This window comes from Podarcis filfolensis (assembly GCF_964270895.1).
Source record: "Podarcis filfolensis genome assembly, chromosome: 6".
NCBI lineage: Eukaryota > Metazoa > Chordata > Lepidosauria > Squamata > Lacertidae > Podarcis > Podarcis filfolensis.
The window spans coordinates 90,238,424-90,489,345 of record NC_139609.1 but is presented as its reverse complement, the minus strand read 5'-3'; the positions used below and the strand labels follow the sequence as shown (position 1 = coordinate 90,489,345).

The 250,922-nt window shown below is 44.9% G+C and overlaps 1 protein-coding gene across 2 annotated transcripts; it reads right to left on the bottom strand.

Moving 5' to 3' along the window:
* Nucleotides 1–88,725: 88,725 nt before the first annotated feature.
* On the bottom strand, nt 88,726–217,545 carry NTSR1 (neurotensin receptor 1). 2 transcript variants are annotated; one of them, XR_014549193.1, is made up of 5 exons: nt 215,717–217,545; nt 111,807–112,008; nt 98,553–98,643; nt 93,046–96,989; nt 88,726–89,190 (listed from the first exon to the last, which is right to left on the bottom strand). XR_014549193.1 is itself a non-coding variant. In XM_083618964.1 (4 exons), exons 1-4 carry the CDS (start codon nt 216,404–216,406, stop codon nt 96,740–96,742), a joined length of 1,233 nt encoding a protein of 410 aa, XP_083475090.1. In that variant the 5' UTR covers nt 216,407–217,545; the 3' UTR covers nt 92,465–96,739. The 2 variants fall into 2 exon arrangements, 1 of the variants encoding a protein (XP_083475090.1); XM_083618964.1 differs by lacking the exon at nt 88,726–89,190 and having other exon boundaries at nt 92,465–96,989.
* Between the last annotated feature and the right edge of the window lie 33,377 nt (nt 217,546–250,922).

The window sequence follows — 250,922 nt, the reverse complement described above, 5'->3', positions numbered from 1 at the left end:
TGCAATTTTAACAGTCAGGCTATACAGGATAACAATTTTAGTTACTATTGCATTGGTGTTCCTAGCATGCTCACTGTGTTTTGTTTTGTTAAAAAAATTAATGTACTTACTGAAGTAAGTACTGTACTTATAGTAAAAATAAGCAAGAATGTACATAATAATTGAGAAAATAGAAAGCAAAGTAAAATATAGAATGCAGTTCTATTTTTAAATAGATTAAAGCATCCCACCCACTTACAAAAGCTATGTATAATTAAAGGTCAATGGCCTGGTGGAAGAAAGAATGTTTTCATCTGATGCCTATAGATACATAACAATGGAACGTGGTGAACTTCCCCGGGGAAAGCGTTCCATAAGCAGGGAGCCAACACTAAAAAGGCCCCGCCCCGCTCTCATGCTGCCACCATCCAGACTTTCCACTGAGGGGGCACATGAAGAAGGGCCTCGGTAGATGGTTGTAGGGTCTGGGTTTCATATGGGGAGAGGTGGTGCTTGAGGTTTTGGGGTCCTGAATGCATATAAAAAGGCTTTATAGGTCAAAACCAGCACTTTGAATTGGGTCCGAAAACTAATTGGTAGCTACTGCTAGTCAGGCCAGGATTGGTGTTGTGTGTTCAGACTGTCTTGCCCTGGTGAGCAATCTGGCTTCCGAATTCTGCACAAGACTTTGCTTGGAATGCAAAGAACTGTCAAGGATATGTTCTCTTTTAATAATAGTAGTTGTTTAGTCCTTTATTCATGTCCAACTCTTCGTGACCCCATGGACCAGAGCACGCCAGGCACTTCTGTCTTCTACTGCCTCCCGCAGTTTGGTCAAACTCATGCTGGTAGCTTTGAGAACACTGTCCAACCATCTCGTCCTCTGTCATCCCCTTCTCCTGGTGCCCTCCATCTTTCCCAACATCAGGGTCTTTTCCAGGGAGTCTTCTCTTCTCATGAGGTGGCCAAAGTATTGGAGCCTCAGCTTCAGGATCTGTCCTTCCAGTGAGCACACAGGGCTGATTTCCTTCAGAATGGAGAGGTTTGATCTTCTTGCAGTCCATGGGACTCTCAAGAGTCTCCTCCAGCACCATAATTCAAAAGCATCAATTCTACAGCGATCAGCCTTCTTTACGGTCCAGCTCTCACTTCCATACATCACTACTGGGAAAACCATAGCTTTAACTATACGGACCTTTGTCGGCAAGGTGATGTCTCTGCTTTTTAAGATGCTGTTTAGGTTTGTCATTGCTTTTCTCCCAAGAAACAGGTAGCAACTGACATTTCTTATCAGATATATAATACAGACAGATGTGCCAGTACAAAAGCTTGGGTTTAGGGTATTAATTGTTACCTTTTATGGCATGCATTTACCCCTTTCTGCTCAGTGTAAGCAAATTGTTCCAATAAGTGCTCACATTAAAAGCAGAATTATTACTCTATAATCCACATGTTATGCCCTGTTCCTCTGTTTCTTTTTCTTTTTAGGCATATAAGCAAAGCCTCTTGTTTAGGAGATCAGTTGCTCCCATGGCTGGTTATTAATTTGAAACCTTAATCCACCGTCTGACATTAGAATAAATAACCAGCACAAATAAATCTGGTATCTTAGAAACAGACTTTGGGGAGCTAATGAACTCCAAAGGATGCATGCTCCATTTTTGCCAAATGATCTTAATAAGAAGTCTGGTTTTTTAAGGGGAAACAGGCTTGTCACAGAAGTGTTCCAAATCAACTTTAATTGCACAACCTGAATTTGTGGGTACATGACCGAATCCCACCAGAAAACAGCAGCAGTCTGGAAGGGGGGAAAAACAGTTGACAAACACAACCCCTCCACTTGCAACAGAGGGTAATTCATACTTCAGAAGAACTTGCCTGTCAAGGTGACAGTTTCCTCTAAACACTTAAAACAAGTTAATGAAACCATGGGTGAGTCAGCTAAACATAACAAATTGAGAAACATCAGACTTCTAAATGCAGAACACTAAACGTAAACGAAGTGCTCTTGTTTATGAATGTGCAATTTATCTGAATTCTAGACAGGAGTGCAAAATGGAAGGGATGGGTCTACAAGTCTTTTATGTCAGTGCTATGAGCATCTATTTGCTGCAGATGCTATATTTTAATGTAATTCTGTGTCATATGCTGACTGGGTTTTAAAAGTTCACAGTTCATAATTTCTTTCTTGGATAGATTGCCACACAGTCTCATTTTACGCAGCCATCTTTGAAGCCTCCATCCTAATGCATATGACATTTTAAAAGATGCATTATCTTTTATTTGGCTCCCTCTCCAACATATTTTACACCTCTCTCGGGACCACTGTTGCATTTCAGTGAAATACTGCACAGCAGTAAGGAATTGATCTATTTTGCAGTATGAAAATTCAGAATGCATCACTTGACAACTGCACAGAGAACTTAATAAATAGAAAGGGAAAAATCCATAACAAATAAATACAGCTTTGTTTTCAAGCACCCAAGAAGTTTAACATCTGACCTTACTAGGTCTAATGAAGGACTGCTATACAGGCACTACAGTGCTAAAACTATTAAAAAAGACAAGATAGTATGGCAGTGCTTCTCTTTTATTTACTCCTCCCTTGGGGTTACTCTCAACGTAAGAGATAAAATTAGAGGGTGGTGATGGGTGAATGTAGTGTGCGAAAGGGGTTTCATGTGCATAATTTAGGTGGCTGTTACTAACCTTGATGAATGCAAAATGGGCATTCAGGCAAAGCCACAATTCAAAAAATCCAATCCACAAACCCAGCATTGCAATAAAATATATGTAGTATTCTTTGACCTTGCATACTGAACTGAGCAAAGTGGGTTGTGCCTATGTTAATTGTAGTAAATGGATTCAGGGGTACCTGGATATGCGTAGCATCAATGATCTGAATCGAGACTTAATTATAATTGGTGATTTAAGTTCCAGAGACCAGATCTTGCTGGAAGCTCATATCCCACAGGCACTGGCTTCCTAATCTCAGGTATATGGGCACCGTCCATGGTGATTCATTGGTAGGAATCATCTCTTTTTATTTCATTTGTTTCCGGCCAACCTCTGGCATGCATCAGTGTGCTAGCCTGACATTGGCTTAGCTCCAAAGGAAGGTAGCAGCAATTTGTGTACACTACGCCTTTAAAACACAGTGAAAACCCATTCCCCCTCTAGTTTACTCTTCACAGAGTTACAATTTCCAGCAACCTTCGGCAAACTACAGTGCCCAGAATTCTTTGAGAGATATGTTTTGAATGTACAGTACTTTATAGTGTGTGCACAATCTAAATTCACACTGGAACCAGAGTAACAAGTTAATAATGGCAAACTTTTCATCTTGATTTCAGTGGAACCTAATAATAATAATAATTTATTATTTATACCCCGCCCATCTCGCTGGGCTTTCCCAGCCACTCTGGGCGGCCTCCAACCAAATATCAAAAACCCAATACAGCATCAAACATTAAAAACTTCCCTAAACAAGGCCGCCTTCAGTTGTCTTCTAAAAGTCGGATAGTTGTTTATTGCCTTGACATCTGCTGGGAGGGCGTTCCACAGGGCAGGCGCCACTATTGAGAAGGCCCTCTGCCTGGTTCCCTGTAACCTCACTTCTCGCAGGGAGGGAACCGCCAGAAGGCCCTTGGCGCTGAAGACTTTTATGAAGGTGATGGATTTGGGGAGATTTCTTACAAACAGCTGTTGCACCCAGAGCCCAACTTTTAAGACCTAACACTCAGGTTCCAAAAGAACTTAACAGGGTGTGTTAGTGGGACAACTCTTCTGTAAGGCAGAATCTGCTGCTACCATGATGCCAAGGCTTTTTGTAGCTCTGTGTGTGTGTAGATTGTAAGTATTTATACAGGAATGTTAATGTTTCATATGAATTCGCAATGGTACAGTGCAAGGCTACCCAATCTGTTGTTCTATGGACCATCAGTGGTCTGTGAGATTCATTTTGGTTTTTTTTTTTAATAAATGTTTATTAGGATTTTACAACACATAGAAATCAAACAAATACATATCAACACAAAAAACAAAAAATACACACTTAATAAAAAAAGAAAAAGAAAAAGAATCCACTTTTAAATTTCAAGGTTCTATATCCCTCTTTCCTGACCTCCTCACATCTCCCTTTTTTGTGTTCCTCTTTATTCCGTCAAATTCAGCAAATTCTAACCCTCTTTCACATCTCATTTATAATTGTGTACTCCCACTTGTTATATCTCTAATTTCCCCTCTTTTTTAGATCCTTTTTTTCATACCTCTTTTAACCATATCCCAAATGCCGTGTTACCTTTACATCCCACATCATTTTAACATTCAAACAATTTACTATATTTCCGTAGATAGTCCTTGAACTTTTTCCAGTCCTCTTCCATCAACTCTTCTCCCAGGTCTCGAATTCTGCCGGTCATTTCTGCCATCTCCATATAGTCTATCACTTGCATCTGCCATTCTTCCACGGTGGGCAAATCTTGTGTCTTCCAATATTTAGCGAGAAGTATTCTTGCTGCTGTTGCTGCGTACATAAAAAATGTTCTGTCTTTCTTTGGCACCAATTGGCCGACTATGCCCAAAAGGAAGGCCTCTGGTTTCTTAGGAAAGGTAAATTTAAATACCTTCTTCAGTTCATTATAGATCATTTCCCAGTAAGCCTTAACCTTTGGGCACGTCCACCAAAGATGAAAGAATGTTCCCTCAGCTTCTTTACATTTCCAACACTTGTTATCAGGCAGGTGATAAATTTTTGCAAGCTTAACTGGGGTCATGTACCACCTGTAAATCATTTTCATAATATTCTCCTTTAAGGCATTACATGCCGTAAACTTCATACCGGTGGTCCACAACTGTTCCCAGTCAGCAAACATGATATTATGACCTACGTCTTGCGCCCATTTGATCATAGCTGATTTGACCATTTCATTTTGATCACCCATGGTGCGCCTGTTGATTTGTGGTTGTGGGCAGGAGACGGCCCACCCATTGTATTAAACTTTCATATTGATTTTTAATTGTGTTTTCATTGTTTCTTTTAGTCCTTAAATCACATTTAATGGCATTACGACTGGAATTTTATGGAATTCAAACTGTAATGCAATGTATAATAAATAAAAGAAGCAATAAAAACACAATTATAAACCATAGATTGTCCAGCACAACACATTACAACAGGAGAAAAAACTATTAAGTGGTCTGCCAAGACCCTGGGCAATTTACAAGTGATCCACGGGGAAGAGAGTTTCGGAACCACTGGGATAATGTATTTATGTTTACCTTTTCAAATATAACTCACTTGGAGACCTTGGTAAGAAGTGACTAAGTAAATAATAATACAGTACTCCAACCTGAGACTAATTCTAGATGCATAGTGAGTGTTAGTTTAATAGTTCCTTGGTTTAAAATACAGGCTTTTTATTTATTGTTGAATTAAGGTATGGGTGGAAAGTTTAATCTCAGAAGGATGCAGTCTAAAGTGTTTTGGCTTTCCATTGTTGCTGCTGACAGAGACCTAGGAAGTCCCCCCTCAAGACTTCTGCAGCTGGCATTAGATATGACGGGTGAAATTTGCTACACTGATTATTATTTTTGCACAGGTATTTGATATATATTCCAAAATTGCTAGACATCTTTTAAGCCGTTGCATTATTCCCCTTGCATGTGCAACTTCTCAAGAAACAAGAAACAAAGGATGCCTCTGGACTGTTGCTATTTTGCAGAAGCGATTCAGTTGCATCCTGGAACTTTAGGTTTATGCTCCAAGCCAAGTCCTCCCTCTCTGTCTTCCTCACCCAGTCAGTCCCTTCCTTCCACCCACCCACCCTAAATATTTTCCTTGTTCCCATGGGAGAAATCGAGGGAGGTCTCCCTCCTCCCCCCTCCCCCCTGGCACGCTGCTACAGAGTCAGTCCGTGCTAGGAGTGATGGGAACCGTAGTTTTTCCATTAGGCTTAGGGAACTTGTTCCTGAGCAAAAAGCTGGAAGAAGAAGAAGAGAAGAAGAGTTTGGATTTGATATCCCGCTTTATCACTACTCTAAGGAGTCTCAAAGCAGCTAACAATCTCCTTTCCCTTCCTCCCTGAAATATACTCGAGTCGAGAGCGGATTTCATGCTCTTTATTCAGCTCATAGTGGTGAGGAGGAATGAAAGTTTCCCCAAAGTATCTGCTTTATATACATTATTTACACAATGGGCCCCACGTGACTGGCTAATTCCATGATTCTGCTGTAGGCCAATCAGGTTGTGGATTCACTTCCATCTGGAGTTGGATTGGGTGGCTCCTTCAGACTAGTCATACTGCAGCATTGTTCTAGGACCAATCAGACTGCTGCATTTTGGATCCTATTGCTCTAGGACCAATCAGACTGCTGCATTTTGGATCCTATTCAACTCAGTACATACCACTCCCCCACAACAAACACTCTGTGAGGTGAGTGAGGCTGAGAGACTTCAGAGAAGTGTGACTAGCCCAAGGTTACCCAGCAGCTGCATGTGGAGGAGCAGGGAATCGAACTCGGTTCACCAGATTACAAGTCCACCGCTCTGAACCACTACACCACACTGGCTCACTGGAAGATGGGGGATGACAGTGAGTGGGCTTGGTGAATGGTGTTCCCCTCCTCTTCCACGATCCCAGTGTTATAGAAATGTCCTCTTCCTTTTTAATTGAGACCACCTCTGGTTTGGACCCTTAAGTTCTGCTTGTTCCAGACCCAAGTGAGAGGCCAAATCATGGCAAAAGCCAGTGGTCTGGATTGTCCCAAAGGCACAATTTATTTAAGATTCATTTCAGGTAAGGATACATAATGTCCTCATTAGAACTTGATAGATAAACCTATCAGTCAGCATTCTCACTTCGCTGCACTCTGACGGTTTTAATGAGATACTGTTGTGTGCTAAAAGCACCTCTTAATTATGCTATTAACAGTAATGATGCTCATCAAACATGACGATGACAGGCTTTTCTTTTTCTTTTTTTCTTTTGCAAGACTTTACAGGTTATGCACTTCTGACTTTCAGTTATGTGAACTCGACCTGAGTTATAAACGGACTGGCGCTTAAAAGTTTTAGTTTTAACTTGGGGCCAAAGCTGCATTACAGCAAATGCATTTAATTGTAGCCCTTGTTCTTACGGTGGAGGGCTCATTTAGAAAGAAAGCTATTAGAGCAAATAAGCAGCGGAAGAGATGGGTGCATCCTGTTTCTCTGCTCCAAATTCAAATGTATGTTTGCTCCAAAGACTTCCAAGGCTCAGATTTAAGCATCTCTTCTTCAAATAAATCTTTTCTGGTTACTGGTAGTTCTGGCATTGTGTAAATGTGGTGCTTTGATCCTTAGCATAAAAAAAAAAATCACCTTAGCGACCAGGTTTGATTCCTTCTCCTTTCTTTGCAACTTCCCTGGTGTGTTTTATAACAGACTGTATTAGCATTGATGTCCTGATTTTCCATAATCAGCTCAGAACATTCATTTGCTGCTTCCTGTGATCAAGGTGGGATCCTTCAAAGCAATGCTGCTCTAATGATTTTCATTACCGGACAGCTTGTTCCTTGCCATCTTTAGGACCGAATCAAAATTTATAAAGCTGCAGCTCTCTGAGGATGATTGGATTTCCTGATTGCAATATATTACACTCCCTGTAGAGCTGAATTATTTCTTCCATTTTGGACATGCTTTTCTTCTTTAAAAGGGTCCTCCTGGTGGTTCAGTAAGTTACAGCCCAACTTTTGGACCTGTAAAGTAAAAAATCAGGAGCTAAGATATGTTGATTTTAATGTACCCATTTTCCTTTTTGCATTGGTTTATTTTTCTAATGCTAGTCTAGAATTTTAGTTTCCCTTGCAGGTCCCTCTGCTGAGTCACAGTGAACTGCTGAAGTAAGTTGCCTTCAAGAACCTAATGATCATTAGAAGCTGATGATGATTGTTTTGTGGAAGAATGGAAGCCTATTTTTGGATTATCTAAGGAAATATTATAGTATGATGAACCCGTGAGCAGGATCTGAACTTTGAGCAACAGAAGGAATTAAAGATAAGATAGGATGCAGCAAGGGGGGGAAATAAAAAATACAATGGAAAACAGGGCAGGAAGTCATCAAAAGAAAAAATATGTGTATGTGTGATTTTTTTGAAAATTAAATAAAATACAATTAGGGGGAAATGAAGTTGGCTTCCTGCAGTCACTGAAGATTGACCCTATAACTCTGGGGTAGGCAATGTGATTCCCTCCAAATGCTGTTGGACTACAACTCCCATCATCTCTCACCATTGACCATGCTGGTTGAGACTAATGAGAGTTGTAGTGCAGTCCTAAAGCATCTAGAGGGGGCCCTGTTTCCCATCGCTGCAATACATTGCTTTGTTTTGGATCATAATAAGGACCATTAGCTTGGTGGACATGGACCCCGCTCTCCCCTCAAGCACCTCCTATGGTAGTAATGTAAAGGTAAAAGGTAAAGGACCCCTGGATGGTTAAGTCCAGTCAAAGGTGATTATGGGATGCGGCACTCATCTCGCTTCAGGCCAAGGGAGACGGCATTTGTCCGCAGACCGCTTTGCGGGTCATGTGGCCTGGCCCAGACAAAGGGGGGGCCATATGGGCCACTTGGCCTGGGCCTCCGATTCCAAAGGGGGCCTCGGTCAGCATTTTCGCTATGTATTTTTAAAAAGCACTATTGTATATCTATATTTTCCATTTTGTCTTTGTATGCAGATACGGTTCAAGCCTTGAAATAAAATTGTTTGTCAGCATAACTTTTGTGAAAATTATTTATATACTTACTTATTTATAAGACTTCAGTTATCCCCAGGGTAAAGAAAAAAGGGGGGGCACATTATCTACCTGGCCTGGGCCTCTGCCTAGCTCTGCAAGGCCCTGCATGTAGCCAGCAGGACTAAACCACTTCTGGTGCAACGGGACACCGTGACAAGTGCCAGAGCGCACCTACCCACCACAGTGGTACCTATTTATCTACTTGCACTGGTGTGCCTTTCAACTGCTAGGTTGGCAGGAGGTGCTTAGCAGTATCCAGTTGAACTGGTTGGATGCAGAGAAATGGTGGGAACAGTGGCGGAGGAAGGGGGTGCGGGCTGCCCAGGTGTCATCACTGAGAGGGGGGGTGACAAAATAAGTTTTTGATTTTTTTAAGGGCTCATGAAACTTTTTAGGAGTGACATGGTGGCTTAGGCGCCTGCAGGTTCTGCGCTGCATGAAAGGGGAGTGTGGTACTTGCGTCTGCCGACTGCCTCTCCCTCAGCTGCCCTACAGCTGAGGGGGAGGCGGCGGACAGGCTCCAAGTCTTGGAGAGGCTCGCCCCACCCCCATGGGTGGATCGCCCTGCCCCCAGCTGCAGGACACGCCCCCTGACCAGGCATCCGAGTGGCTAGCTACGCCGCTGAGTGGGAGGAACCAGCTGGGGAACCACCAATGGAAGAAGGCTCAGAGTCCCAGTGTCAGGCTTTGGGGAATTTGATCCCCCCACGGCAGGCTGCCAGGAATAGACAGACAAGGACAGCTCTTACCAAGTATTTTATTCAATATTCACAGAGAGAGGCTTAGAAATGTAGCCTCTTGGAGTAATGGTGTTGCTCCGAGTAATCTCCACCCCTCCTTCTCTCCTCAATGATCAACAGCACCCCCCCTCCTTTATGGTGGTCAGTTAGGACCATTTGCCTCTTAGCTCTTTGCTCTCCTACTTTTTTTTTAAATAAATGTTTTTATTAGGAATTCCAACATAACAATTTTAACAAAAATAGACCATCCACATTATTCCACCCCATTTCCCCCCTCCCCCCTAAAAAAGAAAAAAGAAAACCCGAGACTTCCCTCAGCTCCTCTCTCTGGTTTCTCGACACATAATTTTATCTGCATGTTATAAAACTGTAAAAATCCTCAATTCATCTATCTATATATTACCAATAAAGAGTTTGTGAATGTTTATTCAAAACCTGCCAAGGAGTCCAGTTCATTTTGTTGTTTCTTCAAATACTTTGTAAAAGGTTCCCATTCATCTTTAAAGTCACAGTTATCCTTGTCATGTAGTTTGCATGTCAATTTTGCCAGTTCTGCATAGTCCATCAGTTTTTCTTGCCACATTGTGGAGCAGCTGTAAGCGATGGCCCAGCTGAAGGCAATGAGGTAATCCCCGCATCTGGAGCCAGGGCAGGCTCCGGCCCCTGACTCGGCCCAGCTGGTGTTTGTTGCAGGGGAACCCCCTGCAGACTGGGGCTCTTCAGGATCAGGCCCCAGACTTGGTTCAGATGATGCCTGAGGCAAAGGATCCAGTGCAGACTGAGACTCCTCTGGTTCCGAGTCCGAGCCAGAGTCCCAGGCCATCGCACTGCCAATGGCTACAAGCCATGACAGCGATGTTTTATCTCCACTGTTGGAGTCAACAATGTGTCTGAATACCAGTTGCTGGAAACCACAGGAGGGGAGCAACTCTGGTCCTGCTTGCAGGCTTCCCACAGGAAGTAAAGTTGACCCTCGGCCACCCCATGCTTGAATCCTGCACCCAACTCAAACCCTATTATGGTTCTATTATCTTCAACTTTTGTTAATGGACTGTTGAGCTGTTTGACAGTGGAACGGTCTCCCTTGGGAGGTTGTGGACTCTCCTTCTCTGGAGGTTTTTAAGCAGGGGCTGGATGGCCACCTGTTATGGATGCTTTAGCTGACATTCCTGAAATGCAGGGCGGTTGGACTTGATGATCCTTGGGTTCCCTTCCAACTTTGCGATCCTATGATCAGCCTTTCTCAACCTGTGGGTCCCCAGATGTTGTGGGACTACAACTCCCATCACCCCTAGCTAGCAAGGCCAGAGCTCAGGGATGATGGGAGTTGTAGTCCAACAACATCTGGGGACCCACAGGTTGAGAACCGCTGCCCTAGATGGACCACTGGTTCAGTCCAGTAGGCCCTTACACTGTTCTTTTGTTCTCAGTGTATGAAAGACCCGTTTCCTCTTCCTGCTCAGTTCCTGCCTTGCCAAGTAAATACAGCTGCAACTGCGAGGATGTCACAACACCCTAGTCTCAAAACTTTCCAGAAGTTCCGCCAAAAAGATTCTCTGTCTGCATATCAAGTACTGATTGAATGCTTAACATTATCCACTTTTTTTCTTTTACTGTTCTTTCCCTCTGCTATTGAAAGTGTACAATTAACATATGTAAGGTCAAGCATCACTTATCAAAGTGCTATTGTTTGAGGGGAACTCTTGTCCGTCCTCCCGCAATCTCCCCCTTTCTTGAGCTTAAAGCAGCATCAAAAAAATGGTGTGCTCTTTGAATTGCAGGCATCAGCCATGTGCGCATTTCAAGGCAATCTCTGGGTAAATGCTCTCAGTGAAATCCTTACACAGTGACCCAGGTGATGAGCATCATTTCAGAACTGAAATAAGATAAATGAGATCCTCATCTGAAGTAAAAAAGCTCACGTTACTATCATGGATGCCTGTCAAAGAAGAGAAGCAATATATGCCCGTCATGCCCTTATTCTCCTTTCAATTATTTAGCATAATTACTCCCAACAGTGTTCAAATTGTCATTTCTCAGAATTGGGAAATGAAATGAGCAATTGCACAGTACTTTGAAAAATAAAAGGTAGTCTTGTTGATCCAGAAGGGGGAAAAGTCTGAAATCCACAGTTGGACAACACCTTTATTAAGACCAACCAAAATGTTCCTGCTATGAAAGCACTGCCAGCCATTTTGTGGAAGTGTTGGGCAGTCCTGTATAGGGTAGTTTTTAATGTTTGATGTCGTATTGTGTTTCAGTTTGTTGGAAGCTGCCCAGAGTGGCTGGGGTAAACCAGTCAGATGGGAGGCATCATCATCATCATCATCATCATCATCATCATCATCATCAATAGTGAGGCTCTTCTGTGCTGAGAAGGGTATTCACAGAAAGGTAAAATGTTCAGCTTAATAATGTGGTAATTAAGGAGAAGTAGAAATTTAATCGGGACTCTATTCTGGTTGGTCAAACGGTTGGGAAGGGAAGTGGAAATATTGTTATGAGGTAGCTGGGTTGTTGTTTTTTGTATGCTGTACGAAAAAGTTCATGTTTTATATTTTATATTGCATAATGTGTTTATGTTCCTTTATCTATTTATGTTCATGTTAGCTGCAACTTGCTTGGGGACTTTTCAGGCAACAAGTGACTAGTAAGTTTAATAAATAATAAGAACTATAAGTAAAATGTGAGTCCAGTTGGAATATAACGTAGTTAGCAGCAGGAAAAGGAAGAAAGAGGAATAGAATAGAGGTTTATCACCAGAAAGCAGAAAGTAGCGAGGAGAAATCTGCCAAAGGACCCAGAAGATGAACCGAAGGATGCAAATTGATAAATATTAGCTTGATAAGGGGAATGGTTTAGAATAGCTACAGCTGGATGTATTCTTCTCTGTTTAATTTTATAATGAATAACTTCTCAAACCATGAAATTAGTATGCCCCCCCCGCACCTTTAAAATCATTTTCTCGAAAGCTGCTGAAATTCTTCCCTTACTAAAACTTTTAAAGAACAGCATAGTTTTCTTTTTTAAAAAAACTGTGAGTCCTTATAATCCCCAAGTGCCATATTATGTTATCCAGTATAAGGATTGTGTTGCGCCAGCTAAAATCCGAAAGATTAGATGGTTGTTTAGTGCAGGTGGCCAGAGAAAAGGAAAACATCCACTTGGTGGCAGCGGTGAGAAGAAGGAAAAGGAGGTTTCCCACGCCTCCTTTCCCACCTGCAGCCCTTGCTCTCAGTCACAAAACAGTAAGAAGAAAAAAGTTTTGTTGTGTTTATGAAGGGGTGGGAGTTGTTGGGTCAATTTAGCCATATCGATTTGTATGCTTCCAGTGTGTGTGTGTGTTACGTTGTTGTCTTGTTCCCTCTTTTCCCCAGAATACACTTAGAGCATCATCATTGATAGTTGTTGTTTAGTCGTTTAGTCGTGTCCGACTCTTCGTGACCCCATGGACCAGAGCACGCCAGGCACTCCTGTCTTCCACTGCCTCCCGCAGTTTGGTCAGACTCATGTTTGTAGCTTCGAGAACACTGTCCAACCATCTCGTCCTCTGTCGTCCCCTTCTCCTTGTGCCCTCCATCTTTCCCAACATCAGGGTCTTTTCCAGGGAGTCTTCTCTTCTCATGAGGTGGCCAAAGTGTTGGAGCCTCAGCTTCAGGATCTGTCCTTCCAGTGAGCACTCAGGGCTGATTTCCTTCAGAATGGAGAGGTTTGATCTTCTTGCAGTCCACGGGACTCTCAAGAGTCTCCTCCAGCACCATAATTCAAAAGCATCAATTCTTTGGCGATCAGCCTTCTTTATGGTCCAGCTCTCATTTCCATACATCACTACTGGGAAAACCATAGCATCATTGATACATCATCACTACATCACTGGCATGTCACAAATGGGGAGGGGTACACAAGGATTTCACAAATTCAACATCAGGTCACTTGATCCGACACCTTTCCCAACGCCTTTTAAGTACCCATCACCGAAAGAACAATAAAGCTCTTTCCATCTCCTTGCCCTCAGGACTTGTCTGGAGATGGGCTTTCAGAACACCTGACTTGTTCAGCTGCCTCTGCGGATGTCTGTTGTTGCCCCCTTGGTCATTGCCTGGCTGGGGTGCCGTGGATGTGCTGTCATGCTTGGGGAATTATGGTGGGATGCCCTGTTCCTGCTGCCAGCGAGACTTCATGCTTCTTGGTTCCTGGAGGGAGGTGGAAAATCACCTTTCTTTAAAGGCTTAAAATGGCATTGGAATGAGGAGAGTCAGTTAAAGCATGGATTTTCTACGAATTTATAAAGCTAGGTATCTTCCCTGAGCTGCCAAGTCAAAAGGATATATTCAGGCATAATCATAATATTTGTGACATTGCAACAACTTTAAAGATGTTCGCCCCCCCATGTCATTTCCATAACACCCCCAACTTTACAATGCCTATGATAGCATTGTCTCACACTAATTGTAACTGACCTGTAGGTAAGACTCTGTGAACTGAAAATAAGAGACGTTACGTGTACCTTTGTCGTCCATGGAAATCTTTTGATAGAAACAATTTTTTAAAAGTTTGAGTTTGTCCGAACTCTTCACTAGTTCCCAAGGAAGGAACTGGGGACACATGTATAAAGGTAAAGGTAAATGGACCCCTGACCATTAGGTCCAGTCGTGACCGACTCTGGGGTTGTGGTGCTCATCTCGCTTTATTGGCCAAGGGAGCCGGCGTACAGCTTCCGGGTCATGTGGCCAGCATGACTAAGCTGCTTCTGGCGAACCAAAGCAGCACTCGGAAACACCGTTTACCTTCCCGCAGGAGCGGTACCTATTTATCTACTTGCACTTTGACGTGATTTTGAACTGCTAGGTTGGCAGGAGCAGGGACCGAGCAAAGGGAGCTCACCCCGTTGTGGGGATTCGAATCACCGACCTTCTGATCAGCAAGTCCTAGGCTCTGTGGTTTAACCCACAGTGCCACCCGCGTCCCTTTCTATACATATATACAATGATCCTATATACCACTGGGGGAGATCCTTTATTAGACTAGTGGGCAGAGACAGAGACAAAAGTGGCCAGGCAACAGGTGTAAATCTTATGTTTGTAAAGTGGTCTAGTTTCTACAAACACTCACACAACTCTTTGGATCCTCCATCCAGGGGAGCCTTTGTTCCTACTAAGCTGATTATAATCAGTTGCAAAATGTTATGTACTGAGTTGAATAGGATCCAAACTGCAGCAGTCTGATTGGTCCTAGAACAATAGGATCCAAAAGGCAGCAGTCTGATTGGTCCTAGAACAATAGGATTCAGAATGCAGCAGTCTGATTGGTACTAGAACAATGCAGCAGTATGATTGGTTGGCAGGAACCACCCAATCATGCTCCAGATAGAAGTGAATCCACAACCTGATTGGCTTACAGTAGAATTCCGGAATTAGCCAATCATGTGCAGCCCATTGTGTAAATAATGTATATAAAGCAGACACTTTGAGGGGACTTCGATTCATTCCTCCTCACCACTATGAGCTGAATAAAGAGCATGAAATCACTTTGCGACTCTGAGTATATTTCACAAAATTTCCCAACAGCGGAAATATTTTCTCTTAGCATTTTAAACTTCCCCATTATCACACAGAAGCAAATTCTATTTCACATCATGAAAAGCGTATTGGCTGAATTAATGGATCACAGGGAAGGAAAATGAAAGTGGGGGAGATGGAAGGGGGGGGGAGGAAGCCATTCATAACCCCAAACCTTTTGAGCTGTAAATAATTATCGCTGTGTGAGTAACTCAGGTTCCTGGCACGCAACCCAAAGAAACGTCATTGCATCCCACCAGAGCAACATTTCCCAAAAGCGAGAGGCAAACTCTTGAGATAAGGTTTGTTTTGTACCGAAAGAGAAACCTGCCTGAATTCAATGGGAATCTGGGATTCAGAACTTGCTCTTACGTGTTTCTGAAGGCAAATGAATAGAAATAAATCAGAAGCTAGAGATACAGTAGAAGCATATTGCAGAGTTATATTCTTTGGAAAGTTTGAATTCAATAAGGCAGACTCCTAACAAGGGAGGATGCTAATGAGTTTGAGACTTTATGTATATGTCAGGCGCCCAGTTTTAAATGAAGACAAGATGCAGCCCAAATCCTCGGAGCTGTGGTTTGTTAAGAGTGTTGTTGGGAGATAGATGCTCCTATCCACCCTATTTCTCTCCCGAAGCTAAAATTCTCTGAGTGTTTTTTGGGGGGAGATTAGGGTCTCCTAACAGCTCTCATTCTTATTCCTAACAGCTCTCATTCTTAAGGAAATCAGCCCTGAGTGCTCACTGGAAGGACAGATCCTGAAGCTGAGGCTCCAATACTTTGGCCACCTCATGAGAAGAGAAGATTCCTGGAAAAGACCCTGATGTCGGGAGAGATGGAGGGCACAAGGAGAAGGGGACGACAGAGGACGAGATGGTTCTCAAAGCTACAAACATGAGTCTGACCAAACTGCGGGAGGCAGTGGAAGATAGGAGTGCCTGGCGTGCTCTGGTCCATGGGGTCACGAAGAGTCGGACACGACTAAACGACTAAACAACAAAACAGCTCTCAGCACCCTTGGCCAACTATAACTCCGAGAATTATTTGGAGAAAATCAAATTACAGAAAATCAAAGTACAGGCAATGACTGATTTATGTGTTTCCAATTGACACGGGGCTATACCTACGTGACCCAGAAGTGGCCGGAAAAGAGGGTGGGGCAGGGGTGGAACACGTGTGATGACCTGATTTGCAACCCCCACACAAATTGGGGGTTGATTATAGTATCACAACTCCCATCATCCCTGACCACCAGTTAGCTAAGGATGATGGGAGTTGTAGTCCAACCACCACACCTCTGAAGACGATGTAATTTGGTCTCAAGGGGACACACTTTTCCTACAGTGTTTCAGAACGAGTGACTCCATCAAAATCTTGCAAATGTTATTGTGTTCTCAAATCAGAGACTACATATGAATTAAGCAGAAATCTCAAGATAGTGGAGTATGTGTAAACACAACTTGTGCGCCTCACCCCTGTTATTTACAGGATTTCATTGCCTCCAAATACTCCTGGTATTGATTGTATGCTAGGCACACTGTGTCCTAGGAAGTGAAATTTGAGAAAATATATTATCTTCTGAAGGTTACAATTGCCTTCAGAAGCCCAGTCCCTGGGAAGTGTCAAAATGCTCTGCTGGAGTCAATTTTGATAAATGGCAAATATATGATAAGCTCCTGCAATTTCCTCCTTGTGATCCACGTGGCAGCTTTGTTTTAGGAATGCAGGTGCTCTGAGCTTCCATCTCCCTTAACAATAAATGGAAGCAGCAGGCAAGCCAAAAAGAAAACAAAACACTGTGTTCCCTTAACAACAGCAGCATCTCTGACAGATCAGAATCCCAGGGGACTCCTGCATAACTGCTAACCTAAGATATGACATTGCCCAGGAGCTATAGACCTGTAGGGTACAGAGGCAGCCAAAGCGGGGCTCTCTATATGTTGCTGGTAGGAGGGGCTGGTAGGGAGGGGTGGCCCTGGAACCAGCATCACTGCCACTTACCTGGAGCAGGAGGGGGGGAGTCAGCAGGGATACACCTGGTGCCCTCGGGAGCAGCAGTAAGCAAGCTTACGCCATCTTCCAGGCGATAGACCTTCACAGAGCCTAGGTATGCTTTTTCACTTCTCTAATTAAGGAACAAGGGACGTGGGTGGCACTGTGGTCTAAACCACAGAGCCTAGGGCTTACCGATCAGAAGGTCGGCGGTTCGAATCCAAGCAACGGGGTGAGATCCCGTTGCTCAGTCCCTGCTCCTGCCAACCTAGCAGTTTGAAAGCACGGTCAAAGTGCAAGTAGATAAATAGGTACCGCTCCGGCGGGAAGGTAAACAGCGTTTCCGTGCGCTGCTCTGGTTCGCCAGAAGTGGCTTAGTCATGCTGGCCACATGACCTGGAAGCTGTACACCGGCTCCCTCGGCCAGTAAAGCGAGATGAGCGCCACAACCCCAGAGTTGTCCGTGACTGGACTTAACAGTCAGGGGTCCCTTTACCTTTTATCATATTCACCTCTCAGTCTTCTCCAGGCTAAACATACCCAACTCCTTCAACCATTCCTCATCAGGCTTGGTTTCCAGACCCTTGATTATATTGACTGCCCTCCTCTGCACACGTTCCAGCTCATCAACATCCTTCTTAAACTGTAGCGCCCAGGACTGGACACAGGACTCCAGGCGTGGGCTGACCAAGGCAGAATAGAGCAATGCTATTACCTATCTTGATCTGGACAATACAAGAAGAAGAGAAGAAGAGTTTGGATTTGATATCCCGCTTTATCACTACCCTAAGGAGTCTCAAAGCGGCTAACATTCTCCTTTCCCTTCCTCCCCCACAACAAACACTCTGTGAGGTGAGTGGGGCTGAGAAACTTCAGAGAAGTGTGACTGGCCCAAGGTCACCCAGCAGCTGCATGTGGAGGAGCGGAGACGCGAACCCGGTTCCCCAGATTACGAGTCTATTGCTCTTAACCACTACACCACACTGGCTCCAAGAATTTTCTTTGCAGCCATGCCTCTGCACCATCCACTCCTAGGTGCTGGACTTCACCTCCCTTAAGCCAAAAGCTCAGAGTAAGGGCACTCAGTTGGCTGCCACTGCTGTAAGGGAAATGCCACAAATGTCACTGGCATCTCCAGTAGGTCTGGGGAAGACCCACGCCTGAAACTGCTGCAAGTCGCTGTGATGGTTTGTGTATGCTCTTCGCAATAAGCACCCTCTGCTCACTCAGAGAGATATTTACAGTTCTTTATTTTACATACATACAAGCAGCACAGTACAATCATGCATCCGAATCGTCCGGTTCAGATTCGGGGAGTGGTCTTCTCCTGCTTCTCCTCCAACAGAAAAGGCGGGGGAGCTTCTTGGGACATCACTGATCCCTGCGGTTTAACCCTCTCCTTTCCTGTGCCAAAGGCACAGGCACAGGCTCTCCGTCTGTTCCTGAGCTCCTTGTGCCGTGTTGGGGCTCTGCTTCACCATCGGAGAGCCTTCCCGCCTCCTGGCTCTCTCCCTCTTCCCCTTTCATCACTTCCTCTCTGTCTCATTCTGACTGCTCCTGCTCTGACTCTTCTCCTCCCTCCGACTCAAAGGCATTCCTTGGCAGTCCTGTGACAGTCGCTGTAGACAATGCCTAGTTTGACCAATAGTTTGACCCAGGTAAAGGGACCCCTGACCATTAGGTCCAGTCGTGGCCGACTCTGGGGTTGCGGCACTCATCTCGCTTTATTGGCCGAGGGAGCTGGCATACAGCTTCCAGGTCATGTGGCCAGCATGACTAAGCCGCTTCTGGCGAACCAGAGCAGTGCACACAAATGGCGTTTACGTTCCCGCTGGAGTGGTACCTGTTTATCTACTTGCACTTTGATGTGCTATCGAACTGCTAGGTTGGCAGGAGCAAAGACTGAGCAACGGGAGCTCACCCCATCACAGGGATTCGAACTGCTGACCTTCTGATCGGCAAGTCCTAGGCTCTGTGGTTTAACACACAGCGCCACCCGTGTCCCTTTTAGTTTGACCCAGGAGGACTCCACAAATCACTACAAGCTCCATAGGCGAATGGTGCCTCTGGGGATGGGCAGGGCATGCTGGTTGGCAGGAGCTGAGAAAGCCTTGGAGTAAGCAAGGAAGTGGGTGAGGGAGCCCAGCCAGCCAGTCCACCAGCCCTTGCTGTTGTGAAAGGATGGGCAAGTGAGATGCTGGTCAGGCAGGAAGGAAGGTGCTGTACTGGCCTTTCTTGTGCTTGCTATGTGCAAGGCCTTCCTGGCAGCTGAGTGCCTGGTGTGGAAGGAGAGCCTTTCCACCATGCAGTCCTGGTAGTACCCGCAGCTGCCACTGTTGTCTCCCGAGGTAAGTTGTTGGCTTCACGTTCACCTTTGTCCAGTCTCTGCTGGGCCACTAAGGCTGAGGGCATCCTCTTCCCAGGCCCCTCTCTCTAGGGCAGGGGTGCAGTTCACAGACCAGGGGCAACAGCTGCTGCTGCCCGGAGGACTCCCAAGGAGAGGGGAGAGGAGGCTGAGGGAACACTCCACAAGGGAGCATGTTCGAAAAAGGGTGAGTGGCTGCCAGCTCTGCAGGCAAGGGGTGACATAGCTGGGCTCCTGAGCCCCACAGGGGTGCCGCAGAAAGATTGTAGTTGGTTAAGGGATTGTAGTTGGTTAACAGTCTCAGTCCAGTATATCTGAAGGAGCGTCTCCACCCCCATCGTTCTGCCCGGACACTGAGGTCCAGCGCCGAGGGCCTTCTGGTGGTTCCCTCACTGCGAGAAGCCAAGTTACAGGGAACCAGGCAGAGGGCCTTCTCGGTAGTGGCGCCTGCCCTGTGGAACGCCCTCCCACCAGATGTCAAAGAGAACAACAGCTACCAGACTTTTAGAAGACCTCTGAAGGCAGCCCTGTTTAGGGAAGCTTTTAATGTTTGATGCATTACTGTATTTTAATATTGTGTTGGAAGCCGCTCAGAGTGGCTGGGGAAGCCCAGCCAGATGGGCGGGGTATAAATAATAAATTATTATTATTATATTATTATGGGCTCAAAAAGGTCAAAAACCTCTACCTTAATGTCAAAATGTGTCAGTGTCCCATGTGAGAACCAAACACCCCCGCAACACGGCCAAACCAAGAATCTTTGCAGTGAAAAGGAAGCGCCTGTCCTCTTCCCGGAACTCAATGGCTTAAAAACGATGTATTAATGGGTTGGTTTTGACTGGAAGACTGTCAGCCGTAATGGTATAATAACCCAGTCTGTCGTGTCTTACAGTGGCCCATGAATGCTTCCAATTTTGCATAATTTGTGCATCAGGTCACTGTGCCATTCAATTCATGTGAACGTAAGGTCTCCACCCATTCCATCAAGCAAGTTATGCAGCGAGAAATTAGTAGAGTATAAGGGCGGATTCAGAGAGGAAGAGAATATTCAGGATGAAACCAATCTAATTAAGGCAGCATTTCAAAATCAGGCTCTTTGTGTGATACAAGTATGTGTTTCGCATCCAAAACTGGGAGCGGGGAATTGAACTGCCTGAAATTAAAGTCAGGGTGGACTGATGGACTTAAACTGGAAAGCCACACTTGTGAGTTGAAAACATTTGGCTTCACGGCATGTTGAGTTGTGCAGCAACTCAAAACTATTTAAGGCAAACGTTGACTAACTTTCATGGCTGTGACTGCGAACATTACTTTCTCATTTGTAACCATATCAGGGCAGTGCCTTGGGTTATTATTTATTATTTTTTAAATAATTTTTTGCATGCTGTGGCTCACAACATAAAAATACAAAAAGAGAATACAAAATATATAATAAAAGCAAGAAGAAGAACAAAAACAAGCCCCCCTACAAAAAACCCCACATTTATTATTATTATTATTATTATTATTATTACTATTATTATTATTATTGGGCCATAAAATGTTTAATCAGCCAAAGGTCTGGGTAAAGAGAAATGTTTTCGCCTGGTGCCTAAAGATATGCAATGAAGGGGCCTGGCAAGCCTCCTTGGCGAGAGCATTCCACAAATGGGGTGCCACTGCAGAAAAGGCCCCGTTCTCGTATTGCCAGCCTCCGGACCTCTCTTGGAAGAGGCACACAAAGAAGGGCCTCAGATGGTGACTTCTGGGTCCAAGCTTATGGGTCCAGGATTATGTTGCTGTTGTACTGCTCCTTCTGTCTCAGAGTGACCCTTTGAATTGGTGTTTGATACACATGTCACAGACTGATTTCTAACCACAAGATCATTGATCCTGGCCCCCTGCAGGAAAGAGCCTTTTGTAGGTACCATCTCACCAGGAGACCTTTTCTGTGTGATACAGGAACTGGGCCTCCAGTGTTGTGACACCTAACCTTCGGAACTCCCTCCTGCTACATATCAGACAGGCATCCTTTCCATTGCCCTTTCTGCACCAGTTGAAGACCTTCCTTATGACTGCACGTTCTCATCCCATAATAATAATAATAATAATAATAATAATAATAATAATAATAATAATTTATACCCCCCCCATCTGGCTGGGTTTTCCCAGCCTCTCTGGGCGGCTTCTGACAGAGTATTAAAATACAGTAGTCTATTAAACATTAAAAGCTTCCCTAAACAGGGCTGCCTTCAGATGTCTTCTAAAGGTCTGGCAGTTGTAGTTCTCTTTGACATCTGGTGGGAGGGCGTTCCACAGGGAGGGCGCCACTACCGAGAAGGCCCTCTGCCTGGTTCCCTGTAACTTGGCTTCTCGCAGGGAGGGAACTGCCAGAAGGCCCTCGGCGCTGGACCTCAGCGTCCGGGTAGAACGATGGGGGTGGAGACTCTCCTTCAGGTATACTTGACCGAGGCCATATTTGACTAGAAATCAATCTTGTATATGAGTGGCTTGTGGATATTTCACCCCTCCCATTGCAAGAATCTCCTGACAATGTTTTCAGAAAGAAGGGGGCGGAATCTGCTCATCGCTTCTTCCGCTCCAGCCTGACTCTGTTATAGTCTGAGTGTTATCTGTGTAGAGATAAGATGACTGCTTAAGCAGCTGTAACACTCATGCAGTCCAGTAGTCTCCAGTAATCTTTAGTTTCTAGTTTATTTTAGTTTGCAGTAGCTGTAAAAGAATAAAGAAGTTATGCTTCAGAGCTGTTGTTTGTGTAGTTCATACTCTGCTGTGCTCTGCTGACTTTGGCACTGAGTTTGGTGCTCACAGCTCAAAGTTGTGAGTCCATTGCACTTAGACCTGCTTCCCTGCAGTAGAAGGTCTCTGGTAGTGCTTTCCCAGCTCACCTGGCCCAGTCGGGGCTGAAGAAGTTGAGCCCAGTCGTTGGCACCAGCTCAAAGGCGAAGCTGACATGGCTAAGAAGTAAACCCTATACAAAGCCAGAATGGAATCCCTAAGGCGCCTTGTACGCCTCCTTCTGGCAACTCCTGCAGCCAAGCTCGTTCCAAATGTATCGCTTTGCTTCCTTTAGACCACATCAGTGAGCCTGAGAAGGGAGTCTTGACAACTGGGCAGCCCAAGACTTCCATGCACACTGCCCAGGCTTGTGCCCCGGGGAGGTCACTCTGGGGTGGCTAACATGGTGTTTTGACTTCACCCCTGGAGGCACACTCCATTGTCTCTTGAGATAGACGAATGCCAACAACACAGCCTGTAATAATAATAATAATAAATAAATAAGAATAAAAATGTGCACCCTGCCACTGAGACCATTCCATTCTAACTATCCAACCTCTCAAAAGTTCAACACCTCTTGCGATGGTTTGACCCCTTTCCATTTTAGCAATACAATTCTTACAAACACCTTCCATATTTTCTCAAAATTATTTCTCCTGCATATTCCCCGTCTTGCCTTAATGGCACGTGTTAGTTTATCATTAATAGCTATATCCCACACCTCTTTATACCATTCTTCCATTTAATATTCTGCTTTTTTATAAATAAATGTTTAATCATTTTTTCGATACAAACATCAACTGCAAAAGACAGATACAACACAAACCATAATAACAATAATAACACAATGTGACAATTCAGATTTGAATACACTGATATACAACTACACCTTTTTAAACAATATTTTTCCACCTCTCTCTCCTCCCCCTACTTCCCACCACTATCTGCCTTATTGCTTAAATATTCGTTCCAGATTTCTTCATATTTATCCATTCTTATTTTGCGTCGACATGCAATTCGTTCGTATGTAGCTAATCTGTCCATATTATCAATCCATGTGCTCAATGGAATCTTTTTGTGGGTCTTCTTATTCATCAAAACAAGTTTTTTTTTGCTTCTAATATAGCACGGTACATCCATTTTTTTTTGACCCCTTGAAATCTCCCACGTTTCTGGAATGTAATTTAGAATTAAATTCAGTTCCCCTAAATAGCAATTTCTTTTTATTACTCTTGCTATAAATATCCTCACCTTGCACCAAAATGAGCTTATCATCGGACAGTTAATCAGCATATGTACTCAGTTTGCATTTTTACTCCCACATCTCCAGCAGTTGTCTGCACTTGTTATTTTCTTCTGCTATAGTTTTGCTGGAGTCCAGTGGACTCTGAATATTCTGCTTGCCCCTTCCACTTCCTAGCTATCATAATTCGTGCAGCTGTCAATAAATTTGTGAGCAAGTCCTTCATAGCCTGCGAATCTCCCACCCCATGGCACCTGCTAGTCCTACTCAGAGTAGACCCATTGAAATTCATGGGCACTTGGTTTCATTAATTTTGATGAGTCTGCTCTGAGTAAGATGTAGCTGATACTTTAATTGTCAGTTGCTTCAGGATGTTTCCTGGGAAGCAGTCCATGAACAAAAACTACAGATTCAGATTCCCCACCCCCCAGTTTTAAATAGCCCCCAACAGAAAGAACTGTAGCCCTGTGAGCAGCCATTGAAACTTCAAGCCCCCTACCAAATTCCTCTCCTCCTTCCCATTCATCTGTAGCACTGGGCAATTGACTACTATATAATTATTAATTACAGCTCAGTTTGAAAAAGCATTTTTCCCTGAGCAGGCCTCTGGGTGTGAGGTCTGTGTGGGAGCCTCATATGGAGGCTGGCATACAGCCAGTTCCATGCAAAAATATCAGGAAAATATCACTTTGTCATGCTTCTCTTCCCTCTGGATGCGGGACTGATAACCCAGCGAGTGCTCTGCTTATATTATGAGGATGAGTCAAACGTTTTGCTTGCAGAAGGACCCAGCTTAAAACCCTGGCATCTCCAATTTTCTGCCTGAAAAATTGGGGAGACTCTGCCAGCCAGTGGAGACGATACTGAGATAGATGGACCAGTGGTCCAACTCAGTAGAAGACATGTTCTCTTCTTCATCTGTTGCTTAGATCCCACAAAGGTGCCTCTGTCATATTCTGAACACACATCTCTTTGCTGTGATCGGTTAAGGTATTTTAGCGGGACCCACATCTTGTTTAATCTGCACTGCTTTTGCAGTGCAGTCTGGGAGTCATTCTGGACTCACAGCTGTCCATGGAGGCACAGGTCAGTTCTGTGTCCAGGGCAGCTGTTTATCAGCTGCATCTGGTACGCAGGCTGAGACCCTACCTGCCCATGGACTGTCTCGCCAGAGTGGTGCATGGTCTGGTTATCTCTTGCTTGGACTACTGCAATGCGCTCTACGTGGGGCTACCTTTGAAGGTGACCCGGAAACTACAACTAATCCAGAATGCAGCAGCTAGACTGGTGACTGGGAGCGGCTGCCGAGACCACATAACACCAGTCTTGAAAGACCTACGTTGGCTCCCAGTACATTTCTGAGCACACTTCAAAGTGTTGGTGCTGACCTTGAAAGTCCTAAACGGCTTTGGTCCAGTATACCTGAAGGAGCGTCTCCACCCCCATCGTTCTGCCCGGACACTGAGGTCTAGCGCCGAGGGCCTCCTGGCAGTTCCCTCACTGCGAGAAGCCAAGTTACGGGGAACCAGGCAGAGGGCCTTCTCGGTAGTGGCACCCGCCCTGTGGAACGCCCTCCCACCAGATGTCAAAGAGAACAACAACTACCAGACTTTTAGAAGACATCTGAAGGCAGCCCTGTTTAGGGAAGCTTTTAATGTTTAATAGAATATTGTATTTTAATATTCTGTTGGAAGCTGCCCAGGGTGGCTGGGGAAACCACTCTTATATATTAATATTATTATTATTACTACTTGTGGAAAGATGATGGGTTCATCCAGACTGCCATTTCTGCTGCATTTCCATGCACAGGTCTGGACTTTAAAGCTCCGTGTCTGAGCATTTCCCCCTGTTTCCCCAGTGCTTTGCCCAAGAAAATCCACGTTTTATTGCCAAATCTGAGCAAATGACAATTCCTGTACCTGGAAAGCACGGTGCAAAAGGAAGACTGGGTGAGTCTTAAAAGGTTTATAAAAACGATGGAGTTCCATGCAGGTTGCTGCATTGTTATTCTAGCTGCAAGGAAGTTTTTTTCTGTAGAAACAGCAACTGCAGCAAGAGGGTGACACAGTCTTTTAATGTATCGGTCAAATCATTGTTAGTTGTCCAAGGCCATTTTAGTACGTGTGATGATGAGGTTGCTTAAACCGCTCCTAGCAAACCACACAAGTCCTGATGCGTCTTCTCTTACAGGATACAAATCTGCAAATGAAAGGTCTCCCACATAAGGTGCATAAATCCATACTTAAACGGAAACTGCAACCAATCCAACCAACCTGGCATATCTGAATTAACAGAAAGAAATTTAAGATGTGAGGAGCTGTATGGATGAAAAGTACAGGCATTGGACTTGATGGGTCATTGGCCTCATCCAGCAGCGCTCTTTTATATGTTGTTATATAGTACAAAACTAGTAAACCCATCCCAGGTGTATGACTGTGTAATAAAATGTGCATTGTGATTCATTGTGGGGTTTTTTTAAAGGGTTTTAAAAATACTTTTCAAGTTTATACATTTCATTAGTTTTACAATCAATTTAACATTTCAAAATTTGACTTCCTTCCCCCTCTTTATGCAGTTCCTTAAATTATTTTTTTAAAAATATCTTCTGCGTATCCAAATTCATTTAACTTTCTCATTTTGTCATCTACTGTAAATATATACTCTTATGAAACAGCAGGTTATTACAATAATCCTGCCAATGTTTTTATCTGTTTACAATTTATCTGTAAATGTTCAATAAAGCATTTCCATTCTTTTATAAAAAGTCTGTTATCTTGATTTCTTCCGGTAAGTTTCGCCATTTCTGCACATTCCATAAGTTTTTGTATCCATTCTTCCTTTACTGGGACTTCTGTTTCTTTCCACTTTGGGGCAAGTAGCATTCTTGCTGCTGTAGTAGAATGCATAAATAAATTTCTATACAATTTAGGTGGTTCTGTCCCTATAATTCCCAAAAGAAAAGCTTATGGGTTTTGTTTTTACAAAAATTATGTATGTGTATTTGAACATCCTATTCAATTCATTGTATATCATTTCCCAGTAAGCTATAACCTTACTACAAGACCACCACATATGATAAAAAGAACCTTCTTCCTCTTTACATTTCCAACACTTGTTTGATTTGGATTTATACATGCTTGCCAGTTTACTCGGTGTTAGATACCAACAATATATTGTGATTCATTGTGTTGTGTTCAACCCATCAAGACTGTCCCATTTGCTTCCAACGAACCAACCATTTTATAACCCTTTTCACATTCATTTACCCTCTGCAAGGCACTGAGTGGCACGTTGGGCTGAGAAACGGTGAGATCTGCAAATTGTGCGAAATTTCTGCCTCATCCTTATGTGACCTGCAGCCATAGCAGAGCACCAAGCCTTGGAGAGAGGAGAGGGGACCCCTTTCCTTTGCCCTGCCATCACCCCCAGGGGGGCTGGGAAGGAAGGAGGGGGGAAGCTGGGCAGGCCTGCTGTGGCGTTTGCCCTCCTAGCTGAGTGACATCATACTGGGTTCATAAGGAAAGGGTTAACTAATTGTAACATGACTAACCAATAGGAACCCAAGGGGAGGAGTTAGAGTTAGAGTTAGAGTTGTTAAGAAGTCAGTCTGGAGTTAGAGAAGAGAGAGAGAGAGAGAGAGGATAAGTCTGTGGGTTGGGCTAGTCTGATGTGAGAGAGTGAGAGAATCTGTTAAGAGGAGTCAGTCAAACAGCTGATATAATCAGTCAGAAGGTATTAGGAAGGTATAGGCCGGTAAAGAAACTAAAGTTAAGAAACTGACAGGAATATTATCTGAGAAACCATAAACTTGTTAATGCTTATAAAATAAACTTGTTTATTTGGTTCAATTTTAACAACTGTCTGGACTCAGTGTTTAACCCGAGAGTAACGGGTTGGTGGCAGTGGGAAAGCGAGCACAGTGGTGGCACAGGGATCAATAGACGTCTGGGAACCCTGTGTGATCGCCACACCTGCAAGTTGGTCTGGGAGGATTTAGACACGGGTGAGGAATCTCAAACCCGAGGGCCAGATTCAGCCCTCCAAGCCACACCCTTCACTGGAACCTCTGAGAAGCCCAAATCCCTCAAAAAACGTTGCCTATTTCTTGGGTTTTTGTCTAGCTGAAATGCATCCCTGAACTGCAACTATGCCTCTTGCTCACCTGAATGGAGGGGAGAGAGATGTGTATAGATTCATTCACCCAACTGGACCAGCATCCACTGAGTCCTCTGTTGGAACAAACCCGCTTCCTGACCCAAAGAGATTGTCTTTGGGGATCCTGCCGTCTTCCATTGTGTGGACATGACCAAGTCAGTCTAGACGCCCTGAGACAGGAGTGTGAACATGCTGGGTTTGTGGGCTCCTTAGAGAAAGGGTGAGATGCAAATCTTATAGGTGCAGAGAAGTCAAGTAATGTGACCAACCATTTGCCTGGAGTGGTTGGGGAGAAAGTGTTTGGGGCTTTGTTATATCTGCATTTTTAGAAAATTGCATCTGGGATGGGAGCTTGAGCTGTCAAGAGATGGAGTGGTGGACCTAAGTGCCAAACATTGGTAATTAAACCTGCCACCCTTCCACCTGCACCTTCTTTGTGTTCCAGTTCCATGATCTATGTCTCTGTACATTATCTCATTCTTCAATCTGGCCTTGGGGATGTAAGAAATAGTTGGACTGAGCTTTAATGATTTACACAAAATAGGACTGTGCTGTACATCATTCCTTACACCACAAGGGCATCTGCTGGAGCCGCACACATTATGCAGTGAGAAGTGAAAGAAGCATAATTGTTAAAAGTTTTATGGACACATCCATCCCGTTGAGACACCTTCTCAAACACAATGACACAAGAAGCAGAATGAGAGTCTAGAGGAGAGCAAACTTGGCCTTCTACCAGATCTTAGCTGGAACCTGTTAGACTGAAGACCAGGGCTGGAGAATGATGTTTTGTAAGGAATGATGTTGCCTATTCACTATCCAATGAGTCCATGGAAGGGGTCAAAATCATACCTGTTGCTCCCATCCGCTATGCTAACATGTCCACAATTTGACCTTCATTCCAAGCAACCTTCTGAGGACCATATTCCCATAGAGAACTACATATAAGATTGGGAAAATGAGAAAGGAGGAGAACCAAAATGGACAGACCCTCCCACCCTTAGTTTGGGATCTGAGTGCCAGTGCCATCAAACGGCCAGCGTTGCTCTTAAAATGTTTTATCTGTCACCGTCCTTAGTTATTCGCTTAGAAATCATCGTGCAGTTTGAAAATTGGCAGCAGGACGATATCAAAGGAACAAAGAGGCACACAAAAACAATGTGTCGATGATTGATTTCCTTGCAAGTATTAAGAGGAGATAATCAACAGTGATGGTGCATGTGGAGCAGTGGTCTTCGCCTGGTCCAGACCTAAGACCCACCTCCAATTCCCAACTTGCAACATGTGGCTCACTTTTGCAGATAAACCCCTAAATGGATTCCCTTCTCTGCCCAGCAAGGAACTTTCCCCCTGACCCAGACCTATTTCAAGTTGCAGGGGTGGGGTGAGGAGAATGCAGCATCCCTGCTCCCTCCAAGCACTCTCACCTCATGCAGTCACCAGACTCCTGCCTATCGCTTCCTGGGCTCCCACTGCTGCCAGGATAGCAACCAAGCTACTCCACCGCAGCTGCCCCTTCTGCAGTCCAGTCCCAGCAAAATTCCATTCTGGGAGAAGTCTAGAAAGCCATGGAAATGGGCTAGAATGTGAACAGAATGTCCCTGCTGCATACAGAACTCACTCACTACAGGCCTAGCTATAGCAAAGCAGGACATATGATTGATTGGATATAGGAACTTATTGAAAAAGCTCGTGCCTTTCTCCTACCACACTGCAGGTAAAGAGAAAGGGAAAGGACCCCATCGCGGTTAAGTCCAGTCAAAGGTGACTATGGGGTTGTGGCGCTCATCTCGCTTTCAGGCCGAGGGAGCTGGTGTTTGTCCACAAACAGCTTTCCAGGTCATGTGGCCAGCAGGACTAAACTGTTTGTGGTGCAATGGGACACCGCAACGAGTGCCAGAACGTATGGAAATGCTGTTTACTTTACCGCCACAGCATTACCTATTTATCTACTTGAACTGGTATGCTTTCGAACTGCTAGGTTGGCAGGAGCTGGGACAGAGAAATGGGAGCTCACCCCGTTGTAGGGATTCGAACCACGGACCTTCAGATCAGCAAGCCCAAGAGGCTCAGTGGTTTAGACCACAGCCCCACCTGTGTCCCTGTAAACTACCACATTGCATCACTCCTGGAAACTGATAAAATAAATGTCTTGTCTTGGGTTGCCATACGTCTGGGTTTTCCCAGACATGTCCTCTTTTCAAGGGCCAACATCTCCGTCTGGGCAGATTTTTACAATTTACAAGAAATGTCGGGGATTTTTTGTTGTTTGGGCAAAAGGGAATCCAGACATACTGAAGAAAAGGCAAACAACTGTCCATGGAGGTGCAGGTCAATACTGTGTCCAGGGCAGCTGTTTATCAGCTCCATCTGGTACGCAGACTGAGACCCTACCTGCCTGCGGACTGTCTTGCCAGAGTGGTGCATGCTCTAGTTATCTCTCGCTTGGACTACTGCAATGCACTCTATGTGGGGCTATTTTTGAAGGAGACCCAGAAATTACAACTAATCCAGAATGCGGCAGCTAGACTGGAGACTGGGAGCGGCTGCCGAAACCATATAACACTGGTCTTTAAAGACCTACACTGGCTCCCAGTACATTTCTGAGCACAATTCAAAGTGTTGGTGCTGACCTTTAAAACCCTAAACAGCCTTGGTCCAGTATACTTGAAGGAGCATTTCCACCCCCATTGTTCTGCCCAGACACTGAGGTCCAGTGCTGAGGGCCTTCTGGCAGTTCCCTCGCTGCGAGAAGCCAAGTTACAGAGAACCAGGCAGAGGACCTTCTCGGTAGTGGCACCTGCCCTGTGGAATGCCCTCCTACCAGATGTCAAAGAGAACAACAACTACCAGACTTTTAGAAGACATCTGAAGGCAGCTCGGTTTAATAAACTATTGTATTTTAATATTCTGTTGGTAGCTGCCCAGGGTGGCTGAAGAAGCCCAGCCACATGGGTGGGGTATAAATAATAAATTAATAAAGGAGAAAGCGATGAACTTGCTAAACTATCTGGTGATGAGATTTCTAAGATGCAGGGGAAATGTGCTAAATCTCTGCATCCTCCCATTTTCCTACCCTAGTCCTAACATTACACTTTCCTGGGATAATTGTCAAAAGTCATTTCTTGGCTTCACTCACAGTAATAGGATTTGCTTGTTTGGTTTATATAAAATGATTTTGGGGGAGGTAGCTGGGAATACGACTCCCTGGAAAAGACCCTGATGTTGGGAAAGATGGAGGGCACAAGGAGAAGGGGACGACAGAGGACGAGATGGTTGGACAGTGTTCTCGAAGCTACCAGCATGAGTTTGACCAAACTGCGGGAGGCAGTGGAAAACAGGAGTGCCTGGCATGCTCTGGTCCATGGGGTCATGAAGAGTCGGACACAACTAAACGACTAAACAACAACAAAGCTGGGAATACAAAAAGCTGGCAAAGGCATGGCATACCTTTTGTAAACAAAGTTTTTGGCACACGCTTAAAATAGAAAAGGGAAGAAATCATCATAGGTGCACAGAGATGAGCATCCTTTTTTCCAGTTATTGAGGTCAAGAATCGATCAGTCAGCTAATCAGTCAAACACATAAATCTAGAGATGCATCTTCATTTAAAGAGGTGTGCTAGTTTGGGGGCGGAAACTCACTGATTTTTGCTTGACAATGATATAATAGACATAATAATCTGTTTCTTTCACTGAGTCTAAGATGTCAATCAAGTCATCCTGTGCTGAGTATGGTGTTTTTGGAAATGTATATTTTAAAAAAAATAAATGATTTCGTTATAAATCATTTCCCAGAAGTCTTTCACTTTTTTTCATTCCCACCACATGTGGTAAAACATGCCCTCTTTTTCTTTACGTTTCCAACATTTATTATTCTCATCATACCTGGGTCTTTGTTGTTGTTGTTTAGTCGTTTAGTCGTGTCTGACTCTTTGTGACCCCATGGACCAGAGCATGCCAGGCACTCCTGTCTTCCACTGCCTCCCGCAGTTTGGTCAAACTCATGCTGGTAGCTTCGAGAACACTGTCCAACCATCTCGTCCTCTGTCGTCCCCTTCTCCTTGTGCCCTCCATCTTTCCCAACATCAGGGTCTTTTCCAGGGAGTCTTCTCTTCTCATGAGGTGGCCAAAGTATTGGAGCCTCAGCTTCAGGATCTGTCCTTCCAGTGAGCACTCAGGGCTGATTTCCTTCAGAATGGAGAGGTTTGATCTTCTTGCTGTCCATGGGACTCTCAAGAGTCTCCTCCAGCACCGTAATTCAAATTCTTTGGCGATCAGCCTTCTCTATGGTCCAGCTCTCACTTCCATACATCACTACTGGGAAAACCATAGCTTTAAGAATATGGACCTTTGTCGGCAAGGTGATGTCTCTGCTTTTTAAGATGATCTGGGTCTTAGCCTGATGCTTTTCCTTCCTGGATGTTCTCTTCAACTCAAGAACTTCCTTCCTGGTCCCTTCAGTGTCATCCTGATGGTTTTCCATAACATGCTAATCTACTAAAATGGATGACAGCGGAATGGGGGGAAATATACTACAGGGAGAAATATAAGGTAACTTGAAGAAGTGCAGGAAGCAGGAAGCATGACTCCAAATATTAATAATGCAATCAAATGATGTTTAGAAAACCATTGCATGAATTAATGACTGTCCTCAGCGTTCTGTTCAATGAATATGACTTCATGACGGGTGTGTCTGAACATGCTGTGACATCAATTTCTAGATGCTGGCAATAATCGGCCTTCTGTTTCTGCACAACAAATCTTCTATTTTTAATACAAGTCACTCCAGGTGCAGTTGTCTCTGTTTAATTGAACTTCCAGTTATTATTACACATCACAGCCAGGTGCGCTTTATTTTTCATTACTGTCAGTGTAAAAAAACACACAGATAAATAAAAATGAATGGGAACAACCAGAGATCCCTGCGGTGAAAGGAGAATAGGATGAAAGCTCCTTTTAAGAGATCTGGGGGTGGAGGAAATAGGTTCATCTAAGGATCAAGGAGGGACGCAGGTGGCGCTGTGGGTTAAACCACAGAGCCTAGGACTTGCCGATCAGAAGGTTGGCGGTTCGAATCCCCGCAACGGGGTGAGCTCCCGTTGCTCGGTCCCTGCTCCTGCCAACCTAGCAGTTCAAAAGCATGTCAAAGTGCAAGTAGATAAAGAGGTACCGCTCCAGCGGGAAGTTAAACAGCATTTCCATGCACTGCTCTGGTTCGCCAGAAGTGGCTTAGTCATGCTGGCCACATGACCCGGAAGCTGTACGCTGGCTCCCTCGGCCAATAAAGCGAAATGAGCGCCACAACCCCAGAGTCGGCCACAACTGGACCTAATGGTCAGGGGTACCTTTACCTTTACCTTTAAGGATCGAGGAAAGATTCTCCACTTACCTCTCGAAATCTGGTTTTGAGCACATACACACTCTTATAAGGACATAAGCAACACCGTTTCACTCCGATTGGACAGATTTTTTACCTCAAAGCCCAATGAAAACGTTCGAAGGCTTTGCGGGGGGAGGAGTCAATAACCTGCATTTCATTGATGAAGGATTGCTCATATCTGTGGTCTCAACTTGGATTGGTGTATTGCTGCAGTATGCCAGTGGGACCTATAGAGGGCAGTATGCCTTAGGAAGATAACCTTGGTTATGTGAAATGAAAGAGAATAAATAAACAGACACCCACAATAGTTTGTGGGTGTGGCTTTTAATGTTTGAAGCACAATTATGCATGCAGTTCCCTCCCTATTCACACGCACAAGGCACGTCACTGAGAGCCAGTTCACGTACTTCTACTGCTTCAAGCAATGCTCAGCACCCATAACTCTCACGCACAGTCAGTCTCTGCCAATATCTCCATGGCCCTTTTTCACACACACTCCCAGATTTCTCCCCAAGTCAAATGCACTCCCCCCCCCCAATTCACTGACATCTAGGGAAACAGTGTAGGAATGCACCTTTGAGGGTGAGGTCAAGCTGTTGGGCGGTTGCAGCTCCTGTTGTGGCTGCAGAAACCGATAGGGGAGAGACATGTTTTGTTGCAGCTGGGGCAGAGGAAGGCGTCCGGTTGTGTTGCGTTGCTGCAGATGCACCATTTACACCCCCCCCCCAAATCCTGTCAGTTTGCATTTCTTAGTGCAGAAAGTATTGATCTGATGTGTAGAGTTCTTTCCTATTCTCCATAGTTCAAGAAGGTTCTGGAAGCTTCTCTATATGAGAGAAGGTTCATGATGTTTGGGTTATTCCTTCAGAGAATCTGAGTACAGCTGGTTTAAACTGGTTCTGTTATCTCTTTCTGTCAAGGTCATGCTGACTATAATATTGAGGCCAGAAGGAGCCTGGGTTTCACTTTCTCTTTCTGTCTCTCTTTCTTTCTGGAGTGGTGTTCCATATGTAGTGTTAAGGTTTTAGTCATATTATAAGTTTGTAAGTTTAAGTTAAGTCTGCTGCAACTGGATTTCTTGTGTTCAGTGCCAATCCTGAATGTATTGGATTTGCAACCATTTTGCTCATTTGCCTTCAGTAGCAGTTAAGCTCTGCTGGATGAAATGCCTCTGGTCTATTTTTGGGGAATCCTGCAATGTGTTTAAGTTTTTACTCTGCTAACTATACATTGGGATCTACTCTGGATCAATATTGAGCAGAATTTCCAATGACACTAATCCAACCACACTAGTTCATCTATCCAATTTACTCGCCACAGCACACGCTGTCAATGACAAAGGCACCTGCGTACAAAATGTTTGTGTGCTGTGCCGGATTTCCGTATGAGCTAAACAAGCTATAGCTTAGGGCCCCACTCTCTTGCCCCCCCCCAAAAAAAAAATTAAAGGAAAAAAAACTGAATGTACATTTCCAAAATATAAGATAAAAAATAAAAATAAAACATACATACAGCAACAGTGTTTTGTGTTGTGTAGGCTTCTATAATGTACCGTATTTTTTCATGTATTAGACTAGGTTTCCTCCCTAAAAATAATGTCAAAAATTAGGGGGCATCTTATACACAGATACATCTTCCCCCCATTTTCTTAAATCTGATACCCCCAAAATAGGGAAGCGTCTTATACATGGGGGCGTCTTATAGATGGAAAAATACGGTATGTAATGGGCCCCGCCTGCTTGCTCATTTCTATATATAGGGTGCTGTGATGGGATGATGAGCTGCTTGTGCGTAAAATCCCTAGTCCCTCAGAGTTTGGCTATGTACGCAAACCTCTGTCTGCAACGGAGCTCTTAAGCATGGCTCCGTCAGTCGCTGGTAGTATCCGACAGTGGGCGTTTACGGAATTTCTTCCAGCATAAAAGCTCCTTAACGGAAACCCGCCTTCTGGACTCTCGGCGTGACAGTTTCCGGCGAGGAGTGGGTGTCCCTATAGGAGGTCCTGAAACCTCCCCACTGTTTTCGCTGGAAGTGTCTCTGAGCCATCCCGCCGACTCACTTTCCCTTGGAGCTCCTTCCCTCCCCCTGCTGGTTCCCTCCTCAGCTGATAAGTCTCTCTCAACCTCTGGGAGTCCCTTCACCTCCTGTTCTCCCGATGGCAGTTCCCTGACAGGTGCCTACATTCTGCATGGACTTTACATTCTATATGGACTTTTCAACAATTACTTTGATAGAATACATATTTTGTTATGTGCAAATGGCTTTAGATACCTCTTAGGTCCATAAATGACCATATAGCATATTTTCAACACAAAAAACAGCGACAATTTGCTGTTGACATAGGACAGCTGGACATATAAAGGGCCCCCATTATCTTCAGTAGCTTAGGGCCTCATCAAACCAAAATCCAGCCTTGCTTGTGTAGATTCCTGCTAACAAATGTGGCATATACTCAAGGCTTTTGTTGTCATTTTTCCAGTTGTCTGACAACCCGACAATGAAATCCTCTCTTATTAGGCCACCCAAACACAGCAATGCCTTTGACACCAGCATTGCACAGCATCAAGCCGGCCTGGATCAGCTCCTGATGAGACAGGTGGGACGTTTGACTGGTTAGTTGAACACCAGTGTGACACTCTGGCCATCTGATCATGCAGGAATGCGCTTCCCTGCAACCATATTAGCAGATGTGAGATTGTAATTGAGCCAGGCAGGCTGAGGTCTTGTCAGTGCTAATTCAGGATTTTACACACAAGCAGAAAGACAAATGGCAGTAAAAAAAGAAAAGAATTTTTTTTTATAGTCTGCTCCTCAGGGCTCACTAGTGTAAGCCTCTTTTGTCAAGGTGTGTGTGTGTGTTAGCGGAGCTAAATTAATATACAGTGGTACCTCAGGTTAAGTACTTAATTCGTTCCGGAGGTCCGTTTTTAACCTGAAACTGTTCTTAACCTGAAGCACCACTTTAGCTAATGGGGCCTCCTGCTGCCGCCGTGCTGCCGCCGCCACACAATTTCTGTTCTCATCCTGAAGCAAAGTTCTTAAGCCGAGGTACTATTTCTGGGTTAGCGGAGTCTGTAACCTGAAGCGTATGTAACCTGAAGCGTATGTAACCCGAGGTACCACTGTAAAATAATTTACACATATTTGAGTCAATGGAGCTAGTGAGTAAAACCATGCTTTAGAATTATTAAGCCATCTATGCAACCTTTTCTTTCTTCCAAAGTCCACTGATTTGATATTATCATTGTGGGTTTGCGGGGTCAGTCTGGATGATGTCCCTTCCAGTTCTTGGGAAATCTAACCCAGTGATGGTTAGATTTAAGCATGCTTCTTAGGACTCAGCTACATTAGTCAAAAAACAGCGCTTTGAATGCATTATAAACATGCAACACCAGGTGGTGCTGGAGAGCAAAAAAAATTATTTGCGATCTTACATAGTGGGTTTTTTTCGTTATAACAATTTAGTTTCTGACTTATTTATAGCTTTTTCCCCCTGTGTGTAGATCTGGTCTTATTTCTCAGTAGCCTCATTTGGCTACTTAGCTGCTGTTATACAGCACCACGTAGCATATATGATTTAATTTGCACCTTGAATATTCAGAACTTTGAAGATGGCCCTCTAAAGACCAACAAAATGGGATCCTGGGCAATAGCGAATGCATGAATTCAAATGCTCTACACTAAGTGGAGAGAGATTCTTAATCACATGGCATTAATTTCACACTGAAATTAGGTAAAAGGTAATATGGTAATATTAGGTAATAAGGTAAAATGTTCCTGAGGCTCAGTTCTGTTGTTGAAAATATGACATTGATAAGCATTTTTGTGAGCAAAATCTCCTCAGGAGAATTTTGAGGAGTAACAAATTTGCAAGAGACTCTCATCCTCCCCTTTTCTGACCCTGACTATTGTTCGTTGGCTCATTCCCCCCAGAAATAATTCACAATAGATAGTTGGTGGAAACAATGTTATTGTTTGCCGTTTAAAGTTTTGTTGAGCTTTTGTTTGATGGAAAATGCAAATTGAATTTCCTTCCCTCCCTTCTTCCCCATTATAATACTCCTACCCCTTCTCCATTAAAGAAGAAATGTGTGTATGGGGTGTGTGCGCCCCCCACTAGCTAGTGCATGACAATCAGGAGTGCTGCAAGTACTTTGGTTTAAGGAGGATATCAACAGACAACAAGTTTGATTTAGCCTTATAAAGTAGAAGTCTATCAAGTGCATGGGAAAAGCTCACTCGGGTTAAGGCAAAAATACAACCCTTCGTAATAAATCTAGCAGTCAGCTGAGCTGTGTATTCAAATTACATTCAGGTTACATTCAAATTACATTTAGGGAACACATCACAATTAAAGTAATCAGCCGGATTTGTGTATCCGAAATGAATTTTGAAACCATAATTTCCAAAGCTTATGAATCATTCCTTCTAAAGCGTCGTGCAAAGCTCTTTTCTGCAGCCCACTCAAGCGAGCAATCATTGCGCCTTCAATTCTCAAAGTTAAGAGCTGAGTGCGGAACCTTTTTCTATTGAAAATGGCATCGTCTGCAGACAAGGGGGAGGCACTGGCAATTCTGGAGGAACCCCAAGCTTTGCAGAAGTTTCTTAAACAGCATTTAAGAAACCCCAAAAGCAGCTAAGTGTACTCAGTTGTCACAGAATATCGAGCGTCTGGTGGTTGTGGTGGAAGTGAGAAAACTAGGAGAGGGAAGTAGAAATGGAATATCTCAGAGGAGGGAGGGTGTGGCTGGCTGGCATCGTGAACAGGAAAATGCATAGTGCTACTGCAACAATTTGTTGCAGGCCACACTTGTAAACATGGTGCAGTAGCTAGAGAGTTGGACTAGGACCTGGGAGCTCAGGGTTCAAATCGATGCTCAGCAACAAAGCTCACTTGGTGACCTGTCATTGTCTCTCAACCTACCCTGCTTCACACGGCTGTTGTGAGGATAGAACCTTGAGCTCTTTGGAAGAAAGTGGGATACAAATGTGAGAAACGAAACCAAAAAATTCAAAACCCTAGAGCTGGATTTCATTGCCTGGAAGCAGTTAGGCTCCATTCATATATTAATGATGCAGGGCTGCTGGTGGGAGAAAAACAAACGTCTTCTGCATGATCAGGTCCCATGTCACATCAGGAATGTATGCACAGTGACGGGAAGTGTTGCTGTCCACAGCTGCCACATCGGCAGTCAGAAGCGGTGCTGGATTCAGACTGTGAACTGGATCTTTCGAAGCGTGTGGTTCTACCTAGAACACGAAGAGCCACCTACGAAGAACAAAACAGCCCATGCTGGATTGCCACTCCAAGGTTCCAGGGGTGGCGAACCTGTGCCTAGGGATGGCTGAATCCATCGATTTTGGTTTCTCTCTTAAGTTGAGTTCTCCCCATTTCCACATGTTTTCATATATGCTGGAAGCCGCCCAGAGTGGCTGGGGCAACCCGTCAGATGGGTGGGGTACAAATCATAAATTATTATGATGACCTCCCAATGTTTCTCACAGGCTCATATAACTTCAGCGCAAACAGGTGGGCCTGGCGAGCAGTCCCCAATCCTAATTTGCGGGTTGCCATCTGCTTGGATTTTATTCTGATCCTGATCTGATTTTAGGATGTATTTTAATTGATTGCCCGATTTTATGTTAATCTGTTATACGTTTGATGTTAGCCGCTCTGAGCCTGGTTTTGGCCAGGGAGGGTGGGGTATTATTATTATTATTATTAGTATTAATAATAATAATAATAATAATAATAATAATAATAATAATAATATCATAGAATTGTAAAGTTGGAAGGAACCCCAACGGTCATCCAGTCCAACCCCCTGCAATGCAGAAATCTCAGCTAAAGCATCCATGATCGATGGCCACCCAACCTCTCTGCTCTAAAAAACATCCAACAGATAGTTCCCACCCACCAAAACAAGTCCTCATGAAAATTCACCTGTATCTTACTGCAATTTTCCCCCCAATATACATACCTTTGTATACCTGCCAGGGATTCTATATCTGTGATTTCTGTCATGCAGGGGGTTAGTCTGGATGACCCTTGTGGTCCCTTCCAGCTCTACAGTCCTACACTACTAAACAGGCCATTTGCAATATTTGCTGCCACCCTAAATCAATGTATACATACATACGTATTTTTGCAAAGCAGCTTTCCCTCATAAAACGCATCTAAGCATTTTACTTTCACTAACTTTACCCCCTACTGTGTATGCATTTTGATCTGTACGCGTTACTTGGCTGGCGAACTGCATCGCAAAGTTCAAAGAAGTGTGAATTTTGAAGGGTGGCTGTGTTTCAGTTCACGTAGAGTTTCAGAAAGTCAGGGGCGCCTACTTGGGCCCCAGATTATGGGTGCCCAGTGCTTGTGCCACCAGAAGTTGGGTTCTGAGTTCTCGGAAGGCTTCGGACAGCATCTCCGAGGCCTTTTGGACATGACTCCCAGTGCTTGGAAGTTGTGTCGGGGGCCCTGTGGTCTGGGTGCTGAGCCCCCTATAGTTGGCGCCCCTGGAAAGCAGGAACTGGGTAGGCTTGCCACTAAATGTGAAGGATTTCTCTCCCCACACCACAAACCCTACTCGTGCCCCTGCAGATGTTACTGGACTCAAGAAGAAGAGTAGAAGAGTTTGGATTTGATATCCCACTTTATCACTACCCGAAGGAGTCTCAAAGTGGCTAACAATCTCCTTTCCCTTCCTCCCCCACAACAAACACTCTGTGAGGTGAGTGAGGCTGAGAGACTTCAGAGAAGTGTGACTGGCCCAAGGTCACCCAGCAGCTGCATGTGGAGGAGCAGGGAAGCGAACCCGGTTCACCAGATTACAAGTCTACTGCTCTTAACCACTACACCACACTGACTCAAACTCCCATCAGCCTCAAGTTGCATGGCGCAGGAATGGTGGGAGTTGCAGCTCAGCAACATCTGGAGGGGCATAGCCCCCTCATGACTGGTCACCCCAGATGTTGTTGGACTATGCAACCTTATTTATTTATTTACATGACCAAAGCATAAACGTTAGGAAGAACTTTTTGACAGTAAGAGCAGTTTGACAGTGGAATGGGCTACCTCAGAAAGTGATGGACTCTCCTTCACTGGAAGTTTTTAAACGGAGATTGGAGTTCTACCTGCCAGGGATTCTTTATCTGTGATTCCTGTCATGCAGGGGGTTACTTTGGATGACCCTTGTGGTCCCTTCCAGCTCTACAGTCCTACACTACTAAACAGGCCATCTGCAATATTTGCTGCCATCCTAAATCAATTCGGCAAGCAATGTAGTTAACATGGTTACCATCCCCCTCCTCCGCCCCCCTTTTAAAATATAAAAGACACTTCAATTTTGGGTTGAATTATTTTCCTTCAACGGATGATTTCCATCAAGCAGCCTGTAATACGTAGATGTCACTTCATTTCCCTGCCTCACAATTTTAAGTTTTCGGTGACAAAAGAGATGCACCTTTAAAAAAAATATTCTGCCTCTTTGTTCCATTTTGTAGCTGGGATCTGACTTGTCTCTGAGATTATGCAAAAAAAGTTGGAGCGCCCCGACTTAATTGATAGAGATACAAAAGGAATCCTGCTAATGACACTTTGATTGTGAGTTTTAAAAAGAACAGAAAGTCACAACTTTTTTCTTCTTTTTTTGATGAGCTTGTTGCTGCTGCAGATGTTGTCGGTGCTTCTTTTCGGCAGTGCCTGTTACGAGCATTGGACTTTTCAGAGGAAGAGAGTGTGCCACAGCAGAACCTGTCAAGAGGGCATTGTTGTACGAAAGGATTTACAATGACATGCATTTGTTGAAGGGGGTTATTTGTTCCGTAGCTGTGAAGAGCATCAAACTCCTCCAGTGGAATAAAAAACTCGGCATTTATTTGCAGGTGCTAATGGACATTTCTAGTGTCTGAAACTTTCCCTTGCAAAATCCGTTACAACAAGCCCTCCCTAGAAATCTCTCCTAGTCAATAGAACTATAGAGTGTGACATGTCTCTGTATGCTCAGATTATGAGCTGGGTTCTCCTGAATATGCCTCATAGAAGGCCATTGTTCACTTTAACTCAGACACAGTTCATGCTGAACCCTGGCCAGGAATGTCGGTAACTAAATAGGTGCGTTGTCTGGGTTATACAGAATTCCTTTGCAGGGCTCTTAATATAGGCCAGAGGCAAGATTTATCTGAGTTCAAAGGAAGAGAGCACAATTAATTCACTGTGCTTGAATACAACACATATACGCACATAGGAAGCTGTCTTATACCAATTCAGAACACTGGTCCATCTAGTTCAGTATTGTACACACTGACTAGCAGCAGCTTTCCAGGGTTTCAGACTCAGGGGCCTCTCTCAGTCCCAGAGATCAAATATGGGGCCTTCTGCATGCAAATCGGGTGCTGTACCTTGCCCAACACATGCTCCGTTAAGTATAATTGCTTAATTCACACTGAAATGGAGAATGTCTGAATGTGTATTACTGAAAGCTTTTCTGTGGTGCTATATTAAGCTCTCTGAGCTCCTAGATGGTTTGATAATTAACTGTTATTATTCTCTGCTAGCTAACATGGGAGTGTTTAACCTTAGATCACATGAAAGGTATTCAATTGCAAATCACCCATTTTCAAGGGAGTTGCCTTTGGTCTTTTGTTCCCAGCCAGAGTGGGAGTAAGATGTGATAATGAAGCTGTCTAGGAGCTACTTTGCCTTAGGCAGGATGTGGGCTAATGCAGGAGAGAGAGAGAGACACAGTTTTGATTTCTGGAAGAAGTACAGTTATTTATAAGATGCTTAACCTGTGCTGGACATGCATGGGATTCTTTGGATGTATCTTTGATTGTTTTTGTTCTGCTTGAAGAAAGTTTTGCAAGTAGAGCTTTGAATCAAATCTAATGGGTCTGGACAACGTTTTGTTCCGAAAGGAGTCCGTTTTTATGCATCCAGTTGCTTCAAGCTGCTCGGTATTAATATTTGCAATTTATTCATGACTCTGCCCCAGTAAACCTGTCACTAATGAAGCCATGCTGGTGTGAACAGCTAGGGAGGGAACAGCCAGTGAAATGCACACAGGGGAAAACAAAAGAAAACCCTTCACTGAGCACTAAGCCAGTAACGTGAACACACCCTTAGAATTAGGAGCAAGACTTTCTCAGCTGGCTGTCTTTCTGCTCTAAATTGCCTCCATCCTCAGTTGCTTTTCCACTTGCCTGAGGAAAGACCTTGATCTTTTCCCCTTGCAGATGGAAAAAAAAACCCCCCTAAGGAGTGGGCTTTTGAATAGGAAAAGGGCCAGAGGGAAGAAATTGGTCTGTCTTGGCTGTGTGTGTGTGTGTGTGTGTGTGTGTTTGTGAAAATGCAGGAAAATAAATGCAACTGGCATGTGACGTTTATTTCTATATATATTTCTATATATATATTTCTATATATGCTGATCTGCTCACAGATCTGTAGGTGAAGGAGCATGAGCACCTGATTTTGCCACAGACAGACTTGGCTGTGAATAGTTGAAACATACCTCCTTTTTTCTGGGTTGTAATTCTTTCTTTCTTTCTTTCTTTTAAGGTCATACAGGTTTATTGATTAAAAGAGCCCTTTATATAGAATTCATTCCATTTACACATGAAATATCCCATACTAAGTATAGTTACACATTCTGAGAAATCTGTCCTCAGAACTGTATCTGCTAATTTAACACTCGATTGGAAGCCGCCCAGAGTGGCTGGGGAAACTCAGCCGGATGGGTGGGGTATAAATAATAAATTATTATTATTATTATTATCATCACCTGTGCGGCCGCGCCTTGCCCTTCCAGGCCAAACTCAGGAAGGCCCCAGTCCTGCAAGGCCCTACCAGTCACAGGGCCTGGCTCCTGCATGCACTCCTGACAGACAGCCCCATGTAGAGTGAAACTTCAATAATCCAAATGGGATGTAACTAAGGCATGTCTCCCTGGAACATCAATGAAGGGTCATGGAGGGCCATGGTGGAAATTGAAAATGGGGAGTCACCAACTCAGTTGCATGATGTGAAGGGACTGGGGAGGTCTCAGCTCTGCTAGACCTGGCTGGGGGCATGGGAACCCTAGCATCTGGTTTAGGATGAGAGGCAACGACACACAATTCAGAAAGAGCTGGTCCCAAGAGTGTTAAAAACGGGCAAGTGATCTGAGTCACAGTTTTTGAACAGGCTCCATAGGCAGAGCTAGATAAAAGAAAATGTAATTCAGGCACAGGTTCAGCCCTAATGGCAGCCCATTATTCTATGATGCATGTACATTAAGTGCAAATTGCAAGTTAATATTGTCCCTGCTGCCTAGTTAATCTAATTCAAAGTGATGAAGCTGGCTCCATCACACGACCTGATATTTCAGGCTGGGCTTTGTGAAGCCCCATTTAAGCTTCCTTTAAAGGACAAGCATATAGACTTCCATGCTGTAGTAATTTGGTGATTACAGAGTTAAATATTCTCCAATTATTATGGGCTGGAGCTGGGGGTGAAAGGACCTGTCTGTTTCATTTCTCCTAGTTTCTTGTTCTTCTGATCTTAAATCCGCTTCTCCCCATTTTGCAAACAATCGGCTTGTTCGCTACACGCAGAAGCTCCCTGCACGATTTAGAACAGTACGTTTTGCAATGAGAAGCTTCTATACGCCTTGTTTGCAAACCGGTCAATGGATTTTTATCGAGGGGTGCCTGTGTGAATTTAATACGGTAAAATGATTTGTGTCACAGATGCAAGCTTGCCCATCTCAGTGCCTAGTCTGTACCTCCTTCCTCCTACTTAACAATTCAGGAGGGGAAGAAGAAGAAGGAGGAGGAGGAGGAGGAAGAGGAGGAGGAGGAGGAGGAGGAGAAGCTGTCCTAACCCCTTCAAAGAAGTCAGCCTAGTTTCACAGCACGTGAACTTCCATCTGATAACAGCACGGCTTGGGACAGATGGCCAACGAGGAAACAGCTGTTCACTTGGGGGAGAGCCTATCAGCAGCAAGCATTCTCCCCCCATCCCGTGTCATACGGTGAATCTCCTCGGTCATAAGTCCCCTATAAATGAGCTGATTGTGAGTGTCTCAAACAGGAGAGTGTGTCTGCCGGGCACGTAGATCTGCTGCGCTGGCAGATTTTCCAGGACATGTGCATGTATTGCGCGTTGCGGGGGGAATGGAAGAAAATGTGTATTGCCTCTTTGCAAGCATTCGTTCTGCTAGGCTCAGGCCAAGGGTGCATTGCTAACCTCCTAACATAACAGCAAAACGGAACAATAAAATCAGGTGACAGAAAAAAGAACTATCTGGGATGCAAGTAAAGCTGTGATGAGAGGGTTCTTGATTCAACAGAATTCCTTAAAGAAAAGACTGCAAAATGAAAAGAAAGATAAAATTCTGGAAAGTATCAAAGAGTTGGAGAAGAAGTTAAGATCTAACCCGAAGTCCCAACCGATTCTGAGAGAAATCAAACTTTATCAGGCGCAATATTCCAAGCTGATAAATCAGGAAATAGAATGGAAGATTAAAACAATGAAACAAAAAACTTTTGAATCGGCAAATAAATGTGGGAAACTGCTAGCTTGGCAGTTGAAAAGGAGACAAAGATTAAATACAGTAACAAACTTAGAGGTTGAAGGAAGGAACATTCAGAACCCGGGAGAGATTAGAAAGTGCTTCCAGAGGTATTTTAAAAAGTTATATACTCAAGGGCCACAAGATGAAATAGAGATTACACAATTTTTGGAGAGAAATGGATTAGCAAAGCTGTCAGAAGAAAATAGAACAATTTTAAATGGCAAAATAACACGACAAGAGATTGAACAGGCCATCCTGAGTCTGAAACAGGGCAAATCACCAGGGCCAGATGGACTGACCTCTAACTACTATAAGACATTGAAGGATTATTTGATACAACCTTTGTTGGAGGTCAGTAATGAAATAATGGAGGGGAAGAAGGCGCCCGAATCGTGGAAAGAAGCATTTATCACATTGATTCCAAAGTCAGAAACTGAAAAGACACAACTCAAGAATTACCGTCCCATCTCCCTTTTAAATGTGGATTACAAAATATTTGCAGATGTTTTGGCACGAAGATTTAAGAAAGTTTTAAGTGAGATAATCCATAAAGACCAGGCAGGCTTTCTCCCGGGCAGACATATGTTTACTAACACAAGGAACATCATAGACATATTGGAACTTTTACAAACAAACATAAACACTAAAGCAGTTTTAATTTTTATAGACGCGGAGAAAGCCTTTGACAACATTTCTTGGAAATTTATGAAGGGGAATTTAAAAGAAATGGGAGTGGGACGGGGGTTTGAGAACGGGATTGAGGCAATATATTCAGAACAAAAGGCTAAACTGATAGTTAACAATGTGGTTACAGAAGAGTTTAAAATTGAAAAAGGTACACGACAAGGCTGCCCGATTTCCCCATTACTGTTTATTTCGGTTCTGGAAGTGCTCCTGAATATGATTAGGGGGGACCGGTTGGTGGAAGGGATTCAGGTCGGAGCGAAACAATATAAACTTAAAGCTTTTGCAGATGACCTAGTTCTGACATTACAGGAGCCGGAGTCTAGTTTGAAAAGAGTACTACAACTGATTCAAAACTTTGGTCGAGTGGCGGGATTTAAGTTAAATAAGCAAAAAACTAAAGTTTTGGGGAAAAACATGACAGATATTGAGTTGGAACAGCTTCAGAAAGAGACAGAACTAAATGTGGTTAAAAAAGTTAAATACCTAGGGGTAAACATAACAGCAAAAAATCTGAGTTTATTTAAAGATAATTATGAAAAATGTTGGTCAGAGATTAAGAGAGACTTGGATAGTTGGTCAAGACTAAAACTTTCTTTGTTAGGCCGAATAGCTGCCATCAAGATGAATGTATTGCCAAAAATGTTATTTTTGTTTCAGACACTGCAGATTGTAGACAAGACAGAGTGCTTCCGGAAGTGGCAGAAAGATATTTCTAAATTTGTCTGGCAGGGCAAAAAGCCCAGAATCAAATTTAAAATATTAACAGATGCGAAAGAAAGAGGGGGCTTTGCCCTGCCAGATTTAAAGTTGTATTATGAAGCTGCAGCTTTCTGCTGGTTAAAAGATTGGTTACTTCTTGAAGATACGGATGTCTTGGATTTGGAAGGTTTTAATAATGTGTTTGGATGGCATGCATATTTATGGTATGATAAAGCTAAGATAAATAAGGCCTTCAAGAACCATATTGTCAGAAAATCAGTTTTTAACGTCTGGACAAAATATAAAGACTTACTGGAGAATAAAACTCCGAGGTGGCTGTCACCCCTGGAGGCTAAGGCTCGGAAAAGAGCCAATATGGAGGCCAACTGGCCAAAATATTGGGAGATAATAGAAAAGGATGGTGACAACTGGAAATTGCAGAGTTTAGAAAAGATGAGAGACAAAGTGCGAGACTGGTTACACTATGCTCAGATTAAAGAAGTGTTTAAAAATGACAAAAAGCTAGGATTCCAAGTGGAAAAGTCAAAGTTAGAAACTGAACTGTTAGAACCTAAGACTAAGGTACTTTCAAGAATGTATAACTTGCTGCTGAAATGGAACACACATGACGAAATGGTAAAATCAACAATGATAAAATGGGCGCAGGATATTGGGTATAATATTATGTTTGAAGATTGGGAAAGGTTGTGGACCTCTGGGCTGAACTTCACTGCATGTAATGCGTTGAAGGAAAATGTGATGAAAATGATGTATAGATGGTACATGACCCCTGTTAAACTGGCTAAAATATACCATTCGTCTGATAGCAAATGTTGGAAATGTAAAGAAAATGAAGGAACATTTTTTCACCTCTGGTGGACCTGCCCTAGAGTGAAGGCCTTTTGGGAGAAGATATATAATGAATTAAAAAAGGTGTTTAAATACACCTTTACTAAGAAATCAGAGGCCTTTCTCCTGGGTATTGTCGGCCAGAGTGTGTTAAAAGAGGACAGAACATTCTTTTTGTACGCAACAACAGCAGCAAGAATATTAATTGCCAAGAATTGGAAAACTCAGGAGCTACCCACTGTGGAAGAATGGCAGATGCAACTGATGGACTATATGCAATTAGCCGAGATGACCGGCAGAATTCGAGACCAGGGAGAAGAAAGGATGGAAGAAGACTGGAGGAAATTTAAGATTTATTTACAAAAATATTGTAATTTGGCTGAGTGCTGAATTGGATGCCAGTGCAGACAATTGTCTACCATTAAATTAGATTTAAGGCTGAATTATATGTCAAACCAAATTAAGATTATTAATTAAGATGAGTTAAATGATAATTTGTTTGAAATTAATTTAATAATGATGTAAGTGTATGCGGGAGGTGTGGGGGAGTCCCATGTAACAATTGAGAGATGTTAAATGGACAATGATAAGTGCTTATCTAATATATGTTTTATTTGAAAACTTTAATAAATATATTATAAAAAAAAAAAAATAAAATCAGGTGACAGGGCGGGGCGCTGACAGTGGCTTGGAAAAGGGATTAGCCCAATTTCAACGACTGGATTCAATGCAGCGGGTAATAAGGGAAGAAGAATCTGGGGCAGGTATAGGGCCCACCATGGGTGCACCTGAAACCCCCTTAATGCTTGCTTATGGGGTATGCATGGACATCCTATTAATTAATAGGATGGATGTCCTATTCAATAATTATAATAACTATAATTACAATTATAATTATAATTATTTTGTTTCCAACCCACCCATCTGACTGGGTTGCCCCAGCCACTCTGGCTGTCTCCCGACATATATAAAATCATAACAATGCATTAAACATTTAAAAACTTACGAAAGAATGGAAAGGGTTTATTGAATATTTACAGATAAATTGTAAACAGATAGGAACATTGGCAGGATCATTGTAATAACCGGCAGTTTCATAAGAGTATATGTTTAAAGAAGGTGAATAAATGAGCAAATAAGTTAATTTGGATATGCAGAAGATATTTAAAATAAATTTAAGGAACTGCATAAAGAGGAGAGAGGAAGTCAAGTTTTGCAATGTCAAAATGACCGTAAAATCAGTGAAAGGTATAAACCTGAAAAGTATAAATAAAAAATTTAAGAAACTCAATGAAATAAAATGGACATTAAAAAACTTCCTTACACAGGGCTCCCTTCAGATGTCTTCTGAAGATTGTATAGTTACTTATTTCGTTGGCTCGGGGGTCGCAGAACTCCATGCCCTCCAACATTTCTCTGATGAAAATAGGGACATCCTAAGGAAAAGGGGATGAAAATGAAAGCTGGACCTTAAAGAAGGCTGATCGCCGAAGAATTGATGCTTTTGAATTATGGTGCTGGAGGAGACTCTTGAGAGTCCCATGGGCTGCAAGAAGATCAAACCTATCCATTCTTAAGGAAATCAGCCCTGAGTGCTCACTGGAAGGACAGATCCTGAAGCTGAGGCTCCAATACTTTGGCCACCTCATGAGAAGACTCCCTGGAAAAGACCCTGATTTTGGGAAAGATGGAGGGTACAAGGAGAAGGGGACGACAGAGGACGAGATGGTTGGACAGTGTTCTCGAAGCTACCAGCATGAGTTTGACCAAACTGCGGGAGGCAGTGGAAGACAGGAGTGCCTGGCGTGCTCTGGTCCATGGGGTCACGAAAAGTCGGACACGACTGAATGACTAAACAACAACAACAAGGAAAAGCAGGACATTCTGCGATCAAATCGGGAACCGGGATGGCTTCTGTAAATCCAGGACTGGAAAATAGAGAAATTTGGGGGATCTGTTCTTATGAATAACACAATGCACAAATTCCTCATTCTCATCCACATAAATGTTAGTCCCAGATACTCCTGTTAGGATTTCAAGGCTGTGTGTGTGTGTGTGTGTGGTTTTATTTTTTTCACCAATAAGTTTATCATTTCCTAGCCCTGCGGGGCTTGCTTAATGCATCCAGTTTGTACCGAACGAAGCAAAGTGGATGACAGAGAGCCCTAGGGTTCAACATATCTAGCTGTGAGTGTCACTGGAAATTGGTGCAAGGCAGGAACAGAGAATGACAGGCCCTTGATAAAACGACAAGAATTTTAAAGGGCACTGCGATCTTGCTAACACAATCTGGCCATTTTGGACCAGCCTGGCTAATGTTAATCTAATACGGAGACCTTTCCCAGCAGGCTGAATTCATTATACTTAAAAGCCGAATCTGTCTTTCTGTCCATCTATCCATCCATTTGCGCTGTACAGTGGTACCTCGGGTTAAGTACTTAATTCGTTCTGGAGGTCCGTTCTTAACCTGAAACTGTTCTTAACCTGAAGCACCACTTTAGCTAATGGCGCCTCCCGCTGCCGCTGCACTGCCAGAGCACAATTTCTGTCCTCATCCTGAAGCAAAGTTCTTAACCTGAGGTACTATTTCTGGGTTAGCGGAGTCTGTAACCTGAAGCGTATGTAACCTGAAGCGTATGTAACCCGAGGTACCACTGTACATACATGTGCTACTTTCAATGTCCAGGGGCAAGTGTGGATTATTGGCACCATTCATGCAGCACAGGGATGTTTGGCCAGGCTTAGGTAAAATCTCCAAGGTTTGCAAAATACCTTTAGGGGGGAAAAGACCTTAAAGTGGGGGGGGGGAGTCCCAGAAAAGCAGCCACAGACTGTAGAGTCACTTATACATCTAGCAGTTAGGATTCCTGGTTTTTACCCAGGTGGCCTGGGTTCGATTCCTGGCATAGGTGCAGTTTCTTGAGCTCAGTATAGCTCAGGCAGTAAAGCAACAGACTCTTAATCTCAGGGTCATGGATTTGAGCCCCACATTGGGTGAAAGATACCTGCATTGCAAGGGGTTGGACTAGATCAGGCATAGGCAGCCTTAGGTCCTCCAGATGTTTTGGACTACAATTCCCATCATCCCTGACCTCTGCTCCTGTTAGCTAGGGATCATGGGAGTTGTAGGCTAAAACATCTGGAGGGCCGAAGGTTGCCTATGCCTGGACTAGATGACCCTTGGGATCCAACTCTACAATTCTATGTAGTTTGTTAAGGGCTCTGAGAGTTGTTAGGAGTTGACCTGTGTTTCCCTCACAGAGTCACAATTCCCAGAGTTCTCTTGGAAGAGGGATTGACTATTAAGCTGCTCTGAGAATTATGAATGTGACTCTCACCTTAGTACAGTAGGCTGCATTCCAACCATGCAAATGGTAGACGTTTTCTATTTACAAACCTCTCCATCCCCCATCCAGAAAAGCAAGAGACATTGTCATGTTCCAAGGATACATTCCAGTCTGTCAAAGGCACACAGGGCATGGGTTTGGCCCAGGATGAGTCCTGAGGGCTGAATGGAGAGACTCAGAGGACCACATTTTGGCCCCTGGGTCGGAGGTTCACCACTCCTGTACAGCCGCTCTTAAAATGCCAGAACCCTACATCTTTAAAACCTAAGAGAGCTCTGCCAATCTATCCTAAATCTATCTATCCCTAAACGGCCTCGGTCCTGTATACCTGAAGGAGCGTCTCCACCCCCATCGTTCAGCCCGGACACTGAGATCCAGCACCGAGGGCCTTCTGGTGGTTCCCTCATTGCGAGAAGTGAGGTTACAGGGAACCAGACAGAGGGTCTTCTCGGTAGTGGCACCCGCCCTGTGGAACGACCTCCCTTCAGATGTGAAGGAAATAAGCAGCTATCCTATCTTCAAAAGACATCTGAAGGCAGCCCTGCTCAGGGAAGTTTTTAATATTTAATGCTGTACTGTTTTTAACATTTGATTGGGAGCCGCCCAGAGTGGCTGGGAAAACTCAGCCAGATGGGCGGGGTATAAATTATTATTATTATTATTATTATTATTATTATTATTATTATTATTATCCAATGCAGTTAGGATAGCACGCCTGAGAGCTTGAGCTGAAAATGAAATTAAAGTGGCCAAGGAAAGGAATGATGCTGATATTTCCAGTCCTGATGAAAAGCATTTCTCCAACTTACACCCAGTTTCCAATTGCCTGATGAAACTGATTTGGGTTTCTTTTGCCCATCATCACTCCAGAAACACAATCTCTGGTGTTTCAAAGTTGCCCTAGAAAAATGAATGAGAAACCTCTAATGGATAGTTTGTGGCGGGTGAAGGCTACATTGAAATATCTACTTCAGGTGAAATATCTATTTCAATATACAGGAAGACTATGAAATAGCAAGGAAAGATAAAGGTTGAGTAGGATGTGCAATCAATTCCAAGAGAGGACATGCCATGCCTTCATATTTATTGCAAGGGAAAGTTAGGGAAATTCAATGCATTGCAGCATTTTCTTCCCCAACCCTCACTTTCCACCAGCAGTTAGTTTAACAAGGACCAGCTGATTCTCCTCCAAGAAGGTAATATGATTTATGTTTAAGTTAAACAAGCTATAGCTTAGGGCCCCACTCTCTTGGGCTCTCCAATCCACTATTAATATACTGTACTTCTTCTTAATTGTATTTCAGTTCAACAATTACTTTGATAAAATACATATTTTGTTATGTGCAAATGGCTTTAGATACCTATTAGGTCCATAAATTACCACATAGCATATACTCAACACAAAAACAGCGACAATTTGGTGTTGACAAAGGACAGCTGGACAAATAAAGGGCCCCATTACCTTCAGTAGCTTAGGGTCTCAACAAACCTAAATCCAGCCCTGGTGATATCTCATACAGTGGTACCTCGGGTTACAGACGCTTCAGGTTACAGACACTTCAGGTTACAGAATCCGCTAACCCAGAAATAGTACCTCAGGTTAAGAACTTTGCTTCAGGATGAGAACAGAAATCATGCGGTGGCGGCACGGCGGCAGCAGGAAGTCCCATTAGCTAAAGTGGTACCTCAGGTTAAGAACAGTTTCAGGTTAAGAACGGACCTCCAGAACGAATTAAGTTCTTAACCCAGTATATATGATATACTGTATGTATATCATATAAATATCTACTACGTTACTAGGAGCAGAGGAACTGGGGAGAGCAGGGGGCCTTCAGTTGCAGTGGTTCAGCACAGGGCAGTGGCAGAATATGTTCAAACTGTGCATGTTTAAATGCACACATGCTAGGGGGCTGGGCACAGGGCATGGAGGGAGAAAGGAGCCCACCACACTCCAGCCCAGCTCTTGCAGCCAGTGTAACACCAGCCCCGAGCTGTTTTGCAGGGCTGCAATGTTCCTGGCCTCACAAGGTGGCCCAGGGCCCTGTACCACTTTGTCAGGCTGGGATCTGATCAGATCCCAGCCTCACAAAGCCAGACCCTCCAAGTGCCCCTAGTTTCCAGGGACACCCCTGATTTAGAGAAGCCGTCCCAGTTTCTGATTTGATCCCAGAATGTCCCACTTTCCCTTAGGATGTCCCAGTTTTCAGTGGAGAAATGTTGGAGGGTATGGAGCTAGCCAACCCCCGAACCGTCTGAAGGCAATCCTGTAGAGGGAAGTTTTTAAAATGTTTAATGTTTTATTGTGTTTTTATATATGTTGGAAGCAACCCAGTAAGATGTGTGGGGTATAAATAGTAAAAGTGTTTGTCAGAGCTACCCTAGGTCCCAGCTCACAAAGGACCAACGCTGCTTCGTTGTTAAGTATAAAAGTCTTTATTGAAGTTCAGTTTCACTTCCAGAGCCGCAGCGCACAGCCCCACGTCTAAAGTGTCAGACCACTGATGCTCCGTCTGAGTCTCCTCCCCCTTGACACCAATTTAAGATTCTAGCCTTGCTCCACCTTCTCCGCTGCTCCTTCCTCCTCTGGGTCCGCCTGCCCGCCGGGCTTCCGCCCTTTCTAGCCTCTTCTCCCGCTGAATCCCCTGAGCCTTCTCCCTCCCTCCGGCGGGCTTTAGGAGCTGGTTCCCCATCCGGGTCTCCTGCTGTTCCGCGCGCCTGCACATTTGAACTTGGCGCGCGCGCCCAGCCAGCAGCTTTCCTCCTGACCGTTCCACTGCTGCTGTCACTGCTTCCCCCATCGGGGGGGCTAGCTGCAACTGACCTTCCCTCCGTTGGAGGCGTGGTCAGCCCTGACTCCCTCTCTGGAGGAGACACTGCTCCTGACACATGTGACTCCTCCCCCCCACTACGCTCTGGTGGGGAAACTGGTCCCGATCCTCCACTGCTGCTTTGGGGTTCCCCTCTGGCTCCTTGTTTCTGGTGCGTCCCCCCTGGGACCCCCCTTGCCCTGACCATCGGCGCCCCCTTCTGGGAATCTTCTGATTCGCTGGAGAAGCTCATGGAATCTCTCGGGCCACTGTCATACTCCCCTACGCTGCCCTCGGATTCTTCCCCTTCGCTCTCCCAATCCTCTCTCCCTAGTGCTCCTGCTCCTGATTCCCTGGACCAGAGCATGCCAGACACTCCTGTCTTCCACTGCTTCCCGCAGTTTGGTCAGACTCATGTTTGTAGCTTCGAGAACACTGTCCAACCATCTCGTCCTCTGTCATCCCCTTCTCCTTGTGCCCTCAATCTTTCCCAACATCAGGGTCTTTTCCAGGGAGTCTTCTCTTCTCATGAGGTGGCCAAAGTATTGGAGCCCCAGCTTCACGATCTGTCCTTCCAGTGAGCACTCAGGACTAATTTCCTTAAGAATGGATGCGTTTGATCTTCTTGCAGTCCATGGGACTCTCAAGAGTCTCCTCCAGCACCATAATTCAAAAGCATCCATTCTTCGGCGATCAGCCTTCTTTATGGTCCAGCTCTCACTTCCATACATCACTACTGGGAAAACCATGGCTTTAACTATACGGACCTTTGTTGGCAAGGTGATGTCTCTGCTTTTTAAAATGCTGTCTAGGTTTGCCATCGCCTTTCTCCCCAGAAGCAGGCGTCTTTTAATTTCGTGAGTGCTGTCACCATCTGCAGTGATCACGGAGCCCAAGAAAGTAAAATCTCTCACTGCCTCCATTTCTTCCCCTTCTATTTGCCAGGAGGTGATAAAATGCCCTGATTTCTGTGTATTGAAATTCAAGTATGCAGCACCCCAGGGCAGCCCAGCAAAGGCAAGGTTTGTGTACATTTTCCAAGACCCCACCTAGGCCTCCATCTCCATTCAGCTGGGTTATATGAGCTCTAGAAATCACTCATTACCTGTAATATCCTGCTGCACTGTCTACATGGTTTTAAAAAAAATGTTTTGAAATAAATTGCAGTTGGAGAAATATTGTTCCAATTATTTTTATGGCACACCTCCAGGTTTATTTGTATTCCTCTGAGGCCCACTATCACTTTCTTTTAACTTCTTCTACTGAGCTATGTTTGGTTTCTATTCCCCGCTTCATTTGATTTTATGTTCCTAAACTGAAGTTTTACTCATTTGCTCCAAAGCATATGCCCTTCAGACATTATGTTGAATGCGTGGGTGGGCATGTGAAATTCTCCAAGTTTTGCGACCCAGTTCTTTGACCAAACAATCATTACCAAAATGCAGGGAGACAGTTTGATTATAATGCATATATTGTTGGAAATAGAATTGAAAATGCAATAAGGTAAAATTGCTTGCAAAAAGAGATCTATTAGCCAAAACTGCACACAAAATTGTGTTTTCCTTAGGAGAAATTTGCACTAAAATGCTGACTAATCTTCATGAGGATCGATAGATAGATAGAGGTGTGTGTATGTGTAAATTGCAAATTGCTTCAGAACTGTAGAGAACTGAGTTTAAGACTGAAAAAAATGAGAAACAGAGAAAAGTAGAAATCAACAGATTTGTCCTTCCTAGCATTCAGCTAAATCTGTGAAAGATGCTCTGATTTTAAATAAGCGGAATGACTTGTGCTGATTTTTAAATATAATTTTATATGCAGGACTTTTAGTATGATTCAATAAAGCAAGTAAATGTTGTTGTACTTACTGCAGAGTTCAAGTCTGTTTTGAGACACGGTGAAAGAGATGGGTAAGAGAAGCCGGAATCCAATGATGCAAATAAATTTATCATTATTTTTAGCTGCCAATTTGCAGAGTACCAGAGGGCAGCCCCTTGCTCTGGGGACCATAGGTCACAGGGGAAACGAGAGGAAAACCTGCACCCCAGCGGTAGAGTATTCACATTGAATGCAGACGGTCTGGAGTTCGATCCCTGGCAGGGATACTTTTGCCTCTGGCCCTGCTCACCCCTGGCATGTGGCCCCTGGGAGGTTGCCCAGGAGAACATGTGGCCCCTGGACTGAAAAAGAGTCCCCACCCCGTTGCTGAAGAACAATTAACAGCTAGTCTTTTTAATGCACCACATAACATATGCTGTTCTGTTTCTTAGGAAGGAGTGCCAGCATAGCTATGTTAGCGTATAATTAACCAGATGGGGAGGAAAAGAACCAATTATTAGGAGGTTGTTATTTGACGATGTACTCGGCATAATTAAGCTGGCTGGCTGTCATCTGAAAGAAGAATGGGATGAGAGGAAACAAATAGATTCAGGTTCAAAGATATTGGTGGATGAGACCTGGGGGACTTTGTGGTTTTCCTTGGTGGGGTTGGACTGCTGGAAGGTGCACATGCTTGGACAATGTGAAGGCTCTGCCAAGGTTTTCGGGAAAGCTGTTCCTCCCCTGGTTGCAGCAAGAACAGAGAAAACAAGGAGAGTCATTTTTTAATGAGTTTCATTCAATCCTAATAGCGAGAGACAAAAGAACGCAACAAGCCTTAACATGGTGTTGCTCCAAACTGGGCTCCTACTCCCTCTTTCTCAGCAACAGCATCTCCCCTTACTGTGGCTGCTTGTGGCCAAATGTCTCTGATTCCTTTGTCCCTGCACGCTTAAGGAACGCCGAGTTCTGGGAGAAGGGGGATCAGAAATACTCTCCAGTGACAACGTGTCATCTGGCTTGGTCCAGGATACCTGAAGGAGCATCTCCACCCCCATCATTCTGCCCGGACACTGAGGTCCAGCGCCGAGGGCCTTCTGGTGGTTCCCTCACTGCGAGAAGCCAAGTTACAGGGAACCAGGCAGAGGGCCTTCTCGGTAGTGGCACCTGCCCTGTGGAATGCCCTCCCACCAGATGTCAAAGAGAACAACAACTACCAGACTTTTAGAGGACATCTGAAGGCAGCCCTGTTTAGGGAAGCTTTTAATGTTTAATAGGTTATTGTATTTTAATATTTTGTTGGAAGCTGCCCAGAGTGGCTGCGGAAGCCCAGCCAGATGGGTGGGGTATAAATAATAAATTATTATTAATGGCTGCTCTGCTTCAATCCCCCCCTTTTTCCAACACTTCCCAACTATTTTGTTCATCTCTTTTTGAGCTGTGTCCTTCCTCATCCCTCTCAAGCCCCTGCTATGTTTCAATGCTGCATTCTTCTGCCACGTCCGGGGTGTGTGTGATCTCCACCACTCTCCATCCATCTGGCCCTCTTGAGTCCAATCACTGACAGACAAGCATCCCCTCTTATGCATATCAGTTGTCCTCTGCTCTCACCTGTGGCTCCTAGAAGCTGTCAGCATGCAACAACACCCACATCCCAGGAAACTGACTGGCCAGCTAAACCAGGTGAGGGTACCCAGTGGGTCTCAAACCCTCAATGAGTTAGGGACATCCCCTGCATGCAAAGATGGATTGAGCAGGTGAGACCAGTAGTAGGTCTAATGGTCAAGAAGGCAGTTTCTCCATGTGCTGTAGAGGGAAATGAGGGGCATATGGGGCTTGTCCATCTGGCATGGTAGCCTGATGTCAGGGACTGGATTGAAGAGGAGGAGGAATGGTAATCACCTTCCCTTCTCCTGTAGCTTAAGGTTACCATATTTTTTCAATGAATCCAGGAACACTTTAAATAAATAAATACTGCACGTTTGGGACGTTGATGCTGCAGTGATGGCGGTGGCTGAGAGGCAGCCACGGCCTTGACCTCAACAGCCACATTTCCCCTTCCTCCAAGGCTTCTATCTCCTTTCTCCATGAGCCTGGGCAGCCCCTGAGTTGTTTGTTCTTCGGTGGTGGTAGTGGTGGTGGTGGTGGTGGAGAAGCAGTGCGCGGTGTGTCAGGCATGGAAGGCAAAGGAGGAGGGCCGAGAGTGCAGGCAGCGCGATGCCTCCCTTCCCATCGGAGCAGCCCCAATCCCATTCCTACTTGCATGCAAGCAGGAGGGGGTGGGGATCCCTCAGCTGGGAAGGGAGGCTTCCCGTTGCCTAACTGAGAAATCCCTGCCCCCTCCTGCTTGCACACAAGTAGGAGTTGGGAGGCTGCTCCGATAGGCAGCATGAAGCCTTCCTTCACAGCTTAGTTGCTGAGGTCAGGGAAGGTGGAGGCAACCCAGAAGCTGCATCTTAGAGCACCTGCACCACCATCATATGGGGACTTCCCAGCAGCTCCTGAAGCCAGCCAGAGCCAACTGCTCTGGGCTGCTGAGACTGCCACTGCTGTGTTTCCCAGGGACATTAGAATTTGTCCGGGGACTTATTCGCAAATCTGGGGACTGTCCCCGGGAAATGGGGACGTCTGGTAACCCTACTGTAGCTTCTAGAGAAGAGGAAGGCAGTGTTGAATTACAGCAGGGCTTTGAGGAAGATCACAGCTCAGAGGCAGATGAACAGAAGAGTTGGGAGGTGTTAGGAGAAGGGGGTGGGGAAGCAGAAGCAGAGCAGCCAGCCGACATATTATCACTGGAGAGCATAGATGACCCACCTTCCCCTAGAATGCTGTGTTCGTTAAGTGCAAGAACAAAGGACTCAGAGACACTTGACCACAGGCGGCCAGCGTAAAAGGAAATGCTGTTGCTTGGAAAGGAGTGGAGGAGTTGCTCAGTGTGAGCAATGCCATTAATGGAAGATGACTGGATTTCTTTGTCTCTCACCATGATGATTGAATAAACTCATTAGTAAGGACTCTATTTGTTTCCATCCTGCTTCTTGCTTCCACCGGGGGAGGGAGAGAATTCCCCAAGCCTGACCGAACTAGGAGAAAATAAACACTAATCCTAAACCTCCATTGCCTTGTGGGACGTTTTTGGAAGAAGAAAATGCTGAGGAATAAATCCTACACAAATCTGGAATAGAGTCCCTAATACAGTTGGGTGGTGCCTTGTAAGCCCCTCCTGGAAATTCCTGTAGCTAAGATGGTGACAAATGTATTGCTCTTCTTGTTAGGATATTGATGTTCCATTCCACCTAAACAGATGTGTGGAGCTGTTGTATGTCACATGTCTGTTTACATTCCAGCACAGCTTGCTGGGAACTTCCGTTTGTGCATAGCTTTTGCCTTATGCTTCTTGCTTGGACACGAAGGGGAGAAGACATGTTTTTCTTTTGTCCTGATGCTGAATAAATGCTTGTAAATACGCTTTACACAGCCTCTCTCTGCCCTTATCTCTGCTGGCTTGTGTGCCCAACTTCTGACAGTTTCTGAAGCTCACCTTGCAGTTTATATGCAGAGGACTGGAGTTCGACAGGCAATCAGCCGGTGGGCTGGAGCCAGCTGGGGGCCTGCCAATTGCCCCCGTTCCCTTGGACGCATCACAACACTTCTTTTCTTTGTTTTTTTTTATAAATTTTTATTAATTTTCCAACATAAATTAAAACACAATACAACTGACAATACATAGACAAACAAACATATAAACACGTATAATTTCATAACCTCTTTTTCTTAAACCTTATTTCAACGACTTCCCCATACCTCCCTTTTCTGCATCCCTATTTTAAACTTTTTCAGCAACCCCTAATTTCAATTACTTATAATTCACTTTCTTTAATCCTTTTTCTCTTACCCAATTATTTATCACTGCAATTATGTTTTACATTACCCATGACATTTTCGCACTAATTAATTTTACAACAGTTCTTAAGATAAACTTTAAATTTCTTCCAATCTTCTTCCACCGTCTCTTTTCCTTGGTCGCGGATTCTGCCAGTCATCTCAGCCAGTCCCATATAGTCTATCACCTTCGTCTGCCACTCTTCCAGCGTGGGTAGTTCTTGTATCTTCCAATACTTTGCTAAAAGAACTCTTGCTGCTGTTGTAGCATACATAAAAAAACGTCCTATCTTTCCTTGACACCAATTGGCCTACCATGCCCAGGAGAAAGGCCTTTGGTTTCTTGTGAAAGGTGCACTTAAGAACCTTCTTAATTTCATTATAGATCATTTCCCAGAAGACCTTAATCCTTGGGCACGTCCACCAAAGATGGTAGAAAGTACCTTCAGTTTCATTACATTTCCAGCATTTATTATTGGCCAAATGATAGATTTTTGCAAGCTTGACTGGGGTCATGTACCACCTATAAATCATTTTCATAATATTCTCTCTTAAGGCATTACATGCCGTGAACTTTATACCGGTGGTCCATAACTGTTCCCAGTCAGCAAACATAATGTCATGACCAATGTCTTGTGCCCATTTAATCATAGCTGATTTAACCGTCTCATCCTGTGTGTTCCATTTCAGCAGCAAGTTGTACATTCTTGACAAATTCTTAGTATTGGGTTCTAACAATTCTGTTTCTAATTTAGATCTCTCCACCTGAAAGCCAATTTTCCTGTCCTGTTTGAATACTTCATTTATCTGGTAATAATGAAGCCAGTCTCTTACTTTAGACTTCAATTTCTCATAACTCTGTAGTTTCACTTTTCCCTCCTCTTGTTCTATAATTTCCCAATATTTTGGCCATTTAGGTTCCATATTAAGTTTTTTCACTTCCTTAGCTTCCATTGGTGACAGCCACCTAGGGGTTTTGTTTTCCAACAAGTCTTTATACCGAATCCAAACATTGTATAGTGCTTTCCTAACAATATGGTTTTTAAACCCTTGGTGAATTTTAACCTTGTCATACCATATATACGCGTGCCAACCAAACCTGTTATTGAACCCTTCCAGATCCAAAATGTCTGTATTCTCAAGAAGTAGCCAGTTTTTCAGCCAGCAAAAAGCCGCTGATTCATAATACAGTTTTAAGTCTGGCAGGGCAAATCCCCCTCTTTCTTTTGCATCAGTTAATATCTTAAATTTTATTCTGGGCTTTTTGCCCTGCCAGACAAATCTAGATATATCTTTCTGCCACCTCTTGAAACAGTCCATTTTATCCACTATCTGCAATGTTTGAAACAAAAACAGCATTCTCGGCAAAACATTCATCTTAATAACAGCAATTCGTTAATAATATACTAAATAGTATATTATTCTTTCTCAGCAGAGTGACCAAGTCCTTGTAATGAGCTCTCACCTCCAAAATATATTTAGGGATATCTTTATATATCTGCACATAGGAATCTTTAATCTCCAGAGTTCTTTGAGAATGTAGATTTAATATTTTATCCCTCTCCTCCTCAGATCTTAGAGTTATCAGACAGTCCCTTGGACTCTTTCTATTTTGTCTCCTGCCCAGTCTAAAAGCGGTTACTATCTTGAATTCCTCCTCTTTCAAATTTCCCTGCCAAGATTCCAAAAACTCTTTTGTAAGAAAGTCTATCAAATTATCATTTTCACTTTCTGGAACCAATCTCAGTCTCAAATTCCTATCTTTTCTCTGCAATTCCAGTAAAGACAGGGCCGCCTCATGCTCATCCAGCTTTTTGCAGACTGGTACTAGCTTTTCCTGTGTAGTTTCTGCAGAAATTTTTGCCTCCTCAGCAATCTTTCGAATTGTAGCATTTTCTTCAATTAATTTATTTATTGTCTCTGTATTAGATGTGACACTTTTAGTATTTAAATCTAATTTTGTTGACAGTTCTGTCAGCTGTTTGGAATTTTCTGTGCTCTGCTTTGTCAGAGCTTCCAAGGCCTCATTTATTTTGACTAATGCCTGTGTCACTGGCTCCATAGGTATAGTTGTAACTGCGCCTGCTGAAGCTGAACCTGATATTGAGCCCCTTTTCCTCTGTGCAGCTTTACTTTTAGCTCTTGTTGTTATCTCTTCTGCTGGGCCACTCATGTCCCAAGGTCTTTCCCACGGGAATTACTTTTAGATGGAAAACTCCACCAGCTTGCTCTTTACAGTGTAATTTGTAACTGTTTCCCTACAACCCTCTAGAGGGAGCAGTCCAAAGTTCAGAATACAAAGAAACAAGGATTCCCTTCAAAAGTAGCAACAAATTTTCCAATATCTTTCCAATAGTAGAACTGTCAATTAGTAACTTCTCCAAAGTCCCAAACTTATAACAAATAAAGTCCCCACTTTGTAGTAAATAGGCAAAGCACCAACTTTGTAACAAATCTCTAATGGCAGTTCTTAGTCCCGGTGACTTACTTTCCAGGCAGTCCTTCCCAAGGGTTTAAAACGGTAGAGAATTCCACTTCTTTACTTCTTTCATGCAGGTAATACAAATTAAATCTCCCCCCCCCCCCCGCTCCTGCTTGCTGAGGGGAGGTTCAAATCCAATGTCCGAGTTAGTCAGTTTTAAAGCTATTTTCTGTCAAATTGCAGCTTTGTATTTCGTTGCTTTAGCTGTCATGCAGTCCGGGGAAGGCAGACTTCCTTACTTTTTACCTTCCCCGTTTTCAGCCGAATTTCAAGGATTATTTTAAAGTTGTTGTTCAATCCTACTCACGGGTAATCCAATTAAGTTCCAAATGTCAGGAAGGAATCGGCGCTCTCCGTCTATGGTGACGCGGCTTCACTCCACGGGCTGGGTAGCGACTCTCAGCACCGCGCTCACACCCGATGCCACTCCGGAGCCTTTAAAAAGGCTCCTTTGCAGTAAGGGGGGGCGCTTAAGGTGCCCACCGAGTCTCCGTGTTCACAGGCTTCCGCGCCTGTGATTTTAGGGGTCCCTGCTTCGCCGTAGCGGTCAGACCCGAACTCGTGGAGCAGTCTCCCTGAGCGGAGCTCAGCGGGAGACCGCCATTGAACGCTGGCGCCGACCGGAAGTCCACAACACTTCTTTTCTTTGGACCACATCAGCAAGGCAAAGATGGGGTCTTGTTGTCTGGGCAGCCCAGGATCTCCATACACACTGCCCAGGCTTGCGTCCCAGAGAGGTCACTTCAGTCCTGCTCATGCAGCAATTGGACTTCACCTCCGGAGCAGCACTCCATTGTCTCTTGAGACAGATGGTTGCCAACAACAACATCAACACAAACCACATGGACATTACTAGCTTCTAAAAAGGGAGTGGGTTTGTGGTGGGGAAGAAGCAAAACAGATCTGCAGTGAATTGTGCATATGCCAGTTTTGAAATTATTAATAGCAAACTCATGCTGAGTTATGACAGCTATATAGCCAAAATGGGGCTACTCATAAAGTAAAAGGAGCCTTCAGCATGCTCAGAAGAAACATGAGTATTGCAGAAGTAGAGGGGAAAACTTTAGAGACATGAATCCTTCAAAAAGAAAAAAACAAACAGCCCCATGGGGACATAGAATGCTGAGTTGTCTTTTGGGAGTGGGGATGAAAAATGGCAATGTGGGGCCAGGGAGGTGGAACGGAATGGAGTAGCCTGCATGAGGGTGTGGATGGCGAGAATACTACACAGGAGCACTCAACACAGCACCTTTATTTTATTTTTTTGTATGTTCCACTTGTTTTTTAAAATACTTTATTCCCTAGTAAATAATATACAGTGGTACCTCGGGTTAAGTACTTAATTTGTTCCGGAGGTCCGTTCTTAACCTGAAACTGTTCTTAACCTGAAGCACCACTTTAGCTAATGGGGCCTCCTGCTGCAGCTGCGCTGCTGGAGCCCAATTTCTGTTCTTATCCTGAAGCAAAGTTCTTAACCTGAAGCACTATTTCTGGGTTAGCGGAATCTGTAACCTGAAGCGTATGTAACCCCAGGTACCACTGTATTTGAAAACAGCTTCCATAAATAATCAAGTGTGCATTTAAGTCTCAGCCCCCAAAAGTTAGAGTTAGTCCAAATGGCTTGATCAACTGAAATCAACTTTCAATTCCAGCTGTTCTCTCTGTCTGCATCACTTCACGAACAATCCATTAGTTGCTTCCGGAAGAAATGATTGAATCAAACGACTGAAATGTGCAGGCTTGTGACACTATTTCACTGTTGACAAAAATGGACAAAGTGCTTCTGCAATCAGCCAGTCATATACTCATTAAGAAAGTTCTCTGAACTGTCCTCGGCCCACCCAAAATGCCACCATCAGCAATGTACTGGAGAGGAAACCTATCTCTGTTTCCTGAGTGCGCTTGCCCTACTTCTCCCTCTCTCCTCTTTTTTACCGTGGTAAAATGAGGCACTGTAACAGAAAATGTATATAAGTATCCTCTGACAGCAGGAATGGAGGAGGGTGTGATTGCCTATTTCCCTGTTTTCATTTTCTTGGCATGCATTACTTGTCCCACTGATTTAAAAATATTGCATCGCAACACCAAGGCATCTCCCATGATCTGGTTACCATGGAAGATGATCATCAAATGCCATCTTTGTACCTATCACTTTGGACCTGAGATGACTCCCGCTGGATCAAGCCAAAAGGCCTATCTCCACCAGCATCCTGTTCCCACGATGGCCAAGCAGATGCCTGTGGAGAACCCACAAGCAGGACTTGAGTGCAACAGCTCTCTGCCCACTTGCAATTCCCTGCAACTGGTATTCAGAGGCATGTTGCTTCTGACAGTGGAGGTATGACATAGAGGTGGGGGAGAACTTTGATTCAGTTTGCATTTAAAGGTGAACTTACCTAATCTGTGCTTTCCAAAACAATGTAGGAACCAGAACACACGCCCATCCTTCAAAATTCACGCTTCTCTGAATTTTGTAATGGGGTTCTCTAGCCACGTAGTGTGTACAAAAATGGACCTCTAGGAGAAAGTGTGCATACCCATTCACATAACGTATTGCATTAGGAAAATTGCACTGTATAAATGTATGTACTGGGGGAAATTGCATACAGAATGTGTGCACCACGAGGAATTTAGCAGTAAATTTTGCTGGTGAATTTCCTTGAGGACCTTTAAAAAAATAAAAGTCAGAGTTGCAAACTGGTGCAGTAATGTGGAGAACTGAAGACTGAGAAACTGAAATTGACAGATCTACCCATCCCTGGTAGAATGTGGCTGTCGTGTCTAGTGGGCACTGATCTTCTGTGAATTTGTCCGATCCTCCTTTAAAGCCAACTACTTGTTTTTTGGCCCCACTGCAAACAGTGGGGTGGGATGTTGTCCCTCACCTGACCTTTACTAGGCTGCATTGCTGTTGCTTAATAGAAGGAAGAATGAAATGGCAGCAAGGTCAGCATGGTGAGAGCACCCCAGCGAGAGCTCTGGGTTGGCTCTGCTGATGTGTTTGCACTGCAGCAACCTCACCACTCCCTCTACCCCCCAGTCAGCAGCGATGTGACCGACTGGAGGTCAGGTGAGCAGTGCCACCCCATCACATCAACTACTCCTGCTTTAGCATTTCCTGGTCCATGACCTGCACAACTGCACAAAGCCACCTCTTCTCACTCAGTGTCCCTGCTCTAAATCTCCTGTGTCCCAAGCAGATTCACTTGCTCTTCCCATCCACTACATTTTGGGGGTGTGCATCATGTTTTACTAGTGGACCATTGATTATTTTTTGGTGGAACAAGCCAGAGAGAGGAAAAAATGATACTGCAAGTGCCTGAAGGTTTTATTTGTTTCGTTTCCTGTTGCTGTTTGGAATGTATTTGGCAAAGGAGGAAGCAACAGCAGTCTATTCAGTTCCTTTTTTTTTTTAATTAAAGATTTTCTTGTTTTACAGAAGTATGTGTAATGTCTCTCGTAATTTTTCCATGTAACATTTTTATAAATCAGTTTCATTTGTTGAGACATTAGGAAGAAAAGGGGTGGAGGGGGGGGGGAAGATGGGTGGGGTTGGGGTTGGGTGGCGATGTTTCTATTTTGCTTAATGTATGTAAGGTTTGGTGTCAGCATTGCTCGTGCAGGTTCTCTGCTGTTCATTTGTGTGTTTTTTCTTTCACTGTGAGTTTTATTCCTGCATTCAGTACCTCTACTCTCTCTCTCTTTTTTTGGTTTTGTAATTTCTAGAGGATCACTTGCAAACTGCATCTTTGCAGAAAAGGCTGTACTAAGCAGAGCTTGTTATGATCCAGCAAGTCACTTCTAATATTCTTATGGCCTTAAGCAAGAGTGGGTATTCAGGATCACTTAACACAGATTCCTTACATCCTGACTGTTGAGAGATCACGACTCTTGCATGGTAAATGTAGAACACATTGAGATTTTAGCAAAAGCAGACCACAGCAGACTAGCTCCCATCCCTATGTGATTGGTCACTACCTATTTACCCCCCTGCTATATTATATAAACTTCTTTCTGACAGAAAATCCAAGGACAACGTGGGAGGTATCCGTGAAGCGGCTCCCTCCCATATCAGCATTGCTATAGTTTTAAGAGATGCAACAATGGTTCAAGAAGGATCTGCATTGTGGACTTCTCATACCTGTTTGAATGTGTCTGATGTCACAGAACAGGTAAAATTCTCATATCCTCCAAGAGTCCTTCAGGTGCCCAAACAACCACAATGTGACCTCTCTTCCTCCATTTTAGCTTTGTTGCCTGTATCACGCTGCTAAGTGTGGTTAAAAGGGTTGCCTCTATATCTAGTTAAAGCTATGATTTTCCCAGTAATGATGTATGGAAGTGAGAGCTGGACCATAAAGAAGGCTGATCGCCGAAGAATTGATGCTTTTGAATTGTGGTGCTGGAGGAGACTCTAGAGAGTACCATGGACTGCAAGAAGATCAAACCTATCCATTGTTAAGGAAATCAGCCCTGAGTGCTCACTGGAAGGACAGATCCTGAAGCTGAGGCTCCAATACTTTGGCCACCTCATGAGAAGAGAAGACTCCCTGGAAAAGACCCTGATGTTGGGAAAGATGGAGGGCACAAGGAGAAGGGGATGACAGAGGACGAGATGGTTGGACAGTGTTCTCGAAGCTACAAACATGAGTCTGACCAAACTGCGGGAGGCAGTGGAAGACAGGAGTGTCTGGCGTGCTCTGGTCCATGGGGTCACGAAGAGTCGGACACGACTAAATGACTAAACAACAACAACAACAATATCTACCCTTAGGTCTGTCGAGCAAAGCTTCTCCTGTATCAAGCCCTAGCCAATACTTCACTTTGGTTTTGCTTACTCCAGTTTTGCTCTTTTATTATCATCCATGTTTAAATTTGGTCCACGAAATAAGATTTCCCCTATTTTGCTGAGCATTTGTGGGGTTTTTTTTTGGTGCTGATCTGACTACAAACATTTTGCAGTTTGGGGATACAAAATATAACATGCAGGAAAAGGGCATTCTTAGAAACAAAGGATAGATAATGATTTCAGTTTGGGATAATGGAAGCAGGTTAACTAACGGCAGAGCCCCCTCTGGTTCAGTTAAAAAAAACTATGATCACATATGCAGCGTTCATTAGAGTCCACGCCTCTTGAAAAATTGCCCAAATTAGTGAGAGACAGAAAGTATCAGCCTAGCTTGGTGCCAATGAACATCAGGAATGACAATGTTATTAACATTCTGAGGTCAACGCTGTCGGCTCCAATAAACCATTCATAATGCACAACAAGTCTCTTGCCTTCTGCAAATTAGAGCTGAGATATCACCTTAGCCCATAATTGCTTTGAACTTGCAAAAGGACCAAAGGAAGCACATTTATCTGTTTAACCATGTTGTTTTATTCGGTGACCTGGTTGTGCAGAGAATCTGAATTAATTTTGTGTTGTCAATCTCTGCAGGGTTTGCAAAGCTTTTCGTCCTGCAAATGCAAAGGACTGGGGCAGAGGGATCGTTGCAGCTGTGGACTGGTTCACACATGCATTTGCAGCATGAAGACACCATGTTTGATGACTGGGTGGCTCCAGTAGCACTGTGCCAAGCTCCTTGCTGCTTCACCGGTGTGGTAGTGGTCTGGGGTTGCAAGATGTGTGTGTCCTGTACTATTTCTGCAGCAGGATCCCTGTCTGCAGTATCCAAGGGCCATCAAATTACCATAAAAGGGAGCCTTTTAGCCACTTTATGATTGAAAGCTAAGCATTTAGGAACACTGACAACACAAGGTGCTTCAGTTTCAAGAGGCTAGAGTGCAAATTCTGTTACGTCAGATGGAACTACACTGAAACCATGACTTCAGTCACTCCAAAAGAAGATACTGGAGCACTCCAAATCATTTACTCATGCATGCGCACAGAAAACATCAGATCTACCTTAAAGGTAACACATGGAGATGAGCATTGATTGTTGCAATGCATTCCCAATCATTATTACAGTGGTACCTTGGTTCTCAAACATAATCCGTTCCAGAAGTCCGTTCCAAAACCAAAGCGTTCCAAAACCAAGGCGGCTTTCCCATAGAAGGTAACGCAAAACAGATGAATCAGTTCCAGACTTTTAAAAACAACCCCTAAACCAGCAATTTAACATGAATTTTACTATCTAACGAGACCATTGATCCATAAAATGAAAGCAATAATCAATGTACTAGACTATAAAATAAATAAGGCAGCATTTGTAGTCATAAAAACGAATTAACCGAAAAAGCCTCAAAAACACAAAATAAATAGTAAAAACCAAAGCGCCAAATACAGTGATACCTTGGTTCTTGAACTTAACGTAATCCGTTCTGAAATGTTTGAAAACCAAGGCGTGGCTTCTGATTGGTGCAGGCACCCCAGAAACAATAGCTGACAACTGCATCGGATGTTCGGCTTCTGAAAAACATTAGAAAACCGGAACACTTAGTTCTGGGTTTTTGGCATTTGTGAACCAAAGCGTTTGGGAACCAAGGTACCACTGTACTGTATAAACTTATAAAATTGCATAATCTTAGAAGGGGTGGGGCTGTTCTGGGGTGGGGCACAATTTACACTGAAACCACGGTGTTGGGTGAGCAGTGTTAACCTTCTCCCTGTTTACCTGCTGAAGATTACTCTCCAATAAAGTTGCAATTTGCCCCTGGAGCTACAAGCAGCAACAGGTGTGTGTGTCTGTGTCCTGAGGTTACCTCCTTTAACATTGCCCCAATTCAGATTGCATCTCTTGCCACTGTTGAAAACTGTTAAAAAAGAAAGCAGGATAATCCCAAGCATGTTTAACATCATTTTGTTTTGTTTTCTTTTACTTTCCCAGCCCCATAGAACACCAAATGTAAATTCTCTCCTGCATATGCCTTTGGGATCAGAACTGAGTGTCTCTTCCCTTGACTGCCAACTCAATTTGCCTCCCCGAGAGATTTGACTGCTGCACAATTTAATAAAGGCACCGACTACGCTCTATGAAATAAAAGTAAGGAAATAAACAGTGCTTAAGGTACGCAGGACTATTGATTTATGCCTGGCAAAGCATCCTCTTTCTTGCTCACCACATAATAGATCGGATCTCGCATCTATGTCTCCTTGCTGGTTAGTATTCTAGTGCCAAACAGCAAAGAGGGAAAGTGGGATTGAAATCAGAACAAAAGCAGTGGTGATTCACACACACCAGCCTTTCATAATGTCACTATATTCCTCCTGTGTTGATCAAGATGGTGCGGCGATGTGGGAAAAACAGTGCCTTGGAAGGGGGAGAAATACGTAGATAGGCAGGTCCAATAACTTGCAATCATGAATGAGAAGCAAATTGGCACAGGGCACAGCACAGAGTGCCTCTTTAGGTGGCATTTTGTCCAGCTTCGCAGAGGAGAGATGCCAGAGGTGTTTGAAATTATGCATTTTGTGGGGAAGGAGGATAGAAAAAAGTTCAGGATGCATCACAGCCAAGGGCAAGACGCTTGCCAGCAGTATCCCCATCTGCATAACCTGGTGGAAGGTGCTCAGATGGCGTGTTCCAAGGGCTGAACCAGCTGGCGTAACTGACGGGAAGAACCCAGAACCAGCAAGACCAAGCATTCCAAACAGACTGGAATAAATCCATATTATATTTGAAAGACAACTGTAAACAACTAACATCACTAGCAGGATTATCTGAAGATTTGTAAGATGAAATTGCTACCTATTCAGGTTGAGTAGTGTAACATTTTAGGTAATGACATAACAAGAATAGGAAAGGAAGCAAAATGTAAAGATGCAAAGTTTAATTTTGTAAATCACTAGGCGGGAGGGAGGGAAGTCGTTGGGCTCAGTTGAGCCAAAAAGATGAAATAAGACGATATGATGTTACATAATGTGATTATATGTAAAACTAATAAAAATTATTTAATTTTTTTAAAAAAATCTGTCCCTTCAACTGCTGCTGCGAGTGACCAAGCCGGGATGCAGTAATTCTGCTGTTCCACATACTCTTGGCAGTGGATTGTTCTGTTAGTCCTGCTTAAAGTAATTCACTGAAATCGGTGCAACTCAAGATAAGTCCCTTTGCTTTCGATGGGTCTGCTATGTATTGCACGGGGTTGGAGGAGATGAGCCTTTGGGTTCCTTCCAACTCTGTGACTCTATGATTCTACTCTAAGCACGTCTGGATCCAATTCTCTGTGAGAACAAAAAGGAACCATATACCAGAGATCAAAGTGTTTGAATCTAAAGCTCAGTTTATTTTGCTACATTTAAGGATTTGGAGATCCAAATCTGCTATGCAGTAACAGAAGGAAGAGGAGAAGGAGGAGGGAAAACTCATGCCAGACTCCACATTACCATATTCCAGGAAGTCTTGCATTGTTAAGCAAGTGACACATAGCTACTCCGATCCCCAATTAAAGTCTTTGTGAGCCACTCTCAAGTGCTTATCATCATTATGTGACAGGTTTCACTTGAATAGGTATATGCACCACTCCTGAAGGCTGCAGGATCTTCTGAATAATGAACAGATTCTGAGCAGGGACCAAACAGCTCCTGTCTGAATATAAGCCCTTAGTAGTTTTAGCAAATGGGTTCCCTTTGTGGCTTGGGTGAATTTTTGGTTGCTTGTTTTGATACTGGAGTGTGGGAAAAAGCAGACACCTTCATTTTTGCAGAGTGTGTTCCTTAGGTTCTATTTGGCTATCAGCATCTGTAAAGTAAGTTCTGTAGAGGGAAATGTGCATGCGGGAAAACCAAAGCCAGAACACAGAAGGGAACACACTTCTTCAAAGAAATGTTTATCCTGAGTTTCCCCCCCTTGGTGTCAGAGATCAGGCTGAGGAGTTCGACTCTGATGAGGAATGGTGGGAGCCTCCCCCTCCCCCTGCTCATGGCCAGGATCCTGAAACTCCACAGGAGCAGTGGAGTAGTATTGACCTGGAACAGCGGTTTGCTGAGGGGCACAGTTTGGAAGACGATAGTTGGGCAGAACTGGAAGGTGAACAACAACAATAACAACAAGAATGGGAAGAGAGAGAGCTAACTGACTCTCTCACTGGAAAGTATATAGCTTCTCAGTCCCAAGGCTAAGAGATTAGATAAGGTAGCTTCACAAAAAGCACAACAGTTGAGAGATCAGGTGGCTAGGAGACGAGAGGACGGAAGTGACCAGAGGGAAGTGGGCAGAACTTAATTAGGAGCACCTGCACTACAAGAATGGTCATTTGTTCTTTTGCTCCATTCATTAAATGTTTCTGTTACTGGTAAAAGACTGCTTGCTCTTTGTACTGCTTATCTATGGCTAAGGGGGTAGGAAGCCAAGCCCCGAAGCCTGACACTTGGTGTGTGTTTCAGAAGAAATCTGCACCATAATGCTGATTAATTTTCATGAGGATTTCAAAATAAATAAACCAAAAATTGCTGCTGAATTGCAGAGAACTGAATTTAAGACTGGAGAAACTGAAAGCAACAGGTCTGCTGATCCCTAATTGAGGCCACAATATTGAAAGGATGAACTTCTCCTCTGTCCCCCGCCCAGCTGAGGTCTACAATGGAGTCCCTGCGTTGTGTTTTTCTAACAGTGGCTTATTGGTACTGGTGAGGCAAAAGTTCATGAGACTTATAGTAGGTTGAGCCAGAGCTGTTGACAGGCAAAGCCAACACATCCTGTTGTTGTTTAGTCGTTTAGTCGTGTCCGACTCTTCGTGACCCCATGGACCAGAGCACGCCAGGCACTCCTGTCTTCCACTGCCTCCCACAGTTTGGTCAAACTCATGTTCATAGCTGCAAGAACACTGTCCAACCATCTCGTCCTCTGTCGTCCCCTTCTCCTTGTGCCCTCAATTTTTCCCAGCATCAGGGTCTTTTCCAGGGAGTCTTCTCTTCTCATGAAGTGGCCAAAGTATTGGAGCCTCAGCTTCACGATCTGTCCTTCCAGTGAGCACTCAGGGCTGGTTTCCTTCAGAATGGAGAGGTTTGATCTTCTTGCAGTCCTTGGGACTCTCAAGAGTCTCCTCCAGCACCATAATTCAAAAGCATCAATTCTTTGGCAATCAGCCTTCTTATGGTCCAGCTCTCACTTTCTCCCTGCTGAGTTCTTCGAGGGCAACATTGAGACTCAGGCGGAGGAACTTCTTGGATTGATTGCAAGTAAGGAGATAGACTGTGCCCCATTCTCCCTAACAAATCAGCCTCCACGGTCTATACAGCCCATCCTTTTGGCATTCCTAACAAAACCATCAGGAGGCTTTACATGCATGTTATTTTATGGATTGCTCAAGTGGATGGATCATGCGTGATATAATTGTAACCTTTTCAAACAGACCCCCATTCACCAGAACCTCTCTATACCCCATGCTCAGTATATTTCTTGACCCATTTCACACCAACTTCTGTGTTCTAGTCAAGAAACAATTTCTCACTGTCGAAAGTGTTCTTTAGCCAGCTCTAGAAATGTCACCCTTAGAAAACTCTCAAATCTACTCCCCGCCAAAAATAAAAATAAACCTCTTCAGTTGACACAACACCACTTGCAGTATTTTATAATTTAAACATTCTTTCTTCTTGGTAAGCTTATAAATGCTAGCATTGCTGGGCCTTCGGGGGAAAGGACGGGTTAAAAATTCTGAACAGAATAAATAAAGCTTCAGATGTTGCTGCTATTGGAGGTTCATGTCGACAGCATGAAGAAGGCTGATGTCTCATTAACTCCCCAAGTAATGTGAGAAGCACCTGCATTATGACTGGAGGAGTGGAGGCAATAATTATGGTGTATGTGCATGTGCGCAAGGCAGGAGGGCATGGAGACATGAGAACATAACAAGAGCCTGCTGTTTCAGGCCAGTGGGTCATCTAGTACAGCACCCTATTCTCACTGTGGCCAAGCAGATCTCATGGAGAAGGTGGCAGAGATCTAAGGATTGGGAAACTGACCACCTCCAATCTCTGTACATAAATTGTGCTTCGGCAAGCAGCTTTGTGCAGGTGGCTCTCTGTGCTCGGGAAGACCTCCTGCAACTTCTGTGGGGTGCTGTTTGGAACAGTACCTGCCTAAATTTGTGATGCTTCCCTGAATCCGCCTCTGCCAACCTGGTGAACTCCAGGTGTTTAGGACTACAACTGCCATCTAATCCAGGCTCATCCAAAGCCTATTCTGGATGAGCCCACAAGAAGTGCTACGGAACAAATGAAAAGATAAAAGAACAACTGTTATCAGCAGGTGGGTGTACACACCCACCCACCCATCCACACACACCAGAATGCTCAAGGGAAGTAATAGTAACACTCTGTTCTGCCTTGGGCAGACCACATCTGGAATACTGTGTTCAATTCTGGGCACCACAATTCAAGAAGGATGTTGACAAGCTGGAACATGTGCAGAGTGTTAGGATACAGTTCCGTTCCACCTTTAGAACAGGCATGTGGAGTTGTTGTATGTCACCTGTCTGTTTACTTCCAGCACAGTCTGCTGGGAACTTCCGTTGTATATTGCTTTTGCTATGCTGCTGTTTTTTGCTTGGACACGAAGGGAAGCAGACATGTTTTTCTTTTGTCCTGCTGCTGAATAAAATGCTGTAAATATGCTTACACACGTCTCTGTCCGCCATTTCCGTTGTGAAGATTTATTCACTCTGCTGATAGAGCGTGCTCAAGTTCCTGAAGGCTTCTGAAGCTATGAGTCACTGATTGATGCTGTTCCAAGGGAAGCCGGAGTTCGCCCGGCTGTCGGCCGGTGGCTGGAGCCAGCTGGGGGCCTGCCTGATGCCCCCGTCTCCCTGGCAGCATCCCAACACAGAGGAGGGTGACCAAGATGATCAAGGGTCTGGAAACTAAGCCTTATGAGGAACGGTTGAGGGAGCTGGGTATCTTTAGCCTGGAAAAGAAGAGCCTGAGAGGAGATATGACAGCCATCTTCAAATATCTCAAGGGCTGTCACATGGGAGAGGGAAGAAGCTTGTTTTCTCCTGCTCTGGAGGGTTGCTGGTGGTGGCAGTGGCTTTCAGTGAGATCACGCTGATATCTCATGAGATCTCATCAAAATCTTGTGAGACCTTGCTTGAATCTGCTGCCATTGCTGTTGCGGCACGGGTGCTGTTGCATAGCCCAGGCAAGGAAGGTGATGGGGAGGCACAGTGATGGCAGCAGTGCTAAACTCACTCCAGAATATCTGAAGGAGCGTCTCCACCCCCATCGTTCTTCTGAGGTCCAGCACCGAGGGCCTTCTGGCGGTTCCCTCACTGTGAGAAGCCAAGTTACAAGGAACCAGGCAGAGGGCCTTCTCGGTAGTGGCGCCCTCCCTGTGGAACACTCTCCTACCAGACCTCAAAGAGAACAACAACTACCAGACTTTTAGAAGACATCTGAAGGCAGCCCTCTTTAGGGAAGCTTTTAATGTTTGATGTATTACAGTATTTTAATATTTTTTTGGAAACCACCCAGAGTGGCTGGGGAAGTCCAGACAGATGGGCGGGGTATAAATAATAAATTATTATTATTATTATTATTATTATTATTATTATTATTATTATTATTATTATTGCTGTTGTTGTTGTTATTATAAACCTTCCTGGTTTGCTTCAGATGGTGAAGCGGGACATGTGGCCCCATATAATTCACATGGACAGATGTAGCATGTGAACTAGTCCATGGTGGATTTAGACTGCAGCACATCCTATGATCTCAGTGTCATTTTTATCCAGCTCCTGCAATTGCTCTTAAGTATTGCAACTTATATGGGTGGGGAATAATAATAATAATAATAATAATAATTCCATTTCTACAGTATGCTTGCATACTTGCCCATGGGAGGGCATACTCAAGGATGGCTAGGACAGCTTGCATGTTCAAGAATAAGAACATAAGAAGAGTCTTATTGGATCAGAACACAGACTCAGTATCCTGCTTCCTAGAGGGACCAACAATATCTCTCCAGAGAGCCAATGAACAGAGAATGGAGGCACTAGGCTTCTCCAGCAAAATGATATTGTGTTTACTAGTCCTTTGCAGCACAGTTTGATAAATGGTTTCTCTCTCTCTTATCATGGTAATATGCACAATAGACAGAAGCTATTGCCCTCCACTCCATCAAAATCTGTAACTTGATTCTTCACTCCTTCCAGAAATGCGCTCTGAAGTGTATTTTCTTTTCTGATTTATTGAATGCCTCCGGTATCAGAGATTGGGTTAAGAGAAGTTAATGCAATAAACTGACATGTTTTCTTTTCCTTCTGTTGTTCTCCCCCACCCTGTTTAGAAAAGAAATAAGCAAAGCGAGGAAGGGAAATTTAATGTTTGTGTAACTGGATTTTGTCGTTGTAAACTAATTAGAAGCCTGTTTTGGGGAATAAATAAATCTTTTCAGACAGGGATCCGGGGTGGAGCTGGGATGGTCTTTTTAGCTTCTGACAGGAATCTGCAACCTATGAGGATTAATAGGAGGATATGCCCATCAGGGTATGGCAAGCATGGATGGGAGGAATATTTTGTTGGAGTAACTGGACCTGAGAATTTCCTTCATAAGCCAGGCCAGCCAGGCCAGCTACTTTGGTAACAGCCCAGTGCTATGACTATATCTGTGATTAATGCATGTCAGCTCAGTAGTGTTTGCTGGTAAATTGGTTAGCCGGTTGGCGTTACTTGTCTGGTGCTAAATCTTGAATTGCTGGACTTATTTTAAGCAAGGGAGACACTCTGTACTTGTATGTATCTCTCTCTCTCTCTCTCTCTCTCTCTCTCTCTCTGTGTGTGTGTGTGTGTGTAAGGGTAATGTGTGAATGAGATAGAGCAGATGGTGGAGGGACTGGGTAGATGCAGCTTTCAAACTATCAACTCTGATATTAACCAACCAACCAGTCTTCTTCTTTTTTTTTTTAAAAAAACCAAGGTAATTTGTTTCTGCAAGCAAGCAAATGGCTTCCAAAATGACCGTGACAGATTTGTGTGAAACCAAGGGCAGTTTATGGCTGATGCTTACCAAGGCCAAAGCAGTGAGCTTGGGGCAGGATATATAGTTATTTGCAAGAAGTGAATTTGAATCGGGTCTAAGGGATGATTTACATATGACACCAGTCACAGGGAGGGATATGCGAGTAGATGCTTCCAAGTGGTAAGTAGATCCATGCAAGTGGTGTCGAGAGTTGCCACCCAACCAGTACGTTACTGAGCTGAGCAGAATTTTATCCCCCTAGCTTGTTGCTAGAATTACAGTTTGCAGATTGTCTTGCCAAATGCAAGATGGTTCTTTTAAAATTAGATTCAGAAGCAATACAAACACAAGTTGGTGAGAAGATTACAGATTTTATTCTGAACAGCAAGTAAAGTATGCATTACCAAGCAGCACTTCAATCTGCCACTGGGAAGCTTGAAGAAGTGGTGAAGTGACCCCCTCAGATAGTCTTCCTTTGCACAACCTTCTGGCCATGAGTCTGTGCCCAGCTTCTCACTGCCATGCTTAAAAACTGTGCCCTCTTATGGCCACTACAGGCTCAGCTATGAGCCACTCTACATCGAAGACAAAAATCCAGGCCATGCATCAAAGGCTTTTACTGACCAGTGCCATTTGCCAACAGACCACACATCAAAGACTTTTTTTACAAGGGATAGAGAAAGTAATAATTACAGGTCGGTAGCCATGTTGGTCTGCCATAGTCGAAACAGAATAAAAAAATTCCTTCCAATAGCACCTCAGAGACCAACTAAGTTTGTTATTTTTATGAGCTTTCGTATGCATGCACACTTCTGCACACGAAAGCTCATACCAATAACAAACTTAGTTGGTCTCTAAGGTGCTACTGGAAGGAATTTTTTAGGTCCGTATAGTTAAAGCTATGGTTTTCCCAGTAGTGATGTATGGAAGTGAGAGCTGGACCATAAAGAAGGCTGATCACCGAAGAATTGATGCTTTTGAATTATGGTGCTGGAGGAAACTCTTGAGAGTCCCATGGACTGCAAGAAGATCAAACCTATCCATTCTGAAGGAAATCAGCCCTGAGTGCTCACTGGAAGGACAGATTGTGAAGCTGAGGCTCCAATACTTTGGCCACCTCATGAGAAGAGAAGACTCCCTGGAAAAGACCCTGATGTTGGGAAAGGCTGAGAACACAAGGAGAAGGGGACGACAGAGGACAAGATGGTGGGACAGTGTTCTTGAAGCTACCAGCCTGAGTTTGACCAAACTGCGGGAGGCAGTGGAAGACAGGAGTGCCTGGCGTGCTCTGGTCCATGGGGTCACGAAGAGTCAGATACGACTAAACAACTAAACAGCTACAATAAAACATATATAAGCAGAGCCAGGAAGAGATAACCAGAGCTAGGAAGAGTTGACCATGTCAGATCACTAATCTCCTCAAAATCACAATAATCTTCCGGAATAAGTTTCCCATACACAAAGCCACAGGGTGGGGAAATGCAGCAGAGCCATATTCTGGAACCTCATGCCCAGAAGATCACTGACCCAATCAGACTGGCCCCAAAATTACATCCCCCACTGATACCAGGTTAAAACATTTTTATTTGCATTTAAGATGCTTATGTTTAGACTGAGCTGTAATTTTAAAGTTTTAATGCTACCTCTTATTTTGCTAGGGACGCAGGTAGCGCTGTGGGTTAAACCACAGAGCCTAGGACTTGCCGATCAGAAGGTCGGCGGTTCGAATCCCCATGATGGGGTGAGCTCCCGTTGCTCGGTCCCTGCTCCTGCCAACCTAGTAGTTTGAAAGCACGTCAAAGTGCAAGTAGATAAATAGGTACCGCTCCGACAGGAAGGTAAACGGCATTTCCGTGCGCTGCTCTGGTTCGTCAGAAGGGGCTTAGTCATGCTGGCCACATGACCCCGGAAGCTGTACGCTGTTTCCCTCAGCCAATAAAGCGAGATGAGCGCTGCAACCCCAGAGTCGGCCACGACTGGACCTAATGGTCAGGGGTCCCTTTACCTTTACTTACCTTATTTTGCTAATTTATTATGAATGTTGATGTTTTCTTGTTTTTGCCGTGTTTCTATCTGCTATGAATAATTTTATTGAAGTGCATTGTGGACCACCCTGAAATACATTTAGATGAAAGACAAACCAGAAGTATAATTTCACAAATTTTAAACATCAGACATTTTTTATTACATATTAAATTTATTGATCACTTTTAAAACCAAAGTAACTCTAAGCGAAGGGACTTGAATAATCACAATATGTCCCAGTATTCTTTAAAAAGCCCCATACTTGCTCAGATCTGTTGATTTGGTACCTCCCTGGTTTCACCAGTTAACTCAGGTTGGCTAGAAATATTAAGTAATTAAACAAACACAAAATATTTCTTCATGCATTTCATTTTATTTGTGAATTGCTTTCCATGAAACAAAACCAACAGTAAAAACACATACAAAAACAATTTCAATCTCAGTGCAGATGCAGCCTGGGATAAGAATCTCCACATAAAAGGCTTTTCAAAAAAGGAAGATATTCAATGGCATTGAGAAAACAATAGAGACGGCCCCTGCCTGATGTGCAATGGGAGGCAGGTTCAAAGGTCAGGTGCTACCATGCTAAAGGCCAGATTCTCACATTGTATGTAACTGGCCTCCTGATGAGAAGGTATCTGCAGGAGACCCTCTCCTGTGGCGTGCAGTGAATGGTTCTGTATATAAGGGGGAGAGATGAACTTTTTGGTATTGTGCTCCAAACATTAGGCTTTGCACACCTTGAATGTTGCCTGGTAGCTAATTGGCAGCCTGGGCAATTCTTTCAGCTGCTACATAGCATGGTGGTGATATCCTGCCCCATGAGCAGCTCAAGCAGATCTGTCACTGATCTTGCAGGAAGATCCATCACTTGAGCATGCATGTGCCGTGACACGAAGGACAGTGGCTTCACATCTGTGTTGGGTACATGTGTGTGTGCTGCAAATAATAATATTATAATAATAAATTTTATTTATATCCCGCCCTCCCCAGCCGAAGCTGGGCTCAGGGCGGCTAACAACAATAAAATAGTACAACATTCTAAAATCATTTCATTATAAAATTAATTCAAATCAAATTGATGGCAACCATTAGGCTAAAGTTCTGTGAAGATTGCCAAAGGAGGGGTCAGGCTGTGCCCTGACCAAAGGCCTGGTGGAACAGCTCTGTCTTGCAGGCCCTGCGGAAAGATGTTAAGTCCTGCAGGGCCCTAGTCTCTTGTGACAGAGTGTTCCACCAGACTGGAGCCGCAGCCGAAAAAGCCCTGGCTCTGGTTGAGGCCAGCCTAACCTCCCTGTGGCCCGGGATCTCCAAGATGTTTTTATTTGAAGACCGTAAGGTCCTCCATGGGACATACCAGGAGAGGCGGTCCCATAGGTACGAGGGTCCTAGGCCGTATAGGGCTTTAAAGGTTAAAACCAGCACCTTGAACCGATCCTGTACTCCACCGGGAGCCAGTGCAGCTGGTATAGCACCGGGTGAATGTCATCCCGCGGCGAGGACCCCGTAAGGAGTCTCGCCGCAGAATTCTGCACCCGCTAGAGTTTCTGGGTCAGTCTCAAGGGCAGCCCCACGTAGAGCGAGTTACAATAATCAAACCTGGAGGTGACCATCGCGTGGATCACAGTGGCTAGGTCAGGGCGAGAGAGGTAAGGCAGAACACTTTGTGAACAGAAACGCATGCACTCTGTGTTGTGCCCCCAGGCATTCTGTGCAGGATCAGGCCAATGGCCCATCTTGTCCAGCAGTCCTGATCTCACATTGGCCTACCGGATGCACACTTCCCTGCTGTGGCCGGCAACAACTGGTATTTAGAAGTATTACTTCCTCCGACCATCTGATTTCTTCCAAGATGCCCTGCCACCCACCCACCCACAATAAATAAATTACTTGGAAAATAAATATAACCCAGGTGGTTAAGAAAGCCCAACAGAGACTCCATCTCCTCAGAGTATTGCAGAAGAACAATGTCAATCAACATTTGATTATCTCCTTCTACCGGTCCACAATAGAAAGTGTCCTTTCATACTGCGTCACGGTGTGGTACGCTGGTTTGACATCATCTGATAGGAAGTGCCTACAGAGGGTGGTGAATACAGCACAAGATATTATGATGTTCCGATAGTTCTCCGGGTCAGCAGGGGGACCCTTTTTATGGACTGGCACGATCACGGCCTCCTTCCATGACCTAGGGATAAGCCCCGTAGAATTAATTGCATCAAAGACTTTGGCCAGAATTTCAGCCCACCACCTCGGTTGCGCAACAATAGCCTCAGCAGGGACTAGATCCGGCCCGGGGGCTTTGCCCGTTTTCAGATCTAATATCAAGTCCATTATCAGGTCTGGGTCAGTGGAGGGCCCAAGATATTATGGGCTGTCCCGTGAATCCACTGGATGAAATAGCAGAAGAACGTTGCCTCAGGAGAGTGAGGAAAATTCTCAGGGATGAGTCACACCCTGGCCGGAACTTTCTTGATCTCCTGCCCTCAGGCAGAAGATATAGAAGCAGGATTAGTCACACCAACAGGGTAAAGAACAGCTTCTATCCATGGGCTGTTAGGCTGCTGAATGAAAAGATAACAGCGGGGCAACTGACTTTCGGGTATTTTGGGTGTGCATCAGTAAACGAGGGGAATTAAGACTAAGAGAGCTGAGTGGGGGGAGCTCGTGTAATCTCACTGCATACAAGTTGTACAAGTGACAATAAAGTATTTCAATTTCAATTTCAATAAATCCCAAGCCTCTCTCTCCCCCGTTGAATGACTGCCTGCCATCTCACCCCAGGCCACTTCCTAGAATCTAATGCTGCCTTTTACTCTTATCGTTTATCCTAGCGCTAAGCTCCACAGCGCTCAGATTGGAGATAAAGCCCTCTGCCTGCTCTATAAGAATAAATGGCATCTCTTGATAAATAAATGGCAGGGAGAAGTGTTGCCTTTTACTCTTAAGGAGCAGGCAGAGGGCTTTATCTTCAAACTTAGTGCTGTGGAGCTCAGCACTAAGAGCAGAGATAAAAGACACCCCCTCTGCTCTTTAGAGAGGATCTCTTTTTTGTTGTTGTTGTTGTTTAGAGATATTTATTGAAGTTTTACAAAAACATAAATTTACAAAATGTAAAAAGGTCATATAAAAAGAAAGAAATACAAAAAAACATAGAAAAATACATGAAAAAGAAGAAAGAAGAATAAAAATACAAAACACAGAAGACAAATAGCTAAAAAAGAATTAAAAACAAATCCATTTTTTGTAACTTTGAACTCATTATCTTATTTCCTTGGCCTCCTCACACCTCCCCTTTTTGTATTCCCATTTAAGTAATCAAATCAGCAAATCCTTACCCTCTTTCATTTATCTTAACTCTGTCTCTTAACATATTATAACTCTATATTTTCATCCATTATCAATTCAATTTTTGCATATTCTTGTTAACTTTGTTGCTAATGCCACTTATTTTCAATCCAACATCATTTTAACATTCATTAATTTTACAGAAGACTGGAAGAAATTTAAAGACTATCTTCAGAAATACTGTAAAATTTAGAGAGGATCTCTAAACACTGAGCTAGATGGATCAATAGTCTGACTTTCTCTAAGACAGCTTTGTAATTATGGGATGCCTGGCCTTCAGACTGGGCATGCACCTTTTTGATGGCTTTGCAGTTGCTTGATGTTTAACCTGTATCATTGCTAGAATAAAAATGTTTTTCTATAGCATTAAGCAGCCACTGCCTAAGAAAGGAAAGGTTTTGTAAACTGGAAGAGGGTTGTTTATGATAGTAATAGTAATATTACTAATAATAAACACAGGCATTTGATGTTCCGTAGAGCAATAAATGGTTGACACCTGTCATGGGTGGAACTTATTCAATTCTTCTTCAAGGAAATTTTAAAGAACACGAGACTTCCTCCCTAGAGTGAAGCTTAACATGGCATAAATTGAGATGGGGTTTGTGTGTGTCGGCATCTGCCCTCCACAAATTATGTCTGTGGTGGAGGATTTGGAAAGCAGATGAGATAAATACATTCATTTACCCTTTTAGAATTAAGAATGGCATGAGGATAATGAAATTTTCTCAACAAGAGCGAGCAAAATGTACTCCACACTGGAGTAAATTTGAAGGCATGCACTATAGTCCCGTTGGGCTGTGATCCAATGGATGATTTCACAGGTGTCAGCCATAGCCCAAAGTGCATTTAATCAACTTTGGCTAGGTTGCCAGCTGTGACCCTACTTGGGGGGAAAACAACAACACAATCTAGCCAAAGATATCTGTACTCCGTTAACATCCAGGTTAGATTGCGTGACCAGGCGGTGACAGCCCCAGCTCCCAGGGATCATAAAGACTCTGATGACGTGTTATGGAATTAAAATTAGACCACAACTTTATTAAACTTCCAAATTTAGGAAGACCTTGGCTTAGGCCTTGGGCGTGTATCCCTCCCAGCCCCCCAGCTGGGGGGGAACCGGGGCTCATCAGGGTAAATGGGATATGGGGGTGCTCTGCGAGACGTAAGTGTAGCAGGCAGCCAAGCCCATATCCCCACACGCAGGGTAGTTCACTGACGACCATTCAGTGTATGGCCAGTGACACCCATATATAAAACCCCTTTAAGAGGGGGACCCTGGAATCGCCGCCACAGGGGAGTGAATCACCATTTCACCCACCCCCCCAATATAGGGAAGAAAAGATGAAAGGATTCCACCCAAGGCCATAAACCACCAAAGTTGTGACGAATTGCTACAGGGAAGACAAAACCTGCCAACGCAGGAAAAATTTATTTCCAGTCCTTCAACAGTGACCAGTCAAAGACCGTAGCAGCGCCCGCTAAACAGGAAGAAAAAGTTAACCTGCAAACAAGAAAACATTAAACAAAGGTGGGTAGGGAGGGTGAATCTCCAGAGCCGACTGCCTGCCTATTGTTGGCTCCACCCCCTATTTATAAATGGGACTGGCCCCACCTCCCAGCAAGAAACTTGATTACGGAGGCTGGGCGTGAACCTCCAAAAATTAACACGGAGAGGCAAGCCAGCCCCTGTTTGCCAGGGAACAGTAGCACCATACGCGATCCTGCAAAAGGCACCGACAATGTAAAGTGTGAGTCCTCATTACGGTAATGCACTCTATGTGGGACAACCTTTGAAGGTGATCTGGAAACTGGAATTCGTTGTTATACTGGATCATTTAAAACTGGTCATATTTAGAGCAAATTCCCTTTGTTTCTTTTTGAAGTTTCATTCAACTTCAGAAGGGCATTTGGGAAGCAAACCCTTGAAATTGTATGCAGCTAGTGGAAGTATTTTTTTTTTTGGGGGGGAGATTTTTATCCAGTGCTTTTTTCTGGGGGGACACAGGGGTACGCATACCCCTAAACATTTTGTGAATGTACTTTTGTCCATTTACTATATTTATTTTTCCCAATCTGAACTATAAAATGGTGATTTTCTTGAGTCAAAATGAGAGTACCCCTAAACATTTTTTTAAAAGAAAAAAAGCACTGTTTTTACCTTTCACTAGGTGGATTGGGGAAACTGCAAATTTTCAGCCCAACAGTTTTCATGGCTAACTGGAACTAGTGAAACTGGGACCTTGGCACCAGCTCCACAAGATATTTCCTGGAGAGACTTAAAAGTTCAAGATGGAGCAATACCTGGTTCTTCACATTCGCTCTGTGTAAACCAACGATTACATCTATGTTGTCTTTTACACAAAGTTGTTAAAAGTGAAAACCGAAAAATAAAAAGTGAAGGAAATCTTGGGACCTGCAGTTTACTCCTTAAAGGTAAAGGGACCCCTGACCATTAGGTCCAGTCGTGGACGACTCTGGGGTTGCGGCGCTCATCTCGCTTTATTGGCCGAGGGAGCCGGTGTACAGCTTCTGGGTCATGTGGCCAGCATGACTAAGCCGCTTCTGGCGAATCAGAACAGTGCACGGAAATGCCTTTTACCTTCTCACCGGAGCAGTACCTATTTATCTACTTGCCCTTTGACGTGCTTTCAAACTGCTAGGTTGGCAGGAGCAGGGACTGAGCAATGGGAGCTCACCCCATCATGGGGATTTGAACCGCCGACCTTCTGATCGGAAAGTCCTAGGCTCTGTGGTTTAACCCACAGCGCCACTCGCGTCCCTAGTTTACTCATTAAAGAGCTACAATTTCCAGCACCAATGCCAAACTACACATCTCAGGATCTTTCTTTTGGAGTGTGCTTTAAATATGTGGCATGTACACTGCTATGGACTGTGACTGAGAGTGTTTGCTTATTTTTTTTTACCTGCATTGGATTGTTATAAGTATACACTGTTTTCCAATTTGCTGTAACAAGCGAGCAACAGCAGAGAGTGGGTGGACTCCTCTAACCATTGGTTCACAAAGCTGTACTTGCCACTTCATTGGGCGTATGTGGGACCCAACCATTTTTCCAGCTCCCGCTCGCCCTGCCTTTACAACTGGGCTCAGTGTCTTTTAAGTGACAGCCTGTAACTGCACACCAGTTCATGCTGATAATTCTGGCGAGCACCCAGGGAACATTTGGTTTAATTTAATTTAGTTTTGAGCAGCATATCCCTCCAGGAGCTTTGCCCACTTTACGCTTCGTGTGTGTGTGTGCTTTGCAACCAAGAACTGACGTACTAATAAATTCCCCTAGTCTCTTGCTGAGCGATGGCCTTTACTGCCGCAACCCTCTCCATAAATCTATTGCAGCCTGATTTGCAAGTCAAGCACAAATTCAATGGGACTGATGGGGAGAGGGTATCAGGTGAAAACCTTGTGCATTAATGAAACCTCAAATTATTTTCTTTGTCTCATGGAGCCAATCTTCTCCAGAAGCACAACCAATTCTTAGGGAAACTGTGAATATGCTTTTCATAACTGAAATGAGAATGTGGGCCTAATCCAGCTTGTTAGGAATACAGGAAGCTGCCCTCTGCTGAGTCAGACCATTGGTCCATCCTGCTCAGTAATGTTCGGACAGACTGGGGCTATCTCTCCAGAGTTACAGACAGAGAATCTTTCTCAGTCCCACCTGGAGATGCCAAGGATTTGCACCCGGGACTCATCTGCATCCATGTGCTCTACTAGCGAGTTCCTTGCTGTCTGATTAGCAGAACTGCTTTGTCTTCTGTTCACAAGGAAAGGCTTGGCAAGCATAGTTACCGTATTTTCCCGTGTATAAGACGAGGTTATTTTATGAAAAAATTGCGCAAAAAATTGGGGGTCGTCTTCTACACGGATAGTGGAGAGGTGGGATGGGTGATTGGTGGCTGCCGCAAGCAGGAGATTGTCAGTGGCATTTTTGTGTGTGATCGGTGGGTACTGCAAGGTCTGCTGGCTATTGGCTGCTGCGACAATTGGGCGGGCAATAGGCACTTGCTTTCGGTGAGCAGGCAGACTATTGGCTTCCTCGATGTGCACGCGATTGGCTGTTGTGGACCTGCTGGTGATTGATTTTTGGCAACCTCCCCCCAAAGCTCAGCAACTCTGGGCAATCTCCCCCCATTTTCTCAATTTGGAGTCCCCGAAAAGAGGGGGCGTCTTATACATGGAGGCATGTTATACACGGAAAAATATGGGTCATGTGGCCAGCATGACTAAGCCGCTTCTGGCAAACCAGAGCAGCGCACGGAAATGCCGTTTACCTTCCCACCGGAGCGGTACCTATTTATCTACTTGCACTTTGATGTGCTTTCGAACTGCTAGGTTGGCAGGAGCAGGGACTGAACAACGGGAGCTCACCCCATCGCGGGGATTCGAACCGCCGACCTTCTGATCGGCAAGTCCTAGGCTATGTGGTTTAACCCACAGCGCCACCCACGTCCCTTTTACTGCATTGTTAGGAGGCCCCTATTCCCTCCACAGAGCTATAATTCCCAGAGTACAGTGGACCCTCCAGCTACGTACCTCTCTGGTTACGTAACATTCAGGTTACGAACGCAGCAAACCTGGAAGTGTATACTTCCAGGTTTTGCCGCATGCGCATGTGGAGAAACGCTCTGTGTATCGCACACGCACGTGCGCAGAAGCGGCGCCTCTAGTTACATTTTTCCAGGGTGCGCACAGACCCCCAGAAAAAATTAAATTCGTATCCGGAGGGTCCACTGTAGTTCAATCCCTCTTCACAGATAACTCTGGAAATGGTAGCTCTGTGAAGGGGATAAAGGTAAAGGTAAAGGGACCCTTGACCATTAGGTCCAGTCGTGACCAACTCTGGGGTTGTGGCGCTCATCTTGCTTTACTGGCTGAGGGAGCCGGCGTACAGCTTCCGGGTCATGTGGCCAGCATGACTAAGCCACTTCTGGTGAACCAGAGCAGCACACGGAAACGCCGTTTACCTTCCTGCCGGAGCGGTACCTATTTATCTACTTGCACTTTGATGTGCTTTCAAACTGCTAGGTTGGCAGGAGCAGGGACCGAGCAACGGGAGCTCACCCCGTCGCGGGGATTCGAACCGCTGACCTTCTGATCGGCAAGTCCTAGGCTCTGTGGTTTAACCCACAGTGACACCCGCACTCCTTTTGTGAAGGGGATAGGGGTCTCTTAACAACTCTCAATGCCCTTAGCATACAACACTGGTACTGTTTCATATAGTACCAATTAGGTAGGTTCACCTGTAAATGCAAACTGAATCAAATTTCTCCCATATCCCTAGCCAGAGCCCATTCATTTATCTCTCATTTTGTGAAGTCATAAGATCTGTACAAGCCACCCAGTTATTCTTGCTTTTATGGAGCATTGGATGCAATTTCAAAATTGCAATAAATTGGTAATTTAGCTGTTTGTCTTTTTTGCATAACAGCGAGAGTGGGGAAAGACCACCAGGAAATAACAAAAAACAAACAGATGCAGAATGCCAAATGCAAGCTCTCCCCACATTTTCTGTCGCCGGTTGCTAAGATACTATGAGAGACAGGAAGAAATCATAAGCAAGGAAATGCACAACATAAGTGCAATAAAATTCCAAAATGATTGATTCAAATATAAAAGACATCAATCGCTATTACACATCTTTGCACACAAATTTCACATGTCATACAACGGCAAGATAAAATTTAAGTATCTAATATGCATTTATCAGGAGTGTGCACAGACCCCAGGATTCATATCTGTGCCTTTTTAAAAAAAATATTATTAAAAAGCTGATGTGTTTGAGTCATTCTGTGCTCTGTTTGCTTTGATCTGATTAGTGGTCCTCATTCACTGTAATGGGGAATCCAGAAATGGCTAAAACTTTGTCCTTTATGGCCAAAGTGGATGAAATTTGCAGGCATGAAATGTCACTTCACTCCAGAGTTGACTATGCTTTCCAAACTGCAGACAAATGGATCCTGTGTCTGTGTAGGAGGGAGCAGGAGTTTGCCTCTTGCTCTTTCTTACCTTAAAATGAGCCAGAGGTGGCAAAGTGGTTTGTATTATTTCTCGCACATTTTTTAAAATGCTGCAGTCCCACACAGGCCTCTCTTTTCTGGTGCTTTTTGTATCCTCTAATACAGGCATAGGCAAACTCGGCCCTCCAGATGTTTTGGGACTACAACTCCCATCATCCCTAGCTAACAGGACCAGTGGTCAGGGATGATGGGAGTTGTAGTCCCAAAACATCTGAAGGGCCGAGTTTGCCTATGCCTGCTCTAATAGGCCTCACAGGTGAGGCGATATCATGTGAAGCTGTCTAGAATACTGCATGGGGTTCTGGAGAGTATTGGTCCTCACCGTCTGCTATTATTGTGGTTCTTAAAGTAAAGCAAGGCTGGATTACTATTATTTTTTAAAAAAACTTCAACAAAGCTTAAAAAACAACAACCCTCTGCTGCTGTGCTTCTGACAAATAACTACCCAGGGCTCTTCATTGTTTAACAGACAACATCATGGACAGCCCCACTTCTTGCAAAACCCATGAAACTAGAGGAAACTAGAGATATCGGAAAGCAGGAAGCAACAAGCTAGACCCGTGCACTGGATTCAGCTGAGTCACAAATACTTGAAAGAGCACCTGATCTTTTATAGACTAGTCTGGGATTTAAGATCAGCAGGAGAGGCCTTGCTGGTGATGTTGCTGCCCTCGTAGGACTGGGGAGTGATGGCATGCAGGTCCTTCTCGGTGGTGGCCCCCAAATTTTGGAATTCATGTGCACCTAGTCCCAGCTTTGGGGATTTTCAGAAAACATGAAAAAGTTTCAGCTAGGCTTTTGGGAATGTGTAATTGTTGTTCATTTCCTGCAAATGATATTGTTTGTTGATTGTTGTTTTAACCCTTTAACACCTGTATTTTGTATTTTACTGCTTCATTGTGATGTAGCCTGTCCTGGGGCTGGTAATAAAAGTGCTTAATAAATAAATAATAAGACAAAATTTTAAAAACCCTATAACCATTTCTTGCAATTTAGTGGAAAATTATTTCCATACAGCTTTCAGATGAGAGTGTTTTATTCTCTTTATCCAGTTATGTATAATCTCTTCCAGCTACTGTAAGTTCAGATAGTGCTCTGAGGAATGAGTATCTATTACATCAGCTTATAATAGAACTGGGAATATCTATAATTGTGACATGATTGCATGATAATGTTGGGGCAGACCTATCCAGTATGTTATTTGAATCAAAAAAGATATAATTAAGCTTAGTATTGATAGTCAAGTACTGGACATATTTCAATTTTCTCTGAATTGTCATTTTAAAATAATCACAGAACAACCTGCTTTTCTCTGATCGGACAATGAGCTAGCCTAGAACATATAAGAGCAAAAATTCAATTTATGTTATTTTTGCTCATGGAACAGAAAAGTTTTGTTCTTGGATTGCTATTTTAAAGAAAACCATTTGCAGAGCTCATGGCGCATATCTTCCTACCTATTCTGAACATTTACAGCTCAATAGATCTGGTGGAACAGTAGGAAAAATGGATTCGCCCAATAAATTATTACATTCTTGCCATTGCAAAAACAAGTTCACCTCCCCCAGATGATTAATCATCTAAAGATTTCCCCTGTCCTCCCTCTCCGCTGCTCAGTGACTGGGATTTGGAAAGTTAATTCGTCTAGCACTGAAAGCTTCATAGTGGCAAAGGATTTATTTTTATCCAAGTAGCAAATCTGCCTGTCCATCCATCTACATCAGAAAGAAAATAACCCAGGTTAATAGTTAATAAATATGTTTATGTTTGACAAAATGTCAGGGTTAAAACCACTTGGGCCTGATTTAAAAATTATCTTTTGTACTTGGTATAGAGGCAGTGTGATCATGAAATTAAAGATGTGCATCAGATTTGGGCAAATTCCAAGCTGAAGCTGGTCATTTCAGACATATTTTGGGCCTGTCTAAACAGGGACAGGATTTTTCTGAAGCCTTCTGAACCAAAGCATGGACCTCTAATGGGATTCTGGATGTTTTGGAGATTTGGATATTGAAGAAACACCCCATAAGGCACGTCTTCCAAAAATGAATTCTTGTTTGCCATATAAGAAAAACGCCACAGTAGGATGGACGGAAAGCTCTTTTCGTGATGGACAGGTCTAGCTTCTAATCAGAGGGAATAGTTTTCCCAGGAGTCTCCAATCACAGTGTTTTGGAGAAGGGATGATGGAGTAATGTATCTCCTTGCTCTTGTTTGTTCTATATTCTTTACTAATGCTATTAGTGGCGTGCGTGTTTGTGTGGAGACAAATCAGCCCAGAATGTAAAAGATATAATTAAGCTGCAGGAATACAATCAGCCAACAAAATAAAACCCAAGGCTGTTTTATTTCTGAAGATCAATGCATGACAAAGTAGTACCATACAGTACAAAGGCTAATATCAAGAAATAGCTTTACACTTGGATCTAAAAATATCCAATATACAAATATGATGTTGATACATTTTGAGAGTATTGTTCCCTTTGACACATGAACTATTAACAGGTAGATTGGAGCACTTGTCATGTCAGTTGTTTATTTTTTTAAAAAATAGTAACATAAGAACTTCTGTGGGGTTTTCTTTAAATTGTGCACTTTTGTATTTCTGCCACAACAATGACATGTGTAGAATAGTTACATTGAACAAATATATGAATTTGCCAGTATAAGGGCAAAATGTTGTAAAAAAGGGGGGATGTTTCCATACTCACCATCTTGGTTGGAATTGCCATCGTTTTCAGTAAGCCTGTTGCTTTATGGTTCTTTCTGCATTAACCAATGTTCAAACCAGATCTGTGGGGTTTTTTTTTTTGTTTTAAAATAACGTTTAATATATAACTGCAGATTGTCCATTGTGGACTAACAAAAAGTTATTAAATTTATTTCGGGTTACTGCATCTTTAATTAAAAGCTTCCTCCTTGCAGGTTCTTTCACTTGGGTTGGTCTTTGTCAGGTGCAATAGCAGCATTACTCATGAATAGCCTCTTGGTTGTTCTCAAATAGCCTCACTTGCCCTTGAAATTCAGTTCTTCTTTCTGGGAAGGTAAAGGTAAAGGGACCCCTGACCATTAGGTCCAGTCGTGACCGACTCTGGGGTTGCGGCGCTCATCTCGCTTTATTGGCTGAGGGAGCCGGCGTACAGCTTCCGGGTCATGTGGCCAGCATGACTAAGCCGCTTCTAGCGAACCAGAGCAGTGCATGGAAACGCCGTTTACCTTCCCGCCGGAGCGGTACCTATTTATCTACTTGCACTCTGAGGTGCTTTTGAACTGCTAGGTTGGCAGGAGCAGGGACCGAGCAACGGGAGCTCACCCCGTTCCGGGGATTCAAACCGCTGACCTTCTGATCGGCAAGTCCTAGACTCTGTGGTTTAACCCACAGCACCACCCGCGTCTTTCTGGGAAGAGAAGGCTTTAATTATTTGTTTCCCCTCATTATTATTTCTCTTCTTTCCTTTGTAGTGGGAGATCATTATTTTGCAATAAAAAAAGTAAACCAACCAATAACAAAAGCCAGTAATTTCAGCCGATTATTAAATTGTGGGTACAGGAAATTATATTAGAGGACAATTCAGAGACTACTCAAAGGACAGTTAAGAGACTCGTTATCAGTAAGAGCAAAAGCTGCAAGGAGGAAGCTGCTAATTAACACTACAGGAGACTTTTGCTTCATGGGATGTGCCTCTGGGTTAGAGAAGGATTTTGGGGAGGTGGAATGTGAAACCATTTAAATTACACTTCAGGCTGATTGTTTAAAAGCAATTGCTTGGCAGGGCTAAACAACCTACTGGTAGAAGCAACCCATGGTATAAACTGACAGGTCTTTGCTTTCAAGTTTCCCTACAAAGTGCCTGTCAGAAGCCCCTCACTCCAGAAACTCACAGGTTTCCGGATACCTTCAAGATGCCCCCACACCTATTGTCCCTATGGTGAGAAGCTTGTGGCACCCCATACTCTGAAACTGAATGCAAAAACACAGAGAAAGACATAGTAGAGGCAGCCACATAGCTTTGGATCTTCTTACTTCTGGAGAGGTCCTGCTCTAAGTTCCTTTGTAAGTGGAGGCATGATTTATAAAGGAGAGGGCCTTTTCTGTGGTGGCACCCCAACACTTGAATGCTCACCCTAAGGAGGCTTGCTTAGCACTGACGTTACTAGGTTTTCAACCACAGGTGAAGTTCTTCCTATTTGCCCAGGAGTTTTAGATAGTACATAATATGTGGAATTGTGTTCTATTCTGTTTTTAGCTTCTTGGTTTTGTTGTTTTGCCTGTATCGTCTGGGTAGATGAGGCCAACCACGGAGCCAGGAATGACGTGGCTTCAGTGGCCAGCTCCTCCTCTTCCTCCTCCTCCTCCCGCAGAGGGGAAGGAGTGGGGAAACAGACCCTGACCAGTGGCGGCAGCAGAAGGTGGCAGCGCCGGCCATTGAAGCCATTGCTGCCGCTGTGTTTGATGTCCTGATGTCTCCCGATATCCTGACATCGTGTGCAATGTTGGCCCCCATTCTCCCTTGAAGGATGGCGCCTCTGCGTCCTGTCAACCCTAGCCTGAAACAGAATATGGACATACCATGGCAGAAATGGTTTGGCTGCAGCAGTGTGAAACATCCCTTTACAAATATCGGCTTCTCCTTTTGCTTTTCAGCTCGCAGCGGTGTCACTGCGCTCCATACCACAATCAAGAAAATAGAACTTGGAATTATTGTGCATGAACAGCTTTTGCCATGTCATGCAATTTTCATGATGGTCAAAAGAAAGAGAGAGAGAGGGAGAGATCTGTTGCCCTGTATAAAGAGGGCAATTTGATTAAAGCGAGCGGCGGTATTCAGAGCTAGCAATGTGATTGCCCTACGTTCGGAAAAAGACAGTTTGACATAACCAATGAAGGCATCTGTTTACTTTTCCTGTTTACACCATGTGTCTCCCTTAGGCCTCCCATCTGCCCTTCCATTACGTTGGCTTCTTTAAGACCGGAGTCACTGAAGCGAAACCTTGCTTGCTGTACAAAAGGCAAGATCGGCAGAGCATCACATGCACGGAAGCAGGACGGAGCTCAGGAAGAAGAAGAAGAAGAGGAAGAAGAAGCCGCCCATTCTGGATAAATTGATCAGAAGCACAATTCATTTTGGAGTCTGATTGCACACTTTGTCAAATGGATGGTGCTCTCCATAAAAAGCGGTTTGAAAAGTACATTTTCAAGAAGTCATATGGCGGACCCTTTTAATAGCTGCCATCCATCTGCTGTAGCTTTATTTCCCTGAATCTGCTCTCTCTTTTAAAACCTTCTAAAAGGCAAATGTCTTAGAATCGTCTCAACAGAAACGATCGCAGGGTTCATTTAACCCAATGGTCTCAAAACTGCACGCCCGGCTTGAAAATTGCTGAAGGTCTTGGCAGACTGTTTAATGATTTTCCTGCAATTGTGACATGTGGTGCTAGATGTGGGTTTCTGTGTTTCTTACATGTTGCATTTTATTGTATTACAATTTTGATTCAAATGGCAATGCAATAAAATGCAATATGAGAAACAAAGTAAGGAATAAAAATACGGTTGAAAATCAAGATGACTATTTCGTCCGATGGATGGGCAGTGGCGGAGCTTCATGCTCCAGCACTGGGGGGGGGGACAGCAGGCAGGGGTAGGGCTGGCGTGCGTCCCGGGGGCGTGGTGTGCCACCTGCAGGGGTGTGGCACTCGTCCTGGGGGGGGGGTGCGCCGCCTGTAGGGGCGTGTCGCTCAGCACAGGTGGGGGAGCAGCTGCGATGGGACCCCACCAGGATTGCGCTGCCCCCGCACTCCTCTTCCTCCGCCAGTGTGGATGGGATGTCTCCCATGTTCAGCCACAAATCCAACAGACCACAGAACACTTGAATGCAGCTCATCCCACAGGTTGGTAACTGATCTAGCGCAACTCTGTGCAAATGTAAGATTCCTTGATATTAAACCACCACCCATAAAACCTGAAGAAAGGATTTTCTCACATTTTCCATTCAGCAATCCATTTAGCTGTGCATGCACTTTCTGATAAGCAACCTCAGTCTGTGAATATATTCACCATTCAGCAATCTTTCTTTATGCAGAGTGAGGGAGCCACCTCAGTTGGCAGCTGCTGAGGGGTGGAGAGTGGACATTGCTGGGGGAGTCACCCCACAGCCTTGTGGGCCCTGTGTGTGGTGGAGCATTTAGCCTATCACCAGTGTTGAAGTAAGATGCAACTGCTGGTCTAGTCAAAAGGGAGAGGCGCCATTTTCTCCTCTACCACCATTGATGTAAGCCAGCTCTGCTCTACATAAGTAGTTTTCAAACTTCCCAGTTCCTGGGTTATCTCTTGTCAGAATTGTCTCATCTTTGCTATGGGACACCAGCTTGTTGCAAGGGATTCTGGGATATGTTCCATGGAACACAAGTTCATGCAAGGTCCTCCCTGGTCTGTCCTTGCAGTTAAGAATTACAGGAGAAGAATGGTAGTGAAGAAGCTGTCTTTTAGCCAAAGCCGTCACCAAGATACCCCCAATAAGCTTTTGAGGTGCTCCAGGTAATGGTTTTGCAGGCCACTGGCTGAAGCAAAGGCTCCTTGCTTCTCTCTGACCTCTCCTCACGCATCAAATGAGGCAGTCCTTTGATCATCCCTCAAGAGATTATGCATACCAGATGAGGCCAATCCAGTGCCAAATCCAGAATGTCTCATTCCTTTTATGTCTTCCTCCCTGCGTAAGAAGAAAAATCTGCAAAATGTCGCTAGCTGGTTTGGAGTTGTAATGTGCTACATTTTCAGGACTTTCAAAACAGATGCATGCAGATTATTCAAGCTGTTTTGTCAAATTATTATTAAAAAAATCAGATTTAAATAATAACGGAAATGGATCATCACACTGACATACAGCAAAGTGAACATTTATTCATGTATATAACATTATATACGTGTTGTCCTTGGGCCCTTTAAAAGTTCCCCTCCAAAGGATCTAAAAATGAATAAATCAAAATCAAAATCTAGGATGTCATAGGGAAAATGCAGTTACTGCTTTAATTTCTTTCCTGAAATAAATCTACCCATCCCCTTAGTTATTCCTAGAGTTTTTGCAGAGCTCTTTATGATTTATGTAACTTTATATAGATTTATTGAATTTGGTACAATGCTTACACGTGGTGCAACTTGGTTTATACATTGTTCCATGTTTTGCAATGTTACAAAATCACAGAATTTTAGAGTTGCAAGTAAGCTTGAAAGTCATCTGGTCCACCCCCCTGCTCTTTATCATTCACCCCAAAATAATGAATTTTAACCAAAATGTCTGCCTCCAGGAATTTGTTACATGCCAAAAGTACACAAGCGCAGACTTAAGTGCATATGTGTGTTTTTGCTTTTCTTTCTTTTGGCTTATTTTCTTGCATTTTCTTTTGATCTAAAGGCACAGTCATATCAGCTACTGTGTCCCTGTTGTGGTGAGTTCAAAAGTCAAAATTAGTTGTCCTTAAATCCTATTATCAATTGGGAGTAAAGCAACAGTGTTTGCAATAAGATGTCAGAACTGGGAGTGGCTTACAGGCAATCTATTCTTCCCTGATTCTTTTGTAAGTAACTACCTCTAGGTAGTTTTTCTAAGGCTCCTCCAGTCAGTATTCATTAACCTCATGAGAGGGTTGCCATATTTAAAGAAAAGTTGTTGAGCTTCCTAGTTCTGTTGGCAAAAACCCGGACATTTTGCCGGACGCTAATTTCACCGTTTGAATCCTGGACGTGCCCAGGAAATTGTGGATGTATGGCAACCATACTTCATGATGGCCACATCTAAGTCTCTACCCAGGATGGATTTGTTTGCCAGGATTAATAAACCTTAAGTTTCTTTATTATTTCACCAGCAGTCATACCAGATGATATAATTCTGCACTTGGCTGCAAAATATATACACCAAAGCCTAGCACTAACATATCCCCAAATAATAAGGGAGTTTTCAAGTTCCCCAGCATGGTACAGTCTAGCAACAGATAAATCAGGCCCAGCTGAGCAGACTTTAGATTTGGAAAGAACTGGATTATCAGATACGGATCCCCCCAAACATGCTACAGTTTTCCCTAGCAGAGATTCAGCCATTGAGTTTTGCCTTCATGCTTAGTTGCTCAGGCAGCACATCACCAAAAGCTGTGATGTTTAGAATGGAGGCTGGGGAGAACAGATGTCTTTCTCATTCTCCAACTACACTTGTTGTTACACCACTGATCACTAGCTGCCATGCCAAGGAACTATTTGGGAGGGGAGGAAATCCTGGGAAACAGAGAAGCAATGCAAGGCAAACCTATGTCCTGCATGCTGAAGAGTTGAATCTGCCTTTAGGAAATCACCATATTAATATCAGTCTCAGTATGGTGCAGTGGATAGGGGCTGGACTTAGAACTAGGGAGATTAGGTTCATCTCAGCCATGATGCTCAGTGGGTGACCTTAGGACAGCTTCCCCCAACCTGGTGCTCTTCAGATGTTATTGGATGATAGCTTTCATCATCTCTGACCATACATTGTATTGGCTGGGACTGATGGCTCCAGCAACATACAGAGGGCCCTATGCCTGTAGAAAGAGAAGAGTTTCCCCTCCATCTCTTTAGGTATACAGCTGAGGGAGGGTAACTTTGCAACCATGAAGCTGCAAAGATGTCACATTGGTTGGGACTGATGGCAGCTGGAATCCGAACCATCGGGAGGACATCAGGTTTGGGGAAGGCTGAGCTTAGGCTGGTCACCATGTCTCTCTTTTTTCTATAAATAATTTTTATTCATTTTCAATGAAATCCTCCAATTAACAACAAATCCAATCAAATCATTCCAAATTACAATAATAATACCACCAATTATATATTACAATTACAAAAAAATAATAATTCAAAAGCGGACTCCCCATGTTCCAGATGTCTTGAGATTTTGCCTTGATTAAAGTCTCTGCGTTCTTCGCTATTGTTCATTTCATAACTCTGATTTTAACCATCCTTATTTTCTCAAACCATCAGTAGCTGTTCTGTAACTCCCTGTCTTTTCCCCTCCACTCCCTTAAATTGTTAGCATACAAGAGGTATTTTTTATTCCATATTGTTGGCTGGCCACCATGTCTCAACCCAACTTACTATGCAGAGTTGTTGGTGAAGAAAAAATGGAGAGTACCCTCTTTTTAATACCTTATCCAGACTCAGTTTTCCACTGCCATTTAGCTGCTACTGCCATACCTGCTACTTACAATTTCCTAATTTCTTCCCTCATCTCTTCTTCATTATCTACTGTAGATTGCAATTGCTCTGAGCAACTCCTTGATCTGTATGGCACCTTGCATATGATTGGCATGACACAAGTGTTACACAGTTGTAGACACAGCCGCTTGAACTCGACCAATAATCAAAGCTGGATGTGTCTCCTCTGCCTCAAGTGAATCCCAGCGCTATATAAAGGATGCAACAACTTTCCCCTTTCTCTCCTAGCAAGTATGGTATATTTTTCCAGGCACCCTTGCCTTTGCCTGCATCATTACTGTACAATGGTAGCATTGCCTGGAGGCTTTGATCAAGGAACATGGCCCTGCTATGACAGGCACATACACAAATAATAACAACAGTGGTTTCCTAGGCCAAAATATTGAAATATTATTAAAAACGTAACCCAAGATGGCACCATGGACTTTCCAAGGCACCCCACCCTCCCCTTATCAAATGAAAGGGAGCCACACTGGTTCTCCCAAACACTCATTGCAGAACCTGAATTCATCCCCAAACCCAAAAGTACAAGAATAACCTCATTCCCTGAGTATTGCATGCCCTTCTTTATTGAACAATTTACATTCCTCTTTCTTTAAAGACCTGTTGGATAAGTTTCCCTTCTCCCACCCTAAAAGCAACAACCCCCATTCACTAAAAACCAAACCAACCCCCAACCACAATACCTACCCAGCTTCTATACCAGCTTAAGATCACCAGGAGAGGTGGGTCTTTTCCAACACCCCTGTGGCACTTCTAACTGAGAAATGGATGAACTGCAGTACAAGAAGCATTCAAGCTTGGCCAACACTGACTCCATAAATGTTTATGCTTCCTGGATGACGTCACAGGCAACTTCTATGCTGGATCAAAATTACACAACATGGAGACGTTACTCACAAAAGGCAGAGGCCGATGAATTAACATAACCCCAAAGTTAATCTGTAGAACAGAGGTCTACTCATTCCCATGTATGACAACCAGCTAAACACATTCATGCTATGGTGAATTTGGAGGTCATGTATGAAAGCAGTACAGCCCTCTTCTCAAGCTCTGATTCTGCCTTGAATCAAGACGCTTGTTCATTCCTTCCTTGACAATGCCCAAGTCTCAATATGTGGTTTCTCTGGTGACTTGGCTGGAGAAGGTATGGTTGCTGGAGATGCTGTTGGACTTCCTGTTGAACTTGGTCCTCTTCTTCTTCTTTCTCCATGGCAGGCACACAAACATGAGCGTGGAGAGGAAGATTTGGCGGAAGTTGGCAGAGACCAGGTTGTACAAGACTGGGTTGATGGCTGAACTGACATAGAAGAGGATGTTTGTCAGCATGTAGAAGTAGTGGTAGAAGTCAAAAAGGAAGCTAAAGGGAGAGAAGAAAAGGAGGGGCAAATGAGCAAGGAAAAAAACCAGATGGCTGAGTTGTGTAACAAGTCATCATGATAATTCATCATCATTTTAGTGCACATTCCTCCAAACATACTCTATTCAGTTTTGCTAAATGTACAAATTTTTTCAAAGCATTTCCCCCAAATATAAACCTCTCCTCCTCCAAGAGGGGAGGTGTTGTGGGCAGGATGCGATTACTGTGTCACGCAGGGGGTGTTATGCCCCCTGCCCCACTCACCTGGCTGGCGCACCACGCCCACAGGTAAGCGCCCAACTGGGTGGCTTGGAGGGGGCGTGGTTTGCAGTTTAAGATACTGCTGTGCCAGCCAGTCTGCCTCATTTTCTGCCTTCTCATCGCGAGTCACCCACCCTCAGAGCTTAGGGCTTAGTTTTTTCTCTTGACCTTGCTATGGACCCTAGGTTGGTCACCCAGGTTGCCCAGGGGGCCTGGTAGGATTTTTCCCATCTGGCATTAGGCCTTTTGGTTTTTTCACCTACCTCGTAGCAATCGTCACAACATTCTTGGTATTGCCGGTTAGGTTAGGCATTGGAATGTGTTGTTGATGTGTGGAAGGGCTAGGTGTGGCCATCGCCTACCCCTTCAAATTTTGGGTATTCCGTTAAAGGAATCTGGCGGTCGTGGATCCTGTCCGATGTCTGTGTGGCGGGGGGCCATGGCACGACCCTCTGTGACATCAGAGGGGAGCTTATAGTTGTATTAGCATCAACAGGCTCCACCTTCTGGTGAATAAACCCCCTTTGGGCTCACCCCTCTCCGAGTGGGTGGAGTCAGTCTGTCCTGGTCCAATGCCTAAGCCAATACCTTCTCACTGGCTGTAATCAATAAAGTTGTGGCCTTTTCTTGCCCATTAACCTTATATTCTGTGTCTGTGTGTCTTCATTCCACAAAGCGGGAATCGGGTCCTCGAACCACAATGCTTTCTTGCCTGTTATTTTTGCTAATATATGAATATATATGCACTTTTGCTCTAGTTCATGCATATGTGTACACATTACTTGGCTGGAATTTCAAGGGACAAAGATTTGACTTGGAGTCATGCACTGGGCCTGAGGTTGTCCCTTCTGTCTCCTTCAGTGGAGAAGGAACCCTAGGAGAGCAAAAAGCTGAGATGGTGGATAAGCACATACACACCTCTTGCTCAAGCTTCCAGTGTCAGGTTCAGGGTCTAGCAACTTGGACTTCCTTTAGGAAGTTCTTGACCTTATGGATTTAGGGGCTATGAAACCTCCTAGTTCTATGAACTTGGCTCAGGGTCATTGGCTGGAGATGCAATCAGAGGGACCTGGATCACCAGAACTTCTTCCCTTGAAGGATGAGGGAAAAGGGTAAAGGAGGCCCGAGCCATTATCCAGCCAATACTTCCAGCAGGATGGCAGCTTTCCCCTGAGAGTAGTTGTCCTCTTCTAAGAGGCCAGGAGTCACCTGATTGGGTAGGGGTAAAGGATGCAAGGGTGTTGGCCACTGTGATTTGCATTGAAACATACTGCAGTTATTGCACAGAACTCGGTTACTCACTCTGACCACTGATTTTCTGGCACATAGCAATACATAAGTCGCCGTACATGATACGGAAGCCAGCAGACAACAAAGGCAATCACAACAGCTCCTGCAATGGACAAAAATACCGATTAGTCTCTGTAGTCGGTGCGGTCTGCACTTTCGTTGCATTGCAAGGCAAGTTGATGATTTGCACCCCGTGCTACGTTAAATCAGTATCCCACAACCAGGGGCAAAAACTGGCTCACCTAACTGTTTGCAATCATTGCAACAACACAAGTTCTGCATGAAAAAGTTAGGAATGATTTTCAGCTTTCCACCCTGGAGGGCTCTTATGCATGAAGGAGGACTTTGCTGCAAAGAAAGGAATGCAGATGGAAGGGGAAATAATGATTCAGTAGAGGGAGGGTGGGGAATTTGCATTTCCTTGAGGGTAATTTGTTGGGCCACTCACCTGCAATGGGTCAAACTCGATCCAGTGGTGGGCTTGGGACCACAGTAAACAATGATGTGGATCAGAGTGGACCCTGATGGTTCCTTTGTAGCCATGCAACTTAGATGGCATCTAAGTTGGTGGCCATCAATGCCTTGTGTGGGAGCAAATTCCGTAGCTTAATAATGTACTATGTGAAGAACTTAATTTTGTCTGTGTGGTGTAGCGCAATGGGTCAGTGCTTCTGTCTGCTGACCAGAAATTTGGTGGTTTGAGCCCACCCAAGGGCAGTTGTGGGTAGGATTCCTGCACTTCAGGGGGTTGGAGTAGATGACCCTTGTGGGTCCCTTCTAACTCTGATTCTCTGATACTACGATTCAAGTCCATCATTCAGCTTAGAAAGCATCACTTCCTTTCTTTTTTGGGCATCACCTCTCCCTCTGACAGCACTTCCTGCCTGAGGACCACCTGTTCAGCAGGAGTTCAACCCAAGCCAGAAAACAAACAAACAAACAAACCACAAGCCCATCTGTCTTTGTCGAGAAAGAAAATTGGACCATCCTTTGGAAACCTGCAGCGTGACATGGCTGAAGACTGAGCCTATTTCCAATAAGCAGAAAAATCCATTTCGGAATCTGATCTTTTAATTTGTTAGGGCTTTGAGAACAACCTTCTTATCTGGAGGCAATAAGCTGTTTGAAAGACTTCTGTAATGATGGAATGGTATCATAGATATGTTGGTATACGAGCGCTCTCCATGGTGCTGAAAACGGCAGATAGTATTTTGCAGCTTAGAGCTGAAACAGCAAGACAGATAGGACTGGGTGAAACTATGGGTCACTAAATTGACTTAATATAACACACAGATAGATACTAAATATTAGTGCAGGAGCTAGCTATAACCTATCAGACAACACCTGCAGCATTTGAGATGGCATTCTGCCTGCCCCTTCTCCAAGTCGCACCATAAAAGTAAGTAGGGGAGATTCCTGCATCATTTTCCCCTAGAGTCAAGTGCATCAGTCCCCAGAAACCACAATGCAGAGCAGGTGAAACAAACTGTACAAAGAGCCAATAGCAGGCAAATTAAAAATCCCTACTCAGCCCCAAAGCAACCTATTAGATAATGGCCCTGTATGATAGGTGTCAGGGGCTCGTCTGAATCGGATGCCAGAGGCTGGTCTGACTCTGAAGATGGAGGAATGAGGTCACAGACAGAGCAGTCTCTAACAGAGAGGGAGGGGGAGGATCCCTCTTGTTTTCCATGTTCCCAGAAGCAGTGAGACCAGCGGATTCAGTCGGGGGAAGAGCTGGACAGCTTTGAGATAGTAGCTAGGCAACCAGGAGGGAGGGAGTGTTTAGGAGATTCTCCTAAACCACATTGAGAGTGGTGGAGAAGTTCCCCCCCAAACTCAGAGGACTGAAAGGATCAAGGAACAAAGGAAGCACAGGGGAGGGACAGGTGGCCGATGGCAAACTTTTTGCTGCAGAAGGGGAGGAGATTCAGAGTGAGCAGCTGCCATCCGTGGGGAGGGTTGCTTAATGCTGCTCTCAGTATGTTGTTGTAAATAAAATGGACTATAAACCTGCCAGAGGCTAGCTACTTCTTATCAGAAGCTACTGGAGGGAGGGGAAAACTCCCGTGCCTGCCAGCGTACCTGACAATATGTTAGGCTGAGAGGTAGTGACTAACCCAAGGTCGCTAACACTAGTTTCTCCATATGTGAATCATCAGCTTTGCATGCAGAAGGCCCCAGGCTCAGTTCCCAACATCTGGGAATGTCCCTTGTCTGAAATTCTGGAGAGCTGCTGTTGGTTAGTGTAGACGATACTGAGCTAGATGGAGAACTGGTAGTCTCAAGGTAAGGAGACATCCTGCCTTCTATGTTTCAGGTCTGACCAGGTACAGAGGTACCTCGGGTTAAGTACTTAATTCATTCCAGAGGTCCGTTCTTAACCTGAAACTGTTCTTAACCTGAAGCACCACTTTAGCTAATGGGGCCTCCCACTGCCGCTGTGCCGCCTCCGGAGCACAATTTCTGTTCTCATCCTGAAACAAAGTTCTTAACCCAAGGTACTATTTCTGGGTTAGTGGCGTCTGTAACCTGAAGCATCTTTAACCTGAAGCGTCTGTAACCCGAGGTACCTCTATACTTCTAATAATTGTTTAGCCTAAAATAGAAGAATGAGGCTGCAGTTTTGGGTTTGGCTCTCTGGGCTTTGCATCCCTGCTGCCACAAATCAAGGCTAGGGACCAAGTAGATAAAGTCCTACTTGGAGGCTTTACAGTGGTACCTCGGGTTACATACGCTTCAGGTTACAGGCTCCACTAACCCAGAAATAGTACCTCGGGTTAAGAACTTTGCTTCAGGATGAGAACAGAAATTGTGTTCCGGCGGCCCGGCGGCAGCAGGAGGCCCCATTAGCTAAAGTGGTGCTTCAGGTTAAGAACAGTTTCAGGTTAAGAATGGACCTCCGGAATGAATTAAGTTCTTAACCCGAGGTACCACTGTATATTGAGGATATAAATGAGACTTGCATGGAACTGTCCGCAGAACTGTATCCAAGGAGACCAAATCTCTCTCCCTCTTTGCACCTCCAAGTTTATCTCAGATACATCTAATTGCATATCTCAATTTTTAATAGCAGTGTGATTGCATTGAATATTATAACATTACCATAAATAGGTTACTAATTGGTTATTTATTTTCTGAGTCATGGCAACTAATTTTATATACCAATAGGCAGATATAGAGTCTAATTGCAGAGAAGTTCTTTAAGAGTATCAGAGGCCACAAACAAGCATTCAGATCTCTGCCAATTCACCCCAGTTCCTTCCTGTAGAGTTCCATGACAAGTCTGGATCAGGACAAATACTAAATTTCCATAATTTCTAAATCTTGATCCAAAAGTTCTGGCAGCCATTAGAAATTCTGCTTGACATTTCAAGGAATCAACTTACTATCTGTTCTTACATTAACAAGCATGACATATGATTGGCATCTCTACATTTTCAAGACTTTTTATTTTTTTCCACGAATCCTTGATATTTCTGCCCTTAGCTGCTAATACCATCTTAATTTTTGCCTGCAGAAAAAAATGCACATAGCCCTAAAGACTACACAATCCATGATGCAGTGGGGTGTGAAAAGATGGGCAAACATTCAGTGAACCATCTATGCTACCTGTTGGTACCTCACATCCAGGTACAGGCACTTGAGAGAATGAACACTTTGCTGTGTCAGTGCCATGAGTTTGTTTGTTTCTTCCTGAGGAACTTGAGCAGATTTTTGGAGAACCAGATCCCCATCAGTGGTTATTAGCTACGAAAGGTAAATAGAAGCAGGAGACCACCAAATGGCACTTTCTGGAGGCAAAAATGAAGAGAAAACATCCTGTTGCAGGAGTGCCTTGCTTTCAGAAGCACTCACATAGGCCATGGTGACAACTGCCCCATGTCATCATCTGCCTCCAGCTTCTTACAATCACAGGGCCTTCTCAGTAGTGGTGCCAAACCCGTGGAATGCCCTCCCATTGGATGTCAAGGAGATAAATAACTATACAACTTTCAGAAGACATCTGAAGGCAGCCCTCTATCGGGAAGTTTTTAAAGTTTGATGTTTAATAATAATAATAATAATAATAATAATAATAATAATAATAATAATTTATTTTTATCCCACCCTCCCAAGCTGAAGCTGGGCTCAGAGCGGCTAACAACAATAAAAGTAACACAGTTTACATAAAATCACAATCAATTAATTGAAATGCATTCTAAAATCAATTCAAAATCAAATTAATGGCAACCATTGGGCTAGAGTTCTACGAGGATTACCAAAGGAGGGGGTCAGACTGCACCTTGGCCAAAGGCCTGGTGGAACAGCTCTGTCTTACAGGCCCTGCAGAAAGATGTCAAGTCCCACAGGGCCCTAGTCTCTTGTGACAGAGCGTTCCACCAGATCGGGGCCACAGCCAAAAAAGCCCTGGCTCTGGTTGAGGCCAGCCTAACCTCCCTGTAGCCAGGGATCTCCAAGACGTTTTTATTTGAAGACTGTAAGGTCCTCTGTGGGACATACCAGGAGAGGTGGTCCCGTAGGTACGAGGGTCCTAGGCCGTATAGGGCTTTAAAGGTTAAAACCAGCACCTTAAACCTGATCCTGTACTCCACCGGGAGCCAGTGCAGCTGGTATAGCACCGGGTGACTGTGATCCCACGGCAAGGACCCCGTAAGGAGTCTTGCCGCGGCATTCTGCACCCGCTGGAGTTTCTGTGTCAGTCTCAAGGGCAGCCCCACGTAGAGTGAGTTATTATGGTTTTATATTTGTTGGAAGGTACCAGAGTGGCAGGATGTGGGTGGAGCTGTGGGTTAAACCACAGAGCCTAGGACCTGCCAATCAGAAGGTCGGCGGTTCGAATCCCCACGACGGGGGTGAGCTCTCATTGCTCGGTCCCTGCTCCTGCCAACCTAGCAGTTCGAAAGCACGTCAAAGTGCAAGTAGATAAATAGGTACCACTCCGGTGGGAAGGTAAGCGGCATTTCCGTGCGCTGCTCTGGTTCGCCAGAAGCGGCTTAGTCATGCTGGCCACATGACCCGGAAGCTGTACTCCGGCTCCCTCGGCCAATAAAGCGAGATGACCGCCGCAACCCCAGAGTCGGCCACGACTGGACCTAATGGTCAGGGGTCCCTTTACCTTTACCCAGAGTGGCTGGGTCAACCCAGTCAAATGGGTGGGGCAGAATTGCAGAATTATAGAATTGCAGAGTCGGAAGGGACCCTGAGGGCCATCTGGTCCAACCTCCTGCAATGCAGGATTATCTAATTAGATAATCTAGTTATCTTCATCATCATCACATGTGGAAGCTCATTTTAGCTGCTAAGGCCAAATGCTACTGACAGACCACCCCTCCTAGGGTGGGGAACCTCAGGCCTCCCTCCCTGATCCTTTGAACCTCTCCCCAGTCCACACCCTTCAATGGCTTTCTTCAAGGCTAGTGTGTGTACTTGAGCTCGGATAAGGCCCCTTGCTTGTCTGGATGTCAACAGGGCTGTGGGGCAGCTTTGACTTAGGCCTTTACTCACACCAACTGCTACTGAGCATGTGACTGCATTTGTTCACATTCATCCATCCCTACCTTTGGCTCTCTTCCCTTCCTCCCACTGCTAAAACTTGGACTGTAAGCTCCTTGCAGGCATAGACCTACCTCTGTTTGTTTGCAGAACTCCGCAAACGCAGACACACATTGATGGTGCTGCATGCATAAGGATACATAAGAACTACAGCCATCTATAGGCATAATTTTCTGGGGCTCACACAAAAACAAGTTTATTGCCTCCAAGGCAGGAAAAGGCCAGTAGCTCTTAGAAAACCAATGGCACTCCAGGTGAGTTCTTTGAAGTTTTCCCACTTGGGTGGTATTGGCAAATGAGCTGAAAGGCTACGATCCCAGGCAGAGCAACCTGTTTAATGAATTGCCAAATGAGCTTAATTCACAAACTGGCACAAGCCAATAAATTGTTTGGAATTGGATCTGCCTAATTAGTCTGGGGAATTAGCCTGGGGAAGGAAAGGGAAAAAAGTACAGACCCGTTTATTGACCAATAAAAAGTTTTAAATCTCTCCAGAGCTACAGCTTTTTTTGCTCAAGGGTTAGGGCTGATTCAGCTGTCCCCACAGCTATAATAATAATAATAATAATAATAATAATAATAATTATTATTATTTATACCCTGCCCATCTGGCTGGGTTTTCCCAGCCACTCTGGGCGGCTTCCAACAAAATATTAAAATACAATAGTCCGTCAAACATTAAAAGCTTCCCTAAACAGGGCTGCCTTCAGATGTCTTCAAAAAGTCTGGTAGTTGTTTTTCTCTTTGACATCTGGTGGGAGGACATTCCACAGGGCGGGTGCCACCACCGAGAAGGCCCTCTGTCTGGTTTCCTGTAACTTGGCTTCTTGCAGGGAGGGAACCGCCCGAAGGGCCTCAGCACTGGACCTCAATGTCCGGGCAGAACGATGGGGGTGGAGATGCCCCTTCAGGTATACTGGACCGAGGCTGTTTAGGGCTTTAAAGGTCAGTACCAACACTTTGAATTGTGCTCGGAAACATACTGGTCAATGAGGTTCCCACATAGCATCACACCCCATCTTAAGAACAGAATCCTGCTGGGCTGCAGGATCATGAGGAGTGTTTCTGTGCTTCAGAAATTATAGAGATAATATAAAATGAAAGTTGAAATGTTTGTGAGAAAGGCTGAATGTTGAAATGTGAAGGTTGTGTTTGCAAGAAAACCAAGAGATTAGGACAGAACAAAACGTATGCAGGAGCTATTGCTATAACAGTTGAGGATAAAGGGAGGGGATGATAAGAATGTTGCTATGCCTTGTGATTAAACCAGTAGAAGCTAGTAGAAGGAAGTTCTGCCATATTTAGGCACATCTGCCCCTTTGCTTGTAAGTGTATAAATGTTTGTGCTTTTCCCTATTTTGTATGTCACTCCTCAACTATTTGCAAACCCAAATAAATGTCCTACTTGACTGGCAATTGGCTTCGGGATCTTATTGGCCATGCAGCCTGAATCCACAGGGTATTGGACCCCAATATTTCCCCAACATCTGCAAGAGTATTATCCATTTCCTAGGAAGAAATTGGGGCATTAATGTCAAAGCCTCCGGTGGGCTCTGTCCTGGCTCTTACTTGTAAGTAAGAAATAGATGTTTATTCAGACACAGCCTCAGGAGCAGACACAAAGCTCAAGGGTCACGGTTCAGGAGTTCAAGAGTAGAGCAAGAAGCTTGGAAGTGGATGGAAGCAACAAAGATGTCCCAACAAGTTTCCATGCCCCACCCGCCAAGCTTTTAAAGATGAGCCATGGCATGAGGATCAGTGTTCCAGGATGATAGGAATTGTAGCCCAACAACATTTGGAGAGCTGTGAGTTCCTGAGTCCTGTTGCTAGGAGTGGTAGTTAGAGAGAGAGTGTGTGTCTGTAGATGTGACATACTGTGATGGCCTGGGATTCACACTCGGAGGCTGAACCTGAGGAATCCCAGCCTGCAAAGGATTCCCCGCCTCCAGAACCAGCTGAGCCAGGGCTGGGGCTTGAGCCTGAAGGGTCCTCACCTGTGCTGAATCCTCAGGTGCAGGCACCAGCTGAGTCTGCTCTGGCTCCTGAGGGGATGGAGGACCCATTGCCTGCAGGTGCTCCACTGTCAGCCCCATCAGAGGAAGGTGAGGTTGCCTCTGGGTCCGGTAACCTTCCAGCCTCTCCTGAACTGCAGAGGCTCAGGGCAGAGAGGTGGAGGGAACTAAGTTCCCGCAGGAGGAGTGCTCGCCTCCAGGCCAGGAGAGGTGAGTCACCTGTGGACCAGGGCCGCCCTATGCCTCAGAACAGATATAAGCCAGCCAGCCCCAGTCCCAGGTTGCAGGAGCAACATTGTTGGTAACCTGTTCCTGCCTGCACCCTGTCCTGATCTTCTGCCAGAGTTCCTGACCTCACCCGACTCCCTGCCTTGGACCCAGCTTCAGTTTTGATGGACAGCCTCCATACCGCACTCTCGACCTCAGACAGGACTTGGACCTCGCCGCATGGTTAACCCTCGGGACCAGCACACATACCCTCTCAATATTATTCATTGGTTTCTGCTGACATTTCCCATGCCAAGGCAGGAATAGCGATTGGAGTGTAGCAACCTGCTGGCAGCAGCAGGAGGGTGAGCATTATAATAATCAGGGATGTTATTATCCCAGGGACAAGTGGAGCCAGTGCACTTGATAGGGTTTAGGGGCTCTAGAACATAGGTCAATAAATGTGGGTCCTGGGTTACAAGTTAGTTCCAGGCCCAGATGATTTCTGTTCACTGGTTCCCTCCAGCAGAACTGCCAGAACCTCAGCTTTTCATTTAGACAGACAAGTAGTTTCTATTTCTCATTGTTGTACAGAAACAGTTTCTTTTAAAAAGTGAAAGCCAAGGCAGAGCCTGATAAGAGCTCAGCTGCCTAAGATATTCTATGTGTACATACGCAAGTTATCTTTGTTCTGCACTCCTTTTAAAATTTCATTTGCAATTTGATTTCAGGGCTTAATTTTGATGTTAAAAAAAACCTATTTCAAATATGTTTTGCTGATTGTCTTAACTGCATGCTGAACTCAACAGGGGGCTAATCCTAGAAGGTAGGAAATGAACACAAAGTAATTTGGATTCATTATCTAACTTGTAATGACATTTGGGGCCACCTGAAGCAGATTTCAAAGACAAGTGGGGTGCCACAGAGTTCTGTCCTGGGTCCAGTGTGGTTCCACATCTTCTAAATGACTTGGATGAAGGAATAGAGGGTATGCTCAAAGGGCTGCAGATGACACCAAACTGGGAGGGGTAGCTAATACCTCAGAAGAGAGAATTGGGATTCAAGATGACCTTAACAGATTAGAGAACCAGCTAAATGATTGGATATGAGAAAAAAGATTTAAAGAAAGTGCTATAAGAAATTGAAATTAGGGGTTGCTGGAATGATTTAAAACAGGGATGCAGAAAGGGGAGGTATGGGGAAGTCGCTGAAAGAAGGTCTAAGGAAAGAAAGGTTAAGAAATTATACGTGTTTATATGTTTGTTTGTTTATGCATTGTGTTGTATTGTCTTTTAATATGTGTTGAAAAACCAATAAAAAATTTATATATATATAAAAAAGAGAACCAGCTAAATGAATTTCAGGAGGGTTCTACAATTAGGCAGAAAGAACCAGCTGTACATATATAAGATGGGGGACACCTGGCTTGCCAGTAGTACATATGAAAAGGATTTAGGGCTTTTAGTAGATCACAGGCTTAATATGAGTCAACAGTGTGATGCAACAGCAAAGAAAACTAATACTATTCTAGGTTGCATCAACAGAAGCACAGTGTCCTTATCAAGGGAAGATCATAGTTCTGCTCTATTCTGCCTTGGCTAGAACACACAATGGAGTACTGTGTCCAGTTCTGGGCACCACAATTTAAAAATGATATTGACAAGCTGGAATGTGTGCAGAGGAAGGGCACCCAAGACTATCAAGTGTCTGAAAACCAAGTATATTGCTTCCAGCCCTTTTGTGCCATAAAAAAATAAATCACACACAATTTCACCACAGCAAAGAGGAAGAGGAATAACATGGTTTTTGATGGAAGCCGAACTGCAGTAGAATGGAAACAGGGCTGCCAAGAAGGTGGACCAGAACAGAAATGGATGGCTTCTTACCCCTGTACCCAACACAGAGTTGAGTCCTGTGTTCCCTGACCACAAGTTATTTCACATCCATTAATAATCATAGTTTAGAGGTCCCAGGCCCTAAGGAAGTCAGATTATCCTCCACCAGGGCCAGGGCCTTCTCAGTGATGGCTCCGACCTGGTGGAACGCTCTGTCCCATGAGACCAGGACCCTTGCAGGATTTAACTTCCTTCCGCAGAGCCTGTAAGACAGAGCTATTCCACCTGGCTTTCTATTTGAACTTAGCCTGATCTTTTATTCCCCTTCCTTCCCCCCCCCCCTTTTTGTGAAGATTACCCGCTCTGGGATCCCACAGCTAATTCTCCCCTGGCCTCCTCGCTGGCCCAAATTTAGCCAGCCAGCCCTGGTGGTCATCTAATGTTTATTGGGTGGATTTCCCCCCTAAATTGATTTTTGAATTCTGAATTTATTGTTATTCACGTTTTATACTGTATTTTATGCTGTTTTGGTTTTTTTTGTATCAATTAAGTGTTTTAAATTTGTTGTTAGCTGCCCTGAGCCCAGTTTTCTGAACCGGGAAGGGCGGGGTATAAATAAAAAATTATTATTATTATTAACCATCCAGACGAACCACTATTCCCCATAGTCCCCCATTCTAGCACAAGAGTTCTAGCTTAGCATATACACATTGATGTGGTGTATCTGGTGCTAAACTGGAGCTCAGCATAGTTCCTCACACAAATATTATGCAGCTTACTTATTGCACATTCACCTGCATTTTAAACTTTTCCTCCCTTTTTTCCCCATTCTCTATATTTTGTAGATCTGCGCTAACCAGCTGAAACCCTGTTGCCACAGAACATTTATCCAAAGGTGCAAATATGTAATTTTCAGTGCTGATAACAAAAAATTAAGTCCCCCCCCCCCATTTTCTCTGGGTAACTAGCCCATGAGTGAGTAGTCACAGTGAGGCATGAGAGTATTTAGTGTATGATTTCACCTTGGTGGTCTTATGCCAATAGTGCCCAGACAATATTTCTTTTTCTCAATGGATTCTGTATAGCATTGTGTGTGTGCTTTGATTTTTGGAGGGAGAAGGAATGTTGCAATTTGCTCCTTTAATAGCTTGCTGTACGTTACAAAGTTTAGATTGATTGAGCCTCCTTTGTGTATGACAGAGGAATAGAAGGCAGTTTTACTATTCTCTAGCCATCCATGCTCCCTGTAGGCTTTCAAATGTGCCAGCCGTAAGTCTTACTTGAAGTAAAACAGAGAGCTATCGCGGCGGGTGGGGACAAGAGGAAGAATATACTTCCTTCCCTGCATGCAATTCTGTGTGGTTATGGAAAGAATAGAACGAATTTTTAAGATCATTTTGTTTCAGGTGTGCTGTAAAACGCTAAATGAGATGTTAATGATTTACGACCCAGGTCTCTGCATGGTTACTTGGGAGTGATTCCTGTTTTATTCAGGTGGCCTTACTCATAAGAAAGTGGGCAAAGAATGGCAGCCCAGGCCCCAACGAGATGAGTTAGTCCCATTGCTTGCACATGGAGCTTAGTCACAGCTAATGTAGCTGAGCATTAGTTCAGCCGAACCATTTATCAGTAGATGTGGGGGAGGGAAATGGCCACATACAATGTATGTGGGGGTGTTTGCATGCAGGGGAACTTCCCAGTTTACAAATTCATATACTGTATTTTTCTGTGCATAAGACTATATTTCCCCACAATGTTTTTAAGTTTAAAACTGGGGGTCGTCTTATACACGGAATGTTGCAAAATGTTTATTTCTTAATTTTGGGCTCAAAAAATAGGGGTCGTCTTATACATGGGGGCATCTTATACACAAAAAATACAGTAATCAACTGCAGTGTTCCTCAAATTTGCATTTCCTTGCATTACATTTGCATTTAAATTTCCCTTGGTTAAAGTGAACTGGAAATTTGAACCCAGCCTATTTGGAATCAACGAAAGCACCAAACCCAAAGCTCATTTTAAGAATATGCATTTGCAGAGGATGCATTGCAACCATCCTCCTTTTGGGACCCGCTCCTGTTCAAGGTCCTAGCCTGCCGTTCCCTCCAAGCAAATCATTCTGCTCCTCCTCCCTCCTCTTCCATTTTTCTTTTCCAGCTGTCACTCTGTTTTCCATGGCTGTTGAACATACTCAGCTCTTACTGGGCTATTTTGAGACTTGGGTTTTTGTTGTTGCTGCTGCTGTTACTCCCTTTGTTCTGTTTTTTTTTTTAATATAATGATGTATTTGTATTTCTGATAAACTCAGAGTTGATCTTAGGGTTATGGTATGAACCTAATAATAATAATAATAATAATAATAATAATAATAATAATAATAATTTATACCCCACCCATCTGACTGGGTTTCCCCAACCACTCTGGGCAGCTACCAACCGAATACTAAAAACACAATACAGCATTAAACATTACTTCCCTAAACAGGGCTGCCTTCGGGGAGAAATCTGTAATTTTCTGCTACTGCTGTCTACGTTGTAACCTGGTTTAAATATGAGATGTAACAATAATAACAATATAATTGGCAGCTACAGTATATGGAACTGTATGAATGGAAGTGGATTCTATTTAAATAATGAAATAATGACTGTGTTGAACATGACACGTAGACCTGTGTTTTAATTATATTGTAAAATCTAATAAAATATCAATTCAGGGTGGTTGTTTTCCCCCTTTCAGTATTTGCATTGGGAACTCGTTTAGCTAAGACTGCTGTGTTGTTAAAATATTCTTTTGTTCATTCTCAGATTAGCAGCTTTAAAAGAAATCCCAGATATGATTAATATCTTAACACTGGTATTTATTCGAGGATAATTAACAACTAGTTCACACTGAGACCTTAGCAGAAGCTCAAATAGTAATGTGCAGTAGGAAGTTTGCAAGCAGACCCTGAGTGCAATAACGCTCTCCCCTCCCAGCAAGTGGTAGCCAGTGGAGGTAGAACACAGTATTCCAGGTTAGTCATCATGGATCGCTGAGACTATAGGCAAGACTGACTCATTTGGCCTTACCTGGATCCCAGGATCATACATTCTGGGACAGCACAGGAAATTTGAGCTATCACTTTTCTTAACAAGCATATATCTATATGATTTCAAGGAGAAGGTGTACAGTGGAGACATCCTCCAGTGTACACAGTAACACAGTTGTCAGTGTATCTTCTAAGCAACACCAATGTTATCAAACCTTTGCCAACTGCCCATGTTCCAATCCAAGATGTCCCATTTAATAAGAGGTAGTTGAAAGACTTGAGCAATCCCCCTAACAGTGAACTCAGGTGTGGAGTGCCGATATAGTTTGAGCCAACATGGAGCTACTCATTATCAAGAGGGAGGCCTCTATATACTAAGGGGAACTTTGAAGGTATCTCCACAAACTTTGCCACCCACCCACAGTCCATGATGGCAGCCATTTTGCTAGCCTAAAGCAAACAGGAGTTGGAAAATGCTTCATCAGTGAGGTGGGCATTCTGGAAGTTTGTTTTGAGAAGGTTAGTAGCCGGTAACTTCCAAGTCTCAAGTGCCAGACCTCAGCAAAAGAAAGTCTGTCAAGATATGCAGGAATCTAGGAAGAGGGCTTAAAGAGAAAGTTGAACTTACGTAAGACTCGGACGCCATGCTTCAGGGCTTGTACCCGGCCAGGCTCCATGGACATGCTGAGCATCGTTTGCTGGCCTCCAATTGTGCACACCTGGTTTTCTTGTGCGGCTTGCTTGAACATGATGATGAGCTGGTTGGCAATTATGGTGTTCAAGACGGAGATGACAACCATTGGGAAAACGAAGGAGATGAAAGCGTTGACCTGGATGAGAGAGGACAGATATCATCATCTTCTTTTTTTAAAACTTTTATTGATAATTGCAATATTTACAAACACAAACCAGAAACTAAACAAATTTATTTTAATTTAAATACTGCTAATGTCAAAATTGACATTTCAGCAACTTAGAAGTATAAAAATCGTTATATAACCATTGAAACCTATACATCCATAATCACATCACGCAACTGGAATACACCATAGGGCACTCCCATTCCAATATTAAAATATAAACAACCTATTAAAATAAGCAATAACGCAACCCCATTGAGTACAATGTGTCCTCATCAAGAGTTGTGTCCTCATCAAGAGCATCATGAATTATATTCTAGAATTTAATAACAGTGGCAAACTACGACTGAAAAAAAAAGGAAGCTGGAAGGAAAAAAAGGAAAGGCACGATTTTCCTCTTTCTTTAAGGAATGGTTGATCAAATAGGGAGATGGACAGGAATGTCAAAGCTCACAAAAATGTATTTGCCTAAGAGACAGCAGACAGCACTTTGAGACTTTTTGCATTAATGGTTTCCCTTTTACTGGCTTCATAAAAGAAAACACAGTTTGAAGTCTGACTTGTATAAAAGCCCTTTCCGTATTGCAAATATTATATGTTTCTGTGCTTCTGTCTATTTTCCATACTTGGCAGAAGAAGAAAAAGTTGCTTCTAAGGAATTAAGTTTTTGCACCACAAAAAAATGGTTAGCTTTTGAGTTTGTTGTTGTTGTTGTTTTTAAATAGAGGATTAGACAAATACATTGTTGACCAGCCTATCAATAGCTGCTAACCAGGCTGACTTAAAAAGCTCAACAATTGGCAACTCTACGATATTTATGAATACATAAAGACATTATAAATCAGAATGAGAAAACAACATATAAACATTAACATATTCCCTCCTTTTGTAGCTCCCATCCTCCAATGGTTGTGGCAACAACATTGGCAGCACAGTAACAGAAAGCAATAGTATACTCCCATCCACTAACCAGCAGAGAAAAATAAAAACTCAACACTTCTCTCTTTAGCCCTAATCCAGAGGAATCTGCCATGTCAACCTGACTCAGATATTTCCTGGGTTCCCAAACCTCACAAAGTACTCAGCGCCCATATGTTGTTGGTGCTCTCAGTACATCACCTCATTCTCTAAATTAGAGATAAACCTGTGATGGAAATTGCAGAGTGCTGGGGAATATGAAATTCCCAACTATAGAACACATGCATTCCAGAGGCAAAACCTTGGGTGCAGGATTGGACTAAATTAAACATCCTGAAAAGTTTATGGTCCATTTACTCCATCGTTGCTCCCATGTTAACTGGCATAAGCATTTGATCTTCTTATCTACTGTAAATAGCCAGCAGGATCCCTTTGGGCTGCTGTGGTGCAAGTTAACACTTCACAATATCAGTGATTCCTGATTCACAATTGCTGGTTCATTCATCTTTAGAAAAAAAAAATTATAACCTGGGCTCTCCTTGAACTCCATTTTATTCCTTCCCCTCTATAAAGCTGTCTTCTTTGTGTGTGAAGTTTAATGATTGGTCTCTATAGCCCGTGATCCCATTAGCCAATAACCTCTGCCCCAGAGGATTGAAATTGATTGAACAAACAAATCCAAGTTATAGCATTTCTGAAACCCTCAGTATGTGTTTTTCAATAAAGCAAACACCACTGATATTAACTTGTGCTTGACTCTGAAGGAAACTCAAACATTGAATGCAACCAAGATCTTTTGCATTTCAACCAATGTGTAGCCATATCTTCACTAGAACCTTACATTTTTTTGAAATGAGTTTTATTATCACAGCACACATCAAATAATGGTGGAAACCATTGCTCTGTGAGGTTGCTCAGACCCCTGCCCCCTCTCCCTAGAATTACAGTTTCCAGGGTTTTTAGGCTGGGTGCTGTGAAAAGTTTAAAGCTGGTTTAGATTTGTAGGATAGGGATGCGGGTGGTGCTGTGGTCTAAACCACTGAGCCTCTTGGGCTTGCTGATCAGAAGGTTGGTGGTTCGAATCCCCGCAACAGGGTGAGCTCCCATTGCTTGGTCCTAGCTTCTGCCAACCTAGCACTTCAAAAGCATGCCAGTGCAAGTAGATAAATAGGTACTGCTCTGGCGGAAAGGTAAACAGTGTTTCTTTGAGCTATGGTGTTCCGTTGCGCCAGAAGTGGTTTAGTCATGCTGGCCACATGACCTGGGAAAACTGTCTGTGGACAAATGCCAGTTCCCTCAGCCTGTAAAGCAAGATGAGCGCCTCAGCCCCAGAGTTGTCTGCGGCTGGACCTAATAGTCATGGGTCCCTTTACCATTTAGATTTGTAGGATAGCCATGCTCTTGTCAAGGAAGCATGTGGGATGCAGGTGGTGCTGTGGTCTAAACCACTGAGCCTCTTGGGCTTGCCGATCAGATGTTCGGTGGTTCAAATCCGCACAACAGGGTGAGCTCCCGTTGCTCTGTCCCAGCTCCTGCCAACCTAGCAGTTTGAAAGCACACTATTGCAAGTAGATAAATAGGTACCGCTGTGGCGGGAAGGTAAACGGCGTTTCTTTGAACTATGGTGTTCAGAAGTGGTTTAGTCATGCTGGCCACATGACCTGGAAAGACAAACCCCAGTTCCCTTGGCCTGAAGTCAGATGAGCGCTGCATCCCATAGTCTCCTTTGACTGGATTTAACCATCCAGGGGTCCTTTACCTTTACCTTTTTAAGGAAGAAACACAATAAAAAAATTCCTTCCAGTAGCCCTTTAGAGACCAACTAAGTTTGTTATTGGTATGAGCTTTAGTGTGCATGCACACTTCTTCAGGAACACGAAAGCTCATACCAATAACAAACTTAGTTGGTCTCTAAAGGGCTACTGGAAGGAATTTTTTTATTTTGTTTCAACTACGGCAGACCAACATGGCTACCTACCTGTAACTTTTTAAGGAACCACAGCCTCAGCAATAGGTTCCACACACAGTAACAGCAGCAAATTAAATACCAAATCAACTGACTTCGCACAAATATTCCTGTAAGTCATTTCAACAAATTCCTCCTTCTGATCTTTCCATCTCCAGTTCCGTTCCCCTAAGTCACCCTAATGTGTCCTGCTTCCTTCCATAACCTGGCTGATGCTTTGTACGACCACCAGCAAATAACACAGTTGAAAGGTTTCTAACAGCAGGAAGGTGATGGGTTGGATCTCTCCAAAAGTGTCCTTAAGAGCTGCCAACTCTCTATGCTTTTAAAATTGTGGATGATGAAAGAAGCGCAATTCCCAGTTCTGCAGAAGCTGCAACACAAAAGTTTGGCCTAATAATTTATACAGTAAATAATATAGTAATTTGCTACCGCAATGTGTGCCAACTTGGATGTCTTTAAAAGAGCTTCAGAGCAATTCATGGAGGATAAGTCACAGTGGCTATGTTCTACTTTCACTGACCAAGGGAGTATGTCTTTGAATACCAGTTGTGGGAAATCATAATTGCGGAGGGTGCTATTCTGCTTGCAGATTTCCCATGGGTGTCTGGTTGGCCACATTGAGAGCACTGAGTTAGGTGGACCTGATCCAGCCTACCTGTCATGTATGGGGCCCCGCCTCTTCGCTTTCACCTGCCTCCTTGAGATTTAGAAAAGCTGGGATGGAGATAGTTTGTGAAGCATCTGAGCTGCATTTGACTTGGTAAGCTTTCTCCCCTCTTCTTCAAAGGGAGACGTGAAGCAGTCAGTCCCTTCGCACAGGTCTGGCTGGGACCAGCTACTGCTTGACTTTCCTCTCTCAGGCCGTGGACCTACCTTTAAAACACATTCAAAGCACGTTCTTTCTCTCAAAGAATCCCGAATGCTGTAGTTGGCGAAGGATTGCTGGGCATTGTAACTCTGTGAGGGGTGAACGACATGGCCCAGTATTCTTCGAGAGGGCAAACATGCTTCAAATATGCTTTAAAAGTATAGTCTGTATTTTCTACCAGAAATGTCTCTATTATCAGTCTCAGAGCCTCCAAGTGTCCCTATTTTCCAGGGACAGTCCCGGATTTACAGAAGCTGTCCTGGTTTCTGATTCAATCCTGGAACGTCCCACTTTTCCTTAGGACATCCCTATTTTCATTGGAGAAATGTTGGAGGGTATGGAGTTAGGCGACCCACAAGCAAAGGAGATAAGTAACTATACAAGCTTTAGAAGACATCTGAAGGCAGTTCCTGTATAGGGAAATTGTTAATGTTTGATGTTTTACTATGTTTTTATATGCACTGTAAGCCACCCTGAGAGGTTCGGGAAACCCAGCCAAATGGGTGGGGTATAACAACAAGAAACAACAACAACAACCAAACAACAATAATAATAATTAAAAATTTTTAAAAAATTATATCCCGCCCTCCCCAGCTAAAGCCAGGCTCAGGGAGGCTAACAGCAGCCAAACAAAAACATCTCGGAGGTCCAGGGCCACAAGGAGGTTAGGGTGGCCTCAGCCAGAGCCAGGGCTTTTTCGGCTGTGGCCCCGATCTGGTGGAATGCTCTGTCACAAGAGACTAGGGCCCTGCGGGACTTGACATCTTTCCACAGGGCCTGCAAGACAGAGCTGTTCCACCAGGCCTTTGGCCAAGGCACAGTCTGACCCCCTCTTTTGGTATCCCTCACAGAACTCTAGCCCAATGGTTGCCATTAATACGATTTTGAATTGATTTTAGAATGAATTGATTTCAGAATGCTCTGTTACTTTTATTGTTGTTAGCCGCTCTGAGCCCTGCTTCGGCTCGGGAGGGCGGGATATAAATAATTTATTATTATTATTATTATAACAACAGCATGAAACAGTTAATCCGCTCCACTTCCCAGTGGGGAGGAGTTGCCGTGGACCACATGGCCACCCACTCCCCTCTGGGGGCAGGGGACGAAGTCCCGCATCACCCAGAGGTTTCCGGACACATCATTGTCCAGACAGCCAATCCGCTGGCTGGGGGGCTGTGGCCGGGCCCCATTTAAACTAAGGCACGAGCTGGAGAGCTTCCTCTTGGCTCGCTTCCTCAATCTCCCACCCACCCTCCTTATTTTCAGGTTTTGACATTGGCCTTGCTATGGACCTCGGTTGGTCGCCGTTGAGGGGCCTGGTAGGAATTTTCCCACTTGGTAGGGTTTTCACCTACCTCGTAGCAATCGTCACAACTTTGTAAGGTTTTATGGTTAGGCATTGGTTGACCTTATGATGGGGGAGGGGAGGTGTGACAATCATCTGCCCCTCCAAGCTTAAGGGTATTCCGTTAAAGGAATCTGGGGGTATGGATCTTGTCCGAAGCCTGGGGCGGGTGCTAGGACCAAGCCACGACCCCGTTGGGAACCTAGGGGGGATCTCAAGTTGGTTTGCATCAACGGGGCTCCCCCTTCCGGTGGTTTACTCCTACAGGAGCATGACGGGCAGGAGTCCGATGTAGTCGGGTCAATTCCAATGCCTAAGCCAGGATTAGGTTATACTACTTCTAGATTTCAAAAGGAAGTTATAGAAGGAGAAGTGAAGTTGCTGAAGGGTGCATATAGTATCCTGTTAGAATGGGAAACAAAAGATGAGGAGGTAAAACCGGTCATGATCCAATGGAAACAAGATATAGGACATAACATACAATTTGAGGATTGGGAAAAATTGTGGAAAACAGATTTAAAATTTACAGACTGTTCTTTTTTGAAAGAAAACTATATGAAAATGATGTATAGATGGTATTTAAGACCAGTACAGATAGCAAAAATGTACAAAACCGGGTCAAACATATGTTGGAAATGTAAAGAAAAGGAGGGGGTGGGGGGGAAAGGGGAAAAAATAATGAATATGATATGTTTTGATATGTTGTTATATTGAAATTGCTAATAAAACATTTTTAAAAAAAATTCCAATGCCTAAGCCAAAACCGCTCACATTCTGTAACCAATAAAGTCATGGCCTAAATTTGCCCAGTACCCATTAACCTAATATCCATGTCCTTGTGTCTTATTCATCAACGAGGGGGTGGCTTCGGGGTCTTGACACGCAAAAGGCAGACTATGGGCAAGACTGATTCAGACCAACTTATTTTACAACTTCCCCATCCCTGGGGTTTGCGTGCTTGCTAGCTTTAAACAACAACAGCACACTATTACTTTCTTCTTATGAAATGGGACAGCAGATGAACTATGTTCTCTCTCCATGGAAATCATTTAACCAAGGCTTGGGAGATGTCATAAACAGGCAAGAGTGCGGCTGGAATTGTTTATGGTCACCACAAAACCATTGAAGCTTCACAGGAGAGGCACCTCCATAGATTAATTGACTTGTGACGGTTCTGAATTCCTGGAAACATTTATAATATCGGGCCTGTTTACTAGACATTTCTTAAGCCATTAAACTTGGGTTGTTAGCAGTAAAACTTGTAATGATTTTCTTTCTCTTTTTTGCCAACTTGCAAAGGGCAGGCTGATACCATTTCCCAAAATGCACTGCTTCCCACCACATCCAATTATTCCCGCATAATTGGATACAGCTTCTGCTCAAGCACTCCTGCTGTCTACTCAGTCTATCCTGCCTGTCATCAGATTATGGGTTTGTGAAACTTGCCCTTTGTGCATCCACATATATTTTCCATTTCCCGGGCATACTTGAGATTGATCCAGAAAACTGGAGACATAACTTTTGCAACGCTGATCCAAATCCTGGATCTGTTGCAAATCCAACGCATGTTATTATTCTGCTCCTGACGCCATTCTGTATGATAACCCTAATAAGCACAAACCTCCAAACAGCATAAATCATTATTTTATTTATTTTATTTATATCCCACTTACTATAAAAAACTGTCTTGAAGCAACTTGTAATTTCCTTTTTATTTTTTATTTTTAAAGAACATAAATACCAAATTTAAGATATATTAAAAAAATTAAAAAATGTCCAGTAGCACCTTGTTGTTGTTTAGTCGTTTGTGTCCGACTCTTTGTGACCCCCTGGACCAGAGCACGCCAGGCACTCCTGTCTTCCACTGCCTCCCACAGTTTGGTCAAACTCATGCTGGTAGCTTCAAGAACACTGTCCAAAGGGGCTTGAATAACTCAGAGAAGCTATGAGCTATGCCATGCAGGGCCACCCAAGATGGACAGGTCATAGTGGAGAGTTTTGACCAAACGTGATCCACCTGGAGCAGGAACCGGCAAGCCACTCCAGTATCCCTTCCAAGGAAACTCCATGGACAAAGACAACAGTAGCACCTTAGAAACCAACTAAGTTTGTTCTTGGTATAAGCTTACATGTGCATGCACACTTCTTTAGATACACTGAAACAGAAGTCACCAGACCCTTATATATAGTGGGAGGGTGGGGTGGGGTTTTTCTCAGGAGGGTAGTAGGAGATGGGTGATTAACTCAATGGGTATGGTAAACCTGTTGATGACTGTTAACGACTGCAATTAGTCCTGCAGGAAAAAGCAAGGGATAATATGCAGATGATTGGCATATGTAATGAGACAGGAATCCAATATCTCTATTACGACCAGGTCTCTCCATAGTTTGCAGTTTAGTGAAGTTGTAATTCAGCAACTTCTCTTTCAAGTCTGTTTTGTAATTCTTTTGTAATAAGACAGCTACTTTGAGATCCTGTATTGAATGTCCTGGGAGATTGAAGTCTTCTCCTACTGGCTTCTCTGTCTTGTGACTCCTGATGTCAGATTTATGTCCATTTATCCTTTGGTGTAGGGTTTGGCCTGTTTGTCCAATATAGAGAGCTGAAGGGCACTGCTGGCATTTGATGGCATACACAATCTTAGAAAATGAGCAGTTAAATAGGCCTGAGATGGTATGTTTGATGTTCTTGGGTCCAGTGATGGTGTTGTCTGGGTGTATGTGGCAGCAAAGTTGGCATCTGGGTTTATTGCAGCCTGTTTCAAGAAACAGACTTGGAAGAGAAGATAGAACATTCTATCACACCCAAATAAAAGATGAACACCATTTATGAGGGGAATGCTTGGGTGAACAGGAATGCCTTCACCCAGTGTCTAAAGGCTGATAGTGATGGTGCGAGGTGCATCTCTCTGGGGAGAGCTTTCCAGTTGGGAAGCCACCAATGGGAACTGATTCTTGCAGAATCAGGACCGGCCCAAGCCCACCCATGAAGGTGGCTGAGGAAGCTGCCTCAGGAGGCAGAAGCCCAAGAGAGGGTGTGCTTTGGGCTCCCTGCCCACACGCTCCACCACTTGCCAAAATCTTGCCAAAATCTCATGAGATCTCATAGAGTGACACACAATATCTCATGAGACTTTGGCAGGACACGCCATTGCTGCTGCTTTGCAGATGCCTTCCCACAACCTGGGTGAAATATACTTGGAGTCGAGAGCGGATTTCATGCTCTTTATTCAGCTCATAGTGGTGAGGAGGAATGGAAGTTCCCCCAGAATGTCTGCTTTATATACATTATTTACACAATGGGCCCCACATGAATGGCTAATTCCGGGATTCTCCTGTAGGTCAATCAGGTCGCTGATTCACTTCCACCTGGAGCTGGATTGTGTGGCTCCTGTGGACCAATCAGACTGCTGCATTCTGAATCCTATTGTTCTAGGACCAATCAGACTGCTGCATTCTGGATCCTATTGTTCTAGGACCAATCAGGCTGCTGCATTCTGGATCCTATTGTTCTAGGACCAATCAGGCTGCTGCATTCTGGATCCTATTCAACTCAGTACATAAGACTGGGTAAGGCAGGCTGTGGTGGTGACAGCATAGCTGTCAACTTTTCCCTTTTTTAAAGGGAAATTCCCTTATTCCAAATAGGATTCCTCACAAGAAAAGGGAAAAGTTGACAGCTATGTGACAGTGGGGTGACACCATCCTGTTTTGCCTCAGGTGGCAAAATGGGACACACTGTCCTTGCCTGCAATAAAACATGAGTCTGGAGCGGCTCCATAATAATATTTACCTGTCCCTTCTCTGATCTCAGTTTCTCCAGATTAGCTTTATCATTAGCTGCTCAGAACTCTGTTATTTCTCCAAATATTTTTTTCTTGCTTCAATTCATTGCCGCATCATAGGTCTGAATAGTGAGAAATTGGGGGCTGGTCTGAGAGTAGCGGTCAATCAGCAGAGCTGGACATAATAATTTCGGCAGTGTGGGATGGCAATCAAGCCCTGGAGCCTCCGCGCTGTAGAAAGATCACCTTAGGTGAGAACTCATTGGCTGAAGCATTTAGTGGAAATGCACAGCAATAGACTGGGGCCAATCCCATCTTGGCTACTCGCAGATATCAGCAGTGTTTGAGTGTTAAATTCCCTACTGGAAACGAGCCAACGGTGCCTCATATTTGCTGCCAGCAAGACAAAACGAGGCACTAACACACTTCCATCCGGCTATCAGGCTGCTGATCACTGGGGGTGAAAAGCAATTCGGTTGCCTCGTCGCTAACATTTGAGAGATGCAATTATTTCTCCAGGACCAAAGTAATTTCCAGTATTTATGAAATAGCCAGCCATCAGACTCCACTCCCCATCTGACCTGGGTTGATCTGCAGCTGCTGTGGGAAATAATTGGATAGCATTGATCTGGGAATGGAGGGGTTGGGTTGGGGGGATGGGAGGGAAGAGGAAGAGGAAGAGGAAGAGACTGCTGCCATTTTCCCCTACCATTCCAAGAAACAGAGAGAAGCTATTTACACCCACCAAGGTGAGAAGTCTACAATTTAGTTGACCCCACCCTACTCTTCAAAAAAGGTTATAAGTTGGATCCAGACTTAGGGCACAGTCTTCTGCCAGCAGAAGACTCCCTGCTCTGCCATATATATATAGATGATATAGATATAGATATAGATATAGATATAGATATAGATATAGATATAGATATAGATATAGATAGATAGATATAGATATAGATATATAGATATATATAGACGCGGGTGGCACTGTGGGTTAAACCACAGAGCCTAGGACTTGCCGATCAGAAGGTCGGCGGTTCGTCAAAATTAGAAACAGAATTGTTGGAACCCAATACTAAGAATTTGTCAAGAATGTATAACTTGCTGTTGAAATGGAATACACAGGATGAGACGGTTAAATCAGCTATGATTAAATGGGCACAAGACATTGGTCATGACATCATGTTTGCTGACTGGGAACAGTTATGGACCACCAGTATAAAGTTTACGGCATGTAATGCCTTAAGAGAGAACATTATGAAAATGATTTATAGGTGGTACATGACCCCAGTCAAGCTTGCAAAAATCTATCATACGCCCAAATAATAAATGCTGGAAATGTAATGAAACTGAAGGTACTTTCTACCACCTTTGGTGGACGTGCCCAAGGATCAAGGCCTTCTGGGAAATGATCTATAATGAAATTAAGAAGGTCCTTAAGTGTACCTTTCATAAGAAACCAGAGGCTTTTCTCCTGGGCATGGTAGGCCAATTGGTGTCAAGGAAAGATAGGACGTTCTTTATGTATGCTACAACAGCAGCAAGAGTTCTTTTAGCAAAGTATTGGAAGACACAAGAACTACCCACGCTGGAAGAGTGGCAGACGAAGGTGATAGACTATATGGGATTGGCCGAGATGACTGGCAGAATCCGCGACCAAGGAAAAGAGACGGTGGAAGAAGATTGGAAGAAATTTAAAGTTTATCTTAAGAACTGTTGTAAAATTAATGAGTGCTAAAATGTCATGGGTAATGTAAAACAGAATTGCAGTGATAAATGACTGAGTAAGAGAAAAAGGATCAAAGAAATTGAATCATAAGTAATTGAAATTAGGGGTTGCTGAAAGGGAGGTATGGGGAAGTCGTTGAAATAAGGCTTAAGAAAAAAAGGTTATGAAATTATACGTGTTTATATGTTTGTTTGTCTATGTATTGTTAGTTGTGAAGTGTCTCAATTTATGTTGGAAAATCAATAAAAATTTATTTAAAAAAACAAAAACAGAAGGTCGGCAGTTCGATCCCCGCAACGGGGTGAGCTCCTGTTGCTCGGTTCCTGCTCCTGCCAACCTAGCAGTTTGAAAGCATGTCACAGTGCAAGTAGATAAACAGGTACCGCTCTGGCGGGAAGGTAAACAGAGTTTCTGTGCACTGCTCTGGTTCGCCAGAAGCAGCTGAGTCATGCTGGCCACATGACCCGGAAGCTGTACGCCGGCTCCCTCAGCCAGTAAAGCGAGATGAGCGCCGCAACCCCAGAGTCGGCCACAACTGCACCTAATGGTCAGGGGTCCCTTTACCTTTACTATAGATATATATATATATGCTGCTTTTCATTAAAAAAAACTAAAAGGGCTTCACTATTTACATCATTTGGGCATAATGCATAGTTTAGTCCTAGATATTGTGTTGCAGCTTAAAAGTCCCATGGAGCTCTTTATTCATCAAAATGCTATTTTGCTTTCAACCATTACGAAAACTTCACAGCACTTCACAAGTTTGCTAAATGATTACACTTCTCCGTAAGTGTAAGAGAAAGTTGTTTCTTTGACTTTGCCAAGCAAAGGTCATTCAGAAAAGAACCAGAGAGCTCTAATATACATTCCACTCTCCTGCCCAGTTTCTAAAACTTTCAGTTCCTATCTATGCAGGAGAGAAATTCTTGGCGCCTGTAGACAACAAATGCCCCAGCCTTGAGCCTATCTGCCCTACCTGCCCGCAGACTGTCCTGCCAGAGTGATGCATGCTCTGGTTATCTCCCGCTTGGACTACTGCAATGCGCTCTATGTGGGACTACCTTTGAAGGTGACCCGGAAACTACAACTAATCCAGAATGCGGCAGTAGATTAGGGACTGGGAGAGGCCGCCGAGACCATATTACACCGGTCCTGAGAGATCTGCATTGGCTCCCAGTATGTTTCCAAGAACAATTCAAAGTTTTGGAGCTGACCTTTAAAGCCCTAAATGGCCTCGGTCCAGTATACGTGAAGGAGCGTCTCCACCCCCATCGTTCTGCCCGGACACTGAGGTCCAGCGCCGAGGGCCTTCTGGCAGTTCCCTCACTGCAAGAAGCCAAGTTACAGGGAACCAGGCAGAGGGCCTTCTTGGTAGTGGCACCTGCCCTGTGGAATGCCCTTCCACTAGTTGTCAAAGAGAAAAACAACTACCAGACTTTTAGAAGACATCTGAAGGCAGCCCTGTTTAGGGAAGCTTTTAATGTTTGATGCATTACTGTATTTTAATATTTTGTTGGAAGCTGCCCAGAGTGGCTGGGGAAACCCAGCCAGATGGGCGGGGTATAAATAATAAATGATGATGATGATGGGCCATTTTCTTCATTAATTAAGGGGACAATCCAAACCCAAGATCCATCAGGCTGAGTGGAGTTTGTAGTAGGTGGATCTCCAGCTGGGCCTAGGCTCAGCTGGGGCCATGCCACTTGAAATCTCCATTCCGTTCCACAATGCAATATTGAATGGATATAGAATCATAGAACTGCAGAGTTGGAAGGAACCCCAACGGTCATCTAGTCCAACCCCCTGCAATGCAGGAATCTCAGCTAAAGCATCCACAAGCATCCAACCTTTGCTTAAAAACCTCCAAAGAAGGAGGGTTCACAAGCTCTGAGGGAGACCGTTCCACTATATGACATTGCACCTAGAGGAATTAATGTATTTGCCAGGGTTACCAGTTGGAAACCCTCAAGTCCTAGTATTATTAGAGAGGGAGAATTTTTTTTTATCCTTTTCAACTTTCTCAACAGGAGTAATCATTGATGAATAGACAGAAAGGAACTACAGGAATTGAAATCTGCACCAAACTGCACATGCATAATATTTTCTAGAAATAATGGAGACATGCACCAGTTCCTAATGCACCTGTAACACTTTGGAAAGAAGACCAGACAATTCAGAACTCCAGAATTGAGGTTGCAAATCAGCTGATTTGGAAGCATCGCACAAACAACCATAATTCTGAATTCCCCAGGCAGAGAAGCAGTTTAGGAAGCATCACTCATACATTATACAACCTGTTCGTAATTTAAGGACTATCTATGTTTCCAGTATTTACCCAATGTGATCTAGAGCCCCACGATTTTTGAATAAGAACTACACAACTTATCTGCAACACTGGCCTGCAGACAGCCTTTCCACATAGAACATGGGTGATAGACCACGAGCTGAAGTCAGAGGAGCAAGCATGGCTGAGCAATAATTGAAAACAAACAACTGGAAAATACTTTGAGATGGATGAGTAGGTGGAACCATGGAGCACAGTGCAAATTTTATAGCAGCAAAGGAAAGTGGGCTTGATGCCACATGATAGATCAAGAGTGTACATCTTCTTGGGGTGGGAAACAACATTATTTTTCTTTCTCACTGATGTAGGGAGCACTGGAAAAGCCAGCCGCATTTCATTTTTTGGAAATGTCAAAAATGGCTTTGCAAACCCAGTGTCATGGCCCGCCATGATGCATGAGAGAACATCAGATAAGGGGCAGCAATTGGAACTGATGAAAGGAACATTCTTGTTTTAGAAAAGCATTTGAGAGCAATGGCTTTTCTCTCTGCTCTCTCCAGGTGCTCAAGGGATGTTTGAAGGGCAGGAACCAACCAAGAACTTCAGAGACTTGTATAGAATACATATTCAGTCTGGAACTTCTGAAAAAGGTGGGGCCCGGCTGAAGACTGTGCTTGGTGGAGCAGTGCTCTGTTTGACCTAATGGAACAGCTTCCACTGCTCTGTGGACAGTGAATGAGGGATTAAGAACAGAAGAACAGAATAAGAGCCTGCTGGAACAGGCCAATGGCCCATCTACTCCAGCATCCTAGATGGCCAAACCAGGAAAGCCCACAAACAGAACCCAAGCACAAGAACGCTCTCCCCTCCTGTGGTTTGCAGAAACTGGTATTGAGAAGCTTTGCTGCCTCCATTGCTGTAGAGACAGAGCATAGCAATCATGGTTGGTAGCCACTGATAGTCCTATCCTTCATGAATTTGTCCAGTCCTCTTTTAACCAAGTTGGTACCCATCACTGCCTCCTTCTGCTTTGGGCTTCAAAATAATAGAATCATAGAACTGTAGGGTTGGAAGGGACCCTGATGACCATCTAGTCCAACCACTTGCAATGCAGGAATATGCAGCTATACTAATACTAATACTAATACTAATACTAATACTAATACTAATACTAATTTATTTATACCCTGCCCTTCTGGCTGAGTTTCCGCAGCCACTCTGGGCGGCTCCCAATCAAGTGTTAAGAAGAATACAGCATTAAATATTAAAAACTTCCCTGAACAGGGCTGCCTTCAGATGTCTTTTAAAGATAAGATAGCTGCTTAATTTCCTTCACATCTGAAGGGAGGGCGTTCCACAGGGCAGGCGCCACTACCGAGAAGGCCTTCTGCCTCGTTCCCTGTAACCTCACTTCCCACAATGAGGGAACTGCCAGAAGGCCCTCGGTGCTGGACCTCAGTGTCCGGGCTGAATGATGGGGGTGGAGACACTCCTTCAGGTATACAGGACCGAGGCCGTTTAGGGCTTTAAAGGTCAGCACCAACACTTTGAATTGTGCTCGGATATGTACTGGGAGCCAATGCAGATCTTTCAGGACCGGTGTTATGTGGTCCCGGCGGCCGCTCCCAGTCACCAGTCTAGCTGCTGCATTCTGGATTAATTGCAGTTTCCGGGTCACCATCAAAGGTAGTCCCACGTAGAGTGCATTGCAGTAGTCCAAGCAGGACTATCCACAAGCTTTCCACAAGGATCAAACCTGCAACCTTGGCATTATCAGTACCCTGCTCTAACCAACTGAGCTATTTATGTTGGCTGGTGCAGGCTAAGTACACCTTTTTTTTAAAGTATTCAAAACCTCAGCAAATTGGTGTTTGTGCCAAGGATTTGTATGGAATTCCAGAGTGTCTCAAAACACTCTTCCTCTACCATTTGGTTCAGGACCAGCCCTCCATGTTTACTAACGGGAACCTTTGACTGACTGCATGCCAAGCATGCACTCTTTCATGGAGCTCTCCTCTGGCCCCTCCTTTGATCCCAGGTGTGTGCCTTAAGGATCCACAAGCTCTTCTATTCTATACAGCCAGAGGACCAGAGTGAAGTCCCTAAGACAGTTAGAAAGCACCTTGTACGCCTCCTTCCGGCAACTCCTGCAGCCAGTTGGTGCCAAACAGATCACTCTGCTTTCTTTTGGACCACATCTGGACAAGACCAAGAAGGGGGTCTTGTCATCTTGGCAGCCCAGGACCTCCAGGCACACTGCCCAGGCTTGCACCCCAGGGAGGTCACTTTGGTGCTGCTGCTACTACAGTGGTTTGACTACACCCCTGGAGGTGGACTCCATTGTCTCTTGAGGCAGATGGATGCCACCAACTTCTTTCATCAGGTGCTCTTGTCAGCTGGGCATGTTTCCTAGGGCTTCACCACTGAAGGCCACTGTTCATATTTCATGCCAGAGAAATGGGAGAATGACAAATTTCAGGGAACTCATTACCTGGGAGTGTCAGGAGAAAGAACAAAATGACCTTGGGCAATGATTCAGTCATGAGATATCCCAGCACTCAACTGATGAAAAACCCAGAGGGTAGTTTTCTGGCCATCTCGGTGCAGCTAATTAAAATTATATTTCTCTTTCCCCAGGTACCCATCTTAACATCTGCAGCTGGTTGCTGGGTGTCGTCTCCTACTGGGAAACTGATTGTGAATCTTCTGCTGCAGCTGAATGGCTTTGCTCTGAGAGGCTGCATCATAGAGCTATTGTGATACCCTGCATATGGAAACCAGAGGCTCAGATCCAGACTACGATATGTTAAGCAGAGTCCCAGGATGATTTCCTCTGCATATTTTGCTTTTTTCCCTTTTTAGCAGGCTGTTTAACCCTTTTTCCTCCGGTCCCAGCAGTGACTGGTGCCTACTGGGACTGGTAAGGTAGAAGACAGGCAGACCAACAGCGGTTTATTCCAGAGTAGCCCCCTGCCTACTGCCTGCTTTTAAGTAACAAAGGCAAGCAGGTAGGGGCAGAGTGAGGTTGGAGGGTCAGTGCCCCATTTGCCCCATGCAGTTGCCACCACTGTACTCTTGCAGTGCAAAGTGACCCTCCTCACACTGCTTTTTCACTCTTGCATGGGAAATAAGAATATAAGGACCCTATATATATATTTATTATTGCATTTGCACCCCACCTTTCCCCCCAAATTGCTCTCCCACGTGGCCCTCCTGCTCCACATATAATCCCGACAAGAGCCCTGTGAGGTAGCCAAACTTGGCCCTCCAGCTGTTTTGGGACTACAACTCCCATCATCCCTAGCTAACAGGACCAGTGGTCAAGGATGATGGGAATCGTAGTCCCAAAAAAGCTGGAGGGCCAAGTTTGGCCATGCCTGGTTAAGAGGCTGTGAGTGGCCCAAGATCACCCACCGAGCTTCATGGCCAAGTGGAGATTTGAACCCTGGTCTCCCAGATCCTTGTCTGACCATCAAACCACTGTGCACCACTGGTTCATCTTTTTAAAAACTACTTAGTGGTATATGAATGTTGTTAAATAAAACTTGCGGGTGAAAAGGCGGTGGTTTTGCCCCAGAGAAGGAGCGAAGGAGAAATTAGCTGTCACTGGCTCCTGCCATCAACAACTGACCCGCAGGTTGTTTTGGGCTTAAAGAACAAACCAAAGTTCTACAGCAGAGAGACTATTATGGTCCTCAGAAACTCCTGTCTCCTTTCAGCTGTACTTCATATTAGAACAGTTCCGATTACATTTGATGCTTTATTTGCAAATCTGAAACCTTTCTTCTCTGCCCTTCGTGATCAAATTCCAGAGTGGTCTACAGGAACGGGAAGACTTGTGAAGAAAATGGTGAGCAGGTTAAAACCAAAGGCTTCTCCCCGTTTAGCCAATACTCTTGTCGAATGCCGCTCATACACGCCGCTATCTGATTGCAAAACACTGCCATATATTATGAATTACAGATGTGACCTTTGAAATGGTAAACAGCAGAATACTGATTGTTGGGAGAAGAATATGATAAACAAGGGAGACAAGCAACAAAAACAACATTGCCGTGTGGCTCTAAGTAACCATCCACCATATCTCAGACAATGGGGCAGGGGCAGCAAAGAATTGGACTTCCAAGGAAGATCTTAATGTACCAGTAGACTTATTACCATGGACCGGACTTTCCCAATCTTGGATTTCCAGATGTTGTTGCACTCCAAGTTCCACCATCCCAAGACAGCATAGCTAGTGGTCAAGGATGATGGGAGTTGTAGTTTAACAACATCTGTGAACCAAGGTTGGGAAAGGTTGGCCTATGATAATGAGTCTACTTGGACATTAAGCTCTTCCTTGGAGGTCCAATTCTGTGCTCTTCCTATTGTTGCCCTTGGGAGAGGCTTGGGCTGAGATGTGTTAGTCCCAGCTTTGTATCTCTGCTCATCCAGATCTCCGTTGGTGGACTGAATGGGTTCCAAAGAACCATTTTTGCTCAGAGCTGCTGTAACATGAGCATGACTTCAGGCTAGGTTGGAGCCCACCCTGAGATAATGTATGAAAGTGATGTAAATAAATGCAGATCTTGCCATTACTGGAAATTTGGGTTAGCTGTGGTGGCACCAGGGCCAGATTTAGGTTTGATGATGCCCTAAGCAACTGAAGGTAATAGGGCCCTTTATATATCCAGCTGTCCTTTGCCATGCAACCAGTCCATGCAGAATGTAGGCACCCTATATATAGAAATGAGCAAACCAGTGATATTTTAGGGAGCAGGCTAGCAGGCGGGGCCAATTACTTACATCATAGGAGCCCACACAACACAAAACACTGTTGCTTTATGTAGGTTTTATTTTATTTGTTTTTTATCTTATATCTTGGAAATGTACATCCAGTTTTTCCCCCTTTAATTTTTTTTGGGGCCCCCAAGAGAGTGAGGCCCTAAGCTATAGCTTGTCTAGCTTATACGTAAATCCAGCACTGAGTGCCAGCAGCAAGCAGTGAAGCAAGAGGGGCAAAAAAAAAAAAAAAGAATTTTCTCAGCCTGCCGATCTAGATATGTATGCAAGCTGCACTGCAGTCTAGAGAAAAGTTTAAGCCTAATTGTTGTCTTGTAGCAAAATGCAGGAAGTTGATCTACAGTTTCATTGTGGGGAGACTTTCTCTGCTCATTTTCTCTGTGTCACCAGCAGTAGAAATGATTAAGGAAACCGATTTTGCAATTATGCAGCAAATATTCTCTTATTAAGAGAGGCCTCCTTTCGTTCCGCGTGGCTGTAATTCAGAAGCAACTAATCTCATCTTGAAATCCTTTGGGCTTTCATTGGAAACATTCATTTAATTAACTTCAAGGAGTTTGAGTCTTAGAGTAGTTGATTAAATTAGTATGATTCATCTAAAACCAGAAGTGTCTGGAGAAAAGAACATATCTCAAGAAGGGAAATTAAGATCGCTGTGGACCATGCAGGCAGCAAGTACTGAGTGTCCATTTGTATGGAGTCAATGGCTTTCCATTGGAAAGTTCTGAAACTCCTCAATTTGTTTGCACAATGGCGTCCTTTGTAGAAGTGGCTCTCTGCGAGGGACAGAGCCACCAAACCAGCTTCCTGGCAGGTGTATCTCTTTTGCTAGAGAGAGGAACAAGGTGGTGGGGAGGTCAGCGCAGTGCAAACACACTGGCAGAGCCAATTCAGCATTTATGCTGGTCCTTTTGCACTGTGCAGACCTCTTCCTTTTCCTGTCCCACTCACTCCTGATAAGCAGTAATTATCCATCTGCCAGAAGGATAGGGTAGCAGTTTTACCCTAGTGAGCTGCTTCTAGCCCTTTGAAACCTGCCCTGTCTCAGTAATCGTGAGCCAAATCAAGTCTGTAAAACATACAAATTGTTCTTAATATTGCAGCTTGTCACAGATCCCGTCTCTTAATTCTTTGGCCTATTTGTGGCCAAGGAATTTGGGGGGATCATTTCACCAAATTTCAGTAAGAGGAGGAGAAATACATCAATGCTGTCTTGGGGGCTCATCATTAGCAGTGGCAACAGGAAAATTCCATTCTTTCCCCTCTTCTGCAGCTCTTAGCAGTGTCATGTTCTCCCACTAAGATGAGGGCTTTTAGTGAGATGGCATCTGCCCTTTGGAATGCGCTCCCAGTGAACATTAGGCAGGCACCAACCAAATTAGCAATTAAACTTATCTTGCTTAAAACTTAACTGTTCACTCAAGCTTTCCCTAAGGGGTGATCAAACTATGTTAATGTATCGAGCTGATCTATTGATTTGTAATTTGGTTTGACACCCTTGTCTTCTGAATACTTTTATGGGTATCCTGTTTGCTTGCTACCTAACAGGTCCTGATAAAATCTGAACTCTACTGAATCTCAGTCCATCTCAAAGACGGAGACCATAATCCAGCTCAGAGCTCAGGACAGATACTCGGGAACGCAGCTTTCTCTTAATTATAGTCTGATCCAGCATATATTAATTCGCTGTAAGAGTAAACTCATGTCTACTACAACATACACGAAATATCCTGTGAATTTGAAGACTGATGTAACATTTTTAGAGTGGCAGAACTGGTTTGATAGCTCCTCAAAACACATATGTAGTTTTGTGGGCTCTGTAGCTTTGCAGTATTTTGTTGTTTTCAGTACAGTGATACCTTGGTTTACAACCATAATCCGTTCCGGAGGTCTGGTTGTAAACCAAAACAGGTTGTAACCCAAGGTGTGCTTTCGCCAGTGGGGCCTCCCCCCCCAAAAAAAAAGAAGAAAAAGAAGAAGAGGGTTGTAATCCAAAAAATAAAAAAATAAAAATGAGTTGTAATCCAAAAAAAGGGACACAAACTTCAGGGTTTGACGTGGCTGTAATCCAAAACGGTTGCAAACCAAGCTACCACTGTATGGCTTTAGGCTGTAACAGAATCCTTTCCTCACTTCTTTCTATTTCCTCCCCAAACTGTGGTACCAATATGACTTTATCAAAAATGGCAATTCCCTTGGTTTGTAAACACAAATATTTGAAAATACATTTGTTGATTCCACTTTGTAAATCAGCAGCAACCGCCCCCCTTTCTGCTCTGTGCTTGTGTGCTATAAATCTATTCTAGCTGATTTCTCAGACCGAGGCTTCAGTCTTTCTTAATTGGTTTTTGTTTAGTTTTAATTTTTTTTGTTAGTTCTAACATACAAAGCCTGTCCCTGGGTGTTTAAATTACAGCGCCAGAGTAGGAGAAAGCTGCAGTTCAGAAAATAGCTTGAGCCCTTCCATAACCACTTTGGGGAAGAGAGAAGATGGAGATGTTTGTGCATGGAACTCGAGCACAGATTACACAAGAGGAGTGGGCTCTGCAATCCAAGCCCCCTTTTTAACTGGGCTGTGGGGTGCGTGGTTTGGATTTAGTGGAGTTCCGCCGTTTCCCAGTCCTGCCAGCCTCAGCCTGTGGAGTAACTGAAGTGTGACTTTGCTGGTATGGAACTCCTCATTCCACCCCCGGAATGTGTGGGCAGATGGAAGAGCCACACAAACCTGGGTCTCCAGCTGTTTTTGGACTACAGTTCCCATCATCCCTGAACACTGGTCCTGCTAGCTAGAGATGATGGGAGTTGCGATCCAAAACAACAGCTGGAGACCCACGTTTGGGAAACACTGATTTAGAATGTCCCATTCCCGGGCTTTCCACAGGCTGTGCTGCACTCAGCTCTCACCTGTGGCTCCTAGAAGCTGTCAGCATGTGACAGCAGCCACACCCCAGTACACTGTTTCGACTGGCCAGCCAAACCAGATGAAGGTAGCCAATGGGTCTCAAACCTTTGGTGAGTTAGGGATTTCCCTTGCATGTGAAGACAGGCTCCCACAGATTGCGTGGATGGGACAGACAGTGAGTCCCATGATCAAGAAGGCAGTTTCTGCCCATGCTGTAGAGGGGAGTGAGGGGCAGATGGGGCTTGTGAACCTGGGAAGGGAGCCCATCTAGGAGAAGGAAATCTCTGATCCTAAACCTCTGCTGCCTTGTGGGATATCTTCTGGAGAAGAAAAGGCTAAGGAGCAAACCCAGAATGGAGTCCCTAAGATGGTTGGATGGTGCCTTGTATGTCTCCTTTGGACAACTCCTGCTGCTAAGCTGGTGCCAAACATATTGCTCTGCTCTTCTTTGGACCACACCAGCGAGGCCAAGAGAGGAGTCTTCCCTGGGGAGCCCAGGACCTCCATACACACTGTCCAGGCTTGTACCCCAGAGAGGTCACTTCGTTGCTGCAGTTACAGGTTGTTTACAACAACAGTAAAAACCAGCATGAAACACACTAACGTCACATCCACACAATACATTTAAACACATGACTTCTGCCAAGGAATCATGGCATGTATATCTCTCCTCACAGAGCTACAATTTGCAGAGGAAGTCATCCTGCTTGGTGAGAGTATTGTTGGCTCAGAAATGGAAGCAAGAAGAAATACCGACGAAAGGAGAATGGCAGACAAAATTAATGCAGAATTGGATAAAATAACAGGAAGGATTCGAAACCTGTGGGACCATAGATTTACAGAAATTTGGAAGAAATATACGAACTATTTGAAGAGCAACTGTAATCAACAAATTACGCTAGTAGGATTACAAGAAGTTTTGTAAGGAGAAATATATGAAACATTGCAAAGAAGAGAAAGAAGAGAGATATTAGTTATGAGATTTAAATGTAATAGTGAAAATAAGAAATGTAAATCAAGTAAATAGACTGGAAAATTTTCAGATGCGATTGATGGAAGTCAAAAAAATTGTATAAGATGTTAAAGTACATTTAATTATTGTTGAAAATGATATGTTATAAACTAATTAAAAAATTAATTTTAAAAATATTAAATGTGTGTTCAATGTGCTTTAAATGTATGGTACGAAAGCGACCTAAGTTTCTATGAACCAAAATTGTAATAAAGCACAACAAGTATATACAGGCTGCAGCAAAGCCACATACGAGGTATTTTCTTTCAGTTTCTCGACAAGGCTAGTGAAACCACCTGCTAATCATAGCTATTGTGGGTGGAATTAAATTGAATACTGACTGAGAGGGCCACTGTGTGCCTTTGCTGAAAATATTGCTCCCCAGCCTGTATTTTTGAATAATTGCTTGCTGGAGAGAAACAACAGGTGATCGTGGACACAGGGTGGCAACCTACATCCTGCTGATGATGAGATGTGCAAACCCATCAAAGTACTGGGAAATCGGCTTGCAGGGACACCAGCTGAGCTCTATAAATATGTATGGCTTCGTGGACAAACCATTTAACCTCCTTTCCCTGAATGAGTCACAACTTGCTGCCTAAAGTGCTCTCAGACCATACATAAATAATTCCACCGTTAGATATACTTATCATGTGCAGTGTGAACTGGGCATTATCCAAGCATGCCAAGTGAGGCCACATTTTCAGAATAAGTGGATGGATGTGGTCAGCCCTCATGTGATGAGATACTGGAAATACCATCAGTGCATTGAGTATACATAGGTGTGGGAAACACCTGAACGTAAGAGCAGAAGAAGAGCCCTGTTGGATCAGATTAATGGTCCATCTAGCCCAACATCCTGTTCTCACGGTGGCCAACCAGATGCCTGTGGCAAACCAGCAAGCAGGATGGGAGCAGAAGCATCCTCTCCGGTCCTGTGGTTTCCAGCAACTGGTATTCATTACTCCCTCTGACCATGGAGGCAGAACATACCTCCTGCATACTCCTAAGGTAAGCTCTGTTGAATGTTACAGAGCGGGGAGCTGAACATGCAGCTGTCATTTTTTGTAGACGTCTAGCTGTGAATTATTGTGCTGGAGGAAACTCTTGAGAGTCCCATGGACTGCAAGAAGATCAAACCTGTTCATTCTGAAGGAAATCAGCCCTGAGCGCTCACTGGAAGGACAGATCCTGAAGCTGAGGCTCCAATACTTTGGCCACCTCATGAGAAGAGAAGACTCCCTGGAAAAGACCCTGATGTTGGGAAAGATTCAGGGCACAAGGAGAAGGGGACGGCAGAGGATGAGATGGTTGGACAGTGTTCTCGAAGCTACCAGCATGAGTTTGACTAAACTGCGGGAGGCAGTGGAAGACAGAAGTGCCTGGCGTGCTCTGGTCCATGGGGTCACGAAGAGTCGGACACAACTAAACAACAACAGCTGTGAATCTTCCATTTAATTTTCCTCCTTGAAACAAGCCTAGTAACTCACTGGTCAGTTCCTTCCAAACAGCCCCCCGCCCACACTGATGGCTCAATTTGCCTGTAACTTATACACCCGTCTACTGAGTTTCCTCTTTTCAAAACTGGTTTGCGTTTCAGTCCAGCCTCAGTTTTGCCACGGGCTCCTGCCCATCACCTATCACAATTAATTGTATTTCCCAACCAAACTGAGCTTCCTATTCTCCCTCTAGGTGTTTTAATGAACGTCGATGTGGTACTCAGTGCTTCTGACATTTCAAAACTCCAGACCCAGCAATCTGTGGGCAATTATCTGTCTTTCTTACCTTCTCTTTTAAAATATTTTTGTATGTATGGTGGGGAAGGGAAGGGGGGGGACTTTAGGCAGGAGCCGAGCATCTGGTTGCCCTCCCTGCTTGTCACAAACAGATCTTGCTTGCTGAGGTGGCTCCCAGGAGAGGGGGCTGGATTTACTTTGCTCCTTGCCACTAATGATGCTCCTGTCAAAACAAAGAAACATCTCTTCTGCTTGTTATTCTATCAGACATGACTGCTCTATTCAAGGCAATTGACACTTGCCTCTTACTTATTTACAAGCGAAACCCCGCGGAAAGTCACGATTCCAGGATGCAGGAGGGAAACTGAGATGGCTAGGGCAGAGGGTGGGAAAGGTGTGATTTCTTTCTCATAGCCCATATGTGGTCTTAAGCCACTGGGATGGGCAATGCCACAAGGCAAGGACGCCATGAGAAGACCCCTCATTGGGAATGAACTGGAGAGTCCCAGACTGAAGACTGGAAAAACATTGCTTAGCAGAGGGGGGAACAGTTGAGTAATTTAGATTGACTACTTTGAGGAACTGGTATTTAGCCTTTATTGTATCTTGAAGTCGTTGGTTTGTGTCCTACCCTCTGGAGCAGGAGAAAACAAGCTTGCTCCATCTTCCATGTGACAGCCCTTGAGATATTTGAAGGTGGATATCATGTCTCCTCTCAGTGGGAAATTAAAAATAAATGAATCACAAATTGCTGCTGAGATGTGGGGGAACTGAATTTAGCGCTGCAGAAACTTAAATTGACAGATTTTCTAGTCCCTTGCCGAGGCCGAAATATCAAAAGAAAAATCGAGGGAAATAATAGTACTGTTCTATTCTTCCTTGGTCAGAACTTACCTGGAATACTGTGTCCAGTTCTGGTCACCACAAATTAAGGAGGATAGTGACAAGCTGGGAAGTGTGCAGAGGAGGGCGGCCAAGACGATCAAGGGTCTGGAAACCAAGTCATATGAGGAATGGTTGAAGGAGCTGGGTAAGTTTAGCCTGGAAAAGAGGAGGCTGAGGCGAGATATGATAGCCAAATATCTCAAGGGCTGTCACATGGAAGAGGAAATAAGCTTGTTTTCTCCTGCTCTGGAGGGTAGGACTCAGAATAATACCTTCAAATCACAAGAAAGGAGTTTCCGACTAAACATCAGGAAGAACTTTCTGACAGTAAGGGTTATTTGACAGTGGAATGGTTTCCCTGGAGAGGTTGTGGACTCTCCTTCTTTGGAGAACTGTAAGCAGAGGCTGGATGGCCAACTCTCATGGATGCTTTAGCTGAGATTCCTGCATTGCAGGGGGTTGGACCAGATGGTCCTAAGGGTCCCTTCCAACTCTACAATTCTCTGATTCTATGAAACTCCTCATGCATTGCATGCAGAAAGTAAAGCCCCAGCATCTCCATTTAGAAGGGTCCCATGTAGCAGAGCTGGGAGACCCTTTGCCAGTTGAAGCTGACCACACTGAGCTGGCTAGATAGGCCAGTGGTATGACTTAGTGCTTATGTATTATGAATATATTACAGGACTTAGTTTCCTGCTTTTCCTCATCATTAAATGTCATGTGTGCAATTGGCCTAATTGTGCAGTGTTCCACCATCCAAAAGCACTGTAATGCAGCCCCAGATCCCTGCTGAGAACATGGCATGTGCAATCAATGTAACTATGCATCACTCACCAGTTTAATGCATGCAAAACTAGCTAGGCATTGGGCATCACACACACAATGTACCGGCTTAATTGTGCAGGGAGCATATAAGATCAAAGTGCCCCACATCTCTGATGAAAATGGTCTCAGAATGGCAAATATGCTGGAGCATGAAACTGCTGAGATTTGCAGCATCCATACATGGAAGAGGAGGAGGCAGTCTCTTGTTGGTGTAGATATTTTTATTTTATGGAGAATTGCCCCTAGGTACGGCATTCTTGCAGATTGAAGTTGGCTCAGGAGGCTAGAGGCAGGCAATGCGTTCTTAATGACAGAGGGGGAATATCGCGACATGTGTTAACGGCGTAAATAAATCAAAGCTGATGTTCCCCAGGACCCACGTAAGAGATTCTGCCTTCCTTAACATCTTTGTGTTACTCCTCAGCTTTCGGATTCCTGCTCAGCACATTCACTGTAACCAGAGAAGCTTATTTTTTCTTCTTCTGAAGAAATGGTTAGATTCTGCATTGCCTCCTAAATCAAGGTGATCCTTCCTAGCTCTAACCTAAATCGCTTCACCTTCTGCCATCTGAATAAAGAACACTGATCAAGCACATCTGCACATGATTAGTTTAAAGGTAAAGGGACCCCTGACCTTAGGTCCAGTCGTGACCGACTCCAGGGTTGCGGAGCTCATCTCGCTTTATTGGCCGAGGGAGCCGGCGTACAGCTTCCGGGTCATGTGGCCAGCATGACTAAGCCGCTTCTGGCAAACCAGAGCAGCGCACGGAAACGCCCTTTACCTTCCCACCGGAGTGGTACCTATTTATCTTCTTGCACTTTTGGTGTGGTTTCGAACTGCTAGGTTGGCAGGAGCAGGGACCGAACGACGGGAGCTCACCCCGTTGTGGGGATTCGAACTGCCGACCTTCTGATCGGCAAGTCCTAGGCTCTGTGGTTTAACCCACAGCGCCACCTTCCCTCAAAGCATTCTGCTTTCCAAGGTTCCAAGGTTGTTGGTTTTTGTGTGTGTAGAAGATTTGAGATTCTGTGGAAAGGATTATGATTGGGGTGTGGGAGGATGGAGAAAGCTGAGAGGAGAATTTGTGAGCTGCCCAGGAAGGATCAATAATTGTGCAGGCCCACAATGGAGCTCAGGTTTCCAGAAGTCAGGGAGGGTGGGTTACAGGGGGGACTAGCCAGACAGACAAGCACACACATCTAGCACACTTCTTGTCTGGCATATCAGAAAACTTGTATCTCAGAAATAATAATAAAAAGGCTGATTGCACAGGCAAACAAATACCTGCATTCATACCCACACTAGATCTCAGGTTTCTGGAGCTCAAGATGGGTGGTACCAATTGAGAGGAAGGGGCAACACAGAGTGAAAATACATCCTATCAAGTGTGGACCATTAGTGTGGATGGGCAATACTAGGTCAGAGCTCAGCTGAAAGTGCTCATGTCTGGATGAGCATCCACCAAAGTGCACATAGAATAATGGGATCTATGTGACCCATGTGAGCATTAACACAACCTAAGATTTACTTATTTCACAAAATTTATATACTACTTGACTGTAAATAAAAACCTTAAGATGTGAGGAGCTGGGTTTAAGTCAGTGTAGGAGCATCTTGGCCTTGCAAAGGTTGCTTCCTAATTCCAGATATAGGGGGAAGATGATTGAAGCCATCCCCTAGGAAATGCAGGCTGCATATGCTCAGAGACACAAGTTGGAGATGAGCTCTGGCAAGCTCTGCCTCTAATTAGAGAGTCAATAGAGACAGAGTTCTGGATTTGGTCCAAAGGTGTCTGGATTCAAGTCCCCAGTCATGAATGAAGCTCACTGGGTGAAGGAGCTGGGTATGTTTTGCCTGGAAAAGAGGAGGCTGAGAAGAGATATGATAGCCATCTTCAAATATCTTAAGGGCTGTCATGTGGAAGATGGGGCAAGTATGTTTTCTCCTGCTGTGATTATGTGATCTTGGGCCAGTTGTTGTTTCAAAGCTTTGCGTATCTTGCAAGTCTGTTGTGGAAATAAAAAACAAATCCCTCCTCCCGCACAGCTCCTTTTTGGAACTGCAACTTATGAATGTAATAAATATATAAAGCCAAAACCCTCATAATGCTGTTTTGCAGGATGTTGCTGCCTTCAGGCAACTAATTGTAAATCACCCATTGCTTGATAGCTGAGAATAGATGTCATTGTATGTTATAGCATTAGTAAAATCTAAGGAGAAAATTGCTTCTCTTGGGGTCTGGTGAGAATTTCCAAAAACCTAGCAACAAAATGAGGAAAATCAAGTCTTTGCATCCAAGTGTCAAATCTGATGCAGATTTCTGGCTGTCACATTCTGCCTCCTCCCCCATTGCTCATCTATCTAGAGTTTAAAATTCAGTCCATACCTTGAAAGCTGTCAGATCAATTTCCTAGCAAGGCAGAGCGTAGAATGATTGCAGTCCGAATGGGATGCAATTTCTAGGTAAACTGCAGCACTCAGTATAAGCAGAGTTAGGGCAGTCTTTATACGTCTAGAGGAAACAAGCAATGCTTGTTATATACTTGTCAAAATGATGCCATTGGAAGTTAGTCATTCGCTTAGCATAGAGACCTACGTGGTGGCACAATGGAAGGAATGTTTGCTGTTCTGGAAGGCCCAGACTCTCCTATGTGAATCGGGGGGGGGGGGATGGGCTAAGATAGAATCCAGACAAGATTGTGGTGCTGGGAGGGAATAGCCATGAAGCTGCTGGGTTAGGACAAGGAGCAGCGGTGCCTCATTCAAATATATGTTGGAAGTGTAAGGAAAAGGAGGAGACATTTTATCATATGTGGTGGGATTGTAATGTAACTAAAAAAAATTGGGAAATGATATACAAAGAATTGAAGAAAATGTTCCATTTAACATTTGTTAAAAAAGCGGAAGCATTTTTGTTAGGGATTGTAGGGAAAGATCTGCCCCAAAAGCTGAAAAACATCTTCATGTATGCGACAATGGCTGCGAGAGTTTTAATAGCACAAGGATGGAAGACTGAAGAAACCCCAACTAAAGAATCATGGCAAGAAAAATTGATGGACTATGCAGAACTGGCAAAACTGACATATAAGCTATGGGACAAGGATAACTGTGACTTTAAAGATGAATGGGAACCCTTTACAAAGTACTTGAAGATGCAACAAAGCAAACTGGATTCCTTGGCTGGCTTTGAATAAACATTCACAAACCTTTTATTGATAATAATCAGCTAAATAGTTTGAGGATCTATACGATGGTGTAACATGCAGAAAACAGCATTCTTAGAGAAATCAAAGACTGGAACTGAGGGAAGTCGTGGGGTGGGTGGGTTTTGTGTAGGAGGGTGGTCTGACTCAATATAAGGTTGCCTCCTTTTGCTTGTAGATTCCTATGTAATAATAATAATAATAATAATAATAATAATAATAATAATAATAATTTATTTATACCCCGCCCATCTGGCTGGGTTTCCCCAGCCACTCTGGGCGGCTTCCAACAGAATATTAAAATACAATAGTCCATCAAACATTAAAAACTTCCTTAAACAGGGCTGCCTTCAGATGTCTTCTAAAAGTCTGGTAGTTGTTGTTCTCTTTGACACCTGGTGGGAGGGCTTTCCAAAGGGTAGGTGCCACCACCGAGAAGGCCCTCTGCCTGGTTCCCTGTAACCTCACTTCTTGTAGTGAGAGAACAGCCAGAAGGCCCTCGGAGCTGGACCTCAGTGTCAGGGCAGAATGATGGGGGTGGAGATGCTCCTTCAGGTATACTGGACCGAGGCTGTTTAGGCTACCAATGGCTCTTAGTCACAATGGCTGTGTTCTGCTTCTGGTGTTGGAGGCAACATGCATCGGAAAACCCACTTCTGGGAATCTCAAGCAGGGGGATCACTGTTGCACCAAAGTCCTGCTTGCAGGTTTCCCCTAGGCATCTGTTTGGCCTCTGTGAGAACAGGAATGCTGGACTTGAGGGATCTTTCACCTGATCCAGCAGGGCTCTTATTAGGCTCCGTAAACTAAGCAGGTTGACAGAGTTTGCTTACACCCCTTGCTATCGGAAGTAAGCCGAGCAAAATCTATTGCAAGGCAGATACAATGTGCAGAAGAGGCTGTTCAGCAGCTGGCAATGGGAAGGTTTGTGTGTTCAGACAGAACACACTGATTTGAGGGAAAGGGACACTCACACATACGTGAGAGTGTCCTTGTTTTTTATCTCTGAAATGTGGGAGGACTGCTGTTATGCATTATGGGTACTTTATTGGTAGGGATAATTTTAAGGGGGGGTGGAAATAGAATGAAGATAACATATTTTACTGCTTTACCCTTTCCAGTAACTGTCATTAATTCTCTTCAAATGAGATATTACAGCCACCCTCTTGTTGCTTAAGCCGTTTATACTATTATTATTGCATCTGCAAATTCAGCATCTGCACGATCTGTCCCTTTTCGGTGGCGTATGCTCAGCTTCTTCTTTTGAAAGGATGGTTTTGGTATCTAGTAATTACATCTACATTTAGCTCCATTGATCTGTGAAGAAAATTAAAGCTATGGCAGAATCTCTTGACTGTAGGGGGTGGGGGTAGGAGGGAGAATCATTTCCCGCTCCTCCAAAATTGGTTCACCTTTCAGATCCCACTTTTAAAAAAAGCCTCTTCCATTTGCACAAATCTGAATGAAATGGATGCTTTCTCAGAACAGAAGTGCTTTGTGAGCTGGAGCACTTGCCCTCTCCTCAAACCGCCAGAGAAGAAAATACACAGGACTCTTACGGCTCAGGGATGGGAATAAGCCTCCTTCAAAAGGAAAAGCTGACTGTCATTCCGATGTGCATTTCACATGCCCCACTATGTAAGGCAAGTGAGAGACAAAAAGCTCTGAAAAAAAACTTGGGGAGAAGAGAGTGCGAGGGAGCGCATGATTGCCTCCGACACTGATGGCCGGATCTCCTATCCTTGGGAGCCCGTATGCGCAGGGGAAAGTGGCTCTTCCGTTTTGTTATTAATAGATGATTAAACATATCCATGGACGAGAAGGCTCATGCATTGTTAAAGAGAATGTTGATGCGGAGGATGAAGCCTTAGTCTCTATTTGTAGAACAGGCAACCAATGTGTGCAAGATGTACCCATATGGGGTGTGTGTGTTTTCAGCACAACTTGCAACCCAATGAGCTACTCTGAATGTGGTGGCCCATTAAAGAGCTCCATAAGCCTTGTGGGTGATCTCCAAAGGGATGTGACGTAGAAGATGGGTCAGACCTGTTCTCTGCTGCTCTAGAGGGCAGGACTGGGTGAAGGAGCAGATTTGGCTAAGCATAATAATAATAATAATAATAATAATAATAATAATAATAATTTTATTTATACCCCGCCCTCCCCAGCCAAGACCGGGCTCCGGCCAGCTAATACCAGGTAAAAACAATTGATTAAAATACAACTTAAAAACAAGATTAAGTACAACATTAAAATGCAGCCTCCTTTCAGTAGAAACTCAAATCAAAACTTTTTGGGGACAAAAACGTCAAATCTTCACCAAGGCCAACTATCCAGACTGGTCCTACGTGGGCCAGAAAAAAGCCAGGGAAGTCCCCAAATAGGAGTTCCATCACAGAAGCAGAAGGGAAAAAGGAAAGAGGGGGACTTTGTCTCAGTTGTAGGAGCTGTTTGCTAAGGGGACAGAAGGTGGTGGCCTCTCTGAATATGTTTAAACAGAGGCTGGATGGCCATAGAATCATGGAACCGTAGAGTTGGAAGGGATCCCAAGGGTTATCTTGACCAACCCCCTGAAAAGCAGGATTCTCAGCTAAAGCATCCATGAGAGATGGGCCATCCAACCTCTGCTAAAAAACCTCCAAGGAAGGAGAGTCCATCTGTCAGGGCATGCTGTGGCTGCAAGAACCCAGCAGTGAACAGGGCATTGGACTGGATGGCATTCAAAATCCCTTTCAGCTGTGAAAGACCCTGATTTCCCTGTGAAAGTCTCGCTTGGACTACTGCAATACGCTCTATGTGGGGCTACCTTTGAAGGTGACCCGGAAACTACAACTAATCCTGAATGCGGCAGCTAGACTGGTGACTGGGAGCAGCTGCTGAGACCATATAACACTGGTCTTGAAAGACCTACATTGGCTCCCAGTATGTTTCCAAGCACAATTCAAAGTGTTGGTGCTGACCTTTAAAGCCCTAAACAGCCTCGGTCCAGTATACCTGAAGGAGCGTCTCCACCCCCATCATTCTACCCAGACACTGAGGTCCAGCGCTGAGGGCCTTCTGGGGGTTCCCTCACTGCAAGAAGTGAGGTTACAGAGAACCAGGCAGAGGGCCTTCTCGGTAGTGGCGCCTTCCCTGTGGAACGCCCTCCCACCAGATGTCAAAGAGAACAACAACTACCAGACTTTTAGAAGACATCTGAAGGCAGCCCTGTTTAGGGAAGCTTTTAATGTTTGATGCATTACTGTATTTTAATATTTTGTTGGAAGCCGCCCAGAGTGGCTGGGGAAACCCAGCCAGATGGGCGGGGTATAAATAAATTATTATTATTATTATTATTATTATTATTATTATTATTATTACCACTACTACTACTATTATTTTAGAAGGGTGGTGCAGATGAAGGGAGGTCACAGTACCTTACTAGATCAGGCCAAAGGCCCAACTACTCCAGCATCCTCTTTTCATAGCAAGATGTCTGTAGGAAGTCCACCAGCAGGACCTGAGTGGAACAGCTCTCCCCGTAATTGTGATATCCAGCAACTGGCATTCAGAGGCATACTTCCTCCCACAGAGGAGGTAGAACAGAGCTGGTCTTGAGTACCTTTTTAATTGCCCTGATCAGAAGAGCTCTGCACCTGGAGGTTCAAAATCTCCTTTGAGAAATCAACTCTCTCCCCCACCTGCATTGCTGGCCATGTCCTCATCCACATTCAGGATGTCTTCAAAAGCAGCCAGAACCGAGACTTCATTGGACTAAGTGGTGGAGCATCAAGATCCCAGGTGCAACCTCTGTCATCTCCAGGTAGGGCTGGGGATGTCCCCTGTCTGAAAGCTTACAGAGCAACTGCTAGCCAGTGTAGACGTCATTGAACTAGATGGACCAATGCTAGGACTCAGAATAAGGCAACTTCCTTAAGTTCAGTGGAGGACCAACATCCGTTGCTCAGAATCTTTCAGAAGACCACAGGTTTTCATTTCCCCATATCTGACAGGTGATCACAATTAATTTTCTCAGACTTATCCTCCGCAGGGAAGGCTTTACTCTGACTTTACCATTTTAATTACCCATGATTTGCAAATCCACCCTTGCAATAAATATTCACTGCAGAGAATTGGCTGTTGCGGTTTTCTTTTGTTCCAAACCGATTCCCTCCAGCTAAAGATTGGCTTGTGGGGTATGCAAATGACTTATCTTTTTCATTTATTGGCTTTTGCTAAGCCTCCCTTTTCTCTTTGACATCCGTTCAATACACCGGGCTTTGTTTTCATGCTGCACTTTATCATCTCCTAAGGCCAAATTAAGGGTGGCAAAGCATTTGTTTCTATGAAGTGAATATGCAAATCTGGTATAGTGGTGATTCAGAACCTCCACTTTGGTTTGAATAACTGTTGATATTAGCAGAATGGGCTGTCATCTATGCTAGGTGGTTGCTGTTATGCAACGGTCAACAAGGATGCAACTTATCCGTGGTTCTATGAACTCTGGAGGCAGTACAATTGCTTTTCCAGCTGCACTGGCTCCCGGTGGAGTACAGGGTCAGATTTAAGGTGCTGGTTTTGACCTTTAAAGCCCTTCACGGCCTAGAACCCTCGTACCTACGGGACCACCTCTCTTGGTATGCCCCACGGAGGACCTTAAGGTCCATAAATAGCAGCACCCTAGAGGTCCCAGACCCTAAGGAAGTCAGATTAGCCTCAACCAGAACCAGGGCCTTTTTAACACTGGCTCTGGCCTGGCGGAACGCTCTGTCTCATGAGACCAGGGCCCTTCAGGATCTGATTTCTTTCCGCAGAGCCTGTAAGACAGAGTTGTTCCGCCTGGCCTTTGGCTTAGAATCAGTTTGATTCCCTCCCCCTCTTTCTTTTTTCCTTTCTCCTCCTGTGAAGAGGCTGCATCCTAATGTTTTAATATTTTAATCTTGTATTTTAAATTGTATTTTAATCAACATGTTTTTATTATTGGTTGTTAGCCGCCCTGAGCCCGGTCTTGGCTGGGGAGTGCGGGGTATAAATAAAATGTATTATTATTATTATTATTATTATTATTATTATTATTATTATTATTGTAGAAACTAGTGTCTAGTGCAGCACCAATGGTAACCACTTCAACAGAACATTGGGATGTAAGCAGATCCTGCTGGACCAGGCCAGTGGCCCATCTAGTCCAGCATCCTGTTCTTGCCGTGGCCAAACAGATGCCTCTGGAAAGCCTGCAAGCAGGACCCTGCTCTCAGCAGCACTTTCCTTTCCTGCAGTTTCCAGAAAGCGTGTTCTCCCTAAAATGAGAGCACGGGTCGCGGTGGGGCCCGCCAGGCCAGCCCTGTGTTGCCAGGCAGGTTAATGGCTATTGCCTGGTGCAACAATTGGCTGACCGGGTTGCTGGGGCAAATTGTATGTAGCAAATTGGTGGGTGGGACCATAGTCTTTAAATATTGGGGCATTCTGCTTTTGCTTTCTCTTTAGCAGAGTGCATCGGATCATCCGCCCACCCGCCCTGTGTTCTGGTTGACCTTGCTTTGCCTGTCATGGGGTCGTCTGCCTTGGTGCAGGGGCCTAGTAGGAATTTCGCCATTTGGCTGATTGGCTATTGCCACTTGGTTTTTGCCTACTACTTAGCAATTCATCACAACTTGTAAGGTTGCGGTTGGGCATTGGTTATAAAAAGCTGGTGGTGGATGGGTCAGGATAGGCTGTGCCTGCCCCTCCAATGGTGCTGGAAGGGAATTCTATTAAAGGAATCCTGGGGCTTGCCACAATTTCGTCCAATCCCTGAAATGGGACCAGGGCCGGCAAGCCTTGGGGAGCTGGTTGGGTGAGCGGTTAGGGACTGTCACTCAGCTCAATTGATCCCCAACATTGTCTTTCCCTTCAACTGGCTTCCAATGGAGTTCGGAATGTCACTTCTGTCCCAGGCGGGGGGACAGATAGTCATAACCAATGTCTAAGCAACCACTCACTGATTTTGTATTTTAATAAAGTTGTGGCCAAAATAGTGCCCAAAAACCTAAAACTAAAATTACGTGTGATGTGTGAATTATTTTGAGGGGTGGCTTGGGGACCTACACACGCAAACTGGTGTTCAGAAGCATTTCTGCCTCAAGCAGCAACAGTCAGTCCGTCATTTGAAAAATAAGTCTTGCCCCCAAATGGCAAGTAGACATTCCATTTTGGTGACTGCAACCTTGGTTTCAGGAGCCATTTGGCGCCTAGCTTATTTATCTGGGTCTCTAACCTGGAGAGCCACTGTCAGTCAGTGTAGGCAATCCTGAGCTAGATGAACCAATGGTCTGGCTGGGTGTGATGAAGTCTCCTATGTTCCAGTTGCACCCCATATTCATATGGTGAAGTTGGTGAGTATAGGGAGTTTCTCCCCATCAGTTTCTGGTGAAATGCAATGCAGTATCATGTCACCAAAACACAGCACTGTGCGTGTCTTTTAAGATGATTGCATTTAATGCTGAAACACCAGGGACTTCAGTTGAAAGGGGGAATGAAATAAATTCAAGGTGCAAGAAGGCACCCCAAGGAAGCCCGCGACAGGCATACCTTTGTAACATCCCTCTCAATAAGGAACAAATTGACTTTGCAAAGTAACACCTTTTATCTCATTTCCCTGACTGATGGCTTTCTGAAATCCACCCATTATTAGATAATTTTCCAATCTAATTAACTTCACTGTGAAGGTTTATTCTTTCCCTGTAATGTGCAAAACTCCAGCTGCATTCATTTCTATTGATCTACCATTGATTCTATTTTATTAAACAGATGAATCAGCTGCAAATTTTAAAAAAGACAAATTTTGTTGACTGCTCTGTCTCAGCAAAGAAAATTGGATCAGATGAACTGAAAGCTCTTCTGTGGTCCATCAAAGGTACAATTAGCCACAAATGGGCAATGAATAGTTAGGAAACAAGCCTACATCAGTCACCAATGCAAATGTGGCATGCCTTTCTGACTCCTGATGAATTGGCAAACTCAAGGTTCCTCCAGCTGGTATTTTGGTGTATTGTGAGACATGCCACTGATGCAGTAATAGCGCATTGGTGATGGATTTATACTGAACAGTCCACACATTATCCTGTTTGATTACTTCTTCTGAAATGCTTCCCCAATGCTATCACATTATTGCCACCTGGAGGGGCATTAAAGTGCAACAGAAGTGGGGCAACATTGGTGGTATAAAAATTTACAGGATTTCAGCGGGAAGCTATGGGGCATCGCACCAATTGGAAACAAAGCAACATGTCTCCCCCAGATCCATTGCAGGCACATACAAAATAGATAGTGGGATCACATATAAGTTCCCCAATAGCTAGCCTTTTAAATACAGTGGTACCTCGGGTTAAGAACTTAATTCATTCTGGAGGTCCATTCATAACCTGAAACTCTTCTTTACCTGAGGTACCACTTTAGCTAATGGTGCCTCCTGCTGCCGCCGCGCCGCTGCTGCTCGATTTCTGTTCTCATCCTGAGGTAAAGTTCTTAACCCAAGGTACTACTTCCGGGTTTGCGGAGTCTGTAACCCAAAGCATTTGTAACCCAAGGTACCACTGTATGTCTGTGGGTGTTATTGTTTTGTTGTTTTGGTTTAATTTTTTACTTGTGTTTTATTTTGTATTTTATTCTGTGAACTGCCCTGAGATCTTTTGATGAAGGGCGGTACAGTGGTAGCTTGGGTTACATATGCTTCAGGTTACATACGCTTCAGGTTACAGACTCCGCTAACCCAGAAATAGTACCTCGGGTTAAGAACTTTGCTTCAGGATGAGAACAGAAATTGTGCTCTAGCGGTGCGGCGGCAGCAGGAGGCCCCATTAGCTAAAGTGGTGCTTCAGGTTAAGAACGGACCTCTGGAACGAATTAAGTACGTAACCAGAGGTACCACTGTATATAAATGTTGATAACAGCAATAATACCATAATGAGCACAAATCATCATGGATGCACAATGGAAAGGATGTGAAGGAGGGACCACAGGGCCCCTCTTTCTCTTTCATGAGAGCTGTTTTTATCTTACCTGGGGACAAAGAAGGACATGCCTTTGCAGACTTGTGACTGGACTGTTATGGGAAAGGTGCAGCCCTCAGCCAAAACAGCAGCGACACTGGTAATATATCCCTGAAATGGTCTTGCCCACCCCACCCCTGTCTCCACCTCTGTGACAGCCGGTGTTGTGAGACAAGATGATGCACCACGATGAGGATACAGGTCTGCTGTCGGTAGGGATGGGAGCAAAATTCATCTGCCTTGCATTTTAATGTCACCCTGCCAAATTTGCTCTTCCTGAACCAAGATGCAAGCCATAGCACAGTTCTCTTTCAGAAGTTGCATATCTCTGAATTTTTCAATGCAGTGATCCAACCAAGGAATGCATTGAAAATATATACATTAGGGACCAGAGCATGCGAAAAAGCATATAGTGGTGAAAATATTGTATAGAAATGCATTCTGTTAGGGGAAACCTTGTGAAACTTCATTTACCAAGCAAAATTGTATACAGTTATGCATATATTACAAGAAACAGAAACAGCATGAAATGCTTATGGGTCTTCACATGGTCTTTGTATTAACAGTGCTTTGTTGTTTTGGTTGCTATTTTGTTATTTTTAATATTGCTTTATAGATTATAAATGCATAGCTGTCAACGTTTCCCCTTTTTTAAGGAAAATTCCCTTATTCCGAATAGGATTCCTCACAAGAAAAGGGAAAAGTTGACAGCTATGTATAAATGCTGTATTGATTTGTCAATCATATAATAAGACTTCTGCTTTAATTGTGATGTTTAGCTTATTTTCAGTTGTTGCTTTGTTAACAGTGTTTTATAGATAGTAATTGTTGTACTGATGATTTGTTAATTATTCTATATGATTTGTGCTGCATTTGTGCTGTTCTGTTCTGTTGTGTCATGTTATTGGTATTTATTGTTTGTAATGTGCTTTGGGGTTCATCTGAATGAAAAGTGGCATAGAAATATAATCAATCAATCATCAATTGGTTGCATTGGACATCAGCCTCATTCAGAAATCACTTCATCTGTTGCAGCTCTTAAGTGGAGTACGACAAAACTCTGGGGCAGATCTCCACATGAATGGCCCTTGACATTTGCAATGTATGTGTGATATTCTCCACATGATTTGATCAGCAAAAGAATTCAGCAGCCTTCAAATGGAGCTATGGTATACAACGTCCTAACCAGCCCCCTTCAATTTCCAAACTTCTAATTCAGTGAATTCAGTTCTCTCATACATAATTGTATACATAAGAATAATAGCTCCCGTTAATAGTAGACACTTTGGTAATTGTGGCGTTTTAACTCCAGTCCTAGAAGAAAGGGGAAGTCTCATTAGTGCTTGTTCTGAGATACAGTGATGAATGTCAAGGGGAGGGAGGAGGGAATTCCAGAATAAGCAACATTGGACAGGAGCCAGCAATCCTTTATACCTTCCAGGCATGCACCGCCGAGTGTTTTGCAAACATGTGTGGCCTCCGTCAATGAACATAAAGCAGTTCTACCCTGCGTAGGGACAGAAAGGAAAGAGGAACTTTCCCCTGAGTAGTTGGAATGTTTATGGACAGCATTGTTGATGCTGCTACACCTGTTCAGCTAATTAGTGTCAAACGCTTCTTAACCAACAGCACAATACAACCCCCCGCCCCTCTAATCGTGAGCTAGGGTGGTGAGCACAGGCAGGATTGGAGCCTGGGAAACAAGAAGAGACCTGTGGGTATAGGACAGTCTATAAATTCAATAAACAATATAATAATAATAATAATAATAATAATAATAATAATAATAATAATAATATCTGGTGCACTCAAAGGTTTGCGGAAGTACAGGGCTGGTAATATAATGAAACGTTCTGGATGGGGCAAGACAACCATGAACAGCAACATTTCCTGTGAGGATGCACAGCAATGTTTCATTGCAGGTTCCACTTATACAATATAATTGAGTGAGACAGCCAGAACTGCTGCTTACACTGGCTGGAACTTTCGCAACAGTAACATTTAAATCTTGTGCCTGTGTTTGTCTTTTCCCTTCTCCCTCCCATTCCCCCTTTCCTCGTGTGCCGTGCCTTTTTAGATTGTGAGCTGAGGGGCAGGGGGATGGTCTTAGAATTGATTTTTTTATGTTGTTGTTGTTTAGTCATTTAGTCGTGTCCGCCTCTTCGTGACCCCATGGACCAGAGCACACCAGGCACTCCTGTCTTCCACTGCCTCCCGCAGTTTGGTCAAACTCATGCTGGTAGCTTCGAGAACACTGTCCAGCCATCTCGTCCTCTGTCGTCCCCTTCTCCTTGTGCCCTCCATCTTTCCCAACATCAGGGTCTTTTCCAGGGAGTCTTCTCTTCTCATGAGGTGGCCAAAGTCTTGGAGCCTCAGCTTCAGGATCTGTCCTTCCAGTGAGCACTCAGGGCTGATTTCCTTCAGAATGGAGAGGTTTGATCTTCTTGCAGTGCATGGGACTCTCAAGAGTCTCCTCCAACACCATAATTCAAAAGCATCCATTCTTTGGCGATCAGCCTTCTTTATGGTCCAGCTCTCACTTCCCTACATCACTACTGGGAAAACCATAGCTTTTACTATACGGACCTTTGTTGGATTTTTTTATAGCATCATACAATTTAGAGTTGGAAGGGACTCAGAGGGTCATCTGTCATTTAGTCCAACTCCAGCTCCCATCAGCCCCAGCCAGAATGGCCAATAGTTGGGGATTATGTAGACAATAAGGTCGCATTCGCAGCATACATTTAAAGTACCATCGCACCATTTTAAACAGTCATGGCTTCCTCTAAACAAACTGTGGCTTGTTACGGGTGCTGAGAGTTGTTAGGAGACGCCCATCCCAACTCTGAAGGGACGTGGGTGGCGCTGTGGGTTAAACCACAGAGCCTAGGACTTGCCGATCAGAAGGTCGGCGGTTCGAATCCCTGCGACGGGGTGAGCTCCCGTTGCTCGGTCTCTGCTCCTGCCAACCTAGCAGTGCGAAAGCACGTCAAAGTGCAGGTAGATAAATAGGTACCGCTCTGGCGGGAAGGTAAACGGCGTTTCCGTGCGCTGCTCTGGTTCGCCAGAAGTGGCTTAGTCATGCTGGCCACATGACCCGGAAGCTGTACGCCGGCTCCCTTGGCCAGTAAAGTGAGATGAGCGCTGCAACCCCAGAGTCGGTCACGACTGGACCTAATGGTCAGGGGTCCCTTTACCTTTACCTATCCCAACCCTGGGGTGACAGTTTCCAGAATGGTTTAACCACCAATCCCTGTTCCCAGGAAACTCTTGAAATTTGCAGCTCTGTGAGGTGGAAAAGGGGGTGGGTCTCCTAACAGCTCTCAGCACCTTTTACAAACTTCACTTCCCAGAATCCTTTGGGGGAAGCTAGGATTCTTTGAAGAGGTGTTCTGGTGCTTTAAATGTAAGGCGTCAAGGTGGCCTGAATCCAATGCTACTCCTGAGAGAAGTCCTACTGAAATTAATGAGCGTGGCTAACGAAGGTCCATTAATTTCAGTGGGTCTGTGCTGAGTAACACATAGTTGGATACAACCCATGACCTTTGCTTGCCAGGGATAAAAATATTTCGATGAAAGCTCTTCAATAAACATGAGGGATAAAATAATTTCACTTTACTGAGTTACCAGGGTGCAAGATAAATATTTGGAGCTCCTATTTTTCCCAGTAGTGATGTATGGAAGTGAGAGCTGGACCATAAAGAAGGCTGATCGCCAAAGAATTGATGCTTTTGAATTATGGTGCTGGAGGAGACTCTTGAGAGTCCCATGGACTGCAAGAAGATCAAATGTATCCATTCTTAAGGAAATCAGCCCTGAGTGCTCACTGGAAGGACAGATCCTGAAGCTGAGACTCCAATACTTTGGCCACCTCATGAGAAGAGAAGACTCCCTGGAAAAGACCCTGATGTTGGGAAAGATGGAGGGCACAAGGAGAAGGGGACGACAGAGGACGAGATGGTTGGACAGTGTTCTTGAAGCTACAAACATGAGTCTGACCAAACTGCGGGAGGCAGTGGAAGACAGGAGTACCTGGCGTGCTCTGGTCCATGGGGTCACGAAGAGTCGGACACGACTAAACGACTAAACGACTAAACAACAACAACATTTTTCCTATTACGTCATATCCTCCAAGAAGTTGGCAGGGATGTTCCCCCCACTCACAACAGCCTTCTGAGGTTGGATAGGCTGAGAGAGAGAGACTGGCCCAAATTCACCCAGTAGGCTTCAGAAGTGCCCTTAGGCCTCCCCATTCTGGGCTCCAGTCCAGCAGTGGGAAACCTGTGTTTCCAACTCCCATCAGCTCCAGCCATCATAACAACTGATCAGGGATGATGGGATTTGTTGTTCAACAACAGCCAGTTGGCCATAGGTTCCCTGCTCCTTATCTAACAATGCACCGCACTTGCTCTCCGTTTTCTAAATACAATTTCATTTCCATTGTCTTTTCAAAAATACTATTTATTTTAGTATCGCTAGCACAGATCCATAGCATATCCTCCAACATTCCTCAGATGAAAATTCTTTTCTACATCAGTATCACTGCTGGGTGTGTGTGCTTTTTTCCACCTGGTGAGCAAGCTCTCTATTCATTTAAAAAGAAAATCCCTCAATTTGTGTTTGCTTTACAGTTTTAATTCAGCACTTAATTAAAGCCAACAGGGGATAAAAATTAGAGCAACAACTTTTACATTTCGCTCCAGGCATTCTGTAATTTCTCTCTCTCAAAAAAATAGGCCCTTTCCTAAATATATATTTAAATTATGATGACTGCACTGCACGCTCCTTTTCTTATGCAAAGCTTTTCCTCTCTCCCCGATGGCATGCCCTGTACAAACTCAATTCTTCACTGGCACCACAAGTAGTACAACTGTTGTTTGTTCAGCAACAGGGACTGGACATGCAAACTCCAACCCAATACACTGATCAGCTCTGTGGTGCTACAGAAGCTTGAACAATGCAAGGGTTTTTGTAAAAGGTTGGGGGCGGGGGACAATTTTCAGGTTGTTGAGAAGAGAAAACTGAAATGCCCTGCTATGTTCTGCTAAACCCAGTGCCGGATTAATGTATAAGCTAAACAAGCTATAGCTTAGGGCCCCACTCTCTTGGGGGCCCCCAAAAAATTTAAAGGGAAAAAAAATACCTGGATGTACATTTCCAAAATTTAAGCTAAAAAACAAATAAAATAAAACCTACATACAGCAACGGTATTTTGTGTTGTGTAGGCTCCTGTTTGTTATGTGCTTTAGATACCTATTAGGTCCATAAATTACCATATAGCATATATTCAACACACAAAACCAGCGACAATTTGTTGTTGACAAAGGACAGCTGGGCATAGAAAGGGCCCCATTACCTTCAGTAGCTTAGGGCCTCATCAAACCTAAATCTGGTCCTGGCTAAACCACTGCTCAGGCCCAAGCTATACACGGACACCAACCAACTCCTGTGTGGGATTCAACTCACGTGTCCCATCAGGAGAAGCACAAGGGCTTCCACTTGCACAAAGGAACTTCTCCTCATATCCTTTCCCTGCGCCCCCCAAAATTGGATCTGGGGTGGGGGGCAGTCAGGAGAAGACCCCAAAACAGTGCACAGGGAGGGATCATTGCATGTGGGAAGCTGAAATACTGGTCCTCATGGAAGAATGTTGAATTCCTCCTTCAGTCTTCAAGCACACGCCTGCACCATTCTTCCACAAAGTGTTGGGAGAAGTGAGTTAAAATATAAAGTGCCAAAAGGAGTAAGGACAAAGGGAGCCACGAGAAGTTATTTTGTATGCGACAACAGTGGCTAGGATTCTTCTAGTTCAAAAATGGAAAGAAGATACAATACCAACGAAAGAACAGTGGCAAGAGAAACGGATGGACCAAGTCGAAGTTAACTGGGAAACTTAGAGATAAGCACAACAGAGACTTTAAAAAAGACTGGGAACCATTCATGTTGTACTTACAGAAATACTGTAAAGAAGTAGAGCCGCTAGCAGGGTTTGAGTAAACGCTTACAATTAACAGCATAGAAATCAAGAGGTAAAAATTGGAAATAACCAAGTGGGAGAGAAAATATGGAAACAAGTATGATATTAAAAATGTTAAGAATATAACAATATATAAGATAAAGATTGCAATATTAAGGTAGAACAAAAGAAGCAGAGGTAGCAAATATATAAGGAGCCAGAAAGGGAAGTTGAGGGAAGTTTCTGGGATGGTACAGGCATTTTTGGAGCAGTTGGAGACTATGCCATGGCCTTTAGAATAGTTTCTAGAATATGGTCAGCCTGAGTGTCTAGGGTCTTGCCAGAGGGAGAGAAGGCCATTACAAGTTTAGAGTGCTGTGATTGCCTCCATTTAAAGGGAAAAGGAGACAAAATGGTGGATGTGGGTAATTACTCTGGAGAACAATCATACACCTCAGGAGCGATTACCATTTTTTATGCATATTTTCACAAATAAAATGATATTGGCTATATCTGAACAATTCATGTGATATCTAAGACTGTCAGTGGAGGATTGAAAATCTTGGGCCTCCTTTCTTTTGTATTTGTTTCAACAGTTAACAGTTAAGATTCTGTTTAACCACTCTTTTGGAAACACAATTTAGTTCTCCGAAAAACTCTCCCCACTTTATCATAAAGTTTTGAAAAAGGATTAATACTTATGAAACATAGGTCACCACTCTTTGTAAGACTACAGTCCTGCTCATTTATATGGGACTAAGGCTGCGGGTGCACATTCAAAGTGCATTCTTTCCCTCAAAGAATTCTGGGTAGTGTAGTTCATTCCTCACAGAGTTACCATTCCAAGAGGCCCTTAACAAACTACAGTACCCAGAATTCTTTGAGGGAAAGAATGTGCTTTGAATGTCCTTTAAAATGTACACAGTCTCAGTGAACACCCTCCCGTCAGATGCTGAGGAAATAAACAAAGATCTGACTTTTAGAAGACATCTGAAGGTGGCCCTGTATAGGGAAAATGTTAATGTCTGATGTTTTACTGTGCTTTTACAGATGGGCAGTATATAAATAAGTGGTTGTTGTTATCACTCCTGCTCCCCTCTCAAATTGCGCTGTGAGCTCATTGAACTTCAGGTATCTTGGCTGACAACTCCAATAATTTTTTTTAAAAAATAATTTTTATTAAGTTTTCCATTTAACAATCCAATCATATCACATTAATTATTCCAAATTATACCAATACATATCATAAAGTCCAAATATTTTGCCAAATCATAAATTTTTGTTGGGGGTTCCCATGCATTGAGTTCAGTAAGGGTCCAGTCATCTCATATTTCTGCTGCTTTTAGTATTCACCAATCCCATCTTTCGATCTTCTTGTTGTTATCCTTTTTCTTCTTAATAGCCTCTGAGTTGTTTCCACAGGCGAGTTAAAGTAAACATTATTATGCTTCTGTGTGAACTTTGTAAGGCTCTCCCTTTTTAAAAACTGGTAGGTCTTTTGTTTGCAATAAATCCTCACACGCTGATCCAAAAGTCCTGCTCGGGCGGCAGGCGCCATCTTTCTCAGTTCTGATGAAATAAAATCTAAGCGTCTGCTCATTAATTTTCCCAGACAAGTTGAACCATAAATCAGTCTTTCCAGAGAAGATTTGCCATCGAACTTAGAATACAAACATGATAACAGAGCAACGGCTCGCCTCCCCCTTTGACTATTAATCGACAACTTCAATAATGGGGTTCAGCAGAGTTGACAAATGCTGTACAATATGCACTTTTCTTTTTCTTTTTTGCTGTTGGAGAATTATTAACCTGAGATAGCAAAGAACTCAAAGGATATTGTAGCAACTACATCAGGTTGTTAACAGACCACTGTGTTTCTTTACGGAGTTGTCAGTTAATCCACCAGCCTCCAATGTCAAGAGCTTGATCTTGCCTGGGATTAGTGACTTTCCTCCAGCCCAAGCGCTGATTTACCACTTGAAGACATAAAACAAAGCAGAGGTGGTGGTGGTGGGAGAATGAAAGGCTTGTATTTTAAACAAAACTCAATGCAATAGCAAAAGCTTAATTTTTCTTCTTCTCTTGGCTGGCAATGGAAGTACATCTGGTGCCTATTTTCAGTGCTCCTTTGACAAAAATAGACAAGTTTAAACAAAAGAACCTAGCTCTTTATTTCACCCTGATGGTAAAGTGGCAGGATTTTCTCCGCTGAAGGATATGAAATATGCTTGGTGCCTTTTAAAATGCCCAGTTCACGTAGGAAAAACAAGGGGCAAGACTTGACAGCTTGAGGGGTGGTAAAGAGGGTTGCCAGAAGGAGGTGATCTGCTCCTGTCCCTCAAACAGAAGTTTGAGGTTCAAAAATCAGCAGGTGAAGCTCACTCCCTTTTTTCTTTAATGGCATGGAACTAAATCTATGACACCGCCAGCAAAAGAGATTGATGGGAGGGATGTAGGGCTTCTCACTGACATCTGATTGGCCACTTTGAGGAAAGGATGCTAGATGGTTTGGTCTAGCAGAGCTTTCCTTACGTGAAAGACATCCACCTAACCTGTGGATGTATCATTCTGTGTCCAGGGCAGCTGTCCACCAGCTCCATCTGGTACGCAGGATGAGACCCTACCTGCCCACAGACTGTCTCGCCAGGGTGGTTCTCTCCCACTTGGACTACTGCAATGCGCTCTACATGGGGCTACCTTTGAAAGTGACTCAGAAACTACAATTAATTCAGAATGCAGCAGCTAGACTAGTCACTGGGAGATACTTCTGGGACCACATTGGCTCCCAGTATGTTTCCCAGCACAGTTCAAAGTATTGGTGCTGACCCTTAAAGCCCTAAACAGCCTCGCCCCTGCATACCTGAAGGAGCATCTCCACTCCCATCGTTCAGCCTGGACACTGAGGTCCAGTTCCGAGGGCCTTCTGGCAGTTCCCTCACTGCGAGAAGTAAAGGAGGACCTTATGGTCTTCAAATAAAAACATATTGGAGATCCCAGGCCACAGGGAGGTTAGGCTGGCCTCAACCAGAGCCAGGGCTTTTTCGGCTGTGGCCCTGATCTGGTGGAACGCTCTGTCACAAGAGACTTGGGCCCTGCGGGACTTGTTATCTTTCCACAGGGCCTGCAAGACAGAGCTGTTCCACCAGGCCTTTGGCCAAGGCACAGTCTGACCCCCTCCTTTGGTAATCCTCACAGAACTCTAGCCCAATGGTTGCCATTAATTTGACTCCGAAGAATGAATTGAATTTAGAATGTATTTCAATTAATTGATTTTATGTGAATTCATGTAAACTGTGTTATTTTTACTGTTGTTAGCCGCACTGAGCCCAGCTTCGGCTGGGGAGGGCGGGATATAAATAAATTATTATTATTATTATTATTATTATTATTATTATTATTATTACTACAGGGAACCAGGCAGAGGGCCTTCTTGGTAGTCGTGGCTTGTGGAATGCCCTCCCATTCCGTCAGATGTCAAGGAGATAAGAAAATATACAACTTTTTAGAAGACATCTGAAGGCAGCCCTGTATAGGGAAGTTTCCAATGTTATACTTGTATATTTGTTGAAAGCTACCCAGAGTGACTGGGGCAACCCAGTCAGATGGGCATGGTGCAAATAAAATCATCACCATCACCATCTGATCCCAGGAAAATAGAAAGAAACAACAAATACATAATTTTTTTTATCTCTGCCACAGCCACTGGGAACCTCCGGATAACATATCCTTCTTCAATTGACCCTTCTTGCTGCTGTGAAAGAGACGGAGGGGTGCCTGTCACTTGTAATGCAGTGATGTGGACATTTCTCAGCACGTCTGCTGCCTTCGGGTGCCTCTTGATGGGCTTGTGGTGTCTAAAACTGATTCACAGCATCCGAAAGAGAGGTAACAGATTGCCTCGCAGTTTGCGTGCAGAGAGAAACAGTTGCCACTCGTGATGTATACTCCCTGCAGGGCTCAGGAAGGATCTTCGTATTCCAGGTATCGCCCTTGTCGAGGAGATTAGTCATCCTGAAGACCAGCCGCTTTTGAGAGAGCGGATTAACTTTCTCCTGCTGGGCACAAAACGTTTGGATAATGTTGCCTAGCAAGATTGATGAAAGAGGCCTGGGGTTTGCAATGCATCTCCCCTATCCAGCTCCTTGGAGCAGCAGCAGCAGCACCTCCTCGGGTCATTTAGATAATGCTGAAAAGATGTGGACTGTGAAGCGTTTCTCTCTTTATTGCCTTGACTTTGTGAGATCCAGAGTGCATGAATTTACATGCTATTAACTCACAGATCAAGAGGGAGCAATGAAGAAAAACCAAACTGCAAGCACTGTGGGTGCCTTTCAAATCTATGCCTAGTAGGTGCAGAACGCTGAGAACTCGAGCCTAAGGGAAAGGTGGATTACATCCATTCTGAAAATCCCTCTCTGTTATATCATTTATTTAAATCAGGGATGGGGAACCTTCTGCAGTCCAAGGATATAATTAGGGAAGGATTTAGGGAAGCATGGCCAGTTTGCCCACACTGGGCATCTTGCTGAGAGGTCATCACAGGAGCCACCACAACAATGGCCAACAACAAAAGGACAGAGGTGTCGGCGGGCACTGGATTTGGTGTCAACACAGGGCACAGCGGAAATTTCAAACCCCAAATCTGCCACTGACCTCATTTTCTCCTATGAAGCCTGGGGACCACATTCCCAGGGCCACAAGCAAAAGTGTGCAGAGCAAGAAACATTTTTCTATATAGTTAAACACTCCTCTCTATTCTGCATCATGAATAGTCCCTGGTATTGATATTGACTGGCAGAGGGACCATTACAGAGAAACGAAATTTGTTCATCTGAAGAGCTTGGAAGAAAAATAGCAAGAAGGGATGGAAGGAACAAAAAGGTTTGATATCAGATATGCAGACACAACTTTGACGGCAGAACGTGAGGAGGAATTAAAGAACCTCTTAATGAGGGTGAAAGAGGAGAGCGCTAAATATGGTCTGAAGCTCAACATCCAAAAACGAAGATCATGGCCACTGGGCCCATCACCTCCTGGCAAACAGAAAGGGAAGAAATGGAGGCAGTGAGAGATTTTACTTTCTTGGGTTCCATGATCACTGCAGGTGGTGACAGCAGTCACAAAATTAAAAGACGCTTGCTTCTTGGGAGAAAAGCAATGACAAACCTAGACAGCATCTTAAAAAGCAGAGACATCACCTTGCCGAGAAAGGTCCATATAGTTAATGCAATGGTTTTCCCAGTAGTGATGTATGGAAGTGAGAGCTGGACCATAAAGAAGGCTGATCGCCAAAGAATTGATGCTTTTGAGTTATGGTGCTGGAGGAGACTCTTGAGAGTCCCATGGACTGCAAGAAGATCAAATCTATCCATTCTGAAGGAAATCAGCCCTGAGCGCTCACTGGAAGGACAGATCCTGAAGCTGAGACTCCAATACTTTGGCCACCTCATGAGAAGAGAAGACTCCCTGGAAAAGACCCTGACAAGGAGAAGGGGATGACAGAAGACGAGATGGTTGGACAGTGTTCTTGCAGCTACCAACATGAGTTTGACCAAACTGCTGGAGGCAGTGGAAGACAGGAGTGCCTGGCGTGCTCTGGTCCAGGGGGTCACGAAGAGTCGGACACAACTAAATGACTAAACAACAACAACAACCCCAATGCAACAATCCTGGGCAGCCATTTGGAGAAGCAAGGGACCATTACAAACTAGAGGAAGGAGAGCATCTAGATGAAAGGAGTCAGAAGCACCAAAGTGATGCATACAATGCTCAAAAACAGTACCTGTGGAACATTTCATTATCAACCTGAGGTCATGCCTTGAAATAATCCAGGAAAGAAAATGCTGTTAAGAGTTCCTGGCAAACCAGTTTTCTTTTTCTTTTTTTAAAAGCTGAGTGTATGCTAATAGACGAGGTTGATCGTTTGATGATGACTCGGTAGAAGCTAATGATAGGAGACGTGCTTCCGATAGCTGGGAACTGCTCTTCAGCTCTTGGAACGAGATAACCATCAGAGCTTGAAGGAAGTGACAAGAATCACTTCCAGTATGGCAAACAGACAGCAAGAAGCAGTTGGTTGATTGTCTGAAAGGAGGAAATGGAGAGAGGTCTGAGAGTTTCCAGGAAGAGCGAACCAGAATGGGGAACATTGCATCAGAGAGGAAAACTCAAGTTGTTTTCTGGGAATCTGCGGCCTGCTGAAGGAAGTACTTGTTTGCCCCTGTTTGTACATTTGCAAGCAAACGCTACAAAGATCTCAAAAATCCCCAGTCTCCTCACACTCAAAGGAAACAATGCCCTGGAGAGCAACAAAATCATGTTACCCCCTGCTTGAATATTGAGAGTGATTTTTTATCTATTTGTATGTTTCTTTATCAATACAGTGGTACCTCGGGTTACATACGCTTCAGGTTACAGACTTCGCTAAGCCAGGTTAAGAACTTTGCTTCAGGATGAGAACAGAAATCGTGCTCTGGCAGCGCAGTGGCAGAGGGAGGCCCCATTAGCTGAATTGGTGCTTCAGGTTAAGAACAGTTTCAGGTTAAGAACCGACCTCCGGAATGAATTAAGTACTTAACCCAAGGTACTACTGTATAGGCAGCAATCAATGTGCATAGTACTTCACAAAGTTTAAGACAGCGCTGGCTAACCCATAGCTTCCCCCACCGCAGCTCTCACTTTTCCAATATTAAGTTCAGTTCTCCCCATTTCCATAGCATTTGCATTTTTTTTATTTAAAAAACCCTCCAGAAAATTCAGCATAATTTCAGCGTGACTTTCCCCTAATCTACACATTTTGCAAAGCAATTTCCCCAATATAATGCATTCACCTAAGCTATTTTCACCATGCATTTATATGTACACGGTACCCTAGAATATGCATTTTGTGTATCTTACAGGGCTGGAAAACTGCATTGCGAAATTCAGAGAAATTTGAATTTGAAGGATTGCTTCGGAAATTGCAAATTAGCTAAGTTCACCTTAAAATGCAAAAGGAATGGAATTTCTTCCCTATGCTTAAACTATAGAGTAGGTTAGAGACAGCTGTACTATTAGGATCAGACCAACGGACTTGCACAGTATTTCCAACACTAGTCAGCTAGATTTATCTGGACCAGGGGATACCAAAATGACATACTCCAGATATTGGTTATGGATGGCAACTCTCATTATGTGTGATGGATGGATTACCATTGGCCGTGCTGCCTAGAGCTGGTGAGAATTTTAGCCCCAAAACACCCAGAGATCATCACGGTGATTATCCTTGCTCTGGGCACACACATTCAGGCTACAATGCTTTGATAATGCTAACTGGGCAAATTTATGTAGTAAATTTCGTTCTGTCCTTTAATAGCCGACTACTACTACCATTTGTGTTGGTTAAGGTCTTTCCAGGAGCAACCCTCATTCTAGACATAGAAAAACACCCACAGCCAATGTGTGCAATCACGAAGAACTGCTAAACGACGTTCTTCCTTGCTGCAAAGGATTTTTGCGATGGAGTGGCAAGCATGAAAAGAAAAGGCGGCTTCTCTCATAAATAAGTCAGTGTGTTACTCCTGCTAGACTGGAAGTGGGATGACAGCTCTTCCAGATGCTGAGGTTCTGCTCGTCTTTGACCTCAGGTAAACTCCAGCCTGCTAAAAATAAACAAAATAAAAAGCACATTTGCTTCGGGGCTACAGGAACACCTGGAAGAAGTCTGAAGGGCTTGGGTTTACCTGCCAAACCCTCAACAGCATTTGTGTTGCTAAAAGGACCTACATGTTTTTTGCCACGGATAATGGGGAGCACGCTCCACACTTCTGATGTTCCTTATCTGACAAGGGCTCAGGGAGATGAAGTACCTCAGAGATGCAAACATCTCCTTGCATGGAGATTCGAAGACTAGTACACTTAGTAGCACATTACAGTGCACGCTGCCAGGTTATTTCAAACCAGGATGTGAACTGAGGTGCCTTCTCTACCTCTGCAGCTCCTAACCTCATGCACACCTTTCTTTCCAGGTGTTCTTTTCAATTTCCCCTTCTCCTTTCCAAACCCTCTTTCTGTCCCTCTTGATTTCTTTTCATTCCTCGACTCTCTCTGCCAGTCCCCTGCCCTATATACGAACATATGAAGCTTTGTTGACAAACCAGCTTAACCAGAGTGTGTTGGCAACTTCATGGTTGGGTAACTGCAATGTGCTTTACGTGGAGCTATCCGTGGTGCTTTTGAATTATGGTGCTGGAGGAGACTCTTGAGAGTCCCATGGACTGCAAGAAGATCAAACCTCTCCATTCTGAAGGAAATCAGCCCTGAGTGCTCACTGGAAGGACAGATCCTGAAGTTGAGACTTCAGTACTTTGGCCACCTCATGAGAAGAGAAGACTCCCTGGAAAAGACCCTGATGTTGGGAAAGATGGAGGGCACAAGGAGATGGGGATGACAAAGGACGAGATGGTTGGATAGTGTTCTCGAAGCTACCAGCATGAGTTTGACCCAACTGCGGGAGGCAGTGGAAGACAGGAGTGCCTGGCGTGCTCTGGTCCATGGGGTCACGAAGAGTCGGACACGACTAAACGACTCAACAACAACAACAACAAATCCGTGGTGCTGATCCAGAGGCTGGCACTGGGGCAGAATGTGGGTGGCTACGTTGCTTGTGAGGCCAACTGCTTGCTTGCAGGATTTCCAACAGCTGCCAATTTGTTACTGGGCCAAGTTCAAGTTGGTACTAACATATCTGTCCCTATAAAGTTCAGGACCATCTTACTTGAGAACCCACTTGAGAGACCACCCTTATATGCCCCAGTAGATCATTGTAGTATATGGAAGAGTCTCTCCAGCAAATTCCAAAGATCTCAGAAGCCTGTTCTGCAGTAACTTGGTTTTGGGGTTTTAGTGCAGCTGCCTCTGTTCTGTGGAATACCATTCCTTTCAGATATGATAGGTGCCCACTTCCCAGAAACAGTTGAAAACATTCTTGTTCCCACAGACCATCAGTGTCACCTTTATTAGAGCTTTAGTTTTATTTTAAACGTATCTCTTGTTTGTTTGATTTAATTCATTTTTAATTACCTTTTACATGTAAATTTCTCTGAGATGGTGGCTTAGAGGGTAATTAAGGAGGATGTTTTACTTTTGCTTTAAATGTATCTACTGTTTTTGTGTTCTTAACTATTTCATGCTGCAACAGCAGAAGTATAGTACAGAAGTACAGTGTCCCAATCAAGAGAAGTAATAGTACCACTCTGTTCTGCCTTGGTCAGACCACACCTGGGATACTGTGTCCAGTTCTGGGTGCCGCAATTTAAGAAGAATATTGACAAGCTGGGATGTGTGCAGAAGAGGGCAACCAAGATGATCTGGAAACCAAGCCTTATGAGAAACAGTTGAAGGAACTGGGTATATTTAGCCTGGAAAAAAGGAGGCTGAGAGGAGATATGATAGCCATCCTCAAATATTTGAAGGGCTGTCACATGGAAGATGGAGAAAGCTTGTTTTCGCCGGCTCTGTAGGACTCAAACCAATGGCTTCAAGCTGCAAGAAAGGAGATTCTGGCTAAACACCAGGAAGAACTTTTTGACAGTAAGAGTTGTTCGACAGTGGAACTGACTCCCGCAGGAGGTTGTGGACTCTCCTTTGGAGGTTTTTAAACAGAAGTTGGATGGCCACCTGTCTTGGATTCTTTAGCTGAGATTCCTGCATTTCAGGGGCTTGGACTAGATGACCCTTGTGGGTCCCTTCCAACTTGATGATTCTGTGCATAAATCGCCTTGAGAAAGTGGATTAGGAAGCAATTGATAAATTAATTGCAATAATAATAATAATCTCAGCATTGTATAGTAAGTAAACTGATGGGGGAAAGCCAATAGGCTTTCTTATGCATCATGGGACAATCTGTATGCTCATAGGGATCCTCCTGCATATAAATGTAGGCAAACTAAGGCCTGGGGGCTGGATCCGGCCCAATTGCCTTCTAAATCCAGCCCACGGACGGTCCGGGAATCAGTGTGTTTTTACATGAGTAGAATGTGCCCTTTTATTTAAAATGCATCTCTGGGTTATTTGTGGGGCATAGGAATTTGTTTATTTCCCCCCCAAAATATAGTCCACCCCACACAAGTTCTGAGGGATAGTGGACTGGCCTCCTGCTGAAAAAGTTGACCCCTGCTGTAGATGGACCCCCTCCATCACACAACATGATGCTCTCAGGGGTGTGGCTGTTGGTTGTCAGGAGCTGCTGACTCTGTGTGCTGCTCCCCCACCTGGTGAACCGATGAACTGTAGGTGGCGGATTCTTGGCGAAGTACCTTCAGACCCTGGGCTGACCCTGCCCACCCAGACTGGCCGTTGGATCCTTCGGGACATGAAACACTGCAAGAAAGTGCTGGGGAAATATTGGGGTTCAATATGCAATGCCCCGTGGGTTCAGCCTGGATGGCCAAGAAAATCCAGGCACCAGCTGCCTGTCAGAACAGGACGTTTATTTAGGCATTGCAACACTGATGTGACGCTGGCACACTAAATATGAAAACAGCACAAGCTTATACACAAAGGGAAGCAAAAGGGCAGCTATGTTCAAATATGGCAGTACTGCTACTTGTTTAATCATGGGGCACAAAAACTTCCCCACCTTTCCCCTCTTTCCTTTGTGCTCAACATTTAAAGTAATAGCTTCTGCACACGTCTCATTCCCTCCTTCTCTCTTTGTTCTCTTGCAGACACAACCTTCACATTCCAGCCTTCACTTGCTCAGCCATTCTCTCACACATTTCAATATCTATTCCATAATTTTTCTCTGACAAAAGTTTCCAGCGGAGCCTTACTCAATCAATAAGGACCTCTGCGGTATTCGTGCACTCATTTTTTTTTAATGGTTCCACTTCCTACCTTGTTCCTTGCTCCTGACTGCTGGAGTATCCTTTAATCCTGATTTGCTGTTTGGTCCTGACTATAGCAGGGACGCGGGTGGCGCTGTGGGTTAAACCACAGAGTCTAGGACTTGCCGATCAGAAGGTTGGCGGTTCGAATCCCCACGACAGGGTGAGCTCCCGTTGCTCGGTCCCTGCTCCTGCCAACCTAGCAGTTTGAATGCATGTCAAAGTGCAAGTAGATAAATAGGTACCTCTCCAGTGGGAAGGTAAATGGCGTTTCCGTGCACTGCTCTGGTTCGCCAGAAGCGGCTTAGTCATGCTGGCCACATGACCCGGAAGTTGACCCGCCAATAAAGCGAGATGAGCGCCGCAACCCCAGAGTGGGTCACGACTGAACCTAATGGTCAGGGGTCCCTTTACCTTTACCTTACCTGACTATAGTATGGTCTCGTGATTCCCAGCTCCTGGCTCTCCACAGCCTAGGTTTCCTACCCCACATCCCAACATGCATTGGCTATGTGCATGTCTTTGTCACCTTCACAGGGCTATGGGGTTTGGGCTTGAGGGCAAATAGACCTTCTTTGTGTTCAAGAGAAGTAAACTTAATGAAAGAAATAAACGTCACCAGGAACAGTCTCTCCCCGCACCCACCATTTTCTTGCTGTTTAACCTCCAAGTTGCACAAAGAGCGTCAGAGCAGTGGAGACAGTTTGAATAATGTTTTACACCTTCTGTGCGGCTTCTCTAAATTGCCTATCCATTACCATTTCCAGTCCTCCTCAAACAAGCTCTTTCTCCCTGCCTTTTCTCCGCCCCTCACTTCAGACGGATTAAATGATAAGGTTTTAATTAAATGACAATTAAAAGACTGATGGTGTTCCGCTGCAGTCTGTTTCCAAGCTCCCCATGTAATTACTTTCAGAGATGATGCTCAAAGGGAATGCGTGGCCTCATTGCCAAGGCTGTGGCAGGCTGGCACCACAGCAGCAGCAACACACTATTGGTACTGAAATAGATGCAAGCTCTGGGCAATGAGCGGGTTGGGTGAGAGAGAGAAAGAGCAAGAGTCATCTATGAAGAGGGCTACTCTTAAGCTCTGTATCTATTTGGGACCAATGCCCCACCTGGACTGTACAGTATTATATACTCTAAACAGTCATTCCTGCAAATAAACCTGGGAACTGAATTTTGTTGAGGGTGCTGAGAATTGTTAAAAAGGTAAAGGGACCCCGACCGTTAGGTCCAGTCACAGATGACTCTGGGGTTGCGGCGCTCATCTCGCTTTATTGGCCAAGGGAGCCGGCGTACAGCTTCCGTGTCCATGTGGCCAGCATGACTAAGCTGCTTCTGGCGAACCAGAGCAGCGCACGGAACGCTGTTTACCTTCCTGCCAGAGTGGTACCTATTTATCTACTTGCAATTTGACATGCTTTTGAACTGCTAGGTTGGCAGGAGCTGGGACTGAGCAACGAGAGCTCACCTTGTCGTGGGGATTCGAACCGCCAACCTTCTGATCGGCAAGCCCTGATGTCTAAACCACAGAGCCACTATTTCCTTGATGGTGCTACAGTTCTTGGAGGTGCTTGGGAAATAGGATTAATGGTTAAAACCACTCTGGGAATTGTAGCTCCATGGGGGGGGGAGGGGTCTTTGCATCCTTAACAAATTGCAATTCCCAGGATTCTTTTGGGGGGGAAGTCATTTGATTTAAATATAGGCTGTGGATGTGACCTGGGTTTCTCTACCCAAAAAAGATAGTTTAGGGGGTACAGCATGAGATTCTTAATTTCAGAGTCATGGGTTCAAGACTCACATGGGGCAAAAGATTCCTGCTTTGCAGGGGGTTGGGCTAGATGATCCTCATGGTCCCTTCTAGGAGTCTAGCCTGTCAGGGGACTTCTTTGCTGGTATTTTAGTATTTCTGGTTGGAGCAGGGCTTTCAGGGAGCACATGTCGCGCTGCCTGAGGAAACTGAAACAATCTTCTCCCCTATGTTGATGTATTATGACTGCGGTGCATTATAAAGCAGTTCATATTTTGTGGTCTGGGTTTTTAATGGCGACAGTTGGTTGTAAATCCATTTTATTGTTGTGATTTATCCTGCTGTTTTATTAAGTTCCCACTACTTCGGTAGCAGAGATTGCGCAGCACATGCATTTGGAAATAAAGAAGTTGTGGCTGCCCATCTCCTTTGGCTTTCCACAATTAAATGCTTATCCTGTATTTGTCCAGTCCATATGTTCTCATTTTTGTGTTCCTTGTTAGCAAAGTCGCTTAAATAATGCAGACAGAATCCTGAGGGAAAATAAATCCCGCCAACACTTAACTGAGGAAAAACTGAACAAAAACAGTGTATAATTCTAGGAGAAAGAAATGGAGAGGTTTGGACTTGCTTGGCCCAGGAAGACATTCGACTAAACATACAGATGAAAACTCCCTCAGAACTACAAAACCAATCAGAGTACATGCTACTTCAGTGAACATCATGACACTTTGCCTAGCAACTAAGCAAAACCTCCACCTGTTTCCACTTAAATTAGCTGAATTATCTCTTACTGTTGCCCTTCTAACATTATTGACATGTGTGTGGGGGGGCTCAGATAGTTGTTTCCCCTGCGATTCTGACAAACCCCGCTTTTAAGCAACGCCAAAGCATATTCTCTCTCTTTTTGTATGTGTGTGTCTTCATTTTGCTGAAATCCAGTTCACAGAGGAGGCGGGGGTGTGAGGCGTGAAGGGAAGCCCAGCAACTGTTTCTTTTAAACAAAACAGCCCACAATAATAAAATGCAGAAGCGTTCATCATTAATTTTCTCCCGCCGCCAGGCATTTCGAGTATGTCCAAACACATCCTCATAATAGGCAAAAGGAAATGTGATCTGGGCTTATTATAGCGGAGAGTTTTCCGTGCTGAACTGATAATGCGATTCCAGATAGAATTCTTGTTTTGTTCACCTTAATAGTGTGTCAAACGAGAAGTTTTAAATAACTGGTGGATGTGAGAAGAACAAAACAGGGAGTCAGAAAAGAAAGAGGGGCGATTAGCGAAGGATCAGCTCTGTACTACATAAGATAAGGGAGCTCCCTTCCTTCTTTTAAGGGTCTGTGACTGTAAGCCTGTACTCACACAAAAGGACGTAAAGCAACTCACGATGCTTGCTGCCTTATACGAAGTCTGGCAACTGATCCACTCAGCTCAGTATGCCTACACGGGCTGGCAGTGGCTTTCTAAGGTTTCCAATGGCAGATTCCCAGCTCTCACTGCAGCCACCAGGGATCGAACCTGGGGGCGCTGTGGGTTAAACCACAGAGCCTAGGACTTGCTGATCAGAAGGTCGGCGGTTCGAATCCCCGCAACGGGGTGAGCTCCCGTTGCTCGGTCCCTGCTCCTGCCAAACTAGCAGTTCGAAAGCACGTCAAGGTGCAAATAGATAAATAGGTACCACTCCGGCAGGAAGGTAAACGGAGTTTCCGTGCGCTGCTCTGGTTCGCCAGAAGCGGCTTAGTCATGCTGGCCACATGACCCGGAAGCTGTACGCTGGCTCCCTCGGCCAATAAAGCGAGATGAGCACCGCAACCCCAGAGTCGGTCACGACTGGACCTAATGGTCAGAGGTCCCTTTACCTTTACCTTAAAATATGTGGAGTTAAAATATTTTAGCTAGGGTTGTATTCTGAATTCAGCTGTAGTTGAAACCAAATTGGGCTGATTCAGGTGGTCCTAGGCTTCAGCCATGTTGCGTTGAGACAGCACCAGATCTCCCTGGGTTGAGTCAGACTGGGAAGTAACCCCTCCTTATAAAATTATGCCTGGCATGGAGAAGGAGGATAGATAAAGGTTTGTCTCTGTGGTGATCACACAGGGTTCCCAGACGTTTAATGGTCTATTGATCCCTGTGCCACGACTGTGCTCGCTTCCCTGCTGCCACCAACCACTTACTCCCTGGTAAAACACTGAGTCCAGTTAAAAGTGAACAAAAAAAAAACAAACAAGTTTATTTTACAAACATTAACAAGTTTATGGTTTCTCAGATAATATTCCTGTCAGTATCATAACTTTATTTTCTTTACTGGCCTATAGCTTCCTAATACCTTCTGACTGATTATATCAGCTGTTTGACTGACTCCTCTTAACAAATTCCCTCACTCTCTCACACCAGACTAGCCCAACCCACAGACTTATCTTCATTGTATCTTCTAACTCCAGACTGTCTTCTCAACAACTCTAACTCACTAAAAAACCTCTGTGCTTAAACCTTATACACAGTTAACTCTGCCCCCTGGGTTCCCATTGGTTAGTCATTTTACAATTAGTTAACCCTTTCCCTAGGTTCCCAGTATGATGTCACACACATAGGAGGGCAAACGCCACAGTCTTCCTTTCTCATAACCCTGGAAGTCATGGGCAACCAAGAAAGCTGAATGTTGGACAATTTGGGAGACATGCAGCAAATAGTTAGACTATGGAACTCACTGCCACAAGAGGCAATGATGGGCAGCCACCTAGATGGCTTCTGGAAAAAAAGGATTAGACAAATTCACGGAGAAGAGGGCTATCGATGGCTACTAGCCATGAGGGTTATGCTGTGCCTCATGGGTAGGCAAACTAAGGCCCAGGGGCCGGATCCAGCCCAATCGCCTTCTCAATCTGGCCCACGGATGGTCCGGGAATCAGGGTGTTTTTACAAGAGTCGAATGTGTCCTTTTATTTAAAATGCATCTCTGGTTTATTTGTGGGGCATAGGAATTCGTTCATTTTTTCCCCAAAATATAATCCGGCCCCCCACAAGGTCTGAGGGACAGTGGACCGGCCCCCTGCTGAAAAAGCTTGCTGACCCCTGATCTGCCTCCATAGTCGGAGGCAGCAACACTTCTGAACACCAGTTGTGGAAACTGCAGAAGGGGAGAGGGATCTTGTGCTCGGTTCCTACTAATAATATAATAATAATAATTTATTATTTATACTCTGGGTTTACCTAGCCACTCTGGGCGGCTCCCAACAGAATATTAAAAACATGATAGAACATCAAACATTAAAAATTTCCCTAAACAGGGCTGCCTTCAGATGTCTTCTAAAAGTCAGATAGTTGTTTCTTTCCTTGACATCTGATGGGAGGGCATTCCACGGGGTGGGCGCCACCACCGATAAGGTCCTATGCCTGGTTCCCTGTAACCTTGCAGTGAGGGAACCACCAGAAGGCCCTCGGCGCTGGACCTCAGTGTCCGGGCAGAACGATGGGGGTGGAGACGCTCCTTCAGGTATACTGGGCCGAGGCCGTTTAGGGCTTTTGCAGGTTTCCCACGGGCATTTGTTTGGCCACTGTGAGAACAGGAGCTCCATGGCTGGATGGCGCTTTTCACCTCGGTCTCCCAGGTCTCAGTCCAATAGTCTAACCACTACAGCATACTGGCTCCAGCATTTCGATGGTTAATAGCCATGGTATAGCTCTGTTAGCAGGCAATAAAGCACTGAATAACCATTGCTGTGGGGTGGGAGTAAGGACACACAGCAGCATGGTGTGTGTGTGTGTGTGTGTGTGTGTGTGTGTTTGTCCTCATGACTTGTTCACGCACTTCCAAGATTCATCCGTCTGGCCTCTGTGAAAAGCAGGATGTTCAGTGTTTACACATCTTTTCCTATAGGGATATTAATCCATCAGCCAGGTTGTTTGGCTGCCTTGGTCAGTGCTGACTGTGATGCAAAGGTCACATCCATCCCGTATGGTTAAAGAGCCCTTATACCACTTTAACAGTCAGGGCTTCCCCCAAAGAATTATGGGAACTGTACTTTTTATAAAGGGTGCTGAAAGTTGCGAGAACATTAACAAACTCCAATTCCCAGGATTCTCTGGGGAAGCCATGGATGCAAAAGCAGTATAAAGGTAAAGGTAAAGGTAAAGGGACCCCTGACCATTAGGTCCAGTCGTGGCCGACTCTGGGGTTGTGGTGCTCATCTCGCTTTACAGGCCGAGGGAGCCGGCGTACAGCTTCCGGGTCATGTGGCCAGAATGACTAAGCTGCTTCTGGCGAACCAGAGCAGCGCAAGGAAATGCTGTTTACCTTCCCGCCGGAGTGGTACCTATTTATCTACTTGCACTTTGACGTGCTTTTGAACTGCTAGGTTGGCAGGAGCAGGGACTGAGCAACAGGACCTCACCCCATCGCGGGGATTTGAACTGCCGACCTTCTGATCGGCAAGTCCTAGGCTCTGTGGCTTAACACACAGCGCCACTCGCATCCCTTGCAAAAGCAGTATAGGGGCACTTTAAAAGGATGTGACTGTGACCCAGCTGCATTACCAGGCTCAGGGTATCTTACAATATACATTAAAATGTAAGGCTGTCACCATGCAACCCCCATTGGAGGTTTGGTAGGGCCTAATCACAACCCTGGATTTGTATGAAGTGGGGAAGGGGAAGAAAAGAGAAAGCAGGTTTTAAAACAGCAGAGGTTTGAATAAAGCAAGGATGGAGGGGCACAGAGAAACTGTGAGGATATGGGTGGCTCTAAGGAGCTGTGAGGGGTTTGGGGTTTGGGTGAGGCATAAAAGGAAGGGTGGGGATTGGCAAGGGGTGGGGTTAGCTGGGGTTGGAGAGCAGCGTGAGCAAGGCAGCAAGCTATTTCATTATATACTGAAGCCAGCGACAGGCACCTCAGAGTAAATATGCTCCATCTTAAGTATTTGTCATCTGAAACATTTACTAGTTGCCTTTAAGGGCAAAAGACATCCCAGGACAGCTTCCACAACAGAATATTATTTATGTATTAGATGTTCTAAGGGACACGGGTGGCGCTGTGGGTTAAACCACAGAGCCTAGCACTTGCCGAGCAGAAGGTCGGCGGTTTGAATCCCCGCAACGGGGTGAGCTCCCGTTGCTCAGTCCCTGCTCCTGCCAACCCAGCAGTTCGAAAGCACATCAAAGTGCAAGTAGATAAATAGGTACCACTCCAGTGGGAAGGTAAATGGCGTTTCCGTGTACTGCTCTGGTTCACCAGAAGCTGCTTAGTCATGCTGGCCACATGACCCGGAAGCCGTACGCCGGCTCCCTCGGCCAATAAAGCGAGATGAACGCCGCAACCCCAGAGTTGGCCACGACTGAACCTAATGGTCAGGGGTCCCTTTAGCTTTACCTATTAGATGTTCTTATTCTGAACCTTTTGAATTATGGTGCTGGAGGAGACTCCTGAGAGTCACATGGGCTGCAAGAAGATCAAACCTATCCATTCTGAAGGAAATCAGCCCTGAGTGCTCACTGGAAGGACAGATCCTGAAGCTGAGGCTCCAATACTTTGGCCACCTTCTGAGAAGAAAAGACTCTCTGGAAAAGACCCTCATGTTGGGAGAGGCTGCGGGCACAAGGAGAAGGGGATGACAGAGGACGAGATTGTTGGACAGTGTTCTCGAAGCTGCTAACATGAGTTTGACCAAACTATGGGAGGCAGTGGAAGACAGGTGTGCCTGGCATGCTCTGGTCCATGGGGTCATGAAGAGTCGGACACAACTCAGTGACTAAACAACAACAATTCTGAACCTTTCCTCCAATCTGGAGCTCAGTCCAACCTCATAGACGAGATCATCAAAGCAACCATCTAAAACAAATAATGAACATCAAATAATTGCATCAAATTAAAATGCAGCAGAACAGCTGAGCATATACCAAAAGGGGCCTGGCGTAAAACAAATCATGGACCAAAAGCTGGGATAAACAACAATGTTTTCAACTGGTGTTTAAATATATCCACCATGAAGGCAGACCAAATATCCCCTGGAAGGAAGTCCCCAGTGGGACGTCATCACCCTGTCTCATGTCACAACACAATATGGGTTATTTAGACATTAATACAACTAATGATAGTAAAAGCATCTTTCTTTCTTTAAAAAAATATTTATAATTTGAACATTTCCGACATAATACAATAAGAATCAAACTAGTCTACAGAACAAGAATATCAAAAGATATAAAAGCAAGAGAAAAAAGAAGAGAGAGAGAGAATACCTATAAGGCCCTTTAGAATATTTATATCATATATATCCACATATAAAGAGGTAGACCCTCCCATCGCCTAGCTTGGAACTTATTTCTCCCAGGCTGGATCTAGACACACCAAAAAAAAGTTTCAGGAAAACGTGTTGTAAAACTAATAATGATAAATCACATTGCCGAAGGATCAAACTCTACAGTGTAAACTGGTGTCCCAGTGGTTTAACACAATTTAAACCCTTTCCCCCATTTTCCTTTTACTCATGTAGCTGAGTCCCCATTCTTTCACCCTGGGAGACCCTTTCTACCCTGCCTTTCATGCAGAGACCCCCTTCTCCAATAATAATAATAATAATAATAATAATAATAATAATAATAATAATAATTTATTTATACCCCACCCATCTGAATTGTGCTCGGAAATGTACTGGGAGCCAATGTAGGTCTTTCAAGACCGGTGTTATGTGGTCTCAGCGGCCGCTCCCAGTCACCAGTATAGCTGCCGCATTCTGGATTAGTTGTAGTTTCCGGGTCACCTTCAAAGGTAGCACCATGTAGAGCGCATTGCAGTAGTCCAAGCGGGAGATAACTAGAGCATGCACCACTCTGGCGAGACAGTCTGCGGGCAGGTAGGGTCTCAGCCTGCATACCAGGTGGAGCTGGTAGACAGCTGCCCTGGATACAGAATTGACCTGCGCCTCCATGGACAGCTGTGAGTCCAGAATGACTCCCAGGCTCCACACCTGGTTCTTCGGGGCATAGTTACCCCATTCAGGACCAGGGAGTCCTCCACACCCGCCCGCCTCCTATCCCCCCCAAAACAGTGCTTCTGTCTTGTCAGGATTCAACCTCAATCCATCAGCCACCATCCATCCTCCAACCGCCTCCAGGCACTCACACAGGACCTTCACCGCCTTCACTGGTTCTGATTTGAAAGAGAGGTAGAGCTGGGTATCATCTGCATATTGATGGACACCCAGTCCAAACCCCCCTGATGATCTCTCCCAGTGGCTTCATATAGATGTTAAAAAGCATGGGGCAGAGGATGGAACCCTGAGGCACCCCACAAGTGAGGGCCCAGGGGTCTGTACACTCATCCCCCCCCACTTTCTGAACACAGCCCAGGAGGAAGGAGCGGAACCACTGTATAACAGTGCCCCCAGCTCCCAGCCCCTCTAGACAGTCCAGAAGGATGTTATGGTCGATTGTATCAAAGGCCGCTGAGAGATCCAGCAGAACTAGGAAACCCAGCCAGATGGGCAGGATGTAAATATATTATTATTATTATTATTATTATTATTATTATTATTATTATTATTATTATTATTGTCAGAGCTGCCCAAGGTCCCAGCTCACAAAGGACCAACGCTGCTTTGTTGTTAAATACAAAAGTCTTTATTGAAGTTCAGTTTCACTTCCAGAGCCGCAGCGCGCAGCCCCACGTCTCAAGCTTTAGACCGCTGATGACCCTTCTGAATCTCCTCCCCCTGTACACCAATTTAAGACCCTCGCCTTGCTCCACCTTCTCCGCTGCTCCTTCCTCCTCTGGGTCCGCCTGCCCGCCGGGGTCTCGCCCTTCCTAGCCTCTTCTGACGCTGATTCCCCTGAGCCTTCTCCCTCCCTCCGGCGGGCTTTAGGAGCTGGTTCCCCATCCGGGTCTCCTGCTGTCCCGCGCGCCTGTACATTTGAACTTGGCGCGCGCGCCCAGCCAGCAGTTTTCCTCCTAACCGTTTCACTGCTGCTGTCACTGCTTCCCCCTTCGGGTGGGCTAGCTTCAACTGACCTCCCCTCCATTCCCCCACTCTCCGATGGAGGCGTGGTCAGCCCTGACTCACTCTCCCTCCCCTCTGGAGGAGACGCTGGCCCTGACACATGTGACTCTTCCCCCCCCCTACGCTCTGGTGGGGAAACTGGTCCTGATCCCCCACTGCTGCTTTGGGGTTCCCCGCTGGCTCCTTGTTTCTGGTGCGTCCCCCCTGGGACCCCCCTTGCCCTGACCATCGGCGCCCCCTTCTGGGAATCTTCTGATTCGCTGGAGAAGCTCATGGAATCTCTCGGGCCACTGTCATACTCCCCTACGCTGCCCTCGGATTCTTCCCCTTCGCTCTTCACTTCCTCTCTCCCCAGTGCTCCTGCTCCTGATTCCCTGACAATTATTATTATACTTTACAAAAAACTTTCAAAGACCAATATATATATTACCTTCAATTTCCAAACAAAAATCACCACCAAACAACCGGTTAAAACACTGAATTTATTTATTTATTACTTTGGAACTCTCCATTACGGCGCTAGAACACCATGCAGCATCGCTGCAGCAGATCTCCGAAATGTTAGCAGCGATGCTGGGAATGTAAACAGCCCTCCTGTTGTTATTTGGGCCAGCTAAGAGCAGGATCAGCATGATGCTCCATAGGCCTTGAAATGATGAGGAACGAACGGGGCCAAAAGAGAGAGAAGACCCTCAGTCGGCAGCTGCTGCTGTTGTTGTGTAATAGACTTGCACACAGTTCCCTTGCAGTGTGCATAGCCTTGCTGGAAGAAGCCTCTGCCATTGCCCATTTGGCAAAGAGAAATAAAAACAAGGGCTTGAGCACTCCATGGGAAGGCTTGCATTATTTGTGACGTGCAATAAAGCCTTTCCTTTCCTGACAGGCTCCAGCAAATACACTTCAAACTGTGTCGGAAAGCTTGCAGGCTAAAATAAGGCAGTTGTAATAGCAGGATGCTATCCCCGCAGGGCAGGTGTAAGAGATAGGCCCCGTTGAGCTGCTAGGGTCAGAGAAAATGTCCAAGGATCCTGGGGGCTGGGGCTGGCTCTCATTAAATTGGGACATAAAATCCAAGAATGGTTTTTGTTATGTACTGAGTTGAATAGGATCCAAACTGCAGCAGTCTGATTGGTCCTAGAACAATAGGATCCAAAAGGCAGCAGTCTGATTGGTCCTAGAACAATAGGATTCAGAATGCAGCAGTCTGATTGGTCCTAGAACAATGCAGCAGTATGATTGGTTGGCAGGAACCACCCAATCATGCTCCAGATAGAAGTGAATCCACAACCTGATTGGCTTACAGTAGAATTCCGGAATTAGCCAATCATGTGCAGCCCATTGTGTAAATAATGTATATAAAGCAGATACTTTGAGGGGACTTTCATTCATTCCTCCTCACCACTATGAGCTGAATAAAGAGCATGAAATCACTTTGCGACTCTGAGTATATTTCACTGGCGACGAAGGTGGGATCCCGCTGAGCTGACTGCCACACACAGCACCGCAGCACCGCCACCTGCCGCACCGCTGCCTCGCACCGTGTATCCAGGCTTCAGCTCCGGGACACAAGGAACTCAGAATGGCAACCGACAGCAGCTTCTCGCCATTCAACCCAGCATCTGGAGACTGGGAAGCGTACGCCTCCCGTTTCACCTTCCTCCTAGAAGCCAAAGGGGTCACCGATGAAGAAGACGCCAAGAAGAGGGCAATATTCTTCAGCGTCTGCGGAGAGGAGACGTTTGAAATCGCCCGGGCTCTCCTTGCGCCTGAAGATGTTGCTACTGTTCCATACAAAACAATAATGGAACAGCTGAAGGGGCACTTTTCGCCACAGCCCTCAGTGGTGGCTCGTCGAAATGCCTTCTACGCAAAGCGGCAAGCCCCTGGGGAAACCATAACTGGGTTTGTGACCTCTCTCCGCCAAGCTGCCCGGTTCTGCAACTTCTCAGAGCTGGAGAACATGCTTCGTGACCGCCTCGTCGGTGGCCTGAAGGATGAGAAGCTGCAACGACGCCTCTACGCTAAGAAGGACCTAACGTTCCAGGTCGCTCTGGAGGAGGCCCTGGCAACGGAAGCTGCCGAGAGGTCGACGCAAGAGGCACGGCCGAGCCAGCCGTCCCAACCGAGGGTCCACCACGAAGACCTCACCGACGACTCAGCATCTGACAAGGAGGAGGTGCACCGAGTACAGCAGCGCACTCAAGCAGCCCACATACCACAGCTGCCTCGACGAGAAGGAGGGAACTGCGCAAGCTGCGGGGAAAGTCACGAGAGGAGGACCTGCCGTTTCCGCAACGCAGAGTGCAGGCAGTGCAGAAAATTGGGACACATCGCCCGGGTGTGTCGAGCTCGGCCCACCCGACGCCAGGCATCAGATGACCAATCCAAGAGCCCCAGGTCCCGGGGCCCAACACACCAAGGCAACTCGACGGAGCTCACGGACTTCCAGGTATACCAGTTGCCCCACCCCAACGTAGAGAAAATTTATGTAGAGGTACAGATAGAGGGGGCCCCATGCCGCATGGAGCTTGACACGGGTTCGACTCTATCCATAATCTCGGCAAGGACCCTAAGGAAACTGTGTCCTACTGGGGGTCCCAAACTCAGGCCGGCCCCATTCACCCTCCGGGACTTCCAGAAACGTAAGGTCCCCACAATGGGGGTGGGGACCTTCAGGGTGCAATACCGAGGGCGGACGCGGCAACTGGACTTGCTTGTGGTCAAGGGCCCCTACATTAGCTTACTGGGATTGGCATGGTTTGGACCACTGGGGCTAGCCGTCACCGGGGTGAACCACACCAGCTTACAAGTGGACGTGGACGCCATATGCAAGGAATTTCCGGGGGTTTTCGATGGGAAATTGGGACAGTATACGGGCCCCCCCATTGCTCTACAGCTTGACCCCGCAGTACGACCAGTCAGGCTCAAGGCCCGCCGGGTCCCGTTCGCTCTGAAACCCCGTATAGATGAGGAATTGGACCGACTCATGGAGCAAGGAGTGCTGGAGCCGGTGCCTAATGCCCCCTGGGAAACCCCAATCGTCACACCCGTCAAGCCTAATGGTTCGGTCCGCATCTGCGCAGACTACAAATGTACCATAAACAAGGCCCTCATGGCCCATGCATACCCAGTGCCAGTGGTCAGCCATGTCCTTGCCACCCTGGCTGGGTCGAAAATTTTTGGCAAGCTGGACTTGGCCCAAGCATATCAACAGCTGCCAGTAGATGAGGCCACAGCAGAGGCACAGACGATTGTGACGCACAGAGGAGCGTTCAGGGTAAAGCGGCTGCAATTCGGTGTCAGCGTGGCACCAGGCATATTCCAGAATCTAATGGACTCTCTCCTTAAAGGGATTCCTGGCGTCACCCCCTTCTTCGATGATGTGTTGATTGCCGGGCCCACACCAGAGGAGTTTGAGGACCGCCTCCGCACCGTTCTGCACCGTTTCCAGACGGCGGGTCTCAAGGTGAAGCGGGAAAAATGTCTACTAGGAGTGCCTCAGGTGGACTTTCTGGGATTTATGGTGGACGCAGAAGGGGTCCACCCGACTGGGGACAAGGTACGGGCCATTTGTGATGCCCCAGCGCCCAAGAACAAGACTGAACTTCAGGCCTTCTTGGGACTATTGAACTTTTACCATTCCTTCCTTCCCCACAAGGCGGCGGTAGCGGAGCCCCTACACAGACTCCTGGACAAGCGGGCCCCTTGGGTGTGGGGCCAGCGCCAGGAGGCCGCATTCCAGGCAGTCAAGGACTTGCTGGTCTCAAACTCGGTCTTGGCACACTTCGACGAGAGGCTGCCAGTGGTGCTAGCATGCGACGCCTCGCCCTATGGCATTGGCGCTGTCCTGGGACACCAACTCCCGGATGGAAGAGAGGTACCGGTGGCATACTTTTCCCAGACACTCAACGCAACCGAGCGGAACTACTCGCAAATCGACAAGGAGGGTCTGGCAATCGTGAAGGGAGTAAAAAAATTCCATGATTTCTTGTACGGGCGGCCCTTCACCGTGGTGACTGACCACAAGCCGTTGCTTGGCTTGTTTGCCCCCGAAAAGCAGACCCCCCCAAGTGCTGTCTCCTCGCGTCCTCAGGTGGTCAATTTTCCTTGCCAGCTACCAGTATGCACTGATTCACCGCCCTGGGAAGGCGATGGGCCATGCAGATGCCCTCAGCAGGCTACCACTACCGGAAACAGGCCCTGACCCAGCACCTGCACAAGAGGTTATGAGCCTGGAGCTGCTTCCTGACCGCCCCATTCAGGCACAAGAAGTTGCACACCATTCCAAGAAAGATAGGGTCATCTCCCGGGTCCTGGACTGGGTGTGGAGGGGATGGCCCAGCAGCAGCCCCGGGCCAGAATTCGCCGGCTACACAACCCGCAGACAGGAACTGTCGGCCCACAAGGGGTGCCTGTTATGGGGAAGCAGGGTCGTTGTTCCCCAGCCCCTTCGCAAAAGGGTCCTCACAGCCCTACATGAGACACACCCAGGGGTAGTAAGAATGAAGGCCCTTGCCAGGAGTTATGTGTGGTGGCCGGGGATCGACGGAGAGATAGAGGCCTGGGTCAAACACTGCCAGGCCTGCCAAGAATCCCGCCCAGATCCCCCAAGGGCCCCAGTCCAGTCCTGGGAGTCCGCCCGAGCACCATGGTCACGCCTGCATGTGGACTTCGCTGGCCCCTTTCAGGGGAAAACATTCTTCATAGTGGTGGACTCCTACACCAAATGGCTGGAAGTCGCACTGGTACCATCCACTTCTACGTCCGCAGCCATCCGGGTACTACGCAGGCTGTTTGCAACCCACGGGCTCCCTGACACTCTCGTCTCAGACAATGGGACTGCATTTACGTCAGGAGAATTCCAAACCTTCACAGCGCAGAACGCCATCCGCCACATCCGTTCGGCGCCATTCCACCCTGCCACCAATGGCCAAGCAGAACGCATGGTGCGGACCACCAAGGACACCCTTCGCCGCATGACGCAAGGGGATTGGGAGTACCGCCTTGCCACATTCCTTCTAGCACAGCACAGCACCCCCAGCTCAACGACTGGCCGGAGCCCCGCTGAACTACTAATGGGTCGGCGCCTTGCAATCAGATTGGACCGCCTTCACCCCGATAGAGCTCAGGATGAGGTAGTGGTGGGGGAAGGCAGGAACCCCCGGACCTTCGAGGCCCAGGACCCAGTGTACGCAAAGAATTTTGGGGCAGGCCCTGCATGGGTACCCGCCACAGTCACCAGGGTCACTGGCCCCGTGTCGTACGAGGTGCTAACAGATGGGGGGCAATGCTGGCGCCGCCACTGTGACCAGATACGGCGACGATTCCCGGGAGAAAACCAGGAGGAGGAGGACAGGTCAGGGAACAGTGGGGCAGTGAGGCCCATAGAGCAGCAGGGGCAAGCAGGAGAGGCAGAATCAGTAAATACAGAGGGGACCCGTGAGGCCGAAAGGACACCGGAACCAGAACCACGACTGAGCGAGCCGGTTGCGCCAGACCAAACAGCCCTATCACAGCCAGCATCCTTGGAACACGAGCCAGAACCTGAACCCCGGACCAGGGAACACCCCAGGCCGCAACGCACACGTAGGCCGCCGGCGTACCTTGAGGACTATGAATGCGACCTCCCGGGCAGGACTGGAACTTAGAGGGGAGGGGTGTTATGTACTGAGTTGAATAGGATCCAAACTGCAGCAGTCTGATTGGTCCTAGAACAATAGGATCCAAAAGGCAGCAGTCTGATTGGTCCTAGAACAATAGGATTCAGAATGCAGCAGTCTGATTGGTCCTAGAACAATGCAGCAGTATGATTGGTTGGCAGGAACCACCCAATCATGCTCCAGATAGAAGTGAATCCACAACCTGATTGGCTTACAGTAGAATTCCGGAATTAGCCAATCATGTGCAGCCCATTGTGTAAATAATGTATATAAAGCAGATACTTTGAGGGGACTTTCATTCATTCCTCCTCACCACTATGAGCTGAATAAAGAGCATGAAATCACTTTGCGACTCTGAGTATATTTCAGTTTTGTTTTGCTGTTGAGGGAGATTAACAGGTGAGGTTAGATTTCAGGCAGAGCTGTGAAGAGCAGTGTGAACTATCATGCTATGTTATGGTTTATTTAAACACAGCTCTCTTTCCTTCCTCAAAGGCCCCCAAAGCAATGAAGGAGCATATCGACACAGCAGAAAACGACAATCAAAGTATGGCAAATCAAAACGATAGAAAATAGCAAAATTACAAAATGCCCACCAGTCACACTGGATATGGAAGCATCTTTTGCCAGGAGAAGAAAACACTGAGAAGTGATATGATAACTGTTTCCAAAATCTGAAGGGCTGTCACATGGAAGATGGAGAAAGCTTGTTTTCTCCTGCTCCTGAGGGCAGGACCCAAACCAATGGATTCAAGCGCCAAGAAATGAGCTTCTGGCTCAACATGACTCAACATGACCAAGAACTTTCTGACAATAAGAGATGTTCAACAGTGGAATTGACTCCCTCAGAAGGTGGTGGACTCTCCTTCACTGGAGGTTTTCAATGATTTCTATGATTCTGTCCTCCTGCTAGTGTCTCATCCTGAAAATTATTATGTATGTATATACAGAAATATAGCATGAGTTTGACCAAACTGTGGGAGGCAGTGGAAGACAGGAGTGCCTGGTGTGCTCTGGTCCATGGAGTCACGAAGAGTCGGACATGACTAAACGACTAAACAACAACAACATACTGGGTGCTTCTATAGACTGTTTTTCCCCCCTAAGGTGATATCGGAGTGGTTTGTTTATTCACTTATTTATACTTTCATAAAATACTTTCATAAAAACGTATTAAGGTGATATGCAACATATAAGAATGAAGCCAGCAAAAGCACGCATAAAAACAGCATCAGAAACATTAATTAAATACTGATTGGTTAAAAAGAGAAAAGGTATGTTGCAAAGGTCTGCCTAAGCAATATAGTTTTGAAAGGAGAGGTGGTTCCTGGTGAATCTCTGCTGGCAAGGAGTTCCACAGGGCAGGAACTGCCACACTGAAGGCTCACTCCCTTATGAAGGCCAACCAAACACCAGGGATGCGAGGAGCTACCAGGAGAGCTGTTGTATCAGAGGAAGTGAGCAATTGAGGTGGATCACAAGGAATCAGGTGGTCCTTCAGGAACTTTGGGTCCAAGCTCTTTCGAACTTTGTGAATTAACACAAGGAACTTGAACCTGTCCCAGCAGCAAAATCAGCAAGCAGTGCAAAGTAAAGCATACCCTCCAACATTTCTCTGATGAAAATAGGAACATCCTATTCCATCATCATCATCATCATTTTATTATTTGTACCCTGCCCATCTGACTGGGTTGCCCAGCCACTCTGGGCAGCTTCCAACATATGTAAAAACATAATAAAACTGAAAAGCTTCCCCATGCAGGGCCGCCTTCAGATGTCTTCTAAAGGTTGTATAGTTAGTTATCTCCTTGGCTCGGGGGTCGCATAAACATTTCTCTGATGAAAACAGGGATGTCCTAAGGTAAGCTGGGACATTCTGGGATCAAATCAGAAATGAGGATGGCTTCTGTAAATCCGGGACTGTCCCTGGAAAATAGGGACTTTTGGAGGGTCTGGTGTAAAGGACTCTAAAGGACGTAAATACAAATCCTAAAATTCAGTTTGAAGCCACAACAAAACAGCTGCAATCAACAAAGCAAAAGTGAGACCAGAACTGATATATTTCCCCGCCATCTAACTTCACATTCCCCTGCCAGATTAAACACCTGCCTCATTAAACAGCAAGATTGATCATTGAGTTGTGGGCTCAGCTTCTGTATTGTCAAGCAATCGCTGATAGCGTTTGGAAGCACTGAACAGGACCGGAGAGAACACAGCGGACAAAAGCTGCGTCTGTTTCTAGTCATTTTGCATTGGGATAAATATTATGAATCCGAGTTCTCAAAGTTCCAAATTAAGTGCAGGTTGCTTGGGGGATCAGAGAGGGGCTTGGCCGCAAAGCTGTTAATGGATTCCAAGGAATCCAAGGATTTCGAATGCTTCACCTGACAGAGTCCCCTCATGCCCATAAAGAGGAATAAAAGTTGCTCTGGCTTAATTGCAGGGCACCAGAGCTTGTTCCTGAGTCTCCTCTTGAACTCAGTAGGATTAATTTTCTTGGCGCAGAGTGCTTAAAACAGAAAGGAGCTCTGGGTTTATTATTGGGGGGGGGGGGAATGAGACTGTACATATGGAGGCCGGTGTGCTTTCTTTGCAAGTAAACAGGCGGCTGAGGACGAGAGGGCAAAAATCAATCTCTGTCCTTGAGCTCGCTGGCCACTGTTCTTGCGAAAAGGGTGTAGTGACAACACTGTCCGCAGCACGGCCGCTGGAGAGGATGTGTTAAAAAGCAAGCGGCAACCCGACAAGGCTTGTCAAAGGACAACTTGCCTTGTTTTGTGTTGTTTTCATGAGTGTCAAAAACCACCTTCCACTGATGCTGCAAAATGAACATAAATGCATTATGATGATGATAGATGTTCATATGATACCATCAGGCATAGGGAGGGAGTGGGTTGATGCAAGGCAATTGGAATGGTTATATTTTGCATAATTGAAAACCCAATAAAAACAAACAAGAAAACCGTGTATCATTTTCAGTTGTTTTCAGCGCTTATGAACACATTCCCATGCTGCTATTCTCCATACTATTTTGCTTCCTTTTATTTGCCTCACAGTCCTGGTCATCAACATCATTAATTAAACTTATTAGTCACTTTTTTTTTTACAGAAGTAACTTCAAGTGGCTTAAAAATTAAATTCCCAATGCACCCAAAAGACAACTCAGGAAACAGAATTGTGGTGGGGAAAGGTTATATTAATTATAATATCAACATCCTAGAAGATCTGAAAACTAAATTAAAATTAGCCCAATCAAAATATATTCCAGGCAAAGAAGCGCCCTGAGACATGAGTAGCCAGATCACTCCCCATTCCTGAGCATATTTACTGGTAATGCATGTTAGCTTCAGAGCAAAGGAGTGCAAGGAATACTTACCCCTTGCTCAGAGAACCTTGGGTATGTCAGCTTTAAAAGTGGCCAGGGGCTCTGTCAGTTCACTGCTCACCCCAATCAAGGACCGGCTCTTTTCATATGAACCTACCTGGTCCCTGAGATCATCCTCTGAGGCCCTTCTTCGTGTGCCCCTTCCCTGACAGTCCGGAGGGTGGCAACACGAGAACGGGGCCTTCTCTGCAGTGGCTCCCCATCTGTGGAATGCTCTCCCCAGGGAAGTTCGCCTGGCGCCTTCATTGTACACTTTTAGGTGCCAGGCAAAAACGTCCCTTTTTAACCAGGCCTTTGGTTGATCTTATTGACCTCCAACACCCTTTTAGAATGTGTGTGTGTGTTTTGGGGGGGGTATTGGGTTATGGCTTTTGGTTTGATTTTATATGTTGTGGTCCTGTTGTGAACTGCCCTGAGACCTCCGGGTATAGGGTGGTGTATAAGTTGAATAAATAATAATAATAATAATAATAATAATAATAATAATAATAATCCACGTGCAAAGCCTAAACGGTACACATGGTGACCCTGCACAAGACAGGATAAGGTAGCCAAAGAGTGCCATTCTCCCAATACTGCCTCAGTTATTTGCCCCACCATTGCTTGATTTGCTTTTCCTTCACCGGCTAACAGCCAATTAAACCAACTTAAACTCTATGGTGCTCCAAACACTAAACTCCCAACCATATGAAGTAGGAGGAAAAGAGGAGTCCTGAAGGCTATTCCCCCCAAAATTACTCCCAAAATCTAAGTAAACTCTAAGGTCTGGATAGTTAGCTTTGGTGAAGACTTGACGTTTTCATCCCCCAAAAAGTTTTTGATTTGAGTTTCTACTGAAATGAGGCTGCATTTTAATGTTGTATTTTAATCTTGTTTTTAAGTTGTATTTCAATCAATTGTTTTTATACCTGGTGTTAGCTGCCCTGAACCCAGTCTTGACTGGGGAGGGCGGGGTATAAATAAAATTTATTTTATTATTATTATTATTATTATTATTATTATTATTATTATTATTATTGTAAGTTAGTGCAGCACTCTAATTTTCTTTCTTTCTTTCTTTCTTTCTTTCTTTCTTTCTTTCTTTCTTTCTTTCTTTCTTTCTTTCTTTCCAAAGGAGCCCCACCTTAAAAACAATTCCAGTGGAGATGCAGACTGTATGCCAACACACTGGCGCTCTCTCTCTCTCTCTCTCTCTCTCAGATTACTGGGTTCAGAGTCCAGAGCGCTAGCCATTAATTACACCACAGAACCCCAAATAGGTGTCATAGATCAACATATTATTGTTGTAAAAACGCCCTGGGGGTGCCTGCAAGCCCCTGAACCACTGAGCATCCTCCGGTATGTGCAGCTCTGAAAAAGGCATTTCCCTTCTTCTCCAGGGCTCTCCAGTGACACATATCAGCTGGTATATGCACACTAATCTTCTGGCAAAACACAGCAAGAAGAGCAGGACATCATAGATCTAATCTACTATTTATTTACACACTATGTACAGACAAAGGCATAATGGCATCCGTCTTCTCCACCTCCTAGAGAACAAAACCAAACAAAATAAAAGCGAAAGTACAGTGTAATAGTACCCGCAGCAAAAGAGATAAGACATTCTTCCTTTCCCACAGTTGTCCCAGACAGGCATGTGATTTACAACAATCTCATCTGCAGCATAGAAGGAGTGAAGGAGTGCTTGAAGGGGTGGCTATGGGCTTCCCTTAGTGGCATGGCTAAGCAGTGGCGTATTGTGGGTTGCTGGTGCCCGGGGATGGGCAAATGTGCTCCAGTGGTGGACTGGGCAGCTGGGATCGAGATGAATGGAGGGTATGGGGGCATGCAGAGCCTACAAGGCACATGACTGCCAGCACTGCCGCTGCTGGTGTCGGTGACCACGCACCTTCTTGGTTTGGCGGCTCTTCCACCTACTGGCTCAGCCAGCTCAGAGGTGAGGTACACGGGTGTTGTGCCTGGCTATGCCTTTCTCAGAATTTTGTGCCTGGGACCACTGCCCCTCTGCTCCACCCCCCATGCTCCACCACTGTGGCTAAGGAGGCTGTCCTGAGGAGCTCATGCACTTTGAAACTGACTGCTACACCATGACATACACCGAGGCACGCACACAGAGCAAGGGTTACGGCTTCCTACCAAGTTTCAAATGTGAATGAAAGAAGAGTTGTTTAAAGCCATTGGGGTTCTCAAGGAGGTGGTCGGTGAAAGAAGAAGGAAATGGTACTCCGCAGAGAGAGAGAGAGAGAGAAGATTTTCTAAATGAAGGTACAGTCGGGTGTGATAGGACCTCCTGTTGGTTCTAACAGCTGCAGCCTCTGATAAATGTGTAATTTTCAGAAGGGAGTGAAGTTATAACAGCAGGCTACTTGAGCTGCTTGTGAGGTACAATGAAAGAGATGAGAAAAACTGTTGCAAATTTCCTCTTTTCTCCTATTACTGCCTGGAAAGACCAATCCCTTTATTAAATGCCCAGCGTTATGATGGGCTCGTATTTTACCTTTGCGCCTGAGTGTACATGTGTGCAATGCACCCGGACACCAAGAAACAGAGAAGAGCATATAGTCATTAAATTTTAGAGGTGGAAGGGACCCCAAGGGTCTTCTGTTGCAAGGCCCTGCAATGCAGGAATCACGGGATCCTTAACAACTGGCCATCCAAACGCTGTTTAAAAATCTCCACCAACATCTGAAAATCAGAAGACCCTTGCTGGGTCAGGCCAATGACTTGTCTAGTCCAGGATCCTGTTCTCACAGTGACCAACCAGGTGTCCCCGGAAAACCCATAAGGGACACAACAAGCATCTCCTCAGGTATGGGATTCCAAGCAGCTGGTACTCAGAGATGGGGTTTCTCTCAGAAAAAGAAGGCATGCTTTATCATATGTGGTGGTCTTGGTGATCAAATATTCCAAAAGGACTGGAGTAAATTTATACGATATTTGAAAGATTATTGTAAGCAATGAACATCACTAGGAGGGTTGTCTGAAGACTTGTAATGATAAATTTTCTATATTTAAATATCGAGCTATTTTGTAACGAGTGTAATTAGAACTGGAAAACGTACAAAACACAATGATATAAAGGTTGGCAATCCTCACAGAATCTCTAGCCCAATGGTTGCCATCAATTTGATTTGAATTAATTTTATAATGAATGATTTTAGAATGTTGTACTATTTTATTGTTGTTAGCCGCCCTGAGCTCGGCTTCAGCTGGGGAGGGTGGGATATAAATAAAATTTATTTATTATTTATTTATTTATTATTATTATTAATTTTGAAAGCCACCAGGTGGGAGGGAAGGAAGGAAGTCGATAGGCTCTAAAGAGCCAGGGCAGTAAAGTGGATAATGATGAAGTGAATGTATAATATTATATGGAAAATCAAATAAAAATATACATATGTGGTGGTCTTGTAAGGTAACAAAAGCTTTCCGGAAAATAATATATAATGAATTGAAAAAAATGTTTAAACTAACACACACATACACGCACACACATACACACAAACCCAGAAGCTTTTCTATTAGGAATTCCAAGTGCTGATATTCCAAAGGAGCAGAAAAGACTTTTTATTTATTGTGACGACAGCCGTAAGGATGTTGGTAGCCCAGAGATGGAAAGAAGACAAGGTCCCTACCAGAGAAGAATGGCAAATTAAACTTGGATTATGCCAAAATGGCAAAACTGTGGAACCCAATACTAAGAATTTGTCAAGAATGTATAACTTGCTGTTGAAATGGAATACACAGGATGAGACGGTTAAATCAGCTATGATTAAATGGGCACAAGACATTGGTCATGACATTATGTTTGCTGACTGGGAACAGTTATGGACTACCGGTATAAAGTTTATGGCATGTAATGCCTTAAGAGAGAACATTATGAAAATGATTTATAGGTGGTACATGACCCCAGTCAAGCTTGCAAAAATTTATCATACGCCCAATAATAAATGCTGGAAATGTAATGAAACTGAAGGTACTTTCTACCACCTTTGGTGGACGTGCCCAAGGATCAAGGCCTTCTGGGAAATGATCTATAATGAAATTAAGAAGGTCCTTAAGTGTACCTTTCATAAGAAACCAGAGGCTTTTCTCCTGGGCATGGTAGGCCAATTGGTGTCAAGGAAAGATAGGACGTTCTTTATGTATGCTACAACAGCAGCAAGAGTTCTTTTAGCAAAGTATTGGAAGACACAAGAACTACCCACGCTGGAAGAGTGGCAGACGAAGGTGATAGACTATATGGGACTGGCCGAGATGACTGGCAGAATCCGCGACCAAGGAAAAGAGACGGTGGAAGAAGATTGGAAGAAATTTAAAGTTTATCTTAAGAACTGTTGTAAAATTAATGAGTGCTAAAATGTCATGGGTAATGTAAAACAGAATTGCAGCGATAAATGATTGGGTAAGAGAAAAAGGATCAAAGAAATTGAATCATAAGTAATTGAAATTAGGGGTTGCTGAAAAAGTTTAAAATAGGGATGCAGGAAAGGGAGGTATGGGGAAGTCGTTGAAATAAGGCTTAAGAAAAAAAGGTTATGAAATTATACGTGTTTATATGTTTGTTTGTCTATGTATTGTTAGTTGTGAAGTGTCTTATTCATGTTGGAAAATCAATAAAAATTTATTAAAAAAAAACAAAATGGCAAAACTGACTGGGAAGACCAAAACTTTAATAAAGAGTGGGGGGAAATTATAATTTATCTTGTATACCACTGTAAGCAGTTGAAAACGTTAGCAGGATTCTAATAACACTTGTAATGTAGCAAATACTATGGAGGCAGTGGAGTGATATAAAATATGGACTACTGAATAATATGAAGTTGAAAGGCTTGATGGTAGGATCAATGGAGGGGGAGGTGGGAAGTCCAGAGATTCGGAGGGATCTTTAAATATGGATGTGTATGGTTGTATTGTTATATTCTTATACTTGTAAAACCAAATAAACATTATTTCAAAAAGAGAGAGAGGGGTTTCTTTCAGTGGAGCACCGCATGCAGTATGGAAGCAGGACTGAATAATCACACCACCAAACCTATCCATTCTGAAGGAAACCAGCCCTGAGTGCTCACTGGAAGGACAGATCCTGAAGTTGAGGCTCCAGTACTTTGGTCACCTCATGAGAAGAGAAGACTCCCTGGAAAAGACCCTGATGCTGGGAAAGATGGAGGGTACAAGGAGAAGGGGACGACAGAGGACGAGATGGTTGGACAGTGTTCTTGAAGCTACCAGCATGAGTTTGACCAAACTGCGGGAAGCAGTGGAAGACAGGAGTGCCTGGCATTCTCTGGTCCATGGGGTCACGAAGAGTCGGACATGACTAAATGACTAAACAACAAGAACAACATAAGTGAGAATGCAGATGAGGATAGTCAAGGCCACTACAGAGAAAAGATGGAGAAGATGCCTCCTGTTCCCTCTATGATGCTTTTGGTGTGTGTGTGTGGGGGGAAGTATCTGCCAGGCTTGGGTACTCCTAGTGGCACCAGTGGTGAATTTGCTGCCTCCAGCTCTCCTCGCTTTGCACCCTCCCATCAGCCACTTCTCTGGCTTCTCATCGATAGTATCCAAACCAAGAATGCCACATAAACGGTAAGAAAATTTTTCCCAGATGAAAATGGAACTTGTATAACAATCTGTCATCTGATTTCTTTATGAGGCGTTTCAAAAAACCAGCGTTAACTTCATCAACTGAGTGATATTCATGATGCACCATTACAGCTAAGGGAGTAAATAACTTGAATGGATGCTCTTAACATGGAGACAGAATCTTCTCCCTGGGGCCCGAATGACAAATTAGGATATATTGGCAGCACTTTCAGATTCAAGAAGGTGGGGGCCTAAAAGCCCAAAGCTTTTCTTTTGGGAATTATAGGGACAGAACTACCAAACTTATTCATGTGTGCTACTACAGTGGCAAGGGACACGGATGGTGCTGTGGGTTAAACCACAGAGCCTAGGACTTGCTGATCAGAAGGTCGGTGGTTCGAATCCCTGTGACAGGGTGAGCTCCTGTTGCTCGGTCCCTGTTCCTGCCTACCTAGCAGTTCAAAAGCACGTCAAAGTGCAAGTATTTAAATTGGTACCGCTCCGGCGGGAAGGTAAACGGCGTTTCCGTGCGCTGCTCTGGTTCGCCAGAAGTGGCTTAGTCATGCTGGCCACATGACCCGAAAGCTGTACGCTGGCTTCCTCGGCCAATAAAGTGAGATGAGCTGCTGCAACCCCAGAGTCAGCCACAACTGGACCTAATGGTCAGGGGTTCCTTTACCTTTACGTTGCTACAATGGCAAGAATGTTACTTGCCCCCAAATGGAAAGAAGCAGAAGTCCCAGTAAAGGAGAAATGGATACAAAAACATATGGAATATGCAGAAATGGCAAAACTTACTGGAAGAATAAGAAATCAAGATGTCAAGCTTTTTATAAAAGAATGGAAATGGTTTATTGAATATTTACAGATAAATTGTAAACAGATAAAAACATTGGCGGGATTATTGTAACAACCTGCAGTTTCAGAAGAGTATATGTTTAAAGAAGATGAATAAATGAGCAAATTAGGTTAATCTGGATATGCAGAAGATATTAAAAATAAATTTAAGGAATCACAGAAAGAGGGGGAAGGAATAATAATAATAATAATAATAATAATTTATTATTTATACCCCGCCCATCTGGCTGGGCCTCCCCAGCCACTCTGGGCGGCTTCCATAAAAACCAAAAATACAGTAAAATATCACACGTTAAAAACTTCCCTGAACAGGGCTGCCTTAAGATGTCTTCTGAATGTCAGGTAGTTGTTTATCGCTTTGACATCTGCTGGGAGGGCGTTCCACAGGGCGGGCGCCACTACCGAGAAGGCCCTCTGCCTGGTTCCCTGTAGCTTTGCTTCTCGCAATGAGGGAACCGCCAGAAGGCCCTCGGCGCTGGACCTCAGCGTCCGGGCAGAATGATGGGGGTGGAGACGCTCCTTCAGGTATACTGGACCGAGGCCGTTTAGGGCTTTAAAGGTCAGCACCAACACTTTGAATTGTGCTCGGAAACGTACTGGGAGCCAATGTAGGTCTTTCAAGACTGGTGTTATATGGTCTCGGCGGCCGCCCCCAGTCACCAGTCTAGCTGCCGCATTCTGGATTAGTTGTAGTTTCCGAGTCACCTTCAAAGGTAGCCCCACGTAGAGTGCATTGCAGTAGTCCAAGCGGGAGATAACCAGAGCATGCACCACTCTGGCGAGACAGTCCGCGGGCAGGTAGGGTCTCAGCCTACGTACCAGATGGAGCTGGTAAACAGCTGCCCTGGACACAGATTTGACCTGTGCCTCCATGGACAGCTGTGAGTCCAAAATGACTCCCAGGCTGCGCACCTGGTCCTTCAGGGGCACAGTTACCCCATTCAGGACCAGGGAATCCTCCACACCTGCCCGCCTCCTGTCCCCCAAAAACAGTACTTCTGTCTTGTCAGGGTTCAACCTCAATCTGTTAGCCGCCATCCATCCTCCAACCGCCTCCAGACACCCACGCAGGACCTTCACCGCCTTCACTGGTTCTGATTTAAAAGAGAGGTAGAGCTGGGTATCATCTGCATACTGATGAACACCCAGCCCAAACCTCCTGATGATCTCTCCCAGCGGCTGCATGTAAATGTTGAAAAGCATGGGGGAGAGGACAGAACCCTGAGGCACCCCACAAGTGAGAGCCCAGGGGTCTGAACACTCATCCCCCACCACCACTTTCTGAACACGGCCCAGGAGGAAGGAGCGGAACCACTGTATGACAGTGCCCCCAGCTCCCAGCCCCTCAAGACGGTCCAGTAGGATGTTATGGTCGATGGTATCAAACGCCGCTGAGAGATCCAGCAGAACTAGGAAACAGCTCTCACCTTTGTCCCTAGCCCGCCGGAGATCATCAACCAGTGCGACCAAGGCAGTTTCAGTCCCATGATGAGGCCTGAATCCCGATTGGAAGGGATCCAAATGGTCCGCTTCTTCCAGGCGTGCCTGGAGTTGTTCGGCAACCGCTCGCTCAATCACCTTGCCCAAGAATGGAAGATTTGAGACTGGGCGATAGTTGGCCATCGTGGCCGCATCTAAAGATGGTTTTTTAAGAAGCGGTTTAATAACCGCCTCTTTCAGCGGGTCTGGGAAGGCTCCCTCACGGAGGGAAGCATTCACCACCCCACGAAGCCCATCGCCCAGTCCTTCCCGGCTAGCTTTTATAAGCCAGGATGGGCAAGGATCCAGGAGACAGGTGGTTGGTTTCACTCGTCCAAGCAGCCTGTCCACATCCTCGGAGGTAACAGATTGGAATTGATCCCACTCAACTTGACTAGACAGAACTCTAGCACTCTCCCGCCCCGGCCCTGCTCCCACGGTGGAGTCTACTTCTTCCCGGATCTGAGCGATTTTATCTGCAAAAAACTTTGCAAAATCATTGCAGGAGAACATGTGGCCCGTACTGGGCCCCGATGTTGCAGGTGGTTCCGCTAAATTGTGAACCACCTGAAAAAGTCTCCTGCTGCTGTTTTCTGCAGATGCAATAGAGGCGGTGAAGAAATTCTTCTTCGCCGTCGCTATCGCCACTTGGTAGGCTCGACGTTGAGCTCTAACCTGTGTCCGGTCAGATTCGGAATGAGTTATCCGCCACCGGGGCTCTAGCCGTCTCAACGATTGTTTCATTGCCCTCAGATCCGTGGAAAACCACGGGGCTGTCCGGGCTCCATGCAATCGGAGAGGGCGCTTCGGAGCCAAACAGTCAATAGCCCTGGTTAACTCCACATTCCAGCGGGCCACCAGGGAATCAGCTGAAAGGCCATCAACATGGGATAAAGCATCCCCTACCACTCTCTGGAAACCATTTGGATCCATTAAGTGGCGGGGGCGGACCATCCGAATTGGTCCCACCTCCCTGCAGAGGGGATGGGTCGCAGAGAAGTCCAGTTGCACCAGGAAGTGATCTGACCATGGCACTTCTTTCGTTTCGCTTTTACTTAGTGTCAGATCACCAACATCCATAGAGGTAAACACCAGGTCCAAGGCATGTCCACGGCTATGGGTTGGGCCAGACTTATGCAGGGACAGCCCCATGGAGGCCATGCTTTCCACGAAGTCCCGAGCGGCCCCTTGTAAGGTCGTGTCGGCATGGATGTTAAAATCCCCTAGGACGACCAAGCTAGGTGTCTCCAGGAGAACATCCGCCACGACCTGAAGCAGCTCGGGCAGGGAATCCTTGGTGCAGCGGGGAGGTCGGTACACCAAAAGGAATCCTGTACTGCCCCTATTGCCCAACTTCCAGAACATGCACTCAGAAAACTGGGTCTTCCCAATAGGACGCCTGGTGCAAACTAATGACTTCCTAAAAATCACTGCAACCCCCCCTCCCCGCCCACATGACCTGGGTTGCTGTGCGTAAGAGAAACCTGGTGGACAAGCAGCGGCAAGGACAGGCCCATCTGCTTCATCCAACCAAGTCTCTGTTACACATGCCAGGTCAAGTCCTCCATCCATGATCACGTCATGGATGGCAGTGGTCTTATGAATCATTGACCTGGCATTGCACAGCAACACCTTCAGGTCATGTGGGTATCCCTTGCTGATTCTAGTATCCATCCGGTCAGGACCAGACCCGGAGGCAGGAATAGTCCTCAGACAACGACTAAACCTGCCTCCTCTGTAATGACATGGTCTGGTCTTAGCGTAACTCCTCCTCCTACCCGTGATCACTGAGATCGGTTGTCCCAGTGCATCCCCCCCTGTGGAACATGCCCCAGCCATTTGTGGGCTGGGGCCCACTCCCCGGCAGCCCTGACCCCTCCCCCTAAGAACGAAATAACACCTTAAACAAACAAACAAAACTAATAAAACAATACAAACAAAAAATGTAAAAATTACAAAAACATCAAAATAAAAAAAATAATTCCCCAAGCCCAACCAAACATCCATCCCACCCCCACCCCCCACATACAAAAAATCCAAAAGAAAATTTTAAAAAACATTTTAAAAACACTCTGTGCCCCTCCGGCAGTAACAACTGTCCTAGTGAGGCCTCTCAGGCCCCGCCCTGGGCCAGGTGGTAAGTGGCAAGAGCAGGGCCCTCAGGGACTAACTCAGGGGAGTCCTACTGGGCAGCAGGCAGCAAGCCGTCCTTGTGAGGCTTCAGGCCCCGCCCCAGGCCAGATGGTAAGTGGCAGGAAGGAGCAGGGCCCTCAGACACTCACACAGGGGAGTCCTCCTGGGCAGCAGGCAGCAAGCAGCACGCAGTCCTAGTGAGGCTTCAGGCCCCGCCCCAGCCAGATGGTGAGTGGCAGGAAGGAGCAGGGCCCTCAGGCACTCACTCAGGGGAGTCCTCCTGGGCAGCAGGCAGCAAGCAGCACGCAGTCCTTATGAGGCTTCAGGCCCCGCCCCAGGCCAGATGGTAAGTGGCAAGAGCAGGGCCCTCAGGCACTCACACAGGGGAGTCCTCCTGGGCGTCAAGTTCTGAAATGTCTAAATGATTGTAAATTTAATGAAATGTATAAAATTAGTGAAATGTATAAACTTGAAAAGTATAAATAAAAAATTAAAAAATGAAGAAGGTGGGGGTCTAATGCATGGGGTGCATTATGTGCATCAATGTAGGAAACAAGCAGTCTGAGGGTTGGATCCAGCCACTAGGGCCTCTGCAATCCAGTCTGCCACAACCCTGCCCTCTCCCACAATCCATCTCCTGCTGCAATTAGGCTAAAAAACCCCCCACATTTCTTAAAACAGCTTTTTTTTGAAGTCTAATTGCAATGTGAGAGCTGTTTTGGGGAGAGGTCACAGCTGGGAAGAGAAGCCATATCACTTGCCTTTATGCTGTGAATCCTCCACCACAAAAAAACCATGTACCGCCATTAACCTTGTCTTGGGTACAGCAGAAGGCTTTTTTCCCCCAAGCCTAATTGCAATGGGTAGGGATGGGAAGGAATTTTGATTCAGCTCACAGCAAAAACCAAATGTGCACTTTCTGAAACAATATGAGGACCAAAACGCAGACATCCTTCAAAATTCACACGGTCTCTGAATTTTGCAATGCAGTTCTCTCGCCAAGTTATGTGTACTGGGATCCATGAAATGTCCATAAAAATCAATATCTTATTATATTGGGGTGGCGGTGAAATACATTGCAGAAATGTATTAGACAAAATTTCATGGAAACATATGTATTCGGGGGGAAATCACACTAAAATGCTAGCCTTTTTCCATGCAGAAATGTTTGGAACTGAATGTAAGATGGGGAAAATTAGAAATAAGGATGGATGAAATGGACAGATCTCTATCCCTAGATGTGTTGCCCACATCTCAGCTCCATACCTGTTGCCCTGGTATTTATTCCTCCTGCCACTAGTTCCTACTGCCTGATTTTTGAAGTTAAACTGGCTGTGTACAAAATAAAAAGTTGGAGGCTATGCTATTATTGCCTATGGGTGCAAATTCTATTTTGTGTTTGTGTGTGTGTTCCTTTGCCACAGCCCATAGAATAGGGTGTTGTTGTTTTGGAAGAAGTTGTTGTTTTATCCAACTATTGTACAGAACAATGCACACGTGGAAATATTTTATGGTGGTGATGTTGGTTTGGAGAACTGCTTTGCAAAATTTGGAGACATGCAGATTTCAAAGGGCAGCTGCGTTTTGAATGTGCATTAGATAAGGCCACATTAAAATGCTCACTGAATCACTAGTTGCTGACATTTGGGGTGTTGTCCATCCATTAGCCCTGACAGCAAGTAACGTTGACCAGTATTGCTCAGTAAGGAGCAAAATCATAGCCCAGTTGGGAGCATCTTGGTCAGATAAACATCCCTAGGTATTTTAAGGGTACAGTGAAATGAACGTTGATGAGATTTGTCAAAAGGCTGAAGGCGCCTGCTGGCTAACTGTTGAAATCCAAAGGGATAAGAAACATTATCCCATCACTGCCAGTAGTGAGATTATGCTTCAATCCTAGACACCCTTACCTGGCAGTATGGCTTGCTTCTGATCAGACTACACTGATAATGGTTAATTGATGTCTGTTTTTAACCTTTTTACGGTTTTTATTGTACAGCTTTAGGTTTTATTGCTGCAATCCACTTTGAGATACATTTTATGATATAGCGGCATAGAAACACTTTAATAAATAAAGAAATAATCTGCAGAAATTTGGAATACCCTTTCTAAAAGATAATAATAATAGTAATAGTAGCAGCAGCAGCCATAATAATAATAATAGTAATAATAATAATAATAATTAATAATAATAATAATAATAATTTATTACTTGTGCCCTGCCTATCTGGCCAGGCCTCTCCAGCCACTCTAGGCAGCTTCCAACAGAATATTAAAAACATGATAAAACATCAAACATTAAAAACTTCCCTAAACAGGGCCGCCTTCAGATGTCTTCTAAAAGTCAGATAGTTCTTTATTTCCTTGACATCTGGTGGGAGGGTGTTCCACAGGGCGGGCACTGGACCCTGTGTGTGTGTTGATTTTTTATTTGTATCTGCATGTTTAAATTTGCGTTTTCATCAGGGGGTAGTCCCCCCCCCCCAGAACAACTTTGCCAGAACCTGGGCTTGGGAACAGTGACAATCTTGCAGGGGCTTTCAAAAAGAAGGAGAGTTTGGTGAAGGAACCCCTTCCCCAACACACACACACACACACACACACACACACACACACACCAATTCTGGAGGCAGAAATACATTTCCCATCGGAATGTAGGGAGCTGCCTAATAGTGAGTCATACCGTTGGTCCACCTATCTCAGATGTTTCTGCATTAGCTGGCAGCATCTCTGCAATATCTCAAACAGGGATCTCTCTCAGCTCCATGCAGAGATGCTGGGGATTGAACCTGGGACCTTCTCCATGCAAGGCAAGTGCTCTGCCACTGAGCTATAGTCCTTCCCTTCTCCTATGGCAAGAGCTGTAGCTTACCTTACCTAATAAGGTCTGAAGTCTTCTCCATCCCTTCTTGGTCTAAAGCCCTCTCTACCACTTCACACTGCCCACACTTCTTAGGATGGCCAGGGGATGCTACAAGGAGCAAAGAGGGCCTTGCAGCATTGCGAGTGATGCAGGATAATAATAATATACTGTATTTTTCGCTCTATAGGACGCAGCAGATGATAGGACGCACCTAGTTTTGGGGGGAGGGGAACAAGGGGAAAAAATTCTGAATCCCAGAAGCTAGAACAGCAAGAGGGATCTGGCTTCTGGGATAGCCTCTTGCTGTTCTGGCTTCTGGGATAGCCGCTGGGATAGCTGGTCTAGCTTTGTGCGAAGCCTCTGCAGGGCATGGGGAGCCTTCATCCCCATGCCCTGCGGAGGCTTCGCGGGGCCATTCAAAAGCCAGAATAGCTAGAGGGAGCGTTGGGCAGTGCTCCCTCTAGCTGTTCTAGCTTCATACAAAGCCTCCGCAGGACACAGGGAGCCTTCATCCCCGTGCCCTGCGGAGGCTTCTGGGACAGCCCACGAAGCCTCCGGAGGGCAGCGGGATGAAGGCTGCCCTGGGGAGGCTTTGTGCCGCTAACCCGGAAGCTAGAACAGGGAGACGGAGCGCTGCGCAGTGCTCCCTCTCCCTGTTCTGGCTTCTGGCTTAGCTGCGCAGCCTGCATTTGCTCCATAAGACGCACACACATTTTCCCTTACTTTTTAGGAGGGAAAAAGTGTGTCTTATAGAGCAAAAAATACGGTAATAATAGTTTATTATTTATACCCCGCCCATCTGGCTGGGCTTCCCCAGCCACTCTGGGTGGCGTCCAACAAAATATTAAAATACAGCAATGCATCAAACATTAAAAGCTTCCCTAAACAGGGCTGCCTTCAGATGTCTTCTAAAAGTCTGGTAGTTGTTGTTCTCTTTGACATCTGGTGGGAGGGCGTTCCACAGAGCGGGTGCATGTGGGATGCATATTTTTAAAGTAGAAAAAAAAGCATGCAGAAATCTTCAGACATCTTGCAATGCTAAGGTCAGTGGCAGCACCCGCTCCTCAATGATTTGGGGGAAATTTCTTCCGCTTCACCACAAAATCAACAGAGCGCTGCACCCGTTTCACACAGGAAGAAACTCTGGAGAGGATTTTGTTTCAACGCTAAGCAGAACCGCAGAATGCAGATAGAACCTGCAGGTGTAACTCTAATATTTAATAGTGGTGGCAATTGTTTTGGGTGGCCCTTCTGGAAGGAGTTGCAATGGGATACCCCAAAAGACCAGCCTGTCTGCATGACCTCCCCCTATTCTGTGATTGTTGTTGGGTTTTGCTTTTTAAAGGAAAGGGCACTCTGCTAGAAATGATTCGAATTGACGTCTAGGTGTAACCTTTCCCCCCTTCCAACAGCTTTTATGCAATGCTCCGAAGTAGGGAGGAATTCAGGAAATGATCCGGGAGTCAGGCTTCTAGTCAATTCAGCTTTAATGTTCCAGCCTCTCTGTGGGAGGATGTTGATGGACTGTCTCGCCATTCTCCTGAAATCATTCATTGTGGAATTACAGCCTGCAGCAACTTCAAGTGGTATCACTACCCGCGCTTGATGCCTATGTTACTTTGCAGGAAATGATCCCTTTCTATAAATGGGATTCCCCCCTCCCCCATGTCTCAAAGTTGGAGGGGCATTTCATTCCCTCCATTCCTGCCATGCTTCAGCACACAATAACCCAGGGTCAAAGTGAGGATTGTGCAAGATGCCATCTTGACTGCGAGAACAGAAGGCCAGAGCAGATAGGTCTTTGGTCTGATCCAGCTGGGCTGTTTTGCTCACAATGCCGTGGGGAGAAAGAGAATAGGAAAGTATTTTTCCTTCCCTGAAAATCATCCACCAGCCTTGGCCAACCGGTATGGCCAACAGTCAGGGATGGCAAGAGTTGCAATCCAATAATATAATCTTTTATTGGACTGGGAATTGATGGAGGAAGGAAGTGAAAGAAACGATGATTAAACGGTCTCAGGATCTTGGACATACTATCTATCTAGAGCAATGGGAGAAACTCTGGTGAGAAGATATACGATTTACTGCCTCATATACAATTAAAGAAAATTTTGTAAAGATGTTCTATAGGTGGTACTTAACGCCAGTTAAATTGGCAAAGATATATAAATTGAAATCCAATCTCTGTTGAAGATGTGGTGGAGAAATAGGGACAACAATACATATGTGGTGGAGGTGTGAGGAAATAAAGGAATTTTGGATAGTAGTACATGAAGAACTAAAGAGGATGTTGAAAATATCAATAACAAAAAAACCAGAGACCTATCTCCTTGGATTGATAGATGAAGAGATACCACGGGTGGGGGGGGGGGGAAGAATTTTTCTATATGCAAGTACAGCTGCTAGAATAGTGATTGCTGCTAGGTGGAAGTCACAAACTATACCCACAAAGGAGGAATGGATTTTTAAACTAAATGAATATTTATTTTTGGCAAAATTAACTGCTATAATAAGAAATCAGCCGAATCAAAAATTAAAAAAGGAGTGGAAATGTTTTGATGAATATATGGCAAAATATTTCTCAAAAAAAGATACGCTAATATGCCTAGATTAAAACGTGAAGTACTGGATGGAAGAAAAATTAGTAATGAAAGATAATAAGAATATATAGATGATTTGAGAAGACTGTAGAATACGAAGATTATTGTAAATTGTAGAATGTGGAGGAAATCGAGTGGGGCGGAGGGAAGTGGGAGGAGGGAGAAAAGAATAATATGATGGATTGAGGAAATATAAATGTAAATGTATGGGGGGATGGGGAGGAAATGGTGTTGGCTTTGGTACATTTGTATTGTAATGTAATAGGTGAAAACCAATAAATAAATAAGTAATAATGATAAAATAATAATCTGGAGGGCACTGAGCTAAGGAAGCGTGTCCTACATCGTCGAAGGCTGTCCTCAATTCCTCCCAGTTCCCTGGCTGTGTGAGCAGCGCCAAAGAAACCCAGTGCCTGCCTCTATCCAGAGTGAGAGGCCTGAGGTCATTCTGGTCCATGGTGGTCCCCAAAGTACGTGGCTTTTTCAGAGGGAGCCGTTAGGCTGCCTCTCTGCCTCCTTTTAACACAGCATTTTAAGAAGGCAGCATTTTCAGTAAGTGGGATATATAGGAAATGCGGCTGTGCAAGGAGCCACGTGGAATCGCAGGAAAGACTGCTGGGAGCAAAACATGCTAAAAGCTGGAAATTCTCTTGGAAGGTTTGTGTCCTCCACCTCAGAAGAGAGGCAGACAGAGAGAAGCACTTTAAACCTAGATTGCCTTGAAGAAGACGAGCAAAACAAACTTGATTTGCTCACACCTTTTAAATTGTCCAGAGCCTTAGGACCTCAGAGGGCTTGGCAAAGGTCTGTTGCAAAGGTGAATGGTGGAAGAGGAACCACATAGAGAAGTGACATTACTTTTGTGTGCTTAGTGTGCATTTAAGATGCCTGGTTTTCTCCATGCAAATAGCAGTCAAGGGAGGGGGGCATTGACGGTAATGCATGAGAGGTAGAGGGAGAGGGAGAGGGAGAGGGAGAGGGAGTTTATTCTATTTCCTCCATCCTGCAGTCCCAGTGAGAATTGCCCCCCTCTCTGCTATTCGCCCTGGGAGATCAGTTACGATTGGAGCCGATTGCTTTCAGATTGATTGCTTTCAAATTGCTAGGTTGGCAGGAACTGGGACAGAGCAACAGGAACTCACCCCATCATGGGGATTCGAAATGCTGACCTTCTGATTGGCACACCCAAGAGGCTCAGTGGTATACCAATCAAGTCCCTATTCTGTCCCTGTCACCCACCTTCACTTGAACCCAGCCAGGGGTGCTGGGTATATGGGGCACAAGGGGCTCCAGCCCCCCAATATTGAGGGGGTTTCTACTCCTGCCACCAGGCACTCTTCATGTGCCCTAGCCTCTGCCTAGCAGCCCAAGAGCCCAGGAGCCAGGCGGCGGCTGGGACGAGCAAGCATTAAGATTGGTCTCCGTGCCATGTGACTGTGCCCCCTCAATGTGGGGGTCAAGTCAGCGCCCCTGAACCCAGCAGACTTGGGGAGAAGGCCAGGAAGGTCAGGAAGGGCAAAATCACAATCGGCCACTGCAGCAGAGGAGGATTTAGGGCAGTTCAACTGCTTTCGTGGCAATGGGTACCAAAACTAGAGGGTGCTACAGGGCCTGGGGCATAGGAAGGGGGGACGCGCCCCATGTTCCATCATGGAGGGGGTGACAAATGGTCAAGGAACAAATACTGCCCTACAAGGGCAGTTCATAAAAAACTTTTTTTAAAAAATGCCTGCTCCAAATGTCTTCTCTTATTACACTAGGGATTATATAGCTATATATGAAATTTCATGCATATCAGTTAATATCTTGACCCTCCTCCACAAAAATAGCTGTTTACTTGGCCATCTTCCTATGTCGTGAAGGCTGAAATTTCAATTCAGTGGAGCACTTACTGTTCCCAACCCTAACCCTGCGGAAAGCCATCTAATTAGACTTTAATTTGATTTTGACATGTTTTTAGGAGGTAATTTAATTATTGTTTGATTTTATACCAATGCTATGTATCTGATGTTAGCCGCCCTGAGGCTGACTTTGGCTGGGGAGGGTGGAATATAAATAAAAGTTTTTTATTATTATTACTTATTATTATTCCTTTGTAAGAAAATATGAGATAATGTAAAACCATTTTTGCAGACAAAAATAAAATATCAATGTGTGTGTGGGGGGGGTGACAAGAAATTTTCCTGGGTACCACCTGACCTTCCTACGCTTCTGTACAGGGCACCATGACTATGACATACTGGATTGAGAAGAATGGAAGGTGAGAGGTGGGATGGGCACAATGGATTTTGGCCTCACATAGCGCACTGCTGAAATCTGAAAGACCAAACTCTGCCCCTGACTTTAGCTCCACCTCACTGCCCCCCCCCCGAACTTGCTTGCTGCTGTACAGAGAATCCTGGTGGGCAGAGCTGAGAGATTAAACCCACCTCCAGTTTCATCTAACCAGGTCTCTGAAATGCAACACAGGCCAGCATGCTTACTGAGAGTCAAATCTTGCATGGCTGTAGTTTTGCCATTCACTGACCTAGCAGTGACCAGCAGAATTTTCAGCCCAGGAGGACTGTTGCCAAGACTATTCTAGGCATAAGGTCTACTGGTCACAGAATCCAGCTCTATTTGGCACAGAATTTTAGTTTGTCAGGGTATAGCGTGTTTGTTTGTTTGTTTTAAATTAACAGCAGTCAAAACACGAATGGAGGCGGGGTGGCAGACATCCCATAATCAGCCCACCCATGCACTCAGCTCAAACCATGTGGTTCCATTGTTCACACACAGCCTCCGGGTGCTTGGAAGCCAATCATGTCTGAAGGGCACCGTAATGAAAGTGTTCGAGGAAGGGAAGGAGACAATTGAATGCCTGCTTTAAAGATTAAAGCTGGGAATGAGATTTGCTTGGTCTCTTCCACAAGCGAGGACCAGCAAAATTAACTTCTGCCCTTCTGCTTTTGTGCAAACTTCCATGGAAATTGGGGAGAAAGAAAAGGCGGGGTTGCAAACTCCATCTGCGCCCCCCCCCAAATCTCCTTGCTTTTTTTTTAATTCCCTGCCACGGACGGCTTGCAAGAAAAAGCAAATGCTTTATAATCAACAGACACATACACAAAATTATGTAAGAACTGGCGGAGCTCGGTAAGCCAAGTGATTATATAAAGTAGTGAAAGCAAAGACTTATTTAATTTCGATCCAGCCACAAGACGGGCTTCCTGGTGCAGTGAGGGTAGGATTAGTCATTCTTGGGAAATGCCATGCACGTTCGGGAAGATAAGCTGCCTTTCTTTTGTGATGTGACACCACACAGCCTTCCCTCGAATAAAAGATTTATGCCATAAGGAAGGCAGAATTCAGATCCACATGCCTGATTTCTTTCTCACCTTGCTGTTTCTTTTGGTGCTGTTCTCCAACATTTCTATTCAGTTTAAAATGCAGTGCAGGACAGAACCCTCAGCACTTATAATAATAATAATAATAATAATTTATTATTTGTACCCCGCCCATCTGGTTGGGTTTCCCCAGCCACTCTGGGCGGCTTCCACAAACACCAAAAATACACTAAGGTATCACGCATTAAAAACTTCCCTGAACAGGGCTGCCTTAAGATGTCTTCTGAATGTCAGGTAGTTGTTTATCTCTTTGACATCTGATGGGAGGGCGTTCCACAGGGCGGGTGCCACTACCGAGAAGGCCCTCTGCCTGGCTCCCTGTAGCTTTGCTTCTCGCAATGAGGGAATCACCAGAAGGCCCTCAGCACTGGACCTCAGCGTCCGGGCAGAACGATGGGGGTGGAGACGCTCCTTCAGGTATACTTAGACAGATCCTGAGGCTCTGCTGTTGTTCAGTGTCAGGGACAGAGAAGCAGCGGAGGAATGGTGGAAACCGACTCCCCAGCCTGACCCTTCCAGAGAAGAAGACAACTGTTCAGAATTACAACAGGAGTTTGAGGAAGATCACAGCTCAGAGGCAGGTGACGGGGAAAGCTGGGAAATAATGGGAGAGGAGGAGGAGGAAGAATAAGCACCAGGGAAGCAACAGCTCAGTGTCTTTAGAAACCATTCCAGATTCCCCCTCTCCCAGAACCCGGCAAGCCTTGAAAGTAGGAGAGCAAATTGCTCAAAGGCAGAGGGCACTTCTCAGCACCCATAAGTAATACTGCATGAAGGGAGAAAGGGGTGGGTGGAGACTCACTCGGGACAATGCCATTATTCCAAGATAATAATAATAATAATAATAATAATAATAATAATAATAATAATAATATCTTTATTGTCATTGCCCCCTCTCAGGGACAACGAAATTACTTGACTGCTCCATAAAAACACTAATTAAAACAATACAGTATAGTACAGCAAGGAAGATTAGATGACTTTCAAAGTCCAGGCTTCCCATTCAGGGCCGAGATCGCTCTGGGGAAGAAGCTGTTCTTAAGACGGCTCGTTCTTGTCTTCATCGTCCTGTATCTCCGTCCCGACGGCAGGAGCTCGAAGAGACAGTGACCAGGATGCGATGGATCTTTTACTATGTCCAGTGCCTTCCTATGGCACCTTGTGGCATAAATCTGCTCTAAGGTGGAGAGTGGGCAGCCAACAATGCTCTCTGCTGCCTTAACAACTCTGCACAACCCCATCCTGTCCTGGGTAGTACAGCTTCCGTACCACACACATAAGCCATAAGTGAGCACGCTCTCAATGGCACAGTGATAGAAGGCAAGCAGCAGTTTCTGCGGAAGATGGTTTTTCCTTAGAATTCTCAAAAAGTACAGTCTCTGCTGCGCCTTCTTCACAAGCCCCCTTGTGTTGACACTCCAGGACAGATCCTCTTGTAATTCAATGCCCAAAAATCTGAACGTTGTTACCCTCTCCACACAGACCCCATCAATCAAAAGTGGCTGGATATTGCTCTTCTGTCTCCTGAAATCCACCACAAGCTCCTTTGTCTTCCTTGTATTTATGAGCAAGTTGTTAGTTCTGCACCACTCTGTCAGCCGCTCCATCTCATCTCTATAATCCGTTTCACCCTCCCTTTCAGGGATGAGCCCAATCACGGTTGTGTCATCTGCAAATTTGACAACCCTATTACTAGGGTAAGCAGCTACACAATCGTACGTGTAGAGAATATAAAGGAGCGGACTGAGTACGCATCCCTGTGGTGTTCCTATGTATGTCTTAAGCATATTAGAGGTATAAGGGCCCAACCGAACCCTCTGGGGGCGGTCTGACAAAAAGTCCAGTATCCACCCACAAAGTGATAACGGAAGCCCCAGATCTTCCAGTTTAGACATCAGACATTGTGGTAGAATGGTATTAAATGCTGTATTTCCAAGCCTCTCTCTGTGAATATTGAATAAAATGTAGCTGATAAGAACTTTTCTTTGTCTTATCCGTTCCTGGCAACCTGCCACGGGGGTTTCTGTACACCCATGTACAGCCCACGTCTTCAGCACCTGCATGGGCTGGATGATGGGAGCACCTTCTCTGACCTTCCGATCTCAGGAACAGCAGAGCAGCATTCCTGAGGAACAGGTCCTGGCGCTGTGGACTCACATTTGCTCATGTTAGCACCTCAAAAGCAGCAGAGTAACGGAAGCAAAGCTGTGGAGGTTTTGTTGCATACCTAATTTATTTCATCTAATTAAACAAATAAAAGAACATAACAAACATGTATGAGAGAAGCAGCTCTCTCATACTGCCAACTTGTCTCTAGACAAATCAAAGAAAATCAAGACAGTACTAGGGGCGGAAGCATGGAAGGGTAGTTCCGCCCCCTCCTATCTCACAGACAGAAAGTAAAACAAACATGATCTGGTAATCCTTGCAATGTGTGCTGGTCCCGTGGGATACCCAAGAGGCAAGGTCCAAGTCTGGTCCGTGGTCAAAGGTGCAACGAGGAGGCAGTCCATAGTAGCTGAAGCTGGGTGCAGGGCAGGGAGTCAGGTGAAGTCAGAATCCCTGCCTGAGATCATGGAAAGCCTTTGCCAGTCAAAGTAAAATATGGGCTAGAGGCAGGCTGGTGTGATTCATTGCAAGGAAGGGATGGGAGCCTGTGCCAAGGGATGGAACATCTGAAGTCCGGCCTAACCATTTCACATTTTTGAAAACCATTTGCAGACTGAAATAGAGCTATCCTTTGAAATTTGCTCCTCTCTGAATTTTGCAATGCAACCCATGGGCCAAGTAATATGTACAAAAATGCATAAATTTGGGCAGAGTGTACATTTCTTTAAAAGGCATAGATTAGTGAAAATAATGAGCAAAAATGCATTATGTCAGGGAGAATTGCTTTGCGATTATTAATTAACTAATCAACTAATTCACCTGAGGATCACAGGGTGGTTTACAATAAGAAAACAAAAATAATACCATAGTAACAAACAAAAACAGCAACCCCTCCCAGCACACAGAGTTTAAAAGGCCATAGATTGTTTAATTAGCCAAAGGCCTTGGAGAAGAGGAATATTTTTGACTGGTGTCTAAAGGCATATGGCAAAGGCACCAGGTGAGCCTCCCTGGGGAGAGCATATTAGGGGGAAATGCACAGAAAAGTGTGTATAGTTGTAGGAATTTGAACTAAAACGATGATGAATTTTCATGAGGACTTTTTAAAAAAATGGCCAACTGATGTGGAAATGTGGAGATCCGAGAATAAGATTTTTTAAAATGAGAAATTGATACATTTCTCTCTCCCTGCTTGCAGCCCTCTAAGCAATGTTGGACACCAACTCCCATCAGGCTCCACCAGCATGGCCAGTAGTCAGAGATGATGGGCGCAGTAGTTCAAAACATCTGCAGTGGAGGGCCCAGCTTCCCCATCCTCATTGTAAATCATTTTCATATGTCCAGATCTCTCTCTGCTCAGCCGCAAAGTCAATGACGGGCCTTGATCAAGTAGCTGTTTGCTCCGCTTGCTTCTGCACACGAAGACGGTCTCAGTTTGAGACCGCAGAATCCAAAATGCAAAGGAAAGGAAGGGCGGCTAGGATGTCTAACTCAACGGGAGGCTGGTGGTTTATTGATCCATGTCAAGTTACCTGGATTGCAGGCACTCTATTAAAGTAAAGAGCTGAGGCAATTAAAAGGCAGAAGGAAGAGATCTGCAGGGCTGCACACGAAGGAGGCATAATGATACCAGCCGCCCTGAAAGAACAAGGCAAAACGTCTGTCTAGATCGTGTTCTGTCTCTCCTGTGGGAGAGGGAATGCCTCTGGATATTAACTGCTGGGAATCACAACTGGGGAGAGCACAGCTGTACTTGGGTCATACATGATGAAAGAATTGTAAGGGTCCCCAAGGCTGATCTAGGCTAACTCCCTGAAATGCAGGAATCAGAGCCGAAGAATCTCTGACAGATGACCATCCAACCTCCGCTTAAAAACCTCCAGTGAAGGAGAGCCCCCTTCTGAGGTCCCATAGGCAACTAACTGGACAATTTGTGAGAACTGGATGCTAGACCAGATGGGCTTTATTTGTATGCTCTTATTTACACAAAAGTTTGCCCCCATTTTACAGGTCGAAACATTAAGGCAACACGGGCCAGGAAAGGCAAACTCTGACAGATCACAGGGTGGGGTGTGCAGTGACGTAGCGTGGGGTGTGCAGGGGGGGCCGGCCGCACCGGGCGCAACATCTGGGGGGGCGCGCTCGCCGCCTCCGGAGTCGCCGAAGAGCCTCGGGTGCAGGCTGTAGCAGAGCCCCATGTCTCGCAGAACCGACGAGCTGTGCGCGCGTCCGGGCTGAAGGCGTCTGGCAGGCAGCGGCTCTCAGCACTCGCCACGGTCCCCGCGCGTCAGGGCCGTGGAGGGCGTGCCAGGCAGCCCCTCCTCACAGCCCCGCCGATGCCGCCTGCTGGGCCATGTTGCATTTTCCTCGCCTCTCTGCCCTCCTCCTCCTCCGGGCAAGCGGCGTCGTTTGGGCGGCAGCGCCAGCGGCAACTCGCCTCAGATCACCTGACACGGACCCACCGCCGCCACCGTGGCTACCTTACCGTAAATATCCCAGCCCAGGCAGCAGCAAGAAGAAGCTGGCAGCAGCGGCAGGTTAGGGGTTAGGGGGCGCAAATTACTTGCCTTGCCCTGGGTTAGGGGGCGCAAATTACTTGCCTTGCCCCGGGTTAGGGGGAGCAAATTACTTGCCTTGCCCCGGGTGCTGACAACCCACGCTACGCCGCTGGGGGTGTGACTCGATGTTCTGGATCATGCCAACTTTAAGAGCTTTTAAATATGGTCCCCTGACTTCCATTGATGTCACAGCAGGGTTACCCAAATGCATGATAAAAGAAGCATGCTTATTTCCTGTATTAAGATTGGAGTCACATTTCACATGCACACCAGAAAAGGTTGGCTTTCAGAGTGTTAAGGAGTATAGCTGATCCACCCTCAGAGAAGCCTATTGCCATTGTTTCTTCGTGATCCAGACAGACTTTCCTATGGGATGCGGGACAGAGGCCAGTCTTTGGTTGGAGAAAGACTTTAGCCTATGCTTGACATGCAGACAAGCCTTGGCAACAGGTGATGGTAAAGGTACTTAGCCTGGGATTTGAAGAACTGTCAGTCAGAGTAGACCATCTACTCTGGCAAAATCACTACATGAGACCAGAGCAGGGACTGGATAATTTTGCTGTGTGTGTCCCAACACTGGAATGATTGAACTATTCAATCATGCCTGATGCGGAGCAGGTATGGAGCAGAATTATTCCTTCCTATGAAATGGGGCAGATCCAGAGCAGTAAATCATCCAGAAGCACAGCAAGCATTATTGAATTCATTTTGCGTAGCACGTTCATATCCCCTAGCACAGAGACTGCATTCCCACTCCCCACTTTACAGCTCCCAGAAGTTGCTGCTGCTTTTTTAAACAGAACAGCCTCAAGCTACCAAGACGCCGAATTCTCCTTTGAAAATGGTACTTGGGAGACAGCCACCCTTTGTGCCTTCAGTGCTATTCTTTTGCCTCGCAAGAATCCAGCTCATTTCAAAGTGGCTTTTTTTTTTGTTTTCTTTTGCTGTTGTTGCAGCCACGGTCTGTTGCCATAGAGCGTGGATCTGACAATGTAAGCAGAGAAATGTAATTTCGAGGCGGGAAGGAAGTAGGATGCTTGTTTAACCCGAAGTCTCTTGACATTTTCCTAACAAGAGAAAGAATAACTTAAAGGGATGAAAGGAGGGAGGGAGAGCAGGTGGGTTCCTTTCTAGCTGTTTTTAACTCCTGTCCAAAGGAGGAAACAGCATTAGACCAGATCCATGGGGTCAAGCAGCTGAGTAGCATCCAATAGCTGTTTCTGACGTTCCCTGTTTGGAGCACATGCTTTGAATCCTTGTTTAGTTAACCAAAGCTAGGAATAACCTTGTTTAGTTAACCCGTTTAGTTAACCATAAAGAAGGCTGATCGCTGAAGAATTGATGCTTTTGAATTATGGTGCTGGAGGAGACTCTTGAGAGTCCCATGGACTGCAAGAAGATCAAACCTACCCATTCTGAAGGAAATCAGCCCTGAGTGCTCACTGGAAGGACAGATCCTGAAGCTGAGGCTCCAATACTTTGGCCACCTCATGAGAAGAGAAGACTCCCTGGAAAAGACCCTGATGTTGGGAAAGATGGAGGGCACAAGGAGAAGGGGACGACAGAGGACAAGATGGTTGGACAGTGTTCTCGAAGCTGCAAACATGAGTCTGACCAAACTGCAGGAGGCAGTGGAAGACAGGAGTGCCTGGCGTTCTCTGGTCCATGGGGTCATGAAGAGTCAGACAGGACTAAACGACTAAACAACAACAACAAGTTAACCCGTGCCACTCTCCTCAACCTCCACATGTCAGCCTGGCTTTCCCCTAGAGAGGCAATGCAAGCAGAGAGCATGTGTGGGATCTGAACACACAGTGAGGAACCTCTACCTTCCCCTGTACCCCAAGGATTTGCTTATACAGTGGTACTTTGGGTTAAGAACTTAATTCGTTCTGGAGGTCCATTCTTAACCTGAAACCGTTCTTAACCTGAAGCACCACTTTAGCTAATGGGGCCTCCCACTGCTGCTACTCTGCCAGAGCAAGATTTCTGTTCTCATCCTGAAGCAAAGTTCTTAACCCGAGGTACTATTTCTGGGTTAGTGGAGTCTGTAACCTGAAGCATCTGTAACCCGAGGTACCACTGTAATAACATAAAAGCCTGCTGGATCAGGCTGATGACCCACACAGTCCAGCATTCTGTGCTCCCACTGGCCAACCAGAGCCTTAATGTTAAGTTGTCCAAAGTTTTCCAATTCCAAGTGACAAGCTGTTGAGCAGCCACTAACAGAGATAACCTATCAGTTCTTTGTAAAGTAAGCTTTCCCGCTCTTCATCAGAAAGGGACAACAACCCCAGTTGTGGATTCCGCAACCCTTATTGTTGAGTGATCTCCCTTATCTCCTTGAAAACCAGAGTGCAGAACTTTGATGCCTCGTCACAAGACGACCACATGTCATAAAAGGTACCCTTGATGCTAAAACCCCACTATATTTAGGTGAGACTTGAGAGCTGATATTGGACTCATCTACATTTTTAAAAAAAGCGTTATAACACTGTGACGCAAGATGGCACTGTAGAGTTTGATCCTTCAGCAATGTGATTTCCCATTATGAGTTTTACGTGTTTTCCTGATTATTATTTTTTTATGTGTCTAGATCCAGCCCTTGTTACATTTGCCTGGTGTTAAATGGATTCATTTCAGTATGTTTCCATCAATTCTTGCTGATAGGAATCTTAGTGTTATTTTGTGTCCGTATTTTTCACCATTCTCCTAAGCCAATCTCAGCACTCAGATCTTCCTCCTAAATTCTTTTCAGTGCTATACCAGGTGACTGCTCTGCTTTTGCTTTGGGCGCCTTCGTTTATCTCTCTCACACAACACTGATCCTGCCTCCCCTTACTGACTCTGCTACACATGCCATTTCTCATTTCTCACTGACTTACGGGAACCCATGAGGAATGGTTGAAAGACCTGGGTGTGTTTAGCTTGGAGAAGAGAAGGTGAAATGGAGACATGATTTCTGTCTTCAAGTACCTGAAGGGCTGTCAAAAGCATGAAGCAAGTCTGTCCCAACATCAAATGGCCCTTCTTCCTAGGAGGGTTCACCTACCATTAAGCTTAAATCTGCTTTCCTGCAATTTGCATCTCTTTATTCTAGTCCCATTCTCTGGCGCAATATAGAACAAGCAAGTCTTAGTGGACTCTCCTTTTCTTGGCGGTGTTTTCAGCATAGATTGGGTGGGGCATTTGTAGCTCCCAGATCCCTGAGCAGGGAGGGTAAGATTGGATGACACCCAATAACTTTCTCCATCTTAAATTCTATAATAATTCCACCTCCATTCTTCTCTCATGTGCCTCATTTTGGTCTAGGTTTTTATCTTGAAATTTTATCTATTGCTCTACTATTCTTTATCATGTTATGGATGATTTGCACCAACAGTAATTTGTGAAGAAGGAACTTTGGAATCAGAAGGGTTGCAGATTTCAATGCAGATTTTTAATGAGGGAGTAGATATCGCTCATTTGAACTGCACTCACAACTGTCATTTACTGCACAGAATGCCCCCAGGTCGCATTTGTTCACAAAATACGTCCGGCAGTAAAGAGCTCCCTGGAGCATTTAAAGACTATTGCAGAGGCTTCCTGCTCCAATAGTTTAAAATGTTCCCAGTGGCATTCTTACTGCAGGAAACATGTGAGCACAGTTCCTGGAGTAAATCTGCTATTACTCCTTGCTTCAGTCATGGGGAAAGATATACCTCTGTCTTCTTTCTGAAGTGAGGGCAGGCAAAGCTTTATTATTTATTAGTTATTTAAGGCAGCACATATGATCACGTCCTTCCCCATGTTATTCCCACAACAACTCTGTGAAGCAGACCAGGCTTAGTGACTGGACCCCTAAGCGACATGGCTAGGAGGGGAGTCCCCTCAGCCCTAGTTAGGGATGAGGGGGAAACACACATTCAAAGGCAAATCCGTCCCATTTTTCTGTTTCCTGAAACAATCCTTGAACCGAAACACAACCATCCTTCAAATACTCCAATTTTTGCATTGTGGTTCTCCCACCGAGCTGTTGGTGTCCGTCTTTCTCAAAAGACAACGGAGTATGCCTCCAGGTAGGGGGTGTGTGTGTCAAACCGTTTCATCAGCAGCACCAAAATGCCCTCTTTGGGGTACAACCCTGGGCAGTATGTGTGGAGGTCCTGGGCTGCCCAGATGACAAGATGTCCCTCTCGGCCTCACTGTTGCAATCCAAAGGAAAGCAGAGCAAGACGTTTGGCACCAGCTTTGCTGCATGAGTTGCTGGAAGGTGGCAAGCAAGGCATCATTCAACCACCTTACGGACTCCAGATTTGTGTACGGTTGACTCCTTAGCATCTTCTTCACCCAAAGATGAAGGTTTAGGATCAGAGTTTCCCTTCCCCATCTGCCCCTCACTTCCCTCTACAGCATGTGCAGACAGGGACGGAGGATGGGGCTGCGGTGTGTGCGGTCTGCCCCGGGTGTCACTACTGAGAGGGGTGACTAAATGCCGGGCAGCACGCACCACAGGGCCTGCAGCACGCCTGAGCCATACGTCTCTCCTGGGAGAGACCCAGTGGCTTGGGCACGCGCAGACTCCGCACTGCCCAAATGGTCCATCCGCCACCTCCTTCCCAGCTGCAGGGCGGCTGAGTGGAAGGAGGCAGGCAGACTCTGGAGACTGTGGCTCATGCCACCCATGGGTGTGCTGCCCCAGACGCCCAAGTGGCTTCCTCTGCCACTGCATGCAGAAACTTCTTTCTTGACCATTGGAACCACTATTGGTCTCCTCTGCTCATCCTGTCTTCTGAATGCAAGTCCCTAACTCAGCAGGGGTTGATACCCATTGGCTACCCTCACCTGGTTTAGCCAGCCCCGTCAGAGAAGGTTTCCTGGGGTGTGGCTATTTTCACATGCTGGCTGCTTCTAGTATCCACAGATGAGAGCTGAGTGCAGGTTGGGGACCAAAGGTGGACAAACTACCTCAGAAGGAGCACAACAACCAGGTTCACTCTAGTTCAGGCAAACACATAGTTCCTCTCTGAATCACCTGTATTCCCATAAAATCTGCATTCTTGAATGTTAGTCATGAAACTCCCCCCCCCCAAAAAAAAAGCCGCAAGAGGGATATCCCTCTGCACATGCTTATTACTGGCTGGAAGAACAAGAGGACAAGTAAAGGGTGTAATTATAGCCATGGAACTTTTCTCAGTTTAGGCACAACCTGCGTAGAACGGAAAGCCCCACTGAATGACTGGGGTTCTGAATCATATAGGAAGCCTTTCTCAACTTCCATAGGAGAAAAAGTGGTGGTCAATCTCCAGGAATCTTATCCCAGCACAGAGTACTAGGAGACATCTGTCCTCCTGAGAAGTGATTCATTGGAGCAGTCCCCACCTCTAGCTACCCTCTGTGGCACTTCATGGGATAGTGCATAGGAATCTGACTTCTACTGAGTCATACCATAGGTCTATCAAGTTCAGTATCATCTACAATGAATGGCAGTGGCTCTCCAGGGTCTCAGGCAAAGTTTTTTGCCCAGCCCTACCTAGTGATGTCATGAATTGAACTTGGAACCTCAGGGTGGCTAACACAGCTCAGAACCCCTACCTTGCTGTATTCATGCTTTAAAAAAGGAGGCAAAAATGTGTCCTTTTTCACACCTACTGACTTCCACAATTACTTTAGGTCAGGTAGTGTGCTCCTAGTGGGACGTGGGTGGCGCTGTGGGTTAAACCACAGAGCCTAGGACTTGCCAATCAGAAGGTCGGCGGTTCGAATCCCCGCGACGGGGTGAGCTCCCGTTGCTCGGTCCCTGCTCCTGCCAACCTAGCAGTTCGAAAGCACATCAAAGTGCAAGTAGATAAATAGGTACTGCTCCAGCAGGAAGGTAAACGGCCTTTCTGTGCACTGCTCTGGTTCGCTAGAAGTGGCTTAGTCATGCTGGCCACATGACCTGGAAGCTGTACGCCAGCTCCCTCGGCCAATAAAACGAGATGAATGCCGCAACCCCAGAGTCGGCCATGACTGGGGTCTTTACCTTTAGTGTGCTCCTATGTAATGTGTTCCTACAGACATATGGAGCAAAATTTATTCTGCCTTGATTTTGGAGAAGGATGTTGCTCCTTGACTTTCTTTGGCATTCCCTCTGGGCCTGGGATACATTGCTAGGACAGGAAACTGCCTTTGTTCTCCTACGGATCTGCGAGACATTTAGTCCTGAAGTGCTTCCTTTTAGAAACAAGGGTCACTTTGTTGCTTTTCTTTCTTTCTTTTTTTCCATTTTGCAGCTGGCTAAAAGCAATGCTACTTGTTTGACACTGATATTGATTCAAAGTTTGCTTGCACTTAAATTCATGCCTGGGTAAACTTTAAGAACACATGCAGCATTCCTCCCATTCACCGTGACATCGAAATAAACCTCCGCTCTGTAGGCTCCATCCACAAACCCATCTGAGCACAGTGTTTTGGCTCCCTTCGACCCAAGAACCCAAGCTCCACTTGTTTTGTAATTAGAGGCATAAGTTTCCCACACATCAGCCCCTCTCAGCGTTGGTGAGCATTGCACAAATCGCTGGTGTGTGTTTGGTGGGAGCACCAATTACACTCTGGAACACATAGCACACCTTCCTGAAGCTGAAATGCGCTGCCAGATCCACAAACCACTTAAGCCTTCTTGAAGTCAGGATGCATGTGCCAATCAATGATTAAGTCGCTCGACCTAAAGCGTTGAAGTCAAAGGATGCTACTCTATCCATGCTTGCATACTTCTAATAAACATGAATAGCCTTTGCCTGTAAGACTGTAAGGGTATCCACAGTTAGCTCAAAGCTAATTTTAGGAATGCACTGAAATCACTTCTATGGAAAAACACAGCATTTTGGGTTGCACATTGCAGTCCTATGCAAAGTTCCCAATGAAGCCCCAATGACTTAACTTCCCGTTCATAGTAATGGGGTGCAGCTCTCAGCTGTTAATGTTTTCTCACATCCACTTGCCAGCCCAAATGCCTTGGTTTGTCCTCGTTATGTTATCCACCATCAGGAACACTGGCACACATTTAGGAACGTGTGTGCCCCTTCTAGGAACAAGCCAATAAAATACTACACGGCTGAACAGTAGCCCTGGTGGCATTTCTCAACAATGTGGCATTTTATCTCAGCATGCAGCCGCGCAAATGATTCTTTTGCACATGTACTGGTTTGCTTCACTATGAATTAACATGGAACTCCACACTCTTCTTTTCCAGTCTATTATACCTGTGAGCAACTTCAGGGAATGTTTTAGCATGTTTTGCACACTTAATAACCATGGAAAGCCAGGGCCTCCCTCATAACCAGGCAAGTGTGTATTATGTGTGCAAGCTCAGAAAAGAAAAGAAAAGGTACATCAATTGGGCAAAAGCTTGCGTTTCTTGAGAAGCTCTACTTTCCTTTTTGTTTAAAAGCAAGTTTCTAGTCCCCATTGTTGAGTGAAATTTTTTGTAACATATGGGGAAATCCCAGGACCCCAGTGAGTTCCTGAATAAGATTTCCAGGGGTCAGAGAATGAATTTCAGTGCCCTAGCTAGATAACTCCTTGCCTCTTGAGCAGCAAAAGCAGAATAAATTAAAACTAAATAGTAAACATTTCAGACTTAATCGTCTAAATAATAAAGAGAAATCATGCAAATCGGCTAGATTTGTACAGTTTATACAGTTTGCAGAGCTCAGCTTCCCATTTCATTGAGGCAGACGGCACTCAGCTTTGCTTTTGAATCTTAGGACAGTTTCACACATTACGCAGGCAACAAACCTGGGTTTGCAGGTGAGCATTTTTGCAGCGTGGAGCCCGGAGCCAAACTCCACCAGCTCACAATTGCACATGTGGGACTCATGTGTGTTTGTTGCATGTACACTACACTTTCCTAAAAACTGTAGATGTTCCTTTACACCGTGTCATGTGGGAAACATTCTTTACAGAATTGCAAGCAGCTCTTCTGCAAAGTTCAGCAAGCTTGCTGGCTTCGGTCATTTGGGAGCAGCGGCACGCAAGGACTCCCGACGAGAGAGCAACACGAGGAACTGAGCGTGCTCGAGAGAGAGAGAGCTTCTGTCATCTGCTGTGACAGGGGAAAGCTTATGGCTTTATAGGAAAATGAGCGTCTGCTTGCTATGTTTTCCATTTTTTCCCCTAAGTCACTAACTAATCCCTGATCTCTAGGTATTAAACATAGCTAGAGCCGGGTGCAGTTTAGACAAGCTGCCAGCAGCAATAGAAAACAAAGCAGACATAGAAACTGACCTGGATGACAACTTTCAGTGTGGACGCTTCTACTATCTGGGTGCAGATCACAGTGCCTGGATCTTGCTTGTATACCTCTCCCATGGTCAAGATCATCGGAATGGCCAGCAGGAACGAGGCGACCCAGATGCAGCTGATGAATTTTTTGGTCCTGCTCCTGGACATGATGCTCTTGGCTTTGAAAGGGTGGCAGATGGCCATATATCTTTCGACACTGAGGCTGGCGATGTTGAGGGCAGTGGCATAGGTGCAGGCGTCCCTCAGGAAGTAGTAGCCCTTGCAGATGTCGTTGCCGAAAGCCCAGGGGTGATGCACCCAGATGAAGTTGTAGAGTTCGATGGGCATGCAGAGGAGGAAGATGAGCAGGTCGGAGAACGCCAGGCTGGCCAGGTGGTAATGGACCGTGCTTTGCAGGTTCTGCAGGGACTTTTTCTGCACCAGGGTGTAGGCTGTGATGGAGTTGCCAATGGTCCCCACCAGGAAGAGCACCAAGTAGATGATGGTGACCATGACTTTGGAGTAGATGTCCGTGTTCACGTCCAGGTCCTCCTCATTGGGCATCTTGGACCCAAGTTCTGAACCATTGGAGACATTCCCAGCTGAAGGCAGCGCGTAGTTGGTGGGCAGCAAGTGAAACTGACCCATAAGGTAACCCAGCTGGTAGAGCGAAGAAGTTGTGTTAAGGTGCATGTCGGCTCTCCTCGCAGAGCAGAAGGCTTCCTGGAACGTCGCTGAGGATGCTTGCCTTTAAGGATGCTTTCCAGCCCCAAGTGGTACCCAGCTTTGAGGGAGGCTGCCTGGAAACTGTCGCCTGAGCAGAGGGTGTGACTGGTGCTGGTTGCTGCCAAGCAGCGAGAGTGCAAACCCAAAGTGGAAACTTGTCTCGTTTTGCAATGTGCTGGAGAGGAGGAGCCTGCTGACAAGCCTCTCTCTGTGTGTATAAGAGAGAGGAAGGGGAGAGCAGTTGGAAGCAGCCTGCCACCGAGACGGCTCCAGAAAAAGCATGCAGCAGTTTTCACTTGCGAGCCCAGAGCCAGGCAGCAGGCAGCTCTCGTGTCTTTTCCCCTCTGACTCTCCTCCCCCCATCCCTGGCTCTTTGTGCGTGCCTCGTTCTTTAGGCTCCTGCACTCTCCAGATGCGAATAGCGCTAATGTGGTTTAGCAGGACAATAATCTCTCTCTCTCTCTCTCTCTCTCTCTCTCTCTCTCTCTCTCTCTCATATTCCCCAGGATGAGCAAGTGAGTGAGAGAGACTGAGCTGTTCTCCCGGCCATGTATACATTATATGTGTAAGTAAGGATGGGGGAGAAATTTGGTTTTGTTCTCCTTGTAATGTGAAGCTACTGAATTTGCGCATCTCAAATTGCTATGCCGAGAGAAGTGCAGCGATCCTTTGACATTTGCACTTCCTCTGAATTTTGCAATGTGCTCCTCCAGTGGAACAGTGTCTACAAAAAGGAATACATATGGGGAAAGGGTGCACAGAAATGATATACCAGTAACATGCAGAAAGGGACTATTTTCGGGGAGATGTGTGTATTATTCAAACTGCATGAAATATTGTGTTCATGGGAGAAATTCACTTTAAAATGCTTGCAAATTTTTGCAGGAATTAAAGAAGGAAAGGGGGGAAAAGCACACCCTGTCAGTTGCTGCAGAAATCTGAACTGAATTCATGATTGGAAAAATGAGAAACTGAGGGAAAACAAAACTGACAGATTCATCCATCCCTTTGTGTAAATCAAATTGGCACAAAGCTGGCCAATATTTTCCTTATAGGGCTCTCTCCCCCTTTCATCTTCCCCATCTTCAAAACCTCTGAATATTTATAAGGGGGGTCAACTTTACAGTTCCCCCTTGTACACCAGCATTTGCATATTTTTCAGCTTTATGGATTTCATAACGAGTTAGATATATCATTTATGAAGACTATCATGAGAGGTTAGAAATCATTCCAGCTCCCTGGCATTTCTTCCACAGGGAACCAAGTTGTGGAAACAGGTTGAATACACTTTCTCTTGTAGGGAAACATGCTGTTACTGTTTGACTCCAACTCCCATCTGCCCCAGCCAGCCTGGCCAGTCGACAGAGATGATGGTAGTAGCAGTCCAACAGCTTCTGGATGGCTACAGGTTCCCTATCAGTGCTGGATGAATTTTTCATATTCCCTGTCTAATGGATCTCCATACTGGGCTCCCCTGAAGCAGGGCACACTCAAGTCATTATGCTGCCTGAGGTACCTCACCCATGCAAATGCTAACCAGACTACCAGATGACTCTTAAGTTGGTGAAGGCATCAGGCTAGCTTGGGGGGGACACAGGCTATGTGGTACCACGTCTGCTGCCCACCCATAGCATCTGCTTACTGGGAGAGCTAGTTTTACCCAGGACCTAGTGCTGTGGGCTGGCTGAGTTGTCAATCGAGAAGCACTGAGTTTGAATCCTGCACCAAACATAAACACAGCAAGTAGTCTCAGGCAAGCCTTTGTTCTTTCATCCTCATCCAGCCTCTTCATCTGCAACAATCCTGCTTTCTCTTACAGAATTGGACAACTCTGTTAACACATGGGAGGTGCTTTGAAGAGTCATAGAAAAGTCACAGCTTGCACAAGTAGTGTGTCAAATTGACTAGCGACTTTGGAAGGTCAGAAGTTGCCCTGAAATTACAAGAGGGGCACAGGGATCAGGTGACACAGAGGTGATGGAAGGTGAGGGGTCAGGAAGTATGACTTCACCCTCCTCTTACCCTCCCAATTTTAATCTCCAAATCAGTGTGCAGTGAATCCCCCCCCCACTAGACCCTGGATTTTCATGGCAGCAAAAAATCAGTGAAAGGCTTGTGGTGAAAGGAGATTTACCACTGGCAATATCAGACACAGGCAGGGATGAAGGAGATGTTCATCCACTTCATGAACCCAAATGCACCATTGTTTTGAAATTTGCATTTCTCTGAAATTTGCAATGCAGTTCTCCAAAAACAGCAACAACAAATATGTACAAAATGTGCACATTACGGGGAAATGTGCATAACATGCATATCTTAGTGGAAATGCCATGCAGAAATGCACAAAATTAGGGAGAGTTGCTTGCAAAAAACGTCTATATTAGGAAAAATGCACACTGAGGTGCTGACAAATTTACAGAGACTTTTTAAATCTCTATCTAATGCAAAAACATAGTAAACCAAAATTAAGATTGGAACAATGAGATACAGAACTTGACTAGTGATTTATCAATCACTAGCAACACAGAATATTGAACTGCTGGATCTCAGGTAGTGCTGTGGTTTAAAACCACTGAGCCTCTTGGGCTTGCTGATCGTAAGGTTGGCAGTTTGAATTTGCACGACGGGGTGAGCTCCCGTTGCTCCATCCCAGCTCCTGCCAACCTAGCAATCTGAAAGTGCAAGTAGATAAATAAACCTTCCTGCAGTGGGAAGGTAAACGGCATTTCTGTGCACTCTGGACTTGTCACTGACCTCCATGTGCCAGTAGTGGTTTAGTCCTGCTGGCCACATGACCTGGAAAGCAGTCTGTGGACAAACGCCGGCTCCCTTGGCCTGAAAAGTGAGATGAGCAACACACCCCATAGTGACAGGATTTAACTGTCCAGAGGTCCTTTAGTTTTAGATAAAGGTAAAGGGACCCCTGACCGTTAGGTCCAGTCGTGACCGACTCTGGGGTTGCGGCGCTCATCTTGCTCTATAGGCTGAGGGAGCCGGCGTACAGATTCCAGGTCATGTGGCCAGCATGACTAAGGCGCTTCTGGCGAACCAGAGCAGCGCATGGAAACGCCGTTTACCTTCCCACCGGAGCGGTACCTGATCTACTTGCACTTTGACGTGCTTTTGAACTGCTAGGTTGGCAGGAGCAGGGACCGAGCAACGGGAGCTCATTCCATCACGGGGATTCAAACCGCCGACCTTCTGATCAGCAAGTCTTAGGCTCTGTGGTTTATCCCACAGCGCCACCCGTGTCCCCCTACCCATTAACTCCTGGTCACTCATACCACAACATTGAAGGACCCAGACATGCCGTTTTGTATAGCATGGAAGATAGGAAAGCAAGTTCTTTCATAACGCCAACCCCTGGAGGAGCAACAAGGTGGTTCTTGAGGGTAGTGGATGCTGAAAGGAAGAAAGGTTGATGCAGAAGATACAGTAATCGCCACCAATAGGCATATAATTTGCCACCATGAGAATAGAATGATGGACTAGATGGGCTCCTGGCTTGACGCAATAGGGCTGTTACCTTCTTCAAATGCCACTGATTTCCCATGAGTTGTATTCAACATAGCACTAAGGAAATTGTTGCATCCTTGCAAGCATTTCTGGAGAGATTGCAACACAATGCTGATGAGGACTAAAGGACAAAAAGAGACCTTGATGCACAAATGTGGAGCACCGAACTTAAACGAGAAACCGAGAGGAACCAAAATTGATAGATTGCCCCACATCTGACCACAAGGTTGTCTAATACCAACCATTCTGTGCTAAGGAATTCAGAAGCAGGGATGAGAAAACACTACCAGACCGCTATTTTTGTTTCAACTACGCTGTCCCATCTCCCGCTATGCTTCCATGCATATCAGAGGGAAAACAGATTCATGTTTGTCCAGGAAGTCTTTGCACTCTTGCTTAAGTATTCTCATTATGACATCTTGTGCTTTCTCCAACCTTGTAAGGCTCTCATTGTGCAAACAGCCTGTCTAATGATAAACCTCCTGTCCATCTCCCATATTGACATCAGGCAGGAGCCTTCCCTGGAATCTGTTTGGTGACTGATAAAAACATGTTTGTTTAGGCAAACCAATCCAGTGTGCATGTGTTTCAATCTGGGGTTTTTTAAAAATCTTATTGTTGATTTATATATTTTTTGAAAGTTTTAAATAGTTGTTTTTAATTGTTTTTACTGATGACTTCATTGAGTTTTTCATTTTGTAAATTGCTTTGAGGTTGTTGTTGTTTTACAGGTTTTATGAAACAAGTAATAAATAAAATAAAATAAGTAAATACGTTAAAGGAAGTATGGAAAGTTGAGAGCGGCTTATTCTAAACTAAAGCTTGACTCAAGTCTCGTGGTTATGTTTTGAGGAAAATCTTGCTTTGAGCCTCTGCCGTTCATTGCTTTTGGCTATACACAATGAATTGATTCATTTTTGTCACATGATTTTTGTCTTTGCTTTTTTAAACTTTGTTTTTACCCAAGGGATGCTTTGGTCAAGTCCATGCTTTAGAGTCACAATCGAGGTCCCAACTTTCCCCCACTCATCCCTGTAGCAACTTTTTTTTTTTTAAAGAAAGAATCACCATGCCCCTTTAAAAAAACAACCAAACCACCAAACCAAACAAACACCCTTCTTGGTACTCTCTGAAATGCCACAGACTCCTGGACTTCCACACTTCCTGAAATGGTCATTGGCAAGGTAGGGAGATCATGATGTAAAGACTTCTTCTAGGAATTTCAGGAAGGGCACGAGGCCGGCTTTGCAAAGACAGGCACAAAGCCATAAATTAAAAATGAAAACAAACCAACTTGAAAAAAAACAAAAAACACCCACCACTCAGCCACCTTGTATCATTACACAAATGATAGAGCAAGAACAAACATACCTGGCACACCGCCATGGAGATTTGCCCTAGGTTCTCACACATTTTTATGCCTCCTACCCTACCCACCAGGGACGCGGGTGGTGCTGTGGGTTAAACCACTGTGCCGCTTGGGCTTGCTGATCAGAAGGTCGGCGGTTCGAATCCCCATGATGGGGTGAGCTCCCGTTGCTCGGTCCCTGCTCCTGCCAACCTAGCAGTTAGAAAGCACGTCAAAGTGCAAGTAGATAAATAGGTACCACTCTGGCGGGAAGGTAAACGGTGTTTCCGCGCACTGCTCTGGTTCAGCAGAAGCGGCGTAGTCATGCTGGCCACATGACCCGGAAGCTGTCTGCGGACAAACGCTGGCTCCCTCGGCCTATAGAGCGAGATGAGCGCCGCAACCCCAGAGTCGTCTGCGACTGGACCTATCGGTCAGGGGTACCTTTCCTTTAGCCTACCCATCATCAAACACCAGTAAAAACACAGCAGAAAATATTGACACCACACAAAAATTGTGAACCATCTTCGGAATAGTCTTCAGAGGCAGCCCCACATGCAATGCAATGCAGTAGTTCTAATCTGGATTGTGACTAACCATGGCCATGGTACCTCTGCCAAAGAGATAGTTTTGGAATATTGAATTATTATTATTATTATTATTATTATTATTATTATTATTATTATTATTGAATACAGCAGTCCTAGCCCCCTTTGTATATATTTTACTCTTATCCTAAAAAGTAAACACCCTAAAATCTGTATTAATTGCATCCCTTATTCAGAGCTGCAGCCTCTACAGCTGTGGTTCCCAAAATCCCCATGGGCCACTTAGATAATGGGTAGGCAAACTAAGACCTGGGGGCCAGATCTGGCCCAATCGCCTTCTAAATCCGGCCCGCAGAGGATCCGGGAATCAGCTTGTTTTTACGTGAGTAGAATGTGTCCTTTTATTTGAAATGCATCTCAGGGTTATTTGTGGGGCATAGGAATTCGTTCATACAGTGGTGCCCCGCAAGACGAATGCCTCGCAAGACGGAAAACTCGCTAGACGAAAGGGTTTTCTGTTTTTCGAGCTGCTTCGCAAGATGAATTTCCCTATGGGCTTGCTTCGCAAGACGAAAACGTCTTGCAAGTTTGTTTCCTTTTTCTTAAAACCGTTAATACTGCACAGTTGCAACTTGACTTCGAGGAGCAGCTCATAGCAAGCGGTGTGGTAGCCTTTTTTGAGGTTTTTGAAGACTTTGGTGATTTTTGAAGCTTTTCCAAAACTTCTTTTGCAGCCATTTGGTAAGTTAAACTTTTAAAACTTTTTTGGGGGGTTTTGGATTTTGGGTTGGGGTGTTTGGAATTCAAGGACTTGGTGTTGGGGAGGGGTTTGCAAGAATCTGGAAGTTTGTGTGGTTTTTTCCTGCATTTTTATGATTTTCTGTGACCATTGGGCCACTCTGCTGTTTTTTTAAAAAAAAATTCTGGGTTTGAATTTCTGTGTGCTGGGTGACTGGGGGAACAGTTGGGGAGGGGTTTGCAAGAATCTGGAAGCTTGTGTGGTTTTTTTCTGCATTTTTATGATTTTCTGTGACCATTGGGCCACTCTGCTGTTTTTTAAAAAAAATTCTGGGTTTGAATTTTGAAATGCTCTTCACAGTATGTGTGACTTTAAAGAGCACTTAATAAACTCTTGTTGTATCAAATTTGGCTTTGTTTGGACTTTTTTTGACCATAGGAACGCATTAATTGAATTTCAATGCATTCCTATGGGATTTCGTGCTTCGCAAGACGAAAAATTCGCTAGACGAAAAAACTCGCGGAACGAATTAATTTCGTCTTGCGAGGCACCACTGTATTTTCCCCAAAAAATATAGTCCAGCCCCCCACATGGTCTGAGGGACAGTGGACCGGCCTCCTGCTGAAAAAGTTTGCTGACCCCTGTCTTAGATATTGCCAATGATTTTTCTGCCTGCTGTTGGAATTTTGTAATGCACTGTGCTAGATGCTGTATGTTTTTAAATTGTACTCATAATGCTTCATTTATTTCTTATAAAGGCAATTCCCCAATTGCACACAATCGGCACACATGCGACCACTGATATGCATGCTGTTTTCAGCGCTGTAAGGGGGCAGGGCAGTATAGGGCAGGCTTATGCGTGTCCCATTGATGAGCACGGTGACTTGGAACATAATCATGATTTAAATGTGGAGTTGCCTGCATTGTACTTTGTTGCTGTTTAGTCGTTTGGTCGTGTCTGACTCTTCGTGACCCCATGGACCAGAGCACGCCAGGCCCTCCTGTCTTCCACTGCCTCCCGCAGTTTAGTCAAACTCATGCTGGTAGCTTTGAGAACACTGTCCAACCATGTCGTCCTCTGTCATCCCCTTCTCCTTGTGCCCTCCATCTTTCCCAACATCAGGGTCTTTTCCAGGGAGTCTTCTCTTCTCATGAGGTGGCCAAAGTATTGGAGCCTCAGCTTCACGATCTGTCCTTCCAGTGAGCACTCAGGACTGATTTCCTTAAGAATGGTTACGTTTGATCTTCTTGCAGTCCATGGGACTCTCAAGAGTCTCCTCCAGCACCATAATTCAAAAGCATCAATTCTTCAGCGATCAGCCTTCTTTATGGTTGCATTACAATTTGAATCGTATAGAATTCCATGTAGTTCAGCTTGTAAGTATCCTCCACAGATATGCCGCGGACCACCTCAATGAAGCTTGTGGACCTCTGGTGGTCTGAGGGCCACAGTTGGGGAACGCCTGCTCTACTGCATTCGCATGTAATTGTGCCTAACGTAGCTTTTGTATATTGAAATGATCGGCAGATCTTTCTCTCAGGGGAGAAGGAAATTGTAACAGGAAAAGGGGAACCTTCCGTTCTGCAATATTAAAGGGCTTTTCTCTGACGTAGCCTTTAAACTGTGCAGGTGCATTTCAAACAAGTCTGCGAAAATAAAATAAAATAAAATAATCCTTCCTTTGTTTACCCCTGACTCCAGCCTCAATCCTTGCTATTTCTTTTTAACTTCCCTGGCCTTTGTACTCAACTTGACCTTTTAGGTGTATTTGTACCGGAAACTTAAAATAAAAATAAAACCCCTGTGTGACGGGGAGAAAGCCAACCTCAAATGTTACACTGACTTAAAAATCTTTTAGGAAAATATCACTGGCACGACCTTACCTATTAACAGGTTTTTTTTAATGAAGATTCACTTGGAACCTGAAGGGGAAAGCTTACCAAATGTCAAGGAAACTTGCCTTTGTCATACCCTAACGCACCACAATCTGGAACATTTTATTCCAGTTAATGCAACTGTACTTTAATTTCCCTTGGCTGGGTAACTTCAAGGGATTTGGAAGCCTTCAGTTGCAAAGTAACCCCTGAGAGAGAAACATTTCCTTTTTCCATCGAAGCAACTGCCAGAAACGTGCTCTTTGACAAATTTCTCCCGTGCATGATGCCCTCAACCAATTTACAGTTGCTCAAGCAAATGAACAGGAGGCACCCCGATTTTTTTGTTACGCCAAATTGCTGGCCTCGGGCTTTAAATTAACCAGGGAAGTTGTATTGCTTTTCAAAGAGCGCCAGGGTGCCTGTACAAATGGCCAAGGTGGTAATTGCATTTTTGGCTGTGTGTGCCATTTCCCTGCTTACAAATAGTTCCTGTGCTTAGAAAGAGGTGTGAAAAATTAAAGGCTTTTCAGTGCACTGAATTTGGTTATTAAATGTCATGCTTCAGGAAGGATGTTTACAGCGCATGCACACACCAATGCCTGCACACACACAGAGACACACTCTTTGTGTGTGTGTGTGTGTGTGTGTGTGTGAACTGCAAGGAATGCAAACAGATTTATTTCCTCCCTCTCAGTTCCTTCTGCAGACTTGCAATTTCAGAACTTCTCTAAAGAAACTGGCATATGCTGATGACCAGTGTTGGTACAGTGGTACCTCGTTTTAAGTCTGCCCTGTTGGTCGTCCATTCCGTGGAATGTCTGCAGGAAACCCGGAAGTACCAGAACTTGTTACTTCCAGGTTCGCAGCTTGTGCATGCGCAGAAGCCCAAAACTGCTCCATGCCCATGCGCAGAGCGACCCTCTGTTGAGTGACCCTTCCGTCGAGCATCCAGGGTTCTGGAATGGATCCTGGACTCAAAATGAGGTACCACTGTACTGGGTTTTGCCCGAGAGCAAAAATTCACAACGAATTTGCACAGAGGACATCAAAGGAATTTTGAGAAAAGAGAAATAACCTAAATTAACCAGAGTTTATTGTGCGGCTTTATTGTGCATCTTACCTGTGGACTTCAGAAAATAAATGCAGAGATATGCTTTGCATGCCTGTCTGAAATCCTCGAGAGCTACTGCTAGCCTGTGTAAATAGTACCAAGCTATAAGGACCAATGGTTTGACTCAGTATATAGCAGGTTTCTCTGTTCCTAGCCATGCTGAAGAGTTACAACATTCAGAGGTTTGTGGGTAGCCAATATACTTCTGTCATGTCCTTCCCTTTCCCCCTCCTGAAATGCCCTGTTCTGTTTCATTTTGATTTTACTTGCAGAATCACAGACTTGGTGGAAGATTGTCAATAGCACCACTTAGTGGCCAGGTCTTCCTGGCTTGCAGGCTGCAAATGTTTCACTTTTTAAATTGCAACTGAGTGGGCACAAGTAAGTTAAAATAATTAGTTATATAGGGGTCAAGGGACGCAGTCTCTCATCCCCATTACCCCCCCCCACGCCTGCCCAGTATTTAGTATCCAATGCTATTTATTCTCAGGGACATATACTACAAAAAGTAATCCAAACCCTTAAACATAAGAACATAAGAAGGACCTGCTGGATCAGGCCAATGGCCTGTCTAGCCCTGCATCCTGTTCTCACAGTGGCCCACCAGATGCCTGCAGGAAGCCTTTAAACAGGACATGAGCAAAACAGCATTCTGCCCACCTGAATTGCCCAGCAGCAGGTATTTGGAGGAATAAAAAAGGTAAAGGGACCCCTAACCATTAGGTCCAGTCGTGGCCGACACTGGGGTTGCGGTGCTCATCTCGCTTTACAGGCCAAGGGAGCCGGCGTACAGCTTCCGGGTCATGTGGCCAGCATGACTAAGCCACTTCTGGTGAACCAGAGCAGCACACGGAAATGCCATTTACCTTCCTGCCGGAGTGGTACCTATTTATCTACTTGCACTTTGTGCTTTCGAACTGCTAGGTTGGCAGGAGCTGGGACCGAGCAACGGGAGCTCACCCTGTTGCGGGAATTCGAACCGCCGACCTTCTGATCAGCAAGCCCTAAGCTCTGGGGTTTAACCGACAGCACCACCCGCGTCCCATTTGGAGGAATACTGCCTCTGATAGTATGTTTATATATGAACTCCTCGAAAGATTCCATTAACGGTGTCTCCGAAATTTTTTACACATCACTTGGGAAGACAGGCAAACTAATGCCAGTGTACTGGAAGTAGCAAAGATCACCAGCAATGATTCTTCAACATCAGCTTCGTTGGACTGTTCATGTTGTGTGGATGCCTGATTATCGTCTTCCAAAACAACCACTCTATTCCGAATTTAAAAATGGAAAGTGTAATGTTGGTGGTTTAAAGAGGTTTAAAGACTCTCTCAAGGCAAATCTTTAAAAAATGTAGTATAAACACTGATAAACACTGGCCTGAGAGCGCTCCAACTGGAGAACAGCCTTTACCAAAGGTGTCATGGGCTTTGAAGACGCTCGAACTCAGGACAAAAGGGAGAAACAGGCTAAGAGGAAGGTACACTTGGCAAACCCTCACCATGATCAACTCTCTCCCGGAAACCTATGTCCCCACTGTGGAAGGACGTCCGGATCCAGAATTGGCCTCCACAGACACTTATGGATTCATTGTTAAAACTGTGTTCATGGAAGACGATCTTACTTGGCTATGAGTAATCACCAAAGAAGAAGAAGCACTTTAAGCACTTTTTAGCCACTTTCTGCAACAGCTGGGCACTGCACATGGTTTCTATGCAGACCATGGATGTTCTCACTATGTGGATGACCCACTTTACAGTAGCCCCAAGAGGCTCTCAAAGCAGCTTACAAAGGATTCACCCCCCCCCAAGAGGGCTCTTGTGGTAATCCTGCTTGCCAGTTTCCCACAGGTGTCTGCTGGCCACTGTTAGAACAGGATGCTGAATTAGATGGACCATTGGCCTGATCTGACGGGCTCTTCATATGTGCGTATGGTGCTGGGGTTATTCCGGTGAGATTTCCTCTCTCCATCTTTGGTCTTCCTTGATTTTGCCCTTCAGAGGCTCCCCCTACTGGGCAGATGAGCTCACTGAAGAAAGAGAATGGAGCTGACGAGATGGTATTTATTCCATCTGTGATGGAGGCAACTCTTCCTTTGCTGTAGTTGCATGGCAACTGCTCTCAAATGTCTTCTGAGGACTTCATAGCCAAAAAGAAAAGAAAAGAAAGACAAGAGAAAGGTTTCAAAATGAATCATCTTTCAACAGATTACTTTTTCTTGCATCCTCTCAGTTGCCATCCTTCATAGGGACTACTAGCTACGAATCAGTCCATTTTGGTTTCTCTCAGTTTCTCATTTTTGCCAATTTAAGTTCAGTTCTCCACTTTCCCATATCAGTGTGCATTAAAAAAAAACTTTATGAAAATTCACCAGTGCCAACTTAACCCAATATGCACGTTTTTGTATGCAGTTTCCCCTAATCAAGAAAATTTTGCAATGCGCCATGCATTTTTGTACACCATTTTCACTAATATATTCATTTTCATGCATATTTCACCCTAGAATATGCATTTTTATGTACATATTACATGACAAGAGAACTGCATTGAAAAGTTCAGAGGTGTATGAATTTCAAACAATACCTGTGTTTCCATTTTCTTATTGTTTTGGAAATTAACAGTTTACATCAGTTCACCTTTAAATGAGAAACAAATGATGACACCCAACTCTATCTGCTGATGGACGGAGAACCTGACTTGGCCCCAGACACACTGGTCAGATGTTTGGAAGCTGTGGCTGGATGGTTGTGTACGAGCTGGTTGAAGCTAAATCCTTCGAAGACAGATGTCCTCTGGCTGGGTCGGGACGATATGGGGTTGGGGGTCCAACTCCCATCTCTTGCTGGGGCGCAGTTAGTGCCAGTGCCTTCTGTCAAGAGTTTGGGTGTAACTCTCGACTCCCCCCTTTCTATGGAGGCACAGGTTGCAGCTACAACAAAGGCGGCATTTTTCCATCTCTGCCGTGCTAAGCAGTTGGTCCCTTACCTCTCTCACCCTGATCTCACCACTGTGATCCATACTACGGTTACTTCCAGGCTTGATTATTGTAACTCTACGTGGGGCTGCCCTTGAGACTGACCCAGAAAGTCCTGCTGGTGCAGATGCCACAGCAAGACTCCTTACGGGGTCTTCGCCGTGGGATCACATTCATCCAGTGCTTTACCAGCAGATAGGTTTAAGTTTCTGGTTTTAACCCTATATGGTTTAAGCCCTATACGGCCTAGGACCCTCGTACCTATGGGCCCACCTCTCCTGGTACGCCCCACAGAGGACCTTAAAGGTAAAGGGTAAAGGGACCCCTGATGACTCTGGGGTTGCACACTCATCTCGCTATATACGCCGAGGGAGCCGGCGTTTGTCCGCAGGCAGCTTCCAGGTCATGTGGTCAGCATGACTAAGCCGCTTCTGGTGAACCAGAGCAGCGCACAGAAAACACCGTTTACCTTCCCGCCGGAGCGGTACCTATTTATCTACTTGCACTTTGACGTGCTTTTGAACTGCTAGGTGGGCAGGAGCTGGGGCCGAACAATGGGAAATCACCCCGTCGCGGGGATTAGAACTGCTGACCTTCTGATTGGCAAGCTCTAGGCTCTGTGGTTTAGACCACAGCGCCACCCGCGTCCCCCATAGAGGAACTTACAGTCTGCAAATAACAATACCTTGGAGATCCCGGGCCTCAGAGAGATTAGGCTGGCCTCGACCAGGGCCAGGGCCTTTTTGGCCTTGGCCCAGGCCTGGTGGAATGCTCTGCCACAAGAGATCAGGGCCCTGCAGGATTTGACATCTTTCCACAGGGCCTGCGAGACGGAGTTGTTTTGCCAGGCCTTTGGTCAGGACTCAGCTTGACTCCCCTTTTCTTTTTGTATAAGAACTAATATGAAAGAGGCCTCCCAGCATTCTCACAGGCCCATATAAAGGTAAAGGTACCCCTGCCCGTTCGGGCCAGTCTTGCCAGACTCTAGGGTTGTGCGCTCATCTCACTCTATAGGCCGGGAGCCAGCGCTGTCCGCAGACACTTCCAGGTCACGTGGCCAGCGTGACAAGCTGCATATGGCGAGCCAACGCAGCACACGGAACGCTGTTTACCTTCCCGCTGGTAAGCGGTCCCTATTTATCTACTTGCACTTTGATGTGCTTTCGAACTGCTAGGTTGGCAGGCGCTGGGACCGAACGACGGGAGCGCACCCCGCCGCGGGGAATCGAACCGCCGACCATGCGATCAGCAAGTCCTAGGCGCTGAGGTTTTACCCACAGCGCCACCCGCGTCCCACCACAGGCCCATATAGGATAAGTGTAAACAGTTGGGCCAATGAGCACTTACTGTTCCCAACCCTAACCCTGCGGAAAGCCATCTAATTAGACTATAATTTGATGTTGACATGTTTTTAGGAGGTAATTTAATTATTGTTTGCTTTTATACCAATGTTATATATCTGATGTTAGCCACCCTGAGCCCGACTTTGGCTGGGGAGGGCGGAATATAAATAAAAATTTATTATTATTACTACTACTACTACTATTATTAAATCAAATTTCTCCTCCACCCTTTAGTCCAGATTCTTAACTGCAGTGGAGTCAGGTGGAAGAGGAGTGTTTTTGGAGCCCAGGGGACAGCTGTCCATTCCTCAACTCCACTGTGTTTCTCTCAAATCTGCTCAAGCTCTCCAAGCGAATGGCTCCATAAATGCAAAACTTTATCCTTCTTTGATCTTCTACAGTATTAACATGGTAATTCTTAAAACCCCGATTCTTGATTTGCATTCAAATGGGTCCAATAATGTCACCATGACTGCATTACCCTTTTCATTTACTAAGGAAAATTTAAAGTGTTATTAAACTACTCTGTTCAAATAAATTTGCCTCCGCGTTCATAGCCCAGCCTCTGGACTGCATTCAGCTGAACATATTGGCATCTGTGCAAAGAAAAGGGCTGTTTAATAGACTGTTGCTTCCTCCAGAATGAAATGCATCAGACTGTAGCTTATCTATTGAAAGCTTGCAAAAATGTTTGAGCTGGAGAAAATTTTGCCACTTCGAAATGTTTTCTGAAGCAATAAAACAAGTTTGCGTAGTGCTGGTTAGGAACGAGTCTCCTACAGCTTTGCAGAGTGCTTTGACTTTCACACTTTTATGAAGATTTCTCCCCCCTTACACATCCCGCCTCAAGCAATATTAGAGAGAGAGAGAGAGAAATGGGAAGAACTGTTTCCGATTAAAGAAGCTGGAATGGAGAACTAAATCATGGTTTTCAAGAGGAAACAAATTCTGGTTTTCTCCCATAAAACACATTGACTTTCCTGATTCAGTGGCTTTGTAAAAATGAGAAGTTACCAAGATCAGTCCTGACAAGGAGGCAAAACCTTCTTCATTCTCCACCTTCCTGTGAAATCTTTGGATTAACCATTTAACAATCCTATGCATGTTCAAAAGGTAGGCCATTGAGTTCAGTGGGTCTTGTTAATAGACACGCCTAGAATTACACTGTAAAATAGACTTGCCATCCATTGCTTGTTTCAAGGAATGCAGTTTGCTCCTTTCCCCAGTACACCCATATCAAGTACTGTTAGGTAGGTAGAATCTGAACAAATCCTGGGTGCCTTGGTAGGATTTGGGTTTTGTCTGAGGAGAAGCAGGATGTGTGCAAAGCTGCATGATTTTGGGGGGGAAGGGGACGCCTAAAAGTTTTTGTGTTACCTTGGTGATCCAGATCTTGGGGTGGTGGGGTGGGAATGCTGCATACAAGTGTCTGCTGAAAGCAAAACTATATCTCTTGTCAGAGACAAGCCAGCATTAAATCATACAGTGGTACCTCTGGTAGCAAACGGGATCCATTCCAGAGGCCCGTTCACAACCTGAAAAGAACGCAACCCACGTCTGCGCGTCTGCCATACGCGGGTCACGATTTGCCGCTTCTGCGCATGCACATGATGTCATTTTGAGCATCTGCACATGCGTGAGTGGCGAAACCCGGAAGAAACCCTTTCTGGTACTTCTGGGTCGCTGTGGGACGCAACCTGAAAACGCGCAACCTGAAGCAAACGTAACATGAGGTATGACTGTACTGTGCAAGTTGGAGTTAAGTCTTTATTAGCAAGAAACACAATAGAGATGGGTGTGTCAGGCCTAGTGAGCACAGCAACACATCTCTGGTAGGTCCTGCTGTCATGAAGCTGTTGCTGAGACTGAAGGGACCCAGCTCCCTGCAGCTACCTCCTCTCCAGGTTTTTCCCAAAGCAATCAGAGACTGTGTTTGTGCATCACTAATCTTTCCTCCACTCTTTTTAAGCCTCTACTGGTTCTGGGAGACAAGTGGGGGAAGCTTGCTGCAGCCTCCGCTTCCGGACTTCTCTCTGCCACAGACTCTCCCCGCTCACTAAGTCCTGTTCCCTCTTCAGCCTCTGAGACCTTCTCCCCCCAGGCTCCTCCCTCTTCTCCCTCTAACCACTTCTCGTTGTCCCACCACCACTCCCTGGGCTCTGAGCCTTCTTCCCTTGGGGGTTCCCCAGCTGGTTGCCCCCACCAACCCTCTGTGTCCAACTGCTCCATGACATCTCTATTTCTAACCCTACAATTTAGGGGAAATGCCATGGGGTGTGAGGTGTGGGAAAGGGGGGATAGCTCTGCAGGATTGAAAATTAGGTATCTAGCATAACAAAAATGCCAGGATCAGGAGGAGGAGCTTCCTTGTGACCGGCCCATCTGGCTTATAAAAAGTTTAGGAAATGATTTTATCAGCGCTCTCCAGTCCCAGCACTTTGGGGAGTACTTTTTTAAACATAGTTGGGGACTAGGCTAGATAGAACAAGTAGTGCATGCTTTTCGCAGAATGCCTCTGGGTATTTTTATGTACATTTTAGTATGGTTTTTGAGCTAAGAACTGGACCCCAAAGTTCAGAGAAGTGCAAAAGAGGAAGGATAACTGCATTCCATACACATATTACTCTAGAAGATGCAAATCAGAATGTTTCGCTTAAAAATACAGACATAAAAAGACCGTTCAGTATCCCCAATATATACCCAAATGTATGGACAGATTTGATTCAGTTGTCATTTAAAGCTGAATTTATCGAATGTGCACTTCCTTAAACAATATGTGAACTGAAACAAAACCATTCAAAATCAGCACTTATTTGAAACTTGCTATGTGGTTCCCCAAGCAAACAATTTAGAAAGATGCATATATCAGGAGAAAGTGTGCATAAAATGAAGATATTGTGGAAATAACTTACAAAAATGTATTGTATTAGGACAGGCACATCCAACTCCATAGAGACTGCGATCTACTCCCAGTATTAAAAAACTGGCAGTGATCTTTTTTTTGGGGGGGGGGAATCAGAGTTGTTGAGTTTCTTTTTTGAGGGGTGGGGAGGAAGAAAGCAGAGTACTTTAGCTTCCTTTTAATTGCTCAATAACCGCTAACGCCAAACGAGTGCCAAATTGATGTGATGGAGCGACAGAAAGAGAGGGCGGGGGCAGAGACATTCATTTCATATTTCTTAAAGTCATGCAAGCGAGAAGGATCCCGCAAACAAGTGTGATCTACCACGATCACCAGGGGATCTACCTGTCGATCGCGGTCGACTGGGTGGACAGGTCTGTATTAGGAGAAACCACTTGGAGAAATGTCCACATTAGTCGAAACTGCATACCGAATTGTGTTTCTTAGGTGAAATTCACACTAAGATGCTGTATAAATTCGAAGAGCTTTTATTTTATTTTTTAAGAGCCTTTGCAAATTGCTGCAGAAATGTGAGGAACTGAATTAAAGACTAGATAAATGAGAAACAGAGAACCAAAACCAATCTCCTCTCTGTCTCATCAGGAAGGAGTGTTGTTGTGCAAGCGGGACCTTGAACATGTCAAGGACATGTCTTCTTAATTAGCCTTTGGCTAATTAGACAATCTATGGCTTTTTAGATTTATACAATCTGAAGAGAAATTTGAGTATAATCTACGGCGTTTTAATCTGGAGGGGGGTATTGTTTTTGTTTCTTTCTATGTTACATATTTTTGTGTTTTTATTTTGCAAACCACCCTGTGATCCTTGGATGAAGGGTGGTATATAAATTTAAACAATAATAAAGGGCAGGTGTAGAGCCAGTAAGCAACCCTCTTCATGCTTTCATTTTTACACCCCATGAACACCTGCACATAATTCCCTCATTCATGAATGAAACATTACTGCCCATTTTACAGATGGCAAAATGAAACATTAATGCCCATTTTAAAGATGGCAAAATGAGGTGTGTTTTGCTATTCGGCAATTAGATTCCAACCTTGGGGGGCAAATGGAGAGGGCTTCTAGCAGCTGTGCTGCATGATCAAGGTCTCTTTCTGTGTCAGAAAACCATGCAGCATATTTACATCTTGAGTGAAATGGAGGAAGGGATTTGTGGAGATGAACAATTGCTTCATTAAGGAAATGAAGGATAGATTCCAAGGGAATGTGTTGTTTTCAGCAGAACAGGAGCAGGTGCTAAGGGAACAGATGGGATTATTTGTTCAGCACATACTAAATAGTAGCTTGTTTGTGCTGCTGGGGAAATTGAAGGAGATAACCATGGTTCCAAGTTAGCCAATTAAGCATCTACCGCCAAAATTCATTAAAGATTCCTTCTACCTATTAAGGGTAAGGTAAAGGGTTAGGTCCAGTTGTGGCCGACTCTGGGGTTGCGGCGCTCATCTCGCTTTATTGGCCGAGGGAGCCGGCGTACAGCTTCCGGGTCATAATAATAATAATTAATTTTATTTATATCCCGCCCTCCCCAGCCGAAGCTGGGCTCATGTGGCCAGCATGACTAAGCCACTTCTAGCGAACCAGAGCAGCGCACGGAAACGCCGTTTACCTTCCCGCTGGAGCGGTACCTATTTATCTACTTGCACTTTGATGTGCTTTTGAACTGCTAGGTTGGCAGGAGCAGGGACTGAGCAACGGGAGCTCACTCCGTTACGGGGATTCGAACTGCTGACCTTCTGATCGGCAAGCCCTAGGCTCTGTGGTTTAGAGCACAGTGCCACCCGCGTCCCTTCACCTATTAAGGGTACCCCTTGGGATTTTCCCAATTCAAAGTGTTTACCCTGAAGTGCCTTTATGGCCCATGTTTCTTTGAGATTTTGCATGGCTGACGCCGAGCCATTCTCATCGCGTCCATCAAGTTGTCTGAATACGAAAAAGAAGGAAAACAGAAAGGTGAAGAGTCAAAGGGGTGGATGTTCATTAGGAACCAGTGCCATATGCCACAGTTGAATCAGATCTACAAAGGCTCTTGATAGTTCCCAAGGCTTGCCTTGGGTGATGTTTAAATTTGGCACTGAATGCAAGACACCGATTTCTGCAGACACTGGGTTCACTTGCATTGGGAGTTCCTGGTTGACAACATGGCTTGCATTAGGCACCAAGCTTAAACAGGGCTGAATGCAGTCACGGCTTCACCTGTCCTGCAACTGATATTGCAACTGCAAAGCCACGGCTGCATTTAGCACTGTTTAAATACAATGACAGGTAGTTGCAAACCCATGCACTAACCCCCAGGGCCTAGAAGCCAGCTCCGTAAATAAGGAGACGCAACATAGAGATGTAGGGTGTTATGATTGCCGGCGTGGTTGCTCGAGAGCAAACACGCAAGACTCCCTGTTGGTCTTTTCAAGGCTTTATTATTTGTCCAAAACATTCACAATTTCAGAATGACTCAATTCCATGTCTGCTCAGTCGCTAGCAGAATCTGGGAGTAGGCGGTCCTTAAACTTTCCCCAGCAGAGCAGTTTTTTGACCCCCACCCTACGCCTCCCCTCTCTGCGCGTGAGCCTACTGTGCAGAGAGGGCGTGGGCAAAGGGGGACCTGCCTCCCCCCCCGCTTTGCTCAGGTTTGGCGCTGCTGCTCTCCCCTACATCCTCCAAGCCCTGCATCCCTTCCCCACTGGAGGCGTGGCTTCGCTCCTCCCTGGAGGACGAACTGCTTCTCAAGATTTTTGGCGGCTCCATGTAACCCAACTGCCCTTCCACCTCCCGCCTCTGAGCTGATGGCTGTTCCCTGACATCCGGGATTAATTTAGGCCACAATTTTATTGATTTCAGATGTAGAAAACCTTGGCTTAGGCATTGGACGGCATACCTCTCAACCCCTGGTTGGGTCTGAGGATGCACAGGGCAGACAGATGTTGTGGGGGAGACTGCAAAAAGTGAATTTGCACAGCGGGGGGCCCCACTTTACCTATGTTGGGAGTTTGACCTTCTGCCAGTGCTCAGGGTCAGTGACTCCCGCAATCAAGTCTTTAAGGGGCTCTGAAAATGCCGCCACATGGGTGCACCCCTTATTCTGAAGATAGACTATAGGATACCGTCCAAGGCCTAAAACTGCTCAAGTTGTGACGATTGCTATGTGGAAGACAAAATCTCCAGAACAGGGAAATTCCTTCCCGGCTCTGGGAAATAGCAACCATCATGTGACCGTAGCAATGCCCGCGGACCTAGGAAGGAAAAGGTTAGCTTGCAAGGAAACCACATTAAAATTAGAGGGATGGGTGAGTGGGTGAAGCTCCAGAAAACCAACTGAGGAGGTGGCTGGCAGGATCCTGTCCTTCCTGGCCCTCACCCTGCCCCCAGCCAGCTGCCGATTGGCCAGCCAGAAAGGGGGCGGAGCAATGGCCAGGCAGCGAGGGGGGTGTCTGCAGGACTCGGGAAGCCCATGCCAGGTCACAAACCCCACCCACCACTGTGACGGCTGAGGAGTAATTGTGGCTGGGTAAAAATGACCCCATGAACTATATGAATTTGGAGGTGTATCAAATGCACTAGAAGCAACATATCCTGAGCAAAATGGGATATTGGCCAGCAATCAATCACTGGCGTACCTGATGCTGCCAGCTGGAACCTTTGAAAATATTAGCACATGCAATAATTGAAGCACTAGCATGTTGAAGCACAGGAGTCATATTTGGAAGTCCACAAGATGCCATGCTCTGTGCAGTTTGTCACTGGCGAAGGAAGAGGGGGGCGGGGGGAGCACGCTGTCCCTGGTACCACGATCCCGGTGGGGTGCCATCACGGCTGCCCCCCCATGCTGGGCACCATGCCCCCGCTGGCGGCACGCTCTTCCCCTGTGGGCGGCGTGTCATGCCCTCGAGACGTGTGCCAGACATGCCCCCACCTGCTCTCTGCCCCCGGTACTGGAGCATGAAGCTCCGCCCCTGCAGTTTAGGAATCCAGGCATCTCTTCCACGCCAGCCATGTTCAGATTTTTTCCTCTCCAAAATACTGCATTACCGATGTTGAAAGGCTCTTCATGCTCAACAAGCCACTTAAATTGAGCTCAGGAAAAAGTGAAAGGTGGAGGAGTCAGATAGTGAAGATGGGTGAAACGCATATTGAGTTACATAATAAGAGGACGGTCATTGCTTTTCATAAGCCCTTCTTTTCATATTCCTCTATCCATTGTTTGATTCGGACAAGTCCGCAATGTTTAATACAGCTAAATTCATAGTGAAGGCAGCTCAACTTAGATGAGCTCATGTGTTCTCCCTCAAGATTTAAGATTCTGTGTTTTATGTATGTTTTATTTATTGTACAGGCCAGGTTTTCATTGTTATGTCTGATTCTTATGTATACTTTCCGCTCATTAGCTTATGTTTGGCTATACCCTGAATTTGGTTGGCTTATTAATAAATTTGAAATATTCCTCTATCCTATATGCTAATTGCGAACCCATTTTCTGAGTGTGGATCCTTGCATAGTCAAAACCAGAGAGAGGTATCAGCAATCTAGGGACACAATTACCTGTTAGTATTTCCCTCCTCCGTTGCTGGATGTGTGATTGTTGCATCACGTCTGTGTTTACTTTCTAGGCTTGGAAAGTCTGAGAATGGAAGCCGGTCTTCTCTCTTCAGCTCTGTTATACTGTTGTACTTTACTTTGTCTCTCTCTCTCGGAGGAGGAGAAACACCATGATTGCTTTGTGTTGTATATATTGCTTAATAAACACTTAGAATGCACACACCAATGCTCCAGTTCGTTTCTGCTAACTCTGCTGAATGAGTGTGCACATAGTCTCCTGATATGTGTCGCTGGAAGCATTCTGGGACTGAAGATTTATGGACGTCCTGAGCTGCACTTCATAAGGAAGACACCCAGAGAGGTTTGTCTCATTCTGAGGGCTGCGTGTGCCCCCCAGGCATGTTCCAACACCACCCACCAAAAATCTTTTTAGCCCTGGGGTGAATCTTCTGTGAGCCACACAGTAGGCGGGACCAGAGGTAAAAGTGGGAGGTGCAAAGGATGTGAATCTTATAATTACAACCACGCACAAGTCAGAGGTTTACACCCACATTGTGCAAACATCATTCCATCCAAACATGCAAGACATGGTCCAAAGACATATTCCAGTAAGGCAAGTAAACTTCAGGAAGGTGCAGAACAGGCCAGTGAGGGGCTGTGGAAGTGGAGAGGGGTGCTGAGAAAAACTCATAAGAGCCTGATGGATGGGCCTGGAGGGGCATATTTAGCCCCTAGCCTAAGATTCCCTGCCTCTGCATTAAAGGCTCATATAAGCCCAAAGCATGCATCCCCAGGAGACGCTGTCTTGCTGTGTCTATGTATGATTCATTGCTCTGTCCCTAATTTCTTCCAATCAGCCTCAGTGGTGGTGGTGCCGTTAGTTCTGCCACCTCTGTGGAATAGATTTGATTTGATTACTCAATCACTCCTGATGCAGAAAAGCTGTAAGCATTCCTGCTCTCTGGGGAGAATTCCCATTGCATCCCGGCTGGATTTGATTGCTGGATTTGGCTCCTTAAACTCAAGGGGAACACTCAGAACTGCGACATGCGGGAAGTGGTTAATTCTTTTCTCGTCCGCATTCTGAAGAGTCAACCTTTTACTCAACTGTAAAAGTATGCCTCTAGTTTTAATTTGGGGTATGTGAAGTTTGAGAAACTCTGGGCTAAAGAAACCAGCAAACACACCTCTTCTTCTTTACAACAGCTCTTACGGCAATGAGCTGAACGAGAAATTCACTGTTGAGCCAACATCAAAGCAGCCAGGGGGAGAAAGGAAGCACAAAATGGGAAATGAAAGGGAAAGAAATAATGTGCAGATTTCCCTTGGAACTAAAGAGAATAATAAGAGTTCAGTGGCAGGAAAGAAAGCTTTCTGAGAAATCTGAGTGGTGTGAATCATCAGTTCTAACTGAGGAATCTGTCATATTTCCTCAAGCCACCCTTAAGTAAATTTTAAGGATGTAAGAACTGCCCTACTGGACCCATCTAGTCCAACATGTAAGAGATCTATAGGTGCTTACAAGAACAGGAAGGATATGGGTCTTCTGCACAAATCATTTGACTAGGTGGCACTTTTAGACTGTTTAATATAATAAATAAAATCTCTGGTTGCTTTTATGTAAGAGCTGTCATGTTCTGGTCTGACACAAGATCCCAAAAGAAGGTAGCAATTGCAGCACTATGGACAGCTCCAAATGATCAACTTGCTGCACCAAAGGTTGAGATGAGATGAGACTGAACGTTTTTGAGTCTTTTTCCCCAGACCTCCTCTCCCAGTTCTGCCTCCTTGTGGATAACTTTAGGATTCTATGGCCTGAAGATGGTCATTCCTCCTCTATAGCATTTGGCCTAGTCTTCTCCCAGCCCAGGTGGACCAGTGAGATACTGTGGGAGGCCTTTGTTTGCTCAGGGGCAAGTGCCTGTGAGGGTTGTGGCTCTGGACCACAACTGAAAAGTTAGCTACTCCTGTCATAAGCACTGGTACACTAACTTGGTTTGCCTCACTTTGGGTATCACCCTCTGGAAATGATTATTCCAAGTAGGACTGGAACCACCACCAAACAGTGCTACCAGCCCCTAAGTTGGACAGCTGTTTCAGAAGGATAACATGGTTGATGGTACAGAAAGCCACTGAGAAGCCAAGGAGAATTAACAGGGACACATTTCCCCTGTATCTCTCCTGACAGAGGGAGACCGAAGCAGTTTCTGTGCCAAAACCGGGCTGAAACCCCGACTGAAATATATCTAGAAAATCAGTTTCCTCCAAGAGCACGTGGATCTGGTCCACAACCACCCACTCAAGAAGCTTGTCCAAGAAGGAGAGATTAGCAACTGGCCAGTAGTTACTTAAATTTTCCACATCCAGGGAGGGTTTTTTGAAGGTTGGTTTTACCACACCTCCTTCAAGCAGCTGCTGTCATTACTGTTGCCCATTTTCTGCTTCACGTTCCAGTGAGGCAGGGACAATGTGAGGCCTTGTGACATCAAAAGTGGTTGTCATGGGGATTGCTCATAATGTCACAAATGGGCTTATAAACACCCAAGGCAGATGCCTTTAATCTGAAGAGCTGGAGGACGTTGATACTAGGAAGATCATAGTCATGTCACTCTGAGAAGAGGCTGTTAAATCGCAAAAGTATCCCATCATAGGGCCATAAGAAACTGTCATATACTGAGTTAGACTATTGGTCCATCTAGCCCAGGACTGTCTACACAGACTGAAAGCAGCTGTAGGGTTTCAGGCAGGGGTCTCTCCCAGCCCTTCCTGGATAACCTTTTACATGCAAGGCAGATATACCACTGTGTGTGTATGTGTGAACCCTCCCAAACAAGAAAAGGAAGGAATTTATTATAAAGCATTAAGAGCTAAATGGAAAAATGAAGTGCAGCAGCATCTATTTACAGTACTGGGTGGTCATAAACAATGTTATAACTCAACCACACTTCTACTTTCAAGAAATGGGAGTTCTAAGCTAAAAGGGGTGGATTTAGCTAAGACAGTGAGGAAGTCTACAGGAGGCAACCAAATCCTAAGGGAGGAAGGTCTGTTTTTGTGATGGCTACCAGGAAAATTAAAGATGTTCACCTGGTGGCAGTGGTGGAAACAAAGGATGATGATGCTTCATGCTGTCAGACCCCTGGTCCATCTATGTAGCTTGATACTGTGAATACTGACTGCCAGTGGCTCCCCAGGGTTTCAACAGTGGTCTCCCCTAACCTTGCCTTGAGATGTTGGGGACTGAACCTGGGACCTTCCGCAGGTAAATCTGACGCTCCACTGCTGAGCAACAGGCCTCCCCATGGTGAAAAAAATGGAGGGAATAAATGAGCTAATTTACTCCCCTACCTTCCCTTTCAAGGTGCAGGCTACAGCTCATACTATCTCACTCCCCTATTATTAACCCCGTTCAAAGTGCTTTTAAAAGCAAAGTAAAGCTAATTTCTAGACTTCTGATTATCTGTTTTATTCTGCCTTGTCTGCTTCAATGGTGTTTTCTTGTCACGTTACTACTACTACTACTAATAATATTTTTATTATTTATAGCCCACACATCTGTCTGGGTTTCCCCAGTCACTGGGGAACAAACATGTTTTGTTTTTTTAAAATATGTTATGTAGACTGCTCTCCTCATCATTTGACTGAAGGCAGGGTATAAACCTACAGAAATAACAAATATATAGAGACGGGAGATCTTCAGGATCTTACCTGGTTTGGTCTTCCAGCCATAGCGAAAGGCAAGCAGGCACAGTTTGTGATGGACTAACTTTCCACCGCTCCCCACCAGCCTCTCCGTGCAGAGGGTTTGCTTTGCAATGTACATTTTTAAAAAGATGCACATTTGCAATTGGTATCACATGTCATCAAGGCACTCAGATATGATGGGCTGCATTATAGATGTTGCATCCCCTCCAACCTCCCACAAACAAGGATAGGGAGGGATGCCCTTGTGTATTTATATAACACTTCTATCTTCACACCAAGGATCAGTGTATGAGCACACCCAACTTCCTTTGTCATTACAGTTTGCTGAAGGCTTTGGCTACCACCAGACCAAATGCTCCTAGCACTACAAATAATTGCTTTTGCACTGCAAGCTTAAAGTCCCATTGCAATTGCCTTTTCACACTGCAAGGGCTTTAGCCATTTGGGGTGTGTTCCACCCCTACTAGTGGACAGAATTTATGAACAGGGAAAGGATAATTTCCTCTCATCCTCCCACCTTTCCCAGTGTATGTGATGCTGTCTGGCAGTGTGTGTGCTTTCACATATGTAACCTAACTTGCAGGAGAGGACAGCCAGAGTGGGACCATGGCATCAAATGAGTAGGACTTCATCCCCACCGTGGTTCTGACTGCAATCAGCCCACTATGAATCCCACCCCACAAATACCAAAGTAGGGCTAAGAGTTGCCCCAGTTTGCAGCTGGGGCAGATAAAGGCTTCTGGTTGTGCTGATGCAGATGCACCAGGGCCGGATTTAGGTTTGATGAGGCCCTAAGCTACTGAAGGTAATGGGGCCCTTTATGTGTCCAGCTGTCCTTTGTCAACAATAAATTGTCGCTGTTTTTTTGTGTTGAATTTATGCTATATGGTAATTTATGGACCTAATAGATATCTAAAGCCATTTGCACCAAACAAAATAGGAGCCTACACAACACAAAACAAAACGCTGTTGCTGCATGTAGGTCTTGTTTTATTTGTTTTTTTATCTTATATTTTGGAAATGTACATCAAGATTTTTTCTTTATTTTTGGGGGGGGGGGCCAAGAGAGGGGGCCCCTAAGCTATAGCTTGTTTAGCTTATACATAAATACGGCACTGAGATGCACCATGGCATTTCTTCTTTTTGTGCTCCTCCTGGCGGTCATTCTTCCTGTGGTCACTGCTGTGGATACACGACAAGACCGATGGTCTGATTGTCTATGGTGATCTTGTGAAAGAAGGTCAGTGATGTAGAAAACTGCCTTATACTAAATCAAGATTATTGGTCCATCTAGCTCAGTTTTACATTGACTGGTACTAGATCTCATTTTCAGACTGGGGACCTTCTGAGCTCTACCTTTCAGGTCCTGAATATTCCAACATTGAGCTTCATTGGATGGCCCCCAAGTTGTAGTATTGTGAGAAACATCTCCCTACTCTCTTCCTTCACACCTGCAGCATGTGCCCCAGGGGTGTATTGGACTGGGAGTAGAACGTATAGGATTGCAGAGTAACCTATTAAAGAGGTTGCTCAGAGGACCATTATATTACTGAGAACTCTGCTCTTTCCCATCACATCCAGCATCCAAAGCAATCTCCCTGATTCCTCAGCTTTGTTTTCCATAGCTGCTCATTTTTTATTCACTTGGACTCCTTTGCAAGTTGAGAACAAGCAGCAACAGAATAAATCACCCAGAAGCAAAAAATAAAATAAAATGAACACTATCTATCTATCTATCTATCTATCTATCTATCTATGCACACATGCACATTTAGCAGTGAATAACTTTTCACCTTCCTATCATAACTCTTTATAGTTTGCATTTCTTCTTTCCTAAAAGAATATTTGATCATATTCCAGGACTTCTATTCAAGTGCCTCTTTATAGATTAGACTGAACAATGAGATTTAGCATATAGCTGCAAAATGTTACTTGGGCAAGGCAAAATATGGAAGCTTGCTTTAGAGAGGTGGGGGAGAGCTGAGATCACCCAAGGACAACTCAGGGTGGCTTTGCAGCTGCCTTTACAAGGAGCAGGGGCTGTGTTATTTCACTGTATTAGGGAAGATATTTACCTTTTGAGGCAGAATGAAGGCCCAACAAGACATGACCTTAAATGCGTGTTTGCATTTAATATGCAGTGTTTTAAATAATGCAAATAGCATCAGATTGTGTGTGTGTGTGTGTGTGTGTGTGTGTGTGTGCAGAATTAGCAGGATCAGGGCAGGTGTTGTGGGGGAGAATCTAATCCAATGAGAAAGTACATTCTCTCTCTCTCTCTCTCTCTCTCTCTCTCTCTCACACACACACACAGAGAGAGAGAGAGAGAGAGAGAGAGAGAGAGAGAGAGCGCAGTGGATTTGTCCTTAAGCAAATTCTTTTGGGAGCTTAGATGAAGAAGAGGCCTAACTCCTGCAATGTCTCCCAAAGCTCTTCTAAATAAATAAGCAAGCTATTGGCCAAGATCTTTCTATCAACACTCGTGAACATACACCTTCACACACTCTACTTCATGATGGAGGTAGTTAATATCACTCTACTTAAAGCTTCACATAAACAACAAGTCAAATCTCTGCCCCAAAGCCTGGTCCCCATCCCAGAATTCATTATGGAAACCATTTCAAGGCTTTGCCTCAGAGCATGTAAGCTATTCCATATGCACATCTACATCACTTGTTTACTGCCGAAGCAAGTTAAGAACATCAGACCATACAAAGAGCCTTCTGGATCAGATCAATGGACCATCTGGTCCAGCATTCTGTTCGCACAGTGGCCAACCAGATGCCTGTGGGAAGCCTGCAAGCAAGGCCCAAGCACAAGCACACACTCCCCTCTTCCAGTTTCCATAAGCTGGTATTCAAAAGCATTTCTGCCTTCAGCCATTAAGGCAGCACATAGCCATCATGACGAGTAGCCATTGGTAGCCTCGTTGTCATTCACAAATCAAACAGTGCAGGCTTGCAACAGTGCAGGGACGCGGGTGGCGCTGTGGGTAAAACCTCAGTGCCTAGGACTTGCCGATCGCATGGTCGGCGGTTCGAATCCCCGCGGCGGGGTGCGCTCCCGTAGTTCGGTCCCAGCACCTGCCAACCTAGCAGTTCGAAAGCACCCTCGGGTGCAAGTAGATAAATAGGGACCAGCGGGAAGGTAAACGGCGTTCTGTGTGCTGTGCTGGCTCACCAGATGCAGCTTGTCACGCTGGCCACGTGACCCGGAAGTGTCTGTGGACAGCGCTGGCTCCCAGCCTATAGAGTGAGATGAGCGCACAACCCTAGAGTCTGGCAAGACTGGCCCGTACGGGCAGGGGTACCTTTACATTTACCTTTTTACATCATCACCATCATCTTCAGCATCCCAGCTGTCATTCCTATCATTATTAATCACCTTCCACCACCTGAAACGCTATGCTTTCCAATGATATATGGTGATTTTGATTGGCAACGACTCATTCAGCAATGCAGAACATACACCCATACAAATTCTAGCATTCTGCATAGTAGTCGCCAACCATCAGAAGTCACCCAGAGTGGCTGTGGCAATCCAGCCAGCTGGGAAGGATGTAAATAATAAAATTGTTGCTGTTGTTACTCATCAAATGCCTTCAGCTATCAAGTTACACAAAAGCATTGATTGCTAGGTCCATTTTGCATAAGCATAGAACATAAGCTTGCAATATGATGCTCCAAACTAGAACCTTTTTATTTGTATTAAATAGCAACAACAACAACAACAACAACAACAACAACAACAACAACAACAAACAACAACAACTTTATTATTTACACCCTGCCCTTCTGGCTGGGTTTCCCCAGCCACTCTGGGTGGCTTAAAGGTAAAGGGTAAAGGGACCCCAGATCATTAGGTCCAGTCGTGGCCGACTCTGGGGTTGCGGCGCTCATCTTGCTCTATAGGCCGAGGGAGCCGACGTACAGGTCATGTGGCCAGCATGACTAAACTGCTTCTGGCGAACCAGAGCAGTGCACGGAAACACCGTTTACCTTCCCGCCGGAGCGGTACTATTTATCTACTTGCACTTTGACATGCTTTCAAACTGCTAGATTAGCAGGAGCAGGGACCGAGCAACGGGAGCTCACCCCGTCGCGGGGATTCAAACCGCCGACCTTCTGATCGGCAAGTCCTAGGCTCTGTGGTTTAACCCACAGCGCCACTTCTGGCTGGGTTTCTCCAGCCACTCTGGGTGGCTTACAACACATAAAAAATTGTAAAACATTAGACATTAAAATATTCCTGATACAATCTTCAGATAGGACCAATTGCACATTTGCATTGATGCAGGTTTGTGTGTTACTGCAATATTTCTGAGCAGGCTCTTATCTTGCCTACTATCATCCCCTTGTGAGTCCACCAGCTGTTGCATACCCCTGGCAGCATTCCGGCAAAGAATATGCATGGGTTAAGGTTAGGTTCTTGCCAGCACCAATTATAAAGTTAGTGACTCCTTGGAGTGATCGGATCTCTCTTTTGTGATAACAGGCATGTGTGAACAGAAAGGGAGAGGCAGTATTGTCGAGGGACAACAAAAGATATGACGGCACTTTACTTTTTTATTTTTGCTGGAGAGATAATGAGATGTGAAAGGAACAGTTTCACACAGATGGCCCTCTCGTATCTTGTGGGAAAGTTTCTGGCTGGTTCTTATTCTTTCCCCTGAATAGAGTAGAATTGCATCAGCAGCAGCGGGCAAAAGAAAGAGGGCATCAAAACAACAGCAAAATGTAGATTTCAAGGAACTGAGAACTAGAGGGTGAGGCACAGGACATACTGCAGAAACTTTCTCCAGAACAGAAACGGAGGTTGGGGACAACCGTTACAAATTCCTATCAAGAACTGGAGCTGTCCATTGTTTTCAGTCCATAGGATGATGAAGACATCGTTAGGAATGGCCTAAACGAACCATTTCTTATCAGTATCACTTTTGCATAGGCTACGTGTCCGACCAGGAAGTTCTTATTCAGAGAGTTGTTGTTGCTGTTTAGTCATTTAGTCGTGTCCGACTCTTCGTGACCTCATGGACCAGAGCACGCCAGGCACTCCTGTCTTCCACTGCCTCCCGCACTTTGGTCAAACTCATGCTGGTAGCTTCGAGAACACTGTCCAACCATCTCATCCTCTGCTGTCCCTTTCTCCTTGTGCCCTCCATCTTTCCCAACATCAGGGTCTTTTCCAGGGAGTCTTCTCTTCTTATGAGGTGGCCAAAGTACTGGAGCCTCAGCTTCAGGATCTGTCCTTCCAGTGAGCACTCAGGGCTAATTTCCTTCAGAATGGCTAGGTTTGATCTTCCTGCAGTCCATGGGACTCTCAAGAGTCTCCTCCAGCACCATAATTCAAAAGCATCAATTCTTCTACGATCAGCCTTCTTTATGGTCCAGCTCTCACTTCCATACATCACTACTGGGAAAGATACCTCAGAAAGATACCTTAGAGAGATACCTGCCTAAACAGGTGTGTCTTCAAGAGCTGGCAAAATGCCATTACCAATGGGACCTCTAGCAGTTCAGCAGGAAGGGAGGTCCAGAACACTGGTGTCACCAGTGAAAAAACCAGCCTCTGTGTTGCCACAAGCTGATAATCATCAGCTAAACCATAGCAAAACCAAAGGGGTTCCATTTGCTGATTGTAATGCCCTTACCTGGTAATAGAGGAAAATAGTCTTTTTTCAGGTAGCTTGTGTCATATGTTGTCATAGGTGTGTCAAACGTGTGGAGGAAACCCTTAAACACGTTGCAGAATTCAGCAGAGTTCCCAAAATAGACCAGAGGCAATATTACGGTACTTCATTCAGCAGAGCTTTACTTGTGCTGAAGGCAAATGAGCATGATGGTTATCAAATCCAATACAATCAGGATTGGCTCAGTCCATACAAAATCCAGTTGCAGCATTTATAAACTTAACTCATAATAAGATTAAACCTTAGCACTAAACATCCTATATACAGAAACAGAAACACCACACCAGAAGGAAGAGAGAGAAAGAAAAGTAAGACTCGGGCTCCTTTTCGCCTGTATTTATAGTCAGCTTGACTCTTCAGAATACAGATAAGAGAACTAGTTCAAAGTAGCTTCCCGGAAGGTATAACCCAAACAATCATTAACCCTTCTGCCTCTGCTTCTCTCACACAGAGAAGCTTCTAGTAATTTCTTGTATTAATCAGAATAGGAAAGAATAGGAAATATCTTTACACATGAGATCAATACTTTCTGCACTAAGAAATGCAAACTGGCAGCTTGGTCCAGAGTTATTGAGAGCCTTATCTATAAATAACAGGGCCTCTAAACTGGTTTGGTGACTAGTAGGCAGTCTGCAGATCCCCTAGTACTGATGTGATATGAACCCAATAAGGAGCACCACCCATGGATCTGGACCATCTCCAGACCATTAGTCTGAGGGTATCAGGTCACTTTGCATTGGAATTTGCAAAATAAAAATAAAAATTTAATGAAATTCCTCAAATATTCCTAGCTGCCATTGGCTTATCCAGCTTAGTATTGTTCACACTGACAGACAAAGGCTGTCCAGGATCACAGGGAGATATTATTCTCATCACTTGCCACAAGATCCTGAGACCTTCTGGGTACAAGAAAATGTGTTCTACCACTGAACTACAATTCCTTCACAAATGAAGCTCTCTTTGGAGAAAGCATTTGCTGCCTTATATGCTATGCGAAGAAATGGCTAGTTTTGAATTCTGCTATGGACCGTTGCAGACCACCTTGGCATATTTACCGTGGCCTGTAGAACTGGTCACTTCGGCCTTTGGCACACACAAGTTGTCAGAAGCTGAAAGTTAATCCAAGCTGAAGAAAAATAAATCACTCACCCAGAGCCTGGGAGTTCTGTGATTCATCAGCCCTCAGCCTTTTCTTGGATGGAGAACTACATTGCAAAATCCAGATAAATTGCAAATTTCAAAGGATGGATGCTTTCCAGTTTGCATATTGTTTCGGAAAGTATGAGTTAGGGAAGTCATTTAAATGTGAACTGCATTGGATTCCTCCACCATCCCTAATGGGGGCCCTCTTAAGAAGAATATTGTCTCACTTTCTTAAAAATATGATCAGATCTGTTGTTCTGCGGGAGCCTCCTGTTCAGTCTGCTGGGTGAGAACCTGAAATTCTGCTTCAAAGTCCTGCTTTGACAGCATCAATGGCTAGCGTATGGACCCTCAGCCTGATCCAATCAGGCTGTTGGTTTTTTTATGCCAGCACTCCCTCTAATACCAAATCTAGGTGCTGAGTGCCAACAGAAATGTAGCCAGAAAAGGGCTACTGAGAAATAAGGAGGAGGTGTCAACATGCTTGGAGAGATTCCAAGTTTTGCAGAAGTTTTGTTTTGTTTTTTAATCCCAACCCCACGCAATAATTTCCCAATTGCAACTTATTACATCTAGCTGCTTTATATATCAAAGTAATCATTAATTTGCTATCGAAAGGCTTTAGAATTAAAAGCTTCCTGTATGCTACTATGAGTCATTTGATGAAATTATTGCTACTAGAGGTGCTACCTGCCAATCGAAGCAAGCGATCAGGGGAAGAAGAGAACAATAAGACCACAGACTGATGAAAGTTGGCTTTTCATCATTAGGCTAGTTAACATTTGTCCCCAAATTTTTCCAGGTCCCAGGCAAGATCTTGGGGATATTTTCCCCAACATAATTCATGGAGAATTGTGGGCTGAACTTCCAAGAGCAAGTTTGTTTCAGCTCTAAATAAGGACTTCTTACTTACTTACTTTTTTATTTTTTTACAAAATACTTTACACTGATTCAAAGCTATTCAAGAGGGGCTACAGCAGCCCAGATTCTTATGAAGAAATAAGAACATATGCAGAGTTTGCTTGGTCAGGTGAAAAGCTTAGCATCCTTTTCTCACAAGGACCAACTAGATGCTTCTCGGAAACCCACAAGCAGGACCTGAATGTATGAGCACTACCCACATTTGTGATTTCCAGCAACTGTTATTCAGAGCCATTGATAGCCTTAAACTGCACAAAATTGTCTAATCCTTTTTTAAAAAAACCCATCCAAGTTGGTAGCCCTCACTACCTCTTCTGGGAGTGAATTCTGTATTTTGACTATATGAAGAAGCCTTTCTTTTTGTCTGTCCAGAGTCTTCCAACATTTGGCTTCATTAGATGGACCCAAGCGTGGCGTAGCAGGGGTTGCCAGCATGCGGGGCCACACAAAGTGGGGGGAAATGGATGCAGAAAGCATGCACATTCAACTGCCTAATGGTGTCCACGTCACCCATGAGATTGCAGCCACAGAGATAAGAAATGAAGAGTTGTTTCATTGTCTGGAGAGCTCACTTCCTGGTTCACACGGAGAAGCTGTTTTCAACAGAGCCCGGTGATAGACATGCACAACTGCATTGAAGCAGCACTGGGTGTTTAAATTTTGTGCCCCTAACAATTTTGCACCCAAGGCAACCGCCCCTGTGCCCCCCTATGCTACTCCACTGGTTCCAAGTAGTAGTGTTATTTGTGAGAACCTTTGTTAGCTGTGTGGAAGAAGGAATTCCAACGTAGCAAGCTACACCGGTTGAAAATTCTTCTTAATAATAATAATAATTTTTATTTATACCCTGCCCTCCCCAGTCAAGGCTGGGCTCAGGGCAGCTAACAAGCAATAATAAAAACAAATTGAATGAATACAACTTAAAAACAAGATTAAAATACATTAAAATATCGAAACATTAAAATATTAAAATGCAGAAAGAGGGGGAGGGAATCAAATTGGCTCCAAGCCAACTCTTGTCTCATGAGACAAGAGTGTTCCACCAGGCCGGAGGCAGTGTTGAAAAGGCCCTGGCTCTGGTTGAAGCTAATCTAACTTCTTTAGGGCTCGGGACCACTAGGGTGTTGCTATTTATGGACCTTAAGGTCCTCCGTGGGGCATACTGGGAGAAGCGGTCCCGTAGGTACGAGGGTCCTAGGCCATGAAGAGCTTTAAATGTCAAAACCAGCACCTTAAATCTGACCCTGTACTCCACCGGGAGCCAGTGCAGCTGGAAAAGCACTGGGTGAATATGCTCCCATGGCAGAGACCCCGTGAGGAGCCTCGCTGCAGCATTCTGCACCCGCTGGAGTTTCTGGGACAGCTTCAAGGGCAGCCTCGCATAGAGCGAATTACAGTAGTCAAGCCTGGAGGTGACCATTGCATGGATCACTGTGGCCAGGTCAGGGTGTGAAAGGTAAGGTAAGGGATCAATTGCTTGATGCGGCAAAGGTGCATCTTAAGAACGTAAGAGGAGCTCTGCTGGATCAGAACAAGGTCTAGCATCCTGTTCCCCTATGGGCCAAGCAAGAAGGAGGTGAGTCAAACAGTGATCTCCATACCTGTATTTGAAAGCTTGTTTTCAGAGGCATATTGCCTCCAACAGTGGAATGGTGGCAGAAATCAACACCGATGTCTTGGTGGGGAAAATTCCTTTTCTTGCCCAGCTTGCTCCACTGAGAAGGAAAAATAAGTCACAAGAAAGATACAATTGTTTTCCTGATTCATACTGAGATCCAAGTAAACAGATTGATTGTTTGGAGAGGGTTTAACATAGCTGTCACCACTTATGACTAAATAAGCTTTCCAAATCTCTGCTAGGTTTTTGATTGCCCAAATGGAAATACCTCCTTCTTTGTTTAAGAGAAATTGGCTTTGCATGGCCATACTTCCGTCCTTGCCTCTCTTGCAATATATATCCAGTGAAAATGTGCTGGAGATAGATAAGCAGTATTTTAAGCTGCTTGGGAATACAGATTACAAAGCAGGAAATCTTGATATGGGCTGTGAGAAATATTGCAAGGTATTATGGCTCTCGGAATGGTAATGATGGTGTTTGTCAGAATGGGGCTCTGG

What these genes read in the sequence shown, in the direction of transcription:
- NTSR1 (XM_083618964.1), bottom strand. Translation starts at nt 216,406, where the DNA reads ATGCACCTTAACACAACTTCTTCGCTCTACCAGCTGGGTTACCTTATG. An exon ending in CACTGAAAGTTGTCATCCAG is followed by an intron (nt 112,009 to 215,716) that starts GTCAGTTTCTAT and finishes TCTCTCATCCAG; the next exon opens with GTCAACGCTTTCATCTCCTT. An exon ending in GCATGGCGTCCGAGTCTTAC is followed by an intron (nt 98,644 to 111,806) that starts GTAAGTTCAACT and finishes TGTCCATTGCAG; the next exon opens with GAGCTGTTGTGATTGCCTTT.